The sequence below is a fragment of the Pseudopipra pipra genome, chromosome 4, assembly GCF_036250125.1.
Source record: "Pseudopipra pipra isolate bDixPip1 chromosome 4, bDixPip1.hap1, whole genome shotgun sequence".
NCBI classification, from domain to species: domain Eukaryota; kingdom Metazoa; phylum Chordata; class Aves; order Passeriformes; family Pipridae; genus Pseudopipra; species Pseudopipra pipra.
In genome coordinates, this window is record NC_087552.1 from 32823386 (window position 1) to 33037330 (window position 213945).

Consider the following 213945-nt stretch of genomic DNA (forward strand, 5'->3'; position numbering starts at 1 on the left):
TCCTCAGGAGTGATCCTGCGTGCTTTCTCAAAAGCATCAGCAGCGTTATAGATGGTGTGTCTCCAGACCTCCCTATTGGAGGCCAGAGTAGACCAGTTATGGTGATCAATATGGCCAAGGCTGAGATGTTGTTTCAAGGAGTCCTTGTATCTTTTTTTCGGGGCTCCTCTCTTGCGGCAACCAGTGGCAAGTTCACCATAAAGCAAGATCTTAGGGAGGCAGTGGTCCTTCATCCTTGAGACGTGCCCTGCCCAATGCAGCAGTCAAGGAGTATTAATGTGTCATTTGATCCGTTTTAGTTAGAGGAACTAAAGTAGTTAGCCGAAGTGAGTCCTGTGGGTGAAAAGATAAGTTGAAATAGATTTTAATATGTTTTGGCTAAGTGGCTGTACTACTGAGATAGTAGCATGTTTAACAGTGGAATTAACTGAGCCTTGTGAGGATCAGGGCTCCTAAAACCTATTTCTAGAAATAAGCTGTGAATGCTGTTTACCAGGCAGTGGGAGCCCAGAGTGTCGGTTAGGGCTGCACTGCACTGAGGTGGTATTAATGGGATTTATCAATGTAACTGTTTTTGAAAATCGTAGCTTAAAAAAAAATGATTTGAAGAGTAAGTTTCTTCCTTTTGTTTATCATGTACCCTTTAGAAAAAGCAAGCTAAATTAAATAGAAAAAAAATTGCTTAAATCACAGGTTGAACGTGTGTTGGTCCAAATGGCCTCGACAAAACAAATGCTGGTAAAATCCTACTTTGAGTTATTTTGACAGCATAAACAGTATTTAGGGACTTAACAATTGAATGTGTGCAAATATCATCCAGTATAATGTAAAACTTCATCTCCAGCTTTCAGCAGACATTCTCAGGTTCTGTATATTGTGGCTAAATACAATCCAAGAATTTATGAGTGCAGATGGTGTTTTTAGCCAGCTGTACCATTCTGATGTAAAAGGAATTCCTTGTAACATAGAAGGGCACCTCATCAGTTGAGGGGAATGTAAGGAAAAGCAATCTAAATGAGCCCGTAGAAACATCTGTTGCAGTCATAAATATACATGAGGCTGTTCAGCTGTATAGAATAAAATAGTTTTACTAACACTAATTTTAATAAACCATAAAGGGGATTGCATTGCAAATTATGGATGCTGACAGATTTTTAAAATCATACTAAATGCTTATTTTTGTGCTGCATTTTCACATCATGATAACATTGTGTTTCCCTTAATAAAGTTAGAAATTGGCAAAAAAAGTCAACAGGCTTACCCTGCATCTTTTTAGAGAGTCATAGTTTGGGCTACCAAAGATTAAGAGACTTGAAATACATTTTTATTTTATAAATTTATTTTATAAATACATTTATATATTAATCTTCACTTAAATAAATTAGTGAACTATCTCCTGTTTATCCAAGTTGAAAGTTTCTTTGATATTCCTGTCATCTTGGAACTAGCAAAATGGCTTTTTAATGAAGTTTCTCATTTTCTTCAATGATTATTAGATGAAATTAATATATAAATTGGGTCAATTGTTTTACAGTACTTACAGTCTTAGAGAATTCTTGTCAATGCTGCTAAGGTCATGAGAAGGGTTTCTATACACTTGAAAATTAAGGGAATGAGTCATACCCATATCCCAAGGGTGAGATTGTCTACTTAAGTCTTAATGGCAGAACTCCCATGCAAGACAAATTTTCAGCCTCTTTTCATCTCTCTTATTTCTTACCTGCAAATTAACTTTCTTAACAAGTTTCAAAGTTGTCTTCCTGTCAGTTCCCCATAGCTTTTCTTTCTGCTTTTTCCAGAATAATGTTGCAGTTTAACCCTAGTGAACGACTAAGCACCACACAGTCACTTCCACTCCCCCTCATCCTGCTCCCACAGTGGGATGGTGGAGAGAATTGGAAGCGTAAAAGTAAGAAAATTTGTGGGTTGAGATAAAGACAGTTTAATAGGGAAAGCAAAAACTGTGCACACAAGCAAAGCACAACAAGGAATTTGTTTCCTACTTCCCATGGGCAGGCAGGTGTTCAGCCATGTCCAGGAGAGCAGGGATCCATTTTGTGTAATGATTATCTGGGAAGATAAATGCCATCACTTTGAATGTCCTCCCATTTCTTCTTTCCTCAGCTTCGTATGCTGACTGTGATGCCATATGGAATATCCCTTTGGTCAGTTGGGGTCAGGTGTCCCAAATGTGTTAGCTCCCAGCTTTTTGTGCACCCGCAGCCTCCTTGCTGGTGGGATGCTGTGAGAAGCAGAGAATGCCTTGGCTGTGAGTAAGCACTGCTCAGCAGTAACTGAAACATCCTTGTATTGTCAACAGTGTTTTCAGCACATATCCAAAACAGAGCCCCATGCTAGCTACTGTGAAGAAAATTCACTCTATCCCAGCTAAAACCAGCACAAATAGTTAATTCCAGTCTTTACTCAAGTTGACTCTTGAGGGCACTCAGTGTGTCCTCTTTATAGCTGCAAACGCCATTAATGATGATTTTTTTCCATTGTTCTGTCATAGTTTTGTTCTACAGGTATAGCTGACTCTGAGTTCCTGCTGCAAATACTCTTCTCACTTACTGATAGTCTTCAACCAAATCTGTTTTACATGCCATAATCAATTATCGCAGTACCCTAATCAACATTCATTTAAATGCGACAGAGGTTTTATGTCTGTCTTGACTTGCCAATCTAACTGACATAATTTGAATTTACTAGAAAGGTTCTGAATACTGATACATTGTCCATTAAAAATAAAATTCCTGAAGTAGCCTGAAGAATATGCAAGTTGATATTTAGCACTTAAGTTTTTAAAATAACCTATTCGAAAATAAATAATGTCATTAATACTTGAAGAACAGATTACTTACTGGCACTGCTTAGCCGTGTATTGAAATTGTTGATTAACTCAGAATATTTGAATTCAGATGAGACATTGAAATGCCTTCATCCTTTTACTCCTCATTTAGGAAGAATACAATAATGAAGAAATTAATGGTTTGAAATTTAATTGTATGTGCTACTTGGAGAGAAGCTTGACTAATTCCTGTTCCTGAAAGAATATTTCTGTCAGGCCTTGCTGTGCTTGACTTGCATCATCCCTGGGAGATGTTCTGTTAAAATGGTACCTATTTGATATATATTTAATTTTTTTTTCAGCAAATTTGTCCAAACTCATGAACCATGTACACACATGCCTTCTGTTATGCTAAGAAGATAAGCAGAAAGGGACACTGAGAAATGTCAATCTATGTTTTAGATGGTTGTGGCTGACCGTAGGCTGTAATGCATCTTCAGCTTGACTGCACCTTGACATTCACTAGGTCCTGCCTCAAGGTGGAGCTGTTATATTTTCAGTAGAGATGAAGACATGAAAAGCTTTTTCTTCCCGCAAATCCTGTTTCTAATTTGAATAGATGTATGAGTTATATTGGTAGAGAAAAATGGCAAACAATCTTCCTCCCCCTCAGCAAAAGCCAGAGTCATCAGAAAGCTGTGTCACGCAGGTGGATTGGCCTACAACACTGACTTTTATTCAATCTGACATTACTTTTCTGAGGTTCAGGAAGATGCATACCTTTCACTTACAGTAGGTATCCAGCAGGATTATGACAATATGTGCATTCCAGCTGTCAAAAGCTGTGCTGTTCTTCTTGTGGCTTTTCATAATTGGGAATGTTTTCCCAGAAGACATTATGTGTGTATATGTATTGTGTTCTAATTAAGACTATATGAGACAGTTATGGCAAGCTGTCAAATCAATGGGACACTGGGTATATTTTAGTCTCCATGCTATAGTCTAAATAACCTTTTAAGGACTCTGTTCCCTCGATGTGGTAAATAAGTGCTGAATGTTTTCTACTTAATAGGCCTTTGAGTAATGTATTCCATATGGCTTTATTGCTGGAATGAGACCTTCTTATCACTAAATACACAATAGTGACATGAGGTCATTGCAGCATGAAGAAATGCATAAATCTCATAGATGAACAAAGTCAGTTTATTGTGAAGTTTAGTTAAACAGGAATATTCTAAAGTAAACATTGGTGGCAAATTTAAGGAAAATGAGGGAAACCCACAAATACTTATTCTAGTCATCTTTCACCTCTAAGTTTAAATACTATGAATGTCTATCTTAAGTGGATTTGTGAAAGTGACACTCATTTCCCACTTGTTTTCTTCTTTGATTTAGAGTATCTTTCTTCTGGTCACTTTAAACATTAACTATTGATGCATTTCAATAGCTTCTTGCTCCAGACTGTATGAAATTTAACCATGCCTCTCTCTTAACAGGTGTACAAATTGCCTGCTTTTAGTTCATTTGGGGTGAAATTCACTAACAGTAAGAAGAAATTAAATTAGGCCCTGAACAGCATGAGTGATCTGAATTGGGAGCAGACTGGGGGACTGTCTGATGGGCTGGGTACATAGTGCCCATTGGTGCCCTGTGTACTGTAGAAGAGGGTTCACATTTGAAGCCAGTATTCTGTACAGAGTTGGGTGACGTCTGTTTTGTAAGACATTTATTCACCTAAAAATGCAGCTCTAATTGCTAGCAGTTTAGTAAAATTGAGTCCAAATAGCTTTGGCTGGCATGAAAATGGAAAAAGAAACATTCTTGAATGGTGAAGCACTTCAGTGTTTTAAAACAACCTTTTGATCATTCGAAGCCAGACTGGGAACACGGAGACTTGGAGATAATGTACAAAACTGAAGAAAAATTGTTTTTTTACATTCAAATCTCATTTTCAATGGATGTTTTAATTATATGTTAACAATGATTGCTTTTACCCATTTTATCCCATTGCCTCCAGGTATTTTATTTTTTTGCCTGCCTGTTACTTAGAACTTTTTTTTGTGAGAGGTGCTTCTAATATATTGTAGTGGGTTTCTGTGGCTGGGTTTTGGTAGCGGGGTGGGCTACAGGGGTGGCTTCTGTTAGAAGCTGCTAGAAGCTTTCCCTGTCCGGTGGAGCCAATGCCAGCCAGCTCCAGGATGGACTTCCTGCTGCTGGCCAAGGCCGAGCCAATCAGGAGTGATAGTAATGCCTCTGTGATAACATATTTAAGAACAGAAGGTTGTTGTGCAGAAAGAATTCCAGCCAGGGAAGAGTGGAGTGAGAACATGGGAATAACAAGGTAGACACCAAGATCAGTGCAGAAGAAGGGGCAGGAGGTGCTCCAGGCACCGGAGCTGAGGCCCCTGCAGCCCATGGAGGACCATCGGGGTGCAGAGACCCCCCTGCAGCCCATGGAGGAGCCCATGCTGGATCAGGTGGATGCATGAAGAAGGCTGTGACCCCGTGGGAGGCCCAAGATGGAACAGGGTCCTGCTGGGGCCTGCAGCCTGTGGAGAGGGAAGCCCACACTGGAGCAGGTTTTTCCCAGGTAGAAGTTGTGTCTCCTGTGACTCCTGGACCCACGCTGGTACAGCTCATCCTTGAAGGACTGCACCCCATGGAGGAGTGACCCATGGGACAGCAGTTTGGGAAGAGCTGCTGTCCAAGGGATGGACTCATGCTGGAGAGGTCCATCTCCTGTGGGAGGGACCCCACAGGAGCAGGGAAAGGACTCCTCTCCCTGAGCAGCGGCAGAAACAACGACTGACCATAACCCCCATTCCCTCCCCCCTGTACTGCTGGGGGGGAGGAGGGAGAACCCTGGAGGAAGGAGGGGTGGGGGGAAGGTGTTTTTAAGACTGTTTTATTTCTCACTCTTTGGCTCTTATGCTGTTAGTAATAAATTTAAGTATTATCCCCACTTTGAGTCTGTTTTGCCCATGAAGGTAATCAGTCACTGACCTCTCCCAGCTCTTATCTCTACTCATGAATCCTTAGCTATTTTTTTTTCTTTCTACTCTGTCCAGTTGCAGAGAGAGAGTGAGAGAGTGGCTTTAGTGGGTACTTGGCATCTGTCCAGGGTCATCCACTACGTATATATATTGACTCAGGCAGGGAGAAAATTCACTTCAGTAAGTACCCTTCACCATTGGAATAGATTGGTAAAAACCAACAACAACATTGATTCATATCTTAATGATATAAATGATAATTCCTTTTTAATTCTAAGCCTAGTTCTTATTATTAAAAATTACTGTGATAAAACTAGTTCCAGCAAGTTGAAATAATTCATTTTTTCCTAAGTCATGGCTTGGCCTGAAATCTGAATAGGAAGATCTGAAAATTGTGATAATTTGAACTTTTTACTTTTGTTTCTTTTGAGTTTTTTTGATTGGTTTGTTTTGGTTTTGCAGTGAGCTTACTGAGAGAAGGAGTTAAACCTTGGGTTGTGGAATTAGTCTGTTGAACTTAGTGTTGATTGTGTTACCTAGTGTTTTTCAGAGTATTTAGGAACATGCTTAATAACCTTGATGAAAACAGATTTTGAAATTCTCTGCTAACTGGAATCCAAGATGTTTGTCTGTGCAGTCAACTCTGCAGCTGTTGCTCTATTTACCTCTGAGCTTTCTATGTCTTTTAGGTGCTCTGAGTACAGTTTTTGAGGAGTATTTTTGGTTCTTTCCTCACATACTATTTATGGTCCTTGGATAGTTCATATCTGTTCTAAGAGGAAGATAATTCCTTACAGCAATATTTACAGTTATGTGAAACTGGTTGGAGGCTATCTGGAACTCAGAGCATAGTTTTGTCAGTTTATCCTAAGTTGATGAGAATTAATTTCAATTTGCTTTCAGACTAAGAAGCAATTGAACACAGTCTTGCCAGTTGTAAGGACTGCGTTGCATTATTATTATTATTATTATTATTATTATTATTATTATTATTATTATTATTATTATTGTAGGATGTCTGTATGGATGCTTCCTCTTTGTTTTATAGGTAAGTGTCCTAATTCTAGGGCTTCAGTCCAGAAGCGTTAAAATGGGTACAGAATAAATCTTCTCTGTCCCATCTTTCTTCTCAGCTTATGCTGAGAACTGTACTGTCTTTCTGCTCAGTTTTTCAGAAGTACTGCAGATAGTAGCATTTAAAAATCAAACTGCCAGTTTCAGCCCATGCTCTTGCTTTTCTACACCAGTTCTAGTTGGCAGCTTCATCTCAGGTTGGAGTGGATGGTGTTGTCAGAAGCAACTTTTGTTATTTTCTCAGCAGAATTGATCAGAAGGAAGAAGAAGGAAAGAAGAAGATGAGCTGAATGAGCTTCTAATGGGCTAATAAGGGTAAGTTCATAAATCCAGCAGGGTTTGAATATCTGAAAAGCATACTAATGCTCAGATTTCCTGAGAAGGGCTTGCTGTACTTGCCAGAACTATGTAGGTGGATAAACCATTTCACGAAGATGCTGCTCCCCTTCTTTCAGAAAAAGGTATGTCATCAGGAAAGAATCCCTAAAATTTATGAACTGCTGATTCACTTGCATTTCTCAGCCCCTACTAGTATTTTATAAATCAGATAAAGTAATGAAGAGAATATTCAAAACAACCCCATTTTCTTTAAACTTTGTATTAGTTTATTAAAACTAAAAAGAAATCTCATGTTAAGAGAGGCTAATGTTAAGAGACTGACTTGGCTGAAAAACTGTAATATAAATGACAGCCAAGTTGTCCTGGACTTATCCTGTCCTTCCTGGACTTATCCTGTCCTTCCTCTCTCAATTCATCCTCCTCCAAATCGTTTTCAGACAAAATGAACTGGGAACATTTCCTTGGGAGTTCAGCATGTTGTGACAGTCTGTAAATATCAACTGTACTTGTTAGGATGAATCTCTGCTCTATGAGTAATTTTGATGCTTGCAGAATATACAAGATCTGAAAGTCCTGTACTTTATGCGCACAGAGTAGGTACACAGTTGATCTGACACATGCTGAACTGATATCACCTGCATAGAAGAAGAGATCCTATACAGAGTACTGCTCTATGAACTGATTTTCCTGAATAAATGTTTTTGTCATAGCAGTCTGAAGGAACAAGAATCTGTGGGGAAGAAATCAAACAAACATGTAAAGTAACACCTTTAGTAAAGGTGTTCTAATACATCTGTGATTATTTATGCATCACACTTATAATGAAATTTTTTAAGTAATTCTGGAAAAAAAATTAAACTCAGAAGTTACTTTTTCTATCAGTTAGGCTGTTGGAATATCCTCACATTAGAAGTTCTGGAAACCTTGCCTTTACAACCAAGACAACATTTCTTGAGCATTGAGTTACCCAGTTCTGTTTGTGCTCTTCTGCTGTGTCCATCACCAAATTATTTGTTTGCCTGATCTGTTCCTATGGGAACCATGTGGTTTCAATTAGATGACCTGGGATTATCTTTTTGCTTTGGCAAGATTTCATAATGTCATTCCATCTCTGCAATGAAAAGACCCAAGTATTTTTCAGTTGGCATAAAGATACTGTCAGAGGATAAACTAATGGTGATACTTTCCCTAAATTCTGCTTTTTGGGGATTTTTTCTTCTTTGGGGTTTATTGTTCTTGTTTTCTATTTTTAAAGTGTTCTCATTAAGAAGTCTTGTGGCACTATGCTCATGTGGTGGACAAAGGCAGTTAAGTATAGTCATCGTGGAAGATGTAAGCAGAAGTGGAGCTGCATTTACTTGCAGAAGGAGAACAGGAGTCAGAGGAAGCTGACTACCATTTATGATTTGAAGGGGTATGACAACCCATTGTATTCAGAAGTTTTGGATTTCTATTAAAAAAACACATTTCCTCAGCATAGTATACTCTCAAGTTATAGAAACAGTACTGTCCACAGCTTTTTATGCATCAGAGCTAATGTATTCAGCAGTAATAAGTTTAAAGAAAAATGACCTGCTGGTACCCTATTTTTCCAGAAGGCATTTGTTTGACAGGGAGACCTATTGAGAAGCTGGCAAGAAGTCAGCAGGAGCACTGGAGGTAATGCATGATCAGAAGGAGGCCTAGAGGCAGTCTCTGTATCTACTGACTCTTTAGACTTCTGTTTCATTTTGTGATTTAGTGAGCTTTTACAGATCAGCAGACAAGGGAGCTAAGTCCCCATCAATGGGACTTCAGAGACATTTTTATTTCAAGGATACACAAAATTAGTAGTGGCGTTGAGGAGAGTATGAAAATCAGAGCATTTTTGCTCAAGTGTTTCTTGTATGGTTTCAGTTATGTATGCTGCCACGGGTAGTGTTAAAGCAAGAGTTCTGTGAGTCAGTGCCTGAAAAAAGTTATGACCAGCATTATTCTGGAATGTGTATGAGAAATACATTAAAGCCTGCAGAAATTGAAACCCTTAATGGAACTTATCTGAGCTTTCTAGTAATGAGTAATTTTCAAGTTATAACACAATATATTAACGTGAAAGTTTATATAATTTCAGGACTATTTCTCTTTATGCTGGGAGGACTCTGCTAAAGATAATCTGCTGAGTAAATTCTGTAAATTTCTGCAGATTCTGAAATAAATTCCAGTCCCCTATTTTTCCCCCTCTCTTGTTTGAAATGTTTTATGGGAGCTCAGCATAAATCTCTTACAGTAAAAAGCAGGGAATTGTATTTAGTTTCTGAAGTTTGTAACTCCTTGAATTAAGAAAAACTTTGAGTTTGAGTTTGTGTTAAGAAATTGCTATAGTTCTTAATGACTGCTTCCAGAAAAATTAACATTACTTTTATAATACAATGAGGATAATAAAGGGGATATATGTAGGATGAGGGAATCCTCTTTTCAGTGCATTTCTTTATGCTAAGTTCTTTTCTAATCTGACATAAACAGAAAATTTTAACAGTTTCTAACATGTCAGTATGTGTTGTAGTCTAGTGAGAATAGAAAGACCTCTTGATTTCTATTTTATGTCAGAAAAATTTAAATTATAGTTGTGTAGTTGCGTATTTTTGAGTGTTTAACCTGCAGAGTAGAAAATACTGACATTATATCCAGGTTTTACCCAATAACCTCATGATTTCATGTCAATCTTCAGTATTTTCTTGCATTTTATTCACAAGAGGATGAAACAATTAGTGTATTTTCTTTTGTGTTTCTCTTACTCAAGTTGGAACTAATTGCAAAACATCATGGATAATGACTTGTGTATTTCTATAGCTGCTTTTCAGAACAAGAAATATTTCTGTTTAGGCTTGCCATACATCTTCAGACAGAACAATCAATACAGAGATTTCTATGTTTTTTGTCAGACTTGATTTCTTAATATTACTAATCTATAAGTATTAAACTAATTTTTATAAAGCATGTACTTTATATGAAGATGAAAATTATGTATAGAGTGGGATTGTTTTATACTTACAGTGCCTTAGCCAAATAATCTAAGCCTATGGTGTTCATAAACACACTTGTCTGCAAACACAGTTTAACTGCTCTTTAATTGGTCGGGATGTACTGAGTACTTGCAAATGCATTTGCAGGAATTAATCGTTATTTTCTCATTTTGTGTAATCTTAGACCTCACTGACTTCAGGTGTAATCAAAGATGTTAACAATCTCTAAAAGCAGACACATCATAAATTGTATTCCAGTACTCTTTGTTGACTTTATTAGTAAGCAATAGTGAAATCTAACCTAACAGTTTAAGGACAGTAATTGTCATATCATTATTCTTTTGCTTATCTTACTATAGAAATTAGTTTTGCCCAGGCATATGTTACAAAGAGAAAGAATTTCTTTCTTGAACCCTTCTTTGCCACTCAATATGTACAGAAAACCATGCTGCTGCTGGTAAAATGTATTTTGAACCATATTAAAAAAAAGAATATTTGAAGGAAATTAACTCCATTATCCCAAGCCCCTGTCACTTGTCTTTCATAGTAAGGCCCATGGAAATTGTTTGTGATGCATGGCAAGGAAAATTGGGCTGCCTTCATTCCTGACAGGTAAGTTGCCTTTTGATTTCCTGATCTAATGAGTTGTAGTACTGCAACATGAACAAGGGAACAATCTTATTTTAATTAAATATATGTCTGTTTATGGTAGTAGCATTCCTTAACCTCTTTCATTGTTTTTGAATATTTTTTGTAAGTGGAAGGAACTATTTTCCAGCAGCTTGAATATCAGGTTTGCATTCATTCTCTTTAAGAAGCCAGAGTTAATGTCATTACAAAGTTGACCTGAAATAGTCTTCTAAGTGAGGGGGTTTGTGTGTGCTTTTTGGTGATTTGCCTTCCTTTTACTAATTGCATTTGGTTTTTGGTTGTTTTATAGTTGTGGGGAAGATTTTTCAAACCATTGCAAATGTGTTGAAACAACCTGGAACAACTAAACTAATTACAAGCTGTGCTTTACATTGTAAGTTTTAAATTTTATTTTTATTTCAATGAATTAACTGTTGTTCACACAGTAAAATATTTCTGGCTCACATCATTTTACTCATTTTGCCTAAAGCATTTGAATAGCTGTCCTTAGTAGTTTATTGACCTCATTGCTCAAGTATTTGCAGGATTTAATTCTGAATTTCCACTTAGGAGATAACCTTCCTTTGGAGTAATGCTTAAGACTTTATGTGTATTTTAACTGGATCAGTATTTTAAGTTTATTCTAATTTTTCTCTAAGGAATATCCTAGCATATGATAACAATTTTTGATGATCCACCATAGGACACACAATTCACACTGTATTAATTGAACAAACTTCTGAATCTGTAAAGTGCATGATGCAAACTACCAAACTTGTTAGAAACAACATAACTTCTTTTTAATCACAAACTTTACAAATATGTATTAAGTAAAAAATTATTAACTTGGTAATAGCTACCTTATTTACGCCAGAATTCAATTATTACAAACCATGAATTGAAGCTTTTTACTGCAATATTATTAGATATGGAGATTTATGGTTTATTGTGGGCTTTTTTTGGGTTTTGGGAGATTTGTTGTTGTTGGGTTTTTTTTTTTTTTTGTTTGTTTGTTTTCTGCAGAGAGCAGGTTGTGGTGTTTTACTTTGCTTTTATTTTCATCAGGAGCAGTCTAATTGCTTATTTTATATAAAAGTCACATTATTGTCACTCTCAGTACCATAAATTATTTAGTTGTGCTGGGATGCTTTTGTCATGGATGCTTAGCATTGTCTGTGCATAGAAATAATTCAAGCAGTTTGAGTGCTGTAGAGGTCAACTAATCTCCTTTCAGTTTTCATTTCTATTTTAAATAGAGATAGGACTTTTTCTTTGTTCTCTGCATTTTTTTCTAATCTTTTATTTCTCGAAAATATCCAATATCCATATTCATAAGTGTATGAATTTTTAGGTATCAGTAACTTTTTGCAGATTCAAAGTTTTCTCTCATGCTTTAATTAGTACTCTCTTTCGTTGTATTTTATTTCAACATAGGAATCAATACCATGTTCTACTGTCACATATTGTACTTAATTCCTTACCCTTGTTAGTCTTGGGTAACTGCTTAAGGGGTGAATGTTGTCTTGGATGTAAATTGTTGTGAAAGAAGTTTGAGTCTTTTAATGTTTTTATATTAAAATTTACATTCTGTTATTACTAAAGGAAAATCTCCTAGGTACATTCCACATCACATTCCTCTTCCATGTAAGGGAGGGTCTTAAAAGGGCATCATTCTCTCTTCTATAACCCCTTGCCCTCCAAATCTGGATACTGCATGAAGGGTGTGAGGATTTGGGTGGAAGGAAGTGTGACATTTTTCAGGAACGCTGCTTCCCCTGGAAATTAGGGGACCAAGGCTGGGGAATGCCCCACAGAATACACCTTCATTGAAGTCGAAGTGTAGTGGGTGGCTTTGGATTTTCTTACGTGTGGCTTTTGGTTTGGCTTTTTTTTCTAGTGGGTGTAGGCAAAACCAGTAAGCTTTGGCAGCTGTGGTCTGAGACTGAAGTTCTAATAAGAATCACAAGGAGGATGCCTTTATGTCTCTGGGCACAACCAATGTAGTGCACTCAGAACAAGTTTATTTGCAATACACCAGGGAGTAAGTTGATGTTTCTGGAGGTTACCCATATATTAGCAATAACTGTGGAAAACCTGATAGTCTTAAAATAAAGCATCTAGCTATAAAGTAATATTAAAATATGCTGAAAATTATGCTTTCAGGACCTCATATACTGTGAATTTGGTGATAAACCAGTGGTATAGCAGATTAGAGTTTTGTGTCTTGATTGAAGAAACTGAAGCATTCTTCCCTATATTGTCAAAGGAGAAGAGGTATCAGTGGTTTGGGATGCGGTGCTGCACTTTGGGCCTTGTCTGGAAACATTTTCCCTCATTGTTTGTGCAACTGGACTTAATAATTAAAACTGTTAAGGTCTTCCTCTAATGAGTTTGAAAAGGCTTAGTAAAATTCTGGTAGTTTGTTTAATGATATTTTCACCAAAATAAATAATTCAGAGCCCTTGATGTAGTTCCACGGGCTGAAGAAGCCTTGAATTTAAGACTTGTACTTTTTGGTCATGTTTTTAGTAATTGGTCACTCCCTCATTTTCCAGCAGGTTCTGATTTGAACTTTATATGCTAGGTAAACACAGAGCATGGATAGAAAATTAGACCCTTTAGGAGCTATTGGTGAGGTTTGACAAGTGTCTGGATATTGGATGGGTTTGGGCAGAAAAGAGTAGCTGCCAGATCCACCAAAGCAGCACTGTACAAGGTGTTAATGCAATGGAGGAGTTTTAAATGAGTAAAAAGATTTCTGAAATCTCTGTGATGTGGGGGGACTTGAGTGCTTATACAGACATGTAAGACCTCTAAATTCCAAGGTGCTGCTTTGAACTTGGCTGTGATTGTCTAACTACTTTGTTTTAATGGCAAAGTTTCAAATGTGTACATGAGAGTAAAAAAAAATAGGAGGGGGGAGTCCTATTAAAACCAAACTGAAAATCTGGCCTGTAAAATGTTGGTTGGACATTGATCACTCTCCCCCAAGGTGTAGTTAAATAAAACAGTTCCCTACTGTTGTCCCTCAATAACATTACATCGTTTCCATGAATTTATTGGCTGGCACCTGCTCCTTTCTCATCCTAGGTGTGATCCAGCCTTCTGACATGGACAGCTGCTGGATTGGTTCAAGCAGGGCTGTGGGTGGTCTAGCATGGCTTCTAGCTAGGCAAGGGATCCAGTTCTGTAATTTATCACCTTCTGCTGGCAGCTGTAGTGAGGAGGTGAAGAAAGGCTGGAAATTAAGGAAAAGAAAATGCTGTCCTCCTCATCTCACTGGCAGCTCTTGTCAAACAGCTGAGGTGCACTCTCAGCACAGTGAGAGGCTGGGCTGCTGTTGCTGCTCCCTGCTCTGTGGGAAGTAAGCCCAGGGATTTAGTACCATTACTGAAGAGTTTACTGAATTTCTAAACCTGAAGGAGACTCCCGTCACTTTGCCCATACACCTAACAATTTGCTCACATCAGTTTGTGAAACAATGTAATTTGGTAATATGTCAAAGTGTTGCATAAAGGCCTGTTTCTTTTTCTGGTTTGGTTTTTGTCTTTTTAGCAGACCCTCACATGTTTGCTGATTTACCTGGTTCCATTTGTCACACAAGCTCTTGAAGACTTAACACAGAATACAACTTTACATCAGATGGGAGAACTGCTCCTAGTTCTATTTCAATTGGAATGTTTTTTTGAAGACTGCAGCCAATGTTGTTAATATAGTGGTCTTAAACAGGGGAAAATTTTTCTAAGTCATCAGCTATCAATGCCTTGTTGTTAATCATATCTTTTAAGCCATAAGAGGTTTTGATTATTTGAATACAGAAATTCTAATGTGCTTCAAAATGCAGATAAAGGAACACTGCTGAAATTACTTTTAGGCAACTTTTATTTGTCTGCTAGGGGAAGACTAGTTCTTGATAGTAGCACCAATAGCACCAGTGGCAAGGTGGAAAAGGAATTTCTACTTTTTTTGGTCTGTGCACCTGCTTCTCTTCATGTGTGTCTCATGAACTTGGCAGACATGAACCTGGAAGCAGTACTCACCTTCTCTCTGAGAGAAATAAAAGCTCAACCTTTTATTTTTATTATTACTATTTTATTTCTGTAGTGCCTGTGAGACATTGAATATGATTTTGGCTAGATCACCTGATTATATGGCTGTGGGTAAGAGATCTAGCCCAACTGTCTGCTGGTGCCTGAGATAAAAATTATGCTTGTTTCAGGAGAGCTGGTCATCACTTGACTACAAAAATAACCTTACAATACTCTGTTCTTTGTGGACTAAATTCTTTTATTTTTTCATTTATGCAAATCACACATCTGTCATGTCTATCAAGCCAGCTACTTGACAGATGTGGATTTAATATAATGTAAAATTACAGCTTAATATAACAATTTACTGTAATGAAGTAAATATCAAGTAGTAAATAGAAAGCAGTTTCAAACATATTTGGAAATTGCTGGGTATTATTTTACCTGAATACTTCACAATAGAAAGTTTGTCTCTTAACTGAAAATAGTTTTTTAAATTTACTATTTCCTATTTGAAAATTTTTAACTTCTCAGGGAAAAAGAGATACAGAATTTTTCTCTGGTGCTTCTCTCCCTTTCTTTCTACCATCCCCAGCAGTCAAAAGGAGACTTAGAAATACCACCAAATATCTCATGTGAATTAGTTCAAGTGCTTTATGTCCCCCAGACTTGTCCCTAAAGACCCAGTTTTCAATTTACAGTTTTTTTCCAGGATATGCTGCAGACATTCATTAAGATAATTCATTTTGCAGTGCTTTAATAAGGGTGAAAAAATTGAAGAACACTTTTTGTAAGGAACTATGAGACTGTTTCTTAACTAAATATTTTACTTTCTTATCTGAAACATTTTTAATTCAAATATTTTGTTCTAGTGTATTGTTTTAATATTTAAAAACTTGTCATTTCCCAGAGGAAGAACAATACACCTTTTCAACTGTATCTGATTCCATAACTAGTGTTTCAGTGTTTCCATTTTGGTCTTGAATTTATGTTATAATATTTCTTCCATTAGCACATAGTGTTTCATCAGTCATCATTACAGCAAATGTCTTCAAAGAGAATACTCTTAGTCTTTTGGCTAAACCCACAGCCACTGGCTGCTGCTTCTCATTCCTGTGTCACAAAATAACAAAATACCAGTAGCAGTATTTCCACATACTGCTATATAACAGTATGAAACAAAATAAAAGCTGCTCTGCAAATGCTTCTTTATTGTTGCCTTATAACTTATTAAAGCTAAATAATGAAATTAGTTATATTTAACTTATAATAGTTTGGCAGGCTGTGGATCCTTAGCTCCCAAAGTTCACAAGCAGGCTTTGGGGCTGTAACAGTTCCATTGCTTTTAAAGTGCTGTGTAGAAAGGAGATTTTCAGGCAGAAAAAGCTCAACTTTAAAGCTTTTGCTTCTCATACTACATGATGCCTCAAGAATGAGTTTCTGAAGGTAATACTGAGTCAAATGTGACTATTGGGGCATAATCTTCAGTTTAGGGGCATAATCTTCAGTTTAAGAAGGTCCCTGTTGTCCTCAATTAGAGTAGACTCAGACTGCTAGAAGATGCTTTAGTTACACTGGGTCCTACAAAGCATTTTGCTCTTATTATTTTCAGAATATCAGTGTTAATATTGGGTACTATCTCATTATGTGCAACAAGAGATTTTTGCTGTGGTTAGAGAGGGCTTGTCTTCCTGATTCTTGGCTTCAGGCCAGATGTAAAGAATTTTTGTTGAGAATTGTAAGTTTTGCTCCCACATCCATGCTGTTGAGAGTGCATAAAGTGTTTTACAGGTTGGCCAAAATGTAAATTGGCAACAGTCTTGTCACAGAGTGGAAACAGCTTGGAAAAGAGTAAAGTAGTTTTCACAGTTTGCTCAGTTACAGATGAGTACCTGATATTTCATTGCCTTTCTGGGAGAGATGAACTAGTGAGGAAAAGACAAAAAATTTAAAAAAATTAAAAACCCCTGAACCACCTGAATAAATGCTGTTTAAATTATTTGGAGTTTATCAACATTTAAGGCTTGAGATGTTTGTTCTGCACTTGGCTTCATGAAGGAAAAATAGTTTTTTCTCCTTCTCTCTGTGATTCATGTCTTGGAAAACATAGCTGTCTTTGGAACAACTGATTCCTTGTCTTACCATTCTTGCCATGGTGCCAAAATCAGTTCTCTCAGGATAACTGATCAAGAGAACCCTTGAATATTCCTGTTCATCCTTAAATTAGGAAGTGTAATAACAGAAGAGCACTGTATAACTTAGAATAATAAATGCAAATCCTAGATAAGTGACTGAAGGAGAATAGAGAGGAACAAAGTAAAATCTGTTTAGTAGAAGTATAAACACATGCTAACTCGTTATTGCACTGATTTAAAATATATCTCCATTTTTAACTTTCCCATGGCATTTGTATTACTGAAATGTCACAAACCATTTATTTTTACTTTCCTGATGATCAGAGAAAATAAGTAGACTGAGAAAGAGGTGTTTGTCAAGCACATCATAATTATTTCAGTAGCTTGGATACTAGATGCCAGCTTTTCACTTTTCTAAGTGAGTTCTTCATTTGTACAGCAGATGTACAGATAATTTTACTTTTAATCTGTTACCCTAAAAATACTTTAAAGTGAAGTATTTCCCTCACTTGGGAGGTGAGGGGGGGGAGGGTAGGATGCAGCAACTGATCACAATGAGATGTTTGTGTTGACTTGCAAGTCGATTGATAAATGCACATTATAATTTAGGGTGCTGCAAGGATGCTTCTCAAAATAGCTTTTCCAGTAATTTTACTCTTGCAAATTACAGAATATCAAGAATTCCAGAATGCAAAAATGTATGTCTGTACTATGATACTGGCAGCTTGAATAGCTGTCCCTAAACTCAGTTAAGAATATTTAATCCTGGAATTTTTTAAGAACAAAAGCAACCACTATTTGTATTTGGGCCATGTAATAATAAGTACTAAAATTTTTAACTGAAACAATTCAATTTCCTATTTAAAATTAATTAATTCCCACCAAGCCCCATCTTGTTCATATTAAAGAGCAATATAAAATAGAACATATTCAAAGAATTAGGTTCAGATCTAAAAAACCTTGCTACTGCTAAGGGATGAATTTTTTTCCAAATGGCATTTAAAATTGCCAAAAATATGAAGCAGACTAATGAGAAAATACAGATTTCACAGGAAGAATTTATGTTGGAAGTTTTTATTCCGATTCCACATTTTATTCTTAATAAGATAATGTCTCATAGCAAGAACTTAAAAAAAGAGAGCATTATCAGGGGGTTTTTTTTGGTTGTGTTTTGTTTCTTTCATACTTGCTTTGCTTAGAAGGAAGTATGTCTCAGTGTGGATAACTTAGTTTTATTTTATATCCATATGCTATCAGGTTATACTTCAAAGGAAAAAAGAGTAGAGTGGCAAGTTCCCTTAAAATTAAGAACAACTGTGTTACCAACATAATTTCTGTTGGAAATTACTTCTGTGATATGTAAGAAACATTTTAGAATCCAGGGAGTCTCAATATTTCGTGCATGACATGCTGCATTAAAAAAAATAAATAAATAAAAGAGGAAAACAGTGCACTTTTCTGCTCAAAGCTATTGCATTGTGAATTATTTATACAGGTCTTATGGACTTCCATGGAATTTTAATAGCTGTACTGTTGAATATGTGAAGTTCTCTATCATTCTGAGCTAATCTAATCTAGGTACCTACACTTTAACTATGGGGTTATTGATAAAACTAAAATGAATCAGTTTTTATGGAAATAATATCACAGCACTCTTCCTCTTTCCACTATTCCATTTAATAAAGTTAATACTGTGTTGTATTTAAACGAATACTCCATTCAGTTCTATGTGATAATAAAGGAGGTATAACTAGTTGTTCACATGAATTCTGAACATGACAGGCCATTCTCAAATCATATTTTCAATAGGATTCTATGTTGTGAGTTTATATATGTCATACAAAGTCTCTTAATTTGTAGTGTTGAGGCCACTGAAACGTTATTCTTCTGGAACAGTTTCATGCACATGTATTCAATCTTTTTCAACACAGTTATGTTGAGAATACTCTGGGTGGCTAACCATGCCTATACCTGCTCCTGATAATGGACTTGAGATCAAATGAGGCAAGGCTCTGGGCTGAGGACACCAGCCAGATCTCATTCAAAATGATGACATGCCATATTTTCTGAAGACACGTTATTATCTGTATGTCCTAGAATTCAGGGACACTACTTTAGCTCGATCACAATTCTGGCTTTTGCTTCAAGGCTTCTCACTCAGTATCTCACAGATACACCACTAGTGGAAAAGAAGACTGAGAGTATGTTAATGGAAGGACTGAAGAGGACACAGGTCCAAACACATACAAAACTAGATGTGATGAATTCCCCAGATCCTTCAGGTATTGCTTGTGACTTTGCTCCAGTTCTAGAGATGTTATATCAATGTGAAGGGAAAGTATTAATAAGGCAGATGGTATCTTAACAGTTTTCCGTGGAAGACTATTGAGGTTGACTCTTTCAAGGGATACAAAAGATTATGATCTGAGTAGCGAAGGTTCCTCCTACAGAAGTTAATAAGAACAGATATTTGCAGGCATTTTTTAAATGTCTGTCAAATCACGTTGTCATGTAAGTCTGTTTTAGTATTCTGGTTCCCTGGTTTTCTTTACACATTAGTCAATACCAGGAGAAAAATAAATGTCACATACCTAGTTCATTAAGAGCATTCACCCTGTTTTGTTTGTTTGTTTGTTCATGGGGGTTTTTGGTGGTTTTTGTTTCGTTGGTGGGTTTTGGTTGTGTGTTGTTGGTTTTTTTTTTTTTGGTTTGGTTTGGTTTTGTGTTGGTTTGGGTTTTTTTTTGGTTTTGTTTGTTTCTTGCTTTGGGTTTTTTTTAGGGGGACGAGGAGGGTGGATGTTGATGTTGTGGGTTTTGGGGGGTTTTTTGGGAAGAAAAGGAGATAGTTCTGAGTTAGCCTGATCAGTTTAATCTATTTAACCTGTAGTAGAATTTTGTACTTTGACTCGAGTGGTCTCTGTGACTGTTGAAAAAAATGCTCCTGTATCCAAAAATTGTGAAGCATCTATATTTAATCTGTTTTGTTTTAAATAACTTAATGAGGAATATAGTTATCCGGCTCAGAGCTAAGCTTTATTGAGTTGCCCTGTAGTCTTTGCTTAAATTTGACTTCCACTAATTTTCTCAAAAAGACATAGTTGCTTCACAGTTACCAGGGGTTGAATCCACATGGATAAGCATTATAGTGAACTGCCTGGCAGTGACGGTGGGTTTTGAAATGCTTTGTTTACTGGAGTGAAATTGCGTGAAATTTTTGATAGAAAGCTGAAGGATTTTTTTTTTTTTTGTTAATTTATGTATGCATACTATATGCCCATACACACAGCTGCAACAGATACTTCTGATCAAAATAATTTGATCTACATGTGCATTTATATGAACCAAATATATCAAAATATTGCATTTGCTGTGAGATATAATCCTTCTGCACATGAAAATATTTCCTAACTAGTCATACCACAGGCTCTGAAATTAAGTTATCTTTGTGTGAGGAAAAAACTACTTGTGAATTAAATGAATTTATCATCTTTGGTATTTTTTAAGATTTTGTCTAGGTTTAGTTTCAAACTATATTTAAGTTAAATCTAAGTGAAAAAATGAATACACTTTGATTCTGCACTGACCAGAATGTACAGATATGAAAGAAAAATGGGAAGAAATTATCATTGTGGCTTTTTGCTTTTCAGGTGACTTTTTTTCTTAATGTCTTACAAATAATATAAATATTTTCTTACCCTTTCTAGTGGTCTCTCTTTTACCTTGTATTAGCATAGAATATATTTTTGGTCATAGCCACAGTAAATATGTAAACCAAAGTATTATTGTCTTAGTTCAGCTGTTTTCCCTATTCATGCTTGAAGCATGGAATAAGCAATGGAATAAGAAGGAAACTTAATGCTTATTGTCCACTAGACACCTTCTATACACTGCTAAAGAGTTTCAGATGAGAGAAACAGACTGTAATTTTGCTGACAAAATCACCTTCATTTCTGAAAGATTTTCCTTTTTGAAACTTAACAGTTTTTACAAAAAGACGAAGAAAACACTGCTGCAGAAAGAAAAAGTGTGTTACAAAGTAAATAGATGATAGATGTTCACCTCCCCCCACCAGTACCATGAGTAGAAACCTCTTCCAAAATCTGATTTTGTAATGGTTAGAAATATTTTAGTAGGCAGTTTTCATGTAGTATTTCTTCTCCAGTGTTGTTTTCTATAATAACTATGGTAAATAGTTATGGTTAGCCCTTTTGTAATAGCATTATATGGATATTTAATATATCCAGCATAACATATCTATGTAGAGTACAGGAAGGATGAAAATGGGCCCCATTAAATTTCTTTTAGTACCTTTTTCAATTTTTTTTTTAAATTTCCTTCCTGAAACTGATTTTTTTTTTTTTTTTTTTTTACTATTTTATTGATCCCCAATAAAAGAGGAGATACTTTGTACTTCATGGTGCTGAAGATAGGTTTTCCTTTGCCTTTATCAACTGACAGCATCTTTTAATTTCATACAATGTCATTATATTAAAATGGGTGACATCACAGCCATGGATAGATATCCTTTTTTTGGAAAATCAGATCCTATTAAATGGGTGAAAATTGTTTAGAACGAAAAAAGTCATACCCGTGCAGTAACTGAATGTCACATTTTGTGCCAGAATGCCTGATTCTGATGAGGAAAGTTTAAAATTTAAATCATAAATATATTTATTTTACTTCTGGAACCATAGTCTCCAGTATAACCACCTCCATTAAGAGCAACAACAAAGTGCCAGTTAAATGCGCACAATGAATATAAACTGTATAGCTTTCAGCTATACTTAAGCTGAAGAAACTCGTGCTTTTGACCCCATTTTTTGAGTGTCAGACCTCAGACTCAGTCAAACTGTGTTTCTTTCATCTGGATTCTACACATGCATAGGAAGAGAATTCTTTGAGTTTTTAAAATTTATTTATCTTTATTTCTTTTACAAGGAGCAGCTATTCTATGTGGGCACTAATTTCCCAAGAAATTAAGGGTAAGGGCATGGTCCATGATGAAGTTTTGTCTTGGTATTAGGGGAGTTTATTTGGGGGAATCCTCAATACTTTCAGCAAAAACTACTTATGCAATATAAATATCTATTGTCTAGTGCCTAGAAGGATCATGGTCTGATCCAGTCCAGGACTGCACTTTGGACTCAGGCTGCTGTAGCTTGATAGCAGATCCAGCAAACTTGAGAATGCCAGGAGTGCAATAGCCTTTAGTTGACAGGCCATCAATTGAATGCAATACGGCATCTTTCTTTATTTTATTATTATTATAGTTCAATGAATGACTTCTGCACAAGTGCCAAAATCGCATAGTCCCACTATATTTTTGAATAGGTAGTTAATAACAAAGCTACACTAATACCAGCTAAAGAGTGAAAATACAAATCATCCATTCATTTGTGGAACACTTTTTATTTTCTCACACTTCTATTACAATTCTTTGTGCAGGTAGGTTAAGCAGTTTGCAGTGTGACTTGTGTCCTGTGGGCATGTTACACAATCCCTCTTTTCCAGCATTTCTGAACAGTGCTTTTGGTTTTCTCTTTGTTTTTTGTTTTAGTGTGAGTTGTTGCTTTTTTTCTTATTTCACTCCAAGGAAAAAGACAAAAAAGAACTTTTGGGAAGAGTTTTCTGCCATGTTCTAAAGAGAATTGGAAAACTCTGTAGAAAACAGGAGGGTAGGTGGTTCAGAAGCTGTTGTCTAATTCTCCTTAGCAGCCAAAAAATATTCAGTGTTCTGGATCTGTGTTTCAGAGAGTACTTTAAAATAGAAAAATTGTAGTTAATTTCAGGAAGCACTCTTCTTTTATTCTTAATGGCAACCCCCTAAAATTTAAAAGCCTATAAAGTGTGCTGTTACGTGGAAAATTTAGAGAGAGTAATATTGTATTCTAAATACTGCACTGGTAATTAGATATTGAATGGCATAGCTACTGCTCATTATTGACTTCTCTGCTCTTCATATACTCTAAGTGCTTAAAGAATAAAAGAAAATGTCACTGCTTTCCCTGAAGGAAATTGGAAAATCTAATTTGTCTTACGATCTTTCAGTGAAGCTAAAGACAATAAATTAGGAATATATTTTCTACTCTTCACAGACTCCTACATGGACTCCAGCTGCTTGCAAAGCAACTATCAGTGAAAGCAAAATTTTAAACTGAACAGTGCATGTGCAAAACAATAACAATGCATATTAGTAAAATTTTACTTCCTGGTACAGAGCTGATTTGAAAAAAATACAGACTATAAACATACATGTATTGGATTTATTTTATGGATGTTGTAAAATCTTTACTTGTTATTAAAATACCTTCCTCATCCTACCCCAAATGAGATCCAAATTCCACAGCAAGCAAAAATTGAATATATTTCTTCCAGTGTAATGTTTCCTGGAGCATCTATACCCAATTCAAAGTAGCAATTATGAGATTTACATATGTATGTTGCCTTCTTAATGCAGTTTTTAATACTGTCTAGCAAAATTTAATTGTAAGGCAGCCTTTTCTAAGAACTGTGACTGTTTTTTGACAGTGAAAATAGGAAAACAATCATTTACCTTTTTGTACTAAATTATAGTTAGCTGTGCTGTTAATGGGAGTTTTATGGACTGAAATATGGTTCTGTTAGGCGTTGCAGAACCTCACAGCTTGACAGAGGCAAGGGTCCCACAGCAACGTGTCACCACACTGAGCCAACAGCAAAGCTGTGAGAACATTCTCAAAAGGCACAAGCACAGTCATGCCACACACACACACCCCCCCACAGAACAGAGCCCCTCACCCAGGAAAAGGTAGAAAAGGAGTTTAATGAGAAGGCAGGACAGACTGCGTTCAGGACATGGCTGGACAGGTGTATTAACCAGACCTGCTTATATGCAACTGTAAGGGTGTGGTGAAATGCTGGTTGTGGGGTGTTTGTTTTCTTTCTTTTTTTTTTTTTTTTTTTTTTTTTTTTTTTTTTTTTTTTTGTTAATCCTCATAATTCACTTAAAAGACAGCAAGAGAATTGCAATTCATTTAACTGGTGGCTGGCAAGATAGTTTAAGCCGAGAATAACTGAAAGCAAAGAATGCTAGAGAAATTATGAAGTAACAAAACATTTTTGTCAGACTTTTGGAAGACTAACAAGGCTGGAATCTGAAGGACAATGCATTGATGTTCTGCAATATGTGTAAAGTGTGGGACAGAAAATAATAATAATTTGTGTGCATGCAAAATTTGTATTTGCCTTGCCCTGTTTGTTTTCTGTTTCTCGTATTTATAATCCTGCATTTCAAAGATGCTTTGTTCTATGTGAAGAGCTTAATTTTGCCATTATGTGTGCAACAAATAGCTCTGTCCTTGAGTATCTCCTTGCTGTCAAATCTCAAAGTACCGACTATGCAGATGCTATATTAATTGAAAGGCCACTTATATCCTAGGATTTGTTTTTTCCTTTCTCTGCTGAGTGAGAGTAGTTTGTACAACTGCTGAAGAAGCAAGAAAATTGTTTTTATTTCCTTCTTATGAAAAATAATTACTAATAGTATTACATTATTCATAATAAAAATGATTGCAATGCTCAGCACTTAGAAGACTACTGAACTTAAGAACTACTGTTTTCAGAAAAAATGTATTGCTTAAAAACAGATATATGATGTTAAGGATAGTTTTGCACTGATGCTTTCTACAGTTTGTGCTATGCATGCATATATTGTTTTTCAATATATAATCTAGTAATTATGACCATCCACACTGAGAAATGTGCTCCTAATTTGTAAGTCGTTTCTATAGTTTTAGCAGGACTATATTCCACTACTTATTTAAGAAGAAATACTGTAATTTGTCCTTAGTTATTTAAATGTTGGCTAGCATATAGTATATGCAGAAGACAGCTGAAAGAAAAGAGAGATACAGGAATTCTAATATAATAAGCTGCCTTTTAACAGAGCTTTGAAAGATTATTAAGACTGGAATGAAAAGGGTATGAGATTACAGTTTTCTGCAACATTGTTTGCTGCAGAAGAACCTTGTCCTGTTTTTGTGTGTGCATGTAGTTGGTGACTTCAAACTAAGTAATGTGATGAGAACTAAAAGTCAAGGAACAAGGAGCGAGAAGCTGTGATGTCATTCTGCTGCTTTTCCAGATACAGAAGTTGTGGAGAGCTGAGTGAGCAGGGGGAAGACTAGGAAAGTCCAAGGGAGCTGGCTGGAAAGAAAAGGTGAGATGTGCTGTTCCTGTGAGGAGCCCAAAGAAGATTGCTTGTGAGATTCCACAAAAATGAAAAGGACACTGAACTCCACCTAGCCGAAATTGAGTTTAATTATTAGCTTAGAGGGAAAGCAAACCTCCGTCTCTGCTCTGAGCTGTATTTCTATATGGATAGGTTTACATGCATATATAACACATGCTACACACATAATTTTGATATTTCATTGTTGGTTCTGTTAAAGATTCCTGGTGAGTGCTGTCTGGCTTTGGTGGTGTGCTATCCTTTGCTTGACCTGTGTGTACTCTCTTCTGTAGAAGGATTCCCAGGTTAGGACCTCCATGGTTTCTTCCTCAGAGAACCAGTTCAGAGAATTCACTTAGCTTCTTTGCAGTTATCTCATCTTTTCTCAGGACTGTCTTTAGCATTATAAACACTTTGTCGGGCTCTTTTTTTCTGAGGTGTTAGACAAAGGATTTAGAACTATTTTTGATCCCTGTATCTGGCTGCTCCTCAAACTCTTTTTTGCCCCTGCTAACTATGCTTTTAAATTTATTCTACTGATAGTTATTATTTTTTTTATTTTTCCTTTGATTAAAATTGTAGTATTTTATTGCTATCGTCTTATTTCTATCCCATACATAGGATTCTAGCTTTTGTGAGGAAACATTGCTTGGTAAATTGTAAAGCTTCCCCTATCAAATGAAAATTCAGGACTTCAAAATAATAGAAAACCTCTCTAAAAGCACAAGACCAGATTTTATTTTGACAAGTATGCAAAAATTCATGTCAAATTTTATGAATAAGACCCCTTCCCTACCAAAAGAACTTTGAATGTTGAAAAAAGTTTGCAAAGAAGAAACAAACAAAATCTAAAAAGTCATAAGCCTGTAAACTTAAGAGTAATGGCATAATTTAAAATTTAAAAAATTCTCTGAAAGGAAAGTATATAATTCACTATAGAGAAAACATATGATGCAAGCCATAACCTTCCAAAGTCAACTTTTTGCATTGTGTCTTTTTCCCAATTTTATCTTCTTGAATTTTAAAATTTAAAACTTTTTTTAAAACTCACTTGCTAAAACGTCTTAGGGCTATTTTTGCTGTTTTAACAATAAATAAATTATAGCATTGTCCTTTCGTAGCATATCAAAGTTGGTGTGGGCTGTTAAGTATTCTTCTTAATATGCTTAAAATATTTTTTAAATAGTTTCCTGTATACTGATATTCCTATGCTTTTAGCTTCAGAGTGGTGAAAATTCATTGATTCATTATTGATATGCCTTGCAGTTTCACATACCTATTTTTCTCAGTCTCCCTAGATGGCAAGATAGAAGCACATTGAAAAAGTCATTAAATCTTCATAGTGTGAAGAATTCCAGAAATAAAAAAAAAAAAAAAAAAAGGAAAAAAAAAGGGCTGTGGTGCTTAAGTTCCAGGTTCTGGTCAAATTCCACACTTATCACACTGAAAGCATTAAGGAAGATTAATGACCAACAGCTTATACATTAGAGTCAAGACTGATTTTCTGAGCTCTCTACAAAGGATCGCTTTAATTTTCTTTTTTTTTTTCCATGCAAATTTTATCAAGCATAAAATTGAAACATAGAAAGAAGTGTGTTCTTTTACCTCAAAATCCAGAACTGCATTTTCATCAGGTGGTACCAGCTTTCACTGGAGTGAGTTCATTACAGTGCCCTAGATACTCAGGATTAAAATATTTGGGTGAACTAGTAACACCAATAATAGAGACCGTAGATATAGGTTTAGCTGTTGTATTAATATATGCATGCCAGATATAAGTCTAGGTGCCTATTTAGATCTGTTAGATATAGTTAGAAATACAGATATATCTATATCTGTGACAAAATCCTTGATCTAAATGAGAATATTAAAAACTATAGTAAATCTTTTAATTCTACCTACCTATTCTTTCTATTTTATAAGGCTATCGTTAGAGTTCGACTTGGAAAAACAAGAAGGAACCTTTTGAACATCATTTCTTCACAGAATTTGGGACATTAAGTCTAAACTGTGTAGTGTTAAGAAATTTATAATTCATCGGGCTCACCTTCATTCCAAAAGACCCTACAAATTTTAATGATACAAGTGTAAAAGAATCTTCCTAGGTACTATGCACATAAAATCCAACTGTGAACACTTATCACAAAACACATGATTCATGAGTGCCACAGGCAAGGGAACACCAATTAGGCAAACTGTGTTCCAGATGGTGCATTTTCTGATTTTGGATAATTGCTTGAAATGATACATGTAAAAAAAAATAAAGTGGAAACCTTGCTGCAGTCTAAATATATTATCTAAAGGGCAAGGGACTGTAGCAATTTGCCTGGGCTTTAGTTTTAGAAAGCCCAGGGAATGATCTGACTGAATTCATGATACTGAAGCACTCATGGCAAATGCACAGAATTTTCAAATTGCCTGAATGTGAAAAAAGCATTATGTATCTCTGGGGTGCTTCATAGAATCGTAGAATCAGCCAGGTTGGAAGGGACCTCCAAGATCAAGTCCAACCCTTGATCCACTACCGCTGCGGTTACTATACCATGGCACTAAGTGCCACATTCAGTCTCTTCTTGAAAACCTCCAGGGACGGAGAATCCACTACTTCCTTGGGCAGCCAATTCCAATGTCTGACCACCCTTTCTATAAAGAAATTCTTTCTAATATCTAACCTAAACCTCCCCTGGCACAACTTCAGACCATGCCCTCTTGTTTTGCTGATAGTTGCCTGGGAAAAGAGACCAATCCCCACGTGGCTACAACCTCCTTTCAGGGAGTTGTAGAGAGTGATGAGGTCTCCCCTGAGCCTCCTCTTCTTCAGGCTGAACAGCCCCAACTCCCTCAGCCTCTCCTCACAGGACTTGTGCTTGAGTCCCTTCACCAGCCTCGTTGCCCTCCTCTGGACCTGCTCCAGGATCTCGATATCCTTCCTGAACTGAGGGGCCCAGAACTGGACACAGCACTCGAGGTGTGGCCTCACCAGTGCTGAGTACAGGGGAAGAATCACTTCCTTGGACCTGCTGGCCACACTGTTCCTGATACAGACCAGGATGCCATTGGCCTTCTTGGCCACCTGGGCTCATGTTCAGCTTCTTGTCAATCCAAACTCCCAGGTCCCTTTCTGCCTGGCTGCTCTCCAGCCACTCTGCCCCAGCCTGTAGTGCTGCATGGGGTTGTTGTGGCCAAAGGGCAGGACCTGGCACTTGGCCTTGTTGAACCTCATCCCGTTGGAATCAGCCGAACATAACATGATTATTAGACTACAACGATGTGCATCTCTCGTTTAGTACTCTGAGAAAGGCTCTTCTTCTACACTTTGACCAGTCAGAGCGGTGAAGTGATACTGTCTCTAGGTGTGGATTTGAAAAGTCCTCTGCTAGAATAAGCATAGTGCAAAGATCAAACAGCACAGTGTCATTTTTTCCCCTCATTTCTCAGTTTGCTGACTCTTGACAGCGAGGCATGTCAAGTGTGAATGTGCATTGTGGAATTTGTGGTTTGTTGCGTGAAAATTCTTACAGCCCTTGGCTCCTTAACATAAAACCAGAGAAACGTTTAGTAACTGTTACAGAAGCAAACAAAGGGAAGAAAGCCACTGGATAAGAAACAGTCCTTAACTGCTTGTATTGATGATATGCTTTAATGGGCAGAGGGAGAAACAAAGTAATTTTTTTTCCTCCTTACTCAGGTTCTGTCTGTAGAAATGGCATCTGTGCTGTGAACAGCACTGCATTTAGGCTGGCTCTGTGTGCTCTTTTCACACGAAATGTGCTGAACTTTGACAAGGGAGAGGTTCAAGGGCAGACTAAATTTCCACATCTGCAGGGATATCATGGTGTCTATATTTTATGGAAGAAACAATGCTACTTTTCTCTGTGTTGAAGGAGGGAGCAGAATTTTGTCTCCACAAACTTCTACTATGTTAAGTTCTTTGGGCTGATACTAGGAAATGGATTTTCTTCTTCCCATCTCCCTAAGCATAAGTAATCTGAGTGCTTCTCTTGTTTTCATTGTCTGACAGCTTTGAAGTAAAAGTGTAAAAACAGAGCTGCATAATACAGTACAAAATGACCAATGTTCTCATTTTTGTCACTGGAAATATTTTTCACAGTGAACCAATCTTTCCATAATATATCCTGGTTAGAATATCTCTCACACTGCACAGTTTGGAAGTGAGTATACAGCACTTAGAAAACAAATCACAGCGTTTCACCAGAAATACCTTTTTTTTTCATTTTGCAGAGTTGTCTGAGTAAATCCTGTCAATGCACGGATGGCAGCAAGGGGTAGTCAACAAGCCATGTGCTCATTTCCCACTCCCTTTTTTTCTATTTTGTTTTTGTTTTGAGGAGAAAGCAGATGGAATATTATTTTCAGCTTTATTCGTTGGAATATGGATGTTCCTGGAAACATAAATCAGTGGGCCAAACTGCCCATAGGCAAAGCTCCATGGAGATGTTCTCTGAGAGTATGATACAACTGACATACAGAAAAGTGCTTGTGACTGGTATCCAGGGTATAGAGAACTAGTGTATAGCAAGCCTGTGTAAGCCCAGACTTAAAGCTTGATGCTGATATTTGCTAGCATTGTAGAAGGAAGATTCCATATAAATGGGGAGCAAAGCTAAGAGGGGGACAAAAGGTACATCATGTGGCACAAGGAACCAGTACTAAAAGAAATGATCTAAAGCTATTAGCTCTGTCACACCTATGTGATGTAATAATGAAAGTTGTTCCCAATAATGGCAGTTACATTTTTTTTTTCTATTCCTAACCATAATTAATATCTTCATCTTGCTTTTCTGATTGCTGTTGAACAGTAAGCTGAAATTTTCAGATAATAGTTAATTATAACCTTAATATTTAATTTCTTTAGGGGCAATGTTCGTTGTAGATCCCATTATTTTATTCGTGGGATTAGGACGGTTTTATATAATGTGTATCCAACATACAGTTACCAGCACTGAATTTAGCTGTCTGCCTCCAGCTGTCTGTATCCTATAAGGCTTATCTTCAATTTTTTAAACTGTTTTCTACTCAAAATAGCTTAATATTCTTGGTAACTTTGGCACTTTGCTATTCAACCTCTTTCCCTCCTCCTCCCAGATCTTGTATTAAAGCTATAGATTTTCCTCTTTTCTCCACTATGACTCTGTTCCCTGAGTTTTAGCCACATAATTTTCAGTGCATAGACCTTCTCTTTTATTTCATGGATACTTAGATCCCTTATCGTCTCTTGTTAAAGGAACTTGGCAAAAGCCATTTAGATGAAACAGGTGACTGTCAGTCAGATCTGTCTTGGCAAGGTGTTTGTTATTTCTTTCAGAGAACTTCGAGACTACTCATGCAAAGGCATTTGAGAAGGTGAATTAGATCATGTGGGAGTTTTGTGAGCAACTTTAAATGTATCCATTCTATTTTCAGGATCTGAATATTGTTGTGTTACTATATAAGACTGTGAGGTACGCAAATATAAACTAAATCTTGGTGATCATTCTGTAAGTCTCATCTTTAAATCCTGAAAAAAGCGGGGTCATTTGGTAGTTGAAAACAAAGGAGTGAGAGGTAGTACCAACTCTGGCTCTTTCTGATTGTTGAGTTCTTGTTGTTTCTAATTGGATATGTCAGGATGAGATCAGCTTCATCATTACAAAATATTTATACCTACAAATTTGCAAGTCGTAATGACTGTAGTTAATTGATGTACCTTTGGGCCCAGTTCTGTGACTGATGGTGTATGGGAAGTTCTTTGTTCCACAAGGAGATGTCAGTGCAGCTTGTCTTAAACAACCACAAGACTTCCAGAAATTAAGAAGAAGCTACAGAGTATACAGGCTTTATGAAATCCTGATTAAAAGATAGCCCTTATGATTTCATGTTTTTTTCCCTAATACCAGTATGTCTGACAAATGGTTACAAACTTGTACAAGTACAGGAAGCACTGTGGAAGCAAAATGGCAAACCTGTTTCAGTATAAATTTTTGAGTAGTGCTTAATAAACATTAGAAATAATGGTGATATATTTTTAGTATATTGCTTGGGGTAGATTTGGGTTGGCCTGAATAAGGTTTACTTCATTTCATCTGTCCATATCCTTTTTGACTAATGTTAATGTTGATCAGTCTCAGCACAAACCAATATGCACGTATTATTATTAGCAATAATATCTATTGAAATGAAAGGTGTGGAGAGATGAAAATAAAGTTCTGAAGTAAAGGGTCCCTATCAGGAAAAATGCAAAGTTTAATTTTACTTCTCCTCTCTTATTTGTGGTAACCTAACAAAGTATCGCTGAACACCGCTCCAGGCAGCAGTGTTGGACAGAAGTACAGTACATTGTTGAAATACATTATAATTCACTTTTTTTTTGTGGTTTTGGGTTGGTATTATTAACAGATCTGTTCTGAATGTTACCTTTCACCTGTTTATCAATAGTTTAATCTATCCCAGTGTTTTTCTGAATATTGAACTTAAGCCATTTGCCTTACATTTCTGTCCTTATTTTCTCATTTTTTAAAAGTACCTTTCCTCTTTGCCACGACTAATGGCTTTGAGATTTCATTGGCAGTTTGATATAGTACTTTAAAATGAGGCCTCTGAAAACATCTAATTTATCTATATTTGCTTCAACCTGTTCTCTCCTTATCTAGTACTTACCCCTTAAATACAGGTGTGAACAGTGATAGCAAGTAAATCGTAGTTGACTTCTTAATGCAGATTGACCAACATGAGACAATAAATACTTTTAATTTTTAGAGTGGGTTAGGAGTTTGGTTTTAAAATGGATTAACAGCCTAAATTAAACCTCAGTTAATCCAGAAGATATTTAATGGAGCTAAAAATTGAAGTCAGTAACTAACCTAAATCACATAACTTCTGTTGCCTTTTTATCACAATTCTCTTAACTTGACAAAGGAGTTATGTACCAGTCTCTAGCACTTATTCAGATCTCACATGTAAACTCAGTTTGAGAGCTGCTGTTTTTCTGCAATCTCAGTAGTAATGCTGTTTTGGTTTTTTTAATCAACTGGATCAAATAAGTTCCATTTTTCATTTTGTATGCAGGTATTCCTCTTTCTGTATCCCTGGAATGGTTTTAGAATACTTCTTTGTAGTATACCAGGATTTGAAACATATGACTTTGTCAGCATGAAACTGAGTTTTTTCCTATCCTGGATCTTGCATTACTGTTCTCTGCAGATAAAATTATAAAAGGACAAAAGGTTCTGCCCTTTTGATTTATTATAATTGTATTGCCATTCTACTATCCTTCCTTAAAAGGTATAAGTGTCTACACAAGGTACTAAGCACTGGAGAATCAAAGCCTGTCTCTTCCTCTTAATCACATTCTAGTTTTTCTGTTCCCTTGTATTCGCATCTTGCCTGGAAGAAGAAGTTACATTAACTTTGCTAACTTTAGAAACTTTTGTCTTAATTAGGGGTAGGGGTTGTTAACATTCCCAGTTAGATGTAAGAAATCCTTATATAATTCAGCTTAATTTCTTTTCCAAGCAATTTAAGAAAAGTCTGTGAAAGTAACACTGTAACTTAAGTAGTGTCCACAAAATATACTTACACTAGTTTCAAATTAGCTGTTTCAGAGCTTAATGAATACAGGTTCTTCAAAGACTGAAAGACGTCTGAACTCTCTCCTTGACACTTGATCAGTGTTGGATGATCTGAAAAAGAGGTGCCATTCATAGCTGTGCAAAACTTGATGGGTTTATACATTTTTTTAAAAGACTTTAATCTACTTGCCTTTACATTCATTGAATTTTGGTTTGTGTTTGGATTCAACTGGATCTCAGAACTCCAAGCAAAATACTGGTTTCACCCAATTTCACACTGCAGTCATGCAAAACCCACAAATTCTGGCTGGTTTTGATGTGAAACCATAACATATGTTGGCCCAAGTTCATACAAAAAGTATGTGAACCTTTCAGTTAATATCGGCTGAGTTCCCAGTTTGTAATGAAACATTAAACCAAGCAGGTTTTTTTACACAGCTTTGTATTTTTTGTGCGTGTTTCTTTTAAAACCGATGTCAAAACATCTCTGATACCTTAAAAACAAGTCTGTTCTTCTATAGTTTTCAATGTATTTGCTTTGTATTTGTAAAGCAATGTAATTGCTTTTTTTGATAGAAACTGGAGGAAGATGATGAGCTGAAGCCCTTTGAAGGGGAACTGATGCCAAAACATCTCCTAATCATCTACTGTGGATCAGAATCTCATACTCCCTTTCTTCATCAGTCCATTTGCTTCAGCATTAGTATTTGTTCATGATTTCATAGCAAAGAGAAATAGGGCCCTGGATATTCTGCTGTGGTTTTGGTTCAGCTGTTAACTAGGTCATATCCCACTCACTATTGGTTCAAGGTTTTAGTGGGACAGTTATAAATTCCTACTTGTTTTGCATCCAGTATATCAGTAATGAAAATCTTGTTTCTATTATTATAAATGTTATGATTATTAATCCTGGATGGAGAATTATTTTTATGGAGGATGGGCATGTTTCCTTTTATGGAGAAGGTAGTCAAACAAAGGACTTTGATTTAATCACTGTTTTGTGATCCAAAGAGTGTGAGATCTTGCATATAATTTCTAAGTATGGCAATAGCTACAGGCATTTTCATCAGTTAAAAAGTGCGATCCCATTATATGTGGAAAAAACTATTCTAAGAAAATATTCAGTTATAGAATCATGGCTCTCTTATTTTTCTAGGTACTGAGATCTACAAAGATTCAGCTGATTGTGAAATATGTTGTTGTTTTTGTTATTTGCTTTTAAATCTATGGCAGTATTATATTCCAACCTAGTTACTTATGTCCAGACCTGAAAAACTGTGAAAAGTGGGGAATGGGTTACACTCAACTCATCACTGGTACCCATGGAAGCCAGTGCTGTAAGGAGCAGTGACTGTACTGAGGGAAAGAAGACATTTGCTACAGCAGCTGCATTCTATGCCAAGACTTGTAAGAAGACAGAACCAGCAGGGAGCTTTGGGGTGCCATGGGTGTCATGCTTTGTCTTCCTGGACATCTCAAGCTTCATAGGATGGCATGAAAAATATTTCTAGAAATCTTGAGTTTATGTAGTCAGGGAAATGCAGAAATGTCTTAAATGAATTTAAGGGGGGATATATAATTTGAGGACTCTTATTTTACTTAGAGGCAGGAAAGACTTCTCATAGTTTCCATTCTATCTTTTGTCTCAGGTTTGGTTGTGCACTGCTTGGGGAGGAGGAAACCTTGGTATCTCGTTTCAGCTGTTCCAAATGCAGAAGATCTCAACCTGTTACCTGCTCACACATCAATTTGTAATCATATAGTAACACTGTTACTAAATTCAGAAAAACAAGAAGTGAACTTAAAGCACACAGTGGTGGTTTCTGATGGTTTGAAATAAGCAGTGGTGAAACCTGCTTATGTTTTAAGTCTCTTAGCCAAAAGTCAGTCAGCATTGTCATATTGTATCTACCCTTTCCACTGGCTACAATTGAAAGGGCTTTTAAAATAGTTCTCTGAGCCTTGTCCTTTACTCTGATTTCTTTATCTCCTATAATATAAATTCATTATATATACTGTATGGAATTTCTTGTGACTTGGTTAACATGAAAGACTAATGTACTATTAGTTTTTTCTGAGAAAACATGCTCTTTGTTGAATGATACAGCACGCTATCTCATAATAGCATTACATAATAATGATGTCAAAGGCTCTACTTGAGAAGAAAAAGTTACTCTTGGTTGTCATACTTTTTCAGGAAAATATATTGTGTTTGTATGTGCTACAGGAAAAAAATGGCATTTCCGCTACACTGTGGATAAGGTGTCAAATGTGTGAAAACAACATTAATTCTGTCATTAGAGTTAGATTTGCTGGATCCAAGTACATAGATATATGGACTAAGTGATAAAACTCTTTATTTTTGGCATGTCAGTATGAGTTTGTCATAGCCAAACCTAATCTGAAACAGTCTGATATTCCTCTTGTGTGAGGAGCACTGAAGAAATGACTGCTATCTGTGTCCCTGTCTCTGTTGTCAAAGAGCTGTGTGACCCTGGGCAAGTCACCTCATTTGTGTGTTAGTTTCTGCGTTTATAACAAGAGAATCATGTTACTCAGAAGTCTGTATAAAGATCTCTTATGAAAAGCACACTTAGAGCTAAATCACTGTTGTTACTGGTTGTAAGAGGTGAGTTTCAACTGTGAACTCTATTTATTACATAGCAGTGGAGTTTGGAGTAGCATGTGGTTGTGAACTGTAAAGAACATCTAGCATATATTTTTCCTCTTCTACCAGAAGATGAGATTTCATATCCATGCCCTTTTCTGATGAATGCCGAGATTACTCTTCAGTGTCATTCATGAAGATAATTTACACAGGTTTTGGTTGCTTACAGTAATTCTTTGGGTAATACTAAAGTTTTTTGCTTCTCTTTTACTAAACTTTTCAGTGTAACCAGTTAAGTCTGTCTATATAAGTACATTTTGCTCTAACTGGACTGTCATTTGTGATATCATAATTTACATATATATTTAGGTTATCATTAGAGTGTATGTGGTTGCTTTACTTTCTGTGCATAAGAATGCTGACCCTGCTCCAGGTTCAATGTATAAAGAGTTTAAATACTGTTTTTAATAAGTGACATCTAACCTCTAATCTTAGAATATTGTTTACAGTGAGCTGAATTCCACCTAACTATTAGTATATGGTAAACAGTTATAGCAGTAATCAAGGATGTTCTCTTTGGACATTATTTTGCTCCTGCAGAGAGGAATAACGTAGAAGAAAGGAATAATTACATTTTTCATTTGCTAAGGTAAAATACTAGCTCCAGCTCCACTGCATCAAAGAATTATCATTTTGTTTTGATGGAGTATAGATTAAATTCTAGGAATTTCCTATTCCTTCTTTGACCTGAGTTTTAGAAGGAGGGCAAAGGAGGATGGAAGGCAAAGTACTCATCTGTGTCAGCATCATCAAAATACAGGTTTGCTTCTGCTAACCAACTCCACTAGCTCTTTATCAGGCCCGTGGCAACCATGGTTTTTTTACACTTCCTAGTGAGTGCATCTTTCAGCACTCTCCCTGTAGCATTTCCTGGAGAGGAAAGCCCTATAACACGTTCCTTCCTGCGTTAGTTCTTGCTGCTCAAATGCTATTGTCAAGGGGAGACTTAAAGGTTCTTCTACTCATGCCACTTACTTTTGATACAACTCAGCATTTTATGTGAGAAATATCCTACAAGCTGCTTGGAATGACTTCTGCAAGGGGTAGAGCCAGAGGTAAACTTCATCCCTTCCAAAGCTACACTCTTTGTTTCCTGTCCTGGCACATTAGAATGCATGCAAAAGCAGCCTTTGCCCTTCTGAGGCTGAACAGAATTGCTATGCTTATCCAATACTGTATACTATAGACCATGTTCCCAGCATCCCTTTCTGTTGTAGTTGTGTTCCCTGGATGAACATTTACAGTTTGGTGATGGGGTTTGTTTTGGTTTTTTTATGTTTGTTTGATTGGTTGGTTTTTTTATATATTTTTTAACTCATTTGGTGCTGTCATGAGCTATATACAGCTTCCATAGATACATTTTTTAAAGGCAGCCTGACCATTCTACTGTATGTAGCATGTGAACAAATCAAAAACAGGTTTAATGATAATTATGTCATCCATCTTTAGTAGAACTTGATAATTATTATTATTCTTATGTTATTAAATTGAACTCTTCAGTTAGCTCATAATATGTAATATGATTTAGATATTCAATAAAATATCAGAAAAAATCACAGCATACCTTCAATGTGTACTTTAATGTAAACAACTCTAGTATGATGGTTAGTTTTCTTGAGATTGCTACTGGCTGGAGCAATGTACTGTAATTAAATAACTGAATTATAACCAGTCTGAAGGAGGTAATTCTGAGTTATCTTGCAGTAGTATAAACCAAAACCAATCATGCTGAGAAACTAATAGGCCAAACAAAAAAAGATAATCTGCTACTAATTAAGATGACGTAGAGAGATACAACTAAAAACTAATTGTTAATGGCTTTTCCTTTTTTTTTTCTTTATAAAGATCTTGATGCAGTTCATTAAAACTGTTATTTTGGTTTTCAATGTTTACCTCCATTTTTTTAACATCCAGTATTAAAGAAGGGAATTTAAATCTGACACACCGTGGCACTTTGTTTATTTCATGCCAAATTTAATTGCACATGCATGACAGTTATGGGATTAAAGCTTTGCTAATGAGTTGGACAATATGTTGAATTTGCTCTCTTATTTAAAGTGGTAAATTAAGTTTAGAATTCGCTTTGCCAGCTTTGCTCGGAACAGTAGCTAATTAAAACTTGGCAGTAGAAGCATGGGTGAAACATTGGCATGATATCACTCAAAAGGCAATATAGGAGTATAGTGCATGATAAAAGGTGGCCTTGCTTGCTTTAGCAGTTAAGTCTTAATTCTCTGTTAGTTTTTATTGTTTTATTCCGCTTGTTACTCTTAGTGACATTAGTTATCATACTCATAATTTCCTGTAAAATAAAGACTTTCTAACTTATCTGCTATCAATGTAGAATACTTGAATGCATTTATTGTGACAGATGACCAGACTTGTCCAATGGATGTTTTTCCATGAAGATGAAATATCTCCCAAATAGTGAATGGCATTTCACAGCTTTTATCTTTTAGAGTGATAGGGAGATTTTCATTCTATCAGTTTCATGAGAAAAATTAAAAAAAAAAAAAAAAAAGGAGACCCGTTTCTTCAGGTGCACAGGGTATTTTAACTGCCATTCATCTAAAAGTTTTCAGGGCTATCCTCAAATATTGGTAGAGACACACATTGTTACCTGCTGTTGACTGAAATTACTCTAAAACAGTTGTTTTCTGGCCTGCACACATAAAGAACTCAAGTTTAACCCAGAAATTATAGAAGCATTATCTTTTGTGGTGCACAGATTCCAAGATAATTGTGTTTACAGAGTCTGAACACATTCTTGGCATTTCTGAAAATCAGTGAGAATTTATGAGTATTTTTTAACCATAAAATGACAGCCAAAGCGTATGTTGACTGCAGCTCAAGAATCACAAAACTACCAATCAGATAAAAGCATGTATTTCAATTTTAATTAGAAAAATTAAGAAGTCAGAAATTAAAAATTTAGAAAATTTAATTTTCTTTTGCTGTTTTAAAATAGAGAATATATTTGGGGTATATTTATCTATCAATCAGTCTTCAATGCACATTTTCAGGGAAATACAGCTTTGCTAGAATACATTGTTTTATTAAAATATAATATCTAGATAAGTTTTTATTTTGAAGAACGGATATGGGAAAAGCAGATACTAGCGTGCTTCTTGGTCAAAAACTTCCTTATTCAAGTCCTTACTGTGTTTGATCCAAAATCCAAATTGTGGCATGAAAAATTGGTGCTAAATGGGGACTTAAACCTTGTGCATTTGTTTTGCTTTAATTACACATGTAGTCTGATTGGGGAGGGAGAAAAAAAAAAAGGAAGTTTAATTATTTATTTTCTTAGGTAAAAATGTGTAGATATATGGTCTAATAAAAGTCAATTAATGCTGCTGTCAGCTGATTCAACTGTCGAGAGTGAAATATGCGAAGAAAATTATGTTGAGGAATACATTCAGTGCAGGCAGCTTGATGTGCAGCTGCAGTGAGAGCTGCAGGTTGAGCCCTTGGTGGTGAGAGCTGAACTGCCCACCCTTTGCACAACACAGGGTGCTGGGATGTGTGGCCCAGCCAGGGGACCGGACACCCAGAGACATGGCAGGAGTCAATGATCCCCAGACTTTGGCACCCTTAGACTGTGAGAGTATAAAGGCCCAGGGTGTCCTTTGTTCAGGGTCCCTCCTCAGAGGCACCAGATCAAGCTGTTATTTTGTTTTTTAGTTATTGCACCAAGATTAAATTACTTGAAGGATTTGGATGACTTAGACTTCTGTGGGAAACCTGGGGTCAAGCTGATAAGGAAACCTGGTCTGACTGTGAGTGTGGGCTGTGAAGCTGCAAAGCAGCCTCAGTCCCAGCTCAGGTGGTGTGAATGCGATGGCCAGAGTGGCTCCTGGATAGCGGACAGAGAAGTTACCTTAACAATTACCTGAAAGAAATACTACCACTTTCACAAAAAGAGTTACATGCTAGATTAGAGTCATGCTCTGTTTTGAAGTTTGGAAAAGATGGGACAGTTTTGGGCTTTCAACGGAAAATGGTGACAGTATTGTCATCCTACTGTGGTCTCAGAAGAAAGCAGCTTGGAGAAAGGTGGGGTATAAGTTGTTCCCTGTTTTATTTTGGTTCCCAATAACTAGCTGAAGGAAACTTTGTGCTTTGTGTAATGACCGTAGCTGACTCCTTGCCCAGTGTTCAAAATATTCTTATTGGTTGTACAAAAAGACTAAATAGCTAATACAAGACCATGGATTCTGCTGCAGTGCCTGCCTGACTTTTTGAATTATTTTTTTTTCCTTCATAAAGACTAAGTGTTGGTGTAACTATGCCTCTTCTTAGGTTAGCTGCAATTTTGCCACAAACACTGGGAAACAACATCTCTGAAAGTTATTTTCCTATGATGTTGCTGTTGATGTTGTATTGAGTAGAATTTGAAGGTGAGTATATTACTTCAAATATGCCATCAGTTTTGTGTTGTCAAAATACATGAAGAGAAAGGGAGAATTTGTCAGTGTTTGTTAACTTCCTTGTACATATGTAGACCAAAACATTTTACCTTCTCCATCGGCTTTGAGGAATTCACTAGTGCTACTGCTAATCTCAAGATTGTTGTCAAATTGTAGCAGCCTAAGTGCATACTCCAATGCAGATGTTAGTGATCAGAAGTGGATTTGTGTATCTGAAAAATAGGTCATCTATCTCACACTATGCAAAACTTTCTGGGCATTGTATATGGAAGGCTTCCACCAGGATCATCTGCATACGCACAAAGTATTATTTAGATAGCTGCATATAAATACCTTTGAGCTCTTAAGCATGCAATTGGTATATGTATATCTCAAACAATTAAGTTGTAATCTGTCTTTTCTGAAAAGTGCTGAAGGCAGCACTGCTCTCTCATTTAGGAGGGTTTTAATTGCTCGAGAGCAACTACAAATCTATCCCAATCAGGACACCTCTCCAAGAGACACCATATTTATTAAACTTCTAGTTTCCCACTTAAGATCTTAACTGTGCCACCCTACACATTCTTCTCAAATGGTGCTTCTGGCAGTCTCTTGAATTATCTTTAAGATAGCCTTTGAATTCTGTCTATATTAGTGAATGAGCATGGCTGTATTTTTAAAAAAAACCTAACCCTTGAAGGAAAGAATGCTCTACACACTCTGTTTATTGTGGCATACTGCAACAGAATAAACATGTTATAACACTGGCTGCTTTCAGACCATACCTGTTTCAGTGCAGAAGGAACCAAAGTCAATATGCTTTACTTCTTATTTTCTTGCTCACTATTCTGCTTATGTCTCTGCTTGATTGCTTTACTCTTTCCATCCTAAGAAATAATTTTGGCCTTTGTCTGAAATGTCCAATATTTCAAAGGGCCATTGAGGAAAAAAATGCACATTTGCTAAGCATAAATTATTGAAACTTACAGCTTGATTAGGTGCCAGCACGGGGGGCATGGAATATTAATCTCTACAATTTACTTCTTGCCAGTTGCCTAATGGATCCAGTCTACTCCAAAGGAAAAGATAGTTATTGCAGTAAATGAAATTCTACCAAGCTTTTCAGTGATTGTAGAATCAGTGTAAGCCTATTCTCTATCCTTAGATTTTAGTCCTCATAAGTTTGGTTTATAAGTGAACAAACAAAGAATAATAGGTGCCCTAGCTCTCATATTAAAAAAAAAAAAAACAAAAATCAAACAAAAGCAGATTATTATATGTAGCCCAATTGGTATATGCATCTATAGTGCAAATCATTCATTGTGATCAAATATGATAAGGCACTGTTCTAACACTGAAAAGTTAAGATCAGAAGTGTAAGATTTGGAATAGTGGGGGGGTATTAGGAATATTGCATGGAACAAAGATGGTCCCACAGGGGCTCTGGAAGACTAAGTGAAACCTAGTGGGATCCAAAGCAGCCAAAGCAACAAGCAGTTGAAAGTTTTAATTCCCACATTCCTAACCAAAAGGAAACAGGAAGAAAAAAACTCCATGTCCTTATTTGTGAAGAAAAACCTCTCCCTGTGGTCAAAGTACACAAACTTTCTTTCAGAAAACTGAACAGGATTTTTTACTTTATTTTGGAAAAAAGAAATGTGCTAGTTCTACAGCTGTTCTGATTGAAAAAGAAAATAATCTAAAAGTGTGATCTTTGGCATTTTTCTGTCTTACATACTTTACAAAAATTAAACAACATATCAAATGGGGAACTGAACCTTTAGATTCACCAGGTTGCAGAATCTCTCTTGAGAGAGAATCTTTTTTGACAGCTTGATAAATGAGTAATACTGTTTTGATTAAAATAAATACAAATTGAATGGATTTGTATGGAAGCTAGTCTTGGAGCTACTCATCCCTACCAAGGTTATGTCAGTTTGGGATGCTCTTGGAAGCATAATTATAGGCTCTAGTAAGTCTTGAAATGAAAAACATAAGATGATCTAAAAGGTATAAACATTTCTATGGCCAAGCAGCCACTGATGATGAGTTACAGAATCACAAGGTTTTTGGCGGGGGGAGAGTTGGGGTGCCCAAGGTCAATGGAATTATGTGCTTTTTAAAACTTATTTACCTACCATTCTTTATTCAAACTCTCACATAATTTGTACAGTTAAAGAAGAAAAGTATTTAAGAGAAACTGACAAGAGATGGACCAACAAAAGTCACAAGAGATGATGAAGTTTATCATTGCTGAAGTTTAAGATGAGGCTGAATAAAGCATCAGTTATGGTCTACAGAATGCATTGACTCAAAAAACTGCTGGTATTTTCTTACTCTGCAGCTGTCTAATCTTATGATTTACCTTTGAATTTTCCTGTATGTGACAGGAAAATGTGTCATTGCTACTTCTTCTTTTTCTTGTTATCATTTGTTTACTTTCTTTCAGAAACAGTCTTTAATTTTACATTGGTTTTAACCCTTTCCTTTGTTTCTTTCCTCACATCATTCTGTTCTCTCAACGGCATGCAATTAGCTTTGATACATAGCTAAATATGCTCATAATATTTTTTTCTATGTCCTCTGAAGTAGCAAATGTTGCCATCCTCAATGATATTTATGTGCTTGCTGAGCTTCTATGACACTTTTATATGACACTGTTCTTCAAAAGCTTCAATCATTGCCTCGTCTTCTGACATCTGGCTTCATTTTACTGACCTAATTTGATATAGTGCGATATAATCCCTCAGTCCCAAATGCTGCTTCATCCTATGAACATAAACCAGACTTTTGCCATTATTTCCCAGATGATATTCCTTCCATCAGACCCTGAAAATTCAATATCAGGATCATGTTTTCTTAATTATAAGTTGGGAAATGTTTTTCTTTTTAGGTGATTGGGTTTTTAGTTTCTTTCATTTAGTATTCAGTTCAAAATTAAGTATCAGTATTACCTCTTGAATCTAACTCACTTTTCCAGTAAGTGAAATAAGTAGATCTCCTTAATTTTTCCATTTATTAAAACTCATTATTGAGGCCATAATTAAGTATTATTATTCATAGCATTATTTTTGATTAATAAGACATGAAAGAGTATAGTATGCATAATATTAGAGGATATGTCCATTTAGAGACAAAATTATTGAGCTTGAATATGTGGCATGCTTCAGCCACTCATATTTGTAGGTGTATATTACTGTCTTGTATTGTGTTGCCATAGCTGTAATAATTACCTGCAAAAGTGAGATTGCTTAGAAGCAAATATGTAGATCCAGATTCTTCCGGTCATTAAATAGATTGTGAGCCTGTCTGCATACAAAAAAATTATTTGTCCTACGTGCAGCAATAAATGTACCCCGTAACTGCACACTTAATTGGCCTACCTGAAAAAAAACCACAAACCAAAACCAACTATTTGCATTGTTAATTATCCAAGCAGCTCAAATGATAAATCAGACACAAATCTCTGCTCATTAGTTCAGGTAAGACGTTTGAACTTTAAACAGAGCTCTCTTCCATCTGGTGTTGCTGTAGCAGTTGTTTATCACATTGTTCAGCTGTGAATCACAGCCAGTTCTGATCCAGAGAATCAGTGTCTTACGGTAGGAGTGCAAGAAAGAGAGATGGCAATAGTTTTCAGACCAATCTAATGATTTTTCAGAGCAATCTAATTACATTTAAGGAGCCATGGTTACATTTAAGGAGCTTGATATTTTTTGCTGAAGCTCATAATTCTTTAAAAATACCCCAAAAGGTTGATGGCAGTTTTTTAGGAATCCTTTATTTTTTGAAGGCTGATTCACTTTGGGAAAATTTGATGTGGTGGGAAATTTGTTTTTTTTTTTTTCTTTCTCCTTAGTTTCTTTGTAAGTATTTCTCTCTCTCTTTTTTTCCAAGCAAAAATTTATAAGCAAACGGATGCTACCCTCACCTCTTCCCCCCCACCCTGCCTTGTGACAACCATAAGGAAAAATCCTAACTTAGACATGAGTACACCTTGTGATATAGTCAGGATGGGATGGACTAAAAAGCAGAGCCAGTGTTGGTGTTTGGAGTTAGGATTTGACTAGGGATTTTTTTTTAAATTCTTTCCAATGGAAATGCTGTGATATCTTTAATTGTAGTATTTGAAATTGGTAGTATCTGTACATGTAGTAAACCCCACTGCTGCAGTTTGTATTAGGAAATACAAGAGGTGAATGGTCAGAGACTGAAGAGAATCATATTTGAATTCAGAATAATCTTTCTCCCTACAGAATTTATTCTTCATACATACCATGTGATGACAGTTTGAATCTTGACATTTTCCTCATACTGATGTTGTCTGTAGAGAAAGTGACCTTGTAATTAGACAGTCCACAAGAGTCTACTTACAAAGTTGAGTATTATTGCCCCAAGGACAAGAGATCTGGCCCTGGTTAGTGCTGACAGAAAGCAGAGGTGAAGAGTAAAGAGGCAGATCCAAAATGTAGAACTGAGAGAGGATCTGGGCTTGCTGGTTTTGTGGCAAATGTTAGGAACATAGCTGCCATTTCTGGGATTTATTCAGTGAAACTATGACTACTCCTTCTTAGTAGTACCAGTTCTTGCTTTCCAAAGTTCTGCTGTGGGAAAAGCCTTTAACAAAGCCAACAATTCCTCAGTGCACTTTTTCAGTCCTCTTTGTCAGCAGTCTTGGGTCATTATTTGCCAGTGCAAATATGCCTTTTTAAGTTCTCATGTCAATGATTAAATAATAGACAAGGAAACGATAAAAAACAAACGATAAAAAAAAAAAATCCCTGTTATCTTCCCAGGTATTGCTCATTGTTCATTAAAAATGAACATGTGAAAGGGACTTTGTTACATAGGAGTGACAGCAAGTCTTTTGCTGTCTTTTATGATCTTTGCATTTTGATTGTTACTGTAACATTGCAAAATCAGTACCTAAAGTTGCATGCAATGTGTAGAAAAATTAATACAAATGTTATGGTCAGAGGTACTTGAAATATCATAAGATATTTATTTGTGATATCAAATGTAGGAAAGGGGTTATATTTTGTGAAAAAAACATGGAATTGGTGCAATGTACCTCATAGTGAAAGTAGGGCATTTCTTATGGATACCAAGAGAAAAGTGTCATGTTTTAAACCGTATCTTAGGTAGCTAGTAAACAATGTGCTTGTATAGCTATACCCTTTGATTCAATTGGTTCCAAATTATAGCCAAAGACTTTGAACCACTGGAGCCAAATATTTCCCAAAATAGCATTACACATTGAAATACAAGGTGAATGACTCCTAACTTCACAAATGTATAACTGTGTGTGTTTTTGTCTATACTTCCCAGTTGTTCTGTTCTCTTTTAGGGGATCTCTATAAGTTTTGAACAGTAACAGATTGAATATTGTGATGGCAACTCTCCAGATGTCTGAGAGCAGCAACAATTTGCATATTCATTTGCATTATTTTACATTGCTAGTACATCTGTTTGAATTCTGTGTTGGATACAAATGAAACTTTACCATTAATGCATTAAGAGTTTTCACCATGTAATAGAGGATGGAAAAAAAAAAGAGAAGAAAATACTTAAACATACCTGACAGTATTTTTATTGTCTTTGAAGGCTGTGCTGTATATTTTCCTCCTCTCTGGTGCTTTAACAGCAGTTATAAAAGACAAACAAAACAAAAAAATATAGAAGTATATCCTCAATGATGGTGATGATGATTTGTCTTCCATTTTTTTCTCATTGTATTATTTTTTCTTTTCACCTACAGTATCTTATTTCACCTCTCTATTGAGCAGAGTATGTCTTCCTCACCTCTCCTAATGATTTTCTTACTCCTTGTTCTTTTTTTCTTAATACTTTTCTCTATGGGTGTTGCAGAAATGCTTTATATAAAGGGCATATGAGACCTTTTCTCAAACTAGGACTGCTGTTCATATAAGCAAAGGACCCTAAACCAGCTATGACTTCGGATGAGGTCTGAGGGTGCTCCAAGTCTTTCTTACAGCCTTGATTTTCCTAACAGAAAAAGGTCAACAATGAATTTTTGACAGTAGCTCCATATTTTATCATGTGTGTGATAGAAATTTTATGCACACAGAGAAAAAAAATTAATTGTAAGAATTATGTTAGTCAGCTAAAATTCTTTAAGAAAGTCTACTTTGTACTAAATTATTTTTAAGCCAAACAGTGTGGCCACAGGTGATAACAGATATTGCTGATTGGACTTAAAAAATCAAACACTGCTGTAAAGAAAGTGCAAATAATATTTTATTAATGTCAGTTTTCTTTCTCTCACCTCATATATCTAATTATCTGTGAAAGAGAAGTAAGTCTACTTTTCATGTAAGGTTACTAACTTGACAGTGTCCCTTTAAGTTATGAAGATGTGCAGAGCAGCTAGGAATGTGAGATATTGTAGGGTACCAAATGTGTGATGTGATGTTGCTAGGCAACTCCCTTATTGTTTTAAACAAACCACATAGAGCTGGCAACAGCTGTCAAAGCTCTTGGCTCTTGACAGTAACACAGACCTCAAAAAAACTTAGAACAAAAATCTTCCAAAATAAGCTCTAATATATAATGCAATCCCACAGGGCTTGCAAATGTGTGAATCTGTTTGTTAAGTTAGGAGATACAGTTATCTGTTACAATTCTATAACAAAATATGTCAGGATAACTATGTCATTTGTTTACATACATTTAAAAAAGGTAAATGCTTGTACATCAATTTGACTTTTTGAAAGAATGCCTTTCACAACTGCCAATGGTAGCAAATCTGTTTCTGTGTATTAGATGAGCATCTTATATCTGCAGTCAAGAAAAGGAAAATGTTACGTAGGGGATAGCCATGTGCATATGTTTGCAGATTTATTTATTTTCTCTGCTGTTGAGTTGTATATATTTTGACATCCCAGAAACAGGTGAGATCACTTTTGTTAGTATTATAGTCCCTGAAATAGGTGTAGCTATAGCACACTAACACCTATCAATGTGGCAAAGCTTTTAAAACAGGAACCAACCCCAGAGACTTCAAAAAAAAGCCCAGATCTGTACCAAAATAACCCAAGATCTGTCAAAATGTTTCACCCTAGGAGATAAGTAGGTCTGTAAACAGACTCATAGTTTGGAAATACGTTTGGAATGCGAAAAACTGAGAGTGGCTCCATACAGGGTTATTCCCTGCCTTCTGACTGCTTGAAGCAAACCTGCTTGAATCCAGCAGCTGGGCAGTGCTGAGCTTCTGCTAATACTCATGTCTTAGTGCAGCATCTCATTTTAGATGCAGCATCCTACTAGATCATCTGCCTGGCTCTTGCATTATTCACACCCCACCGGAATGCAGCTGAAGTCAGTGTGTAAGTGTCCGTGTATTCTCATTGCTGTGTAAACGATCTAACCATCAAACCATCTAACCATCTGCTGCCAGCAGCAGTCTTGCTGTATTCCTGGTTGTAATTGTTCAGTTTTCTTCATTCTGGTCAACAAAAAGCAGACTTGGATATCTAGCTAGTTAAAGCGGTCACAGGAAACTTCTGAGACACTAGAGACACTCTCTGTGGCAAAATTAACGTTTACATACACAGAATAGCTGATTTTCAAGTTGCTGCTCACCCTACAAATGACAGACTAGCAGAGATTAGGCTTGACTGTACTAGACCTAAGATGTATGCTAAGGGGGTACAAGAATCATATTTTTTTACTGTGGTGTAATATCTTTCCTCCCTTTTCTTTCATAGTAATTCCTAGTATTTGTGTTGCTTTTTTGACTTCTGCCTAGCACTAGTCTGGTATTGATCGTGACAAATCATTATTTTCCTGCAGCAAGCCATTTTGTTACAGAAATAATGTTCAATTCTTCCCCACGCTACAGATTTATGACTTTTTCAGAAACTTTTTCTAGAAACAGACAGTCTAACAGTTCATTTATTGTTGTTTTCTCTAGTTTCAAAACCAGTGAAATATTTTTTTAAAAGAATAAGTATTGATTGAGGGAGGAGGAGGTCATCCAAATGTCTTAATGTGTCAACTGTTGTCTGTGAAGCAGGGTTTTCCCTTAGTGGGATCAAACGGAGGGCAGCAATTCAACCTGCAGTCTCTGTGGGAACGTTACAGAATATTTGAACATCTGCTTTGAGAACCTGCTTGAAAAATAACCATGCACAATATAAGAGGAACACATGTGCTGCATGCTGAAGACCACTGGTAACACTACTGGCACAAGCAAAAAGAGCAAAAAGCTCATATAGGTTACATGGAGGCTTTCTATTTAATAACATATGTCAATTTTCATTTTTTAAATAACAGCAGTATACTAGGTATGAAATTTTATATAGGCAAATAATCACTATAACCTGAAAGGTGATGAAATTTAAGTGCCCTGAAAACTAAGCAGAAAATATACATATATAATAATGTTGTCTCTATTGTTTATCTGGAAATAATACTTTGTGTGTTTGAATTTTGTTCTACAGGAAGATAATTAAGCAAATAGAAAAAAATGGCAAACTGCAATTCTTATGTAATGAAAAGATGGCTATTACCAGATGCTCTCCCCATATAAATCAGAGCCTATTTTTTAGGCTTGTTCAAAGTTTTGCTTCATCCCTTGGTTTTGGAACTCCAGCATGGACAGAAGTATTGTGAGTTCTGGCATATTATGTGTGTCTGTCTACATTGCTGTTGCATGAGTTGGCTAGCTAATGGACAAGAAAATGTATTTGTGATTTTAATCTTGTGTATTGCACTATCAGTGTTATGCCTGTAGATGTGTGAAGTCAGCAAATTTTGATTTCATGGCCTGAGTCATGGCAGTTTTTCCTGTGCTAGGTGAGAGAGTTTCTGAATGTATTTCAGATTAGTCACTCATGGAGTTTCCTCTGGTTAAATTTTTCTAATTGGTGGCAAATCTGGTGTGTCTTGTAAATATTAAATCTAGTTTAGCACTCTTTTAATATAGCTTCAGAAAATAAAATGTTTTGGTTTTATATGGCGCCAACACAATTGGACACAGAGTATAAACTATATAGTTCTAGATATTTAATATATAGAGAAAATTGTACATATGTATTGAAATTCAGTGTCTCCTCTTACAGAAGTTAAAAAATATTTTTCTATAACTTTTTGCTGCATTGCAGAAATAGTTATATAGGCTTAAGATCTAGGCTTCTGACCATGAAGGACTGGTTGCATAAATGGCAGATGTCATGGTTTGCGAGCCCCAAAAATCTAATTCCCTAGTCTAAGCCCCCTCCGACATCTCAACCCAATGTGAGATGGGTTTTCCAGACAACCACACGAGACTCAAAATGGGGAAAAGGGAATATATTACAATGACTGTACACATAAATATTATAATACATTATACACACGATCTCAACTATCTCTACCATGACATAACTATTTACAATGGATCAAATCTCTTCTCCCCTCCACATAAAAGTCCAGGAAGGAAGAAGGAAAAATCCCTTCTTCAGAGCAGCAATCTCTCTAAGGCAGCAGGTCTATCTGTTTCGCTCTTCTTCTCATGCAACATCTGTAACTGGATTGTTGTAGCTGGATCTCTTTTCAATGCACACGAGGGGTCTCCAAGCCCCTCGGCCACTTGTCTTCAAATGAGGGTCTTCCTCCGTGGGCTGCGTAGCAGGGACAAAACTCGCTTCACCACGGTCATATCACGAAGTGCAGGGGCATCTTCGTGAAAGTCCCTTCCTCAGGGAGTTCACCCTTGAGTCAGAACATCTCGGGCAGCTTTCGGCTGAAAGCCTTTGCCTCAAGAGTTCTACCAGAGCTCCTGTGCTCTGTCTCAGGCTGCTAGGCTTGGCAGAAGCGGCGAGGGGGGGGCCCAAGGTCACCCCCCTCTGCATTCCTTCTCCGTCCCGGTCTAGCTTCAGGACGCCTGAGCTTCTCAGCTCCTCTCTCTCCGGTGCTGCAGCACTCTACGACTCCTCTCAAGCCGGAGTCCATCTCCCTCCTTTCTCAGAGGTCTCAGAGGGGTATGGGCTTTTTATTTCAGTTCTTACCCCAACTTCCTCTCTCTCTCTGCTGCTCTCTCTCTCTCTCGGCTCTCTCAGACAACTTGGTGTCTTCCTTGGCTGCATGTTGTTGCTTTCTTATCTTTTGGCTCTTAACCACAGTCTCTGGATGCTGCTTCTGCCGCTGCTCTGTCTCTGCTCACTCACGGTGGAGAAAACTTCTTTAGCTTTGAGCCACAGGTACTTAGCCCAGCATTACGCTGTTCCAAGTTCCTGCAGTCCCCCACTGGGGGCTGGGGGGGCCCAGCTCCCAGTGAGGCTGCTGCTGTCTCTCCTCGTGGCTCCTACAACATGGCTACCACTTCTACCACCAAACTACAACTAAGCTTCTCTTCTGTTCTGGTTGTGATATGTTTATATTTTGCAGAAGCACTCATTGGATAAAACCTCAAAACTTCCAGCGTCACCACCCCCTGGGGTTTTACCATTTGTAACTTCAGGGGGAAAAACTGTTTCCCCCCACCACACAGATTAAAAAGGATCACAGGCAGATATTCTCTCTGAGAAACTTTTGACAGTATTAAGACCAACCTGAGTTTACAATCAGTAAGAAAAAAAAAATTTATCTAAAAAACCAAGGCACATTTATGTCTTCAGTGCTGCTACTTGCACAGTTTTCTATTTCCCAGCATGAGTTAGAATCAACATTTAACACAGACATCTCAGGAAAGATGTACAAGAAGACTCTTTACCATTCTGTCCTATACTATTTGCCATATTTGTTTTTCTACTACTTTTTATTCACTTCTACCATGATTGTCAAAAAGCAAAGACTGATAGTATTAAGCTGTGAAATACATTTTTGCCTAAAGCACATACAACATCACACATTGTCAAACTGAAGCTCGATAAGTAATGGTAAATTTCAGGACATGGAAAAATAATATGAATTCACATATCTTTTTCACTGGTGGAATGATCAAATAATGATCATATTTTGCTAAATTCTATTCGAAAATATTTAGATTTCTTTACACAGCTTTCAACACGTTACATCTTTTCCACTTCCCTATGCATGCAAATCCTGCTTAATGTAGTAGTAACTACATTAGGTAGTGTGTGAATAAACCATACTGCTTCCTCAAGTCATACGAACTATTAGTATAAATGCCTGAGCTCTTAAGATTTTACTTATGACTTCAAAAAGAACATCTTTAGCACATACCTGATATTGTGCCTTGTAAACTTGTCCAATTAAAAAAATTCCAAGGAACATAAAATTAACTTTGAGTGAAATATAATTCAGTACACTCAGAACTTGCTGTTTCTGTTATAATAATGGCAAGAACCTTCAGCTATTTACCCTTATCTACATACTGTGTAGACTGCAATAAACTTTAAAATGTTAATCATGTTCTTAGTCCCTTAGTAGGAAATAAGGAACAAACCAGAATATACTCATATTTCAACATCATTTTTATAGCTAGATGGCCACAACAGCTTAAGATGGTTTCCCCATAAACATTGCTAATATCCAGAGACAGAAGGGTACCATTTAAGGTGACACACTGGAATCATACTTGGCTTACTTATGTTCCGTTCCTCTAAATGCTATCCCTGAACAAATTGCCTTTTCAGAGTAGGAAATTGTGTCAAAAAAGCTTGCATAAGTCACAGCCTGAAATGTCATTTTCTAAGAAAATAAATAGGAGGAACCAAAAGACATCAACGGATCAAGTTTGTAATTATGGCAAAACTGTAGAAATAGCATAATATGTAAATATTACTATTTACAAATGTTCAGTACTGTAAGGAAACCTACCTATCTCTGTGGTATTACGGTTCAGCAGAGTAATGACTTAGCTCTCCAGCTCTTCACAGCTCATTTTACTTCTAAGAGACAGTTCAGTGAACACAGAGCAGTACAGCAGACTACACTAGCCAGTGTTGAAGTGGATAGGTAAATGCCTATCTAGCATTAGGTAAGTGCCCATTAGCACTGTGAATTTTTTTGAGGATGGAAAATAGGATGAAAAAGAGTGTGTCAGATGGTGTTTTTTTCTTTTTTTCCTTAACCTTGATTGTTTTTTGTCTAAGATCATTTGAAACCTTCCAGTACCAATTGCAGATATTCATGTACTGAGTTTATCAGTGCCATATCTAGAAGATGTTGGTTGTCCAATTCAAATACAGTGAAACTACAGTAGCATGAATTTTTATGTGTTCTTCAAAAACTCATTCATCTCCCTGGATGCTTAAAATGCTTATCTTGTTTTAGAGCTGCTGGTATTGAACTCTTTAGACTAAAGAAGGCTTGGATATGCTAGTCAGATATCAATCTGCAAATACTCTATCCAGCAGCAGAGAGTAAAGTGTGAGTCTGTCAGCATTTATAGCTCTCCAACACTTAGGGCTGAGTAGCCACAGCAGTAAATCCATTAAAGGTGAAAATGTGGATATTTGGATGACAAAATACTTTTGAAACTCCAGAAGTACAGCTTAGTTATGCTGTTTTGATTTTTGGTCATATTTCCTCAGCTTATCTGCTTGGTACTAAACAATGGCAGTTTGACATTCATTAGTAGGAACGCAGTAAGGGAAAAAACAAGAGAAAGTAAAACAACAAAATTAAAATACGGTTTTCATTTTGAGCATTCTCTCAAAATGGTTCATTTTCCTAAGACTGGTTATAAGTACTAAATCTAAAAAATAGACTTAGCAAAACTAACTAACTAACTAACTAAATCCCCAATACTTGGATGAACAGGTAGAGGAGGATATTGGAGAAAGGACTTATAAAAGGAGAGTGAATGGACTTTTCCCATTCACTAATGAAGATAAATTAGATAGTGACCAGTTGAGTTGCTTTGTTGAGCCTGTGAACAGTGAGTGGAGTTACATGGCAAAAGGAAAATGTCAAGATGTATTGTCATATTAATTCTTTCTTCTAAAATCAAGATTTCTGAGAAATAACTGTAGTTCTTTTCTTCAAAGCTATTACTTGTAAGTCATTACAATGTCACAGGATGTTGAAAGACAAATACTAAAGGTTGTGCGTGGCTGCATCCCAAAGATCTAATTTGGATCATCTGGTCTTAAGTAACATAAGATTTGAGATGCCAAGTCCGTCATCTACTAGTGCATTTGAGCAGAATGTTTTTGTGGCACCTTGTCTTTAGTGACAGTATTATCTGTAGGTACTGAATGCCTTTTAAAAATCTGGGACTTGCTGCTTTATGAGTCATCACAAAGAAGCCATGGAGATGGAGAGTGTGAAGTTGGCTCATAAAACATACCAATACCAATTTCTCTCTTATCTTGTTTATTCCTTGTTGTTGGTTTTGGTGTTTTGTTGTGGTGGGTTTTGTTGTGTTTTGGTTTGGTTTTTTCCCTAAAAGTAAGGTGTAGAACTAATACGTGTATTAATAATTACACAGGGAAACTCACTAAAGCTGGTTTTATGAGTGCTGAGAGAAAGATCTGATGAAAGATCTTTACCTCACTGTCTAATATTGTATTTGAAGGATTCCAAGAGCAATATGAAGGCACTGACTCCTGGTTTCACTTACACTTAGTCTGGCTGGTATATATATTGACTCACATTAAATACGTCATTATTTGCACACATGTAAATTAAAGCAATCCGAAGCCCTTCATTTCTAGTTGTTTATTGACGTCACTGGTTGACAGTGAAACAGGGTGGGTGAAGTTTACTTGAAGATGACAGAACCTGAGCTGATGCTGGATGATTTCATTGCCTTTTGCTGCCTAAAAGACTGTAACAAAGCATTGCAATCATTCTGGACAGTTACCAGTTAGACTCTGCTGGGCTGGTACTTTATTGGAGAAAATTGAAGTAAACTGCACTATTCTAAATCTCAACATCTTTAAAATAAGAAACTTACTAAAGAGACTATTAATAACCCTGGGATATGTATTTTGAAATGAATCATTATACACATTTAGGAGGATATTGGTTACCACTTCTGCCATATGTTCATACATTCTTGATTCACATCCATCTGGCACAGAAATCTGTTGGAGTGTGTTGAAAAGTGATTTGAAAGATCTTAAAAGCCACATGCAAATTTGTACTCTGGTTTATGTAGAATATAGGAGACAAAAAACCTTTTTCCAGAATTCAGTATAGTGTTTTAAATTAAATAGATTATGCATCTTTAAAAATAGTCTTTAGAAAAACTTAGTAATATGTTGAAGTGATTAATTAGCTTCATTCTTTAAATGACTATTTGCAAAGCAAATAAGAATAACTCTGAAAGTATCTTTGGAAATCTCCCAGGCCGGAGCAGCCTTGTCTTTACTTTGAGTTAGTTTGCACAAATAATATTTAATATTGAGCTTTAAATATTTAGGAGAAAGTTTTTTCTTTGCAGAGGAATATCATATGACCATATCATATCATATGTCATTTTCATACATTTTCCATTTGCCAATTAAATTGAAACTAGAGTTTACTAATCTATATGTGAGCTCCTATTTTAGTGTATATGTACTCTAGCACAAAGCTAGATCTTTTCCCTGTTGGAGTTACAAAGAATGATTTCTTATGGTCAGTTCAAGTTCATAAAAAATTTTTAGCAGATACGCGTTTTGTATTTAATTTTTATATTCATCATTTTAGACGGAGAAATGTTATAGCTTATCCATTTAAGTTTAAAAAAGTGAAAATTAATTTATTGTCAGGGATTTTTAAAAGTTTTCAGGAAATGTGGCTAAATGCAGTCTATGGTATTACATAACTTGAATTTTTCATGTTTGAAAAATTGAATTTGTGTTGGTATTTTGAATTTTGTATTAGAGTTCAGATGTTTCCCTGATTTTGGTGGTTTTATGCTTTGAAGAACAGAAAAAGCAGTGAGCTCATGGTCATTACAAACATTCTCACAGAACTTATGGATTGCTAAAGAAAGACTGTCTTTCTATGGTACCAAGTTTTGGAATCATGAAAAGCATTTGAACATGAAAAGTGCTTTTTTGAGGACTGCAGAAGAGGAGCTTTCATGATAAAAAGCCTGTAACTGGATGTGCTTAATATTTGAGACAGCTTTTGTCAGAAGGTCTTACCTAATCAATTTTCCTCTATTGGTTTCAGAAACACTGTCTGAAATATGTATTTGTGTTTATAGGATCCAAGTTACACCTGGCATTCACTGCAAAAATGATGCTAAAAGTAATTACTAGATGACATGAATGTAAGAAAAGCATTATTAAGAGTAATAAAATTTAAACATAATTTTAGTCCTCTGAGAGATCTGGGAGCTAGAATGTAATATTGTCTATTTACTAGCATAGTAGCTCTGCCTGAAAAACAGAAATGCTGATGTCTGCTCTGCTAGCATACTACGTGTTTACTTAGAGGACATTTATGTCCACTTACATAGGACAGTAGCAGTGGTAGGTTTTTGGTTCCCTTAAGGACTACTTATGTCAAGTGTCTCTCGTTGCCAGACTTCAAACTGGGGTCAGGAAGAGAATGAGGCCACGTTCCCATCCTCACCACTGAGTTAACAAGCAGCTAAACCCAGTATTTCCATTGATTATGTTCTGATACACTAAAATGCCTCAGAAATCCTATGTGAATTAGCAAATTCAAGGACAACACCAAGTTGGGGCAGAATGTCAATCTGCTGGAGGGTAGGAAGGCTCTTCAGAGGGACCTGGACAGGGTGGATAAATAGGACAAGACCAATGGCATGAGATTCAATAAAACCAAATGCCAGGTCCTGCCTTTGGGTCATAACAACCCCATGCAGTACTACAGGCTGGGGGCAGAGTGGCTGGAAAGTGGCCCAGTGGGAAAGGACCTGGTGGTGCTTGTTGACAGCTGTTGAATATGAGCCAGCAGTGTGCCCAGGTGGCCAAGAAGGCCAATGGCACCCTGTCCTGTATCAGTAATATTTGGCCATCTGGACTAGGGAAGTGATTCTTCCCCTGTACTCAGCACTGGTGAGGCTGTACCTCAGGTACTGTGTCCAGTTATGTGTCCCTCAATTCAGGAAGGATGTTGAGGTGCTGGAGCGAGTCCAGAGAAGGGCAATAAAGCTGATGAAGGGTCTGGAGTGCATGTCCTCTACGGAACAACTGAAGGAGCTGGGGTTATTTAGCCTGGAGAGGAGGAGGCTCAGGGTGACCTTATCACTCTCTACAATTCCCCAAAAGGAGGTTGGAGCCAGGTGGGGGTTGGTCTTTTCTCCCAGGCAACCAGCAGTAGGACAAGAGGACATAGTCTTAAGCTGCACCAGGGTAGGTTTAGGTTGGACATTAGGAAGAATTTCTGCACAGAAAGGATGATTAGATATTTGAATGGGCTGCCCAGGGAGGTGGTGAAGTCACCGTCCCTGGAGGTGTTTACGAAAAGACTGGATGTGGCACTAAGTGCCATGGTCTAGTTGACAAGGTAGTGTTTGGTCATAGGCTGGACTCAGTGATCTCAGAGGTCTTTTCCAAGTGATTCGGTGAATCTTAAAACCAGTGTTAACAGCATAAGGCAAACTTTAGATCAGTTATGGCATCTCAGCAGTAGTAAGTTGCAAATGTTGCCAGCTGTATCATCCTCGCATTCCGAAATGCTTTGGATGGTATCTGTTGTGAACACAATCTATTGTGGAAAGGTGCATGATAAGTGTATAATTAAAAGTGCCTATGCCACTCATGTACTTATGCAAGTCAAAATTCAAACTGTCGCCTCGATTAAATACAAATAATTAAAATGCCAAATATTAGCATCCTGTAATTTTGACTCTTACCAATTGCATCATTATCCACTCCTTTCCCTACATGATAATACCCACCTGGAGAGAACTCTGTATCTATAGTCTTCAGTAACCAGCAGGATATTGCTTTTTTCTGTATTTGATAAAAGAATAGAAAATTAATAATTATCCTTCAGACATGGCTTGTATATCTTACTTTCAGAAACTGTTTCACTCTAAAAGAGTAAGAAAATATGTTCGATCCAAAGTGAGATTTAAATCCTGTTACATGTGATTTAATAGATTGTCATTTTAACAAATTCCATCTTCACATGTCCATATTCAGTACTAAGAGAAGATTTTTGTACTGAGCGTAATAGGGTGGTTTTTACTGATGTAGTGAGTGGTTTAAAATTATTAAGTACATTATCCATAAAAAAATTATAATGCAATCAGTGCAAATGTTTAGAATAACCTGAAGAGAACATGGTTATTCCTGCCCACACCTTTAGTTAGAATGTTGATATTTAGGTTTTGATTAATATTGCATTTGCTATAATTCTGGAATATGACATTTTCAGTTGAAGTTGCTTTCTTGTCTGATTTCAAGTGTTCAGGTGCTCTTGTGGAGTAGAATTTGATAGGGTGCTGCTTACTAATCAGGGCCACTGAGCATTAATGGTATAGAAAGATTTATAGTTTATCTGCCTAATGAACCAATGAAAATATCAACCATCAAGCCCATCTTCAAACTCCTGAGTGCTGAATTTGAATAAGAGACATGGCCCTACTGACTGTTCTGATCCTATGGGACCCAAATAATAGTTACCTTGTTTCCATCTGCTTATGTGGATCCTTGGGCAGTGACATTTAGGCCATATCTCTTATTATAGTGACCACCTGATGAATGTCACACCTTATATGCTAGAATTAAGAACCTGAAGAAGTCTTTCTCCCTGTTATCTTGCCATTCATCTGGGACAGTTCACATCTGGAAGCGACTGAGTCCCTTGCTATCCCACATCATGTAGCCCACATCATGACATCCTTGTGCCACCTTTATCTTTCTTGAGGCTGCAGCTGCTCCAACCTGTGACATCTTCCAGAATATCCCGGATGGTAACTCACTGGCAGTAAGTCAGCCTCAATATAAATCTTAAATTTGCAGAACAAACAAGACAACTGTGAGGGCTCTGAAATTATATTGGCATGGAAGTCAGGAGTGGCCATAAGAGCCACTGAGAGAAAACAAAGCGGAGCTTCTTCAGGGCTTGTATCAGCAGGGGTCTTTCTCAGAGGAAATGTCATTTCATTTCCTTAATTACCAACCTCCAGTTTATCATACCACATGAAAGTTGTTAGGTAATCCCACCAGTGGACACTACTGAAATACACTCAGAACTGCCAAAGGTGGGGTGAGTTCAAGCTCACCGTCATTCTTCCACAGATACTGGTGTAGTAGAGGTGAAGGGGAAAGCACAGGTTGGGTGGCCGTCCTCCCATGTTGGTGCTTATACACGTTCTGCGGTTCCTCTTGGCTCAGTCTCCAGCTGTTGTCTAACTTAGCTCTGCAAGTAGCATTCTCACCACCTGCTTGTACACCAAGTGACCTCTATGGGCACAACAGGAAAGTTGTAAGGGATGTCCTTTGTGAGGATCTGAAGAGGAGGTCAGAAGGTGATGTTAGGGGTAGATGGATACACAGTCAATGCTTCAGGGCTTTCCTAAGAGTACTGTGTATGGTTAGGGGGTAACTTGTTGGCAATGATTTGGCATTTGGGAGAGGCAATTTAACGCTGTAGATGAATATGGAATACTGCAGGTTGTGGCAGCTCCCGGGAGAGATCTAGTACAGCAGGAGGAACACAATTTTTCTGCCACAACTATTTAAACAGGAGTACTTCAGGTATTCCAATCTTCTCCTTTTTTTGACAGCCATAAAATTACATCTATGTCTGTCTATCTGTCTATCTATAGATATGTATCTCCCTTCAGTTTTTCACAGGTCAAAGAGAAAGAACTTGCTGTAAGAAAGGAGAGTCTTGGGTCTTTTCATTATAGGAAAGTGAGTAGGTTCCTTGACCTTTTCTGAAAAAAAAAACCATAATGGAAAGAAAGAAGATTTACATACAAAGATAATAAAATTTATAAATAGAATCACTGAGTTTGTGCTTCTTTCCTCCTTCCACTCTTTCTCTGTTTCTTTTTGTCCCTCCTTGTCTCTTTTTTCCCTTTCACTATGTTTGAGTTTCTTATAATTATTCTTGGGTTCCTCTCTAGAAGGTGCATTTCAAGTAGTTGAAATGTTGAAAAATGCTAAAATGTGAAATGGCTTGTTGAATTCTGGGAAAATTAATAAACATTTCAGTAGTAGCTGGACAATTGACTATATAAAGCTTTAGTGTCATAAAATGTACTTTTAAATTAGTACCAAACGATATGTGAATGCTGCAGTTTCCTAAGTATCCCAGAAAGCATTAATCAGCACAGCCTGAGCAGGAACAACTTAATTTTTGTCAGCAGTGCTTTATGTGCTTTAATTTGCTCTGTACATGTTTCCATGACAACTAAGAGAAAAATAAACTCTTAGCCAAAATTCAGTGGAAGCAAGACAAAACAACCTGCTTTGATTCATGCTGCTCTGATAAATGTGAGTTTGGCAATCAGCTGTGGCTATTTTTTTTTTCTGTAACAGATAGGACTTTTATTTATTCTCTTACCTTAAGAAAACAAAAGGAGGTATTCATAGAAATTAGGATTTTCCTTTTTTTTTTCACAGAGTCTTGGTTTGAAACCTTTACATATATAGATTTTTCTTCTTTTAAATGCAAATGATTGTTGTCTTGGTTTTAAACTCCTTTCTGCTTTATCTGGTTTTCTAATCGTCTGTTGAAGAGATCTTCAAATACAACTGAGCTGAAAAGATGAGAAATAAAAAAAAAAGAAAAAAACCACAAAAGTAGAAGTAGTAAGCAAATTTGGAACACAGGTCTTGACTTTAGGATTTGAAAAACTACCTGCTTTTCAAGGTAATATTGATGTGAACTATTATTTGTCCACTTCACCTCTGCCACAAAACCTTTACTACTGACATTTTAGTTATATTTTTAAATGATATGATTTGGACACATACTAGCCCAGGAAAATAAGATTGCTGGTCTGTGGAATTAGTTGACCTACTTAAAAAAACCAGCACTAACAAAACAGAAACAGGTAGTTTGGATAGATCCCTTGACAAATAGAAAGTTTCATAGTTTTGCTGTTGAGAAATGCTTTTCTTTAAAAACGGGAATTACTGCTTTCTCAGGTGCACTTATTATTAAAATCTACTGAATATATTTTTGGGAAAGGATTTTCTTTCTTCACATAAATGCATCTGCAAACAGCTTGCTGTGAAAATTAAATATTGAGTATTTGCCATCCTCATTCTGACTTCTTGCCTAAATCATATGGTACTCCTGCTGTCTAGTTACCTGATGACTTCAAAATGTAGCTTTAAGTAGACAACATGACTTTAGATATTAAAATAATAGAATTTTGTAGTGTTTAGTACTGTTCCTTGTTTTCTGACCACAAAAGCATAAAAATTAGACTGGTTTATGATTTAATTTGTGAACAGATAAACTTTAAAATCATGTTACTCAAAGAAGTATATTTGCATGTATAGCTATCTTGTTGTAAAGTCTGAGGTCAGATTATTTTTTGGCTTACTGAATCATATGTGATGATGTGGTGTCTTCCCTCACTAATTTACTGCTGTGTGCAAGGATCTTCCTTCCAAACCTGCCTTATTCATGTATACAGATCCAGTTTGCTTACAAATGTAAGAATTAATCCAAGAAGCCATGTCTATTGTACAGGAGACAAAGTAGTGCTCAGTGTTGGAGACACCAAAATCCCTAGGTTGTTCTTCAGCATTTAGATATTGTTTCCTAGAAATAAAGCTTGATGAGCATTTTGTTTTAAGAAATTGAATAGATGAGATACTTTCAGAGACAAAGTGAATTCATTTCAAGTTCAGTAAATAATTATTGTATGATGTTGTTCACTGAGCTCCACAGATTATTTCGGCTGACTTGATCTTCAGACATATTTCTCAATAGTCTCTTTCTGTTGTACTTTCTTGTGCCAAAAATAGCTTTTTAAAATTGTTCAATCCTAATCTGTGTGAAAAGTCAGAAAATGCAGTTTTAGGGTAGCAAAAAGTAATTGCAGACCTACCTTGGCCATTATTTGAAAGGCAAAGTGCAGCTATTGCTTAATGCTGAAAGCTATTGAGCGTGCTGGCCTCCTACAGCAGGGTGCTTGACTATGGGATTGATCTTGAACTTGTGGACAGTCTGACTGGTGGGGTTTACTCCAATGTTTCTGCAAGAAACAGATTTCTATGAGCAGATAGCTACGCTCAGCAGCACAGTAAGACCAAGGCAATTTAGACATAATGGGTTATTAGTTCTGCATGATGAGAATAAACCTTTGGCTGCTGACCAGATATTGTGAAGAGGTGTTGCCGGCTGCAGGCTGGGTTGCTGTCCATGTATCCATGTAAAAATAAACTGCTAGATATTAAAGATTATAAATCCCTATTCACAGTGTCTCTTAGGGCAATACGACCACATGCTGTGTCTCAGTCTGGGTTATGCATTATCTGTATAATTGAGCTGGGCTTTGCATACTTATAAAGTTTTTAAAAAATAATTGGAAATTGGAAGGGCACATGGATGTCATTCAGTGTATTGTCACCCTTCGCTGTCTTTGGTTTGTACTGGAACTTTATTAGTAGACTTCCTTAGAGTGTTAATTGTTCATTTTAATTCAGAACATAAACCTCTATGATTTATTCAAATGATTTCAGAAGATAAATATCTATGGTTGTCTATAAAATTGGATGTAAATTATGTCTTGTTTTGTATGTCAGTAACATTTGATACCTTAAAAAATAAAATAGATACTGAAAAGAAACTATATTTTCTAAAACATACTTTCACCTTGTAATTTTCTGTGATCATAGTAAATATATACAAGTCATATAATGTAATTAGCTTTCTATGACATCGTCTGTAGAAATATTATGGGCCAACATGAAGTTAAGCAAGATGCATCTGACAGTCATATTTCCCTGCTACCTCTGTTACCCATAGATTGCAAGATTACATTAACAGTTTTCCTATCAGTACAATCAGAATATGAAAAATAAAGCACCGGCACTCATTCTCCTCCATAACACCCACAGGACCTGAATCACAGACTATTCCTACTCCTGCTTCCTGGCTCAAAGCCAAAGGAAAACTGCTTACAGTTCTATGCAGCAGAATGAATAGTTACTCTGATTGAAGCTAGACCGAGAGTAATTGATGGCACATCCATGTAGCACCTATTAGTTCTTGTTATTTCTACCACAACAAGTGTTCTTACTGCAAGCCACTGCATGTACTAGGTACCCTTCCACTCTGTCGTTTGTGTTCTTGGAATTTGGCTTGGGCAACCAAGCTGTGCTTTAGAGGACATTGTTTTGATTAAACGTGTGGTTGTGTTTACAGGAAAAAAACAACAAGTAAAGCAGCACCTTACCTTTTGTTTTAAACTGTGGTTAAGATTCAGGTGGTACTCTTTTATGATGATTGCCTTGGTTTAAAGGTGGGATTAATGGCAGATACAAATTGTACCTTCTACACTATTATAGTGCATTTCTGGAGCTTTTATTGCTAGCAGAAAGACTGGTTAAATTCTTCTCTTACCCTGTCATGGCTGTGATTCCTGGGTTGCATGCATTTAGTTAAAAACAAACAAATTTTACCCTTAATCACAAGCCATAACTTAACATACATTTTATATATGGAAGTAATAAATGGCTATAAGCAACTATCTTGGCCCTACTCTGCAGGTGTTTGGAAACAGGATTTCAGCCATAATCTGTCCCATAAGGAGGACTAGAAGTAAGAAGGAAGCTGAAACAAATCCAAAAGACATCTTTTCTTTATTAAGGTTTTCCTTAAAGGATGAAGAGTATCCCCTGTACTGGGTATAGCAAGAAAATTAAGGGGGAATTTTGGTTTGTGGTTTGGATTGCTGCCTTCTAGTGACTTCTTGCATAAAATAAATTTAGACTTAGAAAATTATCGTGAGCTGGAAAGTAGGAAGGGAACAATAACAAATAAAGCATATGTGTCTTAAAAGGACGTAGAACTGAGAAAATTGTGACCACCAATGCCTACAGGAGAGAAAAAAATTAAATGCCCAACTGTTCAAAAGGGAGTGAATTCCATAGAGGTTTAAGTCTTATTCCTAATTTTCCTGTAATTCTGTTAAAAGGCCAAATGATTCTGGCCTCTGTTTTTTGGGGTTTTTTTTCCCTGTCATAAGGTGAAGCTGGCAAAATGTCATGCAAGTTATTTTATATGTGCAGAACACTATTTAGAATTTCCTGTGCTGCTGCAACATATGGACTTCTATTTGGAAAAACAGGGGGAGACTGGGACTGATATTCAGAAAGAGAAGCACTGATATTCTCTACAATTGTTAAAATTGTTATGATGGCTAAAAATACAACCAGTTGCTATAGCAACTGGAATTTGAAGGCTCACATATTGCTGCTGCTTCTACTCCTTTTCAAAAATTATCAAAACAAAACTTTTCTTGCCTGTAAGTTATAATCTTTAGCTGTCATGTTAGCTGTTTTATGTAATGTTTATTTCCTGCTTGTTCAATTACTTTAGGGACAAAACACAGTAGAACATACTTCAGTAAACTGTAAGCATGTTCTATATAGAGGTTACTTTTAAATGTCAAGGACCAAATAATTTCAACAATCCAAAGAATTTCTTAAACACTGTAATAAGCACATATGTACTTTAAAATGTTCAGTATTAAAGGTGTGATATAGGATGAGTATAAATACTGTTAAATGTTGAAATACTAATCTTTTTCATCATTTGTTCTCTGTGTCTGGCTGATTTTTACTTTGTTTTGAGCTCCAGAGATTCATCCAAGTTCTCTTTGGCATTCTTCGACTTAGCAAATTCTGATCTGTTGCTTTGTGTCTGCCTTTTGCTGACTGTGTCCTGTGTTAGCACTTTTAAAAATTTCTCTCTTATGGCTTGACAATATTTAATTAGTATCTTTGGCAGTTTCTTTCATTCTGATTTTTTCTAGGGCATGGCATTATGTAGTAAACTAAACAATATCTCACTGAAAGACAAAACCATCTTTATCAATTAATAGCCTTGATTTTTGTAGTGTGTTTGCATGTCTGTGGTGTCATTTCTAGAAAAACCATTTTCACTGAAATGCTTCAACATTTCTTGCTGATCAGGGTTTTTCTCGACTTGCTGTTTCTCACTAGTGGTGTCTGCATGCGATTTCAATCAACTTTATTAGATGATTGGTGGCAGTAGGACTTTGTAGATTGAAGTTGGCTGTAAAGGCAAAGTCTCAGAAAGGTCAGGGACTAAATGATAGCATGAGTAGTCCAAGCCAATCAAAACACTTTCTATCTAAGATAAATGAAGAGGCTGAGTACTCCAGAGTGAGATTCACTTTTTAGGATGTTAATACTACCTAAAAAGCATACTGTGAGACCAGATATTTGAGCTTAAGTTTTCAGGATGATTTTGAGAATTGTGTCCACAGATTTAGATAGGCTAATAAATTGCTTTATTATTTTGGCTGAATTTTTAACAACTGCTGAGTTTCTTTCTTCCTAGAAGGATTACACATAAAATGGCAAATATCCAAATTTTCAACCTTGGACAAAATTCCCTGTATTATCTTTTCAAATTAATTTTTTCTTTTATTTCTTGCTATCTGGAAAAGGAAATAATGAATATGGTGCATTTAAAGCACTAAGGCATTAAGCTCATAAAAACTCGGACCCCTTTGTCTATATAAGTTCAGAAGTATTTTATCTGCCTCCTGCTTACATGCAGTTTACTTGGTATGTCAGAACAAAATTCACCCAAGAGCTCAAGACTGACCTAGTGCTGACCTTTCTGAAGTCAGAGGTACTTTTACCACCAAGAGACAACATTAGGAACAGATATTATCAAATGCAGAGCCAGTTGGAAGGCATTTCAAAAACTTGTTTCTCGCTTTGTCTGCACCCTAAAATGGTGAGCCTGGTAGCAGAAGCACGCTTAGCAAGGCTGGTTTTCTGGTGCTCCGTGGATTGCAGCAGCAGCACAGAGCACGGAGAGCTACAGCAGACAGGCAGGAAGGGCTGGTGTGTGCTGAGCTACTGCCCAGCACTGCAGCCAGCACTGCTGTGCGTATCAGGTTCTATGCCATGTACTATGAATTAAATTCCCATGTTAAAACTAGTATGTTGTATGTTGTATGTATCTATGGTACAAACACACCATGATTTTGCTGGATAAAGGTAAATTACTGTTGAAAGAGTTTTAGGATTAATTTGGTTATAATAAGGAGTAAAAACCAGCAAGAATATGATCTTTATTTGCTCTTGACTATTTATGGAACTTGAAAGAAATTGGACATATTAGAGTGATGCATATACTGTGCTCTGTTTGCAGGACCAGTACAAAAAAAAGAATAACCCCAAAACCTTTTAATAGCTTTTGCTGTTATTTTAGAAATTAAATGCTTAAGAGAGTTGAATGAATATGGGGATCTTAAATATTTTATCAATGATTAGGAGTGTATTTGGTTTATATTGATTTAACATGTGTGGGAAATTCTCTGCAAATGTTAATCTTTATTCTTGTTCTTCATATACTGGGACTGAACAATCATATAGTGCATACTGTGAGACCAGATATTTGAGCTTAAGTTTTCAGGATGATTTTGAGAATTGTGTTCACAGATTTAGATAGGCTAATAAATTGCATGCCACTGGAGTCATAGAATCATAGAATCAACCAGGTTGGAAAAGACCTCTGAGATCATCAAGTCCATTAGCATATTTTTCACCTTTCTTTTTATAAAAAAATTAACCAGACATCAAGTACACCAAATCTCCATCTGACTCAGATTTTAAACTGTCCTTCCTGAGGCAAAACTCCCTTTTAGTTTTGAAAAGGAATTTCATAAATTACTTTTCTGTTAACAATCGAGAACTAAAATGAACAACCAAGAACTTAAAATGAAATAAATGTGTAGTTTATTAACTATGGTTATAATTGAATGCCATATTTTTTAAAAGCTTTTTAAGAAGTTTGGGTATAAATGGGTAAGTATTTTGGATAAGTTGATGATATGGTTTAGAATTGTATAGAATATTGAATCTGAATCCCTACGCCATTGTGGAAGAAGGTTTGAAGTTTGATATGTCCAAAGCCAGAGGACACTTGTATTTCAGCTTCAGAATTCCACACAACTATTTCTACAAGAGTTTGCCCCAAAATAGCAGTGATCTATTAAGAATGGGTTATTTTAATGACTAAATCTAAAAAGTTCCTCTTATAAAACAAACAGATTGATAGAAACTTGAAAAATACATCAGGGAGAAATTCCAAATGCTGTCAGTGGTGAAATATCCATAATCTCTTTTCTCCATCTAGATTAAATCAATAAATTAAATAAAAAACCCCCTCACCATTCAGATACAATCTATTATTTCCCTTTTTAGAAATTGTCATTGTTATGTGTGTAAATTTATTTTGTATTTCATATACTTTATTGCACATATGAACTTAATTTTGTTTGAGGGTTGAGTTTCCATGATCCAGCTAGTAAAAAATAAGGAAAACAAAATTTTAAATGTTATCTGACTGGAGGATAAAGCACCTTGTCTATTTTGAGGACCACTGTGGTTTCCATGGGAACAGAAGAGAAACCTATCAGCATGCAGTGCTTAATATTCCTTTCTATTTCTGTTTAGTATTTATTTAATAGTAGGACACTTATATTATTCATAGCTCTGTAAAATATAGATGCCAGGCTGCAGCATGTGCATTTTTATTTGTTATGAAAATCAGAAATGTACCTGTAAATTTCAGAAGAAGGTGATAATCTTCAATATATTGACATCTAAGCCACTGTAATTGGCGTTTCTTATTGAACTGTATGACACTTCAGTTTTGATGTAAGAAAAAGGGTCTTTAATTTATAATTTTGTCAGTGCCATTCAGTCACTGTAGGAGCATGGTTAGACCCATGGTATGCACAGTATTTTAGATTCTATTACACAAAATTAGATATCAGGTGAATTTCATATGGTGAGACATATAACCTCTCTTCAAGTTGGCCAGTGATACAAAATATACTACACCAATAGACTACACCTTGAAAAGTGAAGAAGTTTGAGTGAACCCGGCTTATTTGACGCAAAGAGAAAAAAGACTCTCAGAAAACACTATTTTTAAATACATAAAAGGCAGCAGCAAAATTGAAGGGAACTGTTCATCATAGTGGGGTAAGATCTAGCAAGAATTAAAGGGTTCAGATTGCAGCAGAGAAGTTTTCTACTACATATTATTGGAAACTTGCTAAGCATGAAGATAATAAAGAACTGAAATAAATTGCCTATAAGGCTTTGGACTTTCCACTTTGGAAACCTTCAAGAAGTGATTGCTTGTAGATCTGTAACGTTGATTTCTGCCTTCAAGCACAGTTAAAGACAAAATAAACACTTTCATTCCAACCTGCACTGATTCCTGGATAATTTTAATTGATCGATTATCTGTGAGACTTCTAAATATAGTTAATATATTTCATCAGTAAATGCTTCAATTTAAGCAAAAAGAAAACAATGGAACAATATTAACAAAAGGAATGAGAGAATGGTGCTGAAAATACAATTTATCTCAGAGCTGTTTTTATACTACTACTACAACAAAAAGTGTTAAAGTTTTGCCAGAGAGTTTTATAAAAAGTAGTACTAGTACTAGGAAAGTGTACTTTTGAAATGCCTACTTCTGACAATACATACTGTAATTCAAAATAATAATAGGATATAAAATAAAATGAATAATTTTCAAAATCAAATTTATCAGACAGCAAGTCTACTATTTTATTTAGATATATGTCCCAGTTTTGTTGCTATTACATATTGTAAGTTTTCAGCAATACATATGTCTAGGTACCTCAGTACAAACAATCCTCGCTCCTCCACAAGATCTTTGTATATAAATATGTTCAATGTGTGTTACAAATTATTCACAGATTGCCCTGGAAGGCAACATCACTTGATTTTAGAATATACTTCAGAATCTGTACAGCAGACATTGCAGATCTTGAGAATGAGTCACATTTCAGCTGTCATTTCATAGCTATTGACTTCTCATCTGCTTCTGAAACCTATAAAGAGATTTCTCTGTGACTGTTTTTCTCTGTGAATATTTAGACCAGCATGCTAGGATCTGAACATGCATATGATCTCCAAATCACAGTTGCCTTCCCATAAACTCAGCTAAGCTAGGTAACAGTACACCTCTTATCTAGTTCTGTCGTGCTTAATAATCCACAAACAACTTGTGGTAACACTTATAGTCTAAGCAATGAATAATAAAACAGCAGATGGAAATGAATGTCAGTGCAAGCAGAGTAATGCACATCTAGATAACAAACTGTAACTGTCAACTTCTTTGGAAAGGAGCGTCTAGAACATCTCTTCAGTGCAGAGCTATTGAGCATTATTACTAGTTCTAGTTTGTGTGATTCATCAGAAAACTCATTCCCCTTGGCTTGCTTTTGAGCTTGGTCTTCAAATGGTCTTCATCTCCTCGCTCATGACAGATTCTCTATTGCCTTGGTGCATCACAGACATGAGAGAGCAGAGCCAGTGGAGTAAAAGAAGAGAATGAATGAAGTATATAAAGCTAGGGAAAGAATTTTAGTTCAGACACTCATTCACATAGTTTCAGCATTCCCACCATTCATCATTTTGTGACTGAGGTGATGCGACACATAGATTGAATGTGACACCTTCTTTCTTCCATCTCAAACATCACGAGTGGTTAAAGTTATGTGATTTAATCACCATTTTGCTTTGCTAGCCACTGATTTATCACATCCATTTTTCTTCTGTTTTGACCACTTTCTCTAGTTTCTCAATCCTTCTACAACATGCTTTTTGAAACTGTATGAAAGTCAAGACATGTCCAGCAGAAGTAGTTAGAAAAGAGGGGCTGGGTACCTAGAGAACAACTGGTATTACTATTAAAAAATGAGGCAAAGAAGGCATTAAGTACATTTTCCTTATCCTTTGTCACTGTGTTTCCCCCTGCATCCAATAAAGGACAGAGATTCTTCTTAGCCCTCCTTTTGTTGGTAATGTATTTATAGAAACATTTTTTATTGTCTTTTATGGCAGTAGCCAGATTAAGTTCTAATTTTCTCTCTGTATAACTTCATGTCCTTGTAGTCCTCCTGAGATGCCTGCCTCTGCTTTCAAAGGCCATAAACTGTCCTTTTTTTTTCCTGAGTCCCAGCCAAAGCTCTGTGTTCAGCCAGGCTCTTCTTTCCCACCATCTCATGTTTTGGCACATGAGGACACCTTGGTTCTGCACTGTTAATATTTCCTTCTTGAAGAATGTCCAGCCTTCCTGGATTTCTGTGCCCTTTGGGATGGCCTCCCAAGGGACTCTCTAAAGCAGTCTCCTAAACAGGTGAAAGTCTGTGCTCTGGAAGTCCAAGGTGGCAGTGCTGCCGACCCCCCTCTTTTACACTCTGAGAGTTGAAAACTCTACCATTTCATGATTGCTGAGCTCGAGACAGCCTCCAACCATCACATCACCCTCCCGTCTTTTGTTCACAAAAAGCAGGTTCAATGGGACACCTTCCCTAGTTGCGTCACTCACCAGCTGTGTCAGGAAGTTCTCTGCCACTCACCCCACAGAAGCTCTTGAACGGTTTTCTCTCTGGGTATTGTACTTCCAGCAGACATCTGGTCATTTGAAGTCCCCCATGAGAACAAGGGCTTGAGATTGTGAGACTTCTCCCAGCTACTTAGAGAGTACTTCATCTGCCTCTTTGTCCTGGTTGGGTGTATTGCTGAAAACTTACATATATGTTGCTGAAAACTTACAATATGTAACAAACTCCCACCAGGATATCTCCATGTTGGCCCATAAATACTCAACTCTATCATCACCATGATTAGCTCTAGACAGTCAAAACACTCCCTAACATATCGGGCTCACCCCTGCAAATAAAGTTTGCAGTGGAAAAACTGAAATGAGAGCTTGAGTCTAAATTCAGAAATGTAAGTTTCTGATTGTATTATGCTTTCATTGGAAGTGACTAGATTTGGTGTTTGAGAACATGAAAGTCTCTGTTATCAATAGCCTTTAAAAGTGATTTCAAAATTATTTAAAATTTTTTGGGTTTTTTTTTGTTTGTTTCTTAAAAATCAATATTTCAGTTTATATGGATCTTGTCTTGAGTATTGTCTGCAGAGTACCTGAGGAATGTTCTTCTAACTTATTGGGGTGCTAAGCAGTAAGGAGAGGAGTCCACAGAATTTGTACATAATTTCCTTCTATCTTTGTCATGTCAGAACCTAGAAAAAAGATAGAAAAAGGATAAATAACCAAAGTATATAAAGTCAGCTTCTGCTAGACAAGCATAATCACCAGATCATGTTGAAATATACATATTGCAAGAACATGAGTTTCAAAGTATTAATTGAAATTTTTTTACATTGAAAGCTTGTTTACATGTGTTTAGTTTTTAATTCATCAATTATGCTACACAGCATATATTATGAACTATGAATAATAAAGACTAAAACAGATTATATAGAATTTTTTCTTGAATTCATGTAAAACATAATCTAATTTATACAGAAGTAGTTCCTTCACTCTGTATATTCTCAGTAAATACAACCACGTATACTGAAAAAATTGCTGGCAATTAGTTGTTAAAAGTGTATTGTACTTGATTCCTATTTTCTTGATAACTTGATAACTGTATATTGTAGTACTCCAATTGTGCTATTTTAGAGTGTAGCAGATAAGCCCATTTTCATTTAACGTTAAAAAACATTTAATTTTTCAATTATAGCACATAGAGTGCTCCTGTACCCTGAGTATATTTTGCTTCAGTTTAAATTTGCTTGTGATTGTGGTAACTGCTTATCACAATCCTTGAGCTTTTCTTCTTTGAATATAGGTAAAACTTAAATGTACTGGTTGCTAATACATTATAGTACATACAGTAACATTGAATTCAGTCCATTTGTTTCTCATTATCTCTTCAACTCCCCCTCACCTCTTATTGTCTTTAACACCAAGCCTCTCTGAAATTCCAGAGTGGATTTTCTGTGTTGCACAATTCAGAACAGCAAGCAAGCAGGCATAATAGTGCTCTTCTGACCCAATAAAATGATTTGCAACTCTGAAAGTGAATTCTTCTGTTGTTAAAACATATTAGATAACAGATTTTGTGGCATTGTGTCATGAGCTACTTTGAGGCAGAACACAACGAGTCCATTCAGTGGTCACTAGGTTTACCTTCAGGCAATGATGTGTTTATTATATTAGCACAGTGCTGTATATTACTTTATCTACTGAATTTTAGCAGTCACTTTATTGCAAGGACAACCAGTTACTGTAAAGGAAGATGCAGAGCTCCTTGCACATATTCTTTGTCTTGACTATCTTGAATAACTTTGTATCATTGGCTACTTCGTGAACACACTATTCACTGTCATTTCTAGAGTGGTTCAATCATGAATATTCATTAGTAAGTATGCTGAACCACATAGACCCCCTCAACTTTCCAAAGGGTACTTCTCTCCACCGAGAAAACGATCTTAATTTCTCTCTCCTGTCTTTCCCTCAGTTGTTTATTCAAGTGAAAAACACGGACCTGGTTTGACACGAGTCACTGAAAAAAGATGTATAATAGTATAAAAGCATTGTTACTGTGGTAGAGTTTATTATCCTGCCCTCTCGTTATTCAGAGAAAGGATTACCTGTTATGAACATTTCATGCCAAGACTATATTGGAAAAAAAGAGAAATTCTCCATTAATGTTTTCAGTGCAGTGAAGCTTAGTGTGATCTCAGTAACATGAAAAATGTCAAAATAGTTAGAAAAGATAAGTAGATGGCAGTAGTTATTCACTGAACAGTCTTAACTTATCTCATATCAAAAGATTTAGCAACAGTTCTCCCTGGAACAATACGTGCCAGGACAACTAAATTACTTGTTCTTCTTTAGTATTCAAGAATAGCTCAGAGATGTGTCTGTAACAAATGCTACTTTGTTAAAGATATACTCTTTTGTCTTTTTGCTAGCACTGAAAATGAAGTGAAACAAGAAACCTCCAGGATTGAGAAAAATGCAGGTACTGTCATGTTCATTCAAGTGAGATGAAATGGCCAGATGTGGTAAACAAATTAATGCACTTCTAATGCAAGAAAAACGTGTGGGCTGAGGCATGATAAAACTGTTTATCTTTTGGTTTGATAATTAAATATTCTGTTTTTGTTCCAAACCCAGTAAAGTGTTGTTTTGCTTTCAGAGACTGCTAGGAATATGCTAGCTTTATTGTGGAATGATTTGTTATTTTTTACGTGTTGCTGCTTGAGTGTTAATGTTAAACAAAAATGCTTCAAATCTGTGAGTGTAGATGCTTAAAACATAGCTTGAGTTCATATAGCTTACTAAATCAAGAATTAATTCTCCGCATTGAAACTAAAACCATGGTGAAGATTAGAGCAAGTGATTTTGTTACAATTATAGACAGAATGTTAAAAAAAAGGAAGTTGAAGGACTACTTTTGCAAGCATACAGGTAAAATTTGCTATGTAAATAGCTATGAATATAAGGAATCATTCATAGAGCAGCACGAAAAGCTCCTGATAGTAGAAGGTAGATAATTGTAACAATCTGTCCAAATATTTCACTATAAATTAACTGAAAATGAGTTATAATGAAGAAAGACTAGGATCACAGTTCATTGAACAGTTCAATGTAATTGAGTTCCTGAAGTGATTTGATATGGATTAACGGCTCAACTTTATTGGGTCAAAGGATTAATTGTACTTTTAAGGTGAAATTTCATAAGGTTGCTGAGCTAATTTAACAGAGAGTGGGGTGGAAGAATGAGTGCCGCTTTTAGGAGCAACAACTGCCTATTATTTGGTGAGACCTCCCCTTTCTAAAACTTTAGCTATAATGCCTTAAAGCTTCTAGAGAGAAATGGTGAAACTGTGTAAGTCAGGAGAAAAATCCCCACAAGACTCTGAGTGGGTAGAACAGGAACTAAAAATAAAAAAGGATAATTTATTTAGCCTAAGTGGGCACCACAGCAGTTGAAAACTTCTCTTATTCATTACTTAATTATTTTGGATGATATCAAACTGAAACATATGAAAGTCTTGTTATGTTTATAATTACAAATATATTTGTGATTTAATTGTGCAGAAAAATATGTCTGCAATATCTTTCTTAAGATTACTTTATGACATTTGTAAGACGCGTAGTGTGTTTTGGGGTTCTTTCATATATTTGACTCATTTGGATAGATAACCATTAGAGAGTTTTAATAATTGAGTTACTTTGACTAACACCACCTAGTTATCACACTGATTACCAAAACCTAGGTCTTCTATCACCCAAGTGCTGTACCCCTACACTAGTTTGCTTCTAGCTAAATTTAACAGAACTAGCCCTGTTGGTGTGACTAATGCAGCAGCTACAGAATTCTGATTTTTTAAAGAAAGAAATGTAACCTTATGCAGTACTACAGTGGTTGATGATGGGAATATACATTATAAAATGCATATCTCGGTGAGGAATTCAAAATTTACAGTGGTGTTCACAATTACTATTTTACTCCTTTATAAAAGCTTGATCTTGTTTAGTGGCATGTATCTTGTGGGTCAGAAGATTCTCTAAGCAACATACAATGTTTTGAGATCTCCAAGAACATGGAATGCGTTTAAAGACAGGCTGTGATTATGCTGCAGTATTTGAATCGAAATACATCTTAAACATTTTTTTTATAACTATAAATACATTTGGAAAAGCTATAGCCATACTGTTAAAATCAGAGTCCCTAAAGTTTGATGCCAGAAGCATTTTCCTTTCTGAGACCAAATCTAATGTATTAATAAGACTTAGCACATTCTTCAGAAATTCTTACCATGAAATAAATCTGAATTATATTTGGGAACAAATGGTGATATCAACTTTTTCTCCTTGCAAGCAGGAACATTTGCAGTAAATGCAGTATATTCATATGTCCATTCAGGAAAAAAACTCACTTTAGTTACCATCTGGCTTGACGTAGTTAAAAAGCTTAGCTGAAACTGTGAACAAAAAGCTGCTTGCAACCAATCCACATATTTGTTTGAACACTTTTCTATATAACATTTTGCTCAGTAGAAGCACTTTCAGAATTTGTAGTTATGAATCCAAGAATTTAATTTCATATCTTTTTCTAAATATACAGCTTATATATTTTGGTTCCTGGTGGGGTCTTGGATTTGTTTGTTGGTTCTGTTTGTGATTTTTTTTTTGTGCTGTGCATTTACTTCACAGTATAGCAGTATTAGTAGAGGAAACTAACTTTAAACTCTAATTTGCCTGTCTGAAATCTATGCCATATAAACAATTCATTTTGGCCCACATCTGCTTAGCGTTTTCACCTTTTGAGAATAGGTTATTAGAATAGCTACAGCACATAAATGTCATTTATGAAGTAACAGGGGAAAATACCAGACGGTATTTTGCTGTAACAATGTGGTTACTTCAAAGCTCATGGCATTACTGCTACTGTGTAGTATCCTGGTCATGTAGCTAATGACAACACAGAACCCTGCTGTGCTTCATTTTTTGGGGGTTTCTATAAATCGTGCAAAAACTTCACTAGAATTATAATACTGTTTGCAGGCCTGAAACTTTTGTATACTTATCTTTTTCCTGATAATTTCTTTGTGGAAAGATTTTTTAATACTACACATACACATATTTTTTGCTGTGTGTACTGTCTAGTGTATTTACATAATACACTTCCCAAAATCACTTGGTAATGCTGCAAATCAGTTAGTAACCATACACAGTTTTTACAAGTTTTAAATTAGTGTATCAGAATAGATACACATAGACTCTTGATATGTAGTGTAATTGAGAAAAAATCTTCAGTTCTCTGAGGAAACAAAAGTAATGTCAAAACAGAGGTAATGAGGGGCAGTAGAATCATTTACAGTATTTTTCACCATTTGACAGAGCAAAAATGGGATGAAACGTGGAACAGAGGGTTGTGTTGCTATTCAGAGGTGCATTGTCAGGCTAGATAGAGAGGAATGTCATGAAGTTCAAGAAAGACAAATGTGAAGTCCCTCATCTGGTGAGGAGCAACCCCCTTCACTAGTACAGCTTAGTAACCCTCTAGAAAGCAGCTCTGCAGAGAAGGTACAGGAGAACAAGTAGTTGACCATGAACTAGTGATACACCCTGATTGCAAACCACTCAAACAGCCTCTTGGGCTTCATTAGGAATAATGAAGTGATGTGATCCTTCCCCTTTACTCAGCCCTACTATGCATAGGTGAGGCCACATCTGGAATACTACATCTGGTCCTGGGCTCACCAGTAAAAAGGAGTATTGAAAAAAATGGAGTGAGTCAAGACCACAAAGATGGTGAAGAGACTGGAGCATCTGTCATACAGGGAGAGACTAAGAGACTTGGAACTGTTTAACCTGGAGAATAGAAGGCTTAGGAGGGATCCTTTCAATGTGTATAAATAGTGGGGAGGAGGAAGGAAAGACAATAGAGCCAGACTCTTCTCTGTGGTGTCCTGTGACTTAACAAGCATCAGTGAGCACAAATGGGAACAAAAGAAATTAATTCTGAACGTAAGAAAATGCTTTTCTGCAGACATAAAATGAAAGACCAAAGGACCTGAGTTTCTCAATGATATAGTCAAAAGGTGACTTGGTCATACCTACTGACAGCTCATGCTCACAGTCTCTGTTTCATGTCATTTTAATCTTTATTGTCTGTGCTATTCTGTGTACTCAATCATTAAGAGATATGCGAGATTATTTATTAGTGCTTTGAAAACTGTCTATTTGCGGTAACATATTAAACTATTTTATCACTAGAAGTATCAAATATTGTCCACCAATATATTGGAAATTGTATTCTAATATTACTATGATTGTAGTCAGGTTTGGGAAATAACATCAAATCATCTTTTTTAGACTTCAAATGCTTTACGCCTTAAAAAGATCTCTGCCTATGAATGGCTCTAGTGATAGAATTATTTTAGAGAGAGTGTCCAATATTCAAGGGATGTGAAAAAATTGAAGCATCCAATGTAAATCTCTTAAGAAGCTACATATACAACTCCTCAGTTCTTTTGAAGATTTCAAATACAATTTTTAATATCTTTTTCAGGATATTGTTTCAAATGCTAGTATGAAATAGAAGGAAAAATGCCTATCATTTTGTCATGGAACCGCTGTGTCTTCTTTCATTAGCTTGAATGAAGACGCTGGCATTTAAAGCAAGCTATGTCTCCAGGAGACAATCTGCCTTCCACTTGCACTTAATATTTCCTCAAAAGTAATTTGAAATAGGCAAATAAACAATCACAAAATTTCAAGTAATTGCTGTACTTAATTTTGACATTTCCTATTAATTATGTTTAATAAGACATAACAGGTTTCCGTTTGTTTCATTATATTTAATTTGATAAACTTTTAAACATTGGAGAGGTTTCTGAATGGAGTGCCAAGTCCTAAACATTTGAGAATGAGAGATTTCACACTTTGCATTTGTTTTTCTGACTCGCTATATATTATATATTTTGTCTTATGAACATTATATAAGCACCAGATCTCAGCATTTTAACCATAAAATACTTACATAAGAAACGGGTCAAGCAGTTTAGGTTGACCTATGAGTATGTTTTTTTTCTGGTATTACTTTTCTTACCCAAAGCCTGTTTAAGTCAAAAGATTCTTACTGACAAGGCTATTTTGGAGATGAGCTAAATGTAAACCTGTCTCATTCCTCAACAAGTGTTAGCGTTGAAATCAGGGAGGAATTAGTCACTATTGCTGATTTTGCTAACTGTGGTGTATTTCTGCTCAATTGTGAGAACCTGAACTTCACTAAGTAGGGTTCTTGCTTTATTTTAATGATTTGGAAGTTAACCATCACTGTTTAACAAGTCTTTAGACTCTTTCTGTGCTTATTGTAGATAAATATGTACCTCTACCATGAGATAGGAATGTAAAATGGATGGACTGATTTGGAGAAATGTAGATACTTAATGATTATACTTAGGTAAGACTGAATCCCACTTTTTATTTAAATTGTCATAGTTTCACTCCAAAATTAACCTCTAATTATTTCTGTAAGCATGTGTCAAAATAAGTAGCTTGTTATGAATCTGTCAGTAAAGAATTCTTGGCATAGAATGTTCAATAAGTATTAGCCACTGGAAATATTTGAATTCAAGTCTCTCCATTCCATATTGAGTGCTCTAGTTACCAGCATGCAGAGATATTTCTGTCTTTTCTTTATTTAACCTGTAATTATTCTATACATTGAGAAACAATTTTCATAGGAGAGCACCTCATTCCAGACTAGGTTATAACCTGGTGATCAAAGCTCTTTTCATGAGATAGATGCATATTTCCTCAGTCAAAGGATGTATTGAATCTTGTCGTCTTCCATGTTAAAGGAAAACAATACCAGAATTACGCAAACTAAAAGGGAAGCAGCACTTCTTCTTAATGTACTCAGAACTCTGGCTGCCTCAAGAAAAAGTGGTATCTGAGCAGGTTTTTGTAAGATCTAAGTTGCGTGTTTGGGAACTACACTGAAAATTAAGTGTTGACTCTCTTTGTGCATTTAGCACAGTGCTTCTGCTAAGCTTCTGGCTTGGTCATCTGCCTCAGGTTCAAGATTTTTTCTGAGATGTTTCCTCATCTCTGTAACTTCTCCAGGAAAGTTAATTGAATGTTTAGATTTTAAATCCAGCAGAGATTTGGTACTGGTAAGGATATTTCAGAGAGTTGACACATTTTCAGTGTGTCTCACAGCTTCTGGTGATTCCTTATTTATATCTTGCTGAAGTCTTATTTCCTGTATCTGTGTTAGAATTCAAAGAAAAAATAAAAATCTAGTTCCATGCTTGATTTTCAAACATGACATTAACAAAAATTATCTCTTTCTCAGTACAAGCTCTTTCTAATATAGCATTGAATGTGTTTATATTTCCATTCTATTGTTTATGAATAAATGCAGATAAATAGTGGTAAAACAAACTGGAATCTGTTGTGAGGAGAGTGAATTACAATAGTACTACAAGCTCACTGTTAATCTTTTCTTCCTATCTTGGTATTGCAGTCTAGAATTACCATCTGGAAGGATCATGGTACAGCAGGTCGGTATATAGAATTAACAGAAAGAAATGACTGCTCATTTACTTTATGATGCTGCTACGATAAATTCTCTGTCCACTGAGAGTGAGGGTTAGAACTGGAATTTTTTTTTCTCAGATATATATGACTATAATTTCTATAATGGATTTCTTACTCTAGAGGCTTTGTTCCCTGTTTTTAAGGTCTATTAAGTAACTTTAATTTTTGCTGTTATAACCATTTTTAAAATTAGTATTTTTATTATCTCTAACCTTACGAAGTAATATTTGCACCCATATAATTGTGGGACTAGATATATTTGACTACTAATTTAATTTTTCCTTGTTTAGGGGCCTAGCAAATAGAAAAATCTGTGTTAATTTCGAATTTTATATATAACTGTCTGTTCGTCCTTCCTTTCTCTGAAGCCGGTCATGGACAGCTTAAATATGTGTAGCAAATTATTTATACAGAGGACTAGTACTATGACTTTGGCTAATTCCCATTTGTCTGCTAAATGGAAAGAATAATTAGGCAACTTGATAAAGTATTATTTACCACTGAGGACAAAATTTTGCCTCTCTGGGGTAAACAAATCATTAGGCTGACTTGAAAAGCATCTCTTTTATTTGTAAAACCTGGATGGTGGTCTCCTGTATAAATAAATGAATGACCTTCTAGAAGCAAGCATATATCAGCAAGTTTGTCAAAGCTCATGTGTATGCTGTGTCAGTGTATGTCTTATTTATTGATTGATACAAGATGATGGAAAGCTAATAGCTGACTTTGTGTTATGGCACTTTTCAGTATGAAGTTACTGATTCATGTTGATTAAAAGAAACATTAATTTAGCAATCCCAGCTTTATAGAATTGCTATTTTTCCATGAGTTGCAGATTTTTTTCCCAAGATTTCAGCTATTCACTTTCTCAGCGTGCCTTGTCATTTGGTACTTATCTGCAGGATACCCATTTTTTTTGTCTCATTCTGCACTGAATTCTGCTGAATGTGTAATTCTTTTAAATGTGCTGGCATACATAGACTATTACTATGTTTATTTGGTGCACAACTGCTTGTTAAGTCATGGCAACCGAGTTACATGCCTTAGTCCTCAGTTTCTTTAACAATTGTCTTTTAATCAATCCATGGTTCCAGATTTTTGAAAGTGGGATAGTTATTTTGCAGGAGTGAAGCAGGGAGTGGTATTGCTATGTTTTTGTCATGTGTCTAGTGTGAAGGGAGTTTTTTCCAGTGTAAGGGAAGTACTTCTTGGGTGCTGCTAGAATACAACTGGAAGCGGTATTTTTTTCCTGGATCACATATATTTATTTTTTACTTATATAACATACTATGGAGATGAGTGTATGGAATCCATAATGTAAAGACAGAGATAGTGCAGGAAGGAGGATGTATGCTTGCAACTTCTGTCTGGAAAAAATAAAAGGAAGATAATAAATACTGAATACTCTTAGCACAGTGTAAAGAAGTAAATAGGGTTAGCAAAATTTTTCTTTTGCAATCTCTTTAGATAAACAGAATATTTTACTCAGTTGGATCCCTAAATTCAGCTTCTATTACAACTGAGGATTTTTTAGATGTTGACAGATATTTTTAGCAAACTTGCGTATATAATTTCACACATCACCACCATATTAAAACCATTGAATGATGGGCAAACTGGTATAAGAAGCATAATAAACATTTTGCAAACTAGATGATCTCCTGATATAGAACAGTAATTTCAGGTAATAACATAAAACTTATAAGGAGGAATTTTCTAATTATTATCCAAATTGTAGTAACATTTCAGGTACTTTCCAAACATGATTTTATGGTGATACATGAAAAGGGAAGGCGGCACACAAGAGAATAAGTGTCTGAGGCAAACTGACATACAAAGGGAATAGCTGATCTCCTTTGGACATTGCAGATTAATGCATTTAGAAGAAAAAAAAAAGATGGATTACATTTCATCTTTGAAAAGATTTGACAAGCTGAATATACAGGAGCCATATAGTATTTGTAATTGCAAAATATCATGTCATTTATAAACATTTAAGTCTTGAACATACAATCGACTTGGATAATAACCTAGTGAGAACATGTCTTTTTATTGTTTCTGTCTGATATACAGCTGTAAAATTGGCCCAAAAATGCTATTTATCAGACACGAAAATATTCATATGAAAACTAATGAATGAAGCATATAGTGTAGACAGCACATTCAGCATGAAAATGAAACATTTTTTTCCTTCTGAGATTCTCAGAAAGTGGAAGATGTGAATGGAAATGTCATGTTTCCATAATACTAACATAATTAGCATAATTGCCTAGGATAACTGTTTTTGAATATCTGTATTCCTCAAAGGTTTTTGAAGCGCGGGGAAGTTGAAAACAGGGTTTAAAATGTCTTGAGAGTGTTTGCAGTGGTCAACACAAGTTATGTGACTGAATATTTGGTGTCTCTGATTGAATTTGCAGTTACTGGTCTGTGTCTAGCAGCCACATCAGTTTATTCAACTGCTGATGTGTATGTCTGGTATTATGGACTACTGCAGATTAGATGAATCTCGAGTTTTAAGGCTAACGTGACTTAGAGCACTTCCGTTTATGACTTCAAAATCTTCTTAGCATTCATCTTTCCAGACAAATATTCTCTTGGTTGGCTGATGTAACAATGCTGCCTGGCCTTTCTGTTTCACCGAGGCCTACTCACCGTGAGGTCTGTAGACATTTTCCATTCAGTGTGAGGGTGAAGCTTAATCTATGCTTTTTGATTATATGCCCCATGGAAGTACTGTCGTGATTTGTCACATAAACCCTGACTCCGTAGAAAGCATTACAGTCCTTTATGTTCCTACCAGATGTTCTGTACATACTTTTCTGGAAACTAATGAAATAATGTAAATAAAAAAGATATCATCAATCCTAGAAATCTGTGTTTAATCATTTGATGCTCTTTCAGTTTATGAATCTGAAAGATCCTTGTGATATCACTAAATTATTTTTTCTTTTTTCTTGTTCTTCAGCTGCCAGTTAAGCTGAACAATTCCATGTACGAAGCAAAAAGCAAACAAACAAACCAACCAACAAACAAACAAACAAAAACCCAAACCAATAAAACCTGGGATTTTGTATTCTGTGCATGTTTTGAAAACATGAGTTACTTCCAGAACTCCTTTCTGGGAAGCTGTATAGTATTATTACTGCTGTGTGGAGTACAACATTAAAACATAAGTATACACTTTCTCACATGGAAATTGCTAAACTTCTTAGCAGGTGATAGGTTTTGACCTCAGGGAATTGGTAGCCTGAAATCCCCTTCAATAGATTATTACATCTAATGGAATTAAGTTTGAATAAAAGAAGTTCCTCAGCATTCTCTAGTGGTAGACTTGTGGCAGAAGTTGAAACTATTAATTTGGTGACACTTTACCTTGGCAAAGGAGGAGCTGAGATACATCTATATAGTCAAATACACACAATCTGAAAGTGGATTCACTTATATTTCAAGATGCTGGGATGCAAGCCAGTTTTCTTCTGGCAGCCATGTGGGACTGTACAAAGCCTGAGCTAAGTAATTCATCTTTGTATTGTGACCATGTAGTCATGTCTACAAAGAGATGGGCTTGTTTACAGGGGAACAGATTGTACCCAGGTAGTAACTAACTCCAGCTAGTATCAAAGGAATTTCATATTTGACACTGAGTATTGTATGTGGCACAGAATAAGTGCTCTAAAGAAATTAATCTCCTTGGCAGTTCATCATTGCAAAACCGTTCCTGTGTGTTTTTAGATCACTGCATACTTTACCACTATTATAGGAATCTGCTGTATCATTAATCATATATAAAGTTATTTTCCTGGGGCCTTGGCTGTCTTAAAGTAATGAAAATACCTGGTAAAATATGAACACATCATTCATTACTGAGGTGTTGTGACATCATTTGATGCTATTTTTTTCCTAATAGGGCATAGAGTAATTCACTTTCATCTGAGATTGCATCCAAACTTTTCAGTACTGTAGGCCTAAAATGAGGCAGCCTGTGTACCAGGTCTTACATCAAATTTGTTCAGCCCATGGATATTGCATAATCTTTTAGAGATCCCATATGCATGTAGATATTTAATTTAGAGATTATAAAATCTTTATTTAATAGATTCAGGTTATTTTAAATTTGACATCTTAGTTCATTACAATATCATTATCCTAGTAACATTATACTGGCCTGAATATAGGTATATAGGTTATAGATTTTTCTTAAAAATTAAATTCTGGATAGTTCAATTTACTCTTAAACTGTCTTACAGTGTTATGCCACTAGTATCACGTGCTTACTGATGTTCCTACTGAGTGTCTTCAACTGCCACTGAAGAAAGAGTGTAAGTCATAGGCAGTGCTATTGACTATGTGTTCCCCAACACTCACCTCCCCAGGGGAGCTGCTTCCTTCCACCTATCAGAACCACACACCTCCATATAGGGCTCAAGGCGCTTGGTGAGTGGAACTGAAATGAAGTTGGACTATTGTATTGTGTCTAAGTTAGGAGAAAAGGTAGGAGTTTATTGAGAGAAGTTTATAGAGGGGAAAAGTATTTTATTTGTTGTTATGACTTGCATTACCTTTAATTCCTCTCCTTCTAAAAGTGATCATCTTAGATTTCCAGCAGGCTTGTAAGTGGTATGGTGTGGTAGTTAAAGTATGTGGCTTCTCACCCCTGTTGTGTTTGAAGACTATCCTACTGCCCACAGAATGCTAGGTAAGGGAGAAGGGTGAGTAATGAACAGTGCAGAGTTAACAGTTTCCAAAGAAAAGAGACAACATAGTGATAAAGGAAATAATTCGACTGCTGCTTAGAGAGTCTAATGCTACCCCTGGAAATGCATATTTATGACTAATGTGTAAATGAAACAGCCATCATTGGCTCTGACTAGGTATAAAGCTGGCAAAAATACACTACTCTTGAATGGAAACATCAAGAGGAATTCTATTTTTATAGTGATTTACTGGAAAATTCCTTGAAGAAAAACAATTCTTTTGCAAAGAACATTTGATGCTAATGCCACAAGAATTTTTTTAGCTGTGGAGTTTCCATCGAGGTAACTCTCTAAAATTTAAAAAAATCTCTTAAATACTTTCCTTTCAGTTACATGTAGACAGCTGTAGACAGCCCAAATATGGCACAGGACATTATTTTGATTTTATTAATAACTCTAAATAATACTCAGAGAAGAGGAAGGATAAATCTCAAGGCTAAGCAAACATTATTGCAGTGAAAGATATTGCAAGGCAGAAAAGAGTGTGAGGTAGGATGCCAAAGACAAATACTTCACAGAATGATTATTCTTTAAGCAGATGGTGCATAGAGAACTAGACTGATTTTTGTGGTACCGTAAGTATTGAACACCACATGTTGTTCTAAGGATGAAGACATTTGCCATCCCCAAAATTAAGGGGGAAATGTGTCATGCTATAACTAATGAGCTGTCTGAGTTATTTTTAACTCAGTTTATTAAGAAAAGATGGGCACAAACCACAGCAATAAATCTTTAGGATACATACATCCCAGGCTCATTTGCATTCAAGGTCATAACAAAGTTCAGCAAAAAATGCAGATTTCAGCAGAACAGTTCTTCATGTATCATTGATTGCTGTGTTTCTTTCCTTTTTTAGGCAGCACTAAAGAATAATGATGATTATTATATCATGGTGGATATGATGTCCATATTTGTCTTTCAGTATTTGTCACATGCCCACTTGTAGCTTTCTAGTTAGAATGGAGAACATTCAATACTGAACTTCACAAATTTATTAAAAAAAACCAAAGTAGCTGTTGAATCATAAAGAATATTCATTCTGAGAGGGCATCCACATGGCTTGATTTTTTACATTCAACAAAAATGCCTTGTACAGAACCTTATCTTCCTGTGTCATGAATGAGAAAAATTATTTTATTTGTGATTACAGTTTAGGACTTGGGAGCTTGTCCTGTATCTGACTCTGGTGTGCATCTTCACTAGATTCACTAGATATTTCAGTGATCTGATTTCTGTGGCAAAATCAAAGTGTTAAAGTAGTCTTCAGCTCATATAGGACCTTAACTTTCTCCATTAATTTTATGTGGAGATAAGCATCCCGCCTTAGTCATTTAATTTAGGTTTTAAGGTTAATCAGTTAGACATTTAGGTACCCTCTGAGCAGTAGTTATCCATATCAGAAATCTGGATAATTTAATTTACGTGTGATTTTAGATGGCATAATTTTATGTCTTTTTATAGCTCAATCAGAGGATAAATGGCAGTTATGTAGGCATACTAAAAAGTAAAATTTGAAATATACCAAGTCTTTGATGAAAGCTAGAGTGAATTTCAGGGTTTATTGAAACAAATTGGCTTAATTTAAAACAAAATCTATTTGGTGTTTTCCCATTTAGTCTTTCTATCTTAAATATCCTGTGGCTAATAATTTGTTTTCTCTCTGGAGTGCATCACTGTGGTCCTTTTGCTTACTGATGCCACTTCTGTTGTGTGATAACTGCACTGTGTCTCCTTTAATTTTATTTTTATGTCTGGCAGTATGTAGCTTTTGTGTTTCTGAGATTCTAGTCCTTGGATAACATGGTTAGAGTGGATGAGAGAATTATTCTTCTGAAGTCAGAGAATCATTTCCTTCATATAAGAAGAAACAGTACTGCAGGGAGACTACTAATCTGATAGTTACTGTATATTTTTATATAAATACAGATACATTCCTCCTTGTGAAGAAATCTCAGAAGGTATGTTTATTATTGCTATCACTACTAAAAACTTCTGGAAGAAAACCAAATAATTAAAGCATCCATCAGCAATGAAATATCTAATCATCTAGTCTCTGCATTAGATAACACTGACTGAAGGACACAAGACAGTGTATGAGGCTAAGTCACTCTAACTCATTGCAAAGATACTCTTATAAAAATAAAATGAAAAAACAGGAAATTTAAGCAAAAGCATTGTATGAAATATGAGTAAATGTTTTGTGAAACAGGGAATAGAGATAGATGGATTCTTTATTCTTCAAAAATATAAAGTTCTTAATAATAAACCAGGAAATAATAGTGGCCTGTTAAAAAGAAATGAAAATTTTCTTTTGTCTTTTTTTTTTATTCGGTTAAAGTTAAAACCCATGTAAAGCAAACCCTAAAGGCAATTTCATTTAATTCCTTCAAAAAGTTTAACTTTAAAAGAAAATTCTTACAAATCCTTTGAGTCTCTCTCTCTGCAGTGCCAGAAAGATATAATGTATGTAATGTGAACAAAGACAGGTGAGGATGTGGTGTGTCAAATGAACCTGTCTCTTAAGTATGCTTGTGCATCTGTAAAATTGCTTTTTTTCCCTCTGAAAGACTGATGATATATTTTGCATATGAAATATTTTCCTGCCAGTGGTATTTTGCCAAAATAAAAATTTTCCAGGAAAAGTGGTACTTTTTCCAGGAAATTTCTGTTTAGTTCTGGGTCAGTTCAACTTTAATCTCCCTATTGCCTGAGTCACTTTCTTCTTTGGTCTTTCATGCTTGTTGCGTTATATGGAAAGCAGAGGACCCAGATGTACCACAAAACATGTGCCCAATTGTGTCCTGCCTCCATATTTGGGTAAGTGAGAAAGATTGCTACCATCACGACAGTTTGGTTTCCATGGACAGAACATCTACACATGAAGATTACACAGAAGCATGAGGTGCTTGAACTGGACCTCTGATGAACCCAATGTTATGCTGCAACAAACATGCCTTTACCCTTAACAGCCTCTTAATATTTACCTTTGCATCTGTACATTTAAGAAGGGGCAGTGCAGGGGCTGATGATTAGCCTGCCACCACATATAAGCATGGCCTTGCATGGCTTTCATATTACTTACTTGGGTAGAAATAGCAGTGAAGATTGCTGAGGATTGCTTGTGCAAACTAGCAAATATAGGGTCTCTGGAGCACCGTTGCCACTTCATTGCTATTATCTCTGCTACATAGATGGAAGCTGCTTTGAGTATGTCTGTGTCTTTTGTAGTTATGTGCCAAATTTTTCCATAGCCAAACTTTACTCTCATCTGTATTTGATATATTATTTTAATACAGAGTGACTCAAAAACTTTAGTCTCTTTTTCTTCCTTCCTTCTCTACCAGCGATGCAAATGATTTTCCCTTAAAAAGAAGGAAACCGTGATTTTGCATTGCACTACAGCCTAACTAATAAATCTTATGGAAACTACAGCAGCAATCTTAAGTGCTTATAAACCAAACTGCACCTAAGGTGGCACTGTACAGAGCCAAGCTGGAAAGTCTTAACGTCTGCAGTTTAGATAAACTAGGCAGGGATATTTCAGAACTGATTGTATTTTGACTTTTGCAGCTGTAACAACTTAACCACTCAGTATAAGTCATAATGCTGCAACACTTACTCCACTATATGGGTTGAAACAGTCCCTTGTTGCATAGTACGGGTGAACCATGCCCTTTGAAAGTGTGAATTGGAAGCATTATTAGATGATGTCACTTAATTTTCCCTTGCTTTACAACTTAACTATTACTCATGAACTAGTCAGGGTATATTTTTTTTTTAACATGTATTTTATGTCAGCTTAAAATGTGTAGAATTAAATACATTGAACAGAAGTCTAGCACTTTTACTGATACGTTCATTCATTCCTCACTCTTCAGCAGGCAGAAATGTTGTGGTTATTAGACTTATTTAATAATTTAAGCACCTCAGAGCTGAGACTGGGTAAAGGTGAATATACTGAAGACACAGTTCAAAAAAAAACAAAAACCCCAAACAATCTACTACTACTTCTTTGAAGTGACTGAACATTGAAGTGTATAATTTTTAGCAATAAAAGCCTCTAGACATCTTACTGCTTTTGTGAAACTCTCAAGTTGCCTTGGGTTAAGTCATTTAGCACTTATCTCCCAAATAAACCCACTTAAAATGTAGATGCTCCTGCTTCTGTATATAAACATGTATTCATACACACACTCACATATATATCTATAATTATTCATCAGATGAAAAAAAATAAATTATCTTTATAGCAGAGACCAGATACAGAGCTCTTCCTTTACAGCTAAGAATGCCACAGCCAATATATAGTCATGCTCCATCATTGCATTGTAGCAAATCTTGATCTCTGTTTTACAGAGTGCTGTGGTGAATACTCCCTGTAGAAGGCTCACTACTAGTATATCCATGTGGAGAAAAGGGTTCAAATTATCTGATGATGAAAATAATTAGAACAAGAGAGTACATTTTAAATATCTCTGGGAACAAATACTTTATCAGAATTGTATGCATGAATAGCTTATCTCTGTTGGAAGCTTATTGACATAAAAGTTGTTTTGCCTTGGTTTGAAAAAAGTGGAACCAATAAATAAGATATTTTTATAAAGAAGATTACAGGAAAATCCTAGCCATGTGGGGAAAAAGCTCTATGACAACGAAAGAAGAAACTTAGTAAAGTGCTACTGTCTTTCTCTCAAATGTCTGTTCAACAGATCAGTGCAGTTAATTACCAAAGGCTTCAAATGGGGTGATAAACAAGGAAGTATATGGCTCACAAACATAATTAGGTAAGTTTAAGTGTGCTTATGCTAAGTTTAGGCTAATATATGAGCACTCTTTTATGATTGTCTGGACTGTTAAGTTCTCTCTGTGGTCCTTGACATGGTAGTGGCCTAAGTGAAACATGTAACACCCAGGCATTACACAATAAATATTCAAGGTGTAACTGCTTTGTTTTGGGTCTAGGCAGGTAAGAGAGTTTGACAAAGAAGAGACAGAGAGAAGGAGAAGACAGAGAAAAAAAACCAGAGGGAACAAATATGAATGAGAGGAGACTCAGGTAATGCTTGAGATGGGAGGAGATAAACTTTCAAATCTATAGAATTTGATTATGATTCTATAAGGGATAGGAAAAAAGTAAAGCATGTTTTGTAGACTGGGAAAGTGTTATCATCATTCTGCCACTTTTCTCTTTAAAAAAATTTAGCTATATTCATTGTAGTATTATAAAAGGAAGCAGGAGAAAGAGATAGTTTGAGCAGTGAATAAAAGGTGACAAGAGGCAGCTAGAAACAGAGAAGTCATATTGTCAACTGAAAACTCCTTCAAGGATAAAGAAATGACTTAGCAACGCAATTTCCCTCCTGAGCTGTGTTTCAGAGAAAGGAAGAAATACTGCTGCTGTCATGGCTGCTGAATTCAGTGCTGCCAGCAGCCCTGAAAGCCTCTTTTAGAAAACAGCAAGTCAGTAGCAAGAGTAAGACAGAATATACATTTGCAAACAAAGTCCCTCGTAGCAAACTGTGAACACACAGTGCAAGAAATACAAAAGTATGTTGCATTATGAATCACATCAAAACAGATTATTTTGGAATTAATCAGTAACAGAGAGTTGTGATGAAACAGTAAGATAGCAAATGGCAATTTCAAAATAATAGCAGGTGTAGTAAATTAAGCTGGAAATGAGAGAATCCTAAAATCTTGTAATTGGCTTCAATTTCAGATGCTGGGCTGCAACCTGAATTTTCTGCTTGAAAAAAATGAAACCTATGAAAATAGATACCAACAACTGTAACTTCCTGCTAGGTGGAGGACAGGAAGAATGGAAACACACTGTGCTTTATAGGAACTCTTTTCAGCTGTGGTTAACACTGTAAGTAATTGATAACAGGTGACCCAACTCAGCATGGACAAGCCCTAACCCTATTCTGGGAGGATTTTGATTTTTTTTTTTTTTTTTTTTTACATACCTTGAATTCAGGAGTAGATTTTTAATAGCCAATTGCACAGTATATCAGCAAATGTCACCAATATGGAAATTCAATTAATCCTAACACATTTGGAATAGTTACAGTAATGTTGCAGCTGCTGTAAGAACTCAGTTGGACACACGGCATTTTCTTCTCCAGCTGTCTCTCTTCCAGTATGCAAGCCTGCAGTACAGGTGGAATTACAGGCTTGGCTATGCTGTTGCAGAGCTTCTTGGCTATTTGTGCCACATGGAGGAGCTCTGTAAAAAGCCATGTTGGGGAGGCGTTGGCACCAGTATCTCAGTGGTGTAGTACACTTGCTTCAAGCCTCAGGTAATTATTGTGAGTGTAAGGGTTTATGGTTTAACAGCAGAGACTATCCTGGAAAAAAAGTGCTTAGGAAGTCAGAGCTGCACTGGTGTGATATAATCTGCATGGTGCTGGGAAAGGAAACACTTAGGCTGTGTGTTTCCCAGAGAAGCATTAGAGAGTGAAAGCTATGTCTCAATCTTAGTTTATCTGTGGTGAGAGCTAGCTTCACATCTGATTTACATGAACTGGAGGTAGATGCTAGATGCTGTTCAGTTTTGAAGGTGTTCTGGACACAAATAGTTTCCTCAAAGGGCTCATATCAGAAGCCTTCCTATTAAGTGCATGAGGGGTTTTTAACTGTTGAATGCTCTGAATATGTCTTATCTGATGGTTTGTGTGCTTCCTTAAATCACATCCTACAAGGGACCCAAACCACTTTCTTCATATTTCCTTGTATGGAAGGGCCAACATTTGGCCTCAAATTTGCCATGTCAAATTGATGTCCATATACAAAATTTTTGCCTGAAGTAAGAAGCTGAACAAAACACAACTGTGAAAAACAGAAGAATATCATTCAGTGGCTCTTGCCAACACTGAGACTAAAATAATCCATGTCTCAACAGCAAACACATGATAGGTATATTCTATTGAGAGGTATTTATGCAATACTTCAAATACAATTATACTTTAATGAGGAGACTGTTATGACTAATACATAATGTGTATGGTCTTTTAAGGCTGAAAGGTATGTACTGAGCAAATAAAGTAGATTTATAGTTTCATAGTTGCTTTTGAGGACATATAACAAGGTAAATTTGAAAGGTTAAACTATACCATCTCTCCAGATCACTAACTGGAAGAAACTGAAGAGATGTTTCCATTCAGAGGAAATTTCTGTTATTTATTTAAAATCTATAACTGTAGCTGTTACTCTGAAAAAAAATGTCAGTGCAGAAATCTTTAGTGCATTAGTTGTATTTCATAAATCACCAGGTAAATAGAATATTTCAGCTTCTGGGAAGTACAAATGTCTGCCACTAAGAAAAAAAAAAATCCATTGCATAGCAAGTTACTGTACCTTTAATAAAACTAAAAAAAAACATTTTTGAAGATCAGTATGCAAAGTAAATGTATGACTTCAGCACTGTGGTATGAGTAATGAGGAGCCAAGGAAGTCTATCGACAAACTTTGATAAGGAATTGGAAGTATACTTAAGCAATTTTTAAAGATGAATTGTAGTTTTTGACATTTTGCATCCAAACATTTTAGAAATTTTTTTTTTGCATTGGTATTATTGTATTCTTATTTTATTTTAAACCAGAATTTCATGTAATTCTGAAGCTTTACTGTGCTAGAAGTGTTGCCATGTTAAAGTAAGAATTAAGTGCAGCTGTCAATTTACAGCCTTTGGGTTCTATTTGCTAAAAGCTGTGAAAAATTCATCTGTAACTTTGTGATTGCTTAAGTCCAAAACATGAGGATTTGTACGACTAAGAGCTAAATATGTGTGTGATATGGTAGTTTTTCGAATTAAGGGGGGATAGGTATTATTACTAACCAAAATAAGTTTTCAGGACACACAGAGTGATGCATATAGAAAAGAAAAAAATAGTCTGTCTTTTAAAATTCTGTTTTCTGTGCCATATTTTTAATTTATTTGCACAATTATGAAACTGTTGCCATCACAGTTATTAAGAATTATCGGAAACAGAGGCTGATCAAAAATTAGAGAATTCAGGAATCACAGAATGGGTCAGGTTGAAAGGGATCACAGTGGGTCATCAGGTCCAACCTCCCAGCTCAAGCAGGGTCATCCTTGAGCCCATTGCATAAGATTGCACCCAGATGGCTCTTGAATATCTCCAGTGAGAGAGATTCAGTATTCCATGAGCTGGGAATTCCTTTGTATGTGGTGGTATTTTTAGTCATTTCTGAAGCCAACTGAGAATTTGGTAACATAACAAACATCATATGCCAAATATTTCAGAGCGTATGTCACTTTCTGATGATTTCCCTAATTTCTAGGCCAAAAAACTAGTTTTGCTTCTGAAGTCAAGGCAAGTCTACACTGCAGTGGAGAACTTTAATTACTTCTTTTGTCAAACCAGCAGGGATAGGTAATAGAAGCATCAGCAGAAATTTTGGTGTGAGTTAGAAACAAGAGTGCTTGTTTCCACACTCCTCCTGGGCATCCTACAGTGAGGCTTAAACAGGTCAGTCTATTCCTGCTGACATCCCCTGACCACAGTGCAGTCATACCTTGACAGCAGTGTGGCAATAGCAGTTCTAAATCTGATGAAGGACAAACAACCTGCAGTATCTACTTTGGGAATCACAATAGTCTCTAAGTGCCATCTTACTAAACTGAGTCATATTATTGCAAACCCTGAAGCTCATAACAGGAAAAATAGCTATGTATTTTTGCCAATATAATTTACACTTACAAATGGTTTTGATATGTTTTTTCTTTGTGCCTAGATTAAGCATAATCAATGCAAAATGATAATGGAATTCTTCCTAGCATGTTTGAAATTGTATGTGTTTATGAGGATATATCTCAAAGTTTTCTAATTAATTAGAGCCCAAAGAGTCTTTGTTCAGGCTGCATTTATTTTTTGCTTGTGTGGGTGTGTATGCATGCATTTTCCTTATATTGTATTTGTGCAATCTCATTTCTTTAGTGAAAGATTTTGAAGCAATAAGGTTGCAGGTGTTACCATAGCAATATCGTAGAGTATCAGAAATAGTATCTTGTTAAATACCACTGTAGGTTGTTACCCCTGCAGTTCCAGCATCACTGCCTTTTGCTCAGTGAATTTTCTTTTTGTTTTCTGAGAAATATGGAATGAGTGTGACATCATACAGCACTCACATATGAAATGGAGATGTCCATCAGTAAAGATACTTGACATGAGAGTGAAAAGTGACTAGAGATGAGCATAAAATAATAGCATCAAGTCTCAGGAGAGATGTAGGATGTGCTGGTTTTCTACTTTATACTGCAGTAATCTAAGAATAAATGTGTTAAGGCCAAATCAGTTATATAGGTGTTAAATGAGTAGAAGAGAAAGGAGCATATTAACAAAATCTTGTGATCCCTGCATGCCAGTTGTAAGTGTATGGAATTATTATAATATTAATCAAAATCTACCAACAATGCATATACTCAAGTAGGAAGGTTTGGAAAAAAAACATTAAAATATTTGGCTATTAATATTAAATAACTAAGGGTTTGTAACACTGCAGAGATACTATATGTGTATGTATCTGACTTCTTTAGTATTAATAGTGGTAGGATATTTCAGTGTGCCAAGATTCTGTTGTGTAAAATGATGCGATATGACTTCTTTTAATAAATCAACTCCTCGACTCAGAAAATTATTTCCAAATGTAAGACTTGACATTTGAAATGTGAACTAAATTTTGTATCAGAAGATAATTGAAGGACTTGTAGTGTTCCAAGTCAACCTGCATATCCTCAAATTTGATTTGAGGTCTGTTGTATTGTGCAGAAATCACTGGACATGAGATGAATATTATGCTGCAATGAAAAAGATGTCATAATCATAGTTGGAAAAAAACTGTCTGTGATCAATTTACATTCTGATTTCAAATTTTTTATTTTAAATATTATATATTGAAAATCATTAAGTTTCCTTAGTAGATTTTTAACTCATGTATGTCTCCAAAAGTGAGGTTTCTGAGACTGCCTCTTGTTTTTCTTCCCTTGCAAGCCAAATCACCTTTTCTGCAACAAAATGTGAATGTTTTTATGTTTAACATCAGGTTAAAGAAAAATCAACTACCTTAGATCTCTTGTTTCCCCATGCCTTTCTGTCTCTGAATGGTTTTTGAAAATCAACCTCTTTTCATGTTTCCTCAGGTGCTCCATAGCACAACTGTGAAAATAATGTTTTGGTTTCACTCTTTATGCAGGTCTCAAATATTTTAGTCATTTCCTGTGGACAACATGAAGGATAAAAGATGTTGGATTCTGTGACAAGACCTGGCATGACTTACAAACCCTTTTCTCCTAATCTGCAGGTGTTTGCTTTGGAAGGCAATTAGGCATCTCTATTCTTTGAAATTTCCCCATATTTTGGGAATTTTACTATTTCTGTCTGTCTCCTTGCTGTTTGCATTTTTCTGTTTCATAACATGAAAATATCAATATTGAAAAGGAATGGCTTCTCACATTTCTCCCTGTGGATTTATGATGATTTATCAAATATAAATGATTAACCTAATAAAGACTGGAAGCTACACAAAACATATCTCAAAATTCAAATTAATTTTTTTATATGTGTGGTTACACTGGTGTTTAATATAGGTGTTTGCAGAGTTTCTCGGAATTATTTACTATATTAACCTTCATGAAATTCCTATATGTTGGTATATCTTTGCCTAATAGAACTGGATTGAACTGCATATGCCGCAGTTACTTCCACTGTGGCAATTAGATATGGTTTAAACTTCTACTGAAGTCCCATTGCCTAATCAGTGGTACATTTGAAAGCAACTATGTTGAAATAGCAATGTTGGCTTCTGGGGTAATAGTTCAGTAGTGATTACATATCTATAGTTGTATACCATGATGCTCCCCCTCACTGAAGTATTTTCTCAGGAATAAGAGTTTATGTCCAGGGAAGATATCGTAATGTATGAAATACAACGCGGTGCCTACCAAACAAGTTGTCAGATATCTCCATTAAAATCATGTGTTATTCTATTTATCAGTAACAATGTATAATTTGCAAGCATTTACTAGCTTCTTACTCCACACAGGAGCACCATCATTATGATAAACTTACGGATATCTTTAGAAGAGTTACTAAAGTAATCTATTATCTATGTGGTTATAGAAAGAACATTTTTTCCAATTGAAATAAATTTTATATAGATCAGGATATTTTCTATAAATATCAGAGCTGATCATTTATTATTAGTTGCAATTAAATTACCAATGTATCAGAGTAGTTTTAGAACTTTACAAACATTTCAATCAATAGTTTATGAAAAAAATCAGTTTCTATGTTGCTGATGAGCTGTACACTTTCCTTGTTATATAGGATGTCACATATTATGTGGTAATACTTCTGTTTTTATTGTTTAAAGAAGAGGAAACAAAGAAATTAATAGCATAGAACACATTAATTCATACTTCAATAGAACTTTGTATTTTTACTAATAAATCAATAGTCATCTTTGTAGTAAGAACTGATAAGTAGGAACACAATTGAGATCTTGAATATTTATTAATCTACACATGGATTTATTATTTTTCTTATGTTTAGAAGTAGGAAATATGCTTTAGAATTTGGATATGTCAGCATTACTTTTCTGTGTCACCCATCTAGTCTTCCCTGTGCCTTCTCTGGTATCTGAATATTTGCTTGACAAGATATATATTGATATATGTTTAAAGTGATCTGGTGTTCCTTTTGAATCCCATATTGATTAAGCTTGCTGAGTTATTTAGAATGTAAAGTGTCTCACTGACAGGTTATGGGAATGCCTGCTGTAAAAGAAACGATGACATTGCATAGATTGATTGCTCTAAATTATATGGAGCACACAAGGTTTGTTTATAAACTCTCAGAAGGAAGATACTATAGTTTTCCCATTACAGATTGATATCAAAAGAACTCTGTGATGTTCCTATTGTGGTGTGGATTATGATTTGGTTATGTTATTGGATCATTTAGTGTATTTGATGAGAAGTGAAAATGAGAAACCAGGAACTTGCAAATAGCATTGTACTTACAGTGTTTTGTAATTCTTGCTTAATTAGCTACAGGGCAAAACCACTCTGCTGCTGAAAAAAAACCCCAGAGGATTTTAATTTTACCAAGATGATATCTAAACAATGGTTATGAGAATGGCACAGGAAACAGGGAGTATAGCTTGTTCCCTTTTCATGTGTCATTTCTTATTAATTTTTAAAGAAGAATCTTTATTCAGTTGTTGTTTCTAAATGAGAGTTCAATATATTCCAAAGCATTGTATACTTTAATATCCAGTATATTGCACTCCAAGGATCTCAATGCAATCAAAAAGGGAGTACTCTCTATTTTAAGAAGTCATGGCTTCATTGGGGAATTTTCTCAAATTCTCCAGTAATCTTTCTCCTGAAACAATATATTTTTCCATTAGGAACACTTTTTTTTCCCCCAAGAGATAATAATAAGTCCAGAATTACAAGGACACCAGATATTTAAAATCTAAAATTCTTTGGAGGTAGTTCATTATCATTTTTATATTCATAGCACTTAATTTCAGGAAAAATAGTGAATTTTCAATAATTCCTCCACATTGATATTCAATTTACTATTACATGCATATACTTGCATTGATAGAAGAGCTAAAGATTTGCTTATAAAAAGACTTGTTGTTCCTGGTAAGAGATACATTAGGAAAGTAGGTTAAAAATATGTTGCTAGGAAACAGAAGAAGATCCTAGCAACTGCTGCTGCTGAAAATGAAAATTGTATGCCTGTGTTAAGAATAAAGCTTCAACCCAAAGAAATTCAGCTAACTAATACTGTTCTTAAAGAGGAATAATTTCGTAGTCATGATCTCTGCTATTTTATCAGTAAAACATTATTTCTTGTTTAGAATTGTGCTCTTAGAAAAGGAAAATTATTTTTTATCCATTATAGTATCTTGCAATGTAGTGGTAACATGCTCAGTATTCAGCTGGACCAGAATTGTAACCTTTGAGATCCACATTCCTCATTTATATGCAGGACTCACCAGTTAGAAAGATGCACATTAGCCTATGGCAGTAGACAATCAATACTCTGACAGAGTATTTGTTTTATTGAATTTTTATTGTTATGTTCAGAGATTGAATACCTTGGGAAGGAAGTATGTGGTTGTGATCCCAAATTATTTTTAGGAAAAGAAAAACTGAAAAGGGATTTTTAAAAATATATGTAGCCTGCTCTTCTTTTGGCACCAGTTTCATTTTCTTCCTGGATTTTCATTCTCCCATTTTCTTTTCCCTCTTGCTGTCATTTTCCACAAAAGCTCACCTCATATCATGAGTATTTTTGCTTTTTGGTCAACCCTTTTCTCCCTTCCTCTCCCATTTCTTCACAGTCCTTCTATTTTGCCAGACCCTCCCTTCTCTTTCTCTCTTATTCTCTCTCTTCCCTGGTTCACATGTGGAAATTGAAATTGTATTTATTCCCTCCAAGGAACCTTTGCATTGGAAAATAGGGCATTAGTTACAGGACACTGTAATTCTGTGATTCATTTTAGTGTTGCTGACTACCTTCAAAGCACATAGGCTTTTATTACTGAAAGCAGCAGAATGATAGAGAAAAGTCCTTTTTATTTTCAGTCTGTAGGCCAATACTCTGCAAGCTCAGGAGCACTTGATCTACATCCATGTGACTTCTTGATATATGTATAGACACATAAATATACTCACAGGTAGCAGATTTGTATGTGTGTTCTTCCCCAAGTATGTGTAAGGCTGTCTTGATCTTTCCCTTAATGTCAACATAAGTACTGATATAGGAGTATTATAAAATAGGACAACATGCAGGCCTGCTAAGAGCTAGGAACTCTGAAGGTGATTTACATATCAAAAGGACAGAAATAAGGAATGACAGGTGAAGAAAAGACAATCAGATGTGATTGAATTTGCTCTCTGTAACCGTCTCAGGTAAACTACCTATGCATATAGGCAAATGCTGCTAAGGAGTAGCTTCGGAGAGGTAGTCTCATAGACTACTTCAGCTAAGAACAATTTAGTTAATCAGTATTAGAAACTGATGTCTCAGTCATTAGAGGACACACAAACGTGAGTCAATACATACACACTTATTCATGTCTACATACACTTAAAAATCAACCCACAGGCAGTAAACTCATTTGGCTGTTACAAGGTTACTTTTATTGCAACTAACAGTTAAAAAGAATCAATTTGCCTCAGGCAATGAAATGCAACACTCCCTGCTGTAATATTGACTTCTCGCTCCTACTAATGTTAAAGACTACTTTTCATGTTATTTCAGTTTAATCAAATTAGTGGGTAAAAGGCGATTTGTCTTCAGCATACATTTTTTCTTCTCTGTGTCTTTAATTTGGAAATAATTTCTGGACCATAGAGTTTGTTTATTGTTTAATATTCTTACAGAAACTTCCACTTCATTGAGATTGAACTTGTTTGTCCCCTTTGCAATGGGAGTGCAATAGTGTCACCATGGCTGGAGCTTTAGTACTGGAAAAACCTTGTGTGGAAGCATATTTAAATGATGTTGTTGTAAGTGAAACAGCAGAAAACAGTTACACATAATTCAAAATGAACAAAGTCCTTTCTGTCAATAATAACATTTTAGAATTTTCCTCTGTGTGAAAGCCATGTTGAACTGCATAAACTCCTAAACCTTTCTTAAACATTTCATACTTAAAACCAAACAGAATTTGATGTGGTATACAACTATATTTTAATAATAAAGCACATGCTAGTCTGTTTAAGGATGAATAGAAATGTAATGTTAACTGTCTTGTGTCCCTCACACCTGTTCTTATGATGAAACAGGATAAAAAGATTGGGTTCCCAGAAAGTAGAGGACCAAAGAATATGGGATATAAGTTTTTTGGAGGTAATGAAACTCTTTCAACTGTAGAATACTGAAGCTTCTACTAATCTTTAATCAGTCACTAATCAGGTAAGGATTTAAATGACCTCTACTGTTTCCAGATTAGAAGGCAGCCAGAAATGCTGGAGTAAAAATAATATGAACTACTTATACATGCTTGTGTAGCCTAAGGATAGATATTAAGGAACTACCTACATGATTAAAAAGGTGGATGTGGGGAAAAAAGTTTTCAGATTCTGCAAATCTCAGACAATAATGTGAAAGTTTGTTATTCTCAGACAATAATGTGAAAGTTTGTTATTTATACAAGTTCTGTAGCATTGTAGTCTAAGTACTTCTAAATACAGTTGTAACTAAAAATAAGAGTATAATAAATAATTATGAGCAACTAAAAAAAGGACACAATAGATTTTAAAACATGCAAAGAAGCACATACTTGGTTTATGAAAATTAAAGTTCTTCTCATGTTTTATCTTCTAAGAAACTTCAAAATCCTAGGAGGGTTCTAGGCATCCAAATATCATAGTAATCTACAAATTGACACCCACTTAAGTAACATTATTTCTATAAAAACAACATCCTTAATCATGTTGAGAGCTGATGAATTGCATGCACATTTATACTGTAGCTTATGGGATGGCATTGCTTTAGTGAGGTCATACATAAATGATAATATATGAAAGAAATCAATGTGTGTGATGAAGCTTAAACATAATAAAAACACGGGAGCTGAACTTTTTTAGGAGGTGTAAGCTGGTAGAAATCACTGAAAGGAAGGTAGCTGTACTTGAACCAGGCTTCAGTGTCTGCCAGCTCAATTTACTGCCAACCTTGTGCAATCTTGCATATGGGCATTTTGGATGGACTCCCTTAATAAAGGTAAACTCTGCCTAGAAATAATTCTGTACAATAACTGATAAGTTAGTAACGGGGCATTGTCCTTTTTAGGGGACAAACTTATTTTGAAGTGCCCAACTTGTAAACCCAGTGAAAACCTCAATAACCTAATAAATACTAAAAAATAATCAGCCCCATGTTAGGGACTCACAACCTGCTCAAATCTCACAGGAATTCAGATCCTTAAAATGTTTTTCTTCGCATTATTAAACAACTTAATTGTTTATCAAAAATTGGTAAAAGTGGTAATTTATAGTGCATCAGTATGACTTATATACAGATCAGGATGAAAGTGAAACAGCTCTGTTAAAAAAAGCACCAGCACAGAGTAAGCTCCAAGTATGATATTCTCACTGTCTTCTGCTTCATTAAAAACAAAGACTGATCACATTAGATTTCTCCTTGTATATATACTCATGTGTTTGAGAGCACAGGGAATGCAGTGGGGGAGGTGGATAAATCGGGAATGTAGGATCAATTAGAGATGATTTGTGTATTTTCCACTACATTTAGTTTCACATCTTGTTATTTCCTGAAGTACTGTCATTTAGCTTATTTTTGTTTGAAAGGAATACCTTAGATATCATATATTCAAAGGTATATTGTTCAAGGACCTTGACAGGAAATTGACAGTCGTGAATAATTTTTCTGTGAATGTCAGACAGCATCACCTAAGTCTCTAAGCAAGGCTAAACAGACAACATGTTTAATGAAACTTTAACAGACCCAAAAATTTGGTTGACATGAACAAACGTTTATGATTAAATTAAAGATTGTTTCCAGTCCAAAACCCAGCAAAAACAATCCTAATGGCTCCAGCACGCTAAGCAGGATTAAAGAAAATATGTGCTAAAGCTGACAGTGATCACTGATCAAAACTTCAGTCTTTTTAGCCCTAAGGTAACTGAGTCAGATTTCATCATTGTAATCCTTAAGGTATAAAAGAGAAATTGAACTTTCATGGTGATGCAAGCTGGCTATGAAATTAGAAGGCCTTGGCTCACAAAATATGAAAAGTTGGCATACTCAATGGAAATGATGTTCAAAGCAGTTCACAGACAGAATGAGAAAAGCAGCTTGTGCTGCTTTGGAAGAATAAACAGCAGTTCTGTTTTTACAGTACTCATATGTCATGGACATTAATAAGTATTAGGAAAAAAAGTAAAAATAATGATGAAGTAGGAATAAAAATAGTGATCCTTTGAAGCTTCTAAAGGTTTAGAAATTGTCTATTGTGAAACTTCTGTGTGTAAAATATAAAAGTTTTGGGGTTTTTTTTGTGAAGAAATAAGCATTTAGGAAAATATCCAACTATCTACTTGTAATAGTATACTTTATTCCACAAAAAAATTCTAATAACAAAACTAACACTTAAAAACAATTTGAATAAATGATGAATAAAGGCAATTTGCTTTTGATACAGACTTTTATGGTTGCAGTCATTACTATACAAGAGGAATTTCTTCTGAGTAGAGAGGGGGACTATTTAGTCTATCTCACAAACATTGTAAATCCTAGATTTTTTACTTGGCAAGAGGATCAGAATTTGAAATACACATCAGGAGAAAGAATTACCTGGTGCGAACATCTGAGCTGTGAGCACACCATGTTAGTTCCAATTTTACTTTTAATTTCAAAATAGAAGCAGAGCATTGTGTCTATAAGACTCCTCCTGAGAGTATGGGCAGGGATCTCTTATTAGAGTCTTAACCGTGTTACTTCATTCCCAGTGATCTGGGTGTCAACCCAAGAGTCTCAATGCTTGTCAGAAGCAGCAGCACAATCAGCTGTCACAGTTCAACAAAATACACATTCCAATTCAATGTGCTACAGCTCCTATTCAGGAACAGTGTGATCCCAAGAGCCATCACTTAATCATACAGATGACCAGATAAAACTCGAGCACTACACACTGAGGCAATAAAGCCCTTTTCAGCTATTTATGTGAAAGTGATCTTTTTCTTTCTGAAGTGCTCCACTATATGCTGCTAGAGGCCCTCTAAAGACAGAAAGCGCAAAGGGTGCACGATGCACTGTTCAAAAGGTGGGCTGTGACCACCTTGTGTTGCTTCTGAACTGTTTCAACGTGATGTGAACTTCTGCTGACTTTCTTCCCCCTCTTTATTTTTGCCTGTTGATCTTTTGTAAAAACCAAAATTAAGGCTAATTGGTTTGTTATATATCTCTAAAGAGAAAAAAGGATAACAAAGGATGCTAATTTAGAAAGGCACAAGGGAAAATTGGTGATGAGAAACTGCCACAAACCAAATATGAAGTAAGATATACATTCAAAGCAGTGACTAGACATTGGATTACATTCCCATCTAAGACATTTTGAAAATGGACTGGATACATGGGGGAATAGCAGGGCAGGCAGTGAAATATGCTTCAGTACTAGTTGCTGCAGGAGCTGGAGCCTGCTTTTTGACTGCTGTTGTGCGTATGCAGATGCCTTACACCGCCCTGAAGTAGTTAGTTCCCTTTCCTATGTAACCTCTGCTCTTCCACTGCTCCAAAGCTGGCAGTTGCAGCAGGCATGTATATTTAGCAGCTAAGGTGTGAATAAATCAAGCTGTGCCTTGTGGCTGGGCATATCTATTTAGCTGTTAAATATTGAACATGGGAAGGAGGTATCAAACTGGAAATATCAGGAATTACAGAGGGCTGTGAGGTTAAGACATATGAGCAGCTAACAGCTGAGCTAACGGGGTATTGGACAGCAGTCCACTTCTGGAAAGAAAAGGCAGCAGGCCAGATTCACCCAAAAAAACCTGACCAAGAATTAATTTAATGCCATGGAATTTTGATTCTGAACCTTAATGATCTGTGTATACTTACTCTTAAAATATCATTATTTTTGATTAAGCTTACTCTCTGCCACCTATTTTGGAAAATGTTCTTCTAATAATGTTCCATTTCTTGAAATTAATTTAGGATATTTCCAGTGATGGAAATGTGGTTATTTCCAGGCAGTTCTGCCTAGAAAAAAATCAGCATAGAACTGGAAGAACAGATCTCTCATGCTCTCATGAGCAATATTGTACATAATATAGTAACAGGTGAATGAGAGATGTAATCATGAAAAAGGAACAGAGCATGAGCACTGTGTTTATGGTGATACTAAAAGGAATAAAAAAAGTAAGAACATTAAGATTCAACTGAAATGTATAAAGACACTGTGAAGTAGAGGTCTATTCAAGCATTGGAGTGATTTCTGCTGGAAAGAGCCCTGTCACTGAAGTAACTTCAGAATACACTGACAAAAATACCATTATGAGTAATCATACTTTGATAGAAGGTAGACAGAAGTAACACTGTTCCTGTTTATTTTCTGAGAAAAAAGAACCAGACAAAAGACAGAAAGCATGCATTTTCTTAAAAAAATTAGTACAGTATTTCAGAGCCAAAAATTTGGGAAGAAGATGTTACTCATCAGCATTTCTCTAGTTTTATTGATAGTCACAGGTATCATTCTTGTTCTCTAAGGGGTACATTCATGATGCCAAATTAACCTTGTTACAACTTAGCACTGTCCTGTTCTGCTTTTGATACATACATATTTGATTAACATAATGATTGCTTAAGTGTAATGATGATTGTCTGATTCTAATTTTAAATGTTTTAAGGTCAAGCTCACAAGCAGAAATTGCTGGTCAACCTGCAGTAAGTGTAATACTGGTTATTCCATTTTCTCATATTCGTGCAAGCTGTTCTGTCAAAATCACTCTCTGTGTTAATGGAGAGGCAAAATTATAATAATAGGTTTCATTTGCATTTCTTACCTCCTCACAGTTTCCCAAGGAATGCAGAAGAGCTCCAAGAGTAGTTTCAGCCTGACTTGAGGAATGGGAGATTGTGTCCTTTTGCCAGTGAGAAAAGGAAAAGGGCACATTAAATGCTGGTACTGAATGTCAATGTGGAGTTCTGTTCAACTCCACATTGTCTTTGTACCCTCCAGCTGAGCAGTCATTTGAAGACAGTGAAGAAACATGACATGAGGTAAAACTGAGAGCTATATGCAGCTGGAAGTGTCGTATGTGCTTTCGTGGGCCTTGCCTCCTTACCTGTCTCTGGAGTAGGGTTAATACAGTAGTATGAGAGAGATGCCTCTAGCTGGGATTTAGCAAGAAGCTCTCTGGGGAGAAAAGATCTGAAAAGAGTCACTACAAGTCCTGTTGTGTGTGCTGGCCCAATAATTAAGTGGACGTTAGTAGATAAATGAATTACAGTAATAATGTAACATACCTGTTGGATAATCTCACTGCTGTCTTGAATGAGAGCTCCACTGCTGGAGTTCTCTGAAGGAGTTAATGCATCTTTTACTATTTAGTTGCCCATATATGTATCTATATATATTTTTTCATATTCTGAAAAAAAATCTTAAATATAACTATATTCACAATTTTGCATGTGAAGGCCACATGAAGAAGTTGCATTTAGATTTCCCTCATTTTAGCATGGACTTCAGCTAGATTTATTTATTTATTGTGAGGGGCCCTTGATGTATTGTACTGGGCCCCTTTCTCCTGCCATTAGCCACCTGGCAAAGGGCTTTTGAAGGGTTCAGCTGAAGTTGAAGCAGTAGAAGCAATATACTCAGTAGTTAATTAAGTTGGCCAAAGCACTTTTGGCTCCAGCTTTAGAAAAAAGCCTTATTAATTTTTTCCAATTTACTTTCAATGGTCTGAAAGTGATTAACAGCACAATACATTATGATGTATTTTATCAGAAAATTTCAAATTGACCTCTGTCCATGAAAATCTATTTTCAGTGTGCTCTGATAGCAAAAGTACTGTTAAAATAATATTTTGTATAATTGATCTTTAAGATTGCCTGCAGTTTTACTGGACATTTACAAAATTATCAGCATGTACTTTTAAAGAGAATTATAAAGCTAAATCTCAGTGGCACTGGGTTTTAGTGGAACAGGAAACTACAGCAGAAAATAAAAGAATATAAAATATGACAACATCATATTTATTATGCTTTCATGTTGTTACTGTGATTATACACTCTTACATTGCTTATTCTTGTTAGTATTTTTGTTTCCAAATCAAAGAATTTTTGGAGAATATTTTATTATATTTATTATATTTTAAGAAAATTATTTTTCTGAGAAATTCAAGGGAACTTTTTAAATGTTCTCCATAAGTAAGATTAGTTTTAAAATGAAGAACCCAGACTTCAGTACACACACAGAGGTGTGTATATGCTTTGAAATGTACTCTAGTGTATAGTTGTAGGTCATTCGGGTAGAAATTTGAAAATAGACACCAAAGGTTGTTTTTTTCTCTTAAGAACTAAATTCAGCAGAAGCATTTTGACTAGACTAGATCTGTAAGCCACTGGTTTTCTACCTTTACATTTAGGGTGGTAAATCTTGTGGCAGAAGTGTAGCCTTTCAGTATAATTCTGGACAGAAACTTTCTGCAATAGATTCTATCCTGCCTGCTTTTATAGTAAAGTCTTTAAGCATGTACTCAACTCTATATAAAATGTTTGGGGCCTTTTCATGATAAAAAGCTAATATTCGTTGACATTGTTCAGGCCCTCCCCAGACATTTTGTGCTTCATATTTGTATCCTGAATTTGAATCTAAATTATTTCACTTCCAAAATGTCATTAAAATTGTATGATATTTTACAACAAGTAGGGCTCGGAAATGTGAAGCTTACTAACAGATGTGTATGACTGGTGATTGTGTTTTGGACAAGATTTTTACTAGCCATTATGTCACCTGCCATTATAAGAATTTTTGGCCAGTTGGACATTACCTTTTATCTCTACTCAATTTGTTAATATGAAATTAACCATTGTAGGTTAGTTTAAAGAAGTAACAAAATCAAGAGCTAGACAAAAGACAATCTAAAAATACTTCAGAATGAAAATATTAAATGAGAAGGCATATTAACAAAAACATCAGGATTGATAAGAAAAAAAGCATATAATGTGTGTCTTTCTTATTTATTTCATTTAGTAAGTTTAAAAATCCTATTTGATAATGTTCCATTTAAGCCCTGTTTCTCGTCTCTTTGTGTATTGCACAGTCATCTATCTTTCCTGACTATTATGGGTTCCTAGGAATACCAGAGTGCTTTATCAACAGAGGAACTAAATGGCTCACATTAGAATGTTGGGCATTATCTAGAGTTGTACAAAGGTGGTCTAGAGAAAAATATTTTACGAGTTATTTAGGGCTATAGCCATGACATCTGTTTTCAATTGATCTGTTCATTGATACCAGTTAAATATTGATAGCCTTACTGATATATCAGTTTAAATTTTGCAGGGAAATTTTGCAAATTAAAAAGAAAGCTACTGCTAAAAGATGTAGTTGGGAATTGGAAAATATGAATAAATTTAGAGCAATTATTTTTCCTTACACTTTGCAAGTAATTCCTATAATTTTTTTGCTTGTTTGGGTTTTTAAATAATTTTTATAGAATATTGCTGCAAAGAATAAAATTGTGATGATTATATGCTACATGTATATTTTGCATGGGCATGCCCATAGAAAAAGTATTTTACTGTCCAACCTCTCATGGCAACTAAAGAGATTTGAATATGATGCCTGAGAGAAGGACTCTTTTCTCGAACATCTTCTTGCAGTAGAAGTTAGAGTTGCAGTACCTTTAAAAGCTGCCAAAGCCTTATGTATCATTCTGTGGTGAAGCTGATGTGTGAATTCAGATAGAGGCAAATTGGCTTTCCTAACTCTACCCAGCCTAAATTGGGCTTTTGCACACAATATTTTGATGTCCTACTATATATATATAATATATATATAATGGCCAGTCTTCGCGAGCGAAGATTTTGGGAAAGGTCATTAACCCTTCCAGCCTGCGCAGTGGATTTTTTAGGTGAGACACAGCGTGCGCTGAACTGAGCCCACCCTTTAGTCCTGAGGTTCATCTGCCGGGGCCGAGCAAAGCTTGGACAGTGGCAGTGAGGTCCCCAGGATGTAGGTTTGTTTAGAGTGACCTTCTCTTAGGTGGATTGCCTACCAAGGCTGACGAGCTCCACCTGCCCAGGGGGCCGGGAATCGAACCCGGGTCGCAGTGGTGAGAGTCAGGCTTGCAAAAGTCCATAATTACATTTACTGTTTTCCTAATCTGAGCTGGAGATCAGACTGTCATTTGAGTGTTATATCTCTGCTATATCTGATTAAAAACCAAAGATTTCTGATGCTGGCTGCCTAAATTGCAGATGAAAACTGCTGTTAATTGGTTCCATGATTATCTAGGTTTTTAGGTCTTTGCCTTCGGCTATACACTTGACTCTCAATCTGAACTATCCTTCTGAGATTTCTGTTTCAAATTCAGTGTGTTTCCACAGAAAGGCTGTGTTTTGAAGAATCAGAATTTCTTGATGTTTCACCAAAAATTCCAGACAAGTTCTAACCTTTTCCCAGCCCCACCCATTTTCTACTGATTATAACTTGCCTAAAATCACACTACAAATATGTGACAGAGGGCATGCCTGCACTGGCACATGGAGGCAGGTCTGAGCTTTGGTTGTGCTAGCCTGAGAAAGCCAGAGAAATACTGGGCAGAGAAACCTATACAGGTTCCATGAAATTCCAGCTACCTAGTGCAGCACCTTCAAGCAGCCTAATATGACCAGCTGATTTTTAGCTCATTGTGTTCACACCACTGTGTAGAATAATTTTTCATGAGTTGTCCACCCTCCTCTGTTTATGTAATCTTTTCTTTCCAATGAACACACCTTCAAAATAGCCCTTTTTTCCATCCATCCCAAATAGTCACTAAACTGCTAGAAAATTATGTTATCTCTTATCTGCTTAATCTGTATGTGGAACATTGGAACTGAGTGATTGTTTTCATTACTTGAATTTTGCTTAAACTAATTCCACCCCCACTGATTTTAGCTGGTAGATAAGGACAACTATGCTCCTGTTTAGGGTAACTACACAAAACTTCTACAGTAAATCTACAGCATGAGGCTTTGCACGGAGGGACTCTGATACTGAGTTGGGCAGATACTAGCTGCAATGTCCAGACATCAGGTACTTTGCCTGGAGCTTAGATATCAGAAATCCCAGACAAATGCACAGCACTTTGTTGTGTTAATAAGGGAGGCTAGGATTTCTTACACACCAGCCTCCATTCCTCACCTGGCTATAAATCCATGTCTGGATAATGAAAAAGTAATATAACTAACAAGTGGCATATAGAACTGCAGCATGAATGAAGCCCCATTTCCTATGGACTGGTGCCTTGCTGTTCCTTGGCCTTGATGGTTAAGGTACAAAAATCCTGCGGCTTTTCTTACAGCTGAATATTTGTAAGTGCTGCCATGCACATTCTCAAGTATCATAAAAAAATGTGCAATCCTTCTGCAGCCCTACGTTCAGCTACAATTTTATATGATCTGATCTCAATCCTCAGTTTTACCATCTACTTCTGCAGAACGTATGGAAACATAATAGTCTTTGAGATCAATGTCCTTTTGTTTCATTTCCATTGAAATCTGATTGTGAGTTCCAAAGCTATTTAGGAAGCACATCTGCACACATATGCAGTGTAATCGGACAACGTTTGACAGCAGAGAAAACTGTGCTAGAAACAACACTATATTCTTCTTAACTGTCATTAGTGAAAAGTTAGAGTATATTTTTCATAGTTCTAGATGTCTGCAGGGGAAAACTGTTGTCTTAAAAGTTTCTGCTTTGACAAGTTTGGACTAAATCTTGATTTGTGCCTTACAAAAGAATGCCAAATGAACTAGCTGTCTTGGAACTTTCAAGACACAGAAACAGGATGATGGACAATAACGCAGGAGGTTACAAGACTATAGACTTGTGAAATTTATATTGGTTTTGAAGCTGCACTCTAGCACTAACCTACAACCCAGCTGCCTGAGGTTAATAAGAAATTCTTTGCATTCCTTGTGCAGGAACCTTGTCTATTCCTCCAAAAAGTTATTTGAAAGTCAGTTTTTAATGTTTTATAATTTTTGTGACTTTAACCTTATAGTGAAAATCCAGATACCTTGGCTAACTTCTAAAAGATCAAAGAAGCAACTTTTTACTGAAAAGCAATAAATAATTCTGATTGTATTTATAACACTGATTTAGTACTGATTAAAGCAGAAAACCTAGTTTTTCTCTGAGATAATATACTTCTGTGATGCATATAAATTACAGTTGTAATACATACTTTATCAGAGGCTTTAGCACCAGTAAAATATTATTCTTGGCTGACAGTAGTTTCAATGAAATTTGAACCACAGTTTATACAATATTCTCATAATAAATTCATGTATTCATCCATGGCAGGCTGAAAATCAGACCAGCAATGACCTGTTCAAAAATACGGGTAAGTCTGGAGAATGAGCCCATAGAAGTGGCACTGACTACCTGCAGATTACTGTCCATTCACAGACGCTTACGTCTAACACAGCTCACTTTGTCCTTGGCTTTAGAATGTGACCACACCACAACAGCCCTTATTCCCTGCTGATGTTGTCCCACGATTCTGCTCCTCTGATTTCTGCAGATTTATGGAGAGATCTATGGAGACAGAGCTGAGGTATGTGGTAGTATATTTATTTCTCAGGGGAGTTACCTCGTCAGGATCCCACTTTGTGTTTGCCAATTCAATGACTGTTCATTCACTGAACAGGCCTGTTTCCACGCATATACTTGCTTACACAGGCACATACACAGAGGAACAGTACCTTTGAAACTGCATCTCAGAAGCAAAAAGGTCATATTTTAAACTGAGTAGCCTCTGAATTTGTGAATTAAATGGAATATGTACTATGGTTGCCAGCAGCAATAGTAGAGAATGAGTATTTAAGAGAAGAAAGAAGTGTTATTTATGGGGGGGGGGGTTCTTTTGCAGCATATATTACATCCACTTTATTTTCTGACATCCTTGCTCTTTTCATCTGATCTCAATGTTCAGCTGAGCTATATGCCAAGGCTTATAATTATTAAAATTCAGGAGTGAAAGAGACATGTTAAAACTCATAATCAGGAACCAGTAATTTCCAGATTGGTATGCTACATCTATTCTAACTTCTAGTTATGATCAGTATTATCTTGTGAACTTTATGAACAGTAGAGAATACTGAGGAACATTTGGGAATCGATTTGATATGCCATAGGGTAGTGCTAAAAAGCTGCACTAACCTGTGCGATCTCTGATGCATCCACAAACTTTTCCCTCTTGCAATTTTCAGATCTTACTGGAATATCTGAAATGCATGATGCTAGACTTTGATAATTAAAGATACCATGCTTTGTTAGTCTATATCAAGGTACAAAAGAAACCTCTGAAGTTTTTTAAGCACGTTCGGATAAAAACTACAAAACCTGTAAAATATGTATGAACACTGAAGCCATATAGTGATGGCTTTTTCTGATTCCATTTAGACTTGTCAAAAATATAATACATTTTCAGTTCTACATCAAGGTCCTGCTACTTTTATCTAAAAATCCCATGTCTCAACTTGCATGTTATTGTTTCTTCTGAATGATAACACTTTCAAAAGCACCTCAATTACTCAGATTGTTAAGCCCTTTGAATAGTTTTTAAAAAGTTATCTAAATACATTCAATTTCCTAAAGGTGTAGGTGAGAAAGACCTGTATAAACAAAACAAAAAAGATAATCAGGTGGCTGGAGCACCTCTCCTATGGAGACAGGCTGAGAGAGAGAGTTGGAGTTGTTCGGCCTGGAGAAGAGAAGGCTCCAGGGTGACCTTATAGCACCTTCCAGTACCTATAGGGGGCCTACAAGAGAACTGGAGAGGGACTTTTTACAAGGCCATGTAGTCATAGGACAAGGGGCAATGGCTTTAAAATGAAGGAACATCCTCATCCCTGGAAACATTCAGGGTGAGGTTGAATGGGGCTCTGTCTAGTTGAAGATATCCCTGCTCTCTGTAGGGAGCTTGTAGATGACTTTTAAAAGGTCACTGGCAACCCAAAACATTCTATGATTCTATGACTAATTTCATTAATCAATACCTGAAATTTAGTCTGAATAAGAACATGTGATGTGATGTTCCATATCATCACATATGTCAGCAATGACTACAATGTGCTTCTCTTTGGAAAAAAAGGAGTTGTTACTTTTAATCAATATTATCCAAAGACTTTGATAAAGTATGTGAAAATGCTTTTGAAAATCAATAGGAATGTTCATAAGACTAAATTTTAGCTTGGTGATTTGAAAACACTGGGACTTCGAATTTATCCTTTTTCTCTTTGTCAGAGCCTGTGGAAGCACGGAAACTGTGACATCCCTGATTTAGCACTGAAAGAAAGCTCAGGAGAAGCGTTGTAAATACATGCTCTGTTCTTCTGCTCTACCAGGACCCCCAATTTGATCACTGTCAGATACAAAACATGGACTAGGTAGACTTTGGTGTGATTCTTGGTCTTGTAAGTATTTTCTGACTTTTTTCTGTCACTTGATTTGTATTCCATTCCAGTAGTGAAGCCTGTAAGCTCAGGGACCATGCATGTTTTCTGACAATGCCTAGCATAATGAGTCATTGACTTTGCCAACTCTTGGTGCTGCTCTGTAAAAATAACAATAAGGTGATTAATAACATATACAACATTATTTTCCACTTCTAAAGCAAAACCATAGGGGGTTTATTGATCAGCTCAAGGAAATAAAAATGAAATTCCATGAAAGCAATGGGAGTGAAATTAAAGAGAAAGCTCAAACACTAAATCAGTGTTCAGGTAAGTATGTGATCTTTTGCAAGTTTACTGAACCTAAAATAAGCTAGGATATTTGGGCTCCACTGTATATACACTCATAATACCTACACCTGTATTCATGTTTTTAATGCTGTTATTTTAGTAAGCCCAGATCCTTCAACCAGATCATGATGTGCTGATGTCCTCAGATCTTTAGGTAATGTGGTGGTTTTTATAACTGTGTAAATAATCTGAAAATAAATATTGCAAAGTTAACTGAAATTTAATCAACATATGTGCATCAGCAATATGATTGAGAATTTAGACTTAAGTCTAAAAATATTTCTGTAACTTTATTCTGTATTGAAGTAGTCTTCTGGCATAGGGAAATTCCTGAGAAGTTGGAAGGATGTGCCAGTGAAGTGTTTCTACATACTCGCACCTCTCTTATCCATTTGCTGTGACTCAGAAAAGCTGTTCTTTTCTTAGGCTGTTACATGCCACTGATATGTGCATCTCCACTCTTCCCCCAGTAATTTGATCAACCAGATCAAGGCTTCAGATGACACGGTGCCTTGAAACTTCTGATACATCAGTACATTATTTGAATATTTAATATTGCTGACATGAGCTGTTTTAAGGATCAATAGAAGTGTGCATTTGTGACCTTAATGTTTATCATATCAAAATAGAAATGAATTGCCATTTCACTTATTCGTCTTGACTGTTTTTCTAGAATATACTCTATTGTTTTACTACCATAGTTCTTTTACAACCCATGTTCACCTTTTAAAAATAATCTTGCTAAAGAAAATAGACGTAAGGTTTCTCTCACCAGGCTGGCTAATTAAGTGAAATAATTAATTTCAGTTATTTCCTGCTGATTGTTTTTAAAAGTTAAGTGATATGTCATCCAGTATGGCCCATCAGAGTGTGTAAATTTCATTCTTTAGCAAGAACCCTTACCACATGTCACTACTGCCAGTAACGTCTTATATTTCTATGATAACTGATGAGTTTCTTCTATAAATATGTTGCCTATGCCTAATTGTAGAACATATTCCTATTAAAGTCAATGTGATTATCTGGCAAAGAGGAATTTGAATATTTCTTTCATAATGATATGAAAAGATATGTTAAATATATTGGTTATTTTTTCTTTATGGTTGTATGGGTATAAATTAAGAAGTCTACTGATAATGTTAAATATTCCGATTTATACTGAGTTGAATTAAAGCAAAATTTGGCATATATATATTTTTATATTATCTTACAGTAATATTCGTGCTGCAGAACAAAACATATTTCCCAAAGTTTCAGGCACCACATCTGAGCTTTTAAATGTTCTCTCTTGAATTCTTACATTTATTTAATATTTTACAATTCTCTAAGGCAGAAGAAAAATTCTGGAGTGCATGGAGGATAACTTCTTGGGTGAGGTAATAGACAGCCCTAACAGAGGGAAGGAGATATTGAATCTGATGGCCACCAACATAAGTGGTCCAATCAGGGACATCAAGATTTAAGACAGCCTGGGATGCAATGATCATGCATTGGTAGTGTTTGCAGTCCTGGATTAAAGTTAGGCCCCTGAACTTTAGGAAAATAAACTTCCAACTCTTCAAGGAGATAGTCAATAGGAACCCCTGGGAGACTGCCCTCAGGGACAAGGGAGTGGAACAGATCTGCCAGATCTTTATGGAAGTCTTCCATAGAGTGCAATCCCCAGGAGGAAGAAATTGGGATAGGAAGGAAAGAGACTGGAATGGCTGAGTAGGGAACTGCTGGTCAAATTAAAGGGAAAGAAGCAAATGCACAGGCAATGGAAACAAGGAGAGGTGACCAGGGAAGGGTATAGAGATGAAATTCGGTTGTGTAGGGATGGGGTCAGGAAGGCCAAGTTGAAGCTGGAATTGAACCTGGTAAGGGATGCAAAGAATAGCAGGAAGGGCTTCTATAGGTATATAAACTAGAAAAGGAAGTTCAAAGAAAGTGTACCCTTCTGGTAAATGGTACTGGCAAACTGGAGAAGGCTGAGGTACTCAACAACATTTTTAACTGAGTCTTCAATGGCAACCTCTCTTCCCACACCTCTTTAGTGGATGTACAACAGGATGGGGAGTGGAGGAGCAAAGTCCCTCCCACTGTAAGTAAAGATCAGGTTCATCACCACCTGAGAAACCTGAATGTACATAAGTCTATGGGACCCAATGGGATGCATCTCAAAGTCCTGAGGGACTTTATAGTTGCCAAGTGATTCTTCATATTTGAAAAGTCATGGCAGTCAGGGGAAGACCCAAGTGACTGGAAAAAAGGAGAAACATTGTACCCATCTTTAAAAAGGGTGGAAAAGAAGCCCCTGGGAACTACTGACCTGTCAACCTCACCTTTGTGCCTGGGAAGATCATGGAAAAGATCCTCTTAGAAGCTGTGCTAAGGCACGTGAAAGACGAAGGACTATGGATGTCATTTATCTGGTCTTCTGTAAAGCCTTTGACACTTTCCCCCACAACATTCTTCTCTCTAAATTGGAGAGAGATGGATTAGATGAGTGAACTGTTTGGTGAATAAGAAATTGGTTGGACAGCTGCATCCAGAGGGTAGTGGTCAATTGTCAAAAACCTGATGGACATCAGTGATAAGTGCTGTCTCTCAGGGGTTTGTACTGGGAAGAGTGCTATTTAATATCTTAATAAGTTACATAGATGAAGGGATCCCTCAGCAAACTTGCAAATGACACACCTGAAGGATGGGATGCCATCCAGAGGGACCTGGACAAGCTCAAGAACAGGGCCCATGGGAACCTCATGGGGTTTAACAAGACCAAGTGCAAGGTGCTGCTCCTGGGTTGGGGCAACACCTGGTATCAGTAGAGGCTGAGGATGCACAGATCAAGAGCAGCCCTGTTGAAAAGGACTTGGGGTGCTGGTGGATGAGAGGCTGGACATGAGCTGGCAATGTGTGCTCACAGCCCTGAAAGCCAAATGTGTCCTGGGCTGCATCAAAAGAATCATGGCCAGCAGGTTGTGGGAGGTGATTCTGCCCCTCTGCTAATGAGATCCCGCCTGAAGTACTGCATCCAGCTCTGGAGTCTGCAGCACAGGAAGGTCATTGACCACAGGAAGGATGACCCTGCCTGAGCAGGGAGGTTGGACCATATAACCCATTGTGGTCCCTTCCATCCTGACCTATTCTGTGATTCAGTGACCTATTGGAGTGAGTCCAGAGGAGAGCCACCAAGAATGATCAGATTTCAAACTAAAAGAGGACAGGTTAAAATTAGATATTAGGAGGAAGTTCTTCCCTGTGACAGTGGTGAGGCACTGGAACAGGTGGCCCAGAGACATTGTGGATGCCCCATCCTTGGAAGTGTTTATGGCCAGGTTGGACAGGGCTCTGAGCAACCTGGTTTAGTGGAAGATGCCCCTGCTCGTGGCAGTGGGGTTGGAACTAGATGATCTTTAAGGTCCCTTCCAACCCAAGACATTCCATGATTTACTTCCTAGCAAACTGTCTTTCAGACTGTTGTCCTAAATACAAGAGAATATATACAAAAATCAGTATTTCCCACAATCCAATGGCACTAAGCATTACTATCACTCTCCTCCTTAAGGCCAGAAGCTTGAGTTTCAGCCTCACATTAAAAATCAACAAATATCATGCTCTAGAGAACAACAGCCAGTATCTTCCATTTACCTAAACAGTGTTAGCTGCTGGCAGTGAATAAAAGCTCCCAGAATGACACACGTCTTTGAATCAAAAAGATCCCTCATCACACTAAAAGGAGTGTGGTTTTTCCACCTGGCATTCCTACTCTAGCTTCACAATCTCTGGACAGACATTACAGCCTCTGAAACAAAGCAGTTTAAAACACAGCAGTTTCAAATCCTGCCTCCTCTGATATCCATGGCAAAAATCCCAATGGAGACATGATTTCATCATGTTTATCCAGGCTCTAAGGTATTCCTTGATGTTTATGAGATCCCATTATGCAAATGGAATACTATAAAAGTTCCTTTGACAGCAATTTCCCATCCACTGGCATAAAAGCAGATCCTGTCTTGTTTTGGCAGAAATATGAGAAGCTGGGACAAACCAGGGTTGTACCCGCCAGTCCCAAGACTAGAGAGGCATGAACGTGTATAACAGCACCATTTTACCATCTCTCTCCTAGACCTGGCTTTTATAACATAGATCTCAGCTGGCCATAAGAATCTGCAGAATTTCTTCCAAAAATCACTTAAGCATTGAATAATTACTTCTCCAATATACTATGGTTTGGATAGAGAATTCATGCGAGCGTGAGGTGTTATAAGGTTTTTTAGTACTCATTTAGGATGACCTTACTTTACTGACAAATGATAAAACCACAAGTGAATCACATAGGTTAAACCACAACACATGACCATCCTAAATGCACATCGAGAAAGTCTTCGTGCTGCACTGCACCAGGAAGGCCACAGAGCCATCATGAGGCACATATTAAATAGCTGACAAGAATCACTTGCCTCTGGAATGTAACTCTGGCTCATTATGCCTATTGATTTCCATGCTCTGCAAGGGCTGGCATGTCTCTGAAGCAGACTGGCATACCACAGAAAAATAATGACGCTTGCTTTTGTTTCTGTGAAATGGAGATGATTTGATTTGCGACTATTTAGGTCTAAACATATGACAGGCAGGCTTAATAAATTTTTGAGCATGGGAAAAATGGAAACAGAATACACATTTCTGTGCTCTAGGGGTGTGCTTATGTATCAACCAAAAGCCTCAGTAAAGACACAAGTCATAGAACAACAATTTTAATAAAAGTTTATTCTAGAATGTGGAATTTACCAGGATATAGTTGACATATATAATACGTGAAGTTGCGTGGCTTGCAATATGGCTGGCTATATATTCAAAATAACAACTTGTTGAATTTATATTTCTGTACAGTTATGGACGGGGAGACTAACAAACCTTTTGCCTTCTGCAGTCCTTCTAAGTTCCATATACAGCTCTTCTGCTGACATCCTGGGTGTGATGGTGACCTGTGTGAGGTGCTGTTTTTGAAAATAGGTATCAGAATAGTAGTTCCACTATGTTTGTATTCTTTCTTTGGTGATTCCTTCTATTATTTACTTACATTTCCTGGTACATTTTGATGTCCTATTTTGAATCATGAGTTTAGAGTATAGCTGCTAATGTGTGAAAGGAAGATTGAAAGGATTGTACCTGCAAATTTTTGTGACTGAAAGGAAAATAAAAATTAAATTTATTGTATTAGCTTGTTATTTTACCATGGTCATGCAATTAATCTTGTGATAAAAGGGAATAAATTGAATTTTGTGAATGTAACTGTAACTAGATCTTTGATAATGAGAACATCCTGTGACAAAAATCTAATCTATTCACTTCCATGCTTGATCTTACTTGTGATTTTCTCTTCTTTTTCCCTACATACAAAGGATTTCTTTCTTGCTTTTTTCATTTTACGTTATTTCTGATTTTCTCACTTTTGCAATGTTCCCTGTAACAATTTCATATAGAAATCTTGTTTGGACTGGTAGGTTTTGTAACACTTACAATATTTTACTTTATAGTGCAGTTTCATCCAGAGTACTTCACTTTGTAAAAATAAGACACCTTTCAAAAGCACATACTTCCGAGAATAAGGACAGGAGGCAGTAGAATAATAAAAATACTACACACTTTCAAAGAGCAAACCATTATTGTTTAAAAAGGTGTCACTGGACACCTTTGTTAATCTTTATGCAAACGTTTAAAAAACGTAATTTCTTTTTTGTTACCTTTTTTTTTATGATGCTCCCATTCTGCAAGATTTAGTTACAATTGCATTCACAACATTGAATTTATTCCCTTTGACTGATGAATGTTGGGAGTGGCTGAGAGAAAGCGAGACCATTTCACAGAATCACAGAATATTCTGAGTTGGAAGGGACCCACAAGACTCACTGAGTCCAGCTCTTAAGCTGAATCTCTGGTACCAGACAGTCTAAGCTTACTGTGTTACGATATCCTTTTCCTGATTTCTTATTCCTTATTTCTTATTCCTTTTTTATGTGATTTCTTTTAGATTTACTGAGAAATTTCTATCTCTTGTGCTAGGATGTTTGGCAGCTACTGGGATGATTTTTACTTGTAGAACAGTTGTATATGTACTTAGTTGTCAATTTGCTACCTTTCTTTTAATTCCAGTCAAATGATCTACCTACCTGATACCTGTTCGTTTTTCCAATAAATCTCAGAATTAGGATTGTTATACTGGTTTGTGTGTTCTAGTGAAATTTTTTTCTTTAGATCTGCTAATGTTGCTTTTTTTTCCCCTTTGCCATAAAATGTGTTTGCTCAAAAAATATGCAAAATGAGTCATACTCTATCACCATTCTTGAGTCATAGAATATGAGATATACATAAACAGAGTGACCGAAGAACTCCAATTAGTCTGGCCAAGGGAAATTTAAATGTTCTATGTTTGTATGATGAACAGAAAGCAAATAAAAGCTACTGTACAATACAATCTTATTATATGTTTGCAATATTTATAGATAACTCAGTTTTCAAAATGTATCAGCTCAGCAGAAATCTAAACGTCTAGTGAGTTAGTATGTTTAATCAGATTCACATAGGCCCATGTTTTAGGAGGAGAGGAATCATGCTCCAAATCACAGAGCATGAGCCATACTACGGCATTCTAGAGCAGCTAGAGCTCTGCTGATGATCAGGGGATTCATGCACATCCACGTTTAGACAGATGAAAGATTCCCTGCTCAGAATGTCAGAGATACAAAATGAGTATCTCACAGCTCAGGGGATGAAGCAGGATACTTCAGAATGGAGCATCATCTCCCTGAAGAATCTTGCCAGTTTTTAAGACAATCTCTGTAGCATTTATCTTAGGGTACAATATTTTTCTAAAAATATTTCTTTGTGTGCGTTTTTGTTATTCTCATAGAAACTAGAATCCTGGATTAAGTAAAATGAAGTGCATCAGAATGATAGCTGTAGAAACCAGTAAGTTGAATGGATAAAGTCTATTCTAGCTAAATTGGAAGTAATATGAGATTTCTGCAGGCAGTCTCCCGCACCTTGGTTGCTTTGGCATGTAGCTGTTGACTTTGAAGGAAATGTGAATCTATCAAAGAGCTTTGGAGCTATACACTTAAGTGAATAGATTTGTTTTCACAAAAGTTCAGCAGTGGGGATGTTTACTAAAATGAAAGAGATGTCATTTCAATTACTTTCTGTTTGATTTAGATCAAGGGCTTGAAGCTGTCTGTCATGTCTTAAGAAACAGCAGGTAAAGTAGGCAGTCTGGGAGCAATGTCTCACTCTCTTGGATTGGTATTGTTAAATTATGTAGAAATAAATGCTAATTTCAGGAGTACTTTAAACCTCTCTTTTCCATGACATTATTAAGCATTATGGTTATGAAACTAAAGCCTCAGCTTCTCATATTTATTTGTGTGGGTGCTTGTGTCTGTGCATGTCTATCTCCTGCCATCATTCAATAACTGTTTTAGTTTGGGCAGAGGAGAGACAGGAAGGGATGGGTGAGCACTAAACCACTAAGCTGTTATGTAAAACAAGAAGCAATGTCTTCTAAATCTGGCTTTGTCTCAAGCTTTTTTTTATGGAGGTCTCACTAGTGAGTATGCTTTCAGAGCATCCTAAGGACTCAAAAGAATAGATGAGTACAGAAATCTGTTGGGCTGATTCACACCAACAGCATCATAATTTGAGAAGAATTGCAAATATGTGATGGCATATGGAGAAAATACTGTGTTAGACAAGTGATCCATTTTGGAACACAGGGAACCAAAGTATTTATTCTCCAGAGTACCTGTGCTCCAAACTTTCTACTAGCCATGAATGCAATTTTCTGTAAGTCGGAGGGGATAGTTTTTCATTGCCTTCTTCACCGATGCAGTACTGTTAGATTACTGGCAACTGTCTTAATCACAGTAGGTGGCTAACCTTGGACTATTTTGTGTTGAGAGTGACTGTTTTCTCCAATATAACTTCATAAAACAATAAAATATGGTCATTTGTAAACAGGAATAATGTGGCACATATTATAGAAAAAAGCCCTTAAAATTAACTGACAAGTTAATACTGATTTTACTTGATAAAAAGAACCAAGTCAAAGTGATAAATCATCACCTTTAAATTGATTGCTGAAGATCGGCTGTGGTAGACAGATACATGACACTATACAATAGTTGGTAATAAAATGGTGCAACTTCCTAGAAAGAGAAAAAAAATAATTTTACTTTGGAGAGCCTGACTGTGATAGTAAGTGCTTAATCTAGCAAATTTTTGCACATTGAAAACAGATTAATAAAAATTATAACAGGTGACAGACTGGTGACATTGAGTCTTCATAATCTTTGTTGTCTTTGAGAAGGTGTAATATGATCTCTGCGATATTTCACTTCAGAACACGTAAGGTTTGGTCAGTGTACTTATAGGACCTAAGATGCAATTTTCAAAATATGAAAACTGTAACATTTTTACCCTTTTTATTGACATCAAGGAGATTTTTCAGAGTGGTATCAGCCTACTCATTAGGATTTTTTTAAAGTAGATATCTTACTATTGCAATTAATTTCAGCTCTGTTCTACTGTTTTTCATGGATAAATATTGTTGGTATTTGGTATCCAGAACAACCTAATGTGCAAACTAATTGGAGAAAAAGTGTCCTATAATGAGTACATATACATATAGTCAGATGGTAAAAGCAACACTCCTATCTATAGTTTAGATTTTCTTTGCTTTTATCTTTTAACCTGTGTTTCTTTTACTTTTCTGTATTTATGGCAAAGTTGCAACAAGGTTTGTGTCTTCAGAGGAACTTCTTTGATTTTGAAGTTTGGTCCACTCAGAAATGGATGATGCATTACTGATTTAAAGGCAGAGTTTCAAAGTTTTTAGAATGAGAAGCTTTATTTTCAAAACATAAGCTCTATTGGTGTGTTCAGAAAATCAAACATCTCTAGCAGAACTGCAACTTTTTTTCCCCTTTTTCTTTTTGTGCTGGTTTTAGAGACATTAAATTATTTCTGTTCTTTTTGGAAGATTTTATGGTGAAAAGCAGCCCTGGCTGAGGACAGTGTCATGCATGCATAACTGCATGCCATATTTTTCCAATTTGCACCATAAGAGAAGAAATAAAATTTATAGCATTTATCAGGCACTGGGTAGAGTGCCAAATCCTAGACAAAGTTTTTCTGAAGTCTGCACGCGCCAGGAAGCTAATGGATAATGGATTGGTAGTAAATTATCAATGCCAGGGAAAAATACTGGTCTGCCATGAGAGTCCCAAGAGCAAAAAGAAAAGCTCTAGCATAAGAAGCCTATTGCCAAAAACCAATGAGATCAAGAGTGCAGCTGCCAAGCAGCAACATAAGTGACATTTTTATAGCTGTGAGCCTGTTTTTCTAATTCTGACTTTCCCAATTGAATAATAATGCACTAATGTTAATTCCTCCCATCAGGCATACTGAGGTGCTCTCTTCCAGTGTTACTATGATCACTGAATAGAAGCTGTAAGCAATGACCTGAGAATGAGACTTCTCTCAGCAGAGTCGCTCACAGGTTGGATAAAACAAAAAATTCCTGTAAAAGAGACAAAGTTCATTTTCCCTCCTTGCATAGTTCTTTCATAGAGAGTTACATTTGTCTTCGTATTCACTCTTTGCATGATACAATCATATTTCAACTTTCGCTTTTCAGGTACATTTACCGTACCACAAAACCACTGCTGAGCCTGCTGCTAAAGTGGAAGTGACTGATAGGTTGCTATTTTGTGACTCGAAAGAAGTAATGGGCTTATGACTGATCTGATCTATGCCACTTCATTAAAGAAAATTGGAAAGACAGAGAGTCCTAAAAACTTAATATGGCAATAATTCTAAATTTTTTTTTTTAATTCTAGTTTGGTTCACTATGATACAGTAGTGTATGAGGTGTGAACTGCAGTTATTAGTCTTTATTGCATTCTACAAATTTTGCAAGCTTTTTTTTCTTTTCTTTTTTTTCTTCTGGAGAGAGAATTAAAAGGGTTATTCAGCTCTACAATTACAGGCACAGTACAAACATCCTCGACAGAATCTTACAGGTCTAATGATGTGATAAGGAGATATATTGCTTAGTAACCAGATAACAGAAAAAAATGTATCGTAATCAGATAGTGTGGTCTGCAGAAGTTCTAATACTCATTAATAGCATGCAAACAGCAACTCAGGGTTTATAAAAATTAATTTAATCAATAGATAACAAGCTTTGTCTGTATCTCATTAGGTATCCCATCTGGTATTCAATCTGAGGCTTGCAAAGGACCCTGGATACACAAATGTCTCCACAACCAGAAACCAAATGAAAGGGGTAGTTGTATGTTGGTTTTAGTACTGAAGGGTGAGTTCCTAAATTAGCATAGGAAATCACAGTTTATTAATATTTAACCAGATAATGCAGTTCACTTTGCTGTAAATGATAGAATCTTGCAAATGCTAAAGATGCTGAGTTGAACTTTCAATGATGAGATGTGCAGGGGTCATTTTACATGTATTCATAACTGCTGAAGGAGTTCAGCTGCACTAATTGTTCTCCTTGAAAGAAAGAAAGGTTTCTTCCTTGCATGCTGACCCTTCTTTGTGTGCCTATGCAGGTGACAAACTGAAAAGTATGATTTACTTTACTGGATTAAACTACTTTTTAAAACTCTTCTGGGAACTGGTGCTGCCATGCCTTGTTCTGAGATTTCCAAATAATAAACATTCTAACTTGGTTCTTTGCAAAGAAATTTTTCTGTTAAAGGGAACATGTTGTAATCACTTTTGTCATCTGCCTATATTTTTTCCTTGTTAATCCATGGTAGTTAGTACAGATTTCCAGTGAATAATTTTGCCTTTAAATATCATGATAAAATTTCTGCTGTATGATCCTTATCTTGTTGTTGCTTTTAATTATGATCTTGCTTCTTTTTCACATTTAGTAGATACAACTATTTTCCGGTGCTTATTTGATGTATTTTAACACAAAGGGAAAAAGTCTTTATGAATATATGATGCTAATGTAATTTATAATGTAATGCAATATATTGATAAAATATTAATTATTTCATTTACTGCTAAGTAAACAATAGTGGATCAAATTTTATTTTAGAATGCATGGATAAAGTCTATTGAATTCACATGAAAAAAATCCTAAATGTTAGTGATATATTTTTATGATAATTTAGTTATCATCACAGCCTGACTTTAGTCTTAGCCTTACCTTAACCTATTGCATTACCTTGGCTGTTTCCTTAGCCCAAACATCTGTTGTTTCATATTCCATGTTTATTTTTAAAATAACAATACACTCGTTATAATAATATTTTTGGTTTTGTTATGAACCCTATTCCTCACAAACTTCAGCTTCACTGAGTTGTTTTTTTGTCTTAATGGAAATTCGAGAGCCATTTTTTGAACTTTATCTCCCTGAAGCTACTTAACTTCATTTTTTAGAAGTGTTCAGGAACCAGAAAGAGTCTAGAAAAAATACCAGATTTTAGAAAGATATGAAGGGTTACACAATTTTTTATTTCTTATTTTGTCTAAGCTCAGGTGCCAGAGGTTACTGGTGATTATTGCTAGTTTAGGCTGCAGGCTCAGGGTAGTTTTCTCCAGCCTGACCTGGGAAATGCTTTTCCTCTCAGTCTCGTCTTTTATACTGCTTCTTGGATTAGCAGGAAAGAAGAGTTGCAGTATCAAAATGTTTGCTGTGAAAAAGTTGTAAGTTTTATTTATTTAATTATATTTGGTGGTGATGGCAGCTTGTGTTATTCCTAGGTGGCAAGGGGAAAAAGGAAGTCAATGTTGGAGAGAAATCTTGAGGCTCGCAATAAAAATACCACAGGTAAGAAGAAAGGTAGATCTAGGTTATGCTTGGCAGGTATGTTCTGGAGGAGAGTGACTTTCTGTTTGGTGTGTGTAGTGCTCATGTGTTGGCAATACAGTAAAGGGTTGGACTGTGGAGCTGTCTGGGAGAGAGAAATCCTAGCTTTTGCAGGCGTCTCATTCTGTCTTAGAAAGCCTTCATATACCTTTGGATTTGTGAAATCAAGTTGTTCTGATCCAAAGTTTGCTTTCAGTCAAAATCATTAGGGATAGAGGATGCAAACTGTCAAGGACTATCACCATACTAGGTGCTGCTTGTTTTAGTACAGAGCAATTTCTTTGTTCCTGTATAAGCTGTGTCACTGTTTACTAGTATGTGGTGCCATAATTATACAATTAGTGAAGGTTTTGACTTGTTTGTCCTAAGCCAAATAATTTTACATAGTAGAAGTATTGCTCTACCCTCCTTTGCTTTATTGAATATTGAATTTTCATTCACTAACAGAATTGTGCATGTGATCTTAAAAAAGTATTAGAGCCTTTTTTTTTATTGTTGTTTTTCACTTGGAAAATTTAGAAACAATGAAGTAACAGGTAAAGTTGCAGCTAAAGAAAATCTGTTAATACTGAAGACTCTACAGCAGAAAATCATCATTCTTTTATTTTCCTTTTCCTCTTTTCTGAATTGTAAATCATATGCTTCATTGTGAGTTTTGCTTCTTGGTAAAGCTCTAGATAAACCCTTACCAATGGTAAAAACCAAAAATGAAAAATACCCTTCCTAATCTGTCAACCTCTGAAACCATTTAGTCTGCTTGTTAGATTAGACTTTTTTATTCTGTAAAATATATAACTTGTCACTTGGTTCATCTAGCCAAAAACATTGCAACACTACCCCTCAAGATGTAATCACAGTTCTCTTAAGCCTTCTGATATAGATAGATTTCCTTTTATGTTATTCAAGAGACATTAAAAATATGGAATTATCATATTCATGGGGAAGTAATGTGAGCTTAAAAAGCACAGGTTGTCTTCTAGCTTCTTTGTTTCTCTGGGCCATGGTGATCTGGTAGAATTTAAGTAGCTGGTAAGTGAAGGCACCTGCTACAAATTCCCTCCATAATGTTTTTTCTTCTTTTTTTCCCTTAGCTACTCTTTGGTTCTCTGCCAGGGAGTTTTCTCAGTCAGTCTGGTTTTGTTCAGTTGAGATCAGACATGTTTATTTCATGCATTTTCCAGGTTGAGGTGATGTGACTTACAGACTGCTCACTGAAAACACAGTGAGGCCCCAGTCATTAATACTGTCTGAGGGGAAAGCACGTTGTAGCCCAAGAATTTGGATGGAAGTTGAAATTAATCTCAGACATCCATCATGATTTTGTGATTTTCAGTTCTGCAAAGTAATCTGAGGGTTCTGTGCTGAATATATACTGTTCTTGGAGATGCCTTGTCATTTTGCGAGTGCAAATGGGCATAGTTTGGTGTTTTTTTGCTTTGAGTACATGTTTGCTTTAGTTTTTTTGTTTGTTTGTTTTTCTAGACTACCTGAGGACTAGATATGGGCATAGGATGAAAGACTGGAGAATTGGGATTTGTTATCACTTTAAAGCATTAAATATTAACTAGTATTAGTGTCTTACATTACAGAAAGAAAACAGTATCCAATATCTGATTGTGAAGAACAATAATGAAGTTTTGGACAGTAGGGAATGTTTTTAAAGATCATGTTGGACTTAATTACCATGCTTTTTTAATAGTGTGGGAAGTGTACTATACTCAAAATAGCTTATGAGATAGCTTTGAGTTGTTTTAATTTAGAGAATTAAAAAACTTTTAATGGGAAAGTAGTCTGACAACAGAGAGGGGAAAAAAGTGAATTCCTTTGATTTTTTTTTTTTTTTGGTCTGGTTAACTGCTAGGAAAGTAGAGTAGTGTTTATGTATATATCTGCATATCTATATCTACACACTTACATGCATATGTACATATAATGAATTTTATTCAGGTTGTCAGGGGTCGATGATACTTCTGCCACTTATTGGAATGACCAGTAACAGTAACACCCAGATACAGATACACCACAGGACTTATTTAGAAACTTTTGAGAACTTTGTCAAATTACTGGTTTTGGTCAAATGCTGCATATATAGGCTTTGATATGGAACGATCTTACGAATTTTCATGCTGTCTAAATAATTGCAGCAGCATGTAAGAACTAACCAGTCACACATTTTCTTTTCAAGCTTCTAAAAGAATTTCAACAGCCTGAATTGAACTGTCACAACACTAGTAGATGTTCTTATAGGATTGAACTCTGCAGTAATTTTCCCTTTGTACTATTATGACATTGGACATTGTAGATCTCAGCAGATTCAGTGAGTGAAAACAAAACATCACAAAAACTAAATTCCAGAGCTGTCAAATCAAGACATGGAAATAATATTAACTCTTGTATCATTCTACATTATAAAACTCTTTTGTGTAACACTGAACATGGCAACAACTTTCATAATTGCTAACTGAAACCATGCCGTGGTTCATGCCCTAAAAAAACAGTTATGACAAACAACCTGAGTAGAGAGAGATATGACAGTTTGCAGAGAACTAGAGCACTTCATGTAAGATTCACTAGTTCTTATATCAGTGATGACCGAGGTTTCCATGAAAACAATGCAGGGGGCTTTGAAACTGAACTAAGCTTAACTGATCTAAGTGTTAGGTGTATTTTAGTCTTTCCTTTTGTTAAGGAATTGCGTAACCTAATCAATTAAAAAAAAAAAAAGACAGAAATTTAAGCATGTTTCTGAGTACTGACTTAATTGATCTGAATCCCAATAATATCTGTCAGAATTGAGAGCAGATTTATTGCTGCAGGCCTTCCAGTTTGAGTTTTTAGGACCAGGCCAGACTTCCCAATGGATGTGCTGGTGGCCCACTCCAAGAAAAAGAAAATTCCTATTGCCCCTAGAGATGTTGTAAGAGGCCCCTAGATTTTGATCAAAATACAGAGATAAACAGGATAGAAAAATTGACTGACTATAACGTGAAATAATAACCTTCAGCTGAATATTCAGAGCTTAAGTATATTGGACAGTAAGGCTCTTGACATTCTTGTTATTCTGTTTGTCAACTTTGAATCTGTGTCATCAAAATCTTGCAAATCACTTGCAAATGGATAGTTTTTTCAGACAGAGTTCTTTAAAGATAAATGACTTTGGATTTCATGCTTGCAAGCAATCACCAAACAAGATTGCAGTTGCCATAAAAATTTCTTTTAAGAGTTAATATGGTAGAAAAAGTAAAGTAAGTTTGGATTAAAGGAACATGATGAAAACTATTTGTCATATACCGTTTTAAAGGATAGATAACAAAGCCTATAGAACAATCATATAAACATACATTTTCCTTTGGAGCATCTATATAAGATGCAAAGAAGCCAATATAGGCCTGGAAAAATTCCATTTGCTAGACATTATAAAAGAGAGGCCTTTTACTGTTAGGTGAGGTATACCCACAGTCTAGGGAGGATCTCATAGGAGGGTAAGCAAAAATTGCTGAAAGTAGACCAAGAAATGGGTTACACTGCTTTAGTCATTGGCCTGTCTTATTTGAAATGCTTTAGTTTCCACAGAGCCTATAAATTCTTTCTTGAAGGTTCCATAAAATTATGTAGTCCTATAAACATTTGAGCTGCAAATCAGACTTTGATCAGAAGTTTGGGTCTGTGACAGGAAGAAAAAAATTAAAATGATTCCTTGAGAAGAAAGGGCAGACTGGATATTTTGGCAGAACCCTAGATACTTTCATTACTGGTATTAAGGGATGAAGGTCCCCTTTTGGTAAGTATACCTTGCCTTCTCCAGCAAAAGCGACTGACAATGAAAATTCTAAGGGAATGAGTCTGGAAAAAAAAAAACCAACCAAAAAAACAGAGAAAGAAAGGCAGTAGAGCACATATGAAATGCAATTGGATTTCCTTGTGGATATTAAATAACAGTAGAGGAAGTAGGATTCTTGTTACAGCTCAATCTTTTTGCCTGGGAAAGGCTGGCAAAAGCTATTCTGCATGTTCCTCCCAGAACTCTGATTGCACTCACCCTGCTCTCCTCACAGAGTCTAATGCTGCATTTCACATAACTTGATCTGGGACCTATAAAGTCTATTGGAGAAAATTGTTAAAATTACTTCAGCTGTGATGTATGTGGGTTTACTAGTTCATTCTAAATTTTGGAGAGTAATGTTGCTACTGTGTGTAGACGTTTCTAAGTGACCTTATAAAATAAGAGACTGGAGCTATTATTACACTACTGATAGCAGATAAAAGAGAGGGAAGTACAAAGCAGTATAATTAGTGATCAAAATGCTTTCTAAGTAAGGAGGCTAACAAACCTAAAGTGATTTAAGGTAAAAATCCTTGCCATACTTGAAGTGTTCTCCTTACTGTTGCAGTGAAGAAACATCTCTTTCAGTTCTTCTTAGCTCTTCAGTAAAGAACATAAATTCCATCACCCAGTACACTTAGATCACCTTTTATGAAGTAAACAGAGCCAAAATACTCTGAAAAGAAAATGGAAATTTCTGGCAGATCCTTTTGTAGAGCTTCCAGTACTGAAGCCAGTAGCTGTATTTGCTCCGACTCTCTTATTCCAAGTTGTTGCCCTTGACCTTCTCCTCCCTATTCTCTGCAAAGCCGCGATTAAGTGCTAGAAAGAAACTGTGTTTCAGACATCCGCGGGATGGTGGGAAAGAAGTGATCTATGATTTAATCCAAGTGGCTCCTGGGCTAATGCAGAGACCTCAAACTCTGTGTAGAATAACAAAAAAAAGGCAACTGCAGGCTTTAAAATTATTTAGTGCTTTTGCAGATATTGCAGTTTGAATACTGCTTTCTCTGTGTCTTGAATGTTCCATGTAGGACAACATGTCTTGAATAACTCAAGACATAGCCTCAAGTGTAGTATATTCATGCTTGTATCTGAACTAAGTATCAGTTGGAAGACACATATCTCTGAAATCTGTGACCCTTTGTCCAGTACGGAAGGAAAAATTTTAGTTTTTTTCCATGTGCGCTGCTTTGGTGAATTGTGCCACATCCAGGAGGTTGGAGGAACTGAAGAGATTTGCTTTATATCACAAGTTACTTTGTTCCTTCCATTGTTAATAAAAGTTATCCCAATAGTCTTTCTGTAAAAATCTGTACATCTCTGAGTTCTGTGTGTCAGCGTTTTAGAATGTGATACACAGGTGCCTGGTGTGGCTAACAAGGTAGGTTGGTAGTAAGAGTATCTCAATGCTGGGTATTGTGGCTATAGTAATAAACATTAATTTCACCCTAAGAACAGAGCATGCTAGATAACCTTTTCCTTTTATTTTTTCTTTTATTTTGAAGTTGCTGGAAAACACCATGATTTTCCTCCTATTTTCAGTCAGGACACAAGTAAAAAACTATTGGAAGGATGTGTGAAAGAAATGAACTTTGAATGTAAAAATAGGTAAATATTTTGGCATTAAGTTTAAAATTGGAGCATTGTTTCATCTGCCAGCATGTCTTCTTCCCCTTCACTTCTTCCTCCTCAGTACTTTCTGAATTTGCTTGTCTTCAGCTGACCTGAATTATGACAGTATTCCATACAGGACATAGGTCTGGTGTCACAGGCTGAACTCCTTCAGTAAAATAGTGCCTGACATCTATTGTTCTCTGTAGGATGCAGCTCAACACATTGTCAGAAAATAGGACAGTGTATTTTTTAAAGTCCAAACAAATCTAATATGCTATTTGCATTTTTTTTTCCGTAGATTGCTTTATCTCAGTAGGTCAGATCTAGCCTTCCCAAGCACACCACCATCCAGCAACTGAAATGATTTAAAAAAAACAAATAAGGTTATATTCTCAGTTTAAGTGTTTCTTGATGTAACTTTAGAAAAATCAACATGACCCATAAGTATGAAATAAAGTCTGTTTCCAACTGGAAATGTCAGTCATTGCATGTGTGAGGTGGGAGAGGAAATGGCATTGAATGTTTTTTGATCACCATTTCCCTGAAATTTTTCATATGCAACATCCCCAGAGACCACTTTTCTCAGTGCAGTAAGTATTCAGTGACTTCCTTAAGGAAAAAAATTGCCAGTTTGTCTGTCTTTGAGAAGTTATATTGGAGTACATATGCCTTCTTTTTTTTCTCCTATGCTTTCAGACTGCCTCCCAGGGGATAATTTTTATCAAAATCTTAAAATATTTTTCTACTGCCTTTAGTAAATATGATTGCCCAAGTTATTAAACTCCAAAGGATATTATTAATCAGTAGAAACTTTGTCTTTCCTTTGTGTTCATATCTTTCTCTTTTAATAAGTGAGTTTTGTAGATCACCTGGGACAAAACTGTTTCCCACTTGAAGCCTTTTACATTAATTACAACAAAGCCTTATTTATGTAAGTATTTTATTCTTTAATTCACAGAAATATAATTAAATAAAAAAGTAAAAGAGTCACAGGTGCCAGAAGCTATCATGTTTTCTGTAACACTGCCAAAAGTCAAGGTGGTATACCATGATTTTGCCTACAGAAATAGGAATTTTTCTATGGGCAAATATGTCTATAAATTCACATTCATATATGTCATCATCAACTGGTTCCTGCATGTCAGCCAAGGCATTTAGAATCTTAGGGACACAGGGTGAAGGAGAAATGAGAGCCAACACTTGCAGAGACTACACAACTAGAGAAAAGGAAGTAATGATATTTACTGAGAAGTAGTTTTAGATGGAATATTTCTTTTTTATTATTACTATTATTTATTTTATTTTCTGGGGGAGTCTTATTCTGTAAGATGTGGAACTCTATTGCCTGATGAATTTCCAAATACAAAACTTGAGTGAAGTAGTGTAGACTGTAGACTGTAGTAAGTGAGAGTATGGTGAAGCATTAGACTTTCCAGAGGCATTGTTCCCATGCTGCAGCTCTGTGCCAAGTGCACCATTCTCTGAAATGTGCCGTTGCCACAAACAAGATCTGGGTTGCTTGTGAGGCTATTCCCAGTGCTGCCAGGGGTGTGTGTCTGTGATGGGTCTGTTGCTGTAGGAACTAATGGAGTTCTAAAGTCAGCAGTAAGATTTCCTTCTGCTTTGATCCCCTGGAGAGGATGAGCAAGTCCTTTTCAAATGCAAATTTTCAATGCATAGCCTTCCTAGAGGGAATAAAGATGGGAAGGAGAATAAATCTGTATTAAGCTTCAGGCATTTTCAAGTTGCCTGTGCTACTGGTACCCTTTTTTAACCTTCCCTTTTTTAACTTCTGCAGAGCATTACCTTCTATAAGCTCTGCTATGCTAAATCAGTCTGATGTTTGGGAGTGATTTTTCTTTTCTGTGTGCATGAAGTTGGTGGTTTTGGTGGGATTCTACATTCTTCTCTCCCCAGTGATGGGGAAGTAAAAAGCTCCCTGCTTCCCCAGAGTGATCATGTGCAGTTTTTTAACTTTTCCAGTAATGCACGTTGTGATGGTTTTTTGTTTGTTGATTGGTTTCTGTGGCTTTTTTTTTTTTTTTTCCCACAAACAGATAGGAGCCCAGGATGTGGCATGGAGGGAGGAATTCTGCCAACATCAATTTGTAGTTCTCTTCTAGCTAGGCTTGGGGAGTTACCATTTTTCTTGTTCCCTTCTTTTCCTCTGCCTGTGAGAGCCCCCAGCTTATGGTTTCATCATTGCCTAATACTTGCTTGCAGAGAATTGATTTTACATTTCCTTTTTTAACTTGCAGAAATATTTTATTCTGCAATTTGTCACCTGTGCTAAGCTACTAATTACAAAGTACATTATTTCAACCTTCCTGAATTGGTTATTTCTGCAAAAGCCTGCAAAGCGCTCAGCACCTTGCCTACAAGGCCGTGCAACAAACCTATAATTTGGAAACCAAACTATGGTCAGTTGATGTCTAATCAAAAGTTGAAACTAAAAGCTGACTGTTATTACTTGCAAAAAGATGTTGTCTCCTTGATTATTTTAAAGCTGCTTTCTCCCTGAAAGGCTTACAATTTACACGTTTTAGGAAGAACTCTTAATGGCTTGGTCAAGATTCCTGCAGTTGGAGGGAAAGTACTTCAAGTGTTGCTTCTGTGTTCCCTTAACCTGGGACTAGCTGTCCAGTGAGTTCCCTTGAGTAAATCAGCCTTTACTTCTCTCTGTTACTGCCACCAGTGCCACAAGTAGTCCTTGAACTGGAATCATGAGGTAGGGCAGTAATAGGTAAATGTAAAAGCAGTGTTGCTGTGAGGTGTGATAGCATTGAATGCTACAGAAAAAGGCCTTAGTGCGGATACAGTTCTGTAACATGTCCCTGAATCACCTAAAACCTCCATGGCTTGGATCAGTTAAAGGGGGGACAAATATCATCTGTCTTGCAGATGGGACAGTTGTGATGTATCTATTCAAATAAATGATCACTGAATCAAAGTGCACATTTTCATTATTCAGTTATCACTATCAAGGCTATTCATCAGTCTGAATTTGGGGGTAACATTAGGATTTCACTGCTGTAGTTCCATTGACTTCAATGGCATGACTTCTGCTTCTCAAGGGAACTGAAAAAGGAGCTGGACCCACTATTTTCAAAGTTTCTTTTAATTCTAGTTACTAAGTAGGTCATGACTTTTGCTTACCATATGTTTCCCATAAAAGCCCTGGCTGCCTTGAGTGCTATATGATAGGATGTCTGGAAGCTGGAGACAAAGTGCATGCACTATGGTAGAAAGACTTTCTGAAATATCTTGTATACAGTAGCTGAAGCTGCCACATGCTGCTTATGCTACAGTCTGCCTGTGGTCACAGTTACAATGTTCACACTGAAGCATTCTCAAGAAAACTATGTAATGATGAAAAGGCTTCAGTGCATACAGTATGATGGAAAAACAAGTTAAAAATAAATCTGTGCAGCATCTAAGGAGAGGAAAAATCTGAAAGGCTGTACAGCACTAAGCAAACCTGTGCTTTTGTGGACAGAGGCAGTGATGGGAGAACTAAAGGCACATGTCAAAACAAATACACTGAAGGATATGAAAAATATCCTGTCCTTCCAGATTTCTCCTCTTTAACAGAAACCAGTATTAATAATGAAAATTAATCCCTGTGTTGTATCAGTGTAGAATGGCATGGTCTTTGGCTTGTAGAAGGGAATTTAGTGATCATCCAAAGCCAGCATTTTACTGAACCATTTTATTAACTTACTGTTTAATTTACATGTGGCAATATCAAAATACCAGGATTTTAATGCTGGGAAGGGTGTGTGGGAGGGGTTATTTTAAGTTTGATGTTGCTGCATTTGTAATGCTTATAAACTTTCAAGTCTGGAAACTGACCACTTGTGTGTAAAAATCACCTTCACGAAAGAAAAAATAAATTTACTAGTTTTTTTCCTTTTTTTCTTTTTTTTTGACAAACTATGTTTTTTCAACCCTGCTGAATTCAATGCAAAATCTTCCAGTTTCAGTTATTGTAGGACACTATTTAATATTCAGACCATCTCCTAGTCTTTTGGTGTAGGCGGTCCTGTAAGAACTACCACAGTTTCCCTTCATGGAGCAGGAAGGCTTTTGGGCGTGCAAAAGGCTCATCACTGCGACAGCATAGCTGTCTTCAGTGGTATTCCAGAAGGGACACAGATGACTTGGTAATACATTCAGGAAGGGAGAAACTTTAGCAGAAACGATTGCTGCAGTATAGTTGAGCTGTGTACCAGATAGATGAACTGTGGGGTGTTTGATGTGCTCTCCCTCAGAAAAAGCTTGGTGCCAAGGTATGAGAGCATGTACGTTGTTCATTACCCAAGGCCTAATGGATCGGGCTGGTGATCGTGCGTCAGGACTACCACTTTTGTCTTAAGGAACAGTTTCCTGCAAAGTTCAGAGGCAAACTTTGATGATTGATAAGTTCTAGGCACACAGATTTGGGGATAAATCCTGCTTCTGTAGCATTTACATTCTGTAAAGAGGCAACTGAGTAGCCACGAATTCTGGGCCTGATTCTATACTGGTTAAAGTCTGTGAACTTTCTTCAGCCGGGGGGGGGGGGATCACCAATGCTATTTGCTTTAAAATACAGAGAGTTTGAAATCAAAATTCTCATTATTAAAAAAAAATAATTTGAAAACAGTAGAGTTAATTTCATGTGCATGGGTGATCTTTCTCTTTTTTTGTTCACTTCTGTACAAACTTTTAATAAATTGCTCTGTAATTTGGGAGAAGGGGAAGAGAATAATCGTTGGCATGGAATGGAATAAAGATAATTAATCTGAATAAAGATGATGACCAGAAAATCTTCCTGTCTGTCTTGTAGTAGGGCTTCAGCCATCTGACATATAGATATGATAACTGAGGAAACTGTGTGATGTTTTAAGTGGGTTTTGGAATAGGGAGCCTTTTCTGAGCAGACAAAACCTTGGATGGATGGATCAGGAAAAAAGCAAACATCTTGCTGGAAAAAATCTTTCTCTGCATCTAAATGAAGTTGGGACTGTAAGGCTTTTATGAAGAAAAGCTGATGAGTAATTTTTTTGAATGCACATAAACACGTAATAAATCTGAATCTGAACTCTGTGATGTGACTGACTGTACAGAAGGGTGGATCTGAAAAACTATAACTTTGAAATCTGTAGAAGGATTTTGCAGTCCATTCTCCAGTTCTGCACCTTGAATTAATCAGTTGCAATTTATACTTCTGTTTTGATTATGGAGCACTTCAGTAACTTACATAGCAGCACAGGAGCTAGATTTATAGTGGAAATATATTAATCCTTGTGAGATAAATATAAAAAATCCTATTTGTAGTCTAAATAGAAAGAAAACTTGGGAAGGTGAATGGGATCTGGCTGTGTGTTTAGTCTTTAGTAATGGTATAGCAGAGGCATTCATAGATTAATAGGAATAGTCTTCTTGGCTGTAAGGAGATTTCTAACTGGGTTGTATGAATGTCTTTGTTCCATGGAATTATTCTGACCTTTTAATTAACAGATTTACCCTGAATAAATGAGATCCAGGTCGTGTTTTCTGTCGTAAACTTAATCTAAATGTTAATAAATAACCATTTTATAACTAGGTATATTTAATCTGAATTCATTATATTAGCCAAACTCATTTATTGTACTATTTGAGGGTAAAAAAGGAATCTTATTTTTAAGTGGGTAAATCTAAACTTTGGTTAAGTATCATGGAAAATTTAGAAGTAAATCTGAAGGAGCTCCTCTGGACACAGTGGGGGAGAAAAAGACAGGGAAGTACAAGGGTCCTGCGCTGTCAAGGGGAGATTTATGAAGTTTCATGCACCAGTCTTAAATGGAAAAAGAGAAAAGAAAGTAAGATTAATCCAAGTTTGCTGTATCTTTTTATCCTATATCTTTTCATTGGATACATAGAATCATTTTCCAAATGAGCAGAGAGAGAGTTCAGAATTTGACACAGGATGATGTTGATGGCAACTGAGGAATGGTTTAATTTGGAGGGTAGTTTAATTATTCTCGTACATTCTATCTTTTGATAAGGCCAACTCCCAAAGCTCCGAGTGTGCTGTTTATTTGATCTTCAAATCAAGATTCCTTCCTCTTAATGAGTACAAATAGCTACTGTAGAAATGAGGCAGGGGAGGAGTGTGGCCTGGAGCATATTTTAAGGAATATGAGATTCTTCAAGCCTTAATTAGAGAAGGGGAGAAATGAAAGAGCAATGACAGTGCAGATTAACTCAATCTGCAATCAACATAATCAAAAATTTTATTGTTGTTGTAGAATGTAATCAAATAAATGTTTGTAAAAAAGCTAGTGCATTTTTGCAGAAGTACTAAGGCAAAAAAAGCCAGTTGCAGGTGTCATGGCAAACTGCAGTTTCAAAGGGTGGGGATAGCAAGTTCAGAAAACATCTGTACCAGAACAGAAAAGCTTTTGGTAGCCTTGTTTGGAGGGTGGTGTGGTTTTTTGTTTGGGTTTTGGCTTTTTTGAGGGGGGTTGTTTTTATTTATTTGGTTGGTTGGTTGTTGTTGCTGTTTTGGCTTTGCTTTTTTCTATGCCTCTATGGCACAAGACATAACTCTTGAAGGAGAGTTTGAAATTTAAGACCCAAATAAAGGCTTGAAGGAAGAAGGAAGGCAGGATGCAATGCTCTGGAATTTTTTGTTGTTATGTTACTAGGAGAAGAGTATCCATTTTTCTTCCTGCTAGATTTTGTGTTTCTCTAGTTCCTTTATTAAAACAATTCCTGTGCTAGCCGTGTTACTTGTTTTGGTTGGAGTGGCTGGCAAACCATGACTGTAATACAGTAGTATAAAGAGTAAAGCAAACTTACAGATGCTATTCTGGAAGTTATTGCTGCATTTCCTGCAAGTGTCCCTGACAGAGACAAGTGAAAAGAAAATATTTGGGTCTTACCTTGCTAAACTGGCCAAATTGATTTGGGTTTTGTTTTGGTTTGGTTTTGTTTTGGTTTGGTTTTGTTTTGGTTTGGTTTTGTTTTGGTTGGTTTGTTTGTTTGTTTTGGTTGGTTGGTTGTTTTTTTTTTTCCTGGATTGGTTGACTATTAATCAGGACTCCCTTCGGGAGGAGTATCAAGAAACCTCGACTTATCTGTGGTAATGTTTTCTGTTAAATACACATCACGATGTGGGGAATGAGTTGATTATACCTTTCCCTATACTGAATTTCTCCTTGCTCCTCTGCCTATGACTCACACATTTTACCATTTCTGTGTGGAAGTGGAGGCCTGTTCACAGTTGCCAAAGCTCTTAAGGCTGTCCCCAACACATTCTCCCATGTAACTGGTAAATGTGACAGATCTGTTGTCTAGAAAGTAATGAATAGAAGGAGACAGGAGGGAAATAGCGTGTCCTTTCCCATCTAAGTGACAGCAAAACCTACCAAGAAAGGTGTTAGCTTTATGGGCTAACAGATTTATGCAAAGCAATTCTTCACATTGCATACCCATCTCCCTGGTTCTTTTCTCAATAGATACAAATCATCCCCCTTCCTGCAAATTACCAGGAATTGAGGGGCCAGACGAGATACAACAGTGTGAGATTTTGTACAGCAATATAATTAACCACCTATAAACGCTATTCAGAATGTTTTGTAGATGTTATACTTACCTGAAGATAACTGTATAGCAAAGCTATAAAATTACATTTTTTTTCGTGACACATGCTGCTCTATCATCTTGATTCTACCTGTTGGATTCGTGTGCACATGCACGTATGTGGTTAATTAAGTATTTAGAATAAATGCGCTGCATATTATTTATCTGTTTGCCAGAATCAATTCTTTGTGGTTGTATTTATCTTTTAATTTAAAATTGGTTTTCAGAACTTCACATCTATCCTGAGTAGATCTGTTAGATGACATTCAAAATCAAGAACAGTAATTTGCTGTGCTATGAAAACAGGCTATAGTTAAGACAGAAATATTAATCTGTTTCATCCTCTATTTCATTTTCAGTTTAGGCAGCAGGCTTCGTCAGTTTTATTCCATTCATTTTTAGTAAGTCTAAGGACCATTGTTAGGCTGTGAATACAGTTCTTTCAAAAAAAAAAAAAATTCAGTCTGAACTTTGACTCTTTTTTTTAGGCAGAGATTTTTTTGTGAGGCCAATCAGAAGTGGAGTACTCTATTTTTCTCTTTGATAATGAATTTTGGAAAAGCAGGTTGGATACTGGGAATAAACTGACCTCCTTGCCCTCACCAAACAAGTTCTAAGGGGTTTTTTCCCCCCCAAAGTGTCTTTCTGCATAAACAGATGACCTACCTGTTTACCAGACTCATTCCTGGATATGAAATAAATTTCAGTGACTCAGTGCTTCCTATTAAGTAATATTACCAGTATTTAGAGGAAGGTGGTGGAATTTTCCATGCTTTCTGTGGCAAATAGTTTATTTCCAACATGTCTGAAAAGCTTACTGCAGATGCCTTTCTGATATCACTCCCTTTAAGAGATTGAAGGGATATTTTTGATATCTCAGGACCAGATAATATATGAGTATTTATGCATGAATAGTATTACACCAGTAACCATCTTCCTGACTGTAAAATAATGGAACAGGTACAAACAAATAGTTCTGACACCACAACAGATTACATATTCAAGATCCCAAGTATCCTTTTCCTGTTAATTGGTGTAGTCTGTGTTAGTCTGTGGTAGCACATTGTAGTCCCTAGTTTCTACCGTATGTCCCATCCTTATATAATATTTGAGCCTTTTTCTCTGCTCGAAGAATGAGTAAAAAGCATAAAATCAGCACTATTTCAAGTATATCTTTTCTTCTGTGGCAGTGTTCACTTCATTAGTTCTACCAAAAATTGATAAGGAAGTAATTTATGTTGGTTGGTTGGTTAACAAACACATTTGGGAGATAAGCAGTGTGTTGAAGAACATCCTTAATTCTTGAGGATGTATATCTAAGGATGTAATAGGTCTATATACATCAAGTAAAGTTGTTCAAGTTCACGTGTCTGAGTGTGCTTTTAACCATGACTGGCTTGTAGAGGTGGCTGGGCCTCTGATGCTGAACTCCTAAGTTCTATTCCACATTTGGGAATTTTTTTCACCCCTAATCTGTTTGCACATAATGGCATTTTATTTTTAGACTGTGAATTCTTCTGGAATTGTCCTTTTGTAGCGTACTCGTCAAGACTGAAACATCACTAACTTGATATTGCAAGATCATTCATAGCCTTTCAAGCAGTGACTGGCAAATAATGCTTGTGCCCCCTTCTAGCTCTTAGCAGAACTCTGCTAACTGAAGTGGTCTGTAGTACAACCACAAACTGTAACAACTGTGGGTAGTGGGGAAAAGGAGAGGTGTCCTCATTATTAATAGCTCTTTTCTAAATTAAAATTTACTTTCTGTGACAATGTATTTAGAATGTATTCTTAAGCTCAAAAGTTACTGAGTGAAAATGATATGGTTGCATAAGATGAGTATAGTTATTGCTTTTTTCATGTCAAATGCATCAGTCGCTGCATTTCATATATGGTTTTCAGCATTGGTAATATCAACCACAATATATGTTCACTAAAATTTAACTATTTTTATTGTCAGATATGCAATAAGAAATGTGAACATAATGTGAACAATTTTCTACAGTCACAATGAGGAAGACTGCTGCTACCTGAGAATATTCTGTGGACTATTCCATGCTCCAGTGTTATTTCATTTAATCATAACCTTTGACCTTCTACAACACCATTCAGAAATTTTAAGTGTGATCCTGCAGTTATCTGTGATGGATGAGTTTGTTGCTTCATAGAGTCCCACGTGGTTGTTGTCAAGGCTGTGTCTATATGTGGCCATTTACATGACAGAAACAGATCCAGGCAGATACAAAATCTTGAGCTCACGTGTTGCTCATGGGGGCATTTTTGTTTCAAAGACTAAGGAATGAGTAAGATACTATTCTGCCCTTGTGTGTCTTCCCAGTTACTGCAGTATCTTTCATCAACTTGAAAAAAAGGTCAAAAGCTCAGTGGGCAAGAAGACTGAACTTTAAGATGTATTTTCCAGGAGAAGGAATAAAGGCAAGCAGGAATATAATATTTCCATAATCTCTATCAGTGAAGATTCCTCTGGGAGTCTTTCCTAAGATGTATGCTAAACAGTTGGAATGGAATTGGTGTGTATGTGTATGTTTTTATGTGTGTACATATATGAACATCACTGGATATTGGGAGCTATTTCTAACAAATTTTTGGTGAAAATTTTACAGAAAATAATACTGGTTGGCTACTTCCCATGAATGTGGTTTCCATGTACAGAGGCTTCATACCTGGCTGAATGTAATGTCAGGGTAGAAAAAGAAATACTAAATAAACTCCTTGGTTAAAAGAACTATGTGGAAATCAAATCCCTTTATATCAAATCAAACTACCTGTACTTCAGTTTGTTTTGTGTGAGTTTGAATTTACCAACCCCTGAGCTGGAAGCCAATGAAGTTGTATGAGTCTGCCCTAGCTTAAAGATCAGCATACCCAATTTTGCATGCATGTTGTGTATCATCTCATAGTACAGTCAGTACCATGATTGGTTTCAGTGGAAGTTATCGGTGTCCTATTGTAACTGTCCTTCTCTCCTTCAAATTATTTTCATAGCTCCAGTGAAGTATAAAAGACAGATCTCTTACATGATCTGCAGTGTAACTTTGATTTATTTACATGGTTGAGTCATTGATCTGACTTACAGTTACTTGAGGCTTGATATGTAGAGCAGTGAATGGAGAATAATTGCACTGAGGGCAGTGGAACTGGTATAAAAATGGATACAGAAGACTAATGAAGTCCAGGAAACCAGAATGGATTGATATCTTGAAAAACATAATTACAAAACTGAACAAATCTGTTGGAAAAGAGTTCGGCTGAACTCTTCCTATGATACTTTGACCACAGCCAAAGAAATGGTAATTTTTGTCTTGGTCATGAGTTTATAGTATGGTACATTTAATGCTAAATATATAGAGATATATTTAACATATATATAGCATATATGTATAAAAGTAGCTTTGAATAATGTATTTTGCTATTATAGCAGAATGTTTAACCCAAAGATGAATTCACAATAGATTCTTTTTTCCTCCTCTGAAGATTTTGATTGAATGTTAAATACATAATCAGTACCAAAAGACTCCTCTGATAATTTAAAATCTGGAAAGTAGGTCATGAGTGTCAGAAACTTGTTTTAGTGAGGGGGTGCAGTATTCTTAACAAATGCTTAAGATGTTACTTTTTTTTCTGTGTTTCCTTGTGTATAAATAAATTTACCTGATCATCCCCATATTTTTAATCTGTAGTTTTTGTAGGCATTGTCTGTATTTCAATTAAAGGATTGGAGGGATACAAGAGACTGTCCTCTGGATTGTTCCCAAATTTATTTTATCACAAAGTACTTAAGTGTAATGTTTCCATATGTGTTGTAGCATTTTGTATCCTAAATAACCTGAATGACAGTCAGCTATTTTCATGATGTCATTGCTTCATGACTCATTTCCTTCAAATGAAGCTATAACCAGGTGGTCATTTATTTAAAAAGAAATACTGTTAACCTCTCAATTCAGTTACGTGCTGAGAACGCATGAAATTCATTCTCCATGAATCTAACTACATACTTGCTTAGTATTATGTGTTTTTAAATCATGCTTAGAGTATTAGTGGGGTTTTTTTTGGGTAGCTTTAATTAAAAATTCACCAAAATTATAGGCTTTTGAAGCCCGTAGTCTCTTTTAGTTAGTTATGTGTATTACAATTTACTGAGCAGTTTATTTTCTTTTAATTTATTTGAAAGGCCATAATGCTTAATTTTAAAAGTAAAAATAAATTTAATTGTATTTTCCATTGAAGAGTTGCGATTTCTTGTGAGCTGATGCAATCTTTTTGCTCTGTTTCCAGGAAGACAACTTCAATAAATGTCAAATGTAGAATGCCATGACACATAATGACATTGCTGTAGCAAAGCTTGTAGATTTGTCACATGTACCATAGACCTTTGTCACCAAAACTACATGGGGAAAAAAAAATCTAGTGTGTTTTTAATTTCTTTTTTTCTTTCTTTCCTCCTCAGAGTGGTATCTTCTAGACACCATACCTAATTCCTCCCTCTAATATGTTAAGGTAAATAGACTGAAAAGATCAGTGTCATACCTGTAACAGTGTTGCCCTTGTTAAAGGAGAAAGGCTTTTGACTGAGAATTGTGATAGTTCAACATTGGGTTGAACTCATTCTGGAAGAGTAATTTTTGGTTTATGTGTTTTCATGTGGGTTTTTTGTTTGTTTGTTTACTTGCTTTTTTTTTGTTTGTTTGTTTGGATTATTTTTTTTCTACAGAGAAAAGGTAGATTTAAGGTTCACAGATCCAGCTTTGAGCAAGCTTATGTATGAATGATCATATCAATTCAACCTTATCAGGATGGTTGGTATGCACAAGCTTACCTAAGGTAAGAACGTGGCCCTATTTCATCAGGAAGACTGTTAGTGGAGGCAGCTGTTTTTATTCACTAAGTACCAGCTTTTCCATTTCTAACCATGTTCAGAAACATAAGTTCCTTCTGTTTCTGTGTATTCAATGGGAATATTATGTCTTCTCAAAATTACATTAAAGTCTACATTAGTAGACTTTACATCAGTCACTTGGAACAAATCTCAGTGATTTCTGTCTGGTACAAGCAGCACAAACACGAATTGCGTTTCCTCTGACCCACTGTGTATTCCGAAGTTATTTGTATGTAACTTAAGGGTAAATTTGATCACTCCTGAGGTCATCAAAGGAACTTGAATAACTACAGCCATCATTTAGATATCGCCAGTTGCCTCAAAACAGTTGCAGAGACATCCATCTAGTGTTGCTAAACATGAATGTCAGTGCCTTCAGTGTGGCCTGCTAATAGCCAAGTGACAAACAGTTTAAGTAATGCCCTTGCCTCCTAGCTTTCACAGTGTGCTCATACTTCAGGAGAAGTGAAGGTTACAGTGCACAGGACAACCAATCCTTTTGATGGATTAAGAGTGAAAGGAGGAGTTTGACCTCCTGCAGATCACCTGGCTGGAATATTTGGCAGCGTTTTAGGACATCAGTATCCCAAACATTGATGTTTGTGATACTCTGGGGGCAGGCTATAGAAAAGCATAAAAGTATGTATGTTTTAATTTATGTGTATTAATACTACCAGCTTACTCGGTGCCAAGCTGGTGGTCAGTCTCTGGGGTTCACAGTGCATCTGTTTCAGGATTTGGTTGGGGTTTTTTTTTGGTGTTTTTGTTTTTTTTTTTTAGTTTACATAGATATGTATCTCAAAACTTCTACTTTAATTTTACAGGCAGCTGTAGCACTTCACTAATGGCTGAGAAGTCTGTCCTGTCCACCAAAGAACTGGATATTGCAATATGGAATATTGTATTACTTAGGGCTATAGCTTCAAAATGCACCTAATGCCCACCTTAGGGAAACAAGCCTTTGGTTTCAGTAGGGCATTGAAAAAAACCGAGTTGGGAGTTCGTTGTCCATCTTTTTGTAGATTTTAAAACAAGGCAAGGCACTTCTCCACCAACCTCCCTGCAGCTCTTGATTATTTTTTTTCTGCTCAGTAGTACTGTGTGTACTGTGTCCTGCTGAACGACTCAGGTCCCTGATGCCAACCAGAAGCTGAACTGGTATGCTGTATCCATCCTGACAATGGACTTTTCATGTTTCACGAAGGAATATGGGAGATGTTATGCACTGGCATAGGAAAATTCACTCACAGCCCAATCTAGATTGTGGATTGCCATTTGAACAGTCCCTATCCTAGAGTCCTATGCTTAATTTCTCCTGTCTTTCTTTTCTCATTGGTTCTCAGGATTTAGGCCAGCAATAACAGCCAAAAGATTTTGTTCCTACTAACTGGTTTGGATTATACATTGTATTTGCAGTTAAGCATCCCATGAATACAGTTTTCCCCTCCCTTGTTGCATTGCTTGCCTATCTGCAAATGTCACAGATACCCACTTTCTTCTACTGTGAAAAAATGAGTATAGTGTAAGGCTGGCTTTCCTGACATTTTTACTCATGACTTTACATGATTTTTCCCTGTAGAGTCATGATGGTAATACTGGTCTTTTTAAAAGTGACAGTTGCATTTACTAATAGTTGCTATTTATACGGTCATTTGAGCTGCTAGTAGAGGGGAAACAAGTATATTCACTAAATAAAACCTTATTTGCACAATCCAGATCCTCAATAGAACACAATTTCCTATAAAACTAACATTCCTTGACTTTTGTAATTTTCCATTTGACTTATCCTACTAATTTGTTAAAAGCCTATTTCTTCTACTTTTACGTGCTTGTTTCCAAAGCAGTTCAAATGACTGTATGAAGAGTTTGTTCTGGTTTTGCCACACAAGAGGCTCAGTCTCTTTCACCTTTTCCTTTATAATTGGATTTGTAAATCTGTATAACTTTAAAAAACTTACTTGAAGTGCAGTGACAACCTCATGCTTACCCAGAAGTAAAATTTTTAACCTTTAATTATTCTAATTGTAAGCTTTATAAAAAAGAAAATAATTACTTGAGTTCTGTTCATCAAACAAAAGATATGCTATTCATTTCTAGTTTACTTGTAGGAATGAGTGATACTGGAAAATGATGTAGAACAAGAATGTATAATGAAGAATTAATATTCTTGTTATCCCCACAAATGAATGTGAGGATTTCAAATTGTATAAGGTATCATGCTAGAGGGATTTTAATTCCTTCTATATATTTACTTTGAGGGTCAGTGTTGCAAAACTTAGATGTCTTTTGCCCTTGGACTTTTTAGAGATATGCATATAAATAGATCCCTGCAGTGTTTACAAGAGCTATGTATGACAGCCACACTCATGTGGACTAAGGGTGGGCTTTCTGCTGCAGATTTAATACAACTGCTTCTCAGACCTTAAGAATTTCTCCTTTGTTATCCCTACTTGACTCATTTGTCTTGTCTTCTCCCCGCTACCACTCCCCCATTAAAACAGTTTGTTTTGTTTGTTTATTTTAATTAAGTATTGTAAGAGCAATGTCATCAGCTCAGCATAGAATAAAAAGAAAAGCATATCCTGGTGGGCAAAATAGAGGCAGATCTTCAACTCCCCAGCCCATCAAGGTCCTGCTGAATGGCAGCACAGCCTTCAGGTGTATCAGCCACTCCCCACAGTTTTTATCATCAGCAAATTATTCTGAACTATCCTGTAAGGTATCAAAACACATTGATCTCATGCCTCTGTAACAATATATTTTTGTATTTTGGCATGGAACAATAATTAAAAGCAAAATTGTCCTGAAAAGAAGCAGCCAGAGGGAATTCTTTAGAACAAAGTACACGAATGAATGTATGAGCCAGAGTCACAGTGAATGCCAAGACCAGCTATTACTGTTTCTGTCGAGTTTGGGAATGTAAATGTTATGCCAAAAATGAAAGAAGCCTTCACAAAGAAGTAAGAAATTTCACTGCTGTCAGAACTACACAGGAGTTAATTTAGATACTTTGCAAAATCTCACCAGATTAATTAATGGTGGGAATTTAAAAAGTGTGAGGGTTGTGACTGTTCAAACTATTGGAGAAAAATGATCACCAGAAAAGAGGGCTTTTGCTAAAGGCAATATAATGAGGGAGCAACTGAACATCAGCAGAGATTTTACCTTGAATGTTTGCTATGAAGCAACTTTTTATGGTTCATTTCTAGGAGTTAAGAATGAGCTCGGAAGACAGCAGGCATGTGACTGGTTTGGGTTGGTTTTTCATTTGTCTGCCTATGGTGGGCTTGAGGATGGTGATTACCTCTGCTTCTCTGCTTTTATACCTTCACTTCTGGAACCTGGAATCTCAAATCTTGGGATTTGGGGAGGAGGGCAGGATGACTGTGCATGGGTGTGTTTGATTTTTCTCCTCTCTGACTTTTGAAATTCACAGAGGAGGAAGGCAGGGAAGATGGAAAGGTAGAACTTAACATGCAAGTAGCATTTCTGTCACACGGAACAAATTTTATTCCACAGCCCGTTTTGTGTTAATACGTGGAAGGAACCACCATACCAAAATACTAGTATTGAGATTGTTCTTGATTCTTTATGGGATTGCTCAGCCTTCTCAAATCAAGTTCTTAGTCCACAGTCGTACTTCTTTTAACCCTAATACAGTATATATGTAGAGTTGTATAAAGATGGTAGCACATACATAATGGTAGTTGGTGTGGGTGTAAATACAATAGTCTAAAATGCCATGCTGTGCTATTGGGCTTTCAGGACCTTATATCTGGTTTACACTGATATTGTAAACTGTTGTTTTCCCATACCTGATTCTCATACATTTAAACCATAATTTGGCTTAAAACAGAAATCTGGCATGAGGGAGCAGGTGGAAGAGGGAGTACAAAATGTAGTAGTACCTTGGCAATTAGTGTTTATACTTCCCTGCAGATAATGAGTTTCTATTCTTCAGCAAACAAAAAGCAAGTGAACTGAAAAATGAAAAGCTTTTCAACTGTTGCAAAACATAACTGTATCCACGAAAGAATAAGATCAAAGTAGGTGCTCGGACTAGTCTCTCTCTAAATGCTGCTCAGTCCCAGCCTTGCTTGTGGAACACAGAGCTTTGAATGCCAGCTCAGTTCTGGCAGCTGGCAGCAGTTTATACGGCTGTGTTTTAACCCTCCATCTGCCTTCCCAGTGCTATCTTTGGTCTGGTTCCATGGTATCTCAAGGATTAGCTGTGTGCATACTCCAACAGCTTTGCATGTCTCTTGGCAATATCTGACTTTAAACTTAATACTGTAGGTGGTCATTCTTCCCATTGCTATGCTTCATATTTGTTTAGGTTTCATGCAGTCACTGGATCTGCCACAAGCTTTAAATTCTTGCATGCTTGGTTGGCCAGCAAGAGCACGTGTATAACTTACTGATAGGTGACACATTTTTGTCATTGTTTCCAGACTGGTGTAGTTTGTTACTCCTGCCTTGTGTGTGCTGTTGTGTGTTCAGTAGTAATCTCTCTCAGATGTTGTATGCTGTTTCTTAATAAACTATTACTTCAGACAAAGTACTGAATAATTTCATTATGCTTATAGAAACAATTATCTTTCTTGTTTTAACACTTATCTTTCTTTAGCAGTGATGTCGAGGCACAGTTGAGATGAGAAAGCAGTAAACCAGTTTTCAGGGCTCAGAGGTGTAATGGCTAGGTACGTACCCACCACCTCCATTAAACCTGGTCCAAATGAGAGTAATGGTACAAGAGTCACCTGAGCAGCCACAGATTTGACATTGCCTTAAAAATTTCCATTGTGCGAGGGTGTCTGTGAAGCTTTATTTACTTGACTTTGTACTTACTGCAGAAAAAACAGATATTTCTGCAAAGGGAAAAAGCAGAGTTGTCTTCTGTGATACCCCTAGCTACTATAAAGAGGGTTAGGGCATCACCAGGAGTTTTGACTCTGATCTGAGAAATAAAATAAAATTGACTAGTAATAAATATTCTGTTTCCATTTCACTTTCCAGAAGTCCTAAGAATGTAACAACAAAAAACTGCTCTTGCTTTTTTTCCATTAAAACGTTGTATTTATTATTCTTTAGAAAATATTATAAAATAATTATTGAGTAGGCTCTTACTTAAGAAAAGCTCTGCTCTGACTCATATAATACTTAGTCAGAATAAAATATTTGTCAAGGAACTCTTAACTCTCACTGATTTTCAGTTGCCAATTGTTTTTCTAGAGTGTGATTCCTTGCTTGAAACTTGATGACTCATTGAAACACTGTTACTGCTTTACTTTGTTCAAAATTGTTTAAAGCCCAGCAATGTCTCTCTCTAATTTAGTTTTCTTCATCCCATAATTTAAAATTGAATAAATGCATTTAAGAATAGGCAAACTAATTTTTCCTGCCTTGGATAGCAACTTATGGTTTAATCCTGAACTTGCATAGTCATACTTTGGAACTGCTGCTCACCTACTGCTAGCTGTTTCCAGAATTAAACAAGAAATTTCATTCTGAGAATTGTGAAACCGTTAGTTATTAGTCGCATGCAACTCCATGAAAAAGAAAAATCAAATGATGCATAATTAACCAAAACACTATGTGTTACTCAAACTTTGCATGCATTTTAATTTGAAATTCACACAGGGTTTCTCTGTGTTTTGCAGACTCCTGCGGAGAATTTCCAGCTGATGCCTGGCTGTAAAACAATGATGGCTCCTGCCCCTGAGCACAGGCAGGAAGGCTGGAGGGCAAGGATCACACTGTGCTGTTCGCTTTGGTGGCCACCGGGTGTCATTCTAGGAGCAGGCTTTGGCCAGCCCGGGAGCACTACTGTGGCAGCAGCGCTGGAGGCACAGTAGCTGGCTTTGCACCAAATCAGCTTCTAAGCAATGATTATTTACCTTCTGTATCTATTTTCTTAAAAATAATTATTCTAAAGTATGAATAGTTTTGCTACTTTCCTTTTCCAGAATCTGAAACACTGGGATAGAACAAAAAATACTGAGGGGATTAAAGGCATTTGTGTTAAGATGTTCTGTAAATGCTACATATGCAGTTAGGGAAAATTCTGCATCAAGACGTCAAATCTGCATGAGCTTAAATACATCCCTTTAAAGATGTTAATATATATTTTTAATGATTACTTCACAGGCAGCTATTTTGAACCTGTACATAACTGACATTGTACAATTAAAGCGCAGGAAGAATGAGGAGCCAGAATGACTTCTGGACGGCATCAAGTCATCTCTTTCCAGGCTTTTTTTTTTCCCGAGTCATGTCCAATAGGGAGGGAAGTCCTAGAAAAGGTCCACAGCACCATGTAAGGCACCAATATGGGCTTAGGTGGGTGTTACACTGAAGAAAGCATCATGAGTTTGGTGTTTCCCGTATTGCTGGTCTTGCTTTAAATAACTTTTAGGAGGGGGTTATCTGGGAGAATGAACAAGTGGGTGCACTGGATATCTTCAAGAACAGGAAGAGTAGCATTAAAAAGTGCATATGAAGAAAAGGAGATGAAAGGTTTAATGAAATAGAGTAAGGTCCATGGTACATGAGGCAATAAGGACAGATTTTGGTAGAGCAGAGATTTATGGAGCTTTAAAAATGAAATTTTCCAAGTTTTTAGCACTCTATTAAAAATCTCTTTGTGTCATTTCTAATCACAGCTGTAAAGATTGTCACTTCTATTGCCAATAAACTTACTTACTGGACTAATACCATGAAGAAAATACAAGCCATGTCCATTCAATATTTACACATAGAGATGGGAAGTGGATCTCAGACTTAAAAATAAATGTTGGTGTTCCTGTTCCTTTCAGGGTTCTTAACATTTTAGTGTGCTCTCCTGGATGCCTGCCACTTGTTTGGGAGTGAAAGTACTAGCAATTTGTCAGCTTCTTTTGCCTGGGGTTATAATAATATGCAGTTCATCCAGAACTATTGGTATGTCTCTCAACCACCTTTCCTTTGCAGTGGCGTATGTATTGATTTATACCTGCCTGAGGGAGCTTCTTCCCAAAAGCTGTCACTGGCACTAGAAGTCCCACCCGGACTCCTCGCAAGCTAATCCTTGACAGGAAACACTCCTTAGCCCCTGGGTGCTGTTAAGAACTTCAGTTTTCTTCTGATTCATCTCCCATCTTCCTCCTCCTCCCCACCCTAGCTCTATACAGGCTCAACAGTAAAGCAAAAGGAACTCTTTATCAAATGTTTACAATCAGGATTTTAGGTAAAGAATTGAAAATAAAGATATATGTGAAAAGCTTTAAAATAGAATTTGGTTTTATAGCTCAGATTTGTAGCTGCTTAGCTTGCTTAATCTCCTTTCTACCCCGGCATCAGCGCTAGGAATTCAGTGCTGTGATACCTTAGTTCCCAACAGTTGAAGCTGCTTCTGAATTTTCTTCCAGTGCCTCTTCTTGCCTTTGTGATAGATTTTAGGAAAGAGATGAATTGCCATAAAAAAAATGACAGCTAGAAGGAGAAAAGCTGGATATTTCACAGTGATTTCTGCTACCTCGACTGATATGCAGTTTATTAGGACTGAAGCAAAACACTTCTTTTGACTGGATGGTTCCTTAAAAGTCACTCATGTTTAGCCAGTTCAAGGAATTGCACAGAGGCTGTTCATTTTGATTTAGTTTTAGGAGTTTCATTTGTATTAAATATCACCACGCATATATTCTGTGAAGTCTGTGATTTCTGAGCAAATGCTAAATTTGTCTTGTGAGTGCATATGATCTTATTGACACAGATAACTGATGCAGTCACATATTGTTTGGTTTAGAACTATTTAGGAGATCACTTCTTCTGTTCAAGTGTGTTCCCAGTGTGTCTTCTTAATCCTGTATTGGAGAAAAAGGTTTTGTTTTTATTGTTGTATCTTTTATAACAAGTTATGCTAAGCAGTTTGGGGATTTGCAACAGATCTAATTATGCTGTTGTATTCTTAGCGAGATAGAAAAGTGGTATGCTGCATACAGCTAGTAATTACTGGAAGACTTAGAAGATATACTTGACAAAAAGATCTATGTTAACTGCTTAAAATATTGCAGCTGCTGAAGAGTTTGCTTTAAATGTTAGGTTGAGTATATAGTCACACACAGTACAGCTAGTTCCTAAGTCTGACTTAACTAGCTGTTTTGCTTATGATGTTGAGCAAATGAAACAGAGAAAAAGTACTATGACTTTTTTGGGTTTTAGTTTGCATCATGGGTGGTTTTTTCTTATTAAAGGACTGATATTTTTAAAATCTAAGAACTACAGGGGTTGAATGTGTTACCTTGAGCTAGGTACTCACAAGCCATCCCTTTATCCTCCTCTGTCAATGTGGAAGATGTTTAAAAGAGGGGAAAAAAGAAAAACCTTAGTTTTACCAGAAAAGAATATTCTCCACCACTGTCTGCCTATATAGAGGCTCAAATCTGCTGCTTCCACAGTGATATCATCATCCTCTTCTTGGATACTTATGGACCACAAAGACCACAGATTAAGGGAGGGAGTTTAGGCAGGCCCTGTTATGGCTTAATTGCCATGTTTAGGCACTGTTTTCCACTCAGGAGCCCTGGAAAGTAAGTCTTCTACCTCAAAAAACTTTCTTGTTTTCATTCTGGTAAGATGATTCTAAATAGAGACCCTTCATCTGTGCATGCATGGCCTGATCTCTTCTTAAAAGACAGAAATTTGTGTGGTTTCTGGAACAGGAGAAAACTCTTATTTGTAGTTTTTTACTTTGCACGGGATGGGATGTTCTTGGTAAACCAGTGTGGTGCAGTGTTTAGAGTATTAACCATCTTTAACTCTGCTCAAATATATTTGAAAAAGAGAGTGCAACTTGAAGCATGAAAATGCTTGAATCCAACAGTGACCACCTGTGCTTATTTGGAAAAGTAAGAATTATAAATACCAGAAGATTAGCCCTGTCCTTCTGCCCTTTTTGGGAGAGTCAGCCACAAATGAGAAACTGTCATAACTCTTAAAGTAAGAGCTAGTACTTGAGAAAAGTTAAAACATAATCATTTGTCCTTCCACTACTTCAGAATAAAATACTCAGGTCATGTAACTGAACACTAAAGCATGAAGCTTTGTACTTGTTGGGGAAACAGCATTTGGTGAAAGTATTTCTCTCTCTTTAGGTATAAATTAACTAAAAGTTAGCTAACAAACCTATGCAACAAAATTCTGTTCAGATATTATATAAAATAGCTGCATTTAGTAATAATTAATACTGTGTAAATATTTCCAACAATTAACTAAGATATGAAAATCTCTCTAGTTTAAATATGACTTTGTATGGTCTTAGTTTGCTCCAACTCTCTCTAAGGCTTTTACTTCTATCTCCAGCAAACAGCCAGAATCAATATGAACTGTAATAGCATCGAATCTGCACCTCCAACACATAAATTTACTGGTGCTCTGATAGGATTATAGCCATGATAAGAGATCAGTGTGCAATTCACAGTTGTGCAATTCATGTCTTTTATTTTGACCTGATTCCACTAAGTGCTGTGCAATATTTGTAGAGAGCTGCTGAGGGACTGAAAGGGAACAAGTTCAGTGACATGTAGCTCCCATGCAGCTCCCAGATTTAGTTCTCTGGAGATATTACATGGAGATACAGCTCTCCTTTGACTTAAGGATTAATTGTCTAGCAACACAGAAATTATGAGTGGCACTAATTTTATTTTTTCTTTGAGAAGATTAGACTCCTAATTATTTTGTACCACCACCTTTTTCTACGTCTCCATTGAGCTAACTAGCTCATTATCCTTATGAGCATAGAGTTTCAGATTAACAGTTTAATTGACTGACTTTTCTCAAATATCTGTAAAAAATCCTACTAGTTCTCTCAGCTTTGACTGTTTTTGCAATAATCATGGCACACCCAAAAGGTCAGCTATGATACTTTGGAAATGAGGCCAGGAACATTTCTTTAAATTGTGTCCTAGCAGTCTACAAGGAAACATCATGTCCTCATACCAAATGTTTTAATTAGATAAGACTTGATTTCTGAGGCTCTAATTGCAATTCATCACAATTTGTGTGCCTAAGGTGTGGAGAGCCTAAATCTGATTCCAGAACCAGATATTGTCTGGACACTGTTTTAGCAGAACACTGATTTTTAAACTTCAGATACAAATGAGTAATGTAATATATATGAGAGTGAGGATGGAGCATCTACCTTCTGTAGAAAGGTAGCTGTAAGTGATGACATTGAATATTGTGAACCAAATACACAATTAAATAGGATTGATCAAGACTTCTTCATTGAACCTGTTTTTTTATTGAAGTCACCACTGGTATTTTAGGAAAGAACTTGGACCTGTAGGTTTTTGTGTGCACTGCCATTTTGGAAAGCGCTCTGAGACTTGAGGTGGAATCACACATCTGGTTTGGTTTTATTTGGTTTTTGGCTTTTTTTAGTTTTTCCTAGCTGTGATCACTTGCGGCTGAGACAAAATGTGTTCTTCCACATTGACTGTTTTACTAAAACAATAATAAGGTAGGTATTGTTTTCTTCCATCTAATTTGTATCTGTGTATAACATGCTTTTTCTGGTGGAGGAGTAGATCATACGGCTGCTAAAATTCTAAATCTTTGCTGAGGAAAAGCCCAAATCAATGTTTTGGGAGAATAAGGGTCAAGGAGTGGACAGACTTAAGATTTTTATTGGGGGAGAGGGTAGATGCAGGGAGGGAACAGAATTATTACCCTTTCTCTCCAGAAAGCAATTAATTTTTCAAACAACATGGTGCATGCTTTGACTTCCTATTTATGGATCTTAGAAATATAGAAAATAAACCCATAAAATTGTCTTTTAAAATACAGAATTAATTTTGGTAACTTCCCAATAAAGTGAAAAACTTTTTTTTGTTTCTTTGCCAGGAACTAAATAAATAATTCTGCAGACTAAACTTTTATGAGTATATTGGAATAAAACCTGATTTGGTTTAGATGGAAGCTGAAACATAAACACCCCCTAGTCAGGGAGGCTTGATTTTTTTTTTTCTGTAGGTAATGTAATTTGTACGAGTGGTTGAAGAAACCTATGATATGACAATTTGAGATACAGGGAGTCTGGAGTTCAGTGACTTAAGGCTCTAAGAGTAAAACACAGTTTTCTTGTGTAGTCTCATGTCATTGTAGTAAAACAGATGTGGAACACTGAGTTTGTCTATAGTTATTGCAAACATTTAATTGATGGGATGGGTAGCTTGTTCCTGCAGACTGTGATACCAGCTGGCACCTGCAGAGAATGACATTGACACTCGTGTATGGACAGGTAATAACATTTATTACATTTTTGCATTTATACCCCAATACCATATTATACATAAAAAATTAAAAAGCTAAAACTCTTCTCAGGTAAAGTCCCACTCACTGTTAGTTCAGCTGTGTCCTTTTACAAGCCATCTTTAGTGCTTTCATTGGTTGTATTCTTAAGAGGCAAACACTGTTCCCTTTGGAGGCAGTTTCATAATCAATAGACTTCATTACAGGCAATGTTTTCCCTCACTTTGTTCATTTTATTAACCCTAGGTGACTCCTGCAATCTCTCAGGAATCTAATCCCTAACTCTGTTTGGATCGCTGCCATCCCCAGCCCCCACCCTTACCCCACATACTTTGGAGATACCACACAATGCCTCCTAGCAAAAACTTTCAGGAATTAAATTCTCTTTGCATTGTTGAGCAAAGAGTGCACCTAACTATTCATCTGATATACTTGCCAAAAGTGTTGTTTTTTTTTTTAATTATTTGCTTCCTATTCTCTTTCACCACCTGGTCCCATTAGGAACAAAAAAACCGAATTAGTTTCTTTTCAAATGTTTGGGAAAACAGCGTGGTACACAGGACTAGGTTTGGAGAATACAATAAACATACAGCTGTGAAGGATGTTCGATTTTCAATTGCCTTCCTAACCAGCAATTAAAAGCTCTTTGAGATGAGAGAGATACACAGGCTAAACTGATGCAATATAGTGGAATACTAATTAATCTTTTTCTTTTACATTCTTTATTTCCATAAATTGATGGAATGGATCCTTCTTGCAAGGTCAAGATTAACAGGAAGTGATTCAATATCAGTATGAAGTAACAGATTTGGATTTTTTTTTCCTCAATAACGTAGCAAATAGAGCATGGTATTCAAGGATTAGCTCAACACGATATGCCTCTGTTTATGAAAGGTCCTTAAAAGGAGAATCCTGGTGTAGTTTGACACAAAAATGCTGCTAGGAAGATGCACAATAAGCAATTTACTTTCCAATTAGAATATATTTATTACTTACATGGGCCAAAATATTTACAGGAACATGTTGAAACTCCTATTGTTTCCTTAACTTGCCTGAAAATATCTCAGTCTAATTTTATTCATGACTTCTGTTCTTTAATAGTATTTTTTTTTCAGTTCATTTAAACCAGAAGCTAGTATTACTTTTCTGATAGTGGGAAAGACTTTTATGATAGAATACAGCTAAAATCAGAAGCTGAAATCCTTGAATGTTCAGCAAGATGGAGCAAATTATCGACCTCTCTTTCTATTGTAGTTAGAATGTAAATATTGAACCCTGTGAGAGGATAATTAAAAAGCTTTCCTTCATTCTACTTGCTTCTGATCAGGTCAGAAAATTGCGTAAGCTATTTGTGGCCTGGCAAAGAAGGAGAAAAAACAGTAAATGAACATGCAAAATTATTGATGATGTCTGAAATACCACATAGTTACCACAGACCTATCATGATATTTTTCCAGGAGAAGGCAAGGAACTGCCTTATTCAGCACTGCCAGCCAGAGCCAAACCCTGTAAACACTTCCCCTTGGAAACAGATTTTACAGTTTTTGACATAATAGCAGAAGTAATTTTTATTTCTCATAACTCTTTGGATTGTTGCAAAAGCAAAATTTAATACTACAAAGGAATTAAAATAAACTCTCCATGCTCACTTCATATCCTGAAGTACTCATATCTGTTGACCTGAAGGGATGAGCAGCATAGGATTCTGCCTGCACTGTTCAGTTCCGTGAGGTTATGAATATTTATTAGGAACCAACCAAGTCTATTTCATAATTTACTGCTTTCTCAATGAAAAGATAAAAGTCTATGAGCATAACTATGGCAGTGTGATAAGGAGGAGAGAACTATGACTACCAAGTTGCTGCTTTATTCCCAATAAAATCCCAATATTTCCTGCTAATTTCAAAGTTTCCCTCTTGCTTAGAAATATGGATAAGCCTCATCTTGCTCAATTATTTTCTGATTGTTTCATTTGTCAGGAAAGTGAAAAGGTTAAGACATGCCTTAATTGTGGGATTTCATGCTTAGACCATTATTCCAGAAAGTCACTGGTAACTTTTCCTTCAAAGACCAATCTGCCCTTGAGTGACTGAGACCATAAAGGCACCCAAGATCCTGTAGTAGCTGTGTGCATTGATCCAGTTCATAAACTTGTATAAAATATGATTCAGTATGCACACTCCCATGAAATACATGATTAATTATGTGAAAAGCCTTCATCCTGAAATTTGAATGCTGCTGTGTGATGCGGTAAAGAGCATTTTATCTAACCATGGGCTAATGATTTATTTAGAACTTAGTGAAACATCTATTTGAGGACAGCAGATGACCATGGCTCATACAGCCATGGGATATTAGCATTTCTAAAGAGGTGGAAGCAGTTTATGTTAAAAAAAAAAGAATTCAAACTGTTCTGTGAATAAATAGCTGGTACAAATTTTTGTAAGAGGGTAGGTATCACTCTTTCCTAATGGAGCCCCATGGAATAACCTGGGCTTTTGAAATGGAGAAAAAAATAAGTGCGGAGGTTGAGAGAAGACGTATTTATGCACAAACTGTGATTCTGCTTACTGATAGCAAACTTGAAGACAAAGATCTTGCAGTAGGTGGCACTAAGTTACATGACTGAAAAATATCATAGCAGCTTTACTGTTTAGTACCACAAAGTGAGAGACCATGGGATATGATTAAAAGAAAAACTTAGCATAATTTTTTTTATTTAATACCCTTGGGTTTACCTGCCATTGTAATACCTTGTTTATGTTTGGGATTGTTAATGAATAGTTTATTCTTATCACAAGCTTTTTGTGTAAGGTTTCTTCTGAGTAAGAGCAGTACACACAATTCTATTTTACTGGATGAGACAGTAAAAAAATTTTAAAAAGCCTAAAAACCAAAACACCAAGAACAGATAGTTGAATAACTTTTACAGAGATCTGAGAAAATTCTTGTTGTTATCCAGAAGAGGTTCCTTAGTGAAGCTGGACAGACAGGTATGGATGTTCATAAATGTGTATGAGCCATTTGTGGTGATCAGAAATATACTTGGCATAAAAAAAATCAGTGGGAAGAACAACAAAATGTTTTTCATGTCTGAATTGTAAAAACAAGGAAAGATTTTTGAGTTTGGTTTGTTTGTTTGTTTTCAGCTTTACCTAGACTGCTATTTTTCTAGACTATTCCCTTAAAGATAATTCACAAGTTTGAGTTCCAGAAGAGACAATTATGATTTATTTATTCTTGGCACAGGCATTAGACTGTCATGCAAGCATTCTAGAGACTGCAGCTGATCACTTATCTAAGGTTTATACCACTTCTAAGGCTGCATTTATTATAGTCCAAAGGGAATAAGGCACTCAACTGCAAGTTTATTTTGTATTGTGTACCTTCTCCAGACCACTGTGACAACTTGAATTTTAACTCTATCTTTATAGTCCTCCATTATAATTGGATGTTTCATTGTTCAAAGTGAGATGATAAATATCATAGTTGTAATGTTACAGCACTTCTGATTGCCCTGCTTATCAGTAGCTTGCTCTATTCCAGCTGAGAGAGGAAGAGGAAAAAAGCACTTTTAAACAGCCATGTTTTCAATCAAGTGATATCAGATTAAATAAATCCTGTTTTGAAGATTATTTAATTGTCATCATCACTGGTTACACTAGAAATGTGAACAAGTGCTCTGGGAAAGATAATGAATGATAAGTAGATAAATTTTAGTTTGGAACTTTTTTTTTGTTCCATGTGCCTTATGTTAAGCTCATTGTATGTTTCTGTAATGACACAAAATATTTTTTGTCTAAAATATCTGTAAATATCAAGTATTTTCACTACCAGGACATTGTTTTAATATCTCTTTGCAGTCTGAATCATTGGTGAACTGTCATTCAAAATATGCATAAAGGAAAAAAGTGAACCAACATGTAGGAATTTTACACACATATATTTCATCACTTTGTTTATTGTTTCTGTGTAACTATCATTGTATGCATTACTCCTTGCCTGCATCACATGGTCTGTGCATACTGTATAATTTCTAAAGAAAATATCTGAAAATAATTCTGCAATTGCAAGCTGAGAATGTGCCATCCGCCTTTGCTGTGTGGATATTATATTCCAATTTTCCCTTGACTGCCAGAGTAATTTCTGTTGTCACTATGAGCAATGCATTAATTTCTCCTTTTCGATGAATTACCCCACCACTCCCACAGTAATAAGGGGAGTATATGAGTCTGTGCATCCACTAGGGGTTGGGGCCCCAAGATTTATATGTTTCCATGAGAGGGCAGAGCAGCAGGAGCTGCTATAATAGTTAAAAATAAGTAAGTACTCCTAACAGTGCTAGCTGCAAGAGGCAAGCCACTAAAAAGCTGAGCCCTGGCTCTGGATACAGAAGACCTGCACCTGACACAGGAATTTTTGCCAACAATTTGGTTTTCCTCTGTAGTCAGGAAGTTCAAGCAGCTGCATTATGATTACCTTGAGTGCACACACTCTAAAGCGGCAGCTACTGTTGGTTCTTTCTTTCAGGTGTGTCCAAGTAGGAAAAGTCAGTATTTGGGCTTCTCTGTATCCAAATTGTAGGTCTGCCACAATTTACTGTACATTTTCTGCTTTTAAGATAAATGCTGAACTCCAGAGCAGAGCACATACTTTGGAAGGTACTTGCATAATAAGATTGGTACTCCCTAGTGAATATTTTGTAGGCCTATGCAGTACAGTATCCATGATTTTCCTTTTTTTCCGATTTATAGTGGATTGTTTATTTTTGTTCATTTTATCCAGGTGAGGGGTTGCTGCAGCTGCCAGCCCACTCTGCACTGACAGATATGAATGCAAAGCTCTTGAACTTTATAGATTCCACTGCATCAAAGGAGTTCTCAGTGTGCACTGTTGTGTAATAAATGATTTTATATATAATGTATTAAAAAAATTGGAAAGTTCTATCATTCTTTCTTCTCACCAATATTGATTTTTTTCTGGTTTTATCAAAGAGTAGAAAAATATGGACCTGAAAAGGATTATTTATCTTAGAATTTCTCCATAGTCCATAAAACCTACAGAAAATCATAAATTTTCTTTGGTAATCTTTTACTTGAGCTGGAGGAAAGTAAAATAACGGTAATTTAAATTAAAAAATAAAAGAAGAAAATGGTGGTCTGACGAGGTTTAATGGAGAAAGTTCACTATAAAGCTTGCTTTGGATTAGCTAAAATAGATTTCCTGACTGTTCCTAAACAGTTGTCTACTAGTGTTCCTTTTTGAGAATTTTTTTGCCTTGTTCCAGATTGGGTATTGCATATTTATATGACTATTTAAAAAAAAACGAAGCTGATTTAGAAATTCTTGCCTTATAAAAACAGTCATAATTGGTTCCATTCTCTTTCAGTTGCTTACCAGCTTTTTTTTTGCTTTTTTCAAAAATCCTAGATAGCTAAGCTGCCAAGAATATGCACATTACACATCCTGATTCTAGTTTCTTTGACAGGCAAGTGACACACAACTAATATTTTGGCAAACATTAGGCTGTAAAAATTCTACCTGTATCACCCCAGTGTAATTTGTAAGTTAATTGTACAAATTAAGAGAAATAGGGTGTGGGGAGTAAAATACTTTTTTATTTTCTAAGGCCATTTCATGTGTAAAAACAAGAAACAACTATCTGGACTCATGGCCTAGAAATAAAGGCATATCTTTTATTTCAGCTCTTGCTAGATTTTTTAGTACATAAGTACAGTATCATTTTTGCTAGATTTTGACTTTTATTTCTTCCAATCTTGCAGTTTTCTTTTTCATGGCATGCTTTGGGCATCAGTTGCATCTCAGGGTAAGAATACTTGTTTATTGTGAGCATTCCTTTCAGAATTGTGTTCTGTGGTGAAGCTGTTAAAAAAGACAATAACTCATGGTAAACAATGTTAAGTAAACAGATGTGTGTTAAAAACATTGCATGCCCATTTCTTTGGGGTGGCCCTAAATCTTTCATCAAATTACAAAAATGTCTTATTGAAACAGCATGAGGTCAACTGAGAAAAAAATGTTTACAATTTTTTTGTATTGAAACAGAGCTAAATATACAAACAGCTAAGCTTTGCATCTTCCTTTGTTATTATATCAATACAGAAAGTAGACCTCACACTATCAAAACAAGCAGCGAGTTTTTTGTATGTTTGTTTGTTTTAAATTTTATATTATTTCTTAAACGGAAGAGAATCAGGAGAAGGAAACTGAGTTTCTGGTACAAGATGACGTAGCTATGTTGACCTGTCACTGGCAAAGAACTAAGGAGCGCAGAGATGGTGGCCATAGTAAATGTTTTCTGCTTTTTAAACAGCCTTAAAACTGGGATTAGCTGGGGAGATACTGCACCAGAATTGTTTATCTTCACTCATCATCAGAAAAGTTAAAACCCTTGCCTAGAGATCTGACCAATGGGATGGTTAAGTTTCTAGGAAACCTGGAGAAGGTTTAGAGACAAGCTGTTCCAAGCAACCCAGATAAAAAACTGCCCTCATTTCTTGGAGGGAAGGAAGATGATTTTTATGGTGAAAAATTTTTAATCTTGTAATATTTTGAATTCTAGTTTTGTAGAAACAGGGAAGTAGCTCAAAACTTATATTCTGATCCTTGTGGGTCCCTCCCAACTCAGCATATTCTGTGATATATAAACAGTCTGATTTTGCTGCAATTATGTTCTTTCTATATAGATGGTTTTGTATAAAATGATAGTGTGGGAGTCCACAGTTCAATCTCATGTGTGTAGAATTGTGTCAACAAGATTTGACAAATACTTGGATACATCCAAATGTATGATCTGTTCTTACAGTCTGATAACTGATAAAAGTGAGACAATTCTGCTGTTGTATAGGTAAGTACAGCACTAAAATCCATAGAGCCATACTGCTGTGGCATTACACAAGGGCCACATCTCGTAACAACGTTTGAAATACTAACTTAATAGTTCATTCTTCATCTTGAGGGTCCTGGACCTGTAGGTGGTCTAAAGAATTGCTCTGGAAGGTTTAAAGAGGGTGCAGGTTTTTTCTGTTTAAAGTAGCTTGCAGGGCCAAGATGATATACACAAAAAAATTATATTAATGTCATTAATGAACAACTTTCCTTTGCATGTTCCCATGACTCTCCTGCTTCCATATCTCTGAATATAGCAATGTTAATTTAGCCAGTTTGTATGTCAAAAAAGATTTATTTTTTTTCTAATTTGATAAATGTGTTCTCTGCAGTGAGAATCTAGATCTATATGGAACAGGGAAACGAGTGTATATTTGTCCTATACCAGCTTGAGTACCAGGCTGTATACACTCTTTGTAACCTTTCTCTTTGAGGAGACTCGAGCCAGCTCTGGTATGTCAGGGTACGAGGAATATACCCAGTAGAACAGGCAGAGGAACACCTCACTTGTGAATCTCCTCCAAACTTTCACAGATGTAGCCTGAAGGGGGTTCAAGTTATCCTGAAATATGGGGCACTAACTGTACCTTATCCACACTTCTGTATTTAGGTGGAATCGTGGAAGTTCCCTGGTCTTCCTTGAAAGTCTGTGATGCCTGCATGGTAGAGTCATATTCCATGAGAAGTAGGTAGCATCTGCGAAAGACCTGAGCCTTGATATCTGTTTAAGATTAGTGTTGTGGCAGGGAAAACTGCATGTGCATTCTGATACAGATTAAGTTGTAAAATTTATTGAAGGCTTCTGACAGACATATTAGGGTGTATTCATTGCATATTTCAATTCTGCTGGAAAATGTTAATGAATCTGTTACATTCCCCCTCTCTTTTGAAGTTTTGAATTATTCATATTACTGCAATCTGCATTTCTACTGATATTACCTGGTAGGCAAATACTTCCCAAAAGGGAAACTGCAGGGGTGGATGAATATTGAAAGATGGAGTCTGTATAAACAAGAACTCTTCAGGAAGCAATTGACACAGGAAAATTCAAATCTAGTTCTTAGTCTGAATTCAGAACTCCTGTTGAAGCCAGTGGGGGACTGCTGCCATGCTCTCCATTGCTAAGTTTGAGAAAAATCACCAGTATGAATGAAAGTAAGTGTTTCGAAGATCTTTAGTAGAGATATTACTGTTTATCAGGACAGCAGACTTCAATGAGTGTTTATGATATGGGATTCTGTAAGTTGGGTTTTGAACTCTTCTGCCTACATAGGCAGGCAGGTAGAAAGACAGTACAGAGAAATCTGTACATCTTGGTGTGGGTTGCTGGAGCAAGACATTTGAGGAACTTCTTGAGATGCTGCCAAGAGCAGGCTTTGCATTTCTGACCAGTTTTGAAACTGGATTTATTTTTGTTGGTGGTCAGTACAATAGTGCTGTTTCTACTGGGCCATCTGGCTCTTCTAATACTTCCTCAATGACTGACATTGTAGAGCTACTCCCTCAGCCCTCACCTATTCCTAGTGCTCTGCTGGCATACAGTTTTCTTTTAAAACTGATTGTGATCTGCAGATAGCGTGCTAAGTCTGTCAGTACTGTAGGAACTACAGGCTATGCTAAGTCTGTCAGTACTGTTTAAAGTCAAGACTTCAAACTCTGTCGTCTGAAATAGTTCAGTCTTTCCCTTTTTATCTCCATATATTCCTCTTTGCTTCTTTTCTGGTGTAGCTTTTCAATAAATGGAGTCCTCACCATGAGTATGTGAGAACTGAATCAGTTGCCGAAGAATACAAACTCAAATCAGTTTTTAGATCAAAACAGCAACAAGTGAAAGGATGATGTAAGTTTTATGAAGTAGAAGAAAGCTGAGGACATCTTTTACAGACAGAAAACTTGGTAGCAAAGTTGGAGAAAATCCCCAAAGAGAATGGAAAGTGTGACTGGAAACAGAATAGTGAAAAAAACTGGTAGGAGAGGCTGAAAGTCCCTTGAATCAAAAAGAGTTAGTACAAAAATATTAAAAAAAGAAAAAGTCAAAAGAAAAAAGCATGGACTGTAAGTAAAAAAGATCATTTTGTTCTTCACATGATGAATCTATTCCATTCAACTTTATCATGTTGAAAATTTGGGGGATTCTTCATTTAATTTTCCAGAAAATGAAACTGTTTTGGACATTTCACAACAGTTCTAAAGTTGTTAAAATATTTTCCAAAATGGAAAACCAGTCAGATTTCATCTCAAAAAGGAGCATAAGAATGACCTGTTTAAATAGTCTCTGCCATAAGCACTTCTTAAGACTGTGAAGAGCTATATAGACCCTGGAACTGAGAAGGGAAAAGGGCAAGCTTGAAAGGTGGAAGATTCCACCTCTCAAGTGGGTGGAACCACATTTCATGGGTCTTGGAGTCACTGAAATAAGAAGCCTGTTTTTGGAGAGGAGTATGAGATATGGAAGAACAAGGCAGGCAAATCAGCCTCTTGTAAAAGAAATCTCAGCAGTGAAGTGAGAACAACTGACATCAACATTGCAGTTTGAAAATGCCAACCAGCTTGGAGTCTGTTGTGTAAAAACTTCCAGGATTATGGTAAAAATGTGTTGGCCTTCACCTGATGTCTCACTAAAGGCAAAAAATGTTTTTAATCCCTGAAGAATGGTTGGTAATATAAGCTCATTTTCTTTCCTCTGTTTCTAGCCCTGGGAAGTGTAATCCAGAATGCTGTGTATCAACCTGCTAAAGCAGCAACTGAAAGGGGTGGGAAAGGGAGGGATCTTTTTTTGTTTATATGTTTCTAAGGCAACTTTCAATGAATGGAGAAGATTATTTCTTTAAATATCTTCTCTCGTTATAACAGCCTTGTGTTTGCTTTGCAAAAAAAAAAAAAAAGAAAAAAAAAGGGCTTAGTGCAGGGAAAGTTCCCCATGGGGTGATGGAGTGGAAAGAACTTAAGCAGTATTTCAGGTCTCTTATAACATCGTAAATTAAAGCACGGAATGTTAGTGATAATGAGAGCTGGCAAAATTCTTACTCTGGATCACAGACTGTATTCTATGTTACTGAATATACTTGAATTGGACTAGCTAAATTATCACCTCATCTTGCCAAGACCCATGTTATTAAGTAGCAGATGCAGTACTAGAAATGAGAGAGTAATTAAGGTTTTGTAAGGGTGAGAAATGCAGGCTCCATGGAGCAGCAGCTGCCAGCTGTTGCAGACACGTAGCACAGTGGTCAGAGGGTTGGCTGTGTAGACATACTCGCATTAGGTTATTTTTAGAAGAAGATGTTTTAGATGGATATGAGTGTGCTATGTCATATCTTTGGACTTGCGGTGTGACAAGTTCTAAATTAAATACCATCACTATAGAAGAACTAATATTTTTTGCATAACTTTGTAATGTACTGTAGGATTCTCATCTTTTATCAACACAGATAATCATAGTAGTGTTCAAGATTCTGAGCATAAGCAAGGAAAGTTAATTTACAAAAATGTTGAAAATAGAAAATGGTACAGATTTCTGCAGGATACTACATCATAAGTCCTCATGGATCTTTCAAAACCCAAACACCCAACAATTCTTTGGAATCTCTAATGTTAGAAGATTTAAAGTAAGATTAAATCTTATGGGCTGCAGTACTACTGCACAGTTAGCTCTGAACATAAGCTACAATTTTCTCAAGCACATACAAAACCCCAGAGTTTTTAATCTTATACCTTTAGGCCTTGTATCAGAACAGGAGCTGGCAAAGTCAGTTTTAGCAAGTCTGACTCAGCATCTTTGTTTGGAAAGTCTTCCTTGTTCATATTCTGAATATATCATGGTTACATCATATCCTATCCTAGTATCTATTTTTGTCAATTCAGTAATATAATGAACAGGCATCAATGTGTGTAGTTGAGGATGACGATCTCCAAGGTAGAGGCCTTTGAGGTAGGCTTTTTTCTGCACCTTATTGCATATGGCAGTCCATTTCCTACAATCTGCATGATTATATTTTTCTGAAAAGAAGGTAGTAGAAGAATATGTCTAAATCTGCATTTATATTTGTAATTGCATAAGATCTATATGTCAGTATCCAGTTCTTGCTCAACTTGTTAAATCTAAACTGTGATTTCTGAGGACAGCTTGCTCATTGCCCCCTTCTCTCCCTGGAGCCCAGGTATCTGTCCAGTCCTGCTTGGGACAGTTTTTTCTGATGGAATTGCAACTTTAACCACTTCCACTGAGATTAAATGTAGTAGGGTTTTTCTCAAATTCTGGTGCTTTCCATTCTGTAGAGTGCACTTGTCATCTGGAATGGATCAGAAAAGCACTTGGCTGCTGGATGTGTGGCCAAAAGAAAAGGAATTTTCTAGTAATAGTGCCTGAAATCTGTTAATTGAAGAGAATAAATGGGTAATGAAGAATACAGGAAGGTGAGTGGATGTTGAAGCTTGTAAATGTATCAGAAATATCAAGTGATGTAACATGAACAGTAGCACTGAGGGAGAAGCTGTGTGAACAGAGCTCATTTGAGAAGTTTTACACCTTCAGACGCTCAAAGAAATAAGAATAAATTTGTGTACAGTACAAAAAATGGACCAGAGCTCTGCACTTACACTTCACAATTCAGTCACACCTGAATTCTGCGTAACATGGTTCAATCATGGTGACCTTAGACATGAAGCACATTGCAGATCTGTAGAGGAACAGCTGTTTAGCAAAATTAAAATGTAGATAACACAGGTCTAGAAAAGCATTTTATTCTGTTCTTAATATGTGAATGATCATCAGATAAGACTTTTTAATCATAAATGTTAGAGATCGTACTACTTTTATCTATTTAAAAATTAAGAGAAAACAAGTATTCTTTCACAAAACAGAATTCTTTTCACTATGCAACATCAGGGAAGTAAGTTAAAAGTTAACAAAAATAATTACTACAAAACCTGTGAGTAGGTATGCTGTATATGAGGCCTGTCCTGAGCCTTTTTAGTTGACTGTCATAAATTACTAATTTAACATGGAATTGTTTACTGCACATTTGGGTAACGTACAGTAATTGGTCATGAAAATTCCTTTTGCTAATGAGTTTTATAACACTTGATGTAGTTTTCTCTGTATATTAATATGTCCTGTGTTTTAGGACATCCTGGATGTACCGAAGTAATGCTGACAAATCAGACCATTCAACTGTAAAGTTCTCCTTGTGATCCCTGCTTCTCCATTATGGCTTACATTATCACAGTACTTCTCATTTAAGCTTTCACATTTTTATAGAGGAGAATAAGATCAGAGAAATACTGCTGTATTAAATTATATAGCCCACAGGCAAGGAAAATAAGCATGGAATAAAGCAGGATCTTAGGCACAGAACCACTACTGCTAATTGTTTCTATATAAAATGCACCTAGGCATAGGTCAAGGGAGACCTTAAGTAGCTATAGGGGCAGCTACTTAATTGTTGTTAAATGCATTGAAGATTTTTAAGGTACAGAAATTTTTGAAAATATCCAACAGCTTTTACTTTTTATGATCCCTCCCCCTGTCCCCTCTAGGTGAGAGAAGAAAGGAGGATACCTTCCAAGTGAAATAGTTCCACCATGTCTGTAAAACAAAGAGAGAAAAGAGGATTTTTATAGTTTCCCATTTTAAAGCATTTATACAGATTAGAGTACCACCAGTTTTTTTGTAATGACTGTATAAGAATTTGGCACAATACACAGCTAACAAAATAACTATCAGAATATAATTTCAGTATGAATTTCAGTGATATTAAATGTGAATAAGTACGCATTGAGGGCAGCTCAAAACTAAATTTCATTAGTATTAATAAGAGCTGACAGAATATAGACATTTCAGAGTTGGAAATGTGGAAATTAGATGAAATTGCACGAGATTCTCTGGTGGATGTGGGTGTGGCTTTTTTTAGAATTTAGTGACCTGAATTATCCTTTTTTTCCTCAGGTCAGGACAACACTTCACATGCTTATTTTAATATGGTAATTGGCAACATAAATAATTGACTTAAACTGACAGTGAATGTAAATATGTGCTAAGATTAAACTATGTAAGACAGACATTCATTTTTATGTGGGTAGTTGTCTGCAGCAAAGGGGCACTATGAGGTGATCCAATAGCATCAGTGTTTTGAAATGTTACAGCCAAATCTGCCTATGCTTGTTCTGTCTGAGACCTAGGTCTCATAAATATTATTTTGTATAAGTCCTGAGATAGTACTTTTATACCTTAGAATTTTTCCCCGTGTGAGTACTGCTAAAAACAGCTTAGATTTTGCATAGCTCTCTTTACTAATAGAATCAGACAAAAATTCTCCTATTATACATACATTAATATCTTGTGTTATGAATGTGAAAGATGCACACTTTTGTTCAAACAGGAGAGAAAGTTATGGTCTGTACCTTCAGGCACTTAGAAACTTTGGACCTCTTCCCTCCTGAAACAAAAAGGAGTTCTGCAGTTGCCTGTAAAAGGTGCAGGACTCAATTCTAAATCATCCTACAAAACATTAAGTCTCTATTAAAGGAGCTGAAGAAAAAGAAGCCAGTCAAACTTATTCCATATAACCAAGAGGGTGATTAAATGTTCCAAATATGCATAAGTCAAATGTCCCATTTCTGCTTTAAATCTTTTCCTTTTATAGGCTGTGGGTTATACTCCCTGCTTTGAAAACCTGTGCTGTTTAGGAACAAGAATTTATTTACAGTTTTAAAAACTTGCAACAAATCTTGGATGAATAGTCTAAATTAACCTTTGGCAGAGAAGTTGTAATTTCTAAGCCAACATATAACTGCATTTTGCATTAGTTCAAGAATATTGGGTGCTTTTAGGGGTTAAGAATGAGATATTTTCCATGATTCATATCTCTTTTAGCTTGAAAAGTCAACAACTCTATTCCAGTGTAGCCAAAAGGGGTTTTCAGTCTAAAATGTCTCGTTGCTTGCAATTAATTTGGGTTCTTGAAATTAGGGGTTTGTATCACAATGCATTAATGCATGAAAGCAGCTGCACAAGGAGTAGTGCCACATGTTTGAACTAAAAATAGCCTGTGTATATTGTTTCTGCACAAACAGTTGAACATTTTGGTCACTGAAGATAATCTCTGTGCTAGAACAGTGGAGACACATGTGAGATGCAAATCGTAGAACTGTGAGGGGACACTTGTGTGTGCCTGCTTTTGCCCTGTCCTTTTTTGTCTTAACAAGTATGCTGAATCCTATTATTTAAAGCTATGAAAAAGTAAAACAAAACCTTTAGTGACAAATATACTTAGGCAAATAGAAACAACTTTATTTTCCATGAAATAAGGATTTTGGAGCTTAGACAACTGACATGGTCCTTTAGGGAGGGGGAAAAAGGCCATACTATTTTAAAATGAATTCTGTCTTGCAGACATATCTATAGGACAGGGAAAAAAACCCCTCAGCTGAAAATTGTGTGCTTTCTGACTTGCTGAACTCAATCCCTCTTTCACTGTGCTGGTTTTGGCTGGGGTAGAGTTAATTTTCTTCATAGTGGCTGGTATGGGGCTATGTTTTGGATTTGTGCTGAACACAGGATTGATAATACAGTGATGTTTTTGTTATTGCTGAGCAGGGCTTGCACAGAGCCAAGGCCTTTTCTGCTTTTCATACTGCCACGCTGTCAAGGAAGTTGAGGGTGCATGGAAGGTTGGGAGGAGACACAGCCAAGACAGGTGATCCTAACTGACCAAAGGTATATTCCACACCATATGACATAATGCTCAGTATACAAGGTGGGGGGAAAAAGACGGAAGGGGGCAATGTTTGGAGTGATGACGTTTGTCTTCCCAAGTGATGTGATGGGTCCCTGCTCTCCTGGAGATAGCTGAACACCTGCCTGTCCATGGGAAGCTGTGAAATAATTTCTTGTTTTGCTCTGCTTGTGTGTGCAGCTTTTTCTTTCTCTGTTAAATTGTCCTTATCTCAACATACGAGTTTTCTAGCTTTTACCCTTCCAATTTTCTCCCCAGTCCTGCTGCTTGGAGAGTGGGAGAGTGACCACATGGTGTTTGGTTGCTGACTGGGGTTAAAGCACAACATCCACTTAGTGTCAGTGTCTCCATTGAAGAGTCTGTGTCTTTCAAGAAACTCCAGAAAATTAATTCCGATCCCCATCCTGCTAACATACATGAGTGGCTTGCCAATGGGTGACACCTTTATCCAAAGTTAGACATAATCTTTTACTCTTTCTCTGTGTAATTTACTTTGAAATGGAGAGCAGAGATTAAGGTGCAGGGCTGGAAGTAGAAGCAAGTGCTTTTGAGACCCAAAGGTTACTCTAAGTTTTTCCCTTTGGTTTCAGTTCTGTGGCCTACATCTCACCCTATGTACACTAGTAGCTCTCCCATGCAATGCTGTACTACACCTGGGTCTTCATACATGCTGGGAACTGCAACATAATGAAGGAGATAATACCAAGTTCCATTAGAGATAACAGGGCTGCCGACTAACATTGCTCAATAGGTACTAACATCTTGGGCAACTTGTGTGTCTTTATTTTCCAAGCTTCAGTACAGTTCAATGTGCTTAACTGCCAACAGCCAGAGCTGACAGACTTTGGCTGCTGCCTTTCAGCTGGGGTCAATATCTCCAGTCAAACAGCTCGGATTATAAATTGCCAGCAGAAATTATGAAATTCCATTCCTGCAAGTAATTCTTGATCTTAACTGATGGGATGCAGTTGCAGGTGGCTGTTAATTACCAAGTGAAACCTGCACAGTCTGTTTGTGCCCTGTCTGAACATAATGGAATGGTAATATTGGTGAAAAAAACATGGCTAGTTATAGTACTAGCAAATAATCTATAATAGGGGATATTATAGTTATGGTTTATAAACTAGGTGCTTGTAACCATTTACCTGTCATTAGATAAATATCTCATGTTTTCAATAGTTCTCTTATGTCTTTTAAGTTAGATAGATTAATTACAGTATATTAACAAATTGATACACGTACTTGCTGGTTGTCTTTCTTCCAAAAATGAAACATCAATTCAATAGAGACAGTGGAGAAAGAAGGGCTGGGATCCTGCAGCTGAGCACACAAGAAAGGCAGGAAAGAGACAGAAAAGTGTTTAGTTTCCCATTAGGAAGAAGCCAAGAGAGGAAGTTTTTAAGTCCAAAGTGTTGTCTACAGAGAGACTTTGATTTGTGATTAAAGAAGCTGACTGCTGTTGCATCTGTTCCTGAGAAAATGGGAAACAAAAAGGGATATATTCTCTCTAATTAGAATTACAGCTAAACTTGCTTATTAATTACTTCTACAGGTGAAGAACTTGACTGTTGGCTATTTGAGCCAGAAAAAGTGATGGTATTTGAATACTTCTTTTTCTTATTTCAAGCATGGTCTCTGCTTTTAACTGTGTTATTTTTTTCTTTTTTTTTTCCCTTTTGAGAGTGAGACAATAGTAATATGTATGTGCCCATGGAAGAACTTGCATTGTACAAGGACTTCCACTCCATATTGGCAGACAAGTAGATGCAGTTCTGGCATCTCATTTTTGCTCATTTTTTGTTTGTTTACTGACAATAAACAAGCAAACAAAAGCTGTGTGCTAGCAAGTTTTTTATTTGTACTTTTACCAAGATGTACTTGTTTATGTACACTCTCTGTAATGATTAAATTGGTTATTTTAGAAATGCTGTTATCAGTTAAAACAGCTTCTCTTTTTTAGAAGAATATTGTGATTGTGTGAGTAAACCAAAAGTTAAGGCTGCAAAAAGATCTTGTAATGTAGAGCTAGAGAAAAATATGTATTATTTTCATAATGTGTTAAAGATTTCTGTGTTTCTCCCCCTCTTTACCACAGTAGTTTGTAGGACAAATTTTAATGTACTGGTTTTACCTGACAAATTTTAAGGTTCTGAATTCTGGATTTTTTTTTTTTTTTTTTGAGAGGCTTAAAACCCCTGCTGCTTAGGAATATGAAACTTAAAACTGCTGCTTAGGAATATAAATTTGACCAAGAAGTAGGAAAAATAGTCTTCTAAAACATGAACAAGTCTCCTTAGGTGAAATAAGGTGCTAAAAAGTCTTGATTTCACAAGGGCAAATAACTGTTTAATCAATAGTATAGAAGCCTGTGGATGGCCAATATGAAAAAAAAAATCTATTTTTGTTTGTTAGTTCAAGTGAAATAAATAATCTGCAGGCAACGGTTTTGCAGTAAATAATTTTGTTTCTATGCACAAATGAGAAGAGCATTCTTTGCAGCAGCTCTTCGCAGAGGATAGTTCAGGGGGGTTATTTTGTTTGTGTCTTGTTTTTTTTTACTAGAAATCCCAAAGGAATCTAAATATAGATAGTGTGGATCTGAATCAAAAAAATGTTTCCTCTCTGTTGAATTGACAAGCTGCAAACAATTTATGAAAAGAAAAAAGCAATTTAAATCTAACTGTAAAATGTAAAGTAGTCAATCTAGTGAAACTTGATGAACGAAGGATGAAAACAAGCATGGAGTTCCATTAGTAACAGAGGTGTATTTTATGGGAGAAAGAACAGAATACTGTTAGGCTGATTAGAAAAAAAGTAAGTACAAATTCTTTATAATAATTCCAGAGTATAAATGTGTTGTTTACTTTCAAGCTTGCACAAATTAGTGTTCTGTACAAAATTATTACTGGCTTTCTCCTGCAATACTTTGTTGCCTGAGCAGGGTTTAAGTTAGCCCTGCAATTCCTTCCTGGGGGCTGGCAGCACATACTGCTCATTTCCTTCCTCATGCTCTCAACAAATTGCCCTCCTGATCTCCAGACTGGTAGGTTCAAATGCTGTGTCACAAGGGTAGCAGGATAAAGGGTCTGTTTTTTCCTTTTTCTAATTGGAAAAGCAAATAAGGAAAATAGTTTTATTAAGAAGGCAAAAATAAATGACCCTTTCCCACCAAGGCACAATAATGATAGTGAGCTGGAATGAACAACAGGACCTGGAAATAAATCTTTTTCCCTCTTTGGATAGCCTTCTCATATGCAAGTGCTTTCCATAAAGAAAATTGCTGTATTCCTCCATTTTTTCCATTCCCAGACAATCTGTTTTAGAGAGAGGAGTCGTAGTCTCTATGCATTATAATATCAAGATTTAAGTGTACTGTAGCTTATGGTTCAGGGTGCTCTAGTGCTATAAGTACTAATGGAGAAAACCCTACATAAATCCCCTCCTGTACTTGGGAACTTATTGCTAGCTTTCTTATTAAATCCAAACTCAGTAATGGGCCACAGAAGAATGATAATCGCCGTGATTGCTGTGCAGTAGAAGTTGCGCTAGCCCATTTACAAAAATGAAGCATTATTTTTGAGGCAATAATTGCTCAGACTTGCTTGTGCTTGAGCAGTATAGTTTAAGGAAGTTTTTTCAACTTTATGTTATTTTTTAATTATTATTTTTATTTTTTGTTTTTAATCTCTGAGCAGAACAACAAGGGATAGCCTATTGTCTGCAGAAATTGTCTGGATGTGAATAGGAGCACATAGCCTAGAGAAACTGTAGTTTGGGTGGGGGCATGGCAGGAAAGAAGGGTCTAGATGCAGTACTTAGACACCAGCCTTCTAAATTTTATCAGCTTTATTATGAGTCAGTCTACCAACTGTTGCCAACATTTGTTCAAGTATTTCAATGAAAACTTCTACAGTGGGGTTTTTTCAGGCTTTTTCCAGCTGGATATGTTGACATCACTTCTGTCTTACCTTTGTTGCTGCTCTTTGCTTACACAGTTTCTTTCAGCTATGCACTATCTGAGAAGTGTGACAATATGAATATTTACATGTAGCACAAAATATTCAATGGTGTGCCAGCATCTTTTACTATACTAGATTTAGGGATAAGAACAAGGTATATGCTGAGTAAACCTTATTTTTGAAAGGTGAGAAGAAAAACTTGTACCATACCAGGAAGAATTTCTTCACAGAAATGGTTATCAAGCATTGGAACAGGCTGCCCAGAGAAGTGGTAGAGTTGCCATTCCTGGAAATGTTCAAGAAATTACTGGATGTGGCACCCAGTACTCTGGTTTAGTTGGCATGGTGGTGTTCGATCATAGGTTGGACTTGATGATCTTGGAGGTCTCTTCCAACCTTAATGATTCTGTGATCTGAAAAGGAAGACCAAGAAATATGATCATCTGATCAGTTGGTAGCTGTCTTAGAATACTGGTCCCTGTAGCTAATGCTCGGGATTAAATACATTTGGCAAATCAGTCCTAGTGGGATTGTTATCTAGGGTTTATCCATAGAGCAACATAATAGCATTGCCCATTGATCCTGAAGAAGATCATATTAGCATCAGTAATATGATTATTTGGAATGATAAATAGGCACACAGGAGATGGGGATACAGCACATAGAAATGGCGCAGAACTTGCCCAGAGAAGAACCTAAGTGTTCTTCCCAGGGGAAACTTTTTTGTCATGTACTTTTGTCTGTAGGTATGGCAGATAAGCTTATGCCATTTCTGATACTTGTACCAAATAATTTCTTAAAAATGACATCTCTTTTGAATCACTTTGGAAATTACCTACAACTTATTATAAATGTTTTAAATTAAAATAAGTATGACACATTAGAGAGAGTCTGTAGTTGGTTTTGTTTTGGTTTTTTTTTTTTCAAACAGAATTAGTCTTCTTCCTCTTTTCTATTTCAATAATATATAATAAAAAATGAAAACAGGAAAGTCACATTTAATGACAATGTTATAATTAATAATGACCCAGTTTCATCACCTAATGCAAAAATATCTGGAAAGTCTATTTTATGTTTAATATGGCTTCTGTCATTCTTAGAAGATGCAGCCATATCTGATAAAAATATTGTACTTAGAACATAAGTAAGTTTATCCCAGTTCTAAAGTTCCATTTCCATTAGAGGAGTCGGCAAAGCAGGAAGAAATAAATAGGGCTAAGTTAACAAGAAAAATTACTTACCTGACAGAAATGAAGACTTTTGCAGTGGGTCAGGTTACCGTTGCTTTGAACTACTGGCAGTAACTAATGTTTTCAAATATGATGTAAATTAATCCTTCTCCATACTTAGAGATCAATATAATTCAGGTCAGGTGCAGATTTCTTCTGCCTGTTTCCTCATCGACATAGAAAGAGGAGGACTGGAGCTTAAATGAATCTATAAAGGCAATGTTCTATTAGCCAGAACTAATGATGTGATACTATGCATTCCTCCAGGTAAGCATACATGAGAAGTCAGTTGCTTCTAAATACTAAAGTCAGCATCTTATCTGCTTTTTGGAATATGTGTCTATGGTGAAAGTGCTACTACAAGTTTTTAAATTAATTCCTGTTTTTCTTAGGAAAAAGTAGGTGGCTTAGGAATGCAGTTTTGGTGTAAAAAAGCTAGGTAAGCACAGAATAATTCTTCATCATAGGTACTTTCTATGTACTGTCAGTAAAATAAATGGTAAATATACATTAATATTCCAAATGCTATTTGGCTTACAGATTTAGGTCTGGCAAATGGATTTGGAAGTGACAAGGCAAGAGACACCTAAAGAAACAGTACAGACTTCACTGCTGTCCCCTGTGGCATGGTAGGCCTGACTGTCTAGGTATTCTTAATGTTCTGATTAGCTGTCCACAAGAGAGTATAAGGAATAGAATTCTAACATTTTATTCTGAAGTTCCTTTCATAAATATAGCTAATCAATTCCTAGTATTGATAGATACATAATTATACCATGAATATATGCATTGTTTCATATTAATTCCATTCCCAATATCATACTGAACGATGTAATAACTTTGTATGGAAAGAGGCAAGACAAAGGTAGGTCACTGTTCATTGAAAGGAAAAAGCAGGAGCAATTGCAAGAAGGTAATTATTGTAACTAACAGCAGCTGACTTTTTTTTTTAAATATCCAAGCTGATATTGAAATACAAAGCCCAGGTTATTAAAATGAGACTAAAGGTAGAGGAAGCTGGCCCTTTAGGGATGGTAGTTAAAATGAAGTACCAAAAGAAATTATCACATAAAGGTACAGTTTGTAAGTCTTGCTACAGACTGATATTTCAGCCCTTTGTGAGTGCCATCCTTTCAAACAGTATTTGTGTTGGCACTTCATTGTCCTTTCCCACACAGCCTCACTAGGGTTTTTGGGAAGTGATGCTATTTGTGAGGGTTTATTTCTTAAAATATCTCCCTCTGTAACAAAGCTCCTAACATAAGGGAAGGCCAAGCCAAGAAAACTAATATAGTTAGGAAAGAAAACAGGGTAGTCACAGCCAGTACACACTGGCTGTGGTAAGTGAAATACTTTTCCATTTGAGAGGTTTTGTGAATTTGAGCAGGTCAAGTAGAACAACCCTCTACTATAAGACTGTGAAAAAAATTTAGAAATCCATTCTGGTGCATCTTTCTCAACACTAGGTGCTCAACAATCAGAGAGGAAGTATAAAGAGTTAAAAAAGAACATTTTGACTATACACATTACAGAGACAGGGGAATAGTTGACTAAACAAAAACTTGACCCCATGGGATTCACTAAATAAATGTTTCCTTCACAGGGAAACATATTCTATGTAATGCTTTCAGCACTAGATCTTTTTTAAAATCAAGTTTTTATTCTGGTTGCAAAGGGGAAAAAAAGAATAAATTAATATAGGAAGGTTAATCCATCAGAACACTGCCAGTGACATCACTACTCTGTCATCCTCAACAGAATTATTTTCATGATGTTCTTTTCAAGCATGGAGAAATAAATTCATGAGGAGACCATCAGTTACTGTGTAGAACTGCACCTGCTTAGTTGTGTTCTGCTGTACAACAAAAAAGTTAAATGTCATTACTAGTGTTGCAGCTGACATGGCAAAAATAACAGAAAGCTGAAATGAAACTTTGTACCAAACTTTAGCCTTCCTGTAAAATGCAAAGTTTTCTTCTGGAAACTGATGGAGAATGTTTCTCAGCTAGAGACCTCAGACAGTGCTCTAAACCCTCTAACCATTCAAATAACTACTGCTCTGGTGACCTGTGGCTTCTTTCGTTGTAGTGCTACAGGGTAAATTACAATGGTTTCATTTTCGAAGTATTATATTGTTTAAAACAGGATTTATATGGAAATAAAAATGGAGTAGTAGTATTGAACAACTGCCGTATCACAGCATATCACGTAAGATAACAATCTCAGGATTGCCAACTTGCAATAAGGTGCACTCATCATCTTTAGCTTTCCCCAATCCCAAACTTTAATAAAAATAGCTGAAAAGAGTCACTGTTTCTTCTAGGTTCAGTCAAAAAGCCACAAAAAGAGAAGGGCTGCTCCTTGTCACGCTGAGACCTCCTACATTGCATTAGCAAGCCCCATGACAAGTGAAAATCAGGAGATCATGCACATAGGAAAATAATTACACTATGGGAAAAGAATGACTTTCATGAGGGAGTATGTGAAAAGAGTAGAAATGTAATTTACACATATGCTAAATTTACAATTTTTTTTAGTTTACCTTTTGGCAAGCCAACACAAAATGATGTTAAGATTTGAGGAGTAAGAGAACAAAATTTCATCATAAACATTTTCTGCCTAATATTGATATATATAGATAGTGTTTCTTTCATTCGAATACACATAGACAGAGCTGTTTCACATGATAGCAGATAGATTAAAAAAATACACCTACTTACTGATATACTTTTTACAATTGTTACTCATTTCTCTCTCTCATCTTCATAGACAGAAAAATACCTTCCCATTATGTGAACATGTGTGAGATAGGATTATAAATGTTTCATTATTATTCTCATAGCAAAAGATTGCATCAAAAAACACTAGCTTTAAACAATGTTCCCTTTTTCCTGTTCTTCTTTCCTTGGCCATTTCCTATTTCATTTGTTGTTTTTGGCTACAAATGCAAACCCTTAACTTTTACTTCACCACATACAATAGCACAGATTTTGGTTACAGAAGCCTCAGTGCCCAAAATGAAATTCCAAACTGCATTTGGTGACCAGCATGCAACTGTTAAGTCTTTATTTTAGGGCTGGGTAATGCTACAATGCCCAAGGAAGGAGGTCAGTTTCCAGTCTTCCTTTCCAGTCCTCCTCACTGGCAGAAAAGGCTGCAAGATTTGCTACCAGCAGCCTTAGGGGTTTCCTCTTATGCAGCAGCCACTGGTCAGGCAGGTGTGAGCAGGCACGGAACAGTGGCTGTCAGGGCTGGAAAGAGATTGAAGTGGGGCACAGAAAGTGTATTCAGTGCCAGACACATCGAGACAGGAAAGATGGAAGCACATCAAACAAAGCTTCATACCTCACCCACACAACCAGCTTTTGCTCAGATTCTTATGATTTTGAATTACTGGATTCTTACTCAGTCTTTGAATTCACAGGTAATTTTCTGAAAGGCTGAATTAGTTCCATGGGAAGTCATACTTTTCCAGGAGGTAAAGGCATAGGCTAGAACAGACCAGTTCACTGCTCCCGAGGCACTAAGAATGCTCTGCGTGCACATACAAATCCCAAGATCCATTTCCCTCCTCATTGAAAAAATACTGGGGAGGGGGGGGAAGAGGGGGAAACATAGATATGAAAAAAAAAAAGATATGAAAAAAGTTTAGTGTCTTGCGACACAAATATGACAAACATGAAGCTGTTTCCCTGACATGAAATGTCTTAAGAGTAAAGCTGCATCTACCATATCTTATAAACATGGTTTCCCTTGGTGTAAGCAGAGGAGGAAGAAAAAGCATCCCATTCAATACACACATACTGCCAGATGCATTTTCTAAAACCTTGAATGGCAAGTTAGAAAATCCGTTTGGTTTTTTTTCTGGTGCTTCTGAAAGTCTCTGTCAGCTCTCAGTTAAGCTTCTGTACTCCCTTGTGGGTCCAGCCAAAATGAACCTCTAAATTTGCAAAAGTTTTGATTTTTATATAACTTCTTTCCTATTAAGAATCAGTCAACAGAAAACTAAGCCCATCTACTACTGTGCATTAATGAGACCTCTAATCTACTGATAAAGTATGGGAGTGCTACAGTCCCTTGCTCCATAGCCATGAAGGGCCTTTGCACCATGCATGCAAAACAAAGTCACAGAACCCTTTGATATCATTCCAGTAAAGCCTGGCCACATCCAAAGCCTCATAAATTCTGTTACTTGAAAAGCAACAGAATATACTCGTATAGCTTTCAGTAGCCAAGCTGTTGGAAAAGGCTTTCTTTGCAAGAATTTTTGTAATGGGAGTTAGAAAAACAATGGCAAGTCTTCCTTTCACATCCATTAAACACCAGAGTACAAACTGCTATTATCTAATTTCTGTCCATGCAATGGTATTGCATTTCCAGTGAAGATGGTGAAAAAAATGAAGTGGTAGGAAAAATAAAAAATTAAAAATCACTCTCCTGAACAGCTCTGAATGCAGAAACAAGAAAGAATTGAGGTTTACAGAATCATAGAATCACTAGGATTGGATAAGACCTCCAAGAGTATCAATCAAACTCAGAATCCTGAGTTCCCCTTCTGACACAGAATTTCACCTGATTGATAGTGCCCTGACTGCTAACTTGATGCTTGTCCAAAGTAAAAATCACTCTTTGGTTCACATACTTCACATGTCTCTGTAGAGCATATTTTGTGCAGTGGGCCTTTATGTAGTTTTGTGTTAAGTTTCCAAGGACATGAGTGTAAGGTTTTTTTTCCTTTTCTTCTTAAATTTATTTTGGTCAGGTTAATCTTTAAAGTTTGCTTTGTTCTAAAGAGTCATTAAGGATGAATGTTTGATTGCAGTGTTTGAAAGCTCTTACTCATTTCCTTATTTGAAAAATTAAAAAAAAAAAAAAGGAGAGAGAAAAAAGATTCTTTTAATGAGACATTCCCCGTGATGAGAATATTTTCAAGAGTTGCATGCATTACTGTAACAGTGGCATAAGTCAAACCATACACCAAACGTTTCACAATTTGTAGTTTCCTTTGCTAAGCATAATACCTTAATTTGTCTGGAGTTCAAAACGCTTTTTTCTAAGATGTTAAGCCACTTCCCACAAACTTCGTTCTCAGGAAGTTTGAATTGGCTGCTTTTCCAAAGAGGTTTGAAGGATGCCAGTGTTCTCAGCTTGGTAAACTCAAAATGAACTTGTATTCACGTTTCAGATCAAATGAAGGGTTGAGATTTATGTTTTATTTTTTTAATCACTGTGGTGGCACTTTGGAATCCAGATATCCAGTTCTAATTTTTTTTCCTTTGTAGGCATTCGCTCTCATGTTTTGTCTAGTCTGTCTGACAGAATCGCTAACTTCAGACTTTTCACAGCAAAAATAGACAAACACAGATACTGTATTTCTAAATCAGATGCTGAGGGAGGACTCAGAAAGGCTCTGTAACAATAAATAAAACAAGTATTAATGATCACCTGAAACAGCTGATACAGAGTGGTGTCAACACACCTGAACAGATCCACTGTAACATATATCAAATTTATTTTTCTTTTTTTAGATTATGCTTATTAAATATATAAGCCTTAGCCATTTTGAGCTGAATAATGTACCAAATAGTGGTAATAACAGCACTAGCAGCAATATACTTTTCTTAGCTCTGGAGGAAAGCAAACCAACCCAACCAACCAAAAAAAAGAAACAAAACAAAACAACTCATTTGTTATCCCAAGGACTTCTAGAGCATTATCAGGTCAAAAGTAAATTTTGAGGTATAGCTGCTCACAAATATAACATAGGAAAATTTTTACAAGTACCCTACATAAATAGTGAGCAGAAATGAAACTAATACAAAAGAAAATACACTTGAAAGTCTTAGTCCTGACAGCCTTAGGTCTAAATGTCTTGGGCCCAAATTCTAGCAGAGCATTATGGACCACTGCTCTGGCTGTAGATTTGAGAAAGGATGTTCTCAGGCCCAACCAAGAACAGTCTATTCTGTAGGTCTGTAGGATTGTCAGCCAAGGGGCCATCATCTAAACAGAAATACTGTGAAGCAGTACTATGAACTAAGTGAAGACAGGGGTATCAAACAACTATAACCACTTACTGAATTGCATTACACTAATTTACCCTTCCACAAGAGCAGAGAAGTCCTGAATTTCATCCTCATTTAAGATCTTCTACTTATGTGAGTTCTTATACTTTAAATCAAAAACCACAATGACTCAGCTGTCAGGTGTGGATTTAAGAGACTACCAGATTTTCATTCAGTCACTAGGTAGGATTATTTAAAATAGGGGGTTGAAAAATATTTAGAGGGAAAAATACATGGGGAGGCAATGCTGCTGCCTAGTGATTGTCAGCTGGTATACACTGCCCATTGCACCTTTGGAGACAGCATTAACAAACTCTTCTTAGTGATTGGAAGGATGTGCAGCTATGCTGAATATATTTTCCCTTCATGCCTCATGTGCACTAGACACCATCCTGACATAGCCAGAGACTGCATCCTTCTGAAACATATTTAGATTTAGCAAATTACTTACAGCTTATAACAACAACTGCCAATACCTAAAAATCAGATGGAAAGCCTTCCAGAAGCTTTCAGTGTCTCCCAAATTACTATATTATTGAAAGAGCTGTAGGGGTTAATGTTTTACACATTTTCCATGTTTATTCATTCAAAGGGTTGAATGTTCGGGTGCTTTAAAAAAATGCTTTAGAAGAAATGAAAAGGAAACCTTAGAAGTCTTCAAAGAAACACAGCTACTACCAAATGTAAAACAGCACTATAAAACAGTCACAGTCACATAATTTAAAAATTGTGTTTCACGTAACTGAGCTGCACTACAATAAATATTCTGGACAGTAGATGTCCTAAATGTAACTTGGCAGCACCCTTTGGCTGCACCAACCCAGTTAAGTAAAGTGTCAGACAGTTATTGGGTAAAATTCGCCTTATAAGGCAAAGAAAATACTTCAATTTGAGATGTGCAATAAGCAACAAACACTATTAGGTTCTTCTTTCAAGATAAAATAAATATAAATGTGAATCTTCTAAAAGTTGCAAAGCTGTTGGGTTTAGTTTTTTTTAACAAAAATATTTGTGATGTTTTGCTTGTCTTAATGACATGGACAATTAAAACAACCCCTGAACTGTGTTAATGTGATGTGCCCAGTCAGGGAATATATCTATAAAACTGGTGAATTTACTCACAAGATAAAAATAACAAGATTCTAGGGAGATCAAAGATAACCTCAGTCGCTGATCAACATCTGAAAGGCAAGTCCATTACACTATGTTAACACAAAGGTCAGATAAGCCTTTTTTACATAAACAGTAGGCAAAAGTACTCTGAGAAACTGAGACCCCATAAATTTGAGACAATATATAAATATGGATTCAAATTGTCTCCATGTACATCCAGTCAATCAATCCTACCCTCCAGACTCAAGTTTTGTTGGCAAAATAAATGCAAACAATGTTTTTATTTACTCTACTGTAAGGAAGAAAAAGATAAAGCATGAGGAAATGCTGCAATTCACAGTACAAACTATAAATAGCTTTAGGTTTTAGAAAATATAAGCCAGTGAACTGAGGATTTCTGGATATCAAATGCAAGGACTTGTTTTAGAAAAATGCATGCAGTAGATCTTAAAATAACTGACAGTTTTACTTTGCAGTTTTACTTCACTGTTTTTCCAAACTATTTTGGAAACTTCTGAAATCTGTCTTTTCTGTGGAGAATTGAAACAAAAAAATTACTCCACCATTGCAGAGGTCTTTTTAATAACAAGAGTCAAACTGCAGTGTATTCAGAGTTTTAGCTTATCATTGTCTACAATTATCCAATATATCCAAGAGAATTTGAGTTAAAAATGTCATTGAGCTAAACAATTGCTCAAAGTTTGAGAACTCCTTGCTCCTGGAAAATGCCAGAGATGCCAAAACAGCTTACACAGGTCAGAAGCAAAAATTCAATGAATTTGTTCTTGATACAGAAACACTGTAACAAAGAGTCAGATTTCTTGACTGATGGATCCCGGAAATAGAGGGAAGCAAAGGTATTTGACTATAGATAATGAAATTATATTAAAAAAATCTATGAAAATATGTGTCAGAGTTGGTACCAGAGTTCAGACAAGGATTTGTAGGTCAGGCAAGCAGTGAGGGCAAGACATATCATGTGTTTATCTGAACCAACTACTCAAAATGGGTTCACATCTAAGTAGATATTTCCAGCTACTATTTAGACTGAATATAACTTCAGTCTAAAGCTCACACAAAATACATAGTAGTCAGCATATGTTAAATGAAAAAGTTTCTGCTCTGTACATTGAACCATTTGACTGCATCCCTCCACCCAAATACCTGCACATGCTGTTAACTAAAGCAAAGCATGATCTGAAAGAGAAATTACTGTTACTAGATCTGAGTAAAGTCATGGCATCTTTTGTTTAGAATGCAGCCTAAATTAAACCACAGAAGTGGACCACGTTATGATATCAGTTTCAACCTACAGATTCTATATATTGATTTAGAATATAACCCATTATATAAGAAAGTAGTAAAACATTCAGCTTTTGAACTGCACATGCTGTGATTGTCAGGTTATACTCAGTATTTCAGGCTGGTAAACTTTATCACCCGAGATAAACAGGATCAGGGGAACTGCAGGAAAGGGAAAGTGGAAAAGGGAAACACGCTGTTATGAGCTTTTCCCTTACTCTTCATTCTGATCATGTCTTTGCAGCTAAACAGTTCTCTCTTTCAGTAAGTCACATGATAGATGTGAGCTGTTAACCCAATTTAAACTATTTTTGTTTCCTTTCCAGTACATTCCAATCAGCAACATAAACCACAAACAGTGCCCAGCAATTGCTGAGTGGCAGATGCCTGAATACCATGTTTTTCATCTCCTTTCAATATCGTTGACTCATGCATCCTGTCTGAGCTAATGTTAGTTTCCCAATTGCAGTGTGTCTGTACCCTTGGACTCCCAACAAGGGCCTGAGCCATCCCAGAAAGCTCACTCTTCCTTACTAGACTTCAGCTTCACTGTGCTTTTAGTGACTGTCTCTCAAAACTACCTTGTTATGCCAATTCACGTCTGGAATCTCTAGATTTGCACTGATATAGCAGTCCACTTCTTTTCCTCTGATTTTAAAATAATTCTACGTCATCATATAAAAATACCTTTCAGTTCTGACTTTGACTTCTAAGAAGAAAATGAGCTGCCACCACCACCAGTTCTACTTACCATACTACTGTTATTACATTATCACAATGTCCTGCTTGAATGAAATGCCCCCAAAACAGATCTGAACCAGAAAAAAATATTCCTTGTTTGTAAGGTAATTGTGTCTTTATTTCTTTATTACCTTGATACTCTGAAGTCCTTCTCTCCAAATTACTTTCATGTTCAGATACTGTAGCAGTGATTTTACACTGGTTAGAACAATTTAATATTTCTATGGGTATTAAGATGAAGTGCAATGAGAGCTAGTGCAAGGATCTGAGCTTTGAAAGTAAAAGGATGCCTGTTAGAACAGAAGGTAAAATGTTTAAAAAAAGAAAAAAAAAAGAAAAAAAAAAGGTAGTTTTGTTTTTAGCTCTGATTCAGGAATATCATCCAGGAACAGAAAGAAAAGAATGGAGTTGCCAAGTAGAAAATTTTTGTGATTAAGTACCCTAGCTGTGGATAAAGTACAAAGAGTAGTAATTCTGTCGCAAATAGCATTAATAGCATTAACTAGGGATGCAAAACTATTATCTTTTTTCATCCTTTTAAGCTACACAGTTAATACAAAACTCAAATTAGGGTGATTGCCTTTATTTCTACATGCTACAGCAACAGGCCCTGAAAAATACATGACAGAGTTGGACAAGTGCTTTATGAAGCTACTGATTTCAAACTTTAGTTGCATACACTTCCACGTTCAGTTATGTACCATGAAGTCCTTTCTCTTTACCATTAAAACCACTTACTATTTCTTTACCATGAAAAATATTTCCCTCATGTCTTGTGATGGGGCAATATTCTTACCTCTCTTTTACAGAAGAAGGAACCAAGATAAAAGGTCCATACACAAAGTCTGTGGCTCAGCCAAAACTCCAGCTTTCGTGAGACTCAGTCCACAAAGTCAAGCACTTTCTCCTTTGACAACAAAGTCAAGCACTTTCTCCTCTGTAGCCTTTTGATCTTTTCTTTACATCATGAATGACTAAGCTATAAAGGATTTTTGTCTAAAGAGTAGGCTTTTAGACAAATACACACTTAAGATTGTTTAGAAAAAACAATCGAATAAGCATTTTAAACAAGACTTGAGTCTAACCCAAATTCCAACTAGGTGTTCAAAACATGCAAGCTTACACGGAACTATAGACATCTAAGGTTGTGAACACCTTCAAAAGTTTCAACAAATATGAATCTGGGGGCAACGAGTTGTACTCAAACAGCCCACAAAGAAATATGCCACAAAGCTGTCTCTAGTTTTCAAAAAGTGAATGCACATGTGTTATTTGGGCAATGAGGCCAGAAGTCTACAGGGTTCCAATTCAAATGTATTTACTTATATAAGGGACTGTTCACCTAAGCAATCATTACCTCAATAATTAGTGGGTGGACAAACGATGTCTCACCTTAAACCATGACAGCTAGGGAAGAAGTAGTAACAATAGCTGCAGTTGCATACTCTAGCACTTTGAGCAGAAACTTGACCAGACTTGAGGCAACACATACAGGTTTGTTTGGTCAGTTGTGTTTTTAAAATCAAGAATAATATTATTATCCAAAGGTCCTGTCCACCCCAAAAAAACAAACTCAAAAGATGAGGGAACTGAAAGATTAATGTGAAGGAAGGGAGTAGCAAAGCATGTTTTTTAAGGTATAAATCATATCTTACTACTTCATGAGCTTCTGGTTGGGAAAGAAAGATATCATATTTTCCTTCTTCCATGGGCTATTTCTGCTAATTACTCACAATTATTCTACCTACCAAAGGGCTGTGGAGGCATCAGGCACTGTACCTTTAGGCAGAGCAGTCATATACAGAGCAAAATCCCACTGCTGAGTTCTGGTTGAACAAGACTTTCTCTTCTGCACCCAAATAATCCAGTAGCAATGCTACTGTTGAGACATTCAAAATCATCTCCTAGTGATGCTGTGATAACCATGATATGTAGGTTTTCCTCAGTTCTGTTTTTAAGTGTTAGGCACTCTCCCTTATTTGGGGGAAAAAAACTGCAAAAAACCAAAAAACACAACTTTCAAATAATGTCGTTTGTTTCTGATGGCAGTATATTTGCAAAATAATACAAAATAACCGATGATGCAGTTCAGTTTACAATAATGCAGTTCAACACTGAAGAAATTGAAACTGTTGAGAGTAAGATGGTAAGTGTCATAATCCCATTCACCCCAAGAAATTGTATACGGTGTACAATCCATAGCTAATTTCTACTGTGATTTTAATGCTCTATTACTAGAATATACAGTGGGAAAAAAAGCAAATGAGTGATTTTCAACCTGATTTAAAATTGCTCAGAAAAGTCTGTGTTGAAATCCATGCTGTGCATTTGCATTATTCAGATGGCATTTAAGTAACCAGTTTCTGGAAGGAAAGGATAACTCGTAGCCCCCTTGATAACTGAAAGGAAGTTACCAAAGATGTAGGTGAAAGAATTAATTATCTTCCTCACAACAATTTTAAACTTCCCTATTCTTGAACCAAAGCATAAAATGCTTTTGATTATCTGTTCAATTTATTATGAATATGTGCAGATTAAGACAAGAAATCTCTTCTTCCCAGCTGTGCAAGCACTGATCACAATAGCAGTTCCTAAGACCCATAATTTTCAGCCTCATTCTCAAAGTTTTGCAAAGCTGTATTTACAGATCCCATAGTTGTACACTTCAGAAGTTGATCCTCTCTCCTCTGAAGTGAGCACAGCATGCGTGGAGGTGTGCAAGAAAGGAAGAAGTCTTCCCAAAATTAACTCTTTTTTTTAAAAAAAAAAGATAGCTTAAGTGAGAAGTAACTATAAGGCTAAGTTTACATAAAGTGCTTTAACAAAACGTGTCTATCCACATATTGTGTAGGTTTAGCATGATAGGTGTGATATCAAACTGGATACAAAATCTATAGAAATGAAATATATTGCATAGGATTTTTTTTTTTTTGGCGTGGGGGAACCTTGTAGAGGGCGAGGGGTGATTTGGTTTCGGGTTTTTTTGCCTCTACTAACTGTAGTCTTTGAAAACCATTGCTACACTACCTTAACAATTATTAGCCAAATCTTTGCTGAAGTATCCATTCAACAGTGCACTTTTGATGTAGAAGTGTTTCAAATTAAGTGTTTTGTGGTTAAGAACATCACAATTTTAGTTCTTGGACATATTCAACAATCATATTACATTGAATCAAAGGTCAGTAGTTTCTTCTTGGAAGCTGTTCATAGTCCAATGTAGAGTTTTCCAGGGAATTAGTTACAGTGTTTTATATGGATTTTTCTCCATATAAAGTATGACCTGTTAAGAATCCAATTCAAATCTTCTGCTGTTGCAAATGCAAAAAGACAGAATGTGACAGAAGCATGACATTTCACATGAGCTGAACTCACAACTGAGAATAGAGAACATCTGAAATTATTCTGAAAGTCTGAATTAGAACTGATCACAGTTATTTGTATTACCACTAGCTTTTATAGGTATATTTAATGTTGAACCTGTCAGAGAATGCAACTGTACAGATACAGAATGCCCACGTTCATCATACTCAAAGAGCTTATAGTATCAATTTCTGTGGGTATTTATGAAATATGTATTTATTGCTGCACGCAGCTGATCTGATTGTTGGTAGTGAATTGTATTCATAAAGTTATAGGAGACTGGTGGCAGTAGCATGTATGAGACTGATAAAAGCCTACTGGCTGTGTATTCACATGATACTGTATGCAACACTCATTTAATCAGTAAAAGCCCAAACAGGCCTGAATATAAACTACTGTTTTCAACTGAGGTTGAAGAATGTAAAGAATTTAATTTTTTAAGATTTATACATCTTGTCCACAGGGAGCAGGAGCCCTAGCAGTCTATTGCTCTGGATTCCAAGATTCCTCTCATATCATCTTATTAATAAAACTGTCAGTCACAAGACTGATCTCACATTTTGTTGTAGATTTATTCTTTAATTTACTATGGCAAGAAGCTAACATAGACTTTTAATTTATCACCTGCTCTATTAAAAATTAAACAATATCTGTCCAAGAGAAAAGTGCATTTAAAATAAAGTTATATTTTAAAATGTTGTGTGGAAAAAACATGAAGTGATTCGAGACAGTGAAAGTTGCTAGCACATGGCAAAGACTAACCTATGGTTGCTATCTGATACACATTCTTCCTTGTTTATCACCAAGTTCAGAAGGACTCCTTATGAAAACAAAGGTCTACTTGTGTATGTCAGTTAAGCCAGATCCATAATTATTTTCCAGAGGAACAAAATAAAAGTTTGTTCACCATTCTATAGCAAATAGGATTTCCTTGGCAAACGGAGTCAGACAAGTCTCTCAGGCACATGGTGTGATTCTTGGGGTTGTCCTATGCAGAGACAGGAGCTGTACCTTTGATGATCCTTGCTGGTTCCTTCAAACTCAGAATAATGAACTTTTGTTACATATGTCCTCCCTTTTACATGGGTGGCACAAACTTAAAGATGTAGCAGATTTGAAGCTAAGTAGGATACCATTTGCTCTACTTTCAGTGCTCTGAGCTATCTTGTCTTCCACATCCTCTTCTAACCACAAGATTTACAAATGACTCCACCAGAACCTCCCTCATTTGGGGAGGGAGGAGGAAGGACAGGGAGGAGGGGGACAAAGAGGGTATAAATGTTTAGGCAGTTGTCACTGTGTGAATTAGCTGTATTTCATGTGATTTGCCCATGAATTTGGCTTATGAAACTGAAGCAACTCCAGCTTCCCCTTCCCCACATAGGAATGACTGCCTACTTTCCTTGGCATGCGTATATATGTAGAGTTTCACATCTCAAGCCCCGGATGCTCTTTGTATGCAACCCAGCCAAGGTTCATGGCTTCAAGGCTTCAGTGAAACCCACCGAATAGCCCAAAATCTAGAAGTGCATGCAATTATCATTCAGCAATTGTGAGGAAGAGACAGAAGATTCAATTCACCACAGTCTGTGAGTTTTTCAAGACATCATGATGAAGTTACATAGACTTGGACCAGCTTAGACTGGTTACCGGTGGGGGTGAATGGAGTAAGCAAATACCTAGGGATTAGGAATTACATGCTAGTTGGGCCCTACCTGTTCTTTCAAGGAGAAAAGAATTATTTTTTTTTTAATGAGCACAAAGGTCTAAGCACATTTAGAAACAATAATCAAAGGATTTTTCTGAGTACTGCTTATCTACTGTTTCTTTATGAGAAGTACATCATCATTATACATGATGAGGAAAGGAAATCTATATCCCTTAGAAATAATTCTTAATCAAATAGATACATGAAAATACTCAGTTGATGTGATTTAGGAAACTTATGTCCTGGCTTGTTATTTATCACTATTGAAATTAAGTCATGCTTTTTCCTTTCAAACCTCAAAACCAGTTTCAATACCAAAATGTTTTTGTTGCTTAAGAAAGAATTAAGCCACTTGCTCAATAATTCATTGCTACTATTTCAAAGAAATTGAATTTTTAATTTGAAGGCAAGTGTAGACGCTAGCCTAGTGCTGACAGGAGGAATTAATCTGTTTCTGTTTTTTCTTATTTCCATTCTCATCAAACCTCTCCAGCTCCTGGCTGCAGACTCAGAGTAATTTTTTATTGAAAGACTGTTTCTTATGCTGTTCCTGTGATTTCTGTGAGGGTGCCACATTAATAGTTTCTGGGCAAGAACTGCAGTACCTATTTTTATTCTTAAAGTGGGCTGCACCAAGATACATTATCAGAATCTGTCTACCAAAAAAGTCTAAACACACCTTTATCGGAATAATATAGCAATACCAAAAATGTCTACAACATTTTCTGTGGTGCTAGCCAAATTACAGTCCTAGTATGACATGTCTACAACATTTGCTAAATCTACCAATTGTCATCATGTTGAGGATTAATTTCTTCTGCTTGTTTGTTTGGAGTTTTTTTGGTTTTGCAACCATATGTTCTTATTTGCAGGTGAAACTGTAAAGACATTTACATATAAAATGCAGAATATCAGCAAATAATAGAAACTATGAATTCCAATGAAGCAATATCCATATAAAAAGGAGTTTTAATGGATAGTCCTGTTAACTCAGCCTACATACTGTAAATGAACTCAGAGTATAACATATTTTAAAGCAATGGAGGTTTTATATACTATCTTCTCTTAAAATGTTGCCAGCCTGAAATATTTCTTCCAACAAATGTAATGATTCTTATGCTATTCTCAGAAACTTTTGTATGCTTTAATTTTGAGTTCCAAGTATTAATGTTTTCAGCCAGTCTACAGTTCCTTGCAGTCTCCTTTGCTGCACATAACATGCACCTTTAAAGTCTCAAGCCTTCAGCCACAACACATCATCAAACCTAGCAAGACTACTGTTGATCCCACACATCTGGAAACCATAGCTTCAGGAAAAAAACAAACAAAACCAAACAAAAAAAACCACAAAAAAAAAAAAATCACTCCAACAAAACCAACCAGAAATCCTTGCTGCTAATTTTATTTCGTCATACCTAACATATGTTTAAGTAATTTTATATATCAAGATTGCACTGCTAATTTTGCAGTTCATTTCCATTTTTTATATACCATGCACAATAGTGATTCAAACTGTCTTTTAAACAATCTAAAAAAAGCTCCAAACAATTTTCTGTCAGAGAATGAGTTTTTTCTTCAATTAAAACAGACTTTAGCTGATAAGAATTATGGCTTCTAGTGATTCTTTACAAACTAACTTTTTATAAAGATTCAGTATTTTCATGTACCTTATAAACAACAGAGGGGAAATAAACCCAGACAGTTCCCATATCCTTTTTTGGTACTGTTTCAGAATGTGTTATATGGCAAGAACATTTAAATTTCCATTAGTGAATGCTATCACTGAAGAGGAAGAACACTGATCATCCCATAAAAGACTTGTTTATACTCCTGCAGCATTCTGCATTGCAGGTCCACACATGACTGGTCAAATACTGTAGCAGGATGGATTTGATGAAGTGTGTTTCTGTGGAGTATTTTGATATACCACAGTGAGAGGGATGCTTGTGAATGGCCTAGCAAGTGCCATGCTGGTCTATAAATTACTCTAACACTGAGTTCAAATAGATACTATAGCCTGATCTTTTAAGAAGATATTTCTGTATTTTGCACTAAATAAATGGGCAGTTGATTACCTCCTGACACCTCAATGCCCATTAGGAATACATGCAGAAGTAGTCTCTGCCACCAAAAGTCATATATATATATAGAAGCATTTATCCAAGATGTAAAACAACAGATGGATGCATATAGGTACACTACCTGCTGGCTGTCATCCAGGGTTATTATGTGGTGTGGGAGTCGACCTCCAGAGTTAGCCAGCATCCCCTCACTGTATTTATTCAGTAACATCAGCCTTGTGTTTGAGCTATGAGCCTGTACTATGGCAGCAACCATGTCATCGTTAAATAAGTCAGGCAAGGTTAATTACCAGTGTGTTTATGTATAAAGATGATCTGCAATGAGAAAGATTAAATACAGGTAAAACATCAGGTTGTTTGTTTAAGATTTCCACTGCTGTAGAAGTAATCTTTTATTTCATGATCACAGCTATCAGAGCACAGCTCTTTCTTTTAGTTGAGAAGATGATTCACTCAATGTTACTTTATTTAATAAAAAATCAGCATCCCCACAGCATATACTTTTCCCCTCATAGGCTATCTATGTTGCTAGGTTGGGCAGTAACTGAATAGCTCTCACATTCAGATGTATTACAAACCGATAAAATATTACCACAATTTACTGAACCTGTTGAGGATGCTTTTGTTTCAGGTTTTGTTTTAAATCCAGTACCGTGTCTACCTCCTAGGGCCATGAAGTAAGTCTCTTTAGAAAGAGCTACAGATTTATTCTTCCGCTCTGAATAAGTGAAAATGTGTTTTGTTGAAACCTCCTGAGAGTAAATGGATTTCCTATAGAATCCCCTTTTGTTTATGGCTTTGATGAAAGCATTTGGCACTTGATGGTTCCCAGGCTATCCCCAGTTTAAAAAAAAGAAGAAATCAAGTGTGCTGAGTGTTAAAATGTTTTCAACTAACCTCAAAGCAAACTTAATATGAAGACTTGCATCAGGTGTCAAATTAGTATGGAAGGGTAGTGCTTACTGTCTTGCTTCTTCCACATTTAGACTCAATATATTGTCCCATTTTGTTCTTAAAGCAGAGCTAAGGGTAAACCTAATCACATGAAATCCAAAGCTTTTCTCTCAGTTCATCATCTACTACTCCTTCCATTTCAATTTTTTCCCAAAACTATGCAAAAATTGTTGAGATAAGAGACAGATGCTAAATCCCCACAACCAGCCCTAGAACAGAAAGAACTGCAGATTGAAACTTACTTAAACACAATGAACTTCCATTAGATTATTAAAGAGATTGTTTTATGTTCCACTAGAAAAGTGGTTCAGAATAAAATTTCTAACAGAGAGCTATTGACAGTATAAATACACAGAGGGCACAATAAATTGACACTGCTAAAAGGCTTTATGTAGGGTTGATTAACACTAATCACAGCTTTTGGTGAGCAAACAATACTTATGCTGAAGCAGAGAAATATTAAATAAATCTTTTAGGACAATACTAATTATTCATAATAAATGACCACAAATTAGCACGCTCTTTAACACATAATACATTACCTACAAATCTCAGGATTACCTATTCCCATTTGGAACAGTCAGGATTTTTTCCATTAATTATTTTGAGAAAGCAAATAATTATAATTATAATATAATTAATTATATTTCTAACATTGAACATAGCTTGTCTCTTACTTCATTGCACTTACTATTGTTGTTCTTTTAAAAAGATATAGTAGTCATAGCAAATCCATCCTAATTAGCAGACATCCACCTGATTGAATCAACTGTCACTGACCAGTCAAAACACCATTGTTCAAAGCCATTGGTTTTGGAGTCATTTGCAAAAATGCCACAGGCTTATGATCTCTTATTTGGAACAAGTTTCTATAGTTCAGTTATGCCCTGCTCTATGTCCAAAATAAATTTTCCTTTCATGTACTTTGAAATACAGCAGCATGACTGAAGTCATAATAATTTCTAAGCTTCAAGAAATAAACAAATTAAGCATCATTTCTGGTCCATGTAATCTCATTTCACCCTCCTATTAGCCTACTATGATACTGTTTAAACCTCTTGCCCAAAGACCACTGACAGTCCCCAATTTAGGTGTAAGAAACATAAATAATAATCACAGCTGCAGTTTTAAGGGCACAAACCATTACACTGACCCCGCTGACAATCAAAAGGATATCATCCTTCCCTTCAGACAGCCTGGGTTCCCATTGCTCCCTTCTGTAAATACAAAGTCAGATACTGTATGAAATTACTGTATTTCTTCAGCTTAGTTTCCTATCATCCTAGCAGGTAAAAGCAGCCCACAGAAAGGGCCTATGCCCCAGTCCAAACACAGGCAAGTAATGAGAGTAGCACTCATTTACAGTGGCAGTGAAAATAATTCATGGTATAATTCTGTAAAATGCAGAAAAACAAGAAAAGCAAGCCATCATCTTAAAGGTACAGTAAATACACCTATAAAGACATCAGCATAGCATAAAACATGCCTACATTTTCATTTTGAAGCAAGAGTCCAAGGGAAAAACAACAGTCTGACAAGAACAGTAGAATTAGTAAGAGATAAAGTGAATACAACAAGGATTACCAGAATTTGTTTCCATACACGAAAAAAACTAAATCAATTGTTTTCATCCTTTGTTTCATCAATTGTTTCAATCAACAATCAGATTGAAAGGTAATGTGGCAGAGGCTCATAAAACCAACTGTACTATGACAAAATGAGGGGAAAAAAACATTCACTGCCTTTTTTAAAATAAGGGTTAAAGACAGATGAGGCTACTAGGGTCAGAGTAGTCAAAACAAACCAAAATGAGGCTTCTTCACACAATATAGTATATAGTTAAAACTTGATGCCACCAAACAGTGTAACTACTCACATGTGTTTGTTGTTGTGCTTTATTTGTTTGTTCCATTTGATGATTTCTGTGTGGTGTTGTTTGGTTTTTTGTTTGTTTTGGGTTTTTTCCTACATTCAGTTGGACAAATCTGTGCAGAAAAGGAATTAAATACAAAACTCCCTCTGCTTTTGGTAGTTCCTGAACCACATATTTAATCTGCAAGAAATACCACCTTCACCACCACATGCTCTGCCCTGATACTTTAGTATAGTAACATTATTAGGGAGAGAAAAATAAGCTTAACACAGCTCTGATTCAGTCTGAAACACAGCTTTTCTGTAAGGAATCTGTTGGCAGACCTATGCAGAGAAAAAACGTACTTTCACTAGAGGACATCTCCAAATCTGAAAATCAAGAAGCTGACAGCTACTTACTGAAGCAAAGCTCTTATGCAACTGTGAATTATTTGCATCATCTTAACAAACACTTATTATTAATGTTTGCTTTTTCTTCTTTTTTTTTTTTTTTCCCCTCTTACTGTCTGCTCTTCACCACCAAAAATGATGGTTCTTGCTAGTGCCAGTTGGATAATGGGTAACCTAAATGCTTAGATGGGATTTCTCACTTTATTATGCTTGGAACCTATTTTATGTGCTTGCAGACCACCACCCCTCCCCTAATATAACCCAGTGCAACTGGGAACAATCCAGAAATTTGCTTTGGAAGCACATCCCTGACTTGAAATGCTAGTGCAAAGTCAGTCCAATGTGCCATCAGTATCAGGGCCATTATAAGACAAGACCATAAGAAAATAAGGAAATAAATTAGAGGACAAAACTGTACTTTTTATATAACAGTGAACCAGTGTAGATACCCAAGGAACCATAGCTGCTGCTGTTCTGTTACCTTGTTCTTACATTTTATGTTCAGTCATGAAGCAAAACTAGGATCAAGCATATTCTGTGGATACCTGAAAATATCTCAGCAAACCAGTTTAGGCATATGAGCTCTGTCCTTTAAGGAATACTCTTACTTGTGGCAGCAAATGAGTGTGAATAGTTAGCTGCCTTACTCACTCACTGGTCCCAGTGTCACAGAGGACAAAGACAAGCATAAATGGAAGGTAAACTTTTCAGTTCATCTATTCTTTTATGTTCTACATTAAGGTTAATGTTTTAAAGAAAATGAAGTAGAAATATTTTTCCTGCACTTTAAAGTAGTACTGAGTAATATTTCAATCTGTGTACCTGCTTAACCATGTTCTGAAAGTATCTGTCAGTATAACCTTAGACAATGTTCAACAAACATTACCTTCATTAAATCAGGCTAGTTGCCAGAATATTTTATCTACTGGTGACTAAAATTAGATGTTTCTGAGGAAGGTACAAACTGAATACTTACAGAATAACATGTTCACAAGAGAACTTTCCCTGGGCCACATTAACATTTCAGCACTTAAAATCTAAACCACTTCTGCTCTGTACCTGTTTGCCAAGTACCTCTGGCACTTTCATACCCAAGTATGAGCTAAAGCAAAGCTACTGGCTACTTTCCAGATTAATGAGTTTCCAGTCTCTAATAAAAAGATCAGGGAAAAAACTGTAAGAAATTGTTGCAAATAACTCTTGGTTTGTTGCACAAGCAGCACGTGGGCCTGGGGAGCAGCAGCCATCAGACCACATTAGTCTTTTTTGGCATCCCATTTCTTCCGCCTCCGTTTTTGCTGTCACTTTTTCTCAGCCTAAGGAGAGCGTCATATCAGCCTAACTTAAAAAATTAAATCCCACTACAACTTCTTGCTCTTCATGCTGTTCCCATCTCCTCTTTCTCCATTTGGTTCTGGATATCAACATGACAACAGCAGCAGCTGTATACATTAGCTGAAAACATTTCAGTTGTAACTGATCTAACTGAGACAGAATAACTATACTAATGTTCTCATTGTTAATTTGCAGTGCTCTCGTCAGAGCTTCAGACACAAAAAGAATTTGGCAATTTAGCGATAAATTCCCTTCAATCTTAGTGTAACTTTCCAAGTGGTTTCTGAGAAGTGAGTCTGTACATTCACTGAGGTAAGACCTAGTATACAGCGGTAGTCATATGGGAAGATGAATCACCAAAACAAGCACTGGATCAAAATGAACACAGATATCCCATATGGTAGGAATTCTCCTTTCCAAAAGTCACAGACACAGCAAAATAACCAAAAATTTTAATGGTCCCAAAATGTAAATTGCTGCTTGTAGTCAACTTCCTGCATCCCGATACAAGAATTTCCAGGTAGTTCTTAGTTTTTGTTTTACACATGCAGTAGGCATCCTGAGCCTACTGCACGTGTAAGACATATTAAAGCAATTTTCTTTTAAAATCATTCCAGTGACTTTAAATTTAATGCATTCTTTATTTTGTTACACCTGTCATGAAGCACAGGTGCTGCTCATCCTGTAATGGTACTTACCCTTTTAAAACATTATAGCCACTAGCTAATTACCAGACTGGATCACTCAGGTTTGTAGTCATTACACACAGTTGTCGAGTTCAAAATATAATACCACAACAGAGCATGCTGTCAAGTAAGAAATTCAGATCACCTATGAAAAAATTTTCTGTAGATGCTAGAAGTTTGTCACCAACATGAAGGAGTGATCACTTCAGTCTCCAAAGGCGTAAAAAACCTAACAGCCTTTTTATACAGCACCCAGAAACTGTTATTGGAATAATTAGGAAGACAGAATACAATACAGTGTAGTAAAATTCCTATGTAATTGCCAATTACTTCTTCACATACTTCATAGCATGTCCAGGAGTTCTGGGTAAGAACTCTGTTGGCATGTCATGCTTATTCAAAATTTCATAGAGGCAGCAGGGAGAGGGCATTCAGACTCTCCTTCTACAAACAGCAGCTGCCATTACAAAAGCTACCCAACACTTTCATTTTATGGTCTGCATCAATCCCACTGAACAAGACTTCCCGCATTGCCTAGTAAGCCAATTCTCCTTCTCAATTTGATGTAAAGAAGAAAAAACCCAATCAAATCAAACAGCTATATTGCCTTTTGCTTGTGTGTGCCTGTCTGCAAGTTTCAATGGATCCTAGGTTGGAGTGTGTATGATTTTATCACAAAGAAAGTGTGATGGTATTATTCACGTTCACCTCTACCGAGATACAGAGTCCAGCCAACAGACATACCTGAAGTTTTGGAAAATTATAGGGAGTGAGTAGGAAAATCTTCTCTCATGCTCAAGAGTGGCAGCAAACACCCTATTTTTTCTATTTTTGAGGACTTCCTTCTTTCCCTTTCACTGTGCACATTGCAATCCTACCTAAGCCCAGTAGCAAAGCGGTCAGGGACAGCCCCATTGATGAAGATGTTCACTTCAGCAACACTGAATCAGTTCCACTGTCAGGGAAAACAGACCAGTTTCACTCTCAGAAAACCTACACCAGTGCCTAGGCCTCCTTGTCCAGACATGAAAGAGAAGTGCCACAGCTGGTTAAATAATTCTTCTCAGAAGATTAAGTACGTAAGGCAGGCTGTCATGCTTCCCGTTGTCCTGATAGCCATGCACTTTACAAAAGATGCCAAGTGCTATTGCAAACACAGTTTGTACTTCCATGACAGTAAGTGCTTCTCTGTGTCTTTTCATTGCCACAGACCAGTGCTTTTGATCCATCAGCAGTTCTCAGCACATATTCCCAAGGGAAATTCTTTGAAATGTACCTTCATCTTGATCACTGACCTCAAGCTGGTCCTCACCGTAAGCACTAGTGCAAAGAGCTGCAGTTGCTTTGTGCAGAACTTTATCTGATTACCAGATTTCAAAGAAGCTAAACCCAGGCTAATCCACCACATAAAAGAGTCAAACTATTTTTAATGCACTTCTTTCTTTTAAAGCCTAACAAGGGACCTAAAATTCAGACCACAATTTAGAATAGCTTTTTTCTGTCCCAGAGCCAGTCTGCTACAGTTTATCACAGAAGATTATACTGTATTAAGAATATTATTCTAGAAATAATAGAGCATTAGAAATACTTAAGAAAATCAAACATACAGATACAAGGAAAAACCCCAACAAACACATGCAGAAGATGAAAATGGAACAGCTTAGTCTATTCATAAATAATTAGCACTTATTACTTTATTCTGATATGTTGCAAAGACATCAATGTTTTATATTTTGCTCAAATTAATGATTAACAAACACTTCATGTAAAAACTAATTCATTTATATACTCCATTTGACACACAAGTTGCTTCATAGTAAAATGTGCCAATTCTTTTTAAAACATATAACATCTGTAACACTTTAAAAAAAAGAATATATAAATGCTTATATTGGGAGCTCCAGCTGTTGTGAGAATGAAGAAATCCTAATGATATCAGAAAGCAGGAATTATATTTCATTCACCCTTTTTGCCATGGTGAAAAGTCAGTCAACATGATCCAGATGTTTGTTCTGGGTGTTAAAGAGTGTCTACTTGGTAATTATTCTCTGAGACACAAGCATTTTCTTTATAGTGCTTAAATAATTGATTTAATCCAGAAGTAAAGAATTCAAAAGTACAGCAGCCCTTTTCCATTACTCTTTGGGGTGGAGGACAGGGTTTAACATTTTTTCACATTTTGGTACTTAACATGAAGTCACACGAAGTTATCCAATGACCAAACAAATCAGAGCAATAACAATATAAGTAAATAATAAAGTATTAGTAAGGCAAGTTAGGTTTCCCACCAAGTTGCATGTCATACATATCATTTGTCAGTAAAATTACAACATTTGTTTGTAATTACTTTCAGTTCTATGTGAGAATGATTCTGCTTCTCTTTTTAATGTGGAGAGAAATTGAAGTTCTGAGTGCAAGGCATATTGCAACTACACAAAATATTTTTTTCTTTTAAATGCTGTGCACTTACTTGCATCAAACCCATCATATCTGAGCTCATAAATTTCCTGATTCCAGCCCCAGGAGTGTTTATGAATCCAGAGGAGCACAGCACCCAGGGAGAAGAGATCTGTCTCACCACAGACCCAATATGAGTCCACTGAGGTCATAAGCTACGAAAGCACCCTGCTCCTCTAGACCAGCTCAGGCTTTTGGAAACAAATCAAGCAGCCAGAGGTTTAAATCAGCCATCAGCATAGACATTTAGGCTGCCATTATGACAGAGCTTTAACACCACTACTCTCAGAACCAGCAGATGAAGTGACAAGTATTCCTGTGTACCAGAAAAGAGAGGAGGAGTAAATAGCCTTACTTGTACTTGCATACAAATTTCCATCATTAAATGACAGTAGAATGACAGAGTATATATTTACAGCACTTCTCCTTTTTTAATGTTTTACAATACCAGCTGTAAAAAACAAAAGAAAAAAAATCACATTTTTCATTGACTTCCTCAACTAATAATCAAGGCTTCTGTGACATGGACAGCCATCATATTGCACAGCCTATGCAAAGTCAACAGCAGCATAAAAATAATTATACTTGCAAAATTATTGGAGCTCTTGATACAGGAGAAAATACAATATTTTTGCAACAGGACGTATTTATTTATTTATATAGAGGTGTTAAAGTAGCAGTGAAGGACCCTGGGTGGCTACAATTATGTCACTAAATATACTTGTCTAGTTTGAAATTATATCCCTTTATAGAAAATAGAAAGAAATATTTCTAGAGAATAACTCATTTTGCCACAAAAAAGACATCTGAAACAGGTCAGAAGAAGAATCACACCCTAAAGTTTTCTCTTTCTCTCCAAAGATTTTAAAAAGAACTTGATGACAAACTAAGCTTCTACGTCAGGAAAGTCCTATGCCCAGTTCCTGGCAAAGCCTCTATGATTAATGTCGCTCTAGCACTTAGGTGCAAGGATCATACCATTATCGTTTCAGGATTTTATTCTTTCTCATGCATACAAGCCATTCTATGCCACTACAAATGTTTTATATCTGTTTTTCTCACCAGAAGTGGAAAGAATAAAGAGATCAAAAAGTAGAGCATTTTTCCTCCCTGTAAACAGATCAGTAGTAACTCCACTTATGTTATGACAATAGTTATCTGAAAGTTTAGAGAACTATATGTGTTGCAAAATAAAGATTCTCTTTCAGTGAAAGAGAATAAAACCTCTGGAATGAAAGAAGTTAAAACCTCTTTGGGAATTAATGAAATTCCCAAAACAAATATATACCTAAGTGAATGTAAGTCATCATACATGTTTAGCTTTGCAGCAGCTTGGGGAAAAAGGGAAACATGTTTTGTGCTGAACTAAAGACATTGCATTGTGTTTTTGTGGAAATCATCACCCATATTCCCCATTCTGATTGCTAATATAGGGCCTACATATCTTGGCAGGAAGAAAGAGAAGTCAAGCAAAGAAAATAACGACACTTAGGCTCTATAAAATCAAAATGCAGCAAGTTCCTTTTTCACTTCAATGGGACTGAAATTCATCAGGATCATTATTCTTGTGTCTCACGTTCCTGAGACTACCAACAGACTAACCATATTTTCCTTATTTAGTTTAATTATTCGGCATCTCCTATAGACCAGCAAGCAAGTCAGGGAAACTATATGGTCCAAGTGATCAGACTCCTTGCAAATCCATAGCTGTTATTTTATTTAACATAGTTGTGAAGGCCATGTACCACAGCCTCACTGTTCAGAGCACGGAAACCACCATCCTAACCCTTCATTATAAATACCTCAGTTATCAAATATAGCCCGCACTGAAGTTCACAACAGACCACAAAATGATAGTTTCTGCAAAAACCATAGTGGTCCTCCATTTCCACTCACACCTGGTTTTGATCAAAATATTTGCATGGATTTTTGCCTACTTGAAGCCATGTACTGGAGATGATACTATACACAGCACATAATCCTGGAACAGGGGACCACAGAAGCAGCAGCCCAATGCACCAGCACTGTACTCCCCACCTACTTTCCCACACTGGTAAATTTGTGTTGAAACACAAGAGATTTTTTTCCTTCCCTCATTCAAATAAAGACAAGGAATTCTGTATTCAGAAGTCCAAGGAAAAACTGGTCATTTTAACCAGTCAGCTCTCAAGGACAGTATCATGCAGTTTATTATTAAAAAACAAGTATCCAATTAACAAAGGAAATATTATAGTCAGGAAAGAAATACTAAACAATAAGAAAGTGAAATATAGCAGGGACAAATAAGTCAACTCACTAAAATCTAGTCGTGTTTGCTACAAACATATTTTAACATCACCTTTGCACCTTTATATTGTTGCCATGAACAGACATTCTTCAGAGGGATTTGTTCAAAAAAGGTTCTTTTTAGTTCTTACAAAACTTAAGTGTAACATACATGGCACTAGGATTAGTGTGAGAAAAGGAGGAGAAGGACAAAGAAGGGAGGCAACACTCTGAATAGTTTCTAAACAGTCAGAGAAGTCTTCACTGCCAGTGTAACTTGGATCAAACAGCAAGAGGTTCTTCAGTTGCTGACAGAGGAGAAGCCTGAGATCAAGTTGATAGAAATGTTGAGGTTACCCCATTACTGTAAGCATCTTCTCTTGGCTGTTGACTAATTTCAGGACCTTTAGCCTCTGTCCTGCCAGGGCTTACATTCTTTTCCCACCTAACATTCTGGTTGGTCTACAGCTTTATGGGTAACCTTAGGCCTTGCTGTGACTTAGTCACAAAAAGAGAATTATTTGCATTTTCACCCATGTGCATCCACTGCTTATCTGTTAAGTTGTCTAGGTCTTTAGCACTGCCAAATGCTTACATTCAGGAGAGGATAGCACTACATACATCAGTTGACCTCAATGCTATTTTAAGAGTTAGAAGTTTAGGAAGTGTCAAAATGCATAAGAGAGAGAGCACTACTAAGCAAAGGAAGGTAATAATAAGTAAAAAGGAATTGAAACTACCTCTAGTGGTTTTCAAAGTATGTTATTTTACTGTTGCAAAAGTGTTTGAAGTTTTTTTGCAAATAACATACATCACTGACTTGTGCAAGACTTTGTGAAGAAGCAATAAGTTTCTCTTTTCCAAGACTAATAAAAATTACAACAGCGTCACATAAGATTGCAGATGACTTTACATACACATTATTGGAATGTTGATGTTGTCTCCAAACAATATACAACCATATCATTATCATTTACTAGAGCATGGTGGTGACGGGCAAATCATGCCCCACTTCATCACCCTGCTGTTTCAAGGAATTAAACAGACTTTTTTTTTCAAACCCCTTTGGTAGGAAAAGCAATAGAAGGCAAATATAAAACCATCTCTATAATAGAGGGGAGATGCTTGCTTAGGAAGCATGTTGAACAAGCACAGTCCTTACATTCTTTTCAGTAAAATAGCCATATATGCACCTACTTCGCAGCTGACGTTAAAAACAGGAAAAAAAATAAATCTATAGTTCTACACCTAATTGAATCATATTAAAATGGAATAACACCCCACGCAATTACAATCATACTAATGTACAGGTCACTTGAAGTGATTGTGAGAAGTGCTAATTCAGCAAAACTCAATGGTCTTTCCATTTACTTAGAAATAGGTATAATCTTGATTACCCACCATTAAAAAAACCCCATGCTTTATGAATTTACTTTTAGTAATTTGATTCTTAGGTTTGAAATGCTGCCTTTAAATATTTAAAATGAAACATTTTTCCTGATCTTGATACTAAACAATCAAAAACTATCTTTCTTCAATAAAAATTATTTTTGCCAATTTATTTGTCTCATTTAAAAAGTATTAAAGTAAAGCTTGAACATATGCTTGGCATCCTTGTCATAGGGTTGTGGTGTCCAAAATGTAATGACACTTTGTACCCTTAAAAGAAAGGGTTTTATTTTGCCTAATCCGTGAATCTGCAGATAAATTGGAAGACAAGGATTGAAATTACTAAACTTGAACAAGCACCCATCTGCAGTTTCAACTGCTGACTGATTGCTTTCTTCTGAAATATTGTCAGACAAATCATTCCAAGTACTCGATGCTGTACCTAACATGGCACATCAAATCTGTGGAAATAGAGGTATTTTCCTTGTAGAACAGGAGGAGCTCAGAAGTAGCCATGCATTTAAAGGCTCCAAAATACTACACTTGTTCCTATGCTTAACCATTAACTAACATGAAAAATCCCTATTGAGCTGTAAAAGGCTCCTGGCAATAATAAAGGAGTAATTTTTTGCAGAAACACTGTTCTACTTATCCAGTTTTATGCATTTACCTCATTTTAGAAACCCGCAGTTAGTGATATCAGTTTAAAGGTAACAAAAAGGCATTCAGGCAACTTGAACACATCAGCCTAAAAACTTCATTCTCAGAAATCTCACTTGGCGCCTACTTTCCTCTGAGATATTTATATTTCTTAAAGGAGTAAAACAGGTGGCTGAGTTTCTTTCTGCACAAAAGGAAATAATCTGCTTTCTGGGCTTGCCCATAACTGCCCAAAGCTTGGCAAAGCTAAACAAAGAGCACAGACCCAACTGCCAGGATCTGTGAAGGTGATCTCCTTCCTTGCCAGGTTTTCTCAGCCTATGATTGTTCGTTTTTCTTATCTTTCTCATTTGTGTTCTTCAAAAAAAACCTTCACCAATTCCCAGTCTAAATCCCACCCATCTGGAGAGAAGGGAGGGGCATCCTCTATCACAGAAGCACCACTACTGGAACACCTGGCCAAGGAACAAAACATGGCTTTTAAATTCCCATTTCTGCTGAAGGTGATAGAACATGAAACTCTACAGGTTTACAGGGCTCTCTTGCATCTTTCTCTACAGAAGTAACTCTTCTTGTGTAGAAAAATTATTTCCCAGGTCACCGAGAGTAAACAAGAAAGATATCATAAATCATTTTATAGCCAATATCAGAAAAATGGGCCCATAGAGAGCAAATGTAACTGTACAGCATAAGAGTTAGAACATTTATACAAGACAGAGTCAGCTGGCCAACACCACTTTGTATTTCACATGACATAATGCTATTATTTAAATGCTTAATTGAACAACTCCACAAGCAAAACTGAGTGCTCTATCACAGAATACTTTTCCACTCCATTGCTTAAAGCATTCCCACTGGAGACTGTTAAGTAGGGCTCGAAACTTGCCATTAAAGAGGGGATTTCAGCCTTAGCTTTCCAAAACCTGATAAAATACTTTAACTTCTAGCTAGATTTTTACTTTCTAACTTTTAAAAAAGTTATTGTTTCAACAATGTTTTCTTTCTGAGAAACTTATTCAGGGTACAAGCTACTGATGGGGTGGATATACTGCACCCACATTTTGTGGGAACAATTAGTTTGTTTTTTTAAAACAAGCATCTGTGGTTTGTGTCTTGGGAACAGAACTGAATTTAAACACCGTTCAGTATCCCACTAAGTATCTGACTGGCTGTCCTTGCCAGATTATCACATTCACTGACATTTGATTTATTAAGTTTGATGAAACCAAATAAAGATCGGAAAAGGAGTGCCAGAAAACAGTACCTGTCTGCGTCTTACAGTGCTTCTTCCTTAAGGGCAACCGGAGGTTGCTGCAGTTTCAAAATTGCCATTTCAAAACCTTCTGGATCTTGGCCACAGAGCATTCTTTTCAAAATTGCCATAGACACAGATCACTCAGATATGGAACACACAGAGACAAAACAAAAAGGCAGAGAGATACATAGCTGCACACAAGTAGTCTCTGACTTTCAATACAGGTCACAAGTAGACTGCCCGTAAGCCTTAGCAATAATATTCCTTGTGCCTCAGCCCCCATTACCCATAAAAACTACAAAAAATGTTAAACCATCTTCTAACTTTCTCAGAGGCTACATGAATACTCTAACATTTGTATTCTACTGTGTTTTTTCCTAGCCTTCTCCCACTGCAGATTTTCTTACTTTAGCGTGTACTCTTCCCCTTCATGACAATGACGATTCCAGTTTAGCAATTTGCTTCTTTAAAACAACAATATGTTACTGCCACAGGAACACAAAGGAAAAGAGGAATACAAAGTTCTCAGTGCTCCAATGGCTGAAAGATGCCTGTGCTGGTGCAAGGACACTAAAATGCAGTGCTGAGGGCTCATCTGGTAGAAATTGGGTAAGCAAAAAGCACAACAGGTGTTTGCAATTGCTATCAGCTGAAAAGCAAAATATAACTGCACCCAACAGCTAAGTAACTTCTCCAGAACTCCCACTCACCTTTGTCTGGCTGCCTTTAAAAAAGCAGGCCTCCAAAAGCTATATACCAGCAAATTGAGGGAGAGGGTAGGAGAGGGAGTGAGTATCAATGCTTTGTCTTTCCAGATTAGTATATTAATTACTACTACATCAGGTGGCCACCAGTTCTGGCATCCCTTTTGTTTGGAAAAAAAACCAAAACAAAACAACAAATCCAAAACCAACAAAAAAAATTACATACATGCCCTCCAAAGCTGAGATTTTGTCAGTGCCTGCAGGCGCTCCCTGCGTGTGCACAACAGGTCAGCAGGACTGCTAGAAGCTATGTAGCCAGCGCTCAGATTCCAGAGAAGCTGAAGATATTGGCTCCTAGCATCCCCCAGACAAGGTCAGCCCAGCCCACCATCAAAATGAAGTTGCAGGGCCCTAAGAAACACATGGGGGAAGCAAGCAGGTGTTGCAAATTTGAGTTTAGGTGTCACAAAAAGAGGACTTTTTAAAATTTTGATAAATACTTTTAATATCTTAAATCCTTCTAAGGCTTCTTCTGGAGAGGACCACAGTTAGAAAACTTGGTGTTACTTTATTGGTTTTCCAATTGATATAGGTAAGGGAAACATGAACTGCAGAAAATACATATGAAAACATTCTTACCTATCACAGATGTGATAAGAAATATCCATGATGCTTTTTAACTACACAGATAATTAAATTATTTATACAATACTTACAATTTTTTATAACTTGCAAACTCTGAAAATATGTAACAAGCAAGTCTTCAAATTAGATTTGGGGAAGGCGGATTTCTGTTTCATAAGCAAATTATTTCATAAATGCTCTTATGTTACGTTTTGTAAACTCTTTTAGCAAACAATATTACGATATCCATCCTCCATTTTCAGTTCACTCACATGTTCCTCATGTATTTATGTATGGCTACTAGGTATGCCTGTTTCAAGAGTCTAATGAAATCTTGAGACACTGACATATTATAAAATCCCAATGCCAATCTGCCAAATTTCATGAAATTGATGTATCTATGGCTTAATATTCCAGTAATTAAAATAATGTTGAGTTGCAGATCCATTAACTCTTATACCATATATTAACTGTAATTGTAATGCAAATAGGTGAGTTTTCAGTTTGGAAGTGGTGGAATTCATAACTATTAGTTTCATAGATGCTAAGAAGTGTAGAAGATGCATATTTTTGTGACAAATTTTTGTCATTGATTGATGGCTCAATTTTTTTGTTTGAAAAATATAGTTCCTGAAATAGAGTTAAAACTACACTATTCTGCATCTTCAAACCTTGGTAAATTAACCTGCTTTGTTATTATTATGAAAACTGTAAGGTCCCACAATTTTGCAAAGTGAAATGTCTGATACAGGAAAATTTCTACTTCATCAGGATAAAACAGCAAAACAAATCAATAAAACTGATTTAAAAAAAAAAAGGATTAGTTTGTATAAATATCAGATGTAATAACTTTAAAAAGTACTGATGCAAAAAGCAAAATTAAACCCCAAAACTTTTATTGCATCCTGTAAGTGCATTTCACATTGTTACAATATATTGCCACAAACCACAAGCAGTTATTTGGTTGCGCTTTTTTTCCCCTTAAAATCATTGCTATGATTTTAAGAACATGGGAAATTTTTAACTTTCACTTTAGATTTTGAATTTTTTTTTTAATCCTATTCTAGCAATGAATTTCTGCTCAGTGCACATAAGCAGCAGGATTTAATTTTGATCACAGGATCTTGACCTTTTTTCAGCTCTTAGTCAAGAAGTCAAATTGGACATACAGAAAACCATGGGCCAAACACAGTTATGCATTTCTAAAACCCTTCTGCTATAATCAAGTGGAATAAACACATTCAGTAGAGTAACTCTTTTCAAAGATGATGAGAAAACATCTGGGGTCACTGGGTCAGTGGAAATTCCTCCACCTTTTCAATATGTCAGTAAACAAACCAAAGAAGACCTTACAAAATCTTGCAGAACCAAACAGAAGATTCAAGCAGCCTGTGAGGCATGGCAATGGCAGTGAAAAGCTTTATCAAGAAAAAGATGGTGAGATTAACATGTGATCCTCAGCTTAGGGAGTGCTATACTTTGAGGAAAACATTATTTTAAAAATCTCTGTTGTCATCATAGCTCTCTGTGAGCCACTGAATTAGAAATTAACCTTACTAGTTGGGCTTGTGATATGTGTCATCTCTGAATAGGAAGTGGATCAACACTCAATATATGACCACAGGTGGCTTTTGCATTCTCTGCTGCAAGGACAAGATATTAGTATTACTCTGAGACTTTACATCTTGCTGTCCAGTATCTTTAGCAAAAAAGAAGGCAAATTTATTTTTAAAGTGATCTTAAGATCATACCAGTACTTCTCAGATTAATCATGACAGTTTGCTGAAAAACAGCATAAACAAATGAAGTCTATTTTTAGCTGTTTAATTTTTTATTTTTAAATTTGTGTGATGTTCCATTTCAATCATCAAAGCATTAAGAAGTCAAGTAAAAAGTTTCATTGTGGTGCTTCTTGCTGATAAAATGTTTGTCTGGGGTTTTTTGTGTTGCATTTTATTTATCGTGGAAGAAAAAGCTTGCACTTCTAAAACATACACAGAAAGATATGCACCATCTCTGTAAAGCTCAGAGGCTTCTGAAAATGCTCAACTTGTTTCCTGAACAATCAAAAATACTGTTCATTGAAATATTAGTTGACAAGATGTCTTGTAGGAGACAGAAAAAAAAAAGGCATGAAAAAGCAGAAAAACATAAACTACAGTTTACCTGTTGATTCAAGAAAAAAAAATTTAAAAGTTAAAAATAGAATGACTATTTACATGTAAAAAAGTGGGAGTATCTTACTTTGGAGTCAGTTAGTGACAGCAGATGGTACTTCTCCAGAGAGCAACATTGCTGGTGAAGTGAATTAAGTCTGTTTTGAGTGACACACAAATAAATCCCACAGGTTAGGGTAGCATAGGTAGAAACGTGACCTGACATGGTGGCAAGGGACACATGGACTGCTACATGTTCACTGTCATCTATTAACCAGCTCCCTGTTGTGGTCAGCGAGCGACAAGAAAGGACCACTCTTGCTGGCTCCTGTCTCAGCACATCCGCAGCACTGCTTGTGCACAGCACAGTTGCTTGTGCAAAGGGATGGGCAGCATGCAAGTAGAGACCTCTTTCTCTGAAGGGATCGTGTTACATCCGGAAGCATGAAGTTCAATTCCCCTCATCCAGACACGTATTTGCTTTGCAAGATATTTTTTATGGATGAATACAAAGATGTAAACAATGAAATATCCCTCTGTGCTACCAAGAATTTCAATGAGTTCTCCTAACAGGAAATCTGTTACCTGACATGTCTTGAGTGGCACTCAATTAAAATAAACCTATTTGGGGGCAGATTCTTAGTTGCAATATGGCTGGTTTTTGCCACCCTGCACTGCTGCACTTCTGGGCAATGACTGCAGTCAAGAAGAATTTTAAACAAGTCTAAATCAGGGCAGTCCTCAAGTTGTTTTATGGCTTGTGGAAGACAGCCCAGTCTGCAGGGGACCACACAACTGCAGGAATACAGGAAGTGAAAAAATAGGCCACTGTTAAAAACTTGGTGATTCTGAGGACGTATGAGAATAACTTCAAACTGCCTTAACCCAGAACCATCTATCTTCACTTATCCATTTGAAGAGTCAAGGAATTTAAGGCATCTTTGAAAGTAAGAAAGAATTTGACTCTTTTCTCCCTGGGCCTTCATAGTGAGTAGCTTTGATGATGGGGGTTATAATACTTCACACTTATGGTGGTACAAGTAAGAAAGCATTGGAGGCTGGCTTCCTGCCCCTTTTTAATTACATTCCAGAAACCATTTTTTGCACTGTGAACCTGTTGCAATATCTACATGGGAATAAATATTACCTTCAGACTGCATTGTAGATAAGACCACACATGGCAGAAGGCATGAAGAACAACCTCCCTGAGGCCTTATTCACAGATGTGGCTGAGTCTCCTCCTCTCTCAGGTAACTAGCTGATCAGCTGCTCTAAGGGCAGCTCCCCCAGTTCCTGCTCCCCACATAACTGGGGGCAGCAGGGATGGTCTCATTTTCCCTACTGACAGAGGAGCTGAAAGAGAGATTTTTATGGTCAGCCCTCTGTAAAACATGAATATCCTTCCACACTCCCAGAAGAGAGATAAATTGACTGTATAGCCATTTTGCACCAGACCAGAACAACACAATAAAACAGCAATGCTTTGTCAGGGCTGGGGATGTGAACTGTGGTGCCTGATTCAGGTGTTTCTCAGCAGCTTTCAATATAATGTGTAAAGAAAATGCCTGCCTGGAGATGCAGCTACAAAGCCATCCAGTTCATTTCCCATGGGAAGCATGTACCTCTCACATCACCCTTCTTCCCCTCACAGTGCTTTGATTTTAGTAATATGCCAAAACATCAGACCTATCTCTACTAAGGCACAGCTTTTGCATGGAAGTCTCTGTGGGCAGATTTCTGGCTTGTTTTTCATCACAAATCTTACAGGAGAAGAGCAGCAGTTTCAAAGACTTTTACAAGGAAGCCTCAGGGCTTCTTTGCCAGACTTCAATGGATATGTTTAGAGCATGGTATATGGAGGTTGAACTGCCTGACTCCCATTAACATTAATAGAGTCAGAAGGCTAAATGCCTGTGCACCACTCTGGTGACAAACCTTCAGTGTCTGGCAAGCAGTGTGCTGCCATTTCTAAGTCCTTTCGGGTATGATGTTTCCTTCATCAGGATGGCAAAATAAAACAGAGAGAGACAGCCTAGTTTCCTTCAGCTAAGACATTCTGAAAAGTAAAATAACTGTGGGGGTTCTGTCTCATTTTTAATGCAGAAGCTTCCACTTGCATATAAACTTCCTTACATATAAGGTATCAATAGCCTTACAAAAACTAATTTTAAAACCCCATAGCAAACAGACAACAAACTGCTATCAACCTACTGGTCTAATATGAAAGAATAGGCTAGCAGTTACACAGGATTCATTTGGTCCCATCAAATTTCTAGGATTATATGTGCTCTCTGAAAATTATAGGTAAAGGAGGCACTTCTCAAACATGAGACTGTTGCACAGCTGAAGCAAGTAGCTAATTTAAATTTTAACCTGTATTAAAAAAAAAAAATCTTTCATTCTCTGTTTATGAACACCTGCAGTTTGTATCGCACACATTTTCACTGGAAACAATCTGTTAAAACTGTAAAATTATTATAGTGTAGTCCCATAGTAGGTCACACTGTGGCAGTACCTTTGATCTCAGCCCCTGGGAAACATTTTTTCATGTGGGCAGCAGCAGCAGCTGTAAATACAATGTTAATACTGTTGGGGTATTAAATGTCCCTTTTATTTTGCTGGCTGAAGTCTGAGTGCTTATGCAGTACTACACTTCCCATATAACACGCTTTCAAGTTTCTGAAGTTTCAAGATAATCTAGTAAATGGACTGTCTTAGATACTTTTACAGTGGTGTTACCAGTGGGGAGGGTGGGGGGGGGTGGTGGAAAGGACCTCTCTGTTTCTTTCAGATCTGGGAAAATACACTTTGGTGATAAATCTTGATCTCTCAACAACTTGATCCTCTCCTTAGCTGACTCACAATTCACAGCTTTTCTGCTTTAACCTGATTAGAAACAACCTGTTAGCTAAATTACTTGGTTACAACTTACAGATATCCTGCATGTTTCAGCTTTTCATATGTGTAGTCCTACTTTAATTAAAGAAAAATGTCTCTTTTAAAAATGGTCTCTCTGTCCATGATGATTGTCTCATCATAACACTAAAATTCTAGATGGTGTACTGACCTTCCCATACAGAAACAACACAAGGACCTGACATTAGCTTTCCATTGTGCTGTGTAGCCTATCACACACCTATCCCAATTATACCTGAAATCAATGGTATGAAGACTGGATAATGCTCTGAGCTGTGTAAAGAAAAATTTCAGCTAGACTAATGCTACTCTAATCCCTAAAATTTTATTCTGATGCAGTTGCTTTGCAATAATATCTTACTTGTTCAAGTTTTATACTGGGAAAGTTATAAAGAGTAGGGACTTCTTTTATCTTTCAGGTACTGAGTGTACATCTTTAGTAAGAATATTTATTAAACAACATTTTAATAAAATAAACAGCACACATATTTTTTTAAATGAAAATTTACATTTATACACACATGTAGCAACATATCAGTAATTTAAGTGCTTTTTGCTTTTTGAGAACAAATCCGTTAAAACGTCTTAAGAAAAGTGATTCTACCAAATAGCATGCAAACACTTTGAAGTGTCATAATTATCTTGATTTAGCCTCTTCTATTCACTGCTTTCAATTCTGAATGAACATACAAGCCACAAGACCTGTTCTACTTTGCATGCTCTGTACGCTCTGCTGTCAAAGGAGCATAATAACATACATTTTTGTTCTTTTTCAAATACCACTGTAATAGACAGTTGTGTGCACACAAAGCTTTTTAAATGCATATTGCTGGAGTTTTGTGCCTTAGGGCAAATCTCATTTCATGCTCCTTGGTATCAGTATAGCTTGGGAATGCAAGGACTGAAGCCTACAGTCAGGGTCTAAATCCAAAAAAGATATAAAAGACTTGTTAGAAGAAAGCAGGGAGGGAAGGAGGGGGGGAGAAAGAGTGGCAAACAGGTGACTTCCTACCAAGGCAGATTCTTCCCTTTCCTCTTCAATCCGTGAGTAGCATTAGGCATCCAGTTGATACAACAGCCAAGAGGCTAACGTTCATGAATTTTTTTGTTAATCAGTCATCAGGTAAAGCTTTTAAATAACCAATAGCAAGGAGCAGAATTCAGCCCTCTTCTTTTCCCAGGTAAGAGTTCTAACTGCCCCAGGATGCCTAGATAGCATGACTGTTCTGGTAGAAATTCTGTGCACACTCCTCCCCACCTCCTCTCACTAACTAATAAAAATAAGTACATATTCCTTTTAAATGTAGAGCTTTTCACAGAAGAAAACCATATTAGAATAGCTTTTACATGGAAGATTGGGGCAAAAGGTGGGTGTAAAATCCTTCTGCTGAGAAGAGATTGAACCCACATTGGTTACTCATGCTCCTGTTGGAGGAATGAATGAAGACTCCCATCACCTCCTGCTGCTGCTGTACTTCACGCACAGCCTGCACCATTAGTCATGCTACGAGCATGCCAGCTGGATAGAGCCCCTCAGGTGAAACAGACCGAGGAATGCCTTGCTTATGAATCCAAATTAGGCTTAAATGTAAATTATGACTGGGTCACTCCACAGTAAGCTAGTTTGGGGATGCCCAGGAAAAAAGAATTTAAAGCCTTCAGGAAATAGGGGATTTTACGTGAACATGTGGCTAAAGACAGCTGCAGGTTCAGTTTGCAATCCCTCCAACCCAGCTCCACCTAACCCTCCTCCATCTGAGAATTTGGACAGCCATGTCAGTGTGAAGGCTCAGAAAAATGCATGACAACTAAAGAATCCATGTGGATGCAAAGTCGTGTGGCTTCTTGGGGGAATTATAAAGGCTGCCGTTTGGGACGCAGAGTCTTAGAGCAAGTATTAGGAAACTTTTCTTTCAGATTTGTCCTCTCTTGATTTTCATCAGATTATTTATGTGGTGGAAAATCCTGGTAAAAGAAATTCAAAATTTAGGGGAGGAAATTTTCACATGACTTCAAATTACTCAAAGGAGAGAATTACAGAGTCACAATGCAAAAGATGGTGGTGGAGAAGAGAACAACCTGTCAGAAATGAGCCAAGAACGGAAAAAAAGGACAAGTTAAATGACTTAGTTAGGCAGGTACCAGCTCTTCTTTGAGGGGAAGGATGGGGAAGAGAGTTTCCAGTCACCTGCTCTAAAAAGAGCACATTGCACAAGGGGCTCAGTATGAACATATCACAGATGCCAGTGGCTCAAAGCTGTTTGTACTGAGGGAGCTGGCTCTTGGGCCACTCTTTGCGGTCTGGCTCTGGGTCACAACTGCAAGTGCCTTTAACTGTGATAAGGCTGGACATGCTTCCTGAAATCTAACAGGGCACATATCTGTGCATCCTTGGCACCAAATCAGTTAGGGATGGCACCCATCAAGAAGTCAAGGAGGACAGATGTCTCTTTATAACTTGGAAAACCATCCTGCCTCTCATATCAAATACTCTAAGGCTCCCACCTCAGAGATTGCTCAGGTTATCTCCCAAGAAAAAACTTCCATTCCCTAACCACTTTTGTTTTACATACACCTATACAGTTTCACAGAGGAAGGAAATAAATATATTTTAATAAAAATCATTCTCAAAAGAGCTATGATCAGTGACATGATGATACATTCACTATGGTAGATTTAAACTATGATAAGGATATGTACTTTAAGTACAATTAAGATATTTCTCACTCCTGTTACTATATTAGATAGAAAGAGAAGAAATGCTATGCTATTTACTGTATACAAATCAATAAACCACATTTTATATAATGTGCAAAACCCCTTTTGCCGGATTAAATATTTACAGATCTGTGACTTTAAAATATTGCAGTGCTATTTAGTAAAGAGCTTCTTCTGCAGTTTAGAAATATGAATTCTGGTAAAAAAAATATCTAGAAGTACTTTTTCCTTTCCTACAGAATGCTGGTATCTGAGTTGGAACATTACAGGTGGTGGGTCTGGATGGGTGGCCTACTAGATGAGTGAAAACCTGCCTGAGCCCTGAGGCCCAAAAGGTGGGTGGTTAATGGTTCATTCTCTACCTGGAGGCCAGTTGTGATTTTTTCAGGACCTCTCTCGTCTAACATCTTTTTCAGTGATCTGGAGGAGACGTTGGAGTTCACCTTCATTGAACTTTCGGGTGACACCCAGTTGGTGCACACAGCCAATCTACTTGAAGCCATGGCTGCCATCCAGAAGCGCAGGCTGGAGGGATAGGATGGCAGGAACCACAAGAAACAAAGCAAGGACAAATGCAAAGTTGTGCACCTTGAATGTCTGAAATCCTTGCACTGGTACAGGCTGTGGAACAGCTCTGTTGAGAAGACACTGGCAGACCATAATCTAAAGATAAACGTGCCCTGGCAGTAATGAAGGGTAGTCATCTTTGGGGCTGTATCATCAGGAAAATACATAGTGGCAAGGAAAATGTCTATTCCCTTTACTTAGCAGTTGTTGATCACATCTAGGATACTGTGTCCGGTTTAAGGTCTCTTCACCAGTAAGGGAAGACACTGGCAAACTGGAGCAAGTTCAGTAGAGGGCTGCCAAGATGGCTGGGACTGGAGCAGGTGTGCAGGAATCCTGTGAGGAGAGGCTGAGGCTTGTTCACCTGAGAGAAAGGATGGCACTTCAGGAACCCCCAGTGCCTGTGGTAAATTTAGCACGAAGACACAGGCACAACAGTCTGTGGCAAGAGGGTGAGATGACAAACAAACTAAAACAGAGGAGGCCCCATTGGAAATAGGAAAATACTCGTTTACTATTATGGCAGTTCAGTAGTGCAACAGGCTGCCCAAGGAATCTGTGCAGTCTTCAGCCTTGGAGGCTTTCAAGACCCAACCAGATCAAGCCCTGAGCAGCACGGGCTGACCTCAGGACTGACTCTGCTTTGAGCAGCACATTGGACTAGAGACCTCCTGGGGCCTTTTCCAACCTGAATTAACCTATGATTCATTATATGTTTTAAGACCTTTCCTGTAGCCTTCTAATCACTACCTTCTTTAACTTTCTTTTGCTTTAGCATGAAAATCTTTTAAACTATTTCTAAAAGTACATCCCTCAAAATAACTGTTCTATTCTAGGTAAGTACTGTCATTATATATAGATATTTATATATTTAAATTCTGAATACTGCAGCTTATTTTAAAGGCCTCTTCATAAAATAATGAAACCAAGAGCAAGCTTTTTAAAATTTAATCTAGATGAGCTATGTAGGAATGAATTAATGCCTAAGGATATGCTGTCATATTTAAATATAGAAAAGTATAATTACAAGTGCTATAAGTACGAAACTGAGCTTCTTAGAGAAATTAAGACTTTTTAAAGAAAAATAAAAGGAATCTTAAATGTCTGTGCAACTTAGGTTTCCTCCTTTTGTTACTATGGCTACAATAAAGAATTACCAAAGGAGAGAATTGGATTGGTACAGTATTAAAGATTAGGAGTGCTAATTAGTATTCTCCTTCTATAACTCTGATAGCCACGTAATCGAGCCATTTATTCTAAATCACTTAACTTTGAATAGTTTTAACATTGTTTTGCAAGTAAATGCCAACTCTACTAATTACAGTTTTGTCTGTATTTAATAAAAAGACCCATTTTAATTACCATATTTTTGAAGTCTAGACTTCTCCATTTTTTAAATACTCCAGACAGCCATTTATTATCAGCTTTTTAGTGATATTATTTTCTTTTGCACAAATGTATTACACAGTATGTTTCCTTTGGTATATAATCATTAATGTGCTGCCTCTACACTTTTGGCCACACAAAATTGTACGTGTGTTCGAACATATGTTTTCTCTATCCAAAAAATAACCCTTTTAAGTTGAAACACATCCAGATTTGATACCATTTTGATTTTATGTTTTTATAATATTTTTCTAATATTATAAAAATATCTTTGGAGCCAAGCTGTCTATTTTGTACTTGAAAACTTATACGCTGCTTTTTTAATCTGAACACCTATGTTCCTGTCTCATTTTGTAATTTGAGTTTGCAAGTTGTACATGCACAAATTAAACCAAAAGCCTGCAATGCTGTTTACAAGTGAAAATAAAAGAGAGTAGAAATATTTGTGGGCACAAATACTTATTCAAATGTTAAACCATTAAGTGAAAAAGAACACTAAATAGAAATAACTCTCCTCTTGATTTTTCCATGTGTTAGGCACTGATCTTGGTCTCAGATTTTGATTCATTCTTGAATCTGTCACAGACTTGATAAGGGACAAGCTATCTAATCTCCTTTCTGCTTGAGGTGGTGGATCCTATAGTTGATCTGCCTGCTGGTGGCCTCAGTCCTGCTGTCCTCCCTATCTCAGCTCTGACCCTGGCTGAGGCATTTCAGTATGAAAAGCTGTATGAAAGGGTTTTGTTCTTCCCTCCCTGCTTTTGAGGTTATATAGATTTAAGGCACAGAAACAGACCAAATCAAGGCTGGACAAACATTTTAGTTAGTGTGAAGAGAGGAATGCTGGTTTGCCAGCAAAGACAAAACATGAGTGGTTACTGCTTTTTGAGACTTAGTTACACTGCATGGGACAGCAGCTTCAGTTTCTCTGCCTATAATATTGGTTTAGTGTTGGTTCCCTCTTTCTTTTCTTCTTATTTATGCTAATTTTTTACCTGTAACTTTTATTTTTTCTAGCAGTGAGACAGATTTGGGAACACATATTAGCTATACCTAACGACCAAATGCATAAAACTTCTAAAGAAAAGATTTTAGAGGCAGCAAAAAGAAGCAACATATGGATTTCTGCCAATAATGTGTTATAATTAAAGGCTTCTGGGAATGCCTTTTAGCAAATGCATGAGTATCATAAATATTTGAAAGCACTGGAGGACAGTTATACTCTTGCTCTTCACCTTTACTATTAGTAGTTATTTTAATAGATGCATTAATAGCACAGTCTGCAATAACAAGATCAAGCAAACCAGAGGGGCTTCCTTGAAAATCTTAATGATGCAAAGGAGTCACCGATGCCTGGCCACATTTTCATCACAAAGTGATTTGTTTGCTGTTATGCAGTGTCTGGAAAGAATATTCTACTCCAGAAATGGTAAATTGGACAAGATTACTTCTTGGTATTTGAGCAGACAATAATTTATTTGTCTGTGTCTAGGTGACAGTAACTTTTTTTTCCAAAGCAAAAGTAACAATTGAGGATTTGACTGGAAGAAGGGTCAGACTACCTTTAAATAAGTTAAGGGATACAAAACTTCTTGAGGGGAAAGAATTGGAAAATATTTAAATCTGAACAAAATCTGACTGGTTCCCAAGAAATAATAGGACAGAAGGTACTCTTATATTTTTTTTTTCTCAAACAGTCTGGGAACACTAGATATGAGGGAGGACAGCACTACTGATCATGTGTGTTAGCAGAATGCTATCCACAGGGTGGATAGGTGCAATTCCTAGAAATCCCAAACCTGTGGACATGGAGGTCCATAGCATGTGTGACCTGACATTCTTAACAATGCTCATCCACCTTGCAGAGCTCACTGAAGTAACTGAACAGCAAGGAGGTACACCTCACTTCTCTGCATGAGTGGACAAGACAAAGATCTGCGTGAAAGGGCAGACAGATAACACAATGGTCTGTGTATCTTCCAGAAAGCAATACAAGCCAGATAAACTCCCTCACAGCAACAGTCCTTGCAAAGTTCATTGCTGGATATAAAACATGTACATTTAAATAACTTTTAAGTAACCGTCTTCGAAACCTTACACAGGCACTTCATGCACATAAGTGGTCTCATTGACTGTAGTAGAAC

At 36.4% G+C, this 213945-nt stretch overlaps 3 long non-coding RNA genes across 3 annotated transcripts; all 3 read left to right on the forward strand.

The window, feature by feature from the left end:
• The first annotated feature begins 5846 nt into the window (after positions 1-5846).
• Positions 5847-11591, forward strand: LOC135413111 (uncharacterized). The gene is made up of 3 exons (XR_010430092.1): positions 5847-7170; positions 8450-8608; positions 10744-11591. It is a non-coding gene; the product is annotated as an uncharacterized LOC135413111 (long non-coding RNA).
• A 97993-nt stretch (positions 11592-109584) lies between these two features.
• LOC135413117 (uncharacterized) lies at positions 109585-140722 on the forward strand. The gene is made up of 3 exons (XR_010430095.1): positions 109585-109819; positions 139547-139596; positions 139811-140722. It is a non-coding gene; the product is annotated as an uncharacterized LOC135413117 (long non-coding RNA).
• An 8992-nt stretch (positions 140723-149714) lies between these two features.
• LOC135413116 (uncharacterized) lies at positions 149715-213238 on the forward strand. The gene is made up of 5 exons (XR_010430094.1): positions 149715-151253; positions 157048-157091; positions 158784-158858; positions 210088-210183; positions 210265-213238. It is a non-coding gene; the product is annotated as an uncharacterized LOC135413116 (long non-coding RNA).
• Positions 213239-213945: the final 707 nt, after the last annotated feature.